The 286,149-nt window shown below is 44.0% G+C and overlaps 5 protein-coding genes and 2 long non-coding RNA genes across 28 annotated transcripts in view; 4 read left to right on the top strand and 3 right to left on the bottom strand.

Annotated features, from left to right (window-relative positions):
• LOC118162601 overlaps positions 1-9,372 on the top strand; it is a 9,684-nt gene extending 312 nt beyond the window's left edge. The window contains exons 2-3 of the long non-coding RNA XR_004748528.1: positions 7,815-7,980; positions 8,961-9,372. This is a non-coding gene — a long non-coding RNA (uncharacterized LOC118162601). The remainder of the gene's footprint in view (positions 1-7,814; positions 7,981-8,960) is intronic.
• Positions 9,373-45,265: 35,893 nt separating this feature from the next.
• Positions 45,266-168,471, top strand: MTSS1 (MTSS I-BAR domain containing 1). 17 transcript variants are annotated; one of them, XM_035317884.1, is made up of 16 exons: positions 45,266-45,795; positions 60,982-61,043; positions 63,634-63,707; positions 133,330-133,414; positions 134,658-134,749; positions 136,338-136,412; positions 142,678-142,689; positions 147,728-147,885; positions 149,208-149,315; positions 150,249-150,346; positions 152,390-152,516; positions 159,841-159,960; positions 160,950-161,144; positions 163,231-163,395; positions 163,763-163,925; positions 165,499-168,471. In XM_035317884.1, exons 1-16 carry the CDS (start codon positions 45,724-45,726, stop codon positions 166,194-166,196), a joined length of 2,304 nt encoding a protein of 767 aa, XP_035173775.1. In that variant the 5' UTR covers positions 45,266-45,723; the 3' UTR covers positions 166,197-168,471. The 17 variants fall into 17 exon arrangements, with proteins under 17 accessions (XP_035173775.1, XP_035173773.1, XP_035173772.1 ...); XM_035317882.1 differs by having other exon boundaries at positions 152,309-152,516; XM_035317881.1 differs by having other exon boundaries at positions 152,306-152,516; positions 163,766-163,925.
• On the bottom strand, positions 111,872-112,714 carry LOC118162014. Its single transcript, XR_004748255.1, has 2 exons — positions 112,601-112,714; positions 111,872-112,522 (listed from the first exon to the last, which is right to left on the bottom strand). It is a non-coding gene; the product is annotated as an uncharacterized LOC118162014 (long non-coding RNA).
• Positions 168,472-171,044: 2,573 nt separating the features above from the next.
• On the bottom strand, positions 171,045-175,223 carry NDUFB9 (NADH:ubiquinone oxidoreductase subunit B9). The gene is made up of 4 exons (XM_035317904.1): positions 175,084-175,223; positions 174,553-174,745; positions 172,218-172,331; positions 171,045-171,286 (listed from the first exon to the last, which is right to left on the bottom strand). Exons 1-4 carry the CDS (start codon positions 175,167-175,169, stop codon positions 171,155-171,157), a joined length of 525 nt encoding a protein of 174 aa, XP_035173795.1. The 5' UTR covers positions 175,170-175,223; the 3' UTR covers positions 171,045-171,154.
• TATDN1 (TatD DNase domain containing 1) lies at positions 175,159-190,887 on the top strand. Of its 4 annotated transcripts, none has more exons than XM_035317902.1 (12): positions 175,159-175,284; positions 175,974-176,039; positions 176,864-176,913; positions 178,701-178,764; positions 179,782-179,925; positions 180,026-180,068; positions 184,258-184,343; positions 184,462-184,502; positions 185,936-186,012; positions 186,679-186,749; positions 187,643-187,769; positions 190,667-190,887. In XM_035317902.1, the coding sequence occupies exons 1-12, from the start codon at positions 175,263-175,265 to the stop codon at positions 190,767-190,769; spliced, it is 894 nt and encodes a 297-aa protein (XP_035173793.1). In that variant the 5' UTR covers positions 175,159-175,262; the 3' UTR covers positions 190,770-190,887. The 4 variants fall into 4 exon arrangements, with proteins under 4 accessions (XP_035173793.1, XP_035173790.1, XP_035173791.1 ...); XM_035317899.1 differs by lacking the exon at positions 175,159-175,284 and adding an exon at positions 175,291-175,540; XM_035317900.1 differs by lacking the exon at positions 175,159-175,284 and adding an exon at positions 175,740-175,874.
• RNF139 (ring finger protein 139) lies at positions 190,390-199,287 on the bottom strand. The gene is made up of 2 exons (XM_035317898.1): positions 199,027-199,287; positions 190,390-193,468 (listed from the first exon to the last, which is right to left on the bottom strand). Exons 1-2 carry the CDS (start codon positions 199,205-199,207, stop codon positions 191,658-191,660), a joined length of 1,992 nt encoding a protein of 663 aa, XP_035173789.1. The 5' UTR covers positions 199,208-199,287; the 3' UTR covers positions 190,390-191,657.
• A 30,766-nt stretch (positions 199,288-230,053) lies between these two features.
• Positions 230,054-264,172, top strand: TMEM65 (transmembrane protein 65). 3 transcript variants are annotated; one of them, XM_035317415.1, is made up of 8 exons: positions 230,054-230,507; positions 233,318-233,557; positions 251,410-251,454; positions 253,564-253,631; positions 255,965-256,019; positions 257,215-257,257; positions 258,676-258,781; positions 260,697-264,172. In XM_035317415.1, exons 1-8 carry the CDS (start codon positions 230,159-230,161, stop codon positions 260,790-260,792), a joined length of 1,002 nt encoding a protein of 333 aa, XP_035173306.1. In that variant the 5' UTR covers positions 230,054-230,158; the 3' UTR covers positions 260,793-264,172. The 3 variants fall into 3 exon arrangements, with proteins under 3 accessions (XP_035173306.1, XP_035173307.1, XP_035173308.1); XM_035317416.1 differs by lacking the exon at positions 233,318-233,557 and adding an exon at positions 237,887-237,967 and having other exon boundaries at positions 230,055-230,507; XM_035317417.1 differs by lacking the exon at positions 233,318-233,557 and having other exon boundaries at positions 230,055-230,507.
• The last annotated feature ends 21,977 nt before the right edge of the window (positions 264,173-286,149 follow it).

Genomic DNA, 286,149 nt, shown 5'->3' with positions numbered 1-286,149 from the left:
ACCTAAGAAGCCCTGAAGCCCTTGGGGAGCCACAGTTTTCTTCTCCAGGGAAAGTCCCTGAGAGCTCCCCATCCTTCATCTCCCTGTAGCGTCTTTCTGTAGCCGACATGTACTGACAATTTATCAAGAGGCATCACAGTAAACTCAGAACTGGAGATTTTCTGGGACTGTAAGACGGGTTGTAGTGGAGATAGCTGGAGTTTTGCTAGGGGACAACAAATCTGGGTATCAAGGCCAATTTCTATCTCCCAGCAAATCCTGCAGTCTGGGATGGGATATGTCTGTTAGGAGACGGGTAGTATGCTTTAGCATTTTTATTCCTGAATATCCAACCATTGTATCCATCCGTTCTGATAGCTGCTGAGATCATTTGTCTTTCTTCTCAATGTATCTTCGAAGGCTGTGGTTCCATGCTGGTAAGTAGAACCTGCTGGATCATACTAGAGTGTGGACACACTAATACACTTTTGTTGAATTTGCAAAGACTCCAAAAGTGAAGGTTTGTGCTGCTTTTTGGCCAGCCTCAGGAGAACAGACATCATGCAATGCAACATACTGCTTACCCTTGCTACATTAAAATACAAAAATGCTTTTGGTGAATGTTTTTGGTCCTGTTTTTCAGGACTAGCAAACTGAGTCTTTTTATTGGTTCAGTGGCCATCATGAGATGTGCATGATGTCTGAGAGGCCATACTGGGACCTCAAACGCAAACTTTTCCATCTTGTCAACTCATAGTTTGGGCTTTGCCAAAGCAGTCCCAGTGAATTTAGCCTGAGAAATAGAGGTATATAAATAAAATCAGTCATTTTATTGATTTGGTAAGCTCTTTCTCTTAAAACCCATAATATGTTCCTCTATAAAATGCACATTTTTAACCTGAAAGATAAGCACCTACAAAACTAAGGTATGTAAAGATGTCAGCAGGAGATCAACCTTTTTGAAACTTCTAAATAAGTCTGACTTTAAACCTTTTTTTTCCCTGAAAATATAGGTCTAAGTTTAAATGCTGGCTCCAGGCAAACTGTTTGAATTGTTCAACTATCTAAAAATATAGTTAAAAGGTGCATGTGAAGAGACAAGAAGCTGAAGTAGAAGCAAAGGAAAAGACAGAATGTCAGGGCCTTTGGGAAGCTGTAGCACAAAGGCTTCACAGATGTTCCCTTCAAAGAATTCTTCATCTCCCTGCCTCTTGGTGCCAACATTTGTGTGGAAGGAGCACGCTGAATTCTTCCATGGAAGTTAAATAAAGACATAATCTAAAAATAAAACTTTGTGACCAGTAGACCTAGAGGCAACGAAGACCAGAAAGATAGAAAACATTAGAATTGGAAAAGCTGTTTTGCTTCATACAATCGTGCTAGTAAGCGAATAGGGGGAAAAAAATATAGTGCTGTTTGAAATAGCCCCTAAACACAGAAGACCTTGCAAGCACCTTAGATTTTTCCTTGCAAACATGAGATAGCAGATGGTAAGACTCATTTTCTTGGGCGCTGGGCCTGCCTGATCAGGAACTGAGGAAGATAAAAGCAGAAGATTGCAGCAGTGACCCAAGGGGCAAGGCTGATGAAATGGGCTCTTGAATTTTGTTCTCTGAGGCGAAGAAGATTTTGCAAGGCAGATCACCTGATTCCTTGCTCCATGTGCAACCTCTTTTCATTCGGTCACAGGAGGACTGAGATAGTTTATGTTGCTTTATAAATGGCTTTGAAAGATTTCTGATCTGTTTTTAATTGGGTTACCATCCAGTCTTTCCCTGCTGTTCCGCATGAAATATTGCTTTGTGACATACATTTCCTCTTCCTTTCTGTAGAAAAGGAAAAGATGAAGATCAAGTTATTTCTGAATAACAATGTCTAGACTCCATCACTGGACTCCTTCCAAAAATGTCTAAATAGGTCATGGTTTAAGCGGGTGCAAACTGGCACAGCTGTGTTGTTCTGGCTGTCCTAACTGGAGCAGGTGAGCATGTAGCACATGTTAACCTACGCTCTTCTTGGTCCCTGTGTTCTGGCAAAGATTTTTCTGAGCTTTGCTCAGGCTTATTTATTTATTTTGTATACAGGGTGATGGTTTAATGTGAGAAATAATGAATGGGCTGTAAGTGCATGACCCGATGTCTACACTGTTGCTAGCACTTAATCTTCAGCCTTCCACGTAGGCTTTGTTTATGTGCTTCTTAATGCTCTACTCCTGTTCTTACCTCTCTGTTGGACTGTGTACTGTGTGAAGTATATTTGTACCTGCAAGTTAAGGAATGTGTGTAGAGGTTGTTCAGGATTGCAGAGAAATTGCTGCAAGTGCAGCATGCTACTTGTCCTTCATGCCTTCTCTTTTCTTCCTTCTTCCTCTTCTCACCATCCTCAACAACCTTTGGTTTGGAGACGACAGCATCATCAAGGAGTTGTGAATCATCCAATCTGGGGAGAAATACTTCAATGGCTTTTCATAATCACCTTTTCTGTCATCACTAAACTACAGAAGAAACAAAATACTGTCAGGATTTACCTCCACACTCTTGTAAACAATCTGATCTTGCTGTTTGTCCACTGTTGAAATAATGAGGTGTATATCAGGCTGTGGAGAGATGAGCCCAACCTCTTTGCTCAGAGTTTTAGATTTACTCCCTCTCATCTTAATTCATCTTAATACATGTTCATGGCTGGCATTGCGCAGGTCTCAGCATGCAGTGCTTCATCACAACCTTGCTAACTCCACTTCAGTTAGAGGATGAAATCCTTTCCTTGTTAGCTTTGGAAAGATTTGGGTTCTGTTTGAATGTGTTTTGTATTAAAAAAAAAAAAAAAAAAAAAAAAAAAAGGAGGGTAGGTGAGACAATTGTTGCTGACACAGAGAGTGCTATCTCAAGATACCTAAAGGCATTTTGCTCAGAAAGACGCAAAATGCAGATTTCCTAATCTCGATTTTGTTCCAGATGATGTCCCTGGTTAAGCAATTGAATATATTTTAACTCTGCAAACTGCTGAAAATGTAGGAAGCTGAGAAAAACTGTGTGGGCCAGCAGTTGCCTTGTCACAGGGGGGCATGGAGTGGGTGAGAGCCACCTGTGGCCTTACTGCTTGGGACCGAGGACCGTGATGCTGCAGTGGAAGGAGGCATGTTGTTGGGAGAGTCGGTGGTCATTTATACACATATATATAACTAAAGTTAATACTTCTGGTCGCAGATGAGCCTTGTGCAAGGAGGGGAGCGATTTCCCCCCCTCTGTGATTCCTTACAGCTTAATAAATAGTGTGATGGAACGTGAGGGTGTGTTTTTTTTTTAGATGCCTATAAATGATAATGCCTGGAATCCAGGACAAAAAAAGATTTTGTGTCCACTGTGTTCCCCATTGACCACCACTGTTGCCAGTTCACCCTCTTCTTTCAAAGCACTCGCCTTTGGAAGGGGTTTGCTCAGAAGCTGTTCCTGACTTTTCTGCGTACAAGTATGTCAGCAGGCCTTTCTCTTCCCCAGTGCCACAGCACAGCACGTACAGGAGCCAGAGGCTGCACCTCGCTCTGCATTACCCTGTCTGAACTTCGTACCCTTGCTGCAGCTGGGCCTGCCCGGTCTTGCTCCTGCCTACTCACCTTGCCTTTGTCCCAGTCCTCTCCTCCATCTCTGAGCTGCCTTCTCCTGTCACGCGTACGCCTACTCAGGCGTGCTGTGTGCCTCCTTTCGGGTTTTACAGTCAGGAAGCTGAGGCCTGGGCTTCTTCAGGGATTTCCAGACTGGGGAAGAAGGATTGCACAGCACTTCCCAGCGGTATAGGGGAGCAGGAGGAGGTGCCCGGAGCTTCCCCAGAAGGCAGAAGGCCTCTGTGCCCTGGCTTTTGGGGAGTGCAACCTGTGATGCTGCGGGTGGGCAGTGTGAAAACCTCAGGAAGGGGAGGTCACCCTGATCCCTATGTTCAAATGCACGCATGGGGCTGACCCTTCCCACATGCCCTGCTCCAAATTTCTCCTTCTTTGTAGATCTCCCCAACCCTAAACACCCGCAGGCCCCTGAACAAAATCAACAAGACCTTTCCTCTTTCCCTCACCACAGCCCCAAATCCATCTGGTAAGCCTTCCCCTCAAGACTTTGCGTGCCCACTTCTAATATCTCGAGCACCTCTGGGTGTCCTGCCATGCCAAAGTGACATTTGCCCCTCATGTCAATTATCGCTGACAGAGACAGACAGAGGCAGCCAGACGCCTTTTCTGCTCCTCTTTCCCCTCACTGGGTTTGTGCCCAGGGTGAAGTTCAATGGCTGCTGTGTGTTCCTTGGAGCCCATCAGCCTGCAAATGGACAGAAAGAAAAACAGAAAACCTTTGAACTGTTCTGGCTGCCCTGCAGGCTATAATTTTTCATGACAGTACAGCTCTTTTCTATCTACAGAGCACTCCCCTTGTCTTCTAGTATTAAAGACCAGAAGGTGTTTTGCTCTAGATAGGCTAAAAAATCAAGAGTTTGAGGGTATCTGTGCTATAATTTGAGCTGTGGCTCCTGTCAATGTTTTTACAGTGTAACTTTATTTCTTGGAAGTTGTTCATTAGTAGAGTACATTTTTCTGCATTTCGGTCTCCAGTGGTTTTGCTTGTTTGTTTGTTTGTTTTTATTTTTTTTTCTTAAATATTTTCTACAAATTCTCTCACTGATGTTTGTGGAAAAAATGGTTACAAGCATTTAGTAGTCAACGCTTGAGCTCTTCCTACTGAATATATAGAGTTACATTAGCCTTAAGTTCGACCTAGTCATGACTTAAGGCACTTCATTTGAGGCTTTATTCAAGCTGTTCATGTGGCTTCAAAATTTAAGTGAACCTTAAAATCAATTGATGGTTGAAAATGGAGACATTAAATTACCCGGGAACCCAGGCAAGTGCTCCCATTCATTCCCAGAGGCATTAATGGGAAGTCAAATACACTCAGATCTATGTCTAATGTACCTGGGCAGCGGTGTGTTTGGGGGGAAAGGAAGATTCTCACTTTTAGCCTAATGGCCACCTGAGAGGGTAACTTCATAGCTCCCACTTTCTTGAAGACTGTTCTAACTATTTCCACTTATACACAGAGAAAACTGCTTTGCAGGTGTTTGCTTTGTCAGGATGCAGGCCTTTGGTTTTGTAGTACTCTGCACTACATGCAGAAAACTTTCTGTGGATGTTCCTGACAAACAAATCCATGTGCAAAAATATCCTTTAGCAAGTAAAACCATTTTCTGGTGAGGAGAAAGAGTGCTAAAAATGTGGCCAGAAATAGCAGCATTTATGCTGAAATTGTTCCAAATAATCTCACATAAGGTCTCATACATAGGCCAAGAAATAAGCTTCAAAGTGTTTCAATAAACTGTTGGACAATGTTTGCAATTGAAGACGAACCACTGGATTTACTTTGGGAAACACAGCCCTACCTCATGTGTTTTTAATATGTCTATCACCTTTGCAGGCATTCCTTCACAGTATTTTCTTCATAATTTAAGATTATGTTTGTAAACAGGAGTTAGCATGAATACTCTAACTGGAGACACATTTAAATTCCAAGGAAGACACCTGATTTACGTGCATGGTAGCTATTTATGTGATTACACTGGGTTATGTAAATGTGTTTAACTTGTAAAAGCTGTCTTTAGAGAAGGACCATTACCACTGGTTAGTCAGTATTGTGGAGAGTGGATGTGAAGCAGGTCCCACAACTGCATTTTTTCTCTTCCAAGACTGGAGAGAGATCATCATCTGCCTGAAAGCAAGGCATCATAAAAGCACTATGCGCTCTGTTTCCCTGCCTGCTCTTCCAGGGTCCCTCCCTGCTTGCCATCGAGTTCTTTCTACTCTTTCTGCAGCTCCTGGAAGAATGGGATGTGGCTCTGAGGTCAATTCTTGATGGCGTTCTTTATGTGCTGAAGGTATATCTGCTCATCATCGTACACCAAGACTAGTCTGTTACTGCACTGACACGCTCTATGTGTGTTGAAGAAATTAAGAGATGGGTTTGGGAAATAATTGTGTCGGTGTTAGATCAAATTGTAGAAGAGTGTTATAGCAAATCCTATAAAATATATCAAAAAAATGCTAATAGCTGGGACTGTTATATTTTCATTATTTGTATATGTTTTATATAGATTGCTATGGGATATGTTCAAAGCATAATTATTTTCTTAGTTTCTTAAGCTTCATTCCTTCCTGTACTGTCTTAGCAAAGTAATTACCTCAGCCCTCTTCCATTCCCCTCAAAACTTGGTTTTAGAGACCCTTTCCATTGCTAACTAAAAGCCAGGGTAGGAAGGAGTGGTGCTTAATGGGATTTTTGAAAGGTGACTAATATCTAATTGCCATGGAAATTGATGCGATTTAAATACCACTAAAAATCCCTCTCCAAGATCTGTCTATGTCTGCAGTGAGGTAGATGCTTCATAAAACCTGGCCCATCACCTCTGCAAAGCTACATCATATTTTTCCATATATATATAGGTATATTTCCATCATATATTTCCTATTTCCAGGCTTCCAGTTTGGAAACCCCAGTGGGATGAAAGGCATTGAAGCCTCTCCTTGGTGCTTACTTTTTCATTATAACGATGAGCTTTCAAACTGTGAGGGAAGCGGGATGGTTTCTTAGGGGGAAATTGCAGTGTTTGAGATGCTTCCCATGCCGCTGCTCTCTGCGAGGTGGGGACTTCCTACGGTAGGAAGAGGATGGTCACAATCCCAGCAAAATAACCCAGCACGGTGGACAGTAGGTGGGCTTGGTTGGTGCAGGTGGAGGTGCAGCTTTGGCTGGTGTCCTTTGGTGAGCTGATCTACAAGACTTCCCTCCACAGCAGGCACTGGAAACAACCGCTTAGCCCCTTGCTTTTGTTTCCACTCCTGCTAGACTGCAAATTCCTTTTGCTCTGACCCAGGGTAAACACACCTGTGTTCTCTTCTTGCCTTAGCATTTTATTTTGCCCCAGCGAATAACAGCAAAACAGAAGAGAGAGCTTTGTGATTCAGGAAGCTGACAGTTATTAAAAGTAAATTTTACAAGAAGGCACAATGGAGGAAGGGGAATTCTGACTAATCCCTGATATGTATGGAATGTTTTTTATATGGGAATAGAACAGGGTTCGGTGTTTCTTTAATCACAGTTTAGAAGTTTTGTTATTTGAAAATAATTGTTGGTAGTTGTTTTATTTTTCCTAGCTGGGACAGTTTTGATTGACAGGTCTGGAACAAACAGGATTGCATAAACATGCAGAGGTTTCCTGGTAAACTGGCCAGCTATGGGCTTTGTGCTGATTTTTATCATAATTGAAATTCTCACCTGACATCTGTGCTAGCACATCGTGTAGTTTGCAGTAATGCTAACATAATGTAATGCTAACATAATGCGCTCCTGCCAAAAGTTCTCCAGCACGTCACTTTGGAAGGAGAGCATGCAGCCATCCTGAGCTTCTGCTGGCCTACGGATGCAGCAATGAGAAAAATAAGAGCTATGATTTAGCAAAATATCACAAAAGCCGGATCAGCCTCAGCACTACTACAGGTTTGCCAACTTACATGGGTTTTCTTTTCGAATGCTTATGAATTTAATTATAAAGTCTTGTCATTTTCATGTGGAAATAGTGTGGGCAGAAGTGAGCAAATGAAAGTATTGGCTCTATGGTTCTTTCCTAGTTTGTTTGTTCATTTTTATTTGTATCTATGTAAAAGTTCTATTCACTGCTTTTTGATCATTATTGGGTATCAGAAGAACTCTTTGGAGGACAAAAAGGCAATATTCCACTGCAACAAGTCTATTATTTGAAATGTTTGTTTGTACCCGAGAGAAAACCTTTGCTTCTCAGTTTAGAGGAATGAAACATCCTCAGTGCTGACAGTAAGAATGGAAAGGACATCTGTGCATCGTGGCAACAAAGTCATTACGAACAATGGAGACCTGCAGAAGATCTTCTAAGAAGGATTATTTGTGGTGACAGCAATCTCCTGACATTGACCCGAGCTTCTTCCCCTTGCAGGTAATATAAAAGCCATTTGGGACACCAGCTTGCGTTTACAAGACAGATTTGCAAAAGCCTAGGAGGCTGTTTTACCGCCTCCATCTGTGACTCTATTTCTGGCTGGAATGATATTTCATGCTGGTCACATAGGAATAGAGAAAGGAGAGACGGCTTCCCACCAGCTCCTAGCAAAGTGCAGTTCTGGCCTGATGGAGGCATCTAGCCACCACGTATGCTGGTAACAAGATGGTATTCTGGGTGTATCTAACAGATCTTTCTCTAGAATGGTTGAGCTTTTGGACAGCCAGATGTGGAATAAAGTCCTCAAAACCAGCAAAGACCAGACAGAAAAAAAATAGCTGTAAAATTACAAGGGGTGCTTTGGTGCTGCTGATGTGTTTCACAATGCCATATTTGAACAGCTAAATACTCTCAAAAGCCAGTACTTTGGAGCCCTTGTTTCATTGCTTATTAGTGAAACCAAAGCTCTTGGCCCAGATTCTCAGAAGTATTTGGGCATGTTGGATCCTACAGATCTCTGTGATCAGGTAACTCAGCTGCAGCTGCTTTGGAGACTTGAGCTGTCACTTTTGAGAAAGCAGACTTGCACTGTTAAGAATTTTACCCATTATTTATAGAAACAAAGAATCCTTTTAAAAGAGAAGCACCTCATTCCTTAGCACAGGGCCAAGGGTGCTGTTGTTCCCCGGGGTGAGGGCTGCTCTGCCTGTGCTGAGGCTGCTGAGCAGGGCTCCTTCCTCAGCCGACCTGCAGCAACCCCAAATCAAGGTCAGACCCTGGCATTCGAGTAGCCCTGTGCTGGGAGATACCTGCCTGAGGCAGCAGCTGATGTTTGCGTTCCTCATTCCTGCCTATTTAGAAAGCAGGCGAGCAGTAATAAGCTTTAAAACAATTCTAAGAAGTTTGTATTTGCAAACAAGCTATGGGAAACTCTGATTTCAAATCCAATATTTACATTTGTTTGTTTGTTTTCGCAGAACACACGGCTGTTTACACCAGGAAACTAATAAACATATTGTAAACAACAACCATCAGAATTATTCTGTGGGACTTGAGGGGCAGTTTGTAACTCCATAGTCACTGGATTCATTCCTTCTCCATCCTGTGCAAATCTGAGATGCAAGAGGCTCTTAAACATTAAGTCAGAGCTGTGTCTTTACATTCAGAGTTTTAGTGCTTTCTATTTTATTGTTTTCTATAAACTTGGTGTAGGACCCTTTCTAAGCACGTTTCTGGCCTTTAGTAAAGGACAGATATGCAGGAAGAGGTTGTGTGGTGCCAAAATGACTGATGGATGACTGACGTGCATGGGAGCTTCCAGTGCTCATGGAATGGGACCCACAATGTGCGTAACCTAATGAATGATATTGCATGCTTTCTGTGATAGTACAAAATCCTGATGTCCAGGCATTATTTTGAAGGAGCTTTAAGTCGGTCAAAATCCTCACGGAAAGTGTAGGCAATGATGGGTAATAGGACTGGTTAATGACTTTGTGATAGAGACTCCTGCTGTGTAAGGAACTTGTCACTTTTTTTTCTTAGGTTCCCATGGGATATCCTGTGATGTAGCTTTCCCCTTCCTCTAGGAATTTAATTCAGATGTTTTTCCATTTTAGAAACTTCAAAGCCTCGCACTGTTTCTATAACAAAAATAAGAGTTGCTGTGTCAGCAATAGAAATAACATAATCTGATTTTCCCCTCACCCCCATTCATTCGGGTCATACAACAAATTTTCCAGTATCGAAGAAGGGTGATGGAGCACATAAACCCAGGTAATTAGGACTGATCAGCATGGACCGACAAAAGTGAAATCATGCTCAACCAACGCATGATTCTACAATGAGATGACCAGCTCAGTAGATGAAGGAAGAGCAATGGATGTTGTTCACCTTGAATTTAGCAAGGCTCTCAATGTTTTCTCCTGAGAAGGAAGGCTGAGAAAACTAGGAGTATTCATCCTGGAGAAGAGAAGGCCCCATGGGATCATATCAATGTGCATCAAGACCTGACAGAGAGGGAGTGAGGAAGATAGGACAGACACTTCTCAGTGGTGGTGCCCCGTGACACCACCAGAGAAATGATGGGCATACATTAAAATATAGGAAATTCTATGTGAACATAGGAAATAACTTCTTACTCACTTGTTCGGTAGTCAAACACTGGCTCAGGTTGCTCAGAGAGGTTATGGAGTCACCATTCTTGGAGATACTTAAAACCAAATGGACATAGCCCTGAGCAACCTGTTTTAATTGCCCATGTTTTGATCAAGGATTATACTAGATGGTCTCCAAGGGTGCCATCAAAGCTCAGCTGTTCTTTGATTCTGCAGGGGGGGCACATCTATACATAGACATGTTTGAACACACGGATAGTTTGACTGCATACACTTAAAAAAAAAAAAAAGAAAAAAAAGGCTTACAGAGAAAACACAAATATCATACTTGTCTCAGGGGAGTTAAAAAGTTTTTTTTTTTTTTTTTTTTTTTATAACAGACCTTTTAGTGTACAGTATCAAGAAGTCTGTTCAATGTATTTTTATTTGAATCCTTCAAAACTAGTTGAAAATGCACATTATATTGAATGTTTTGTATATCAGATAAGCAAATTGAGCTGGACTTCAGTTGCCTTACGATGTCCCTCACCAGTCTGTGCTGTTCTAGCTCTATGTTGTCTTGGTCCACCCATTCTGCTTAGCGAGTTTTCTATGTCATGTTTATTGAGTACAGGGAACTGCACTTCCATCTGGGACACTCAGAACTGCTGCAGAAAAATGCCATGAAGAATATTCCAACTTAATATCTATATAGTGCTATAATGATAATCAATGACAATAAAAGCCACCTTTTGCTCTTTCCTCCGATGACTAGGCACCAGCATCTTACTTGCTTCCATTGCATCTTCCCTTCTCTGACAGCGTTTAAGCCTTTTTGAACAGCAGCCCGTGGAAGAGGATGGGTGGGCGGATGGATTGTCTACTGAAATGAGTAAGTCGTTTATTGTGTAATAAATAATTCAGCACAAATCATAACATCTAGCTACACTTTTACTTTGAATCTGTCTTTAAACCTGCACATCCTATATTTTATTAGTTCAATCAGCTGCAAAGAATGATACACAAGTGGAACAAGATCAAAGGCTGTGTATTATTTCACTGTGTAAGGCTGTAATAGAGGCACAAAGAAAAACGATTTTTCCTCTTCAGTCTATCGTATCATCTTGTACCAAGGGGAGTAAATGAAGGCTCCTCCCTGCTGCCGAGTAAAAACTTCAACAGGAAAATGATGAGCTGAGGATAAGGAAGAGCTGGCACATGGATTCCCCGTTGTAAGGAAGTGCTCTTGATTTCCATCACATTCTAGGGTCTGCTGTCAATCACCAGCAGGAGCTGGGATCCTGAATCCACCCCTGTTTTGGGCCAGTTAGTGCAGCTGAGTCAGATAAGCTTGGACAGTCATGGGAACATAGATGTTATAATTGTTTTCCTGAGGAGTCCCTGTGACTCAGTTTTTATTATCTGTATTGTGTTGGTTAGGGTTGGAGTCAAGAAGACATTTGACCCTGAGCTTAAATTCAGTCCTGTTCAGAAACAGGGCTTTGTGCACTTAAACATTTTCCTGGAGCACGGTGGTTTTCTGAGGTAATGTCTGTGGGCAGCCCATGGGCGTTACTGGAGAAAGATCCTGTTGGCTTTTGGAGGCTTGGATTCAGTTTTCTCTTCAGTAATGTCAACAATGTGGGCAGCCCTGGAAGGCCCGAGGTGAGTTAAGCCACCTCTGTTGTTTTGCTGCAGAGATTGAGGCCATTTAAGTGTTTCAGGGGACAGACAGCAAAGAATCAATGACAGTTCAGGCAGTTGTGGAGGAGATAAAAGTTTCCTTTTCGCTGCTCTCTGGCTAGGAAGGTGATGGCAGAGGAATGGTGACTTTGTGGAGGGCTGGAGGAAGAGGAGTGCTGCTGTGGTAGAGAGCCCAGCCAGGTAGCATTGTTCCAGCACTGCATGGGGGCACAGTGGGGAGGGAAAGGCTCAGCAAGACCGGGGCAATTCAGACCTGAAGTACTGCTGCTTCACTGAGACCTTTAGTATTACCAGTAGAGCTTCCCACCAGCTCCAGGTGCCACTTCTGCAGTCCTGGAACCCACCTAAGGGGTGACAGTGCCAGCCAGCAGCCTGTTTGCATCCATCCCTGCTGCCACGACATCCCACTTCTCAGAAATCAGCTTTACAGGTGGTCCACAGAAGTCCTGCCCTACCTAGGAACCCAGATTTTAAACACCCCTTGATACCACCCTGTCCTTTCTCTACAGCATGAAGTTGTGGGGTGAGTTACAGTCTTTCTGCCTGCGTGTCGCTGCTCCTGCCGAGAAACCCAGCAAGCAACACGCAGCCAGGACCAGCCATGGCAACAGTAGATGTACAGTGACCTACTTTTAACGCAGCTTATGTAGCCTTTCTTGCTGCTTTATGCTTGAATGGCAGTATTTGCAACAAAAGGTCAATTTATGGCAGCCTTTTATTGCAAGGCTCTTTCGCTATAGTCCAAAGTTATAATGACAAAATGCTCCTCCAAGTACAATGAGGACTGTGAAAACCAGCCCCACTTTTTATGTAATGCTTTACAGTTTATCTGTTTCAAACAGCTCTTGGTGCTAAACTAATTTTTTTGTTGTTGTTTGCTTGCTTATGAAAAGAGCTTTATTACTTGCATGAAGAGCAATAGATGAATGTCTGGATACGAATAGAAAGGCTTGGCCATGGGTGATTTAAGTACAACTGTAAGAAATATTCCTGAAGCTCAGCAAACCCCTGCACATGGAGTCTGAACCACAGCAGTCCAGAGAAGTGAAAAAGAGCATAGCAAAAATGAAATGGGAACCTGGTCCCTGCTACGGGAAGGCACCAAGTAAATCTGATGTGACCTGAGCACACAGGGTCATAAACAAGCTAAGACAAATGCAGGAGGAAGGACAGTGTGACAATAGCTAGCCCAGAGGGCTGAGACACACGGTTGAGTTCCTACATGTCAGCTGCACTGCAATCGCTGGCTGATTCATGCGCTTAGCCCACGGCAGCCGGGAGGTGAAACACATTACGCTAAGCCTCGGTGGAAGAGGGTTAGATGAATGTGCTTTCCTAGCTGTTGGCAAAGGGGTAGGAGCGTGTACGTGAACAGTTACCACAGCTCAGCTAACGTGCGGGTATCCCCCTCTTGTCGGAGCTTTCCCATTAGGAAATGACCCCGATCCCTTTGTAACGAGGTCTAGCCTCGTGCAAACAGGAGCTGTGCTGTGTTTAGGGGAACCTTTTCTTGCTGCCAGCCCAGGGAGAGCACACAATGAAGCAGCGTCTCAGGTGCCGTGCGGTTCCTCTGTAGGTTTGGTAACTCCTTCACAGGTCTGAACCTCAGGCAGCTCCCTGCCACCGACAAACATTGCTCATGGGAAGATGTCCCAAGCCAGCACGGAGCCTTGATGAGCCGAAAGGGTGGCTTGCCATAAATCCTGGGCGATGGCAACCTGTGTCAAGCTGTCCTAGCAGCATGCCAAGAACCGAGCCCCAGGATGGGCAGAGCCGTGTTTTTGTCTCTGCTCAGCTGTCTGCCAGATAGCAAGAGCAGCCTTGCCAAGGTTGCTCTACAGCTTCTACCGCTGCCAGTAATCTGGGTGATCTCTTATCTCTCCTTATTTCACTGTTTATAGCCATGACAGCCGAGCCCTAGACAATGTGTAATGGGTGAGTTATGTTAGAAGCTGTCGAGCCAGTGCTGATTCTGGAGCAAGGGGATCGCTAGCCGAATGCTGGAGCTCAAAGCACCACGGGTGGAAATCAGCAGGGGCAAGTGATTTGAGAAATCATGTCCCAGCTTCAGGTTACTCATTCCTTGCACTGTCTGCTGTTTGGGACTGATGGAGGATTTTGCCTGGAGGCTGTTGAGTGTTACTGATTATGAGACAGCCACAATTTCAAGTGAAAGGCTTGTTAGTCATCTTTCCTTCTATCTCATGTATCATTGTGGCTAACAAACATCTTGCAGCTGTCTCCCAGGATGCTGGGAAGTTACATGCTCTCCAGTTTGAGCCTTCTGCTTCTCCGTGTGCTCCCTGTGCTTTCTCTGGGTTTGCTTTGGTTAGGACTCTGGCTGAAATGACTCTCTGACAGCAGTTGGAGAAGGAACTAAGAAATCATATTTTTCTTAGCTGGGTTGACTCCTGAGCTTTGGCAGGACCAAGAAACTCTTCAGCCAGAATTGAAGCTGCTAATATAATCAGTTACTCCACAAAGAGCATCATTTTTTTTTCATGCAAACGTATTTGCACAGTCCTTTCTGAGTCTTAATTACTGGGTGGTTCTAAAGATAAAGGTGATTAAAAAATATTATCCGTCATAAACTGACATCACTGTTTGCATCAAGAAAGCAGGTCCATATTTCTGTAACGTGAAATCTTAACTCAAGCCATCACTGTAGAACTGGCTAAGCTGATGTTTTGTTTTTAAATAAACATGGAGATAGTTTATTTTAAGAACCTGATCTGAAGCTGGGCTGAACATCTCACGAGTCCTTTCCTGGAAAGTGCTCAGTATATTTCAGAATCAGACCGGCTGAAAGAATGATGGGCTATGAAAACGGTGCCTGGATGTATGATTTTTCTCAGCTACGGTCATTACCACATCCTGACTTAGGGTGCAATATTTGCAGCACTTGCTGCTATCAGCCTATCAGTGACACCAAGGCATGAGCGTTGAAACAGAGAGAAAAATAAAGGGAAGGGAAAATCTCTGAGTGGTCAGCAGCGAAGACAAGTGACGCAGCCCCCCTGTTGGGTGTCCTCTCCAGTGTGGCAGGCTCCTCCCGTTATCACTTTCCATAATAACTGCAGGGTTTTCATTAGGAGCTGCTCAAATTCCCTATGGGGAGAGCCCGTGCTTTATGCCAGCCTGCAGTGCTGTTGGGAGCACACTGTGATCACGGCGGGTGTTTCATGCTGGCTGGCTGCTAAGCTTCGCATATGTGTGGTTTTGGGCCCCCTAAGAGAAAGCTACACCCAAGGGGAAAGGAAGGGGGGAGGCATGAGTCTCACCCCAGTGGCATTTGCTTCCCATGAGGACCCACCGCAACGACAGCATCGGGGTTTGCAGGTTCAAGGCCATGAGAACAGCAGCAGAAAATTACTGCCCCAGCAGCTCTGGAAAACACTCCTGAGGCAGCTTGGGAGATGCGAAGCTGCAAGTGAAAGGGAGGCTACAGGACCGCAGCTAGAAGGTCCTCAGCACTACGTGGGCTAAAGCATCTGTGGCACCGTGCCACGATGAGGACAGCCCACAGCCCAGAATGGGGCCCACAGCACTGAGGGTGCTGAGCAGGGCATTGCTAGGACAGCCTGAAAGGTGGAAAAGAAAATCGTCTTTGAAATCCCACCTTCCTCCTGGGCTTAGGTACCTATGGAAAGCCCAGATTAGGTGTGAGCCTGTACCCTGGGACATTTTGGCTGTGCCTTGGCTGCAGGGTACTGCTGATCACTTTATGGCCCTCCATACAGCTGAGCCAAGACTGGGCTGGGAAGAGGCAGAACACCCAGCCTGTGCACCCATGTCTCCATCCCATGGAAACCAGAGAGTGGGAGAGAGTGGAAGGCTGCTGCACACCTCGGCGTCCCTTGGGCAGACAGTCAGGAAGAGGCAAGAGTGATCACCCAGCCTGGGGATTTGCAGAGCACTCCCACACATAACTGTAATCCTCCCCCAGGGGAGAGATTGCCAGCTCATTTCTTTTTTTCTTCCTGAACACGACTGGAACAGGTAATTCCTTCTTTTTGTATAAAAGCCTATTAGTTCAAGCACCCAGAAGTTACAAGACCTGCATTTCACACCCTCAACCTGAGAGCTTTCAAAGCCACTGCTTCCTTTTCCCTGTGAGCATCTTCACAGGTTTGGTGGGGTTCAGTGAGAGGAGGAGATGGTCCCCTCTCACCATATCCCCAGTTGTAGCTGGGTTATGGTGTGAGCAGTGTATGCTTTGCCTGTGCAAGAGAAGGCAAGCAAAGGAGGTCCTGCCTCTGTGGCACAATGTTTGGGCTCTTCTGGGGTGGGGAATGAGGCATGATGGTTGGTGCTTTCTCCAGGGACTTCCCTCATCCTGCTTCATGGCATGAAACATATAAATAGCACGAGGAGTCAGGAGCAGAGCTCGGGGCTTGCTCGTCCTGGGGGCAGTGCCTGTGGCTACTTGCTGGTGAGAGACTTCTTCAGTGGTCTGTCTTTGCACACAGAAGGGTCTGGCTTCAGCAGAAAGGGTAGGGAAGAGTCCGCCTTGTCACCACCCTGTACTTAGGGAGCTCCAAGGCTGGCAGCTGCAGACTTTCTGTTTGACTCTTCCCTCTCGAGTTGCAACCTTTTGTAGACAAAGCCCAGGTTTCTGAGATGTGTTTGTACACCAGCTAGAATAACACTGCCAAGCACCTTGCTATTATCTGGTTACTGTCATTAATTACTCAATTAAAGCCGGTCATGATATGTTAATGACAAACCTTATCCTGATTTCTGAGGAGAGCCGAAAATAAGGTTAGTTTTTGTAGCTCTGGTCTCATTAAAGCTTCATGCCATTCTCATTATAATGTGATTTTTGTGACTTAATCCATTATTTACCAAAGGGGAATTCTGAAGTAGACAGAATAAATTTCCAGTGTGAAAAGGCTACTTGGATACTAATCTCTGAACCAATGATTTCTCACAAGGAATTGCTTTAGAGCCTGTCTCGTAGCTACTTTTAAAATAAGACTATTCAGAATAAATGTCTAAGGGATGAGTAACTGGTTTGGACTTTGCACATGCAGACATTAGATCACCGTGCCCCTCTGCCTCTTGGGGACGGCTTCCCTCTCACTTCCAGGCCACCAGAAAATGTGTGCTGAGCAAAGGCAGCCTAGGTCAGAGAGCTCTTCGCATCCACTGCTAATTGGCGAGCTCCTTAATTAGTGTTATAAGGGTTCTGACACCAGGCAATGTCTCAGTCCTACGCCCCACTTGTGATCCAGTGGGGCTCTTCTTTTTATTCTGTTTCATTTTAAACAACAATGTTTTCTCCCAGGAAGTTCTAACATTCGTGAATCCAAGGCTTATTTTTCTGTCTCGTTCAGAACACGGGATCTTGACGAACACTGCTCTTCCTGATCTCCGCCGGTGGGTTTGGCTGTGACTCAGCGTGAGCCATGCAGAAGAGTCAGCGCGGCTCCCCTTGCTGTCTGGCCATTCGCAGAACTCCCTCACCACTGAGACGTCTTCGTGGTTTGAGACGTCTGATGGGACTGCCATCAAAAATTGAAAAATCGGGAAATTCCCATTCTGTTTTGACATCAGACGTTGGTTTAAAATGCCAAAGCACAGAGAACAAAAACCCCACAGAGAACAAAACCCCACAGAGATACAGGAACTGCTCCGCAGCTGTTGTCAAGGTAAATGCACGCAACATGGAGCTGCGAAGCAGGGTGTTTGTAAGCTGACACTACAATTACACATACCTCAATTTTTCCTTCCAGAGGCAGGCTCAGAGGCTTTCAATGAACATGCGTCTTCACAGCCATCATATTCTTCTGCTACTTGGCATCTACAGTTAGATTTGTGGATGTCTGATATGCTCCTTGATGAATAGGAAGAGTTAAATGGTCTTGTTTTCACAAAGATAAAAATTAGCCCCTTGTTCTCTTAGAAGGTCCCGTATTTTCCAGTGTCTCCACGTTTGAAAGTCCAACCTGACACCTTTTGGGTCTGGTGTTTAGTGCCCCTGAAATTCGTAACTCTGAATGATGTTCTGAAGCTGTAGCTATTCAGGGCTTGGGGTAGAGCAGATGCCTGGAGTTGATCATGGAGATTGAAGCACCCCTCTGAAACAGGAGAGAGCAGACTAAATCACATCTGGTCGTTGCCTTCAAACCTGGCCATTAGCGATACCTTCCTTTCACTCAGTACCAGCATAGCTGGAGATTTTGCCATCTGCTCTCTTTCCTCCAAAAACAAGTCAGCTTCATTTTACCTCCCTCGCAAAAATGAACATCATAAAGAAAGCACTTTGCTGTACTGGTTTGCAGTCCATTATGAGGCAAAATGACCTACAACTCCGTTTCCTTAACCAAATTTGCCATTGCCTTGGCAGTGATGTGTTTATAACCTCTAAAAGGTATCTGAACCAAGAAATACATCAACTGTGGCTGTGGCGCCAGAAAGCCACATCTGTGTGCTGAAATGCTGCCCTTTCTGGAGTCAGTATTGTAGGATTTTTGGTGTGGGAACGCTAGTAGCTGCACCTTGCTAAATCTCCAGTCCTTGCCTATACATCAGGTTCATGTTGTTTTAGCTTTCCGAAAAGGTGAATGTTGCAAGCCTCTGTGCCCTGGCCACCTCCAGCAGGAGCACTGATATTCCGCCCACCCAGCTTGCTCTCTGCCACTACAGCAGAAGTTGGTCTTTGCAGGCCCTGTGAACATGTTCCCTTTAGGATGAAAACATTCTCTGGGATCTGTGTGTCTCATTAATCCACAGCATTCGCTATCCACAGAGGCTGTCATTCCAGAGAAAGGTTCCTCCCTCCTCCAAGCAGCCCTGGGATAAGATCCGTGTGCTGGGTATCCTAAAACCACTTCTCTGGAGGAAGAAGGAGGACTTCTGCCCATCCATCAAGACCTACTCATGGATTACCACCAGGAGCACTCCCTGCTTACGTGCTGAATGCCTGCATGTCCTAACCTGGCCCACAGGCCTGCCAAAGGAAAGTTTTAAAGTCTAGCAGTATCTGGGATGGGATGTAGACTGGCAAGGTTATAATTGCACCCACATGGATGAGGATGCCATGAAATGAAACATGGCAGCTGAGAGACAGAAGAAAGCAAATGCTGATGTGAAGACTGCCCTCCACCACCTCTTTCCTCACCCAAAATACAATAGCAAGGTGATTTGGGGGAGTACTCATAGTGTAGGACTACTCACAGACAGAAGCTCTCCAAGAGCAGAAGACAAACAGAGGTGGCTGCAAATAAAAACTGAAGTAGGGGTAGATGAGGAACAATAGAGTGGCACAGTTATGGTCAGACTGAGAGCTGGTATCAGGTGCAATAAAAGGCAATTAAAAGTTAAAAGAAATGGAGCTAGATTTTTTTTTTTTTTTTTTATGTAGGGCCCGATCTGGTACCACTTTGATATTAAAAAGGGGGGGGGGGGGGGAGGAAAGTGTTTGGTGTGTGTATTCAAACCAGGCTCCTTTTCAATTAGACAAAAATTTTCTCTGCACTACAATGACTCACAGGCGGCAAACAAAGAGGAAAAGGAGAAGAAATAATCACCAGGGAAGGGTAGTGCACACACAAACAAAAACCCCGGAAGTGCTGCAGCTCCACGGGGCTGAAAGAATGAGTGTATATCCTGTGATGCACTTGGCTGTTTGATGGTGGTTTTCCTCCCGTGTTTCTGTTTCAGTAAAATTAGAGGCACAAGGTTGGAGCTCCGGGGATATGAGTTCAGCTTCTGATTCTGCAAAGCTTCCTGTGAGGCATGGGACAACTTCTCTAATCTCTCCGGGTCTCACCTGTAAAGCAGTAATAACATTCTTTGTCTATTTAAATGACTAGTTCTTCCGAGGGGTTTCTACTGGGCCCCAATGCATCATTAGGCTCTCTAGCTGCCACTGCGCTATGAATAATCGTGTTTATTAATCACAATAAACACGTCAGTGCTGTCAGAGCGTGCACAGAGCAAGCAGAACAGTGTCTGACAAGCACATCCTGCCATGTAAAACAGATAGCACAAAACTCAGGGATGGCCCAACTCTTCCTGTAGGCAAAATTGGAGAAAAAGAGAAAAGGTGACTTTTATTCTAACAAATGCCACAGTAATATCTTGGGTGGTGTGTCCCTCTCTAACGTGCCAAGGTAGCTCCTGACGTTTGCAGGCTGCAGTAGTGAGGGGGTCTCAGAAGTGTGAGGCCAGTCCAAGATACATATAATAGCAATAGTGAAGCCTAACTTTAACATCATAACTGAAATTAGCTAGATTTACCAGTTAAGTCTTCCCCAAGTTGCTCTCCTCTTCTTCCTCCATCACCCAGGTCACCATTTTGGTGATGAGGTGACGAAGGGCAGAATTTAGGCCATCCAGGCTGAGGGTCTGTCACCTGTCCCTTCCCCTGTGCACTGGGAGGGGCTGTACCAGGTCCTGGTTATGGATCACCATACTGAGAGAAAGGTGGGAAGGCAGCCCACCTAGGGGAACGTCCTACTTTGAACCCTCATGGAGCTGGTCTTATGGCAAGGCACAACTCAAAGCCAGAGTGTTGTGCAAAATGGAGGTCACTCCAAAAGCAACCTGTGGCATGATGCACTCTTGTCCACATGAAGTCACCACTGCAGCGTACAGCAGGGAGGTCATTTCCAGATCTTGGACTGCTGATACTAACAGGAGACCAGGAGAAATCCTTTGAAGCTACTGGAGCTACCTGAGACTTCAGCTGATGTAAATCAGGTCAGAACCTGCTGCTAGGTCCTCTGGTTGAACCTTATTGCTTGATCTATGCTGGAGATACCTGTCGAAGAGTTAATCATCCTCGTGTCCTGAAAAGACCTCACAGCACTTCATTAATTAGAATTACCTGCTGGGAGGAATGGGATGGTGACCTATGGGGCTGGATTTGGAAAGAAATAACAGGGCTATCCTGCATACTGAGAAAGGAGCTAATCAAACTGAAATCTTTTAGATACAAATGGTTTGCTGTGGAATCAGGAAACAGTTTCCCTCCTTGCTTGATTGCCTGCCGGTAATTGTAGCTGGCTGATTTACCCTTCTCCAGAGCATGCCTTGTCCTTCGCTCTGCTGTTACCCTGCAGTTTCAGCTCCATAGCCAGGAAGCTGCTGAGCCCTCACTGTCAGCCACAGCATGGCACCCGGTCCTGAGCAGGTCAACACGAGCCTCCGACCTTCTGTGACATCTCCTTGACTCTGCAGCCCATGCCAGGAGTCATTGACCTGACGTGGGGAAACTGCACTGATGCTCAGTTTTATATTAAAATCATAGCACCGTTTTTTAAAAATGCTGAAATGAATTGGGCACTAAAAACCCACTGAATAGACCTGATTCTCCTGTGTTCTTTCACAAATCCTAGCTTCAGAGATGTCCCGGTATGTGAACTCAGTCAACACGTCATGTGTGAGTGGCTTTATAATTTTCTCATTGTGGCACTGCCAATACCTTTGTGCATTTCAATCACTCCCTGTTTGTTTCGAAACAAAACAAACAGTATTTGCAAAGCGTGTCTTCTGAAAGCAACTCTCTGAACTGTTCACGTTGTGTGCATCACCTGTGCCAGGAAAATGTGCACCATATCCATGTAAAAACCACTTGTGCGCCCTGCCTTTGTAAATCTTCCATATTCATCCCATGGCCCAGCTCCTTCGTTACATCGGAGGATGGAGGTTAAGCATTAACCGCCGTGTTCCCGTTGCTGCTGACAGACAACAGCAGCCACGATGAAAAAAAAAAGTGCAATTACTTAACACGTGCCCTTTCAGTGAACAGATGCTGGCATTTCGAGCCATGGCCGAGCGGTGCCAGGCTCTCCGCACACCTTCCTCATCTCCGGGCATGGGCACATCTGTCAGGGAAACGCTGCTCATTGCAGGCAGGGGAGCAGTGAGGTGGAAGAACAAAGACATGCCCTAAGCCACCATTTCAATCCCGTGGTGGAAACTGTAACTAATGTCAGGGGATTGCCAGCCCCTTGTTCCAGCCGTGAGGCAAATCCCGGTTTTGCAGTGACTCCAGCAGCAGGCCAACACCAAGCAACTGCAGCATCCACTTCATCTTTACAACCTCTGTGGCACTACGGTATGTCAGGGATCCCAGAGTGCGAACGGATTTCAATTTTAACCATTTTTTAAGCTGTGGATATTAAATAATTACCCTGTCTCTGCTATCACATGGCACACCTGACTGTTCTGCACCTTTTGCATTGCCTTTGATGTGGGAGCTGGGCCGATGTGGCCTCCATGTCAGTACATCATCTGATACATTTTTTTAAGAGTTGCTGTAACATCAATGCTAAAGAGTAAAAATGTCAGCTTCTGTTTTTATCAAGATGCAGAGCACAGATGGTTACCCTGCACTGCCTTGGGGAGACGTGGCCCTGCACAGGAGCAAAGCCGTGGTGCCAGCCAAGCCACATCTGATTCTGAGATGTCACCCTTGATGTGCAGGTTTGGAGACGGTATCTCTGAAACCCAAATGTCAAAATGGTGGCACTTGTCCAAAAATCTGCCTCTGTTTTTTGCTAAATGTATGGAATAAATTTATATGTATTTCTTGAAAGTGTTTAGCAGTCTAAGTCCTTTACAGTGGGGTTTAAAGCAGAAAATCCAGGGTAGGGAGGTAAAAAATTAGGAAAAGAGAGGGAAAAACCACCCGGTTGACTGCATTGGCAGTTGTGTGTTGTTATGGTATCACCATAGAAGAGCTCTCTTCCTGAAACAGCCCTTTTTGGGGATTAGTGTTGGAACAATGTCCTCTGCTCTTGAGCCCTTCCAGCCTTGCTCGGCTGCTGTTTGGCTCCCACTCCCTCCACGGTGAGGGCCTCCGAGAGCCACGTGGGTGGAGTGGGAGCATTAGTGCTGGCGCCTCATTACAGACAACCTTCCCAGGGACAATTAATGCCCAACAGCACACATGGCCTGCCTTTCACAACATGCACCTTCTTCCTTTCTGTTCTTCACCACGGCATAAAACAAGAAAATATCAAACATCCCTGACATCCTTCTAAATATTGTAGAGGAAGGGTCTGTTCCTAAAGGCCTTCCAGAGCCCAGCTTCCCACCCAAATGAATAATAACCATGAAGCTGGGGTTGGCTCCCCTCCTCTTGGGCAGTAGAATGGAAGGAATAAATAAAATCTATTTTGGATAATCTGTCTGATTATAAGGAGCATTTCCCATTTCCTTGTTTTTTGTTTGTTTGTTTGTCTGGCTGGTTGGTTGTTTTGTTATTTTGTTTGCTTGTTTTTGCTTCTGGGAGTCTACTGTAGGTTTTGGCCCTGGCTAAATAACAATTTTACTCCCAACAGGAGGAATCAAAGGATCTTCCATATGATGATGCCCTTGTGCAGCTGTCAATGGAAAGTTATGTGTTTTCATAAATTGCAGGCATATAAAGAGCATATGCGGTATGCGAGCTCCCACATATCCACATGAGAATGGGTCAGTGCTAACCAAAACATTTTAAAGCAGAATTATTTATATTATATACTTTGCTTTGCTCTAATACTGAACATAAGTGGAGAAGGGAAGAGAAAAAGACAGAAGTAAAACAGAATGACAAGAATAATGAAACAAATATATGTTCCAGGAACAGAGAAATTATTTTGACACCAGCTTTCACATTTTTTATTATCGCCCCTTTGGGCAAAGTCATCCAAAAGGACAAACAGAAAATCATACCACAGACTAAGATACAGAACCTGCCTCTCTTAGCAGACTGGATGTGACAGATAAAATAAGACCTCAGGATCCAAGCATGGTAGAAAATACAAAAGTTGCTTTAAAATGTTGAAGATTTAGTAAGTGGGCAGATTGGTGAACCTGGTATTATTAAGGGGGTTGTTGCCTGACCCTACATTTTTCCTAGTGTTAATACAGGCAGATTGAACAGTCACATCATGAATGTGATAAACACTGGCCAGGGACTGCTCCAGGACACACCAGAGCTCTACCTGATGGGACCTGCTTTGCCATCTGGAGCATGCCCATGGATGCTGGAGAGGCCCCCGCAGCCTGTGCAGAGGGGGCTCTCGTGCTGGTAAAAGCCTCATGTGCTGCTTTGCCCCTCTCTCAGCTCTTCCTTAAGGTTCTATGTTGAGCTTGCCATGGAGAAGAGGCACATTCCCATTTTCTTCCACTCCTCTGTGCTTTGTTCACCCTTTCTGTTTTCCAGGATTGTGTATATATATATATATATATATATATATAATATAATATATATATATTATATATATTATATGTATATGTATGTATATTATATATATATATATTTCCTAAGATGTATCACTGTCACAGAGGATGTTTTACTTAACCTTGAAGTTGTAGTATATGAACACACGCACAACTAAGACCTTTGGACCATTGAGTTAACATTCCTCTGTCCTATGGGGCTCTTTCCTATTCCCTTGAGACGTGCTTTCTAACTGCTTTTGGAGATACAACCTTGGCCTGTATGAACAAATGTTGATCTTGTGTGTTATTATGGAAGGAAGAAAATTTCAAGGACTTATAGGCTCCATCACCTACTACATTTGAGAAATATGTGCTCCAGGGGCTGTTGTGCTAGCTTGTGACTTGGGAGAGATGCTTCCACATCCTGTTCAGACTTCCCTCGTGACCTTCAGTGAGTTATTTAGGACCTGATCCTCCAGGCTCTTCAAACCTTCAAAGGCTGCAGCAAGGGATGTGTCTAACTTGCAGAAATAACAGCTGGCTGTGCAGCCTAGAATTTGGCAGGGTTTGGTTTATCCTTCTGAGAATAAGTAAGATGAATTATGTAAGTAATAAGTAAGCTGAAGATAGTTATTGTTATTTTAAACCAGAGATTTCTCTTATATCTCTACAACATCCTCCCCACATCCCAGCCTCCAGCCACCGAACAGGGCCAAGAGCATTTCCCCTCCAGGCAGGAGTACCAAGGGGACACGTGCTCTGAAAATGGGGAGACTATGAGGTGATTCACACAACTCAGCTCCAACCCAGCAGGGACAATATCCCTTCATGTTTGGAAGGAAGGTATTGCAAAAGCAGAGATGGAGTTGGCATTTGTTTGGCATGAACAGTACTGGAGACCAGGCTCAGACACTGGAACATCATTGTCAGCACTATGAAATCATGGTCTTGGGCATGATTAGGGCCCTAGTTCAGGGAACACTGTCTTAAACAAAGGTTCAGGAGCAGGCCTGGACCAGGGAACACTGTGAGTAGGAAGTTCGTAAAGCTGGTTTGAAGGCTAAGAGTCTGAAAGCAGAGGCACAGCCAGACTATGCCAGCTGGCCTCGCGACCAGAGGGCAGGCACTGGCAGGAGTTCACCAGCACAGGTGTAGCCAGAGGAGTCGCCAACAGGCCTGAGTCATCGGCCACTTGGCACCTGCAGCTGCTGTTCATCAGCCACTTGGCCCTCTTCTGGGCCATCCCTTTTTTATGCCCTAAAGAGCAGCTGGCACCTCCACAGAGCCAGCAGGCCTCTGCTCCAGAGACTGTGTCCAGGTGTAAAGGAGGTGGATCTGGGCCAAAGAGGGAGAACGAGACAAAGGAGGATAGCACGAACTCCTTAACACTCTATGTGTAAGCACATTTCAGGTGACAAAACAGCAGTGAGGCGTGTGCTCTGGACAAAGGTGTGTAAATACAGCCCAGGATATACAACAGGGATGTGTTTTTAAAGAATCCCAGTGACTCTATCTGCCAAGCCCATTACAGAGACTGTGTCCTGCACAGTTAGACCAAAGGAGGAGTAAAATAAGAGGGTTGGTTTGAGCCCTGAGAAGTCCAACCAACTCAAGCTCTTCACATGAGCAGTAGGCAACCTTTGTGAAACCTGGTGAGCTTCAGACTTGCACTTCATGTCTACAGAGACACTTCTGGTCTCAGCCCTAAGACACACCTCATGATGCCCTAAAGAACTCCAAGTTTTGCTCCTTACTTCCTCCCTTTACCCTCCTTATTATCCGAAATCACCATTCCCCCATTTCATCACTGTGTTTCTCCTGCACCCAGAAGGTACCTAAGACTGCAAGATGCATTTAATCTCCCAGAGCCGAGGCCTAATATTTTGGCTACATTTAAAACACACTAAAAATAAATAAATAAATAAATTGTTGGCCTTATATTCTAGGGAGAATCTCACTGAGGTGAGTACATGTATACAACACAGGAGCCCTCATCTCAGGCACTGCCCAAGCACGGCCAAAACTTCAAAATGAGACCTCTGGCCAGCAGGTAGATGGTTGCTCAGGGAAAACAAGATGGACTATGAGACATTTGTCAAGGTCTACATAAAGGTTCAGTGAAAAAGGATGATTCATGGCAAGAAGAAACTTTACAGAGGAAATCAACCTTTCCATAAAAAGATGCTTGCTGGGAGAACGTTGGCTTGAAGTTTAAAAGAAAATACCTCGTGAAAAATTGTTACGAATCTAGTGTTTGAATTATCTGGTCTTGCTGCGGTTCCGCCAGCTGTCAGGCTGTATCAGGTGAAGGCAGAGGGCTTTGCTTGGTTAAGTCAATGTGATCATCCTTGTAATGCTGACCTGACTCTACAGAAAGAAACTGCACACAGGAGCACATCGCAGCCGAGCTTTTGTGACAACCAGCAAAACGACACTTTTAGCTGAAGGATGGTAAGGAAAAAAAAATCTGAATTGGGGCATAAAAAAGCCATGGCAAACTCATGTGGCTGCATTCTCAGCTTGATTCCTGTTCAGTTGTTGTCTTTTTTACTGAATCCTGACTTCTCCATGTGGAGACACAATCCATGAGAGATATTTTGTGTTTTATTTTGTAAACTGAAGTGCATTTCCCTGGGTAATGCATGGACTGTCCAACTCAGCCCTGATCTTCAAACACTAACTACAGGTTTGCTGTTTCTCACCAGAACCAAAGGCAAACAACAAAACGTAATTTGCACAAAAATGTCTTCAGCTCTTTACTGTGGAGCAGGGCTAGGGTAGAGCTCCTGAGCCCCACCGTCGGATGTTCACATTACATTAATACTGAAGGGAAATTGAGAAATGGGGGGAGAAAAAGAAAACCTCTCTCTGCATCAGTGTATAACAGCATTATAATAATTTTATAGAGGAATGATAATGCTTAATGGCTTGAGAATAAAGGGAGGAACTCGGGGTCTCCACTGAATGTCACCTTTATAGCACTGTGGTGCTATATTTTTGATATAATTCGAATTTGTGAAGGTCTAATTCACTCATGCTTCAGTCTCTGAAGTGAGGAGGTACATCACTGGGGTCACAGACAGAATAAGAGCAAGTCAGTGAATTTAAAGGAAAAAGTAGATCTGAACACGGTGTCAGTCTCAGCACCTCAAGGATAACTCTCGCTGCTGCACAGGGGACTTGCACTCAGACTGATTTGTACACAGCTGACAGAGGATTAGTGAATTCATAGCTGCAAACTGCTTCAAGATTTCTATGTGAGAGAAAAGCAGGTGTCAAACATTATTATTTACACTAAGTAATTGTGTAAAGAAAATCCCAGAATCACTTCATTGTTCTACATTTGCAAATGTATTCCCTTAATGATCCCTTTTCAGACCTTTGGAGCTAAAAATAGGTCTGTAAGTTTAAGAGCTGGAAATAAGCCACCAGAACTGTGGCTGACTGTTGTGAGGAGGGGTTATTAATTTTGGGCTGGGGGAAGGGACTGGATTAAATCACAGTGGGGCATGGAGGGGTTGGAAGGAGCTGGTGGGCTGGCATCCACCGGGGCAAGGCATGGGGGGTAGCGGGAAGAAAAGCAACACAAAATCAGTAAGACCAACATGATGTGTGCCAATTTTTAAGCCCAGCTCAGGTTTTTCAAAATAAGCAGAGATAACTATAAAAGGGCTGTGCCTAGCTAGACAAAAATAGTTATAGGTTAAGTACACAGAGGAAAAGCACAAGCAAACAGACCTATGCTGTAGGAATTTATTTATTCAAGTGGCAAGGGCCAGTTTTCCTTGATGCAGATGTTGCACTGCCAGTTGTTGTCTTTACTATAAAAGGCCAGCAGTCAAGCTGCAGTGGGCCATGAGAAGTAAGTAGCTCTTACAGAAATCAATAAGGCCATAGTAAAACCCAAAGCACCTGCTGGAAGAGAGGCAGGTCACAGTTCTGGTTGTCTTCCCTCCTTCGGCTGCCATCAGCAGGCTGCAAGGGGTCAGGGACTGGTGCTGAGGTGAAATGGGACCGCTGGGCTAGGATCTCTTCTGCCCCAGGAATCTGGAAATGCTCTGCTTGCCTTGCACGCTGTACAGACTCTAGGTACCAAACACTTCATCTTCTTGAAGCAAGACATTATCTGGAAGTAATATAGTGGAGCACTAGAGCATACAGCATTGTGCTTCTTCCAGGGATGGAGGCCAGTCTTCAGGCTGTAGACCCCTTTACCCTATCTGACAGAACCCTTGGTGCTTATCGAGGCCACAGGTCTGGTTCTACCCACTAAGAATCTAGCACAGACTAACCAGTGTTTGTCTGCTTCCAGAGGAATGTTTATTTTCACTGTATAACTCATGGAACAAAGAACAGAGCACCTGTATCACTAAGGACATTCCGTACAAAAGTTTGCTAGCAAAAATAATTTTCAGCATCTGTAGTATCTAGAATGGTCACATTTTCCTGGCCAAGAACTGACCAAAAGGGACTTTAAAGCTATCCTCCTCCAGGATTGCTCACAGGAATAAGAATATTGAGGTCTCGAAAATGGCCCAGTCTCTGTGTCCAGCCTGATACACACTGAAGACACCAGAGTAGCTCTAGTGACTTCTGCACAACGCTCTCTAGATTTATTATCCACCTCCTCTGCCTTTAACCAGCATTTCTAATGAAATCTCCTCTTCACAACAGCCACCTGCCAGGATTCCCTGCATTTTGTCTGGACTCTATCTTTCGGGGGATGACAGCCTACCAACACAAGTTTTTTTGTGTGTGCTAAGTGAGATGCAGGGACCCTGGCAGGCAGGTGGAGACTGTGGGCAATGCTGGCAGAATGGCAGAGCTGTTGACTTGTGCATGCTCAAGTGAGGTTTTTTTTTTTTTTTTTTTTTTTTTTTCAAATACCATTTTTACAGACAGAACAAGAGAAGTGAAAGAGGTTGTTGTTTTTTTTTTCAGCTTATTTTTTCTCTTCCTTTTCTAACAATGATCAGTTAGTATGACACTGCCCATGCTCTTAAGTTATTTTAATCTCAGTAGGTCAGAGTTGTTTTTTTAGTCTTTAATACAGAGAACAGAGAAGTTATCTGCCCTCAAAGGCTCATGCGGTAAGCCCATGCTGGAAGTGGGAATGTCTCTGAGCATCTCTTCCTAGGCAGCCTGTCTTTTCCTGGTCCCACTTTTGTCTCCAGGTGCAGCCTGAGACAGGGCTTGGGGGTGACAAAGAGTGCAGATATGGAAAACCTCACATCATGAGAGCATCTGAGCATATAAAAGTAGACAGTATTGGGAAGACGACAGTCCCATCTTCTGCTACGGACTTCCCAAAACATCGATCCCCCATTCTCATAGTGGTCTGCAGAGGGACAAAAACAGAAGCCAGACAAGTGATGAGACAAGGACGAGGCAGGCAGTGCTTCACTGGGGAAGGATCACGAGCACAAATCCAGTCCTGGTGCCAGCAGCCTGGCTGCTGAGCTGATGGTGCTACATGGGCATACATGATAGACTGCCTGCGGAGGCAGATGTTGCACGAGGCACAGCTGCCATTTCATCACGCTGACGCCTGGATGAACGTGGTTGCATGCATACGCTGACTGCTCCTGCTCAGAGTCGCAGTGGGCGGCGGGTTTGTATCTGAAAACCATTTCTCGCTGCTGAGTCACCCCTCGGTGCTGAAGCACTCCCAGATCCCAGGCAGCTGTGAGGCAGGTGAAAGAAACAGCTCAGAAAGTGTTTCTGAATGTTAGAGTGAAAGTGAAGAAATCAGGCTGAATTCTCCCAGGAACAGGAACAGAGGGAATGAGGATGAAGGTAAAGGCATTGGACTTCACAGATACGGGTGGCTCATTCTTTAGATCTAATTTTTGAATCTTCTGTGCCTAGTCTCATTAGCTGAGAAGTTAGACCATCAGCTTCACATGCTCAGATGTTCAAGTACCTAGGAAAAACAGACCTGTCATGTCCAAATCATTCTGCACTTACATGGAAAGTCTGTTGTCAATAACCCTAAAGTTACATTTACCAAGCATAAAACGCTTGTGCTTTTTCAATCACCACAATGGCATTTTAGATTCAGGGCTTGGCTGCTGTTGGAAAGAGCGTAGAGAGTGAAATTTAGTATAGATGCTATTGGGTAATACATTCCTTAATGGCATTTTTAGAGCATTCACATTGGCAATAAAATATAGAAAGAGTGAGAACACAGGGCAGCCTTCACTGAAAATGGGAGAGGAAAAAAAATCACAAGAGCTTTTCACTGATGTGGGCTGTGGCATCGCTCTATCTGCTGCTCAGAGCAGCCATTGTTTCCAAAATACACCCAGCACAAATCCAGCAGAGCAAAACTTGAATAGCTAGTCATGGTCCCCTGGATTTAAATAGCTTGCCAACTCCCTGTGGAAAGGGACACCAAAAAATAACTAAATCTGCATCACTGGAATATTCCAGTTGTCCCTCAAATCAAAAACCTCTGCAGAAACATTTGATTTTCAGTTGTTTCTCACTGAAACGATGAAGGTTTGGTAACAGTGCCCAGAGATATGTGAAACTGTAGATCCAGCTCCCAGCATGATGAAGGTGGTATTTATTTGTCTTTACCCCTTGAGAAGGATGTGATTTATCACAAAAGAATGGTGAATTTCACAGGATGGTATCAGGCTCCATACAGTTTTGTTGTAAAGGTCAGCGTCAAGCAGGCAATGTTTTGTATGGTCCTGGGAATGTTTTAGGACGTATTTGAATATTATGCAAAGGTGAAATTCAGGCTTCATTGAAGTTAATTCCAAAATTCCTGTTGACTTCACTGGAGGCAAGTTTTTTTTTCCCAAAGAATCCCTACATATATGCTTGTTCCCTGGAGCTTTGCTTTTACAGCAATGTTTGCCACATGGGACTAGAAATGGAAAAAGAAAGGGAAATAAAGGTGTGTAGGAGAGAAAAGAATCAAAGCCTCCCTCACCCATCCCTTTCATGGGAGAAGCTCCTGATTATACCCTCAGGCTTCCACATCTGTGTTCTTCTCTTCCCTGTGCTCTCACAGCTCTCATCCCTTCAGTGCAAAGGAGTCCACAAGCAGCCCATTGCCTCAGCCTGGTTATTCTCCACCACTGGCACTTCTTACCCAGAGGGATCAGTCAAGTGCCTTGACAGCATCCTGACTTCTTACTCATGTTTAGATTTAGTCTTAAAATGTGGACAAGACTGTCACATGGCTGATCACTGCCTTGTGTCCACAAGTGAGGTGAAGATGAAGGCTTGTTTTTGTGAGCAAGTTCTGCTAAGGTCTCCTGCTTATAAATGTGCTCCAGTGGGGCTTTACTTGAGGAAGCCTACTGTATTGGGTGTATGTGGCAAGGGTTTGGTAGTGGGGGGCTGCAGGGCTGGCTTCTGTGAGGAGAGTCCAGAAGCTGCCCCATGTTAGATCAGGGCCAGTTTCAACTGGCTCCAAAGGGGCCTGTGCTAGCCAGAGCCAAGCCAATAAGCAATGTTGTTTGCACCTCTGTGAGAGCAGATTTAAGAAAAGGAAAGGAGAAACCTGCTGTGAAACAGCAGCTGGGAGAGCGAGGAGCAAGAACCAGCCCTGCAGCCCGCCAGGTGAGTGCAGCAGGAGGGCAGGAGGTGCTCCAGGCACGCTGCAGCAGTTCCCCTGCGGCCTGTGGAGAGGCCCCTGGTGGAGCAGGCTGTCCCCCTGCAGCCCATGGGTCCCACATGGAGCAGATCTCCACGCTGCAGCCCGTGGAGGAGCCCCCGGTGGAGCAGGGGGATGTGGCCTGGAGGAGGCTGCGGCCCATGGAGAGCCCCCATAGAAGCAGGCCCCAGGCCGGAGCTGCAGCCCGTGGAGAGGAGCCCACGCAGGAGCAGGGGGTCTGGGGGGAGCTGCCGCCCGTGGGGGACCCGTGCTGGAGCAGTTTGCTCCTGGGGGATGGACCCCGTGGGACGAAGCCGTGTGGGAGCAGTTCCTGAAGAGCTGCTGCCTGTGGGCAGCCCCCGCAGGCTCAGTTGGGGAAGGACGGCATCCCGTGGGAGGGACCCCACGGGGAGCAGCGGCAGAGAGGGGCCGGGAGGGAGCGGCGGAGATGAAGCGTCAGGGACTGAACGCAGCCCCCATTCCCTGGGACAGATCTCTGGAGGCCATCTGGTCCAACCTCTGCTCAAGCAGGGACACCCAGAGCAGGGTGCCCAGGGCCTTGTCCAGGCAGCTTTTGAAGCTCTGCAAGCAAGGAGACTGGACAGCCTCACTGGGCAACCTGTGCCAGCACTCCATCACCCGCACAGTAAAGGCTCCATTTTTTTCTTTCCCAAAACATTTTTGGTCATAAGCCATCATCAGATAGTCTTGTTATCTACAGAATTAGCCAAGTGTGTCTCATTTGTCTTCAATGACAATCTACAGCCAGGCTGTCCACATGTGTCCGTATGTGAAATAAAAGCAATTTTCTTACATCAGTGAAAGATATCTGCTATTTCACTTAAATGTGAGTTGCAGTGCTTTGTGAGACTGTTGTGCCTGGAATTTCAGATGTTTTGTCAAGAAATCACTGCTTGGAGAAGAGCTGTTTTGGGGGGGAGGAGGAGCTGCATTCGTGAGACCTGCAAGGAGAGCCCCAGCTCCCAGCAAGCTGCAGCAGCACTGCCTGCCACAGAGACAAGATCCCATCAGTCAGCTGCTGGTGGCATCCTGCTTCTGGGACAGGCTGGAGCAATTGGGTTGTAATCCGATTGAATTTTGGCCCGAACACAGCCTGGGAGACTCACTGCTGAACCATTTCACTTTGACAGCTGGCAGCAGCGTGTGGATAGGGGGAATGCCTGCTGAGCTCTCAGGGCAGAGGTAGATGCAGGCTTTCACAGAGCTTGCCAATGTGAGAGACACCTGCTTCTGCCTCCCAGCTCCCACCTGCAGATAAAAGCCTCAGCGTCTCTCGAGATGGAAATTTTCCTCTTGCTTGTGAAATGCAGGAGCCCTCAATTTCTGCCTGTGGAAAAAAACGTCCCTCTTTCTTCTTTTCTTCTCTCCTTTGACCATTGCAAAAAATAATTTGATAGCAGTCTGCTTTATTTTCATGGATTAACTTTTGCTGAGAGGGTCTTGCTTCAGACCAATGCATGGAAAATTCATTAAATCAATCCAATCAATGCAGTGCCACCTCTATAAAATCTTCACTACCAGCCTCCACGTACAATATGCTGTTATCACAATAGCCAATTCCTCCTCCCAGCAATAGAAGTGGGAGACTTGCTACTAGCTTCAATAGAGAGTGCGGCGAATCCTGAAGAAATAGGATAGCAAGCTGGCAAACAAGGCTCTGCCATTACATAGACTGCAATGGTATAAATAACCACCTGTGTCTTCAAACATTAATGCTCCAAAAGCTCTGTTTTATTGGGATACCAGTGAGACAAGCTGACATTGTGTTTCAACGAGCTTATGCAGCAGCAGCCATGCATGTAATGTGCCTGCTGTGTATGGTCTGTGTGGGAGCAGGAGCACCAGCTTTCATCCGACAGACAGCGTGGCACAGCAAACCACCAGTCCTCCCTGGCACAGTCGGCTCCTTGTCTGTGATGGAGGGATGGGACCAAGAAGGAAAGCAAGCCCACTGAGTGATCACAGTGGGAAAGAGACAACAAAATCTGGAAGCGTATTTCCTATTTGCTTTTTTGGTACCACTATCTCAGGCTGCATTGGCAATCAATGCATGATTAATGCAAGAACCCTTGTAAAATTACTTCATCCAGCTGCATTTAAGTCAATTCATAAATAGAAATGGGGGAATGGAATATATTTGTCGCACTAGCCCTGATAAATATTTTAGATGCACTGCTTGCCATCTTTGCATTTACTTTATTACTTGGAAAGCTCAGTACCTTTAAGAGCAAAGTTGCTGAAATCAACTGAAAGTTGAACTCTTGGCAGGTGACAGAGAAACCATCTCATCGTCTTCTCTTATTACTTTAGTTTTATTTCCACTGTTGCCGCTGCAGTGCTCTGGGCAATACAAAATAAAAAATCTACATTTTACAGTGAGCTGCTCTAATTCATCAATTTGAATATAAAAGCTTAAATAAAACAGACACTCCCAAAAAACAAGCAACAAACAAACAAAAAACAACAGATATCATCTATGCTGTCAAATCATAAGCATCTGCTTTAAACACCCTCTAGCTTCCAGCCCCTAAGCTTCGATTGTACCTTGCTGGCCTCCTGGGCAGCCCGGGAGATGGGCTTTGCAATGGGCACTGAAAGGTGGGGAGAATAACGGTGTCCTCAGTTACAGAAGCCCTTTGTGGGAACAACAAAAACAAAAGGTCTCACCTGCTTGTGCTGGAGGAAGTTCCAGCTCGGTTTGCTTCTGCTCACCTGAAATGCACCCTATTGGCATGGGAGGAGAAGCCTTCCCTCAGCGTATGGGGGCACCGAGCTTGTGGGACTTTGTGTCCTCTGTCGCCTGGCAATCTTACCAGAAGTTGGGCACCAGCTTTCAAGGCTGACAGTCTTCTGCTGATGAAATCCAACCCTGTCCCTAACCACAGAACAGCTCTGGATTCTTCGGAGGGCTGGAATCCATCTCGTATACCCTTCATCCTCTGGGAGCTCTTCTCTCAGCTTCACACATACATCTGCCCCGTAACTCACTCCTCCCACCAAGCTTAATTACTCAGAGGTTGCCTTGGGGTTGAGGATTTGGCCCTGGCAAGACCATGGAGATGTACAAGAAAGATCCCTTTTAGCCAGAGCTGAGTGGGGTTGAAAGAAGAAATGGCAGAGGTATGAGATGAGAATGGGGCTGACATCTCCCCTGACCAGCCCATGTCACAGTCACTCCGTCAGCAAGAGCACAGCGGAGAACACTGCTATTTTATTACCTCGAGATGAAAAGAATCAGCCAAAGAGCACAGGACAGGGCTGTCAGATCTCATCTCCTTCTTGCTTCCCCCTTCTTTAAGAAAAGATGTCTTCTAAATTCAGGGAATCCCTTACTTTTCTCAAGATGCAGGCCTTTACATTATTATTATTATTTTTAATTCTAGAAAATCATTAGGCTCACCCAGCTTGGCACCAAGCTGAAACCAAAGCTTCAGGGACACCTCCAGCTCTGGTGCACCTCACATTGGTTCTCGTGGGCTGGGGTCACCTTCAGGCCTTGCTCAGGGACAAGGCTCACACAAAGCAACGTTGGCAATCGTACGGATCACCACATCTGGAATCAGACACAAGACTGTTCTCCTTATTGTTTTTATTCAGTTTAGCTCTCATGTTTCAAAGAGAAAAGTACTGACAGAGAGGCAAACTACAGCCCCCTATGGGACTGTCTTCTCCTACCCCACCTGGGGCAAATGAAGGAGAAAGAAAGACGTACGCTGATTTGTGGTGGCTGGATCTACGCGTCCTGGGCAGGCCGGTCGGCTTCAGCTGCATCAGACGGGAGGAGTAGGTTGGAAAAGAGAAATCCCTTTTTTACAGCTACTTCTCTATTTACCCACAGCTTGTAAATAGCCTTGTTATGAAGATAGGGATGGACTTCAGAGCCTTTGAACATTTTAGCCCAAATGATTCACTCCCAGTCCTGCGACCACACCGTGGAGGAGCAGAGGACAGAGCAGTGCCCGAGTGGAGCAGAGTGTAGGGAGCTTATCCAGCACAGGCAGCAATCCACCATGTTAAGCAGAGGGCTAGTAAGACTCTTTTTTATTTGTATTTTTTCATCATACTATGGGATGTTGTGTTTCCTGAAGGACTAACTCTGCCACAGGCAGCAGAAAAGTAGGGAGAGGTTTGCTTTTTGGGGTGCCCTTGGTGTGGCCCCCTTAGCCCTCTGCGGCAAGATACCAAGGATAAATGTTCCTCTTTGCTGGAAATCCCAGATGCACCTTTATGGACAGTGATTTTTCAGAGGATAAATTAGATTTGCCAATCTAATTTGGTGCTAGTGAAATTTTAGAGGCAATTAAGTTTTTGTTTTGTTTTGTTTTGTTTTTAATCTGTATATAGTACAAACCAGAGGCTACACAGACACATTTCCTTTACTGTGGCTGCTGCTGGGGATCGGGGCTTCCCTCTGCCCTGTGCCTCCCCTTCCAGCCCATGCCCTGCTCTGCGTGGCAGGGACGTCGGGAGGTGGCCACCTCTCTGCTCCTGACGACAGCACGTGTGTGGGAAGTGGTGGCATTTCTGAGATGAAGCAATATAATGAGAAAGCTAGGAAGGGGAGCAGGAAGGATCACTGGAGGAAAATTTTATTCAGATTAATGATAATTTGCCCCTCTTTTCTTTTCTTTTTTTTTTTTTTTAATTTCCGAGGCAGGATATAGGGCAGAACAGAACCAGGGGGATGGAGCCCTGTCACCAGCCAGCGCCGCAGCGGAGCTGACAGTATCTAGGTCAGCATGCAGCAGTTCCTCGCTGATGATGGACATCTGCAGAGCTGAAAGCCGGCATCGGCAGTGGATCCAAGAGCTCCTTTTGCATCTAAAGGGTGTAAAATCCATACACACCCCCTGCCCAGACAGCATCAGTGGGAGGGGGCCCCACGCCACAGACAGTGGGAGCTGAACTAAGGCCCATCACCGATCCCTGCTCCACGGGGATCCACACAGGCTGAGAAATCCGCATTGCCATGGGATTTGGGTACAAATGGCCAAAGGATAGGGATATCAACTAAAGTGCCCAGATATCTAGGGCAGCCCTAAAACCACATTTTTTAGAGGATCTGTCCTCTAAAAAATGACACTTTGCTTTCTCTCTCACACAGGAGAACAATGTCAAATGTTATCCCAAATCATTTTTGTATTTTAAATGTCTCCAGTTTGAAGCTTGGTTTGCTTCACTCAGTGCAAGCTCATGCACTCAAACATTCACCTGCTTTTTCCGAATACCCTACTTGGCCTAATGAAAGGTATTCAACAACCCTACTGTCCTCAAAGCGATACAGCTTTGGAGACCAGCACGCTGCCCACCAGGCTTGCAAAGACCATTTATCATGGTGGTGATCATAAACCTCCTCCCTCTCCTGCTGTGCCTCAGCCCACTGGGACTGGAGCATGAAAGGATCAGTGCTTTCCCCGTATATCATCCCTGAGCATCTATCTGTAAGAGTGGCACCTGCCTCTCAAGATTTGTGCTAAGCCCTGGATCTTCCCTAGAGTTCGATTCATCCAGCCGTGGCTTTCAAAGTCAAAAGAGCCCACGAGACCATCCTGCCTGGTAGCACAGGCCATCAGATTTCACATGGGCTTGCACTAACTCGTGTTTTGTTACAGCACGTCCTTCAAAAAGAAGACAGTCCACTCTGGATTTGACAGCCACAGAAGATGAAGATCTGTTACTTCCCAGTATTGACAGATGTTCAGAAAGTCATTCATGAGGTTCATTCTTGCTTATTGAAAGCACCAGAGGAATTTTCCTGATGATCTTGACTCATGGCAGAAGAATACATCTAATTGTTTTGCTTAGGACCTAAACTGTTAAACCGTGAAGCCAGCCAGCTAACCAACTTGCCTTGCCAGTAAAAATGTACAGCAGATAAAGTGTCCTTGTAATTCAGGATTTTGAGTAGGAATACCATGAAAAGGAGAGGGCCAAAAGCAATGTTCCTGCTTCCAGAACAATGAAGGTTGCTTTTGCATACGCTGGGAAAAGAGGGCTGTTATTAAGTATTTGGGCACAGGAACTGTCTGTTATTCATATTTGGGATGAGAGCTACCACATTATAGGTGTTAATCTAAAAATATTCACACTGTCTCATACGGGATGCTTTGTCTGAACTAGCCAGCCTAACAGAGATCACCTCTTTGTTTCTGTCGTAGCAGAACTTACCAGAACAGCATTTTTTACTATGAACATTTCTGCCTAAACCCTGCATATTCTGATGCTGGGTAACTTCCCCTTCCAGCTGGCATTATAGGGCCGAGAACGAAAAGATCCAGAGTATAAAACACTTGGTTTAGCGAGCACGCAGTCTTGTGCTCTTTATGCAGGGGCACATATAGAGGTGTGGGAGTTGACCAGACACTAGGACCTCACACAGAATCACAGAACAGAATCACAGAATCATCTAGTTTGGAAAAGACCTTCTAGATCATCATGTCCAACCATCAGCATGACCTACTGAGTCCCATCACTAGCCCATGTCCCTTAGTGCCACATCCACATCAGATACCTCCAGATCTCAGCTGTGTCCATGCCTTTTTCCCTTGGCCCACAGAAATGACCCCATGATGCTGTTGCACTGTTAAGTACAGAGATGGTTGTGCAAAGTCTGAGTGATGCGAACAGAGGCATTTTTGAAGAGTAAGTAGTGCGCATCTAATGAAATAAATCCTTATCAGTGCCCCTGGTTAGAAGACATGGCTTCTGCACCTTTTCAGCTTGCAGGCTTCACATCAAAAATCCTCTTGCCATTCTCAGCTCTGGTGTAGGAATATACTTGCTCAGGGCTGGCAGAAACCAAGGTGGCAGGAAGGACCTCCTTGATCTCTGTGTGTTTTCTACCCCACCAAGGCTGCACACATCTGCCTGCTGAGAAGACAGAAAAGGCAATTTTGTGGCCCAGACAAGGTTTACTCAGTGTCTGGTGGAGTGGGGAACATTGCACTCCACGTGGTAAAACTGGTACAAAATGTTTCTAATCAAAGACTTGGAAAGAAAATGAAGGGGAGAGAGAACGAAACTGTCATTACCACTATTTTGACTGTTGAATCTGGACTATTCATAGTAACACACCAAGTGTATCTCTCCTCTTGCAGTAACGAGTGACAGCTGACTACTTAACAATTAGGTTTTCCTTCTCCACCTCCAAAATTAAGGTCATAACCTTTTCTATTTACTTTTGGGATGTGGTAAATTAGAGCTTTGGCTTCATTACAAAAATTAATTAAAATAGTCACACAATGGTACCATTCATCGCTGCTCTCGTCCCTCCCCACAGTATGTCCTCATGTCAGCTCTCTTTGGTTTCAGTCCCGAATTCCAGTACATGCTAGTCTGCCTGTATTATTTGGATAAGTAGGCTAGGTTTTTCTTTTTGTCCATCGTCTTTGCTTCATTGGAAGAGCTCCTCTTGTTTCTGATTCTTCTGTTTCCTATTCTGAAGAAACCATATACCAGCAGCTCTCAGCCTGATCTTATCTACCCCAAATGCCCAAGGAGGCTGCAGCAGAGCTTAGACCCCCACGCAAACCTCTACCTCATGATTTCTCTTTACTGACATCCCAGGTGCCTGGCTCTGTAAAAGAGGATTAGTGTTTTAGTTGTTTTCACCAGAATTTCAAAAACTAAACAGAGCAAAACAGGAAAAAAAAAAAAAATCCACACTTTCGTGGAGCTGGAAGTCTGCCCACTGAAATACGTTTTATTATTTTTTTTTTTCAAAAGCATTTCTTTGTGAGTGTAATGCTTGTTTTCAAAGCTGGATTTATGGACTGGCAAAATAACATTCTCTTTTATAGGAGAAAGTGTTGCATAATGTTTCATATGACCACGTCCCGAGGTGGTTCAGCACACTGGTTTCCGTGTGTACCAATAAACACGGATCTCAGAGATTTCAGGAATAACCTAAATTACCCCTAAAATTACCCACTAAAAAAAAAAAAAAAAAAAAAAACCTAAAATGTGTTACTTGTTGGGAAGTACAGAACTCAAATTAATTTTACATCCCACCAAAGGGAGAGATGGCTCACAAAGGCTTGAACAAATGTACATGCAGGATACACCATGCAGCAGGCAACTTTAGTACTGCTGTGTAGTGGAAGTCAAATTGCTTTAAAGAAGGGCACATGAACTGTTTGCAAAAGTGACACCTATTATAGGTTTGATTTCTTCATGCTCTTAAGCATGTACATAACTGCAACTATATTTTTAAATTTTTTTTTAAATTTACTGCTTGTCTACACAGGTGCACCGAGGAAATTTTATCCAAATTAATTTCAGGTGTGACCTTAAGATGACTCCATTAAAGTGTGAAAGTGAGGCCACTTTTTATAGAGTGACTGTGTCTGCACCAGAATCTGGTAGGAAGTAGTCAAGCCCCTTTGGAAGAAGGTTCAGGACAACCCTTCTGTGCAGCCTGTGGACAAGTCCTTACTTTTTAAAGTTGAAGGAAGAGGACTGCTTGGGTGCTTAAGCCTTGGATGTAGATGGGATACAAGAAGGTATCGACAGGGGAATAAGCATGGGCATGGCTTTACAGGCTGCCCCTTCTTTGTGGCTATGTGAATCTTTCTTTGCAGGCTTAGTTTTCAGGCAAATGGAGTCCCTGCGTGACTTGTCACAAGGCTGCCTGAGCTCTGGTGACATGGGACAGCCCAGGAATGTGGCCATGGCTAGGTGGGGAGCACAGGAATGTGCAGTCAGAGCCACTGGCAACTGGCACAGGACAACAGTGCTTGCACACCCTTGGCCACAGGAATCCCAACCAGCTGTTCCTGAAGATTCATCATATCACAGATCCACAGAACAGCTGAGGCTGGCAGGGCCCTTTGGAGGCCATCTTGTCCCACCCCTGCTCAAGCAGGGGCACCCAGAGCTGGTGCCCAGGCCCATGTCCAGGCGGCTTCTGAAGATCTCCAAGGGTGCACACCCCATAGCCTTGTGCTGTGGGCATCCTGTGCCAGTGCTCCATCACCTGCACAGCACAGAAGTGCTGCTTCTTCTGTTCCACTTTATTGCCTCTTGTCCTGCAAGAGGTTTAAGGGAGATGACAGGACCTTTGCTTGAAAGGAGGTGGTAGGCCTAACCACCTTCATGAATCCATCAGCCTGAGATGGCAAATGTTAGCAAGAACGTTTCAGCTTTCCAGTAGTAAAAAAAAAATATAAAAATAACCCCTACCAGTCTGTAATGTCCATGAGAGCATGCGTGCCCCAGTTCTCATCTTTTGTGCCTCGTGAACAGAGATAGCTGTGGGATGGCCTTTTTTTCCTACTTGTCGGGGAGGAGGGAAGTGGAAGATTGATTTAATCCTTTAAAAATAAGCATCTCGTCCCCAGTGTGCTCTGAATGACCGACATCCTGTGTTGTACTTTGAAAATGCATGGGCTTTTTTTCTGTGAAAAGCTTACAGCTGAAAACGAGACTGCATTGATATTTTGCTGCAGAGTTGTTGCCTGTAGGTAGGCTTTAGATGGAGCTGTTCTGTGGAAATCAATCTGGGTAAAGCAATAGCAGCTGCTATTTTGCCAGCAAGCAGAAACAATTGCAGAGGTACTCACTCTACAGCAATGCTACTTGGTAATTTAAAAACAATTTGGAACGTAAGAATAACCTGAATAAAGTTAGAGAAACAAAATGTTGTTATTTCTCATGTTCTGAAGCCAAAGACTGTAAAAACCTGTTTCTGAAATAAAAGTGAGTTCTCCCTCTCCAGATCCCCAACCACATGTAAGACCAGTGAAAAATTAACCCTCTTTGGAGATAATACAGATTTTTCAGTAGTGATGATGAGGTCTATTATTTAATGTTTGTAATGCCATTAGGATGGCATGTTTGCATGGACTCCATTGGGTTTTCTCCGTTTTTCCTCAGTTCCTTGTCTCATCTCTCTGGCTGTGTTGCCTGCCATCTTCCTCTTCCATCCAGTTTAGGCACTGGGAAGCGATCTCACCTGCTTGTATGAATACAGCATGGTGGGACCTCATGAGCACCTCAAGGACTGAAGGAAATCACACCAGGATCTCAGCCCCTTGGAAGCTCTTGGGCTCATTTTTCCGAATCAATAAAAACACCATCATCCTTCCAAATAGAAATCATTACCAGAAAGCCTCCAACACGGACAGAATACTTGTTCCATACAAAAAAATATACATTTGTTTTCCAAGTTTATTAATATATTTTAGTAAGACTTGAGGATGAGGGATTCTGTGGAAAAATAATGGAGTATTATATTATTAATTTGCATCAATTTCTTAAAGAGATAATTCAATTAAATAGTTCAGCCTTTAGCAACTTTTTTTTTTTTTCTTTTTCTTTTTTATAATCATATCTCTTTTTGAACTGTCAGCCACTTGAAGGAACAGCCCTTGATTCTTTCTTGATTGTATGCTAGATGAGGCAATTTTTCCTTGGGGAATAACATTAGCTAAATTAGGAACGCTGTAATTTAAAGGTGATTAAGTACCTTTTGTGATTGTTGTTCTATGACTTCAATCTGATAACACTTAAGTGCATGTGTAATCTAGTTTTCTACAGGGCTGCTCACATTTAAGCACAAGTGTGCTTAAATCTTTATAAGATCAGGGCCTAAATGAGCACCACGGTTAAACGTTCTACGGCACATTGACAGGGTATCTGTTTGTCCTGACCGCAACGAAATTTCACACTTGTGCTTGGTGCAAAAACACTCAAAATATTTATAAATAAATAAATAAATTGGACTTTAATTTACAGATAGAGAAAGCAAGGCCCAGCAAGGAGACTGGAGGTGTTCTGGTCAGAAGACAAGTCCACTGGGAGCTGGCTGAGGACTCCTCACCTTCTGGAGTTGTGCCCTGCTTCTCTCCAGCTGGAGCTCATGTCTGGGTGCTTGGTGCAGGAGGAGCAGCAAGAACGACCAAGCCATTGCTCAACCTTCCCACTTATCTCTGGAGAAATACTTTCATTGCTAACCACCAGTCTTCTTGTGGTTTCAGGGGAAGAGGCTTCTTGTCAGCAGAGCACAGAATGTCCTGAAGGACATCAGAGCGTGGGGAACTCTTGTGCCGTTGACAAATTTTAGGGTTGACATCAGCAAGGGGAGGTCAAAGATGCACTCAGCCGTCCCACTGTCAAGAAGTGGCGTTGGTTTTTGCCCGTGCAACTGGATATTGTACAGAGTGTCATTACTTCGAAATAAAATGTTTCCCTGTAACGATGGCTCCCGAACACAGAAACAGCCTTTGACCATAATGAAGTTTTGCAAATAATGCTTGCAGGAAGTGATGTGCTATAAATCAATCAAGCAGATCCCAGAAATAACATGACAGATGGTAACCCGACAGTACTGCAACATCACTGCACTACTTACGCGCACTCTAAAAAACTATTTGGGCTCAGGTCTCTAAAGAAAACTGCTACCTCTCACTCTACAGCTGGCTGAAGCTGAATTGCCATCCCGTAGAAAATTCTATCATCAAAAGTCACTTAAAGGAAGAATAAAATCAAGAGTCTGAAATTTCATTCAGTGCAAAAGGAAAAAAGAAGTTTCAGTCAACGAGACCTTATTTTTATTATGTTTTTAATTTTAAATTGTGTGCTTTTGCTTTATTTTTCAGCTGTTATGCTACAAACAAAAAATGTAAAATATGAAATTAACACAATCATTAAGTGTTATGAACAGTGAAAAAATAAAAGAGTAATAACATTTAAAATAAAAAAATACTGAAATGAAGAAATATAACTCTTCTATTTCCGACGCTCCAGTTTGATTTTTTTGTCCTACAAATGTGAAGTTTGTCAAAATCCTGATGTTTCCATTTTTCATGACCTAGTGCTTTCTGACAGACCACTCCACCTGCACACAGGGCAAGGTCTCTCCAGGCGATGGGTATGTGACGGGGCACGTGTGAGTTACAGCAGTTCAGCAAGGTGCTCATCCTACCCAGTGCTTTCAAACTTGCAAGGTAAAAACCATTCTCTTATTTTGCATGCCCAATGCTCTTGTTACAATTTATTGAGGTTTGAATCACTTGCTTCATTTGTCTATTGCATACCTGTTTGCTGTTTCATCACTGTATGAAGAATTGTTGCCTAGTACGGAGCAGATAGCACTGATTTATTAACTGAAGCACGAATGCACTCCTTGAAAAACAACCTCTTCTTTATGGAAGGTTTTTTTCCTCCATCCTGTCCCATATGCACCGTGCATTCTGCAACCTGCCAGCCTTTTACCCTGGAAATCCTTGCTCCCAGGAAGGTTAGACGAGGTACTATTTGTGTTAAAGACTGTGCCAGAAATGGAGTGTCTGAAGAAAGCAAAGCAGTTTGAAGTTCACCTTCTGCCTTGCTGCGTGTCCCTCTGTCCCAGGGCCCTGGGCAGCCATCTAACGCTCCGTGCATGACAAGCAGCGGCGTTGCTGCCACTGCTGCAGCCATTTCGTGTGGCCAGCTTCGAGAGAGGGCCTGGTACAGAGCCAGGGCATGAACAGCCCCGTCGGAGCTGCAGGGGTGGCTCCCACCCACGTGAAGTGGGAAGAGCAGAGGGAAAATGGCTCTGCAGGCATGGCACCTGTCCGGCGTTTTTCATCGCTGCTAAATTAACACGGGGACTGTAATCCATCCTGTGCATGTGCCCAAGCCCTGTCTGAAATGCGAAGCGAAAACGTGATGGTGTGCTGCTCTAACTCTTCTCAGGCTGGGATTGAATAGATGATAAATAATAATAACAGAGAATAAGAGATAAATAACCTTAATATCATTTTAATTGTAATACTCAGATTTCAAAATTTCCACCTCAGTTACTGGCTGCACATGTACCTGCATGTGCCTGTATGGATGGAGGCAGAAAAAAAAAACTCACTTTAGGATATATTTTATATTTTCCTGCCTCTCCACCTGGCTCTCATTAAACGCTGTGGTAACACAGCCTGCCCTTCCGCTGGGGTTAGCAGCAAGGGGGGCTGTAGGCCTCAGCTCTCTTAAGCCGATGGGAACGTGCCTAATTTTGGTGCCACGAAGAGTCTCACAGCCCTCGCTGTGTTTGCTGTACACCTCTGATGTTAGCAGATTTAGCACACACATTTTATTTTTTTTCATGAGGTTTGCGTGACCTCGGCTTCTGTTATGTGTGGGTATGAACGGAGAATTTTAACCTTGATGTTTTGCAAAGTTGGGGATTCGACACAGAGAATTTGAAAAGTAAAATTATTTTTAAAAGGCTATGTTTCGTGCAATCTACACTAACACTCTTAAGCACAGTCTTGTGTTGTTTGTTGATGAACAGGCCTGTGCTTAAAGCTGCTGGTGCTTGCACTAGGCCAGGGCTGTATTTCCAGCTGCTTGTTATTTCTGCTGACCCATTCCACCTGCCATTTTCTAAGCAGGTGGGCAGCATTTTCAACATTTTTCCCCCAAAACACCACAAGTTTGGGTAACGACAACAGGCAGCTGCGGGAAAACCCTTCCTTCCCTCCTCAGAACCAGAGCTTGGCAGCGGCGGGACGCGAACCCGCGACCTCCTGGGCCCGGGGGAGGCGCGGGGCCGAACCGCGGCGCTGGTGAGGCGGCGGGGCGGGGCCGGGCCGGGGTGGGAGAGGAGGAGGAGGAGGAGAAAAAAAAAAAAAAAGGAGGAGGAGAAAAAAAAAGGAGGAGGAGGAGGAGGTGGAGGGAGCGGTGGGCTTGCTCCCGGAGCAGCCAGGCAGCGGCTCTGCTGCAGCCTGCACCCTTCGTGCTGCCAGATCCCTTACCGCGCGCCGTCTCCTCTCCCATTTTTCCCCCCCCCTCTCTCCAAATCTATTTTTTTTTTTTTTCTTCTGCGTTTTTTCCTCTGGCCGGCGATGGATGGCGGCGCTGCCCGGCTGCGGGAGCTCGGCGCCGCCTGGGCTGGCGGCCCCCGGGTGCTGCTCGGCGGGGCTGGGAGCTGCGCCTAGGAGAGGGGCAACGCCGCTCCGGGGGGATTTTACCCTTTTTTCCCCGGTTTTAAATGCTTAGAGGCGCGGGCAGGTAGCACTTGAGGTGGTTTTTTAAATCTATTTCCCCCCCCTCGCCGCCCGCAGCTGCCCCCTGTATTGAGCGGGTGAGGTGGGAGAAGGGGGAGGCTCGCTGGTTTCCGCAGCCTGCTGGGGGGGTCGCAGCGGTTCGTGCCTCCTCCCGTGCGCTCGGGCGAGGAAAATGGAGGCTGTGATCGAGAAGGAATGTAGCGCGCTCGGAGGGCTCTTCCAGACCATCATCAGCGACATGAAGGTGAGCGGCGGCGGGGGGAGGGGGGGGGGGCAGGTGCCGGGGCCCCCCCGCAGCCCGGGCACGGCGCTCAGGGAAGCTCACGGCAGCGGGGGGGACCTGCCCCGGCTACCGCACCCCCTGTGCTGGGGGCCTGGGGGGCTTTTGCAGGACCCCCCCTCTCCGTGCTGGGACGTGCAAGCTGTTACCTTGCACCTTGGGCAGGTTTTTTCCAACCCTATGAAATCGAAAAAAAAAATGATAACGTGTATATTTTTCCCCCCATTTTTTCCTCCTCCGCCTTTTATTTTTCATGATTTTTGATGGATGCGGAGGAGCCGCACGGTGCCGCGGGGTGGGGTCGGGTCGGGTTTGGGGGACACGACCTAAAACATCCCCGGCCTGGGGAGATGCTCAGAAGTTGACGTGCGCCTGGGCTAGAATCAGTGACGGGGCGTTATTTTGGCACGGCGTGCGCTCACCGAGGGGGTATTCGGCGCTTCGTGTGCGTGCATGCCAAGGTCTCGAGTTCCCAGGTGCCTCCTCTCCTCCGCCAGCCACCAGAAAGCTCTGTGCAGACCCACGCGAGCGGCTCCGAAAACACCCTTGGCATCTCCGCAGGGTTCGCTTCGGATGAGCGGACGCCTCCCGCCCTTGGCTCGTGGCAACAAATAGCCAAAAAGCTCTCCTGCGTCGTGCCGCCCGTGCCCGCCCCAGAGCCCCACGGCTCGCAGCGCCAGAGTACTGCAGAATACTGCAGTGTTCCCCTGGACAAGGGCAGCTTGTCTTCCTCCGGGCCCGCCCGCGAAGGACGCGGTGGCCTGGAGATGTGGAGGGCGATGGGGCGACCGTGGTGGTTCGGGGACAGCGGGGGCTGTGTGCCCCCAACCCAAGTATTGGGGTGGGAGCGAGGGGTCTGCACCCAAGGAGCCAGGCAGGGAGGGCTGCGGGAGAAGCGATGCTGGAAGGAGGACAGGAGCTGCTCCTACGGGGAGCCTCGGCGCAGGCGGACGGCTTCTGGTGTGGTTTCAGGGAGGAGATGCCATTTGCACGAGAAGTTATTTTTTTTGGCGGGGGGTTTCACGCACGCTTCCCTCCGAGCAGGTCGTGGGAGATGCTCGATGAAAAGCGCGGCTCACCGAGAGCAGGCGGGTTGCGGGGAGGAGGGGGCGTGCGTGCGGGAATCTGTCAAGACAATGCTGCAGCCCTCGCGGCCGCGCTCCTCATGCTGTCAGCCCCCTTCTATTTTGAAGAACAATTACACCTTAAAATAAACCAACGACACCCACCCCGGACAGAATACGATCACAAACCCCGGGATCGTTTGCAGGGAGAATGCAGGAGCTTTCCGTTCCCCGCAGAGTGCGATTTGGGGACCCAGCTCGAGCGTGTTCGTTCCTGGCTTCTTTCCACGAGCGATACGCTTGGTTTCCCTTGCTCTGAAGCACACAGACCTTCGCCGTGTCGATTTATTTATTTATTTTTCTTGCACACTGGTGCTTGCATGGGAATGCCGCTCCTCTGAAACATGTTGACATGAGCGTATGGAGATGGGCACAGGTGTGAATTTTTTATTTTAATCCTCCATAGCAGTGGAACCTGTTTGGTGAACCGGAGACTACGGCGGGGGGAGGTATGGGAAAAATCACACCGGATCCTTAGCAGCGTGGTGGATGTTACGGTTAAAAATTGTGCTCGCTATTTAGCGTGAGTGAAACTCATAATTTTTACCTGGGCTTCAATTTAGTGCAGCCGATGAGACGCACGAGGGTCCTTTGTGAATTGTGCACAAAGGATTGTGACGATTTCGGGCTGTGGGGGGGAAGTAGCTATTTTTGACAGCTAACCAGAACCTTTCAGCTAATCATACCTTCAGTAGTAGAGTGCAAATTAGCAACTGAAGTGCTGCTTCACGTAGTCAGGTCTGTGTGGGCAGGCTTCTGGCAGGATCTTTGAGACTTCGTGTGGGGGTCTGCCCACACAGCCCCGTGCACTATCTGTGCCTGGCTCTCGTTGCAGGCAGAGATCGAGGCCCCAAATGCCCCGCAGTGCTGAGGGATCTGCTGCAGCATCCGCCTTTTTTAACTCAATCATTTGCAGGTTCTTTTTTATCATATTGCTCTCCTTTCAGCTTAGCTGTGGAGGCAGTAGGGTTAATCGATGGCACGCTGAAATTGCTCTGAAGTTTTGCCAGCGGCTGCAGATCAGTGCTGCAGCCGAGGTGATGAGGATACGGCCCGTACGGACTGGGATTGCATGTTTCTGGTTGTCTCAGGGCTGTGTTAACTTTGAAACTTAATGAGGGCTGTATACGCAAACGTGACTGATGTGTCACAGGTTGTGATAGCAGGATTACCTCGTGGTGGCTGAGGATGAGCCTCTTTTGATGGCTTCTCCAGAAACCCCGATTTTTTTCTCCATCTTCTACCAAAAATTGTTTGGTGATTAAAAAATCTCCGAAATAAAAAGGTGTAAAGCTGAGTGATTTAGAGAAACGAGGTTACTGGGTTAAATGGAAGAATGCATTAGAAAAATCCCACTTACACAGCGTTTTAATGCAAATGTGTAACTTCAGTGACCCAATAAGGGAAGTCCATATTTTCCACGCAAAACGAGGGTCATGTTTGTCAGGTGGTGTGGAAGTGGTGTACATGGTGACGGAGCTGGTTGTGGAAAGTCCATGATGGGATTTGTACTTGGCCACCGTGCTCTAGAATTAGGTTTTGATGCTCGGGGGTTTCAAGATCAGATTGAAGAATTGTAAAGTGTGAAAAGCCCGTCCCATCCTTGAGTTTTTGTCCATGGTCACAGCCCTGATGCTTCCTGCGATGGCATCGTTGAGCATGTGGCACTTAGAATTTGTTATATTCTTACGTATAATCTCTTCCAAAGTGATAAAAGTTCATAAAAGAAAAAATAAAGCGTCTCTGTCCCCTTGGAGGAGTACTGGTGTGTGCTGTATTCGAACGCCATGCGGCGTCTCTCTGAACGCGGCGTACTTTCTGTGGCTCCCTGCGGGAAGGGAGCATTTGATCTGAACGGTCTGTAACTCATTTCTGGCAGTGGGGAAATGAGGTGCCATCATACGCTGCTAATTTCAATATTTCTCGTGCTGCAAAGCAAAGCTCGGCAGCTGATTTTTGGGAGGGCCTGTTGCGGATGGGTTTCAAAAGATTGATCTGCACATGAGAAGACGACTTCTCTTTAATGCCGCTGTTCCGTGTGAGTCCTAATTTTGTGTTCCTTTTAATCGCTCTCTGCTTGCTTGATGGAAAAAGGAGGAGAAGAAAACCCAGCTGACAGCATTGAAATTAAACCTGTTTGTAGCTCATCCCTTGCTTCACGTTGGTTGTTTTCGCTTGTTCTCTATTTGTCTCTTTTGCCAGCACGTGTTTAGGTAAGGCAGGGGCTTGCTGTCTGCGCACAGCACCCATCACCGTGGGGTGGGCGTAGGGGGAGCGTGGATAAAGAGCAGTCGGACCAGCGCTGGTTGTCCATGACTTCGCTTGTACTGAGCGACAGAATTTACTGTGGTTTTCCTGGGTCCTGTGAGGCTCACCATTTGGTTTCAGTCATCTCCCCGCATGCGGTGGATGTGCAGGTACGAGGGGGACTTTGACCTCTCGGTGAACAAAATGAGAAGGTTCCCGGAGGACGAGTGAAATTTTAGGGAAAACAAAAATCCAAGTGTGTGCCTTATTTATAGTCTCTTAACTGAAATCTCAATAAAACCAACGTTTTGCTTTTGGTGGCTGCTTTAATCCTACAAAGGAGGCGAGCCCTTCCCTCCCTCGCTGCTGGTGGGGCTCCCTGGGATGAGAAGGCAGCGTGCCTTTGCCTTCAGCCGTGCAAAGCTCCCGGCCTTCCTTTCCATCTGAGGAGAAAGGAGTGAGCATATGGGCATGAGAAATATTTATGTTTTTGCAGCCTCTTATCTCCAGCGTTTTAATCTCGCTTTTTGCGGAAGGTGGAGCCGGGGGTGGTCACAGCGAGGATGAGGAGCCATTTGTTAAGTAAGGCATGGCTTGCTTGGGAGGGGTGGCCTTGTGCTAGTCGCACCAATAATATAAAGCGAGTCCAAATAAATCAATAAACGCTTCCCAGAACAGATAGAAACATCAAGGCTGTTCCTACGGCAAGTACAGCTGCAGGTCCTCTGTGTCCACGTTAATCCAAGGGACAGCCTGGGCAAAGCTGTCTTCCCCTGACAAGCAGCGATACGACAGCTCTTCTGCGGCTGTGCTTTGTTTGAAGCATCTCTGTGGCGATGAGGAATGTTCAGTTCAGTGACTTTAAGGTCTAGTTTCAGTCCAGCTGCTGAAGATGGTAACTCTTGTAAGGAGAGAGGCTGAATGTGCAACGTGCAGGTGGAGGCTGGGAGAGTGGACACCCCTGTCCTCCCTCTGCCACGCGTGCTGGGTGGCACTGGCACCTACTGATCTATTCCAAACCCAGAAAATCGATGTTTATCCCCTTCCCCAAAAGCGTGAAATGAGTCCACTTCCACTCTGTGCAGATTCAGCTTTTCTTCTGCATTTTCTTGTCCTTAAAGGTTGGTGCAAACCTTTACGTATGTTTGCGCTTAGCCAGTCACCCTGATTTCTTACCCCGCTGCCTCCCAACAACCTGCTTGCCCAAACATTTGGTTTGCTTATGCTGGAATTCCTCACCTTTCCGAAGCAGCTGCAGCGTCTTTCTGTAAACATCTCTCCGGGGGAGGTGGCGGCGTGGAGCGAAGGCTGAATGCTGGTGCGGGAGAGCGCTCCTGCAAGCCCGCTTAAATCCTGGGGTCCGTACAACGCAGCATAGCTGGGAACATACTTGCAAGGCATTTATTATTTTTAGGGACACATTCTTGATCCAGGCTCGCCTGTATGAGCGCTAACAATTCATACAACCGCCGAGCATTCGCTATGTAAGTGCGTCCAAGGCTGGCTCGTTCTGGGGCATACCGAGGGCGAGGATTTTTATTTAATGCCTTTTAAAAGGACTGCTTTTGGATCTGGTGGCATGCCAAGGGCTGTATAATAGGGCTCGCCGTGTTGGAAGCGTGGAAGGAGTTGTGCAGCACCGCAATCCACTGAACAAATGTTGGAGGACAAGAAGTCTGTGCAATGTCAGACTGAGTGCTGGTTAATGCCTAACTAGAGGTGATCTGAGGAGAGTTTGCTGCTTCTTTCCTCGCTTCTGAGCGTGTGGGATATATATTTTTTTCCGAGATGCAGAAGTTGCTGCAGTTGATGGAGTATTCTTGTGTACCTGTAAGTAGCATTCTGCCCATCAGCCTGTTCTCAGCTTGTCAAAAACACGTTTTGGGTTCATGGTCTGCCCAGAGACAGCGCGGCCTCAAAGAGGGGCAGAAAGCACTTGGTGGCAGAGAGCAGGATAGGAACAGCGGCTGAAGAGGTGTTTTGCTCTGCTTCAGAGGACACAAAGATGAGTGCAGAGGGGTTTGAGTCGGTGCCACAAAGCCCTGCATTTCGGCTGCTATAGAAATGCATTTCCCTCTTCAAGTGTTTGTTTTCCAGCTCCAGATGATGCCTGCCTTGGTGCTGCCCCATTGACTGGTATCTCTGCTGACCTTTAAGGATGTTAATTGACTTCTTCCTGCTGGGCTGTGAGATGGCCTGAATGCTGAGGTGTTTGGGCGGGCTGGAGACAAAATGTCTGGTAGCCTCGTGGTTAAGACCATAGCAGCTTTCATCTTCAAAGTGCAGGGGAAGCGTGTGACTTAGCTCCCAAGAACGGCTCCCATTTCACAGAAAGGCAAGCTATGGCTGCAGGTTCAGTCACTTCTACTCCTTTCCCCTAGGACAAGAAGGGATTGAGTACATGTGGATCACGGAGTTAATGAGGGGATGGTTTTTAAGCTGCCAGTGTAATACATGTTGCTACATACACCCACACCCCACACAACTTTCTTGTTGCTGCTTAAGACTTGCTGCCGTTCCCCTTGTGATAACCCCATGTTTTTAGGCAGCAGAGATGGTGTCTGCAAACGAATGATCAGCTAGCAACGCAAGGGTGTTAAACTCCTGTTTTGTAACTGAAATTATGGGGTATCTCTGTTTCTGAGTGGAGCACCTTAAACATAGGGTGGCAGATCACGAAGAATTTGGCTGTCCGGCAAGGCAGTGCACGAGCTCTGTGTTTTTTGCTCTTCTAGTCAACAAACATAAGTGTTTGTGGGTCATTTTAATTCTAGGATGCTGCCTGGTGTACACGCAGCAGCTAATAAATCACCTTGGATGTCTTTAGAAGTCCACTTGCAAGAATGAACTTGTGAATGCCGATTTTGTTGGCGTGCACAATGCTATCGATAACCATGTAGATAGAGAAATTTGGTTCATGGTATAAAAAGGTTCAGATCATTTTGTTTCTGTTTTTATCTGCCGTATAAACTGCTACTACACTCCTTATGCAAATATGAGATTTGTTTTTACCATGCACCGTAGATGCGTGCTTTGTAGTTTCATGGAAGTGCTTTGTGTAATGGTTTAAAACTTTGTGGTGAGGTGCCTCTCGTTGAAATCGTCCATGACCAAACCGAATTAACTTGGAGCTTGGAAGGGATTGTTTCTTTTCTCACGGGTGAAATGAAGGACAAGTAGCTGGGGACAAGCATAGTGGCACTTCATGAACTTTAGCTCTACCTTGGCAGTAAAATACTAAAAACTGCTACCTGGCAGCCACCTCTTCCCTGGTGTGGTACTTCCATGGTCAATTCAGACGTGTGGCAGTATCTTCTTGACAAAGGACTGACGTTTCTTGGGTCCTGGAGATTGTTTTGAATGCCTGTGAGATGGAGATTGTGCAAAGATCAAGCAATGAACACTCAAACGAGGGTGTCTCCTGCTTCTGCTGATGCCTTGGGAAGAAGTGATGAAACCTCAGTGGTGGTGGTGTTACCAGCACAGGGCTGTTGGCTCTGCTTCGAGACTGTCCTGTATAGGCATTAACTTGAATGAGTGCCTCTTGATATTTTAATTATCCTAGTTTTGATCCAGCTGAAATATTGTGGGTTTAGAAAATAGCTGCCGAGTATGCACAGTGGCCACTTAATGAGTCGGCAGATGAAAGGCGGTATTGATGAGTCTCCGAGGAGAAATCTGCTATTCAGGCTTGCAAACTTGTTTAGACCTGCAGGGAAGAACGTGGAACTAAATGCTTCCTCTGGAAGACTACTTAATGTCCAGCTTTTTTAATGCAGCATGGGATAAAAGGTTCCCCAGAAGCTGTGGCTAAGTTGTTTTGTGTTTTTCCCCCTCTTGTGAATAACTTCCTGTGTTTATAGAGAGGGAGAGACTCTGTGTTTATGCATGATATATTTTCTCACAGCATGAATATAACATTTTGTTTGCTAATTACCCAATCTAGCTTGGATTTAAACCATGATGTGTTTGAGTTGGAGTTGAGTTTCTTTGTCTTAAGTACTGTGAAACTGAGCTGCAGACGGCATAGGTTTGACGTGGTCCTTATTGACGTGGCAAGGAGGCGTACGATGCGTGTTGTAAGCCGGGATGCCATGCAGCAATCCAGGGGAATGAATTTGCATGGGTCCTTGCTGTGCTACAAACTGAAGTCACAACCACGAGGCAATTGGTGTCCGCCGCTGGAACTGTTTAAATACAGGCTAGTGGGGTGTAGGCTTTGTCAAAATGCAAATCCAAGATTTTAGAGCTCTAACAGCAGAATCATACCTGATTGGTGTCCCCTCCCCTTTTAAATGGTTAAATGGTTAGTGAGCTCTGCTGAATGCCTATATTCTCACTAAGTGGTGCTACATGCCGGGAACTGGTCATCCTTTTGAGTTCTTCAAATGGTCTTGGGAATGCAGAAATCACTGATAGTTCTGTGCTTTTTCCCAGTGGGGTGAATATCCTCTCCTGCGGTTTCCTGATTGGATTTGTCTTGATTTTATCAAAATACTGTACCATTGCCATATGCTAGAGTAGCTTGTTCTCTGTGTCCCAGTTCTCTGTTTAGACTGAAAAACAAACAGTCTTGAAAACTTGAGTGGTTCCGTGATGTGTAGAAGAAATATCTAGTAGGCAGCTTTTTTAATAGCATACTAGACTTCTTCAGTAGTGTTTTGTTGCATAATTTGCAATGTTGTGATAACGTATATATCACCTTGTGAAAGCAAAGCTTGGCATATGTATTTATACTGTGCACACCGAGGGAAACTCATTTCCAACCCCCCGCCTGTTCCCTAAACAAGTAGCAGAAATAGTGGAAATGGGTGTCTAGATACAAGACTTTGATTTTAATTACCCCTGCTTTTAGTTCCTGGAGGGTAGTTACAGGTTAAATGACATCTTAATCTGATCTTTGACATGCTTTTACTTTCACTTGCATTCTCTATAATCTCTCAGACCCTGTGTTTGTATCTGTATCCTCTTCCAGTCAGTAATTTGCATGTTCGGTTCTTGTGAAACGCTGTGAAGTTAACGTCTTCTGCTATTGCTGACTTTTCATTCCTGGCCCAGCAAGACAAGAGTCAAGAGCCCTCTTTGCTGCTAGAGCTAAGCCTGAAGTTCCCCTGTGCATGGCAGGGGGAAAATGCTTTGAAAGAGAGAAGGGACTTGGCAGTCCTGCAGCCCCTTTCCCTGCCTTGTGGGAGCATTCAATTTTCATTGTATGAAACCAGAACTGGGGCTCTGTTGGCTCAGTTCTACTTTTGAATTTAAGGTACATCTGAAATGAGGTAAATGAAACTAAAGTAATCATGGAAGAGGTAGTGTGTATGCCTCTTCATCTTCGTCTGCATCTTCATAACGAGTGAGATCTCTCCCACTAATAAAATTTGTGTTTCAGTCTGTTGGAAGATGCTGTTCAGGTGAATGATTGGAAAATAGATGCAGCTTAGAAAGATTAATGAGACAGGTTCTTGAATTGCTTATTTTTCGACTTAAAAAGAGGAAAAGCTTACAAGCAGAGTTTTTTTTTTTTTTTTTGGATAGGGAACAGTCATTACGAACTTTGTGTAAGGTGACGTTCAGTCTCATCTCACCTGTGTCTTGCAAGAGCTTTTGTGGCATAGGCTGTGTTATCCATGAGACAGGTTTGACTAAACGTGTGGGTTGTGCAAAGAAACGTGTTAGTGTTGGGTAGTGCTTTGTAACTCTTGCAGTTGTGACTGGCCAAGCGCCCTTTTCCCCAGTTGACTACTGATTTTTTCAGAAGAGAGGAAAAGCCAGTGCCAGATGCTAGCTGGGTGGGGAAATTGATTGTCAGTCATTGCATCTTCCCACATGCTGAGACATCTGTGGCCGGAACCCCTTTTTTTTCAGGCTGTCAATTGTTTTCCTGTCCCCTTCCCCTCCACTTTTTCCTGTTTTTTTTCTGTTGAAGGCCCCCTGGAAAAATGATAGCCTCTACGTGCAGACCATACTTACTTACACAGGCCATTTTTTTTGTGTGTATAACATCTGTGAGTTTGGGTGGTGTCTAGCACAATAAATTCTCTTTGCTCCTTGTAGGTAGTGTAGTGCATACTACAGAAATAAAACATCCATAATAATCTTTCAGATTCTCATATCTCATAAAACTACATATATAATATATATTTTTAAGCTTTGTTTTTAAGCATTATTTACTTTGAAGGTTGGGAGGACAAGTATAGTAGCAAAATTACAATTCTGTTCCAGAGGTAGATGTGTGGCATTTGGATGTGTTACTAGGGTGTGAAGCTGGGTAACAGTGCTGTGTATTTGGGACTCGGATTCTCAGCTGGTCACAGCTGAATGTGAGGTGGAGAAGTCCAGCTCCTGTAGCTAGCTAGAGTCGTGCTTTTTTTTTTTTCCTTCCTATTGAAGTCTGCTGATAGTCATTCAGTGCCTTTCTGGAAGACGCACAGCTCTTGCTTTGATAACTTGTGAGATAAAACCAGGGCACTGCCCGCCAGGTCCCTTTCTCTCCTACCTCTTTAGCTGGAACAGCTAAAATTAGATTCTCAATTTGCTTTACTGTAGAGTAGCTCTCTGTCTTTTTCCCTGTGCCCTGAAAGTTTAGATGGGTTGTTGCTGTGAACAAGATACCAGACTGTTTCTGCTGCCTTTGTAGTCTGCATCCCAGCAAGAGCTGATAATATGGCTGAAAAGCCTTTCTGATAAATGAAAGCTGTTAAAAGAACACAGTCAATGTTTTTTAAAAGATGAGGTGCGTCTTGTCTCCTGGATTCAGGATGTATGGAAATAAATTATTAAAGGAAATAAGTGTCTTTTCACTTAATGGGAAAAAAACAGAAGAATTGTAACTCCTTAGTAGAAGGGGTGACAGAACAGTTTTTAACTGCTGGTACTCAAGTTGCAATCTTAAATAAATACAATGATCTGGGTTCCTATTCTTGCCATTAGATGTAATCAATAGCAATTTCAGTAAAATTGGATCCTTTGCTGAAAGCATATTCTTGATTTATTGAGAAATCCCTGAACTTCTCTTTTGGATTCCTTCTACTGCAGGATTGCTGGCCTGAGAGGAAGGGAGAAAATCCAAAGTGGCCTGCTAGTGACAGGATCATAAAACAATTTGGGTTGGAAGGGGCCTTTAAAGATAGATCATCTCTGCCCTTTCCTGGTGTGTTGACCTTGGCCAGCTGCTGGATGTTCACCCATTCCTTCTCTTCTTCCACAGGACAGGATGCAATAGTAAGATGAAAATGCTCACAGGTTGAGTCTAAGAAGGAAATTGCCTACCAACTACTGTCATGGGCAAAGCATACTCAACTTAGAAGGTGACCCTTATCACCAACTAAAACAGATTTAAATAGCAAGAAAGAGGAAAAATTAAAACACCTTCGGCCAACCTACCCCAACAGCCCCTTCAGGAACACCCTGCTCCTGCGGGGGCTCCCCACAGCCGCAGCTCCCTCAGGAAATGTCCCCCTGCTGCGGCGTGGGCCCTCCCCGGGCTGCAGGGTGGAGATCTGCTCCAGCGGGGGCTCTGCAGGGCTGCCGGGGAATCCCTGCTGCCTGTGGGCCTGGAGCCCCTCCTGCCCTCCTCCTCCTGGGGCCTGGGCCCTCTGCTGCTTCTCCCTCGCCTTGGGCCTCCTCCTCGGCCTGTGCCCGCTCTGCCCTTCTGGAAATCTGTTTTCCCAAGGTGCCGCCAGCTTGGTGCTGGGCTCAGCTCTGCCCTGTCATGGCGACATTGGAGCCACCACAGAGGCCCTGCAGCCCCTGGCCTCCACCTGGGCACAGACACCCAAGGTCTTCCAGCACTCTCCTGCTGGTTGCTCTGTTCCAGGCATGATGCTCGTGTCCATGGTCTGGGTTTTGGGGAAAGTTGCACTGGATGAAGGTGGTGCCACCTCTCCTGCCCAGCCCAGTGGCAGGCAGGGAACAAGCAGCAAGCCAGGACACATACGTAGCTGAGGACCTGTCCCCCAGGAGCCACAGCCACGTCTGCCCAGACTCTAGTGGGTCTGTGTGTTCTTGTCCGGCACTTGCAGGTGCTTTCCTACTCCATCCTGGTGCCTCTTAATACTAGTTATGGTATTCCTCCCTGAGGGAAAGCTATTCAGTGTCCTAATTGTGGACTGCTGAAATAGGTGACAGGCATGAGACACCATTTTGTTTTTCAGCCTGTAGGCAGAAAGGCGATGCCCTGTCTGTTTTCGGTGTAAATCAGCTGGAGCGTGGCTGGGCACTGGCATCGGGTGACTAATGGCTTGTAAACCAGCTCATTAAGCTATAAGGTGTGATAATGGCATGTTACGGCTTACCAGCCACAGCCTCAGTTGGTAGCTGAAGGTAGGGAGTGTGGTGGGACTGGGGGGCTTTCATGCCTTGGGAACAAGTGTTTTATAGGAGAAATGTTGGATGTGAGACAGCTGAGGAAGAAATAACAATTAGGCACAAATTCACTGTGGGGAAGTAACCCCCAGATTAAGCCATTAATGATCTTCAAGAAGACCATTTAAACGAACCCGGATTGTAACAGATTCCTATTTTACTCTGTGAGGAGCTAAAGAGAGGATTTGTGACCCAGATGCTGCAGCTCTTCTGAGGTTTCTCTGAGCAGGACTGAGCCGTGAAGGCAGCCCCGCTGCTTGTACAGATAATGCAGAGACCTGACGGACTCTGACATTTAAAGGGGGAAAACTGATTTCCTTTAGTGGCTGTTTGAAATTGGAAATTGCAGAAGGAGCTATGGGAAATGCAGCATTTAAAAATACTTTATTACTCTTTCAAAAATGACTTTACATTACAAAAGGACTTCTTAGACAAAGACAGTGAATTCTTCCTACTGTTTCTTTGTGTTTAAATTAAGACAGTACTACAAGTTGAATTAAGTTTTATGGCTGTTTTGGTGTGTGGTTTCCACCACTGCTATATTTCTCCTGTCAACCACTTTGATGAAAGGAAGAAGTTATTCCAAATGTTACTTCAAATGAGGATGTGAGAGAGGGGCTGCCTTGATTTGAGGTGGCATGTAAAGAGATCATGGAGTAGGAGCTGCTCCTGGGGTGCGGGGGACTTGCAGTGTTTTTCCCAGAAATAGTTTAACTCTTGTGCTGTCTTCTTGGTTTGTCCTCCAAGCATCACTCAGTGACCTCCTTGCTTCCCAGGTGCTGAAGGTGGGATAAAACCCCTGTTAATAGGATCTGTAAAGTGGCAGGTGTCAAACGCTTCTGCTTTAGGTGTAGGGATCAATCAAGGGGTTTTGGTTTCAGCAAGGATATGATGGTAGAAGTGCTTTTCGGAGAAGCTCACAGGGACAGCAGGATTGGTGTTCAAGGCTTGAGCCGTGTGTTACTGCGAGAGAGATGAACGTGCTGACTCACCTTCAGAAGGGAAAGGCAAACAGCAATTTCTGCTGGAACACAGATTAAATGAACTACTCATACTTTTCTTCTGTTCAAAATGACATCAGGGGTTTTGGGGCTAGTACAGGGGTGCCCGGGTGAAAAGATTAGTGATTGAAATATATAAATATATATCTAATCAAACCAATTTAAGAAACAATGTATGGGGGTGGGTTGTTACAGCTTATCTAAGTAGGCTTGGCTTAAAGAAAAAAAAAAACACATTTTTAAAGACAAAAATAAGTAGTCATGGAAATGCTTAGCAGCTAGTCTGCGTTTGCTTTCTTTGTGGCCAGCCTGGTACAAAACAAAACAAAAAACAAAACCAAAGTGTATTCTTTTTGAGGTATGTTTTGAAGGCACTGTCTGCTTTGGTGTCCTCCATTTGTCAACTTGCATTTTGCTGAAGAATCCAGGAAAGCCTTAGGCCCTGCTGTTAATTGTCGGGGCTTTCAAGGCTCCTGGCATACGCATGCATAATGCATATACAGCATGCGGGCAAACTCCGAAAGGCAGCTACTGTGGGAAGAGATGCAGGTCAGTGTAGGGGATTTCAGTAAGACTAATAGGTTTAAGGAAATGGCTTTTTTTCCTTATCCCTTCAAATGATCAGTGGGTTTCTTTCATTTTTAAATGTGATGATTTTTGCACAGCACAAAGCACTTTATATTCTAGGCCTTGCCAACCTGATAACGGGTCTCTTCTTTCGCCTTCCCCCTTTCCCATTGGCTCCATGGTGTGTAGGTATAATGAGGTTTTATGACCACCTGGCTTACATTGCTGAGAGAGAACGAAGAAAGAAACAGTGAACAATGCAACCTGTACTGAGGAGTGTTTAGTAGTGGTTAGTACCCCAGACAGCGGCCTTGTGCGAGGGTCTGTTGTGGCCCTGCCCAAGCCCCTCTGCAGAGCTCAGCTGTGCAGTGACTGCGTGGGTGATACACACATCTGTGCAAAGACATTTTTGAAATATGATTAGTAGAGAATATGAATTTGTGACCAACAGACCAAGGCCAGAATCGAAAGGGAGATTTTGCTTTTAACCCCAAGTCTAATTCAAGTCCCGCTGGGGTGTGTGAATGTCTGGGAGCTGCCTTGCCAGGGTGTACCAAGGAGCTTGAATTAGGTTGTCAGCTCTGGGGGAAGGGGTTGCCTTTACCCCCAAACAAGACAATATGCATCCTCTCGTGGTAGAGTGAGCAAAAGATTTTATTTTACTCAGAAAAAGGCAGACTGGTTTATCAGGGTGGTTTGAGTTTGCTCCAAGCAACTGCACTTGCTTGCAACCTCTTCCAGTCAGAGCTGTGGTAATGTTAGCCTTGAGGAGCTGCCTTATCTGGGTTTTATTGTGTCGTTGCTCTGGTAACAGCAAGTCTTAAACCTTTATTAAGGGAAGCATGGATATGTTATTTTACTCTCTAGACTCCAATCAAAGGGAAATGTTGAGGTTTCTTTCTACCACCATTTTTGCTGTTAGCAGAAAATTTGCACTTGTTCTGCAGAGAGCAAGTTAACCTTGTTTTGGTCTAAAAAGGATGATATTTTACCATAAAAGCTTATTTTAAAACAGACAAAAGCTTTGGGAAAACAGACATCAGAACTCATAAGAACACTTGGTGTTTATACTCTAAATGAATATGTGAACTCCTAACACAGTTTCTAAAAGTGGGGGAGAAGTTCACAGGAAACTGTGAATTTAATTCAAGAGGAATTAAACCTTCTTAAAAACTTTGCATATGCTCAATGCCACGCTACTTTAGCAGCGTCAGTTCAGAAATGAGCTCCAAGGTCATTCGGGACCATTTCAGAAGGAAGTTATGCAGCTGTTGGGAAAGTTTGTCATCTTAGACTACTCTGCCTTTTCTGTGACCAATTGCTGTATTACCATGAGACGATTTGAGGTGGTCTCTTGGGCAGCTCAGACCTTCGTTAGAAAAATAGAAGCCCTAGTAATAAGATAATGGGAACATGGAAATTACATGGAGAACCTGTATGTAGAAAAGAACAACTAGAATTCTGCCATTGGTTTTGGGAGATTCTCTTTATGCATCCTAGCACCCTACTTCTAAGCGGTTTTTGCTGTTTCCATCTGAAGTAAGGAGTTTCTTAGTTCTTCAGTTGAAATCCCTCTTCCTCTCCATAGTTTTGGCTTGAGAAATCTGTAAAACCTCCTCAGAAGACCTGTTTCATTTGGATTCACAACCAGTTGAAGTCCCTTATATTGGGAACGGTGTTTAAAAATGAGAGTCACCTTACTGGGAAAATATATTTTGGTGTTAGTGAATTAGGATTTAATAAAGTCTGAGTTACTGCTTTACTTCTAGTTTTATTTGAACATTAAAACTACAGTATCAAAACCAGAATGTTCAAAATATTCATTATTGTGTCTTTTCTTTTTCTTGCAGGGAAGTTACCCAGTGTGGGAAGATTTTATAAATAAAGCTGGGAAATTGCAGTCTCAGCTTCGGTAAGTCTTGTGTTGCACAGTCAAGATCGCCTACAATTACTTGTGTGTGCATATGTCAAAATTAAATGTAGCTTCTGCCAGGATAAATTTCGAAGTATGTTCTAGTAAAATTGTGCATCTTTCATGGTCAACACCCATGTATGTGGTGTTCTGCTGTATTTCAGGCAAATACATATCTATCACCAATGGTACATAACAAAAGTAAAACAAGCTAAATTTCATGGCTTCTGATGGAAAACTAGATAATGTATTGTTTAGTGAACGCTGAGATTTAGAATTAGACATTTGTTGTCATAGTGTAGAATACAGCTGGTTTATATTGCAAGAAGGCTCGAGTTAGAGACTTTGGTAGTCTTAACAGCACTTTCTTCTGCTTAAAAAACCAAGGGAATTCCTGTGCTGAACCGTTCATCAGTAGTTATTAAAACTTACTTTATTGGGGTATACTTTGCAAATGTCATTCTGGATTACCTTCTACAGATTTCTCTTAATAAGTACCATATGTACTGCGCTCAGACCAATTCTGTTATCTCCAGAAGTCATTCACTTGTAAAGTCTGTTTCTGTTCATATGAATCCAAACTCCATTTCTTCCCAAACCGCAATCTCCTCTGTGCTCCCCAGAGCATCAGCGTTTTCTCACAGCAGCAGTGGTAGTAGATACGGTTATTGGCAGTATATTTTGTGGTTCTGCATCATGTTGTGAACCGTTTCTGAAGAAGCTGTTGTTTAGGCTCATCTAAATGGCTGAAATACACTGTTCTGCTATGCCATGTCTAAAATAAAACACTTGCATGTGGTTTTTCCTTTTCTAGCAATCACGTTGCAGTAAGGGAGTGTGGAAGAAGAGAAATGGAGAATTTTCCTAGCCTTTTGTACTCTTTAAATACAAGCCTTCAGAGAAAGCAGGAGAAATAGTTGGATTTCAGTCCTGTGGCATTGTATTCAGCGTAGCGCGTCCCTAGCTAAAGGAACATGTGAGCAGGCAGCTACAGGAACATGCAGGCAGCTTGAGCCTGCTTTGAGGATTTGCTGTTCATTTCTAGCAGATGCGAGCCTTTTGCCTCACAGATAAAGGAGAGCAGATGTCATCTGAGCTGGAGCTAGGTCTTCATGGATCTGGTTACTGGAGAAATGGAACTTTGTTATTAGCAATATAATTAATAATTAACAATACAGTACACGGATAACAGAATGACCTGCAAGTTTGGAAATCTAAAGACACAAACACTGCTAAGGAAAATCCCAGAAAAGATTATCTTGTTCCAGGGCTAAATATTACTAGCTAGCTGGAAACCTGTCAGGTATTTTTGCCTATCATTTTACCTGCTGGACATGTGAAGAGTTCTTATGCATTTGTTTGACAGTCTCTTATTCGGGATCAAATCTTTTGTGCTGTCAATAGGCTGTTTGCCATGCTGCCAGTTACATCCTTTTGTATTTGGAGGGAGACTTGCATAAAATCTGTAAATCTTCCTCAGTTATGGAGTTCTTTTTGTCTGAGGATCAGCTTTCTTGCAGGTCTCTTGTGTTGTGTGGTGTTCTGAGAGTAGCAAGGAGTTCTTGAAGTGGACAGTCCTCCTTCAGGATTTTGTTTGGAGAGGCTGACTCTTAGAGCGAGGACAAGGAATCAGAGTTATTGCTACAAAAAAATGGGCAGAAATAGCACCACGAGGTAGCTGGAGTGAGGGCACAGTCCTACTTTACCTGTAGAGCTCTGGCCCAGTTTCATTTAAATTAGGTCGACCCAGACTATAAACCATCAGAAACCTGGTCCTGACCTGAGGTGCCTGGCGCTCTAAAAACTTATGTAGAACAAACACACCTGGAAAACTGGAACTCACGTTTGCCATCGCTATCCACTTGAACAGGCAGGTGGTCTGTGTGTGCTTTCAAACTGAGAAGGAGTTTGGGTTAGCTGAGAGGTCCCATCCCTCTCAGGAAGGGACTTGCACCCTGTCCGCTCTTCCAGGAGCGCTGGATCAGGAGAAAAAACATCTTTTTGAAGGGAGAAACCTCTACCCTGCCACTATCCCATTTACCCAAGAACTCCAGAACAGTCTGGTTTCTAAGAGGTTGCTATTTTCTGTTTCAAGGGATGCTCAGGCTCCTCAAATGAGAAATTCAGGGGAAGCGTTCGGCCAGAATCCTAGATAAAAAGAAGGTCCTGCATGCTTATTCTCAAAACATACATGTTCCCTGGAAATAACAGTGGTTGTAATTTGTACACTAATGGGTGCAGCATAATGTGTGTTAGATTTGTTTTTCATGTTTGACTGCTTAATATTAGTTCATCAGAGGAAATCAGCTAGAAGGGGGATGGCTGTGCTCTTTTGAAAGAACACCTGTCCTGTGCAATTCACAGCTCAGAATTAGCCTGGCTGCCTCCAAGTCCATAGTGCTAACACAAAGCAAGGAAGAGATTAAGCAAGGAAGGAGGGAAAAGGCTAAAATCACATATAAAAGAGGATATTTTTTGTGGCCTCTACAAGTTCTCAGTGGTATTCTTTATAAGCCTAAATGTTTTTGGCAATAATTAAATAGGCAGCAATGAGACACTGCTAATGTTTTGTTATCTGTATGCATTTCAGGACTACAGTAGTAGCAGCTGCTGCCTTCTTGGATGCCTTTCAGAAAGTGGCTGACATGGCTACTAATACACGTGGTAAGCAGATGTGTCAATATTGAGCTTAACAGAATGCTGTGTGGTTTATACCATTTGTCGTAATAAAAAAAAGTCTAACTTGTTACATTGACAAGCAGATCTGTGAGACATCTGTTAGATGGACTTGCACTTTGAAAAAGCGACACGTGAAAAAGGAAGTCATCTTTTCTTTACCAAAAAAATGCTGGAAACCTGTAATTTAAATGTGTCATCAATCATGTGAACACTTCTAATTACCATTTGAATTATACGTTGATGAATAATATTTTAGAAAGCAAGATTTACTGAAATCTGTATTCACTGACGCTTCTGTACCTTAAGTAAATGTAAAAACTGTAAGGCTTGGTATTCAGCTGCCTTAAATAAGAGTAAGGTTTCAGCTGATAGGGCTGATACCAGCTAATGCTGTGGCCTTTGGGGTCTGTGGACAATAACGATGGTAGCTTGTACTTGTATTTGTAAGGAAAGTCTTTGTTTGTCCTTATTCTTTACATCTGACACTATTGGCCCACATTAATTTTCCTGAACTGTGGACTTCTCTGGGTAACACTGTAAGCTTGTTGGTTAGTAGGGAGGTCCAAAATAGTGCAGCTGGCAATCTTTCCAGGCTGCTGAGCTGGAAGGAAACAAAAGGCTGCTTCTCTGTGATGCTGGATGCCCAGTGACCAAGGCATCGCGTGCAGATGTCCATGCAGGGAAGGGCATTCCCCATGGTCGCTGTGTCCCCAGGCTCTGTCACTGAAGAACAGTTCTGAAGCAAATGTATTGCTGCTGAGTGAGTGGCTTTTGTTCACCTCTAACCTTAAAGGCTCTCTAATGTTTTTTTTTGAAGTTTTAATATGTCCTTGGCATTTGACCTGGATTGCAGTATTGCTAATGTGAGGAGTGTGTGTGTTCGTCAGCAGTATGCAGGCACAGCCAAACTTCCGCTTCCCTCTGCCATCTCTGGCTAAGAGGAGCAGTAGCAGCTGCTGGAGCATGGATCAACCATAGAATGACAACAGGGAACAATGTTTTTTTCCTTTTTAAAGCTAATATTTACATTCTGATAGGAAGCTCACTGGTTGTGTGCGTGCCTTCTGTAAATTATGCACAACCCACTCATGTAAAATAGTCAACGCTCCAGAAAGTGGAATAAACTAAGGATGAGACCCAAGGCAGAACTTAAGCTGGATTTATAAAGTGTCTTCCTTTGAGCATGATCTTTTCTATTTCTTCTCCCTCCTGCAAAGGGAAAACAAAGTAAACCCTACCAAAATCCTTGAAACTTGTGTTGTCTTCTGGCTGTGCTGGCAGGCTTATAGCATTCCCATTCAGATACCAGGATGACTGAAGCTCCCCTACTCTCCAACAAAAATGGCTTGTGTGGGTATTGAAGGGTATTTTGCACTTTCTGCTGTGTTACTTGGGCTGTATCCAGCAAGCATCGTGTCTTGTCTCTTATCTCTTAGAACACATCCTTCACAAAAGGAGCTCTGTAAATCCACGCCTGCCAACTTTGTATAGCTCCTCTGTTCTGTCTTTATGCCTTTCCTGACTGGAAGGATAGAAGGGAATTTTGTTTTTATTTTTAGCAAGTGATGTTCTGGGCAAAGAATCAAAATTCCAAGCCAGTGGTGGTTCTCATCTGCCTCCTGACCCAACTTCCACACATGCCCATTTAGGAATTTACACATAAGTAGTCTTTTGCCTTGGAACATCTCTGGAGTTCCGTGTTGGTCCTTTATAAAATAAAAATCCCTCTAGCTTGCTGTGGATGGGGATAAAATCCTGGTCTCATTGAAGATGATGGTAAAATTCTCTATGGCTTACTGGGGCAAAATGTCCTTAAATGTATTTTGCAGTTATTATAAACGACTGTCTTCAGAAAACAGAACCAAGCAGACTGTTTTTCTTATCTGGTGTGGGGTTATAGTGGGCTCCCCGTTTTCCCTTCAAGGAGTTTTCTAACATGGAACAATTCTTGGTTAAATTTTTCCTGTTACTTACCCAATTTGTAAAACAACATATTTGATTGTTTGATCAGAAGCCTGGCTATGCTTCGAGCTGTTTAGAGGGTCCTTAGTTAGCAGGTTACCCAAAGTCAACAAAGTTGGTCTTTGAGTTTTGTGTTCCTGTGCATAGGTGCATCCTCTTCTTCAATCCATACACAAATGTTAAAGATAAGCTGTGAGGGCAGGGGGTATATGAGACTTGGGTGGCACTTCCCACAGTGAAGGTACTGAGGGTTGGTGTGTATGGTATCCGGAGGATGAGCCAAATGCCTCTGTGGAGAACACATGCTGAAGCAGATCGGCCCATTCCGAGGGACAGCGTTAGTGCCGTATAGGATGATGGCAGTGCAGTGAAGCTGGGACCTGCATTCTACTTGTAATTGCTTATAGTTTTACAGAAAGTGGCCTGCTATCTTCAGACCCACTGATGTAGCTGATGGAATCATTCCACCAGTCAGCAGAAGCACTCTCTGGCTGCTCCTTATTCTATTTGCATCAGCATTAGCTTTGAAAGAAGAAAAAGTGTTTGGCTATACGTTACTACACAAACACAAGAAGAGGTTTGCAGATACCAAATATTCAAGTATGAGAGCTGATTTCCATCAACCTCATTCCTTATTCAAGCTGGTGGCTTTCTCTACCCCCGTGTATTACTGCTGTTCCCCAGTGTTGACTTTTCCATTTTAGTGCGTATTTCTGTATATTTTACTTCCTTCTAACTCTGTGACGGAGCTCAAGCAGAGGGCATAATTGGAGCTCTGCCTACGGTAAAGCCTGCGCTTGGATGAGCCAACCGTGCTTCGTGGTATTTTCCTCGCGTTGTAGCTTTGGAGGTAGGAAAACTTCTGAATGTGAATTAGGTGTTTTGTGCTGATCCCACGAGCAGATGTGTTTCCTGGCTGGTTCCTTTCTGTGCTGCGTGCTGCTGCTTCCTTCTCTTTTGCCATCAGTCCATTCAGATATGTGCTAACCTGGACTTTAGTCTTTTTCCCTGACTGTTAGTCAGCTCGCGGTTTTTCATGTCAACCCAAAAAGGTAAATAAAACATGGTAAAGTAGTTATGATGAAAAGCTTTTTCTTCCTCTGGACTGTCCAGATATATTCTTCTTTCTTCAAAAGGACAAGTATCTAAGCACATCAACTGAATACATATAGTTAGAAATATATATTAAAACAATGATTGAAAGAAGAATTGCATCATTTCTGGTACAAGATTTTTTTTTAAATGAATGTCACCTTTCTCTAATAATGCAGGCTACATAGCAGCGTGTATTATTGTCTGCTGGTACCAGAGATTTTTAAAAAAGAAATTACTTCAAATGTATTTCAACTTTTGAGTTCTAATAACACACAGATTTCTATCTAGCACTTATTTTTCAGATTATGTCTGTTTGACACACAGCCTGGCAGAACTTGTTAGTGTGTAGTGGGGTCTGGTATTATTTCTCACTATGGTTATTAGATTGAAGACTGTCAGAGAAGGTTTTTAGTGTAGTTTATGAAAACTGGAAATATTTTAAAGCTTGGCTTTTGAAATTCACAAAAATTAAATAAATACTTTGGTCTACCTTTAAGCCCCAGTCAGGTTTGCTTTCGAGGAGGTATTCAGTTGTTGACGCAATCTAAACATTTATTTTTTTTGTTTGCCATATGGGTTAGGCTTTTCAGTATCTGACATTTCAAATGCTTTTATCTGCACCAATTCCAATTGAAGCATGAAAGATTTAAATCGGGTGTCATTTAATAGCTGTTTACCTGATACATTACATATTAGAAATGGGTTCTTTTGGGAAAGCAAGGACTGCGCATCCCAGATATCACATATAAACATATTGTGAGTTGGTTATGAACAGTACGTAAAAGGACGCGTGTAAACTTCTGTATGCTGGTATTTTTCTGCTTCTGCTCCATTTGAATGTCATTTGTAGATAAGCACTGGAATTGAAGAACTTCGGAAAAAGTAGGTGAGAAGAGTAACTATCCTCCTTGCGTTATGAGAGAGATTAATGTGAAGACATGCACGCTTCTGTATCTACTTAATACACTGTCAGTGGCTTCCGTGGAAAAAAACACACAGCCTTGCCTATCTGCATCTTCACAGGTGTAAATTAAAATTTATGGAAAGATGATCTAAAAGCTTTGATTTACCCTGAAGCTTAAAATTGATCTTCAAAGGGAGATTGTTAATGAGGCAGCTGATATCCACTCATGTGGGCTTCTTGTTTTCCATTCATACTGGAGGGTTTGACGTATACATAGGTGTGCTTGATATTAGCAGATTAGTTAAACCATTTTAAGATAGGTTTCAGCATATCACACAGCTTTCTGTGGCCAGTTGGATTCCACGCATTGTAATACTGTTTGAAGTTGCCCCATTTCAACTTGGCAAGTGCTACTAAAGGTATGTTTTCCCTGCCTTTGGTAATTCGGACATCTGTCGTGCTGGTTGGTGCTGTTTATGTTTTCCACCTCTCATTTTACAGATGTCTGAGAGGACTTTAAGACAATACAGAACTACTGAGAAGAGTTTTAGGAAATTCCAGCTGAGGTGCCTGGTGGGCAGAGAGGGTTTGAGTTTGGCGAGGGAAGAGCTGTGGATGGCCAGCCAGCTGCGAAGGGACCTGGAAGTGGAACCGTGCCTGAGCCTACACGGCACGTGGCACTAACAGGGTAACAAAGCCAGCACAGCCGTTTTCCTGTTTTCCTTTTGAGGAACAGGATATATTCGTCTGGATGAAGTGCTGTGCTAAAGTGTCTCCTTTTTTTCAGCCCCCATTACACTTTATCAACACTCAGAAATGTAAATATGTTTTTTACTCATAAAATTAAATCTGATTAGTATCTGTGAGTGTTTGCCTCAGGTAGCTCTTGTGCTGAAGCGATCAGTAACTGCCTTTCACGTTTAAGAAAACTGCTTAAAATAGGAACTTGGGTGCAGACTTGTGTTCTTGGGCAGACTGCACGTGTGTTACTCCAGGTATTGTGCGAGCACACCTTCAGGGAGTCCTTACTCTGGGTGTTCAATTGTCATCTTAGCCAGGATAAATGGCGTTTATTGAAGTGTTTTTTTTTTCAAGGTGACAAGCTGCACAAATGCTGCAATGATGGAATTAGCATCTGTATCTCTCAGATACGTGTGCTCAGGCCTTCTGAACTGCAGACCAGGCATAGTGTGAAAAGAACTGATGAAAAGAACTGGACTCAAGGGAAGGGGTTCTCACTGTTCAATTCTTTTTGTTTTTCTTGACTCCTCTTTAACTTCAGATGCTCATGCTCAAATAACGAAGCCTTTGTTTCAGCTTCCTGTCAGTTAGGATAAGACTTTGTAATAAGCACTTACTCCTCCCGTGGAGTCTTTGAAGTAGAATAATACAGTCCAGTCTTTTTCTTGCAGATTGTCAAATATAAAATAATCAGGAAGAAAATTATTTAAATGAACCATTCAGTCTTCCATTATACTTTCATGAAGATGATGCGTAACACAGGACCAATTCACAGTCACCGCCAGATGATTTTGAAGCTGGATGCACGCTTACACATCTGTTGCATTTTGAGAAATGAGACTTGTAAATGCTTATTTTGAGTGCTAAAACTATAAAACATACACACATATATATGTATATGTATATCATGGTGCAATTTTGTTGTTTCCAGATTTCTGTCTTTCTCTTGCCAAGTAGCAAATGTCAGTCTACGGCTATCAAAAACGTTCCACCCTGAGAAGTCTGCTGCTGATGTGAGCCCGTTTGGCTGGAGCAGTCAAAATGGGATGAACATCTTACACTCCCAAACACAAGAACAGTAGCTTCATTGCTTTGCTTATTAATGAATTGTTTCTTTTTTATTATTATTTAGAGGTTTAAAAAGGCTGCTGTGTAGGTAAAATATTACCATTGTTTTTTCTCTGGGTGAGTGTGCGCATCGCAGTGTAAAAGAGCTTTATTTATCTTTTTGGCTTTTTTTTTCCCCCATCCTTAAGATCAAGACAAAATCTAGCTCAGGGTTCCTGACAGCATTTGTGCTGGTTTGATGCTCCTACCTAGGGAGAAATCTCCAGGGTGATGGATGAAAATAATCACTGTAACTTCTGCAGTCTGCTACCCAATGGCGCTGTGCATGGTATGATGTATAAGTAGTGTTTGTATTTGCCCTAGAACCCAATATTTTTTGAGCTAAAGGTGCTTTGCTAAGACACTAAAGTGCTAGGAAATGGCTAAAGCTGCCACGTAATTGAGGATGCTGACAGCAGACAGAAAATTTGAATGTAAGAGTGTAGCTTCTGTGAAGGAGAAAAATAAAAGGCTTGGTGGGAGGAGAGGTGCAAACAAGCTTCTTTCCTTATTGCAGCTTCTCAGTACTTAAAGGGGGCTTATAAAAAAGATGGAGAGCAACTTTTTGAGTCAGAAATCTTTGAGTGTGGGGGAAGGAGGGAAAGTATGGAGTTAATTTTCCATATGCTCAGTCCTCGTTATAGTTCTGCCTCTCCCCTTTCTTAAGTGGTTTTTGGTAGGAGAAAATATTGGGTCCTGTTTTTCTGCAGACTTGGGGTGGGTGGGTGGATGGATGGATGGATTGCTGCTCTCAAGTGCTGTCTCTCACTCCATGACGGCGTGGCATCTTCACATAGAACTCCTACATCTTAGTAACTAAACACAGGCTTCGTAGCTGCAAAGAGCTTCCTCATTCTTAGAACTGAACTTTCAGTGTTGTAAGCATCCAGTTTGGGAAACAACGAAGATAGATCACAAAAAGAACTTGCTTTGGATAATTTATTAGTGTGCGAGAGGCGAAGATGCAAAAGCATCATTTTTGATAACGGGATGTGGAATTGAAAATGAAGGCTGAGGTTTTGGTTGGTGGTTGGTTTTCCCAGCGTAGCACATGTTCCTGTGGTGGGAGATCCTCTTTCAAGCTAATTCAGTCAGCCTTTTGTTGTGATAAATTGCTAGTTGGCAGATAACGATTTTGTAGTAACCACAACAAGGGAGTTGTTTCAGTTTTTTATTTAATCTGTCACCAGTTGGATAGCAAAAGTAGCTGAAGATACATTTGCATGACATTTTATTTAATACCTTTTTTGTATTTATCTGCCATAGGACAGACAGGAGTATGTTGTGGGAAGAGAATGAAAAAAAAATAAGTTCAGACTAAGCTAGGGTTCCTGTAAAGGGACCTTAGGGTTCCTTCTTGCCTCGTGGAACTTGCCCGTAACATACAGTGGAGGCAGCAGAGCAGTTGCTGTGTTGCTTCTGCCTCTTCCTTGTGCCTTACAGGTGTCTCAAAATGCAGGTTCAACGGTTGTCCTCTTGGTCAACTTGGATGCAACTTCCATGAAGAGACGATACGCTGGTGAAGGGTCAGGTTGGTGCTGTCAGCTGGCTTCATGCAAGATCACCAGACCTGAAGGGAAGCAGGTGTTGACCTGACCAGAGTTCAGGCAGTTACTGTGACCTCGCTGCACACTGGTCTGCAGGTCTCTTGAACCACTTGCAGCGTTTCTTCACATCAAGGCAGTTTGGGTGAAGGTTGTAGTGTAGAAATGTGTGCTTTGACTTGGGATGCTTTGTCCAGCTCCCTGAGTCTATTCCTACCCGTGCTGGACAGAAATTATGGTTGTGTTTAACGACAGAAGATGTATGCAAAAAAGGAGAGTGAAATGACAAGCTCCAGCAGCCTCATGTTGAATGGAGAGTCCAGAACAATGGAGCCCTGTGTAATCATTAACAAAAGCACCAGTGGCATTTGCATTGTCTGACAGGTCTTCTTGCTCTCCCCAATGCCATCTGCCTCACAGAAGGATGCTCTTCCACATGCTTTCAGAAGTGTCAGGACAGAAGATCGTGCATGTTTGCCCTGTGTGTGTCCGTCCATACTGCATACTGTTCCCACTACCAGGTGATTTACTCGGTGATATGATTCATCTCATGTTTGCATACCTGCTGCTTCCAGGGAAGCTTTACATGTCCGTGGCAATAATGAGGTCTTGCTTAAAAATAGACCGGCTTCCTTCATTTTCTCGTCCTTCTGTTTGCTCAATGATTTGTCAGGTGTTGCCAGCACAAACGTTTGTCCCTGTTGCTGTGCAAGCTGTTCACTCCTTCCCTCCTCCCCTACATGTTAGTTTTCTTCAGTGAAGCAGTCCCCGGTCGTCTCTTCCCTGGCCGGGGGAGCAAAGCTTGCACTGCTCAGGCTTGTGGGCTCACTTGGAGAGGTGGGGAAGAGTCCTGCTGGTTCTTGAATTTCACTGGAAAACCAGCATCTGCGCAGGACAAGAAGTGCACTGTTTTGCATGTCTTCCTCTTCTACTCCCACACTTAAAGTCCAACCTGTAGAACTGCTTCTGAAAAGTTAAAATATAATTGCCTTGCTGTTTCACTTCAGGGCTTAGAGCCCTCTTGTTGCCTTTGTGCTTTTTATAGCGTTTTTTTTTTTTTTTTTTTTCCTGCAAATTCGTGTGACCTGCCCTCCGCTCAGGCTGCTTTTTGGACAGGGTGGAGAAGGTAAGGAAGATAGGCAGTTTGTGACGGCTCTTGGGCTGTGACCTGACAGCATTTCCTGTGAAATGCCGGGACTTTGTGTGTAAGCATATATTTATACATGCTTAAATCCGCTGCTTTGCAGTTTGGGGTTTTATTGCTTTTACTAGGGCTCCTCGCATGTAAAAGGGAGTGTGTTTTCTCATCTAATGAAGCCGTTGAAAAATGCTGCAGCCTTTGCAGCAGCCATCCTAAGGCAGGCTTTGTGGAAACCACTTCAAAACTAATAGCAGTGGCAATTGTGTGTGTGGGAGGGGAGGAGAGCACCTCGGTCTGCGGCGTGGTGGTGTCACGGGGTAGAATAGGTCTGGCTTTGTACAATCAACCCCTGCAATTGTTGTGAAATTCTCCTCTCCTGCAGCATTTATTACTATGTAAAATTGAAATCTGCATGATTTCCTGCTGCGAGCGCCTGTGCCCAGGGATGGGTTACTATAGTAACTAATATTGAGGAGCTGGCTGAGGCTTCACTCCGGAGCTGTGTTTGAGCGTATTTCACAGTTCGATGCAATCCTGTGCGAGGATCTGATTGAGGACAAACAAGAAGGCAGAGGTGGCGGCTGCCATCACTACAGTAGTAGCGTGTGTACCTTGAAATGCATGTTGAGGTCCAAAAATATGCATTTCTCAAACTGTTGGAAGTGAGTTGTTTTTATTTTGTCTCCATTCGCCAGCTTTCCCTCAGGAGACACTGAAGAACAGACTGATCAGCGTGTGTTGCAGTCCTGGTGTCACTTCAGCCCACCTCAGAGCAAAACATAAGTCTAGGGACCAGGCACGTTTTCTCCCAAGAGTAATGGCCACTGCGGTGGCCGCTGTTCTGGTTTGAAGTGGAGCTGGTGCCTGTTCTGCTGAGCATGATAAATAGCATTGTTAATGAGGTTTCGTCTGGACAACCAGCTTCTGCTGTCGCTTAGGCCCAGGCAAGCCTACTAAATGTATTTGTTTTGCAAGGTTAAGCAGGGAAGGGGAAATGGGGAGGGCTGGAGCTTTGTTGTAGGTTGTAGGCTTTCAGCGTTTGGAAAACCTGGTTTGCAAGTAGTCCACAAAGGCACAGTGGGATCAGGTGCATGAAAATGAAATTTCATCTTCCATTAAGGGTCACTTTCAAAGTAAAACTTGTTGGATGTGATGGAGGCGGAGAAGAAATGCAGAATAGCAGTCTGTTGAGAGAAGTCCTCTCAGTATAGAAACTGGACCTAGCCAGGTGATGATGTTATTGCTGTCTTTCCTCAGTAGTTCCCTAGAATTGAGTTGAGACCAACTCGAACTGTCAAGGAAGTTTATTAGCATTGATGAAATAGTCTGAGGTGTGAAGATGTCTTTGTATATGACTGAAAGTTTTGTACAGCTGTGATAGGAGATGTGTATGAGCATAAAGACCACCCCCCACCCCTTCACTCCCAAACCCTCTCCTCCAAAAAGCCAAGAATCCTCAAGGTGAGGATGAACCTACATGTTTTGTGCACCTGTAGGCACGCACACGTGTCCACACACACGTGTATGCACACACCTGGTTGAGGGATGACTGCCATTTGCTTGAGGTGGCCAAGCAAGAGGAGAGCCTTGACCTGGCCACGCCAAGAACTGCCACTTGTTTGGTATTCGGGCAAGCTGGAGGGAGCTGAGGAATGAGACTCTGGAGAAGAAGAAATGGATGGAGGACAAAGAGGAGCAGGGTATATTGTGCTGGGAATATTTAAGTGAGATCAGGTACATATTCATTAAGAAACGAGGTTTCTTATTTCAAAAAAAAAAAAATCTGTTCCAAGAGGCCATCTTTTATATTCACTCTTTTAAATTTTGTTGTAAGCAAGTCCATAGTAAAAGTGTAACAGTGATTAAAAAAAATAAATGTTACTGCATTAAACCAGTTGCATCAAGAGCTTAAAATAACGATGTGTTTGAGTAACTCGAATTTGGACCACACTGAGATATGGCCAGATTAACAAATAAAGAAGTATTGGAAATGGTTATTCGAGAATGTAATGGCAGATGTTGCTGAGAAGTAGTGTTTGTGTACTTTTGGGGAAGTAAAAAAGCAAAACAAACAAATCCAGCAAAACAAAACAACCCTCCTCCTCTTGCAGGCAGGTACTAAACAGAGTCTTGCAATGAGTCTTAGAATAAGATTTTGTTATACTTGCACAATCCAGTGATGCAAGTCTGGAACAATGAGCTTCTATAAATAAATTAAACCCAGAGTACGTTTGCTAAGTACCCAAAGTGCACATTGTGATGGATTATCCATGTTCTTAATGCTTGTTCATTTTCTACTAGTTTGCAAACTTACTGAGTTCAATAGAGCATGTTTCCCTTTGATGCTGTTGTGAATGTGTGTTCATTTTAAATCTAGGTTATCTTGCAGAGAAAATAGCAGCTCAGTGTGAGCGTTAGTCACTTTGGTTCAAAGGTAAAGAGTTCACATGTTGTTCTTCTCTAGCTACTGTACAGGCAGGAGCCTTGGTTATGGATGTAGTCAGGGGAATGTAGTCAGGGGATGTAGTCAGGGGAATTTCAGCTATTAAGCTGAAATGTAGCTTGCTGCTGGGGAAATGAATGCTGTCGTTGAGCATGTACCACGTTGCAAAGCCCTTTCCAGACCATGTGGTTCAATGCACCTTATGCATTCAGGATGGATAATAAATTTAGACTGAGAGATTTTAATCTTTCATTGTAAGCTTGAGGTTGGCCTTAGTAGGGAGTTACAACCTCCGTGTTTCTCAAGCTGCATTTTAAGGAGGGTTTTAACCATTCTCTCTGAAGTGGCTGTCTGTTTTCAGACTTTGTTCTTCGCAGTATATTTTCTTTGTTGGCAACCTTACTTAATTTAATATGGCTCCCAAAATTAGGAGTGGGAGAAAAAGCTTGGTGTATGTTACCCAACTAGAGTGCATACATAGTGAAGAAAGTAATTGAGATACTACTGTGAGGGTAACGATATACACAGTGTAAATGAGCCTGAAGTTCAGATGTGTTTTAAAACAAATGTATTAGCTAGAATAAAGCTTTCTTGTTAAGGCTTTGTTAGGGTTGATAGGCACCCACAGAGAGGAGAAAAATGCTACTGCTTCCAAAAATGGAAGCAACTGCTCATCTGCCTGTCATATTGCTAAGGGCTTTTAGGACCAGAGTGGCAAGAAGTCTATCCTGTACTCAGTAACGGTGTTAGTTAATGAAGGTTAAAGCATGACAAGGTTAAAAAGTGTTTCTATCCAATATGCTTTCCAAAGCTCTGTGTCTCTAATTCCCTATTTTCAATGTTTAATCTATTAAAAATGGTCAGCATTTTGACCTCTCCAGATCTAAGCTTTTGAGGTCATGATTGTCATAGATAAAGTGACCTTTGTTTTTCAGTTAATGTTTGACTGCTGTTTACTTCAAATTAGTCCCAGTTTGGTTCCAAGTTATTTCCAGGAGTGATTTCTGTCAAAAAAGGAAGGTGGACTCAAAACTAATGCCCTCCAGGTCTGTAGAGAAACCAAACGAAGTATGAATAGCTTTCTTATCTCTCTTCTCTCTCATTTTCTGAGAAAAGATCTCTTAGATGAAATGCATTCAGCATGTAAAAAGCTTCTTATGACCAATGGGAGTAAACATTAAACATTAATGATGCAGCTTTAAGTTGCATGGAAACAAACTGGGACAAGTCAGTTCATTTTACCTTCGATTCATTGCTTTCAGCAGTTACCAAGAGAAAAGGTTGAATGGACTCAAGGCAAGTATGAGTCTCTTCCTTTAGCTGTTTCTTGTAATGATGTATTTTGCCCCCAAACAACAGTTTCAGTAAGTAGGTGCACAGAATTTATAATTTTCAAGTATAAAAAGGCAACAATGTGATAATAGCAATTTATATAATTGGAATGATTTATAGTTAAAGAGAGTTTTAACTAAAAGAAGAATAAAATAAAGACTTCCAAGAATAGTTGTGCATTTTAGAGGTTTGAACAGCCCCTGGGATGGAGGTGTGAAGTGGTTGTCTGACCACAAGACTTGGACCTCAGACACTTCTGGGTACATTTGTTCTGCTGATCTGCTTGTAGCACTGAAAATTTCTTCTGGTCTTGATATCTCTGAAGTTTGTGTAAGTTACTTAACCATAGAATGACAGAATAGGTTGAAAGGACTTCTAACCATCATCAGTCCACCCATTCTGCCCTGGGCAGGGACACCTCCCACCAGCCCAGGCTGCCCAAAGCCCCATCCACCCTGGCCTTGAACACCTCCAGGGATGGGGCATCCACAGCTTCTCTGGACAACCTGCTCCAGTGCCTACCACCCTCAGAGTAAAGAATTTCTTTCAAATATCTAATTTCAATCTATCCTCTTTTAGTTTATAACAGATTATCCCATGTCTTGTCACTGCATGCCCTTCTAAAGAGTCCCTCTCCATCCGTCCTGCAGGCCCCCTTCAGGTACTGGCAGGCCGCAATGAGGTCTCCCCGGAGCCTTCTCTTCTCCAGGCTCAACAACCCCAGTTCTCTCAGCCTGTCTTCATAGGGGAGGTTCTCCAGCCCCTTGATCATCTTCGTGGCCCTCCTCTGGAACCCTTCTAACAGGCCCACATCCTTCTTGTGCTGGGGGCCTCAGAGCTGAATGCAGAGCTCCAGCTGGGGTCTCACGAGAGCAGAGCAGAGAACCCCTGGCCAGGCTGCTTTTGATGCAGCCCAGGACACGGTTGGCTTTCTGGCCTGCAAGCACACATTGATGGCTCATGTTGAGCTTCTCATCAGCCAACACCCCCAGATCCTTTTATACATCATCTGTTGGAGACCAAGCGTGAGGTACCACGTAGCTCCTGCCAAGTGACTGTTAAAAGCATTGGGTCTGGAATTCCTGCCACCTTATTTTCTTCAGTAATGTTGTTTGGGATCCCAGTTGTGTGCCCACAACTCCTTAAACTTCATTAGCAGGGCTAAATGGGTGGGTTTCTCCTCACAGTATCTTGGGGGCACACAGTGCCATCAAATAGATCTTTTCCTCCACTTTCTTTCCCCTTTTTCATAGGAAATATGGGGTAATTGTTGTTTTCCAGTGTTTTGTTGGTCTGCTGAGAGATCCCTGTCTGGTTCAGTGTGTTCTGCTTTGCAGAGGGCAGTACTTGTTTTTATTGGAACGAGGCTTACCTGTGGTTTTTTGTTTTCAAATTCTGTGGGTTTCCGTGCCTTTTCCTTTCTTTCTGTGGCACTACATGTTTCCTGCAGCATTTTCAGCTTATTTGCATCAAGTTTGATGACTCAGCCATGTAACTGGAAGAATAGCCTGGTTTTGAGAAGAAGACTGGTAACACGTGATGAACAAGGTGCAGTATTCTTGGTTGATTGGATGGAGTTGGGCCTAGCTACAGTTGTATTGCTTTCTTTCTTGATCCCTAAAAACCTCAGGTGTTCTTCTTGTAATTCATACAGCCCTGTCGGTAGTGGTATAGGAAGGATTAAGGCAGACAAACTTGTTTCTGCCGTGTAAAGGTGTCAAACTAGACAATCCTGAAAGCCTTGTTTTTAAAGCACCACTTCCCTGTCCACGTTGGTTCAGGTTTTAATTATGTGATATTAAGATTTCTTAAATGCAGTGTATTTAGACAAAGACCTTTCCAGGCAGCAATAAACGCTTCACTTGTAGTAATTTACCTTCTGTTTTGTTTTCTGGTTAACTTGTTTTAGATTTCAATCCTGTAGCTAGAGCTGCCACCCTTTTTAAGATATTCAAAGAAGCTCTACTGGAAATTTGCTTTGTGGGGAGAGTTGTCAGAGCCATCTCGCTAATTTAAGATATGACGTAAGGCATTTTAATATTCTTATAAGGCTTTTTTTAGCTCAAATTATGCTGGAGGAAGAGTAGGAGTAGAATTGCTTTGGCAGAAACGTGAGGAACTGCATCTCTAGGTTGGATGGATGTATTATCAGTATAACTTATCAGTTAATTATATCTGCTTGGGAAGGTTTCTGGGGGAGTGCTGAACAGTGATGGCCTGACTTGGTTTAAATATCAGCAAGTCACCTTAGCTGGACAGGGAGATTTTGGGCAAAATGTTCTTTGAGTTTGTAGGTTCTAAATTTAAAGTAGCCTCACGGGATATCACTATTAACAGCCATCTAGTGCAAAATTTGCATTTGTTGGATAATATTTGAGTGAAATACAATTAGAGGAAAAGTTACCTCAGTTACCAGTGTAAGGGGCACAGATAAGTCCTGCCCAGAGGAAGAGAGCTTGGTGCTTAGATAAATAGGGGTAACCGAATGAATGGTGGCGGGCAGGTGACTGCCATTTCTGGGTTTGCATATGGAAAGCATCGGGCCAGGAAGTGCTCCGAGCTTTCTGTCTCCCTCCCTTTATGCTTCTTTGCAAACCCAATGCCTCTGTGTCCTGCAGGCAGAGAGCAGCCCTTGTGGTTGCACCCCTCTTCCCTGGTCGCCTGCTTCTCATTTTCCATCTCCAATGTGTACGGCTGCAGCCCTGTGCTGTTGACCACAAAGTAAAACTTGGGTTTGGTTTGAGTTTCATTTTGCACTGGCTGGTCTCAGTCTGTGGGAGAAACTGCACGAGGGCTTGAAAGCATCCAAGTGATTCATAGCTCATTTTCTTTTTAAGGACCAGCAGGACCATTAGATCATCTAACCTGATTATCTGCCCAGGATGGGTCAGTGCTTACCTTACAGCCCCGTGCTGGACACAGCGATGCTTGCAGCCCTACAGCAGAGAGGTGTGTGGAAACAGGCAGGCTCTGTGGAGCTGCAGATGGGCTGGGAAATGCCCTGGCTGCCTCTTCTTGCATTAAGAAATAATGTAAGAATATTTCAACCAAACTAGCAACCACAAGAAGTCTTGCTTGTGTTCCCTTCCTTGAGTTGGGTCTTGAAGGAAATAGAGACGTTGGGTTTGGTGGCGTGTACCTGTGGATTTTGTGTAAATTTTACAGACACAAGGGGAATGGATCCTCTTGGCACATCCCAGAGCAGGCAGGAATGTGTGCCTCCTGTAACTCTGTAACGTGTGAGTTTCACAGTGCCTTTGGGAGCAGCTGTGCCAAGCCGTGGCCTGGAATGAAATGCTAAGGCCAAGGAATAAATAACGTGGCATTGAGGGAGCTGCTGGCTCTTATTCTGCTGTGGGTGGCTGCAAGAGCCCAAGGAAAAACCCAGTGAAGAGATCTGTTGTCCTCCCGGGACTCGTAATGCCCCGTTTAGCACAGATCTCACGCGGCTCACGCTGGTGTCAGTAACCGTCAGGTTCTCCTGGGATTTGTCAGCACTGCATGCTGGTGGTTCTTCTTGCTCGGCTGGGTTGAGACTTCAAAATAACCCCCCCCACACTGCCATGGCAGTGATCTTGAGCAACCTGCCTGAAGATGACGTCTTCCTATGGTACAAGGAGAGCTGCTTCGGTGGCAATAAAAGGTTTAATCCTTGATTTACCATGGACTTATTTCATGAATGCAATAGATGGTGGTGGTGGGTCGTTTAATACCAGCACGTTTTTACAGCTTCTGTCTGCGTTGTGACGAGAGGAGACAAAAAGCACAGCTGCAGCGGGGGTCATGGAAGTTGCAGGTGTGAGGTTGGCTGCCGGATGCCAAGTTGCCATCTGTGTTGATGCTTGGTGGTTTGTTTTTATTTATTATTTTTTTTTGCAGTCCACTTGCCTAAAAATGAGAGCAGGATATAAAATAAGTGAGCGACCGAAGATAGCTTTCATCCAGTTTCTGCAGCTTCACTATTTAACCAGAAGTGTGTGAAAGCGTTTGTATGAGCTGAGATGACTTCAGGATTTAAGAGCTCAGCGTAGGTGGTGGTGTCCTGGCCACTGCGTTCATTATTTCAGGCTCTTTTTCCGATGTCTTAAGTTCATCTTTTGCAGTCTAGGAGGTGTGGAGAAACGGAAGAAAGAAGTTGCAGATGCTATGTGCACAAGCCTGTACGAAGAAAAGGAAAGCAGCCACGTTGTTTTTGCTCATTTATGTTTTAGGCGCTAATTTTTGTGCCTATGTTCAGACATTTTCAAGCTAAATTAATAGGGTCAGTAACCTTCAACATTTAAAGAAAAAAATAAAAAGTGTGATGCTTGTTATAATTAAGTCAGTGATGTCCTGAGTGTATTTTGAATTCCGGGCTCTAGAAAGCTGTTAAATCTTTCTGCCTGGTATGCAGCAAGTCTGCTTGTTTACAGCGTGCCTGGGAGCTGCGTGGATTCCCCAGCACTGCCTGCGGAGTGGTTTATAACACTCGTCGACATGTGCTGCTCTGGCTGGAGAGAAGTGCTTGGAGCCGTGTGTCGGATTGCACAAATAATAGTTTCCAGGAATGGTCATGAGGACGAGCAGAAGGGGCTCTGGAGCGTGCGTGGATGCAGCGCTCCCCGGCCGAAGGGAAGCCCTTCGCTGGTGGCTGCGGTGATCCTGGCCTCTCTGAAATGCGGAGCTTGAAGCAGCTATTTGCTTCCTGAAATAACACGGAGAGGGAATTGGAGCATGCTGTCTTTCCTCTCTTTTCCTCCTTATTTGCACTACAAGGAGGAGCTAGGCACTGAGGGAACCGGTTCTCTTTCAGAGAGAGAGCCATTTGCATAGGGCAAGTTACACTCACTGCTGTCTGCTTTGAAATGTTTCCTTGTGGAAGCAGCTGTGAGACCAGAAATATAGCATAATACGTTCCGGACTGTGTTTATCGTCCTCATCTCGAGAGAAAATGTACTGATTACATCCAGCAGTTTTATAATTGGAGAGGAATGAGATGCTGCTCCCTATTCAGTTTGGAAAAGAAAATGTTTTTTAAAAAAAGAGTAATAATACTTAGCTGAAATTTCGGTTTGCAGATACAGTCTGGAGAAAAGCAATGGGCACTTGACAATGTCAGCTTGGTGACATGGAGCTGATCAGCCAGTCTTTTCATGACATCGACTTCCATGTATTTATGGGATAGACTTACGGTTCGGGCAAGTTTTGTTGATTCAAATTTAATTTTATTAACTACTGCTAGATGAGAAAAAGATTTTTCTTTTTATGAAGGGTGAGAGAGTTTCTGTTTAAGGAAAACCAGAAGAATAAAAGGATCATTTGGCAACAGATGTCCAGCAGCTTGTAGTGAGCAATCGTGATTTGCACTCCAGACCTCTTCAATTGGACGTGTCCACTATGTCTGGAGGAAACAGCCTTAGACCTTGCAGTTCTCCAGTGTTTCTGTGCAGCTGCCAGACTGGTAGGGAATATTGTTATTGTGACTCTTGAAGCGATATCACAAGGATACTTTCTTCTGCTGCACGTTTAATAGTTTGGGATAGTTATTCACTTAGGAGCCTGTCTTTCTGTGGTGAGCACTATTTTTTTGGTGTTAAAGCAGCAATGACTTCAAGTGCTCTGCCTCTGCTTTATCTCTAATTCCTGTGACCTGTACAGCGAGCTGTGGCCATTGTGTGTGGCAGTGTACGTGCACAGAGGGTCACAGAACTGCAGGTGGTGTGACCCACCTCCGCCTGCTGCACAGGGACTGGAAACTAGTCTGAGGCTCCACTCAAAGGGCGTATGGCTCCTGCACGGATGGAAGTAACTGCTGTGGTGCTGTGAGGGATCTGCCAGGTTAATCACTGCGATAAACAGGAAAAAAAAAAAAAGGGGGACTAAGATAATATCTGAAATGTGGAGGAGTGCAGTGTACCCATTAGCCTACTGGATCATCATCTTTCTCCACGAGTGAGGTTTGAGGAGCCCAGTAGAAAGTATGGTCATCTTCAGAATATCTTCCCCCTGCAGAAATCCCTCCTTTGGCATGCACGACCTCTTTGGCAGCAAGTAGCAGGCATCCCAGTGGTCATTGGTGCTTCTCTTGCCTGCTGGTTGTTTGAAGAATGGGTTGCACGGATCTACAGAGGTTTGTGTCAGGACTGAGGTTCATTGTTTTATTTTAAATGGGATGCACTGTGGAAAGAATTAGTGCTAGATGCGTGCTTTGAGCGTTGTCAAAGCACTGGTCTTGCCTTTTGTTGGCCAGCCAGAGAGATGGAGTGTAGCAGGAAGGTTGGAGGAGCTGGGTGCCATGTGCGGTCACCAGCACACATCTCAAGTAGCAGCCCCGTGGTGCAGTGATCCTGCAGGAGGAATGTCAGCCTCGTCAAACAGCGCTGGAAGATGTGTGGTCTTTGGAGAGGAAAGATCTGGAAACACTTTTTAGATACTGTTTAGAAACAAATTTAAGAGTTGCCTGCTGCAGTAGGCAGTCTGAGAGGATAAGGACATTTGGGAGCATCCTGCATCTTGTGTGAATGCATGTGCAGGGAAGTTTTGGCTCTTGCTTCACAAACACCTTGCTTTGCCTATAAAATAAACATGTAAAGAGGTACAGGGTTGTGCTTCATTCTTATGTTATTCTCCCATCCTTTGTAAATATTCATGTAAAGAAGACTTCAAAGTGTTTGCCTGAATGAGCTCAAATGCTAAGAGTTATGAAAACAAGGTTAGGCTAACCTCTGTTCATAGCTGGGTGAGGAGGTTGCAAGCCGAGTGATAACACAGTCGCAGGTCAGTAAACTGGAGGTTAATAGGTAAAAGTATTTGCAATGAACTTTCTCATTGGAGGACCCTTAGGGCGGTGCCTGCATGCTCAGCAGTATGTCGCTTTGCTTGCCCTGAAATGAGGAAACCATCTTGAAAGATCTTTTTTTTTTTTTTTTTTCATAGTACCGTATGACTAACAGCTTGTGAACACGTAGGTCTTGTAATTCTTGAGCCAGTTATTTCTGTGGTGTGGCTGAAATTGTAGGGTTTTAGTGCAGGAGCAGGATTTCTGTTTTTTTTTTTTTTTTTTCATAATTTATCTGTGAATCTTAGTTGCCTTTTAAAAGCAAGTCTTTTATTCTGAGCAAGGTAATGTGAAGCACAGCTCTTGCAGTTTTCTGGTAGGTCTTGCTGGTACAGACATCTGTCATAGCTGAGACAGGTTTCATTCAAATTTAAAAATAAAAAGGGGGAAACAAACAAAAAATGGGCCTGTTTATAAACCACCAGAGCAGGTTTATGGGATTGGCGCTCTTGACTGAGGCTGCTTGTTCGTTGCAAGAGCTTGGATCGCGTGTTTAGCTTTTAATTCCTATGAATGGGGTTTTTCTTAGCTAACCTCATTTGAGTGGAAGTGGGAAACTGGGGGAGGAAAGAGAAATGGGAGGGAGCGTTCACATTTGTGGAGCCCAATTCTTTTTAAACTAAATGTTACGTGCTAATCATGCCCCGTGACACACACAGCGTTAACGTATAAGGCACGTTTTTCTAGCTGCTGGAATTAAAACAGAGGTAACCTTCTGAGATGAGTAAGAAGTCGCAGTCCTAAACGTAGCGCGTTGTAATTAAGGAACCTCCCCCGCTAATTTGCTCCACCGGCTGGAATATGGGCAGTGCATTTAGAATATAGCCCTCCAGTTCTGGCAGTTCTGTTTGTAAATACGTGGTGCTGGCGGTTCTGTAGAGGACTCAGTGAATCAGGACGGCTTCTGGGGCAGCATCCTGGTGTTCAGGGACATCCCAGTGCAAATTCCAGAATTCCTCACCCATTTTCATCTTCATGCTTGCATGTTTTATGTTCTCCAGCTGGTGCCAAATGTAACTTGCATGTGCGCAAGGGGTGTAGAAGTGCGGTAGCTAAGGAAAAATCATAGGAAAGGGAAATGTATTGGTTGGTTTATAAAGTATTTTCCTATAAACATTATTGGCAGAAAGTGTTGCAAATTTAATGCAACATAAAAAGGAATTTTACTACACCCTCCTTCTTGGCACACTTGAAAGTTGTGTTACGGCTCAGCAAGTCGATTTTATGGACCTGCAAGTATCTGCGCTCTTACAAAAGTTATTTGATTTTTGTTTAAACTTTTATCTTCTCTGCCTCCTGAAGGTAGGATGTGTTGCTTAAAAGTGACAGCACTTGATTTAAAAATAATAAAATGGAAAAAAAATCCACCAAAATTGATATCTTGTAGCTAACGTGCAGGCCAAAACAATGGCTTGCTGCTAATTTAGACAGCATTTGTTGCTGCAGTTCAGAACAGTTCAGAACAAGGACAAAATAAATGTTTTTCCAGCTATAGATTTTTGTTGTGGTTGGCTTCAGAATCTCTTCACACTTGAGGGTCAGACAAAATGTAAGTATTTCCATAAATAAATATTCTGCCCTGATGATAAGGCAGCAAAGCCTGTCGGTTCAATGGTTGCATTGCTGAAACTTTGGGTGCAAAAGTGATTTTTTTTTTTCTTGATTTCTTCTCACAGTCTTCCAACTCTATGAATTGATAGAGCACATCTGTGCTACTTGAGAACAAACAAGTATGAAGTCATAGTCCCCTAAATAGCTTGTAGGATGGAAATGCTGAAGACAGCCTTCTTTTCATCTCCTGGGGGTCCTCTTGTACGGGGCTTTGGAATCTTGGCTTTGATTCTTCATGCAGAGTGCTCACAATATCCACATCTGGGCTATGAATGTAGCAGAGAACAGATCTGCTTTAGATCTTCGTGTCTAATAATAACTTTAAAAAACAAATGCTGCTAGCAGAAGAATGTTTGTGTGGTCTCTAATACAGACCAAGTTAAGACAAAAAGGAGAGTCCTGTAGTGTCTAAATAGCCTTAAGCTGGCACCAGATGCCAGATTTTTTTTTAAGCAATCTTATCTCACTTGGCAAAGAATAACTTTATTTATTTACCCCTTCTTATAAGTCTTCTCTGGCACTGTTAAAAGTCCTACCTCCTCCCTTCTGATGTCTGCATATTCTCCCAAATAATTTGCATCATATTCAGCACGATCTCTGTTTGAAAAGGGATATTTTGCACAGCTTTTTTTCCCCCATGGTTTGTAAGGCAACACTACGTATATTGGATCCTTTTTTAATCATGTTTTTAATCATATTTTCTCAGTAGTGGAATGTTGTCTATTTAAATAGCACTGCTCGGTGCTTCTTAATAACTGGTGAACGATGAATCCGTGTTTAAATACCAATTAGGGTGTACCTGTGTCTTGTAAAAATATCAGTTGTCCCCTAAATATTGGTACTTCAGGCACAGGAAAACCTCGTAACCGAAAACTTTGTGCAATCATATCAAATGGCGGGCAAGAGGAAGAGAGAATGATGGTCAAACACTTATTTTTAAATGTCATGGGGTTGTGCTTAATTGTGAAAGAGTAGCTAAAAATGAGAGGAGGAAAAGGCACTGGCAGTATTTCCTCATTCTCCTAAGAGGAAGGAAGCAGCAGCGTACAGCTGACCTGGGGACGTGTGCCAAGGGATGACATGAGCATCTCCAATTCAAAACGAACGTTGCTCTGGGCTGTACGGTGTCTGAGGGTGCAGGGGAAGGCGGGGAGGAGGGCGTTAGGTCTTCTAGTGTCTGAAAAATATAGGAAACAAGCATCAAACAAATTTTGGGATGAAATGTGAGTGAATTCAAGGTGGCAGCAATCTCATTGCAGGTGTCGCCGTGGAGCATAAACTTCCTGCCCAGTACATGAAAGAAGAAGAAAATTCTGGTTGGGGTTGTCATGTTTTCCATTATTATCTTTATTTAATTAGAAGAGAGGAGACCTGGGAATAGGCAGTGACTTAGCGTCTGAAGCGTTCTACTTCAGGCAGTCCTATCTGCACTGAAAACAGGCAAGTTCAGCAACAAGGTCACGACTTCACATTCATTTCAGTTCATGTGGCGTCAAAAGCAGGTCGGTCTCCACTGCTTTGCATGTGTTTTTAAAAAATGACCCAAGTTGGAGTGAAAAGTTTAAAATTCAAGAACAAAACTGCCTTTTCTTGGACTAAGCACCATCACCGGAGGATGTGGAGCGCTGCACCCCAGTGACGGCCCTAATAAGTGACCCCTTGGGAGCAACGTCTTGGCACCACACCCCTGTTTGCTGGTGCCATTTTTAGAGATAAATGACAGCCCATGAAGAAGCCTTGATGCCAAATCTGACATCCTGTTTCTTCAGTTCTGGTGGAAATGCTGTAATTTAGTCTTTGTGGAAACAAAATGTACATCTGTAACTCTGTAATTAAGAGTGCACAAATTGTTTTGACTTCCCCATCCCTGCATTCACCCGACAGTAGATGCTGCAAACAATCAACATCTTCAACAGGGAGGCAAAAAGGGAAGTTAAGAAGTTCATAAAACCTCATGTGGGTGTGGAAGAAACGAAAGCTAACAGAGATTTGACTTTAATGGTAGCAGGTTTCGTAAAGAATTAAGTGGTTTGTTTATTCTGCCTTCCCCATTTAATTACAGTAGTGCCTTGCAGTTCATGTTTGCAGTGAAGTAACCTGTAACAGACATGTTTAGCTTACATACAGAGACAAGTCCCTGCAAAAATGTGTATTTTCTATATTTGTACGCCCATGTAGGTATAACAGGTGTCTGCTTTTAGCTTGAGCTACTGGTTGGACAAACCACGACTGGGTTTCTGAAGTCTCCAGTGCATTTCACGGAATCACAGAGCTGTAGGGGTTGGAAGGGACCTCCAGAGATCACCGGGTCCAACCCCCCTGCCAAAGCAGGTTCCTCAGAACAGGCTGCCCAGGTAGGCGTCCAGACGGGCCTTGAATATCTCCAGAGAAGGAGACTCCACAACCTCCCTGGGCAGCCTGTTCCCGTGCTCCGTCACCCTCACCGCAAAGAAGTTCTTTCCCATGTCGGTGCGGAACTTCCTGTGCTCCGTTTTGTGGCCATTGCCCCTTGTCCTGTCCCTACAAACCACTGAAAAGAGGTTGGCCAAATCCCTCTGTCTCCCACACCTCAGGTATTTATACACATTGATGAGATCCCCTCTCAGTCTTCTTTTCTCCAGGCTGAACAGTCCCAGGTCTCTGTTTTCAGACTGTATGCCAAAGAAACCAAACTGGGGGGCTTATTTTGGAGGCTTCCCAGGAGTGTAAAAGGAATATTCAGTCCTTTTGCTTTGTTGTAAATTCAAGTTTATTTCTCAGTTCCTCTAGAACCGGGTCTTCTTTCCTTCTTTGTTTCTTTTGTTTCACCATTTCATTTGTTTCACAATTTTTTCTCCCTCCAGTATTTTTCAGGATCTCAAATCCTTGATATTTCAGTAGGATAAAAAGAAACTTTGGGGTCTGGGTAACTGATTTTCAGTTGCTGCTCTTTATATAAACTTCCTCACAACTAAAACAAAGCTGAGGTAGTGCAATAGCACAGCATCAAACAGGAGAGGGGATTATGGTGTGGATCAGCTTTTGCCGTCGCTATCCATTTTGACGTGTTGCTAACAGAAATGTTTTGACTTCTCTGCCAAGACGCAGATCAGTTTATGTTGCTCCAGTTGTCAGATTGAATTTTCCTTTTAAAACACTGTATTGTGAAGTTCCAGTTTGTGGTCAGGAAAATTTTCTCCCAAAGTCTTCTGAGTCTTTCCCACGGAAACAAAATGGGAATCGAGCAGATACTGAATCAAGCAGCATCTGAATACATAATTAGTCACCCATGCCCCGAAGAGAAAGCCCCTTGGAAGCTTACATTTTCTCATTAAAGTCTTAAGCCAAGCACGTATCTCATAGCGGCGTTAATTCTGGAATTTGGAACTGGTGTTGTGCTACCGTAAAAAGGTACACTTGATAACCACTACTATAACTCGTAACTCTTCCGGTAGTAGTGCACCAAGGGGAAAAAAGACATTTTTCAGTTAACTAGTGAAAGGGGAAAGAAATATTTTCAGAAACTGCTAGATTGGAAGAGCGGAAGGGGATGCTGAATAGAGGGGGTCTCCTGTTTTATGGTTTAATTATTGAATATCCCTATACAAGTTTTTAATTCTGAGGGCATTTTATTTTCTTGCGACTCTTTCCGAGAGGAAAATGGACTCCCAGGAGGGAAGCTGTTGGGAAATGGTCTAACAATGGAAAACACAGAGTGCATTAATCTGCCTGGTGGTGCTTAAATGGCGCAAAACGTGCTCTAGGAGATATCCTGCAGCTATAGGTAACCTGCATTTACGAGCAGAAAGCTGCATCCTGTTGATGCTGACCAAGTGTAAGGAAATACTGCTGGCTTCTTGCTAAAATAGGCTGCGTGGCCTCCGTGAAAGCATCGTCCTTGACTTGCTTAACTTCATGAAGAGGCCAGAGAAAATCCTTGCCTATCTGCAAGAAGCTCAGCCTCGATTTCCCCCAAATGCATGCGTGTGTGTGCAAGTGCCAGAGGGCCTCGGTCACACTTGTAACCTCCCGAGAGGCTGCTAGAGAGTTCAGCAGCTCCCAGCTCCTTTAAATGCAGCACCATAGTGATGAGTAGTAATTTAAAATATAAACCTATATTTTGGTTTAAATAAACTTAAGCAAACTTTAAATTTAAATGTTAAAATTCTGATATTTATACTAAACCTCTGATATCTGACCATCTTGTTGAATTCCTACAGGCTAGTAGGGTTTGAGTTATGGGTTAGTTTATCTCAGTATTCTTTGTCGTGTTGCCTAGCTTACGTTTTGAAGGTAGCGCTCTGCTCCTGAAGGATGCCTGATCTGTGCACTTAGAGCACTGAATTCCACTACCTTAAATTTACTTTCCAAGAAGTAAGGAGTTATGCTCAGTTAAGAACGTGGCTTTGGGAAAAATAAATGCCTGTAGAGTGCATGCTTAGAGGGGAACAGGTTTGGCACCATTGGCTTTATTTAAAATGGGGGTTTGGTAAAACAATTCACACTGGACACCTGCAGCTTCACTGTGGCAGGGGAAAAAGGCATATGAGCCTGAACAGTTCTCATCTGATCAGTTTCTTGCGGATGTGTTTACACCCAAAATAGGGAAAGCACCCGAATAAATAGCCCTGGTGTTTATTCCAGAACTGTGTGTTCTGTTTGGCTTGCTAACGCAGCACGTCGTGTAAAATACTAGTGGCGAGGGAGGGAGTGTGTGTGTAATTCAGGGATTTCTACAAAGCTGTCCCTGTTCTTTCCCAGCTACCATGCGTGCTGCGTGAGAACCCCACCTTATGCTATAGCATGTGTGACCTTATTTAATCATTTACAGCACCCAGACGTGAATTTGGGGACTGACGGCTTTGTACAGGTGTTATTGTGAACAATTCTCCTGACCAGATTTAGGGAGTGAAAACATTTCTCCGCTCCAACTTGAAGGGCTCCCTTGGAGTACCCGACGAACACGAGCTCGCTTGCCTTCTCCCTGGGGATTCACCATCTGGGCTCCTGTGGTCTGCTGCAGCGTCCCCGTGGCTTGTCGTCGGGGAGGATGCTCTGAGCAACATGGCATTTGTTCGCTAGGGTGATATCGTTGGGGTAACTGGAAAAATGGTAGCCAGAATCTATTCACCACACTTGTCATTTCTGTGGGAAAATGGGAACAGCAAGATGGAGCTGCTTTAGTGGGGTGGAAATCTACAGTGGGGCTTCACCTGCACATCCCTAGCTCTGCTTCAGCACGACTCTTCTTGGGGCTGGGTTTCCCAGAGACAGTGGGGATGCTGCTGGCTGGGTGAAGGGTGTAGTGAAGTCAATATCTGCGGAGGCTCTGAAACGTGCTGCAAATTCTCTGTATAAACATTTTGGTCTTGTTTTTGTTCTAGCCCTGGTTCTGTTGCCAAGTACTATTATCATCATCGGTCAAAGGAAACGAGGGGCCCAGGCTTCTACCAGAAATAGCATCCCTTGTCCATGTGTGATGGTTTGTTTTGTTGGTGCTCCGTGCTCCTCACCACTCTGGCTGTGTCCCTGGCTTTGTGATGGATGCGAGGCTGCATTTTTTTAATGTTTGTGTTGGATCTAGTTTGGGGGAAAAGTAAGAGTTCATTCGTGGTCTGTGCTCCAGAAAGCTGGCACTCGGTTATTTGATAAGGGTTCGTATCAGAGGAGGGCATTCATGGGATTGCTCTCGATGGGGAAAGAGTTACCCTGGTAGTTTAAATAATTGATCCATGTCTTTCAGCGACATTTTCAGGTGTGTTGTGCGTCTTCATTAAATTTGGCATGGCTGCTGCGTGATAAGAGGGATGCATTCCTGGCGTTAGGTGCAGGATGCGAACTCTTGGAGACGGTAAGTGACCCTCCCCAGACGTGGTGCGCCACGGCAGCAGCTCTGCCTGCCCTGCCCCGTGGCAAAGGGGAAGGTGGAGGAGGGTGGCTGTCGTCGATGAGTCTGGGAAACAGCCACAAACAGTCTTGTCTTTCAACAGGGTTGGAGGGATTTGAGGAGGATTAAAGTTCACAATTCAGTAACCCATTCTGTCCCCGTAAGGCTCCGTGCACTGCTCTATTTGTGAACCCGGTGGGTCGGTCTGTCTGACCCCAGTCCGAGAGGCTTCCCCCAAAGTGCTTTGTTGTTTTTCTTCATGGATGACAGTGAGGCCAGGCCGAGGCTGTGCTTTGTGCTTTGCTCTGAGGCTGCTAAGGTTTGTGGTCACTCTCGACTCCTCTGGGGGAGCCTGTTTCCAAAAGAGAGACGCTCCCTTTGTGTGCCTCAACCATGAGATTCAATGCTTCCATGGACATGTTAATGTTGGGGGTGGTGGTGGCAGGCAGGGGACGGTCACAGCCAGCCTCCCGAAGGAGGAGGGTGCTGGTCAAAACCCCCAAATTCAGTTGCAGTGGGGTGTGTAGGTCTCGGCTGTGCTACCTGAGTGTGAGCTGGCACAGCCCGGTGCTCCGGGGCTCAGCACCTTTCACAGCCCTGCAGAGAGAGATGGAGAAAACATCAGTTGTGTTCAAAACCGACCTTCACTGAGCACAGGAACCTGCTTTCATCTGTCAGCCTGACACGGGACTGCCAAGCACGGTGTTGCATCAGTGCATGCACAAAAGAAACGTGATGGAGTGACAGCTTTCAGCACCACGTGAACGCTTCGGTACGCCTTCTGAAGGGCTTTCGCTGCCATCTGAGCTTTTCCTTGCCTTTGCCTTCAAAACAAAATTCTGGAAAGAACAAAGATAAGAACCTTGAGGGTGCTGCTGCCTTTTCCCATCTCCCTAAAGCAGCAATGCTGCAGGAAGAGAGGTGGGTGCTGCCCTGGGGCCAGGTGCCTCCATGGACAGAAGTTTTGGGTGATGGCAAAGCTTAACCCTATGGAGCCCATGGAGCATATGGCCAAACAGCTGTTGTCTATTTGTGGCTTGCAGCAGCTGCCCCCAGCCCTCCCGCAGCACCAGCTGCTGAGAGATATGGGGAAAAATGGGGTTTTCACCCTCCATGCACACGAACATCCCTTTTCCTCCACGCCGCCTGCCCACAGGACACTGGCAGACCAGGAGGCTTTGTTGCAGCTTATTAAAAGAGCACTGAAGTTTTGTGTGCTTGGGAAATGCACAGGCATTTCTGCAGAGCTCGTATAAAGCTGAGGGACAAATGCAGCTGTTTTTCCTATTTAACCAACTTTCCTCCCAGTGGTGAAAGGATTTCATTTGTAGGAGAACATTCGCATTAGCAGAGGAGTTAGTTTTCATGCTGTGCTTCATATCTATTTGTCATCTTCCTATCTTAGATGTTTTGCTCTTCCTTTCATTCCTGAAACCCTGTCTGGGCTAGAAACTTATCATTTATTTTCCTGCACTTCCTTTTAGCCCCCATCCATCCTTCATGTCGCGTTTTATTTCGACCAGATGGGAATTAAATTGCTGAATCCACCAGGGTGCTGTTTCCAGTGGCTCTGGGTATCGCCTACCCCACTATTGAGGCTGCAGGGTTTGGATTCCGTGTCTGCAGGGAGCATCTTTCCAACGTAAGGACAGAGCCAGTACTTGCCTTCTGCCAAACTGGTGAGAGGAAGCCTGGGTTTGGGTCAGTCACAGGAACGTGACCCACCGTGGCAGAGCTTTGATGCTGTGGTGCTTGGCACCAGGAGACACTGGATGCTGAATTGTGCCACTGCTGCTCAGGATCCGTGAGCCTCCTCCTAGTGCTCCCATTTGGTCATGGGACAAAAACCAGCAGTAGAGCTGCTCCGGAGTTTGTCTTCTCTGCTATTTTAAAATAACCCAAATGAAAGAGTTTTGATCTTGCTGGACACACTGATTCCTTTGAGCTGGAAGAGCAGAGCTATGGCTCGACGTGCGCAGAGACTCGTGCTCTCAGCAGGGCCGCAGTCCTGTGACTGGTGCAGGTTCGGGATATTTTTAGTGCTCTTCCTTGGGTTGCTTGCCTGGACCTCTCCACACTTGGTCGGCGCTGTGAAGGTCACACAAAGATATTAGACAGTTGTAAAGAGTGCCGAGAGGGCCAGCTGGCCAGGATGGCACTCGACCAGCAATGCTCCTGCTTTTGAGATAGAGGGGTCGGGGAAGGGCTGAGAAGCGCTGGCATGCTGCTTTCAAGATATCAAACCCGGTTTTCTTCACACCTCCGAGCTAGGAATAGGTACGTGCCAGGAAACAAATCCAGACATCAGAAAGGCTAGAAAAGCAACAAGGCGGTCAGTTTGACTGAAAGGATTAGGAAGCGATGCTTAATCTGCAACCCAGTGGCCAGGATCTCTTATCTCACATAGCTCCCATTCAGCAGGGGATGGCAGCGCCCTGCCTGCGGCCGGGGAGAAGACGGGCTGTCACTGGACGGGCTGTCACTGAATGTGGCAGCGACGTGAAATGGCAGGAGGCTGCGCTCGTAGCTGGACTCCCCCGTAATCAGGTTCCCCCAAGCATTTGTTTTTCTGCTTCTTAGCTTTCATCTGGCATTGCGGATGTTGAAATAGCTCTTGTTGGAGGGGGAAAAGAATCCATCCCAAGGACTGCAGCTGGCCTTACACAACGGTGCTGGTTAGGTGGCTCTGGGAGCTGAACTGTGCGATAGCGTCATGTGAAAAGCCCCTAAAACTCGTGGAGGGGACTGCGACTGAAGGGAAAGCATGCAGCTGAAGCCACCCAAGACTGCGTGTCTTCCAGTGGCAGCTTTTGGGAAGAGTGGTGAGAAAAGTTGAGGAAAAAAATAAATCAAACAGGCAGCCAAAATGGCTGTTTATTTTTGTGCGCTTTGCGTAACGGGGATGAAGAGATGCTCTTGGGAACAAATAAGAACATAAACAACAATTTTTTTTTCTCTGCATTTATTAGACATTGAGTGAAATGTGCTGGGCTGCGTTCAAAGTAAGTATTTATGAGAACCACGAGTGAATTGTCCTAATTTACCTTGCAAAGCAGAGCTGTCCTTGTTCCATCGTATCGCCTAGGGCTGCCTGATGCCAGCAGGCGTGCTTCAGAAGTTGGCCTCGGCACCAGCTATTCCCTTTATTTCCCCTCGTTCGTCCTTCACTCTGTTTACCCGCATTCTTCGGAGGGACGAGGGATGCTTTTCATTTTTGGAAACTTCTGGCCCTGCCACTGAGTCTGTGGTTTCCTGAGCAATGTCTCCGGCAGCCAGAGCCCGCGGTGGTTGCGCTGAGTTTCTGAGCAGCTGCTCAGGGCAGAGCTGGGCTGACAGCACACGAGCCTTAAATCTCTTTCCATTGCATTAGCGGCGTTTCCCCCAGGGGCAGGACAGCTATCTGTCTAAGGGAATGACACATTTTCCAGCACTGTCAGTCCTTAAATAACAAATAAGGAAATTAATAGAGAGCAGGTGAACGTTTCTTCAGAAGAAGGTTTAATGTAACTTGGCTGTTTGATGCATTGCCTCTGGCATAACCGCCTTTTCATAAAAATCTGACATCGTTTGTTCAGTTACCTCTCAGAATTAGAATTATTTGCCGCTTTTCAGGTTTGTTAATTATAAATGGTGTTACACTCGGTCTGATATGGGCCGGAATTACAACGCTCAGATTGCCTGCCTGAGAAGAAAGATAGCACCTTTCACTAGTAAACAGTGCAGCCTCCATCAATGTACCAGTCTGTTGGCTGATGAATAGCTGAAGGAAAGACTTATTAGGATTGCTCCAGCTTCAGCTTCCAGTACAAATAGGTCTTTTTGAGGAGCGTGGCGCTTCCACAGGAGCCTTTCATCGATGTACTTCAATAGGCTTACTGCTCTGTAGTCACTACCTTAATCCAGCGAGGCAGGTGTGAAACCACACTGCAGACTGGGAAGCTGCAGCAAGTGCTGAGTGGAGATCGATTTAGCTAAGCTGCTTTTGCTTGGCCCGGTGTGGAGTTTAAACCCACAACATTTGTGTGAAGCACCATGTCTCCCAGTAAAGCTTTTCATCCCAAAACCAAAAAGTCAGCAACGAGAGCCCAACACCTTTCCCCTGATGTAATGCACATTTTGGAACAGTGAGAACGAGCTGTTAATACAGTGTGTTGCTAAAATGCTGTCAGTTGGATGGAAAAAGAGCGTTAGAAAATCCGTGTCCAATAAATTGATCTCTGGGCAGAAGTAAGGACTCTTCGTAATGTGTCCTGTGAGATAGCTGCTGGCTGCAGCTGAGGGTGAATGCAGATAAACCCTCTCTGCCGTAGTTTGCTGCAGGATAGATGGCTTATGAGGGCACAGAGGCAGCAGTGTGAGATGTCGGTTTGCAGGAGCTCATACAGTTACCTTTTCTGAGAGAGTTCTTCAAAGCAGGCTTGAACATCCAGCAGGGAATTGTGATGTTTGCATCCTTTCCCCTCTGCTCGTTAAACCCCAAGACAACCTCTGAAGAGCTCAGAGAAAACCTCAAGGGAGAAGCCTTGATCATTTGAGTTGCCCCTGTTGGAAAGACTCAGTTGTGTTGAATGAGTAGCTGTACCTCGTGGAGAGCCTTCGTCCTGCTGCTTTCTTTCCCCAAGACTGCAAAGCCTACACAGATCAGGGTAAAACAGAGTCCAGTGGAGCCCAATGTCCTTCCAGTGCTGTGCCTGCCCTTCGCCTTCAGCCTGCTTTCTCCAGGCTGTTGGTGTGGTGATGCCCTATCGCACGCTGGTTTTTAGAAAGTAAGTACCAGATACTTTTCCCTATCTTGAAGTAGGTCAACCGTTAATCTAATTGATTAACTTTGTAACCAGTCAATTAAATCGATTTGCTCACGTAAGGGTGACATATTTACCCACTGTGTGGGTGGAACTCTCTGTGTAGTTTTGTGCAGAGAAATTGCAAAAAGCTTTGCTGGGTAGAACCACCAGGGGAAAACCCAAAGTGATCAAGACCTAAAATACAGATGGCGTTGCAGAAAGCGGATGAACACTGAACTATTTTTAAAACAAACGTGAAGGCGATTTGGCCTGAAATATCAGGTTACTAGCTAAATAGGTGTCCTCATTGGAAGATGACAAGTCTAAGGTGTAATAAGGGAGTATTTTTTTGGAAAATAAACCTTGAACTGCCACTCAGTTTGCCAAGGGAATCGCTGCAATGTAGTATTTGAGAGATCAGTTCCTGTGGGGAGTTAAGCAGCCATGTGCTTTCGTACTGGAAGCCTGAAGTAGCTGTAACAGCTTCTTCGTGGCCTTGAAGAGCGCGCAGAGTATTACAGACCATCATTCAAAACCTGCCATGAATTATCCATGGAAAAGTGCCCTCAGATAGGAGCCCCGTGGTGGCTGGTTAGTGTAATTAATAGAAATATCTTGCCGCAGCTTTACGGTTTGGTTTAGCAACTCCTCAATTTGAGAATAGTCTTGGGACCGCCTGGGTTTCAATTATCTCCCCGATGCTCGGGGTAGGGTTTTAACTCAACATTAATCATGTTCCTCAAGGGAAACGCAGACAACGAGCGATGGTTAGGGTTGTGCAGGCAGCGTAACTCACCCCAAACATATGAACTCGGAGTAAATCCACCTTTACGGAGTTAAGTGCTATGCTATTTGCTTGCTATTTCAGAGGGGACTTTATAAGGCCCTTGGGGGATTCCAGAAATACAGACCATTACCGGGCTTGTACTCACAACATTTATTTAGAAAAGTAGATGATATCTAGACTTAAAATGTATTGTCCTTTTAGCATCGACGTTGGCTGCAGTCATGGTAGGCAGGCAAACCTTTGCTGTCAAAATGAGGGAATGAAGCAAGGCCTGGCGTTCAGCGTGGTGCTCCCTGTCCGGGCCTGGTCAGGTGCAGCACTGAGGAACTGCCAGGTAACAGAGCCCTTGGGAACCACCTAAGGCACTGCTTTCCAGAACTATATTGCTTTTGGAGAAAGACCAGGTAGGAGATGGAAAGGAATTTGAGGACAGAGCAAACAGAGCCATTTCAACAAGGAGAAGCAGTGGTTTCAGGCAGACCCGTAGTTGTAGATCAATAATGGGCTTCACCTTGTGCTCTGCAGCATTCCCAGCCCAACACCACTCATTTGGTGTCTGGGCTGATGCTGCCCTGTCAAAGAGGGTGGAAAAAGGGGTCTTGGCGGTTCAGAGTTAATATGAAGGATGTGTGGGCTTTTTTTCTGTCAATGCTTGTAACTTCCAAGCCTCCTCCCAATTTTCTTGCACAATTTCATGACTGCAAATATTTCAGCTCTGGCTCCTGCTGCCACTTTTGTGCTTCCTGGAAGATGATGTGCTGAGTGGCTTTGTGGCTGATTTTGCTTCAGGAGGTAGCATTTCACATGGTCCTTCATGCTGAGAAGCTCCTCAGGGTTCAAAACGTGGAGCATATGGGTAAGACTCAGCTCTTACATATTCTGTATGTGAACACCCGTCTGGGAGACATCCCTACATTGAAAATGCCTTTGCTCCCAGAACCTGCAGGAATACAGGTGGATATTGATATCTTTTAATAGATGGAGCAAACCAGCTTAATGCTGGCTTTATGGCCTTTTTGTCAGAGGGGAAATTGAATTGGTCTTACCATGACCAGGCTTTCATGGGAAGCTTCCATTCGCAAAGCTGTTTCCCCCTGTACTTTATCAGCTGGAGCCAGATCTTATTAAAACCCAAACAGAGTAGCCAGCTCTGACTATTAGCTTAATGGTTTAACACCAGCTTCTCTGTAAAGTAGAAGCAGCAGGTTATTTAAAACATGTAGGTCAGATTGGCATGGTGTTTTCCAGTGAGATCACATAAGGACGGGATTAGCAAAACTCTCGAATACAGTAGGTACACCTGGCATGGGGCATTTTTTTGGTTCCCCTTTGCTTTTAGAGGTCCAACTGCAAAGTATACAGTAAGCAGACTTTTTTTTTTTTTTTTTTTTACTTAGTCTGCATCCAAATGTGATATTAGCACCACAGTGTTTCTGCTCCCTCTGAATTCACAGTGGTATTTTTAATGTTAATATTCCACTACAAGTCGTTTGGCCACAAGTTTAAAATGAAAATGTTTTCCTGTGAGAAATCCTATCTTTTTTTTTCCTTTTCTTTTTCTTCCAAGAGGGCTGCAGTATAAACAAAATGGCAAATGAATGTTAAAAAGCCAGCCCATCCCCAATTTTTTGTTTATCAAAGCTAGTAGCTACAGAAAGCAAACAGATTAAATACCCTGGGTTTTTAATTCATTATTTCTTCAAGAGCAGACAGTTTGAGGTGCTGGGTTGTTTTTGTTGTTCTAAGGACAGTTTACTCTGCAATACATCTCCTGCATTATGGAGAAACTAGGCTTTGTTATGATTATAAGTAGATGTTTATGTACAGTTAGGGCTCTTTGCTGTAAAACCCAAAAAGCATCCTTAAATATTTAGGACAGCCTGCTTCCTGAGGCAGAGAAACCCTTAGCTGTGTTCCGTAGGAAGCGAGGAAAACGGCAATATTTATGTACAGAGAGGAGGCAGATGCCCATCCACAGGAACCTCAGCGGTGCAGAAAAGGTCCCATTAACAATCTATTGTAAACTTTGGTGTTCAAAGGGCAGCAGTAAACCTACCACTCAGCGCTGAAACTCAAGTTTTTCTACAAATCTCTCTCCTTGCTTAGTTGCTGTTAATTGGGTTGGTAATTGGCGTGACAGCTTTTTGGGGGAGCAGGCAGGCCACTGCCTTCTGGAAGCCACTTGGTGTGTTCTTGCCATTTAACTGGCTGTGTTTGGTATCACGGTTCACAAAGAAAGGGTGGGCAAATGCAGATTTTTCGGTGGTTCTGTAGGGATGGTGACAGGTAACAGGGTGAATTTTATCAATCCAAGCAAGTGACAGTTGTTACAATCTGTGTAAGCAGGTTCGAAATGCATAATGCATTTAAAAACATAATTCTTCGGATTCACAGCGATAAAGGCTTTTCGGCGAGAGAGTGGTGATGGAAAACTGCAGCACCCTCGGAGGAAGGAAACAGATGGCAGGAAGAGCTTCCAGATACTTGACAGGCTGCAACAGACTTAAAGGCAGGCAGTGACAAATGGGCACAAGGGATGGGGTTTTGCTGTAGCTCTCGTGGTTCAGTCTTGATAAAATGCCCGATGTGCTGTGCGTTAGCACTACCAAAGTTTCAAGCCCTCTGTCCTTCGGTGGTCTTTATGGAGCCGCTTGTGGCCAGCAGAGTGCCCTGAAGAGGAGTGAAGGGTTGCTTACTATGAAAAACGAAGTTCCTACATCTGACTAATAGCGGGACTTGGTGTTGAGTAACAGCAAGCGAGAACTGAAAGTGAGTTTAATTCTTAGTTCAGGTTATTCAAGGATGCGTGGCAAAAATGGCTGCATGAGGCTGGTTTAAAAAGTAATAACGGGAATTTAAAAAATAGCATTTCTGCATGTGTGTGAATGAATCATCAAGAGCAAGGGGATGAGCGCTGGGATTTCCTACCTCGGGCGCCTTGCTGGGACAGAAGCGGGTAGCGGTTGGTATTTGACACTGCTCAGACCGCTGGAAGCACTGGCGAGTGGCCTGCGCACAGTCAGCTCCCTTCTGCAAACACAGTGCCAAATTTCACATTATTGACTCTAACAGATAACAGACTAATGTACGCCGAGGAAACCTTATAGCTTCTGATAGGAGCAGCTACCTAGCTGAATTCCCATGCAGCTGTTGGAACCTAAACAATTAATCAGAGCACCCCTTTGGGTGCTGTTCCTTCCCAGGGTCTGCCTGGAGCTGTGAGAGGTGAAGGAGGGCAGCTGGGCTGAAAGGCAAGGCTGAAACAAACCCTCAGGGCTCGACAAGAGCGCACAGCTCTGTAGTTATTTAGGCACTTGATCTCCCATTGCTTTAAGCCTCTGATACCCACAAAGCTTTTCTCTTAGGAGTTCACAAGATGTTTTATGGGGTGGTTTAGCTTTTATTTGCTGGGTGCTTTTCTTTTCCGCTGCTAAACCATCTCGTGGCCTGTCAGACCTTCTGTGTGAGTTTTCTTCCTACCACGAGGCAGAGTGTGGCGTTGCTGGAAATCAGCTTTAGAAGGAGCTGCTTTATTCCCAGGCTGTTCGGAGCGTGGGCAGGCAGCTTTGCAAGCTGCCTACGTGACCAAGGGCAGCTAAGTAAGCAGGTACTTACCGTGAGCAAGCAGTCGAAGGAATGCGGACTGGGATAAATGACTTCGGGGTAATCTGTAGAACAGGAAAAGCAATCAAGTTGTAAAGTATCTGCCTGGGCTCAGGGGTCCTGTTGTTTTCACCTATCTGTGTATCTTTGGACTAATAATGGTGCCTGAAGTGGGTAGTTTCACATCCAGTCCTTAACTGTCTGCAAGCAAAACTTGACGGCTTGTGGCATTCAGGCTGAGATGAAGCCAGTGTATGTATAAACGAGATGCCCTTTAATTTCTGGAAGTTAATTCTCGGAAATACAGCCAGAAGAGACTTAAAGAAGCCAGAGTCCGTTGCATACTGACTGTCCACAGGGAACATCTTTGAGACAACCTGGTCCTGGGTCACGGGCCTGTCAGCACTACAGGTAGCGACGTGAATGCGGCAGCCCACTGAGCACAAAGAAAGCCCTGAGAAACTGCTCCTCTTCTGCAAAGCCTCGATTTAAGGAGAAGGTTAGGTTAGACAGCTGTGTCCTCACTTGACTTGCTGATGTAATATTAGACTGGATGATAGGAAGAATCCGATGGAGCAACCTTGATTACAGCAGTGATCTGCCACTGAGATAAGTGGCCTCTGATGGCAGAGGTCATGAGATAAGATTTGCTTATTTGTAAAGTGCCTTGTTGCTTGCTGCTTCTTTTCCAGTGGCCAGATTTTCTGTTAGTCTGAAGTGACTGCATCCAGAAACAAAACAACTTCACGAAACTGTGCTGCATTCAGCACCCTTTGTCACACGGTGGGTTACTTCGGCCAGAGCTCGCTGTTCACATGCAGAGCTTTTGCATTTTGGCAGGGAGATGTAATGACAGTGCTCCCAGACTGAGCTGCGTTCCTTATGCATGTTTTAATTTGAACTGCTCAGGTTAGGTAACTCAAAGGGCTCTGCACAGGGGAGGGCTCCGTTCTGTCTGCTCTGCCTGCATAGGCAAATGGAGCCATTTTTTAAGTGCGTGGCAGCAGTTCACATGGAGCAGAGGATGAGGGAATGTGTTTTGTTTGGAGCAGATACTGGCCCTTCTATTAATTTCTCGACAGCTCAAGTTTTGCTCCAGCGTCCATCCAAACAAGGGAAAAAGCAACCTGTTAGTGTGAAGCAGAGTGAGCGTATTGCAAGCTGCTATCTTGTGCACAGGCTTTTGCAAGAAGGAAAAGAAGTAGGGGTGTCATTAAATTTTCCTTCATGGGCAACGAAGATCGCAAATAACATATTTAGTCACACCAGGATTACAGTTAATCCTATAGGTCACATCAAAGCAAGCCTCTATCATTGAAGTTGCAGTCTCCAGCGCTTGCCTCGAAGGCTTGTCCACTCGTGGAGCCTGTAATCTGCCTGCGTGGTGTTTACTGCGGAGAGCTGCCCCCGGGAGCTGCCAGTCTGCCCTGCGTGAAGCCATTAAACCACCACCAGGAAAGATCTGGCGAGCGTCTACCTGGTGAGTCACAGGAATACAGGGAATAAAGGGAATACGGCTCTCGGTCATCCTCCCTGCCTTGCCTGGTGCTTCCCTGTAGGGACACAGATTTCATTTTTCAGAGATGGAGAACTGTTGCTTTGTGGTCCAGGCACAAAACTGTTGCCGTTTATGCCAAAATGGAATTCCTGCCTGGTTTTGTTTTGTCTCCTTCGGTGTTTGTATTGGCTTGGCATTTTCATATTTTGTATCGAATGTCAGTATTTGTTTCTGGGAAGAAACTTTTCCTTACACTTTAATTTGTACAATTTGTTTGTTTAAACTTGTTGGCAACTTTAAAACACGGCAGTCTGTTCCATGTGCTGGTATCAGCGCTGCTATTAGTGAGACATACCTGAAAAAGTCAAACACAGCGATCCGGCGGGGAGTGTTTTCTGTGAAAGAGTTGGGAGTGTTTTCACTTGCAATAATATTTGGGAATGGCTTTGATCTATTTGGTGGATAATTCTTTAAAAAAAAAAAAAAAAAAAGTAGTTATTTTGGCTTGTACTGAGTCCAGATTGTGTAGCATTGAACCCAGGGAAAGCTTTTTCATTTGCAGCATGGTTTATAACCCTGATAACAACATCAATGTGATAGGCAACAACCGAAAAGTACCTACTGAGACAGCAAGAGCTATGAAGAAAGATGGGTTCACACTGTGGATGACAGGATAAACGGTTAGTTGATAAGAGGAAAAAAATCATGGTGGGGGGTGTTGTGAAGTTAGGAGATGAGCAATGACATCTGGACTGGGGACGATCTCAGGCTGAAGCTGTAATGGCACGGCGGTATCTGCGAGGGTCAAAATAGTGCAAGCCTGGTGGAGGCAGTGAAGGAGTGCAAAAATGGGAGGGATGCGATGATTTTAGCGGCATTGGTAAAGCAGGGGAAGCAACACAGAGTGTGAACGAAGCAAGAGCATGCTTACCAAAAAAAGGAGGCACTAGCATTACCAAATGCCAAATAGCTGAGCTATGAATGGGAAAAGCCTCATCTCTGCTGATTGTCAGAAGGAACCCACGAGACCTGAGCCCGCGCTGAACGTAACGGTGTGGGGAAAGGGTTAAGCAGAGAGCAGGCCCCCATGGTCAGGCTGTCGGACCGTGTCTGCTGCCTTCGGGAAACGGGGCTAGAGCAGGCTCTGAGCCTGCCTTTTTTTGGCAGGGTTTCACTTAAATAATGCCTGAACATCATCAACAAAGGGAAGTGGTCCAAGATGTTTTAAGACAGAACAGGTCTGAAAAGAAGAGCTAATCTGAGTCATCCACGTCAAGTTGCTTAGTTTGTTCGTGCTTGGTAATACTGAAAAAAAAAAAACAATTTCCCGGATCGAGGATGCTGTGCTCCTGCTGATCACAAAGTTATTTCGGTGGGAGCTCCTTCCCCCAGGAGGGAGCTTTGAGCAGAGTGCACGGAGCAGAAAGACTGGGGATTTAGCCCTGTAAAAGCCCTATAAAAAAACTAAAAAGCCGGAGTGGGAGAGACGAGGGGAAAGGTGGGAAAAGGCCAAACCACAAGAAACAAAGGAGCAGGCAATTAAAGGAGAGACATGGCAGGCTGCGCTGAAGGCAGCTAGCTGGCCAGAGAAGAAGGGATTGCATTGCTGAATGCTGTCCGGAGAAGATAGTTATTTCTGGCTCTGAGTTAGGGCTCAGATTCATGTAATATTTAAAGAATAGATCTGTATTTTTCATGATGAGCAGCCTGAAAGCAAAGGCTGGAAATTTGCCATCTGTGGAGAAACTCCTTTGCTGTAGATACATGCCGTGAAAGTGAGTGGGGCTGAAGTGAAGTCCATTAGCAAATTCCTTTATTGATGGGAGTGCGAGGTGAATGCTCTGGACCAGACGAAATACCCAGTGAAGTATAAAAAAAAAGTGCTTAACTGTTGAATTCCTTTTCAAAAATGTAATGAGTAGCATACGCTGGTTTCTCAATGCCAAAGTCAGCTTTCAAATTACAAAAGGTGTTAGAGAAAGGCAGCGCAGCATCTATCCCAAAGTCTAGGGTTAAGATACAAGACAAAGTTCATAGGACTGGCCCACCATTGTAATGAATTGGGATGTGCTAGGCAGTTGCTTGGTTGGCCTTCCTGTGGGTATTTCATTGTGCAGTGTCCTGTTTATCTGGGCTTGCTCCGTGACTCCAGGAGCGATCCCTGGTGCAGCTCATGCATCCAGCTGTAGCCCTGCTACTTGCATTAACTTCTGCATCTGCTCAGAGAGCGTGCAGTTTTTAAGAGGCTTTTGGAAAATAGTCCAAGTCCCTGTTATCTTATCTCATGTCTTACACACTACAGACTGAGAATTTCACATAGAAATTCCTGTAACGAGATGTGATTGGAAAGCTTTTGTGCCCCAAACTTCTGGGTGAGGCAGCTCCAGTCTCAGAGGACTCTGAGAGCTGGGTGACGGGCAGTGGTACTGCTCTGGTTATCCAGCCCAGCTTGCCTCTGCAAAATAGAAGTAAGCAAGAGAGAATTTGTAAAGCAAACTCTGAAATGTTCACTTACTGTGTTGTCTGGGAAGAATAAACCCTTCTATTTGCCCAGGGAGGTGGTGGAGTCACCGTCCTTGGGGGTGTTCAAGGAAAGGTTGGACGTGGTGCTTAGGGACATGGGTTAGTGGGTGACATTGGTGGTAGGGGGTGGTTGGACCAGATGGTCTTGGAGGGCTTCACCAACCCTAATGATTTGGTGATCCTAGGAAAGGGACAGTCGTGGTGGCTGCATTGGGACCGCATTATACAGCGAAGAAGATGATCACGTACCACGGCATCTTCATTCAGGAGGAGCAGCAGCAAAATGGCCTGCGTGCTGAATGAGGCTGCCGGCTTCTTCTGCAGGCAGCGTGCAGACAGACGGCAGCTGGGTCGGGCCGTTGTGCAGCGGGGCTGAAAACAGGCTCCGTGTCCTGCTGCGGCGGTGCAGGAGTGTGCAGGCAAGCTGCAGTTCTGCTCCCCGGGGCTGCAGCCGCTGCTCTGCGTGTGACCCGTTACGGCCCGGGGTACTTCTGGCCCAGCTGCTGTGAATTTAGCAACCACTGTAGGTTTTAGACTTGGTTTCATCTGACACGTAGGCAATGATTTAATTCTGCTTTTCTGGTATTTGTGCGTGCAGGAGGCAGTTTTCAGCCCTCCTTCACTGCTTCAGAATAAAACCTGCGTGTTTTGCACTGCAGGGTGGGTGCCACCTGGGTCGCAGGTCACTGAACTGTGGCAGTTGCGCATCTTGAATGTTACCCCATGAAATGGCCTCTGAGGACCGGTCAGGATGGCTGAACATGCAGTAGGTTTGCAGCTAGAAAATCCCAGTGCATCAGTTTTTTTAAACAGTGGGGATAGAGTAATACCAAGTATTTACAGATGCAGCGGTACTCACAAGGTGGATTCTGATTGATTTAAGGGCTGAAAATGCCCCTAAATCATTTATCTCTGAGGATCCCATATAGCAAGGCATTGCATGCTATCCAGGAGAGCATAGCAAAGAGGATGTGGAGCCTTTCCTTGGAGGCTTCTGACTTTTTAGCCTTGGAAGTGCAAAGATCGCTCATTTGAAGGCTCCACACAACAGGTGAGTTTTCATGTGCTCCTAAACCTGTTCCCCACACGTGCTTTTGAATGTGAAGGGAACAGCGGAGCAATTTGCTGTCTGTGGCCAGGCTGCACAGCCTGGAGGAGGCAGAGGGGAGCCTGCTCCTGGGTCTGTCCTCTGCCCCTCCACGCTGTAGCAGCAGAGCTGAGGGTCCTGCCCACAGCTGTGTTGTTTTTTGTTTTTTTGGGGGGCACACTTAGTAACTTCGTTACCCAGCCAGCTGTCCGAAAGGAGGAGCTAATTAAAGAAAATAAACAGGATAGGTAGGGAGCGGGGGAAGCCCTCGCTTTCTTTGTGGCACGAGAATTGACATTTTTCAGGTTGTTTAGGCCTTGTCAGAAAATGTTTTGTTCAGCCTTTGTTTTCTATTGAATCCTGTGTGCTTGGTTAGCTTCTTTTCAAATTAAAAAAAAAAAAAATCAACCAAAAAGCCCCCTCCATACATGGATTGAAAGCTTTATCTGTTTATCTCCTCATTAAAAAGACTGTCTATGAAATGTGCTGACAGGGCTTTTACTCTCTTGCTTTCTATTCTCGCCACATTTTCCATTGAAAGCCTCCCCTCTTCTATTCCTGTCCCACAGTAAATGGGACTTTCTGGTGGTAGAGGCTCCAGGCTTTGTTTCTGCCTCCCCGTGGACCGAGTCCATGGCCCTGGGTAGGAAACCTCGAATGCGCAACTCGCAGCACCTGGCAGCCGGTTCGGGTGCATGTGATGAATTCCCCGAAGTTGTGTTTGTACTGATGTAGCTGAAATTGTACCAGCCCAAGCTATAAAAATGGCCACTGATGGCCACAAAGGGTCTGGACCGGTGATCTCCAGTCTTTGCTGGTCCCTCAGTTGGCATCACTGCTCAGCTGTAGCTGCAGTCTTGCTCCAGCAGTTTGGGTGAGCTTGATGGCTTGTGAACGGCCACAAAAAAAAGATTTATATATATGTGTGTGTGTCTGTAATCCAGCTTAAGTGTCTGGTTTTGCTTCTGTTTCTCTTTGGTTCGATCTAATAGCTCCCTTATCTGCAAATCAAATGCCACGAGTCTCACTCCAGTGCAGTTGTGTGCCTCATTCTCCACCGTGACAAGAGAAACAAAAAGAAGAAAATAATGTTCACCGTAATAAACAGAAATGCCAAGTCAGTGTAGGGGATGCAGCACTGCTCCCGTGCCAAGTCCCACAAAAGACACAGCAGGCCGAGAGCATGGACACGGACGGGCAGAGTAAGCTCTTGGTTCGGGTTTTTGTGCCGCTTTCCCTTGCTCCTCTCTTGCACAAAACACCCGTGCAGCAGCGTGAACTTGGTGACGCCTGCTATGGGGAGCAGACAGCTGCAGGCTCAATTAATTACCCTTTCCGATCTTTTTTTTCATTTTCTTTATTTTCCGGAAGGTTGCAGTGAATTCCACGTCCTCACGGGTGAGCGGCGTTTACAGGTTGTTGACTTGGATCGAAGCGGGACACGGGGTCGGGTCCCACCGTCAGTGGTCCTGCACATGGCAGCTTCACTCGGTGTGTCTCTGGTGGGCGAGCTGAGTTGCTGGCTGCTTCCCCGGAGCTTCCCCAGCAGCTCTGTCCCCCCATGCAGATAAAATTTTGGGTGCAGCTCTTGTGCTTGTCCTCGGGGAGAAGCAGTGAGAGCCTGCTGATTCCTCTCGGCTGCTTGCTTTGGAAACCCCGCTCTCTTTTGTCCATACCTGTAAATCTGGATGCTGTTTTTGTAGCCAAGTGGTTTGGGTTTATTTATTTATTTCTTAAATATGATTAAAGACCAGGCTGTGCCAGGCTGATTGACTAATCACTTTATTTCTCAGCTAATAGATCAGATGTCGTCAGGAGCACCATTTCCCCAGCAGCAGAGCAGTGCGGTGCCAGGTGTGTGCCTGCTTTGAGGTCCCCTTTCTGAAGCTTCTGGCATCTCACGGAGGTGACCGCGGGATATTCTAATGAAGCTGGAGTTATTAAAAAAAAAATCTATTAGATTTCAGGGATGTTTGGGCTTCACGCTTCAATAGTGCTAATTAGATATGTGACCCATTTTCATTCTGCTTCAGCTCCTGGGGATGCTGGAGCCTCATTACAAATACAAGGAGAGAGAATGCCCCTGTTCCTTACTCTAAATAGCTGCTTCAAAACATACCCAGAGGGCTTTAGGGGGGTTTTGTGTGGACACTGATTATGTTTTCTTTTTCTTTAAACCGGGAAGTGGTATGGGGGTGGTATTTCCCTCTCCAGAAATAAATAATTGAACGCTTTTTTTCTTTAATTTGGAAAACCTAGTGGCAAATTAAGCCCCTTTTGAATTTTAAGTTTGCCTTGTTTTTATTGACAGGGGAATAAACTGGAATACTTTTTAAGCCTAAAAAAATGCTTTTAATACCACAGTAGCATCCCATTAACTGGTATTTTTAGCTAGTAGAGTCCTCGCAACCCATCTCCTCGTGAAATGAGCTGCGCGTTCGGCTGGAGGCTGGCAAAAGGTAGCAACCAGGAGAGGCACTTGGTGAGAAATAGACTGCCAGAATGCACATAGTGATGCAAAGCTGAGCCCGGAGGGGCCCCAGAACCCGTCCCAGCAGCAGTTTTTGGAAAGCTCCAAACTTCTGAGCTCCTTTCGGCAGGACTCCATCGTCTCCAGAAGGCAAACAGCCGAGCGACAGCAAATGCCAACTGTGCTTCGGGGTGAACCCTGGCTGAGACCTGTGAATGAGCGTAAGCGTAGCAAAAATAATATAAATATAAATGAATAGAGGGTAACGGAGCGTTGCCAGGCAACTGCCAAAGGCACTTTGGTTCCTACATCTCTGGAGTTTGCTGAAATGACCTCTTACATTTTGAACATCTTGCCTGGCCGTGTACGAAATGGTTGCTCTGAACTTTGCGGGTGCGCCTTGTAGGCAGCCATTTGCCTGGCAGGTGCTGTCGTGTTCGGTGGTACAGCACTGAATCTGTAAAAAAAATGAATAAAAAAAGCAAGGAGAAAAGGTAAAGACTACCTGGGTCCCTCTCTGAGCAGCACAGCAGGCACTTAGGGCTGAGTATATCGCTGTCTGTGGTTTAGCTGTGTCAGTAGGATTCATGTGAAAGCAGGCAGAAAGGGGAACTTGCTGTCGCCGTTGTTTCTAGTGACTGCAGTAAATGGCAAGGTAAGGGGGGGTTACCTCTGAATTTACTGTTCTGAGGACTGCTTTATAAACCTCTGCCTTGGAGCCTTGCTTTAAAATGAAGTCTCTGCTAAAGCAGGCTGTGGCAGAGGGTTTCAGGGCAGGTCACTGTGACCAGAGGATGGTTTTCTGGGCTCTCAGCAAGCTGCTCTGGCGGGTCCTTGGCTGCCGAGGAGCCTGGGGCTATGCTCTTTGCAGCTCCTGCCTCCGTGTCGACGCAGTTAGCCTTTCCCATTTGCTGAGTGGGAGGGAAATAACCTTTTCAAAAGCTGTGTTTTATCGGGATAAACACAACTTGTACATTGTAAACACGGGCAACATGACTGGATTTTAGGTAGGCTGCTTTATTGCTTGCACGGCTTTCCTATTCAGAGCACATCAGGTGCTGCAGTGCGTCCCCACGAGGGAGCTGCGGTCTGAAAATCCACAGCGTGCAACAGGATGGAAAGGACTCCGGGTAGGAATTACTTCAGCTGGAATCCTTCAGTTATTTAAGCTGCCATTTAGCTTAATTCGCTGTAAATATGCAGGACTGCATGCAGCGAGTAACAGTTTACACATTTACAAGCCTTTGAAGATCAGAAACAAACTCACTTGCATTTTGAAATAGGTTCAGTTGCGTGATGCCTGGCTGCGAAGTATTCTTCAGAAGATTTTGGTGACATTCCTCATGGATGTTTGCTTTAGTCACGGATTATTCTGTAGATTTTTAACGAAAAATCCATTTGTGTGTTTTTCCTCATCTTCACCACTTGTTTTTCCTAATCCCGCTATTTTCATTGTTCTCTTGCATATCTTAGTCTCAGATCTTTGAGCTATTTTGGCTGACTGCGGAGTTTAAAAAGGGAAAAAAAAATAACTGAAAGTTAATTTTGAAGATTTCTCCTGGGTCGAAGTGTTGAGTAAGCCTTAGCTACTGCCAGAGAAGAGCCTTCAGCCACAGCCCGCAGCATCCTGTGAGTGAGCTGATGTTGCAGGTACGCGGTATGTATGTACCATGCTCTGCATCTGTTGATACACCAACTGGTCCTTGCAGGGAGTGAAATACTGCCTTTCCAGTGGTGCTGTCACTGAAATTTTTAGGCACATCTACACAGATGCAGCTTACTCCCTGAGAACACACTGCGGTTTATCGCAGTGCAGCGGAAGGCGGCTTTCCCACTTGCTCGGAAAGGAATGCGGCTCCCGGCGGGCCCTAAATACCGCTCTGTTTTTTTTGCATTCCACTGAAGATAGCGACTGGGACTTTCTCTTGAGAAGAAAAACAGAAAACACCTGTTGCTGCGGCCGCAGGCTGAACGGCAGCTGGTGCCTGAGCAGCGTGTGTACGTCCGAGGGCTCAGGCATGCCTGCCTGTGGAGTGCACAGGCTTGTAAAGTCCTGCTCAGGAATGGCTTCAAAATAAAGTTTGTCTTGAAAAGTGACTGGTGTTTTTTGACATAACTAAATGGATTAGATACAAGGTGGGTGTGTTATCTAGGAAATTTCATAGGATCATACGATCATAGACTATCCTGAGTTGGAAGGGACCCATAAGGATCATCAGGTCCTGGCTTCACACAGGTTTACCCAAAAATTCAGACCATAAAGACCATTTCAAAGAAGCTGATGGTCAGATCTTGGAGTTTTTGTTCTTTGAGTCAGCTCACCAACTAAACATGTTTAAAGGCGTGTGTATAATTCACTGAGCCTCTCTTCTTTGGTGGGGCTGAAGCATAAGGGCTTTAAGGAAAGGCTCCTTATGAAATTGCAGGTATATGTGCAGGATTTGGCTCTGAATAAGATCACAAAGTCCAGCTACGTTACTGAACTCAAGCATAGACAAGCGCTAAAAGAGATTAATTTATACTGTTTAGTGTTAAAATATTTCAGGCTAAATGAAACCAACTATTTTCAAATCTCCTGGATTAGCCCATTCAGAGTAAACATCTTTAAAAAGCACATTCTCCTGAGAGCACTTTATTCTGCAACCAGGCACACGAGGAGCTGGGTGCAGGGTTTGAAGCACCTTACCCAGATTTTTGCTGCTCCGCTTGTTGAAGAAGAGCTGAGGGACCACGATAAACACCTGAAGAAGCTGGTGGGGTGTATTAACGAATGGCTGGTGTTGAAGGCTTGGTGTTGTTGCAGAAGAACAATTGAAACACGGTGATCTGTACAAGATGCTTTGTTTCGCTGGCTGGCTGGCTGACTGGGTGCATTCTCTGGAGTGGGGATCATGATGTGCCAGTAATTGCAGTTAAATGAACATGGCTGGCTCTCAGGCAAATGAAACCTAATTTGTCACAGCTGTCAGAATGATCATGTCATGTTTGTTGCCTTCAGCAGCAGTTTTAGGTTGCAAAGCCTGTTATGTTCCCATCTTTTTCTTGTTAACTATTGTGCAGCGTGTTTTCTGACCCTATTATTTATCTTTTTTTTTTTTTTTTAAAGGCAAACACACCAATTCTGTCTCTTACATCAGCTGGGGTTGAACTTCTGTGAACCTTAGTGATGCGGGCTAGAGTTAGTTAATTTGGTGTACTTGGAGGACTTGAACATAGCAGCAATTGGAGGGCTTGCATGAACAGTAGAGGGATTTGCTAGCAGATTCATATGGTCAGGGGTTTGGAAATCATGCTTCAAATTAGCTTACAAAGAGCAGCCCTCCCAGGCTGAATCGAACATGTAGTTACACTTTACAGCATCAGCTGCAGACAAAAGAAGCACAGCAGCTCTGAATTTTGCATTTGTGCCAGCAGGAAATACAGTAGAATAATGCAAGTCTCCATTATTAGTACCTAAAAAACCAAACCACAGTGAGGTGTACGCCTCTTGAAATCCCCCTTAGTCATAATTTCAGTATTTATTTACTTTCCTTTGTAGATTAACAGATTGGGTCTAAATTGAATAGAGCTAGTTCTGTTCTGTAAAACAAACAAATGCTAATTTTTGGATGTCAAGCCTGAGGGAGCAGAGAGATTTCCTGCTCTGTTCTTCTAAAAAAGGAAACAAAGCTCAAAAAAAAAATATCCCTGGATCCCTGAAACACCCATAAAGCTGTCTGACTTCTCCAGCCCTCCATGCTGGTGGCTGTACTGGGGCTCTGAAGGAGGAGATGGAGGGGCCGTGTCCATCGCGCATCTCAGTGCAAGGCTGGAAAATGTCAGCAGTCTTCATAGAGCCAGCTGGAGGAGGAAGAGCTCTGAGCTTTCAACACAGGTCTCTGGGAAGCATCTTCTCCAGCTGCAGCTCCTCCTCAGTCCATCACCTGTGAGCAAAAGCCTCCTGCCCCAGGAGCCTCCTGGCGCTGAGGTCAGGGTGAGCAGGTATCGGTACTCAGCATCAGCTCATCCTGGTGGTGCCTGCCCTGATGCGATGTCTCTGCGGCCGTCCTTTCCCTTCTCCACCCTCGCTCGTGCACTTTGCATCTCCCCAGTAATCTGCTGCTGGAAAAAAAAAAACTTTCTGCTCTGGTCCAGCATGGGACCCATGGTCCCACAGGACTTTGCCTGCATTGCTGGGAGACCTTCAACCAGCCCTGGTGCTGCCTGTGCCCAGATGTGTTCAGGTTGCACTTGGAAATGTAGGGCTGGGATGTACTGGAGGAATTGAAAATGATGGAAGATGGAGCAGAACTCTCTAAAAATACCTGAGAGGAGGCTGCAGTGAGGAAGGCGTTGGTCTCTTTGTTCGGGTGACAAGTGATAGGGTGTGAGGAAACAGTCACAACTTGCACCAGAAAAGGTTTAGGTTGGACATCAGCAAGAATTTCTTTATGGAAAGGGTCGTCTTGCATTGGAACATGCTGCCCAGGGAAGTGGTGGAGTCCCCATCCCTGGAGGTATTTAAGAGATGTGTTTGTGGCACTGAGGGACATGGCCTAGTGGTGGGACTCGGGGTCAGGTTGATGGTTGGACGTGATGATCTTGAAGGTCTCTTCCAACCTAGGTGATGGTGTTCTATGTTTCTATACAAGTGATCCCACAGCGCTGCCTTGTTAATGAAGTTCTTGGTGCGTATAGCTGCCAGAACATAGGCAGAAGATGAACAGATTCTTCAAGGGGTTTGTTTCAGAATATTTGATCTCCAGTTCCTCTTGTATGATACGGACTGTCATGCAAGCACCCCCTTCTTTAAAAGAAACTGCGACCTCTGATGCTCAGTGCTTTTAAAAAGAAGTTTTAATCTTCTATAATAGCTACATGACAGTTGAATAGTTGATAAAAGAAAAACGAAAAGTTACACATCTGCTTTTGTAGATTGTGGGGACATGACATTACAGATAAACATTATGAGCTTTAGCTTAATGATTTATTGAAGCTCATTTCTTCGTTTTATTGCGGCTTTCAGTCTTTTACTATGCAGCTGTCTGGTTTCCCCAGAGAATGGAAGACTAGCTCAGAGATATAAATCTCTGGTAATGATTTTAAATAGCTATCTATCTATATATAATAGGAGTCTTTTTTTTTTTTTTTTTTTTTTTTTTTTTTTTGCCCTGGGCATTCAATCATGGGATTAGGAGAGGGTAATCAATAATCCTGGATGCACAGCATGTTCTCACAGTGGTTAGCGCTTGTAATCTTGGGATGTGCAGAGCTATTGCCAAGTCCCCTCAGCATCTTCCAGCCTCTTGCTCTCTGTCCTGTCTCACTGGTCAGCATCTGGAGGCTTCCAGCTGCAAAGGTCTCTTCAAGAGCCTTTGCATGCAGGAGGAGATGACTGTTTTCCCCTTAACACTCGTTTGAGCAGTTGTCTTGGGCATCTTCTACATCAGTGGCAGAGAAAAGTGAAGGCAAAGCCATGCTGCAGCTGGCTGAGAGCACTGCAGTCCTTTGGAAACAAATGTTGAGTGTGGTCTGTATGCCAAGGAGGACCTGTTGTGAAGGAAGGGAGCAGAGGCAAACGTACCTGGGACCATGTAGTGAATGTGACAGATCTCTGGGCATTAGCCAGGATGCTCATCACCTGCTGTAGTTTGTCTGAACCAGCTGTGGAAGGACCCTTTTCATCACGAAAAGAACCTAGAGACCTCAGACCTAATGTTTCCTTCTCGTTTTTTCCCTAATCAGACCAGATGTGTTCCCACGACCGAGGTCCAAAGCCAGCAAATACAAGGTGTATTTGGATGGGAAGGGCAATTATGGCTTTGGTATCTGTCTTTTGCTTTGCACACATTAAAACCTAGTCTGTGTAGCCATTGATTTATCAGGAAATCGGTGATTTGGGAGATGAACTGTGTCTGCAGGGCCCTTAGCTATACTTTGCAACCCAAGCCTGGTGAATTGCTTGTTGACCCCATGTGCTCATCAGCTCAGAGACACTGGGGGACTTCTCCCTCTTTTTCCATCAGTGTAGCCAATTTTTGGATGGACACATCTGAACTGAGAAGGGCTGGCAGTAACACTTCACAGGTGAAATCCTGCATGGTACGTTTTAGCACTGAGCTAACTATTGTCATCTGCTCAAAGGCAGGTGTGGATAGCAAATAGGGCACGGTTATGATTCATGGTGCTGTTAGTGCAAGACCTAATAAATCTTCCATCCACCTTGTACTTAGTTCACATACTTGCTCTGGCTGCAGGGATTTATTCTTAGCTCTGCCTTTTTTTTTTTTTTTTTTTTTGAATTTCTGAGCCTCCATTCAATGAGAGCGGTAGGGAGATGCTCCCGAGTTGGAGTTTTCCTTATTTTGGTATCTTGCACGACTCCTCTTAAGCCACAGTGAGCTTCCTGGATTAATGCATGTTTGCTGTTTTCAGAAAGTCAGTAAATACTCATGACAAGAAGAAGATACCCTTTAGGTATTTGTCCATAGCTTCCTACTAAGCCTTCACAGGGATCTGCTTCTTCTGGAAGGAGTTTAGAGTGTGGTGGGGTTGAACCCAGCTGGTACGATGGGATCTCTTCCATCTGCTCTGCTATGGGATGCAGTTTTATGGTGACGAGCCCGATCGGGCTGGTGGCGTGTTCCTTGAAGTAGGCACTTGCTGACTCATGAGCAGAGAGGCAGGAGTGGGGAAATACTCTGCCTGCCAACACATCGTGCACTCATACAGTAACTGTGGCAACCCAGCAGTGCTGCCTGTCAGGGGTGCCCACTACCTGTCTTTTTTCATTTCAAAAAAGAGAGAAAAGCCCTGCAACAAGAAGGAGGATGTCTTGCAAGGCTGATTAAAACTGCTCAAGCTGGTCTGTGGGAGTCGCGCTGGGTTTTCTCTTTGTTTCATCCTTCCCTGCCTCTCTCCCCACGAGCTGCCCAGGAGTTTGGACATCCCCCCAGCCCCTGACCTTATGTCGACACAGACCAAATTATTCTTCTCGGTTGCTCCTCCGTCGTCTCCTGTGCTAATTACTGCTCTGCAAATCTACCCTCTGGTCTGATTTCTAAATTCATCCAGGAGGCTGAGCAGCTCGGAGGATCTGCTGTAAACACGACTTATCCGGCAAGCAGTAAAGCAGCTCTCGAGTTCTCCGAGGAGAATTAAGCCTCCATGAAAGAGGCTGTCTGTTGGGCAGCTGGTTTTATCAGTCTGCCTTGCAGATTAAAACATGCCCCGATGTCTTCTCTATCAAATCAGGAAGAAAAAGAAATGTTCTCGTTACCAGGTCCCTGGGTGCGTGTTAATAGAGAACTAATTGACCAACCATCAGTCACTCATGCTCCTGGAAGGGCAGGACCCATGTGCAGCACTCACAGGAGCACGACCTGTGCCTTTTCTCTTGCTGACAGTGGTTTTTAGCCTCCTGCTTACCAGGGGCAGGAGCTTGCTGCCATGTTCAGAGCCCTGGCTGCCATGCCAGGGATGTGTCCGTGTCCCGTGAAGCGGGGTGCGCTGTGGGGCCTGCATTGCTTTAAAAAGGAAAGGTTCACAGCCCTACTGTCCCAGCTGCTAAACACATGCTTTAGTCTGACGTTCCCCCCTAAACCTCTACCTGAGACGGCTGTGGGGTTTCTGTCTGGGCAGCAGAAGTCCCCATTTCAGGTTTGAAGGCGTTAATTTAACCCGCTGGCCCCAAATCGGTCGGGGTCCATAGGGAGGCCTCGTGGGTAGGCCGTGCGCCTCCCAGCTCCACGGGTCACACGCGTTTGGGTGGCGGGGTGGCTTCTTGTGACTCGCCAGGCTCTTGTGGTGGGAGTGCTGAGGGGTTTGAGCACTGAAAGTGACTTTGGAAGAGTTAAAGAGAAGGAAACTGAGGTGCTTGCAGGCTAGGCCTTCGCTGTTATTGTGTGTACTAAAGTACAAGATTATAATGGCAGATAAAAGGCTCAGCTTAAGGCTTTCGTACAAAGAAATATGAGATTTTAGACTAAAGTGGAAGCCACATAGATTGTATCTTTCTTGCGTTCTAGTCCTGAGGTTGATACATGACTTCACTCGTTACCTGCTTTTAATTTTTGCCAGCTTATCTTCTTGCTACATAAGAATAATTTCTTTCGTTTTGATTCCCTTTATATTGCAATGCCAAAAACATCCCCAGCTTTTTTTTTTTTTTTTTTTTTTCAATCCCTATAAAACTAAACATCTTCTATTCATACAGATGTCTTTGACATAAACCCTGCTGCTACAGTTGCTCTTGTATTGGAGCCCTTTTGCTTTACAGCATTGTCAAGCTCAACTTAGGGCTCCCCTGTGTCCTAGACACAGTAACCCCACTTCAGCACCTAAATGAATGTCAATCCAACACCTAATGAACATGCAGGTCTTACTGGGCTGAATGTTTGTACTTATGAAGTCATGTACATACATGCTGGAGCTTACGATACCAACATTTTCCTTGACACCCCCTGACTGATTCGTTGATAAGACTCTTGGTTAGTCTAATCCCGGATTAAAAAAAACATCTCTTACTAAACATGGCCTTAAAAACACAACCAGGATCATTATCAGATAAAAGCGACCCCTTCTATAATGCAGAACAGTTGGTTTAAGAAGTGGAAGGATATTTAATACAAGATTTTGATCCGCCTATCTGCTGTAGAACAAAAATTTCTCATTACTTTCTATGAAATCTTGTCCTTTTTTTTTTCCTTTTCTTAATTGTTACGAGTGTACAACCTGGATGGATGGATCCGGGCAGCAGAGGTTGAGCTTAGGACCTGTAGGATGTAAAGCCATGAGCAGATGGTGTCTGGGCTAAAACATTTATCAGTTAGCTCAAAGCCAGTAACAGATTCCTAACCCTTACGAAATGAGCAGGAGAGTGTGACCAGAGGGAAGTTTCAAGCTAAAATGTACAAAAATAATTTTGTAAGCTTAATCTGCATGCTTAGTGGCTTGGGCTGAGAACAGGAGGTACTATGGTGCATGGTTTGAGTCTCGGTAAGCATTTCTGGTGTTGGGTTGGAGGGAAGAACAGCGTTTACCCTTCCTGTTGATTTATCTTTGTGTTTGGTAACCCTCTGTGCTGGGAGCAGAAACTGGGGGCTGCTTCCTCTGCACTCGGATGCAACTCGAGTGCCTGGTGCCTGCATTTGAGTGTGGAGAACTCACATGCCGAAGGAAAGTGAAAGAATTTTAGCGGTCCAGAGGTCATCAGTGTGTATGTATGCTCTGGGAGTTTGCTGTTGCCATTGCTGACTCAGCTATGGGGAGGAGGAAGATACGCTTTTCCTTTTCAAGAATTGCTTATCAAGCTGTTGGGAGAAAAACGAATTACTCTGGAGGTGGGGGGAGAGCCCTGAGTCTCAAAAAAGCAGGTCATGCTTACAGATAATTTCCTGAATAACTTCTAAAATCTAGGAGCTGTTCCAGCTCTATCCTGGCACTATAAAGCTAGCTTGAGGGCTGGTTGGGCAGAAGATTAAGGTAGGCAAGTGTTCATACACCACCACACTGAAGCTGTTTCTAAAGATGTGAGGCAAACCTTTAAGAGTATATTCAGCAGCTGCCATAGAAACTGAACAACACCGTGGCTGGTGTCGCTGGAGGGTAACTTGAAAAAGTGAAACACAGGATCATAGAATGGGTTGGGTTGTGTTGGAAGGGACCTTAAAGATCACCCAGTTCCAACCCCCTGCCATGGGCAGGGACACCTCTCACCAGACCAGGTTGCCCAAAGCCCCATCCAGCCTGGCCTTGAACACCTCCAGGGATGGGGCATCCACAGCTCCTCTGGGCTTACATCCACAGCTTCTCAGGGTACGTGTGCACTTTGAGGTCAGGGGCTCAAAAGTTTTGCAAGTTGCATCCAGGCACAAGCTCCAGATCTTCTCCCAGAGCTCTTGTTTGCGGTGCCTCTTCTGGAAACGCCAGCCCCATTCCTTGGAGCATCTGGGATTTACCATGGGACCTCTCCTTCGATCCGGTGCTGACCTGGACTGACCCCGCTTAGCTTGAGAGGCAAAACTAAATTGCAGCTAGGGGACTATGGGCCTAGTAAGCAGATCCTGAACAAAATTGAAGGTTGTTAAAGTGTCTAATTGAATTATTTCACTACAGGGGCATAGTGACTCATAGTGAAGCTAATCTCCTGCTGCTTTATCTTGACTGCAAAGAATAGATTGCTAGTTAAACATTTAAAGGTCACCGTCATAGAAATTGTAATAGTGTTGCCTTTTTTTTCCTCCCTCTGGGTGTTATGTCTGATGGTAGTAGGGGAAATTGGGCAAGATGCTCTTTGAAGGTCCATATTCTGAAGGTGAGGTGCAGCACACACATCCTTCAAGCTCACGCTGTGCAGCTCAATGCATTCATTTATGAGAGAAGCCAAGCTGAAAAATGTTACCTTGGCTTTGCACAAACGTCCTCAAAAACACCACCAGTTGGATGTTGGCCTTCTGTGGAGAATCAAATCTGAATCACAGGTATTTGGGAAGTTCCCTGTTCATCAGAGGGAGTTCCAGGAGTGAAACTGGAGCTCAAGTCCAGTTCGGTAATCTGGATTTAATACATCTACGTGGGTCAAGAGCATCTTCTGGGAAACACGGTTGTTTTGCTCCTGTGAACTGAGAAGAGAGCAGACTGTTGTTTTTTTTCTAGAGTTAACTTGTCCATGAGGTTCAGCAGGGAAAACGTGTCACTTAGACGGGACTGTCCTTCCTACCCCTGCGGTCACTGAGGCGATGGTCAAGTTTTCATAGAGAGACAACTTGGCTCTTTGCCTGGCGGGTCCTCCCGTGCTCCCTGCTGTAGAAGAGCCATCCAGGTTGACAACGACGATGCTCTTTGCTAATCGAATGCTGGACTCTGCTTAAATAGCTTTCTCAGTGATTCACGCTGCTTATATCCCACGAGATTCACCGCTCTCGGTCACTGGGACAGGTGGTGTCCATCTTGGTGGCTCTCTGGGAGGAGGCTTCTGGTGGTGGTGAAGGAAAACATGAAGATAAAATAGCAGAAAACAATGCTGAAGCATCCAAACCTCCAGCTCGCTTGAGCTTGTTATCAGCAGTAAATTATCGCTCTGATTTAAATATAGATTTTGCAGGAAGTTTGTAATATTTTCCACATATGGATGTTTTATGGCAGGAAACGTATCCTGCTATAAACGAGGTGGCCTATTTTAGAGACCGGCTTGAAGACTGTGTGTGTGACTTAAGCCTTCCAAAAGCTTTTCCTTTAAAACTGATAGACTGCTGGCGTGTTTCAGGCTTGACCATTTCCTTACCCTTGGAAGGAGTCGCTGATGATGACATGAGGGAGCACAGCGCAGGAACAGCGCGTTTCCTTACAGCTGCTGAGATCCCTTACCTTGCTGGCCAACAGGCACATAAATCTGAGCAGAGCTTTCTTCGGAGGAGAGGTGCAGGTTACAGACGGCTGTTTTGTGATCTGCGGGGGGCGAGCTGTGGTCTGGCATCCCGCGGGCTGCTGGGAGCTGCTCCGTGTTGATTTCCCTCCTTATATCCATCTTTTTGGTGGGGTGGTCTCATGTCTGGTGGTTCTTCGTATAGGGGGGGAACAGCATCCTGCTGCAGATCCAGAGACCCATGGTTGTTTGTCTGCGTCTGCACTGTGTGTGAGGCTGTCCCCAGTCACACTTGCTGCAAATACACCACGTCACCTTGTCCTGAGAGCAAAGGAAGCTTCCTGTGACCCTGGGCACGTCACCCACTGGTGTGCTGCTGCCTGCAGAAAGCAGGCACCTCACTCAGGAGGGCCAGGTGGCTTGCCTGGCTTTCCGATTGACCTTTTACTTTAAATTTAATTACTTTTAAACAGGCAAATCACACAGCACTTTAATTTTTGGCCTCTGCCTGGTTGTGAGAGCATTGGTGCAGGGCAGGGCAGTGAGGAAGGTAGGACTCCACTCATCAGCAGGACTCCACAGAGGCTGCTGCCTGCAGGGACAGGCTGAAGGAAACTAGTGCCCTCTTGAAAAACAGCTTCTGCAAAAAAAAGATCCCTTCACCTTTCTGCAAGCTCATGCCTTTTTGATACTAACTTTTTCCCCCCTTTGCGAAAGGCAGTCGAACTTCAAAGGAAGCTGTGCCACACCGCCTGCTGTATGCACATTAAGTTGAAAGCAGGAATCCTCTCACATTCGGTTCTTGGTAGGAAAAACGTCCCTGGGGATCCTCGCTCTCCTCCTGCCCGTTGTAGTTGCTGACTTTACTTGCAGGAGCTGCCTGCAGTTAGGGGAAGGGGGGAGACGCTGGATGGGTAATTGCTGATGCTGATTTGTACCTATTTTGTGGCTTCAGTCAGCTTCTTAAGCGCTGTGAAATAGGTTTCATTTTGTTTTCCTAGCAGGTAACTTGCCATCTCTCTGGAGCTCAGTATGTTTCTTCATTATTTCATACCCACATTTTCCCCTGGCTCCCCTACATTTTAGCAGAGCTGGCACAAAGCATTGTTAGCAGGTACACGGGCACTCCTTGAGCATGGCTCCGTCTATATTAATGTTGCACAATTCGTCAGTCTCTGAAGGATTTTTAGTGCTTCCCATCTCCGCTGCTGCAGGATTTTGCCACATCTGGATAGTAAAACAATGCACGGCACAGAATATATCCCACGTGTACCGCTGTTTTGTCGTGTGCTGCCAACTGAGGTGCCTTGTTCTTGCTTTATTGCAGCCTGTCCCGCGAGCCGTGCCTTTCACAGCCTTTTGATTCTTTTGGAAGCGGCCGGATTAACAAGACTAAATACTTTCTTTGGGCATTTTCTTTTTCTATTTCCTTCTTAACTATAGAAATTTTGCTTACATCAAGACCCAATTACACCGCCCTTCCTCTCGTACCAAAACCCAGCTCTTTGGGGGCTGTCTTTTTAATTGTCTCATCTATTCTCCCTACTTTAAACAAACTGTTAACAAAATCTAGGCTAGAGCCTATTTGCGAGCGGCTGTATCTAAAACGGATTGCAGCTGGACAGATTAAACGTGGCAATTATTTTTTTGCTGAAGGCATGCCCTTGAGTTCGCTCGGGATGAGTGACAGCGCTGGTGCCTCCGAAGACAAATTCCGAGATAATCGGCGCCCGCGCGAGTGCTGCATTGCAGTTCTGGGGAGCTTACGTCACGGGCAGACGCTCCGGCAGCTGAAATGCTCCTCGGGAGCCTGGGGAAAGCGTGGCTTTAGTACCGTGGTGCGACACATCTCATCACCTGCGGTTTCTGGGCCTCTTACCCCGTGTCTCGTGCTCTCTGCACAGCGCAGGCTTAATCAGCTGCTCGCAATTTGTTTTAAAGCTGCGTAGAAAGCTGAAAGTGTTTATGCCATTACAGGGTTTAGGTTTGGAGGGGTTTTTAATCCTCCTTTTTGTGTTTATATATATTTGGACTTGCACGTACCATGCTGTGGTTGGAGCTTTTCCACCGTTTGAACCTGTCTGCTTTAATTAGCAGCTGGCCTCGCCTTATTCCTGGATGGGTGGAAGAGGCGCGACCAGCCCTGGTGTCGGCGCGGTGTGTGTCTGGCTCTGTTGGCAAGCAGTTCGCATCCATTTTTCCACAGATCACCTGGCTTGGCAACCTGCAGATGTTGAAAGCGTTGGGTACTGATGCTTGAAATAGAAATGGACTCTGAAGAGGGTGTGGGATGGGAGGAAATAAATCAGAAGCTGCTGTTGCATTGGAGGTCTATTAAGACTGATGATAGGTTGTGCTCGCCAGAGCGTAACTTCAGAAGCTGACCATATTAAAAATGAGCACATTAAATAATAATAAAAAAAAAAAGATCGAAAACCTTGCTTGTATCATCTTATTAAGGCTCATTCTCACATCTGACCTGCTGTGGTACCCAAGTTAGTTACTAGGCCAAGTGTTCCGCTGGTGGCTGGTACAGATCGAGTCTCTCTGATACAGGTTGTGCCTGGCCTAGAAATGATGTGAAAAACGTCTGTGCATTTTTCTTTTTAACTGCAATTTTGAATTTGCAGAGGTTTTGGCCTACATTGACTCTAGGATGGCCAGGAAAAGGATGGGCTCTGAGGAGCAAGAGCGGGATCTCGTTGTTAAACCCCTCCTCAAGAGCTGCCTGCGCTTCACTCGGGGGCAAAATGATGTGAGGAACTTTGCCCTCTTTCAAGGAGCTCCCCTTAAATAAAACCCATAAATTCCTTTGGTGTTGAAGAATTCAAGTGCAGGTGACCTGTTGGTGGGTGCGTGGTGAGGAACTGCTTTGCTCTGTATTGCATCCGATGGCAGGGAGCGGCTGTACGGCTGTAGCTGGAGGCTACACACCATCGCCTTGAAAAACACGGCTCGGGAAGCTCTGCCTTAATGCATCGCCACCTGCCAGGGTAAGGCAGGCAGCTCGGTAACTGCCTCTCTCATTTCAGAGCCTTTCTCTTTTCTCTAGACCATATTTCTCCCTTTTTTCTCTAGACCGTATTTCTCGCTGCCTTCCAAGATTTCTGCCTTTCAGCCTGGGCCAGGGCTGAGCACGGTGGTGAGCAGCAGATGGATCTGAGTCAAGCTTATGCTTGGGGATCTGGGACCAGAGCCCAGGTCTCAAAGCTTCCAAACCCTGGGCACTCTCACAGCAGTCAGTGAAGGAAAATCTCATAATCTCTCTAGCTTGAATTTTTCACAAGGCCTGTTTATTACGAAGGGCTCTTGAGAACACATGGTGAGTTGACTTTCTGTTGGGTGTTGCAAGGCTTTTCTCCCCCAGCGTGTCCAGCAAAGTGTCACAAACGTGGGATTTCTCAAACTAACCACGTGCAGATTTGTGTGTGTTTGCAATCTGTGAGTAAACCGTCCCTCGTGTTGACCATTATCAGAAGAGGTGGGTGAAGTGATGGAGGGAAGAGAAACCTTTTGTGTAACAATACCGCTGTGAAATGTGGGAACGAAATGTGGGAATATAGGTTACACGGTGCTAAATCAAGGTGGTCTCTGGGGGCAGTAGTTAATAAATTCTGACTAGGAGGTGACCCTTTCTGAGCACCGTCCTCTAAACTTTAATTTATATGCTAGTCCTGCGCATTACGGTGCTTAAAGCCCAGGTCAGAAATCCTCCATCCAGCTTTGACAGATCCTTTTGTCTTTAATAGACAAATTAATAGCAATAGATCAGGGCCAACCGTGTGTTGTAGGTGAGGGTTGATGAGGTCTGCTTGGAAGAACAAGGGAGCATCCGAGCGTGCGAGGAGCTGTGAGGCTTAGATGGATTTCCTGCATTACCAGAAATGTCAGATGACCAGCTGCATGGTTCTGTGCTCTCAGGCTAAAATCAGCTTAACCTTAAAGCATTGTGAATTCATTTTTTGAGAAACTGTGAGAAATACAGAGAAAGTAAGTGTGCATAGGTGCATCTGAAAACGTTCATGCTTGAGCTGACTGCTTTTTGCAGGTGACCTTTAATTGGGCTTGTGTCGTTTTGAAAATACCACCATGTCATTTTTTCCAAATTGGGGTGTGACAGTGCTGTTTTATGTGCTGAAGGTGCATGTTTGAATTCCTTTGGCATCAAAGCTTTTACTTTGATGAGACAAATAAACGTTTTCCACGTGAATTTACAGTGTTACGTGGATTAAGCAGTGTCAGGGGAGTGCAGCCTCCCAACAGGCGCTTGGAAAAATGTAGTTTTGAACTGCTGAAACAGTGAACTCTGGTCTTCAGATAAGGAAAACAGTTTTGACAGTGGCACTAGTCAGCAACTGTAAGAGGAGCCAGGTATCTTGTTCCATAGTGATGCTCAGAGCCAGACTGGACGAGCCACCAGGAACCTCCTCGAAGCTGGCCCCATCTTGAGCAGACCACACGGCCTCCCGAGCTCCTTCCCAGCTTGAGCTGGTTTGTTTCTGTTTTTTCTCTTGAGATGCTTCAGGAAAGGACAGTTAACCCAACACTTTGCACCAGTATTTGGAAGGGAGCAGCTTGGACCCATAGGCTTTTCTCTGGTGTAATCCCCTCCTGCTCCTCTCGTAGCGGCTGTGGCTTGGGGGGAGGCACAAAAGGTGCTTTGTGCTGCAGCGAGGCAAAGGCTAAAGAGATTGACAAGCAGCGCTGCAAAGCAACTTCTGCCGGCTCAGGACAGCTTCTGCTCCCCTTTCAAGGCTTAAATTTCAGGATTTGCAAAGACTTGTTCTTAATTTGTCTTTGTTTTCCTTCTGTCTCTTGATTTCTAGTCTTTTCCATTGTCTCAAACCTCGATTTCCTGAAGCTTCTTGCAGTTGTTCTTACCGAGGGAGGTTGGGTGATATTTAAACCTTGCCCTCCTTGCACATATGTTACAGACCTGGTGTGCATTGCATGTGCGTGCATTATAGCAGGAAAGTACAGCAAAATTATGTGCATCTGCTGTCCCAGCAGTCCGAGACCAGCTCACTAAAGTCCAGCGGGGCCTCTTTAGAAGAAGAAATCCAGTTGCTCTGTCCTCACAGAAAGAGATAAGCACGTGCCTGGTATTTGCACGCCAATCAGCAGTGCTGAGTGTCTTGCTGCACGCCAGAATGCCATGCTTGCAGTGCTGAACAACTTTGCAGCTTCATCTGATCTTTTCTACAAGATGTGCTTGTTTCTTTTACTGAATCAGAGCACTCTCGAAGCTTTTCTCCTGCTGTACTCTTCATGGTTTAAGCAGGCACACTTCAGGTTCAGCATGACAGCTTGGATTGTTTGGAAGGATTTGTGGGATAAGCAGGAGTTTGCCTGCAGAGCACAGGAATCTGTGCATGCAAAGCAGCCAAAGATCCGGGGAGCATAGTGGTGTGTTTGTTAGCTGTCTGACCTGAGCTGCGAGCAGCCTGGTACATGTGTGGAGCTTGCATCACTGCAAGTAAAGGAAAAAATGCCAATACCTTTTCTAAACTCAGAATTTAGACTTTGCTCTGAGTGTGCGCTTATTGAGTGTATGGCCAAAAGTGCAGAGTTCTGGCCTCTCTGTTTGGAGATGATCATCTTCGTTTCACTTTCTGTAACAGGTGGAGTATTTCCACCCCCACTTTTGTTTTTCTTTTAAAGCAAGATCAGTGTTGTGTATCAAATTCCTTCATACTGTTGGCTTAAGCAGCCAGCTGGTGTCAGACCCATGTGGTGATACTCTCCCTTGTTTTTGTGAAAACTCATTATATCAGTGAAAGGTTGATGAAGCTGAAGTTGGAAATGAGCAGGATGCTGCCAAAAAATAAAAGGGCATATCAGCGAGGACAAAACTAACTGTTTGGGGGCTGACATGATGAACGGCACAACAACTGTAGATACAGCACTGGGCAAAACGAGCTTGGGGGCAATCTGGGTGATTGCAAACACCAGGGCCTTGGACTCATGTCCTGTCATCATCTGCCATTCAAAGCGATGGGCAGGTTCTCCATGCTTCTGCTGATTTGTCTCCGCAGTTTTTGAAGGAAGAGTCTGAAAAGACTGTGTAGTCTCCAGTCTTCCACCAGGCTGTGTTGAAATGAGTTTGGATAAATAAAATCGTGAATAAATCGTGAGGGATGAAGTTGAGTCAGGAGTATCTCTCTTTGGAACACACAGGGCAGCTGCTGTGGGAAAGTACCAGAAGGAGAATTTACTGCCTTGCGAAGCCCCCTCATGTACCAGTTCATGCAGGTATTGCTAGCATTGGGTGAGGGCAGGAGCCTGCCCCGTCAGGAGGGCAGCCATCCCTGACGGGGACAGTAAGGCACTGTGCTGGCTTCCGTGTGCCCTGGGCCTTCTGACGGGTTGCTGTCACCGTATCTCAGCATCTGTAGGCGAGACATTACAGCCTTTCTCTAAATCTTCTTGAACTTATAATGTCTTAAGGCAGCTTTACGTGATTTTGGCCTCCCTGCCTCCCTCCGTGATCCTCCCCTCTGTTCACCAAGTCGTGCTCTGCTGGAAGAAGTGACAGCGGTGTAAAAATAGCACTGCCTTGTTCTGCAGATCTGCTTGCTGTGGGGTTTCAGTTAGATCTGCTGACTTGGATTTAAAAATATATTTTTTTTTTCTTCTGCTTTTTGCACCTGCTTGTCCTGGTCGCGCTTCATTTTGTGTTTTGGAGGCAGCAGCCATTTGGCCGTAGCTGAAATAGATCCTTGCAGGGCTGCCATCAGCAGCACAGGTGGTTGGGAGACCTGAGCGAAGGAGCTTTTGACTTCTGGACCTAGAGGTGTTTGCCAGGCTGACAGCTCAACTCAACGTGAAGAAATACCTGTCGGCTCCTCACGGTCTCGGTGGAGGCTGCAGGTTCAAAAGCACAGCACGCGTGATGTGAGCGCGCGGTGGAATTGCACTCAGTGTTCCAGCCCATTTGCTGTAAGTGTATTATCCCTTCCCCTCATTGAATGTTGCTGCAGTCTAATCAGATTACATTGCAGTTCAAAGCTTCGCCCAGACGAAATAAAGAGCTGTACTTCAGAAGAACACAGGGATTTTGAATTACTGCCTTCTTCACACGTCGCGCTGACATTAAATGTTCATTTAGAGTCGGATTCACGAAGGTACTGAGATCAATGGGTCTGGCTATCTAAAAGGTTTGAACTGAGCCTTCATCTTCTGGCCATCTGGAGCACACAGTGAGCGTGTTCCTGGGTGCAGCGAGCCGAGCATCCCTGCCTCTTTTCTGCCTCTTTTCCTTAGACCCGGCCCAGCTTGTGCCTCGGGTCCGGCTGCTGCCAGCAAAATGAGAACGAAACGGCACACGGGCTTGGCCTCGTGTTCTTCAGCAGCTTCAGGAATACCCTTTTCATTATAAAGAGGCCTTTTTATTAGCACATACGTTTTTTTGGAGAGAGTTTGAGGTTGATGACTCATGTTGCCTGCCTCCCGTAAGCCGTTAGTGGGTGTAGCATTTGGCGTAACGCAGTTGGGTCTGCTCAGGTTAAGGCTGTTAGGTGTGCGTAGCTGTTCACAGGGTGATTTCAGAAATGTGACTGACTGTACATTAGAAGAGAAATGGGGAAAAGGTATGGACAATAGTAGTGGCCACAGCTTCGTTGTGAATGCAGATGTTGACTAGACCCTCTAGTTTTCAATAAGGGAATTATTTGTATTCCAAAAAATAAATGTAAATAATAGTCCTTGGAAAACACAAGTGTGGTATTTGCTCTTCGAAGCAAATCTGTTTCTAATGATGCTGTATCTTTGTGGCATTAAAACCTTGCAGTGGAACTTTGCATTCAGAAAAGCTAGAAACAGGCACCTGCAAGGAGAGAGGGATATCCTGAAAGAAATCTCCAGATTTAGTAACAGGGAAGCCCTTCTGCATGGACCGTTCCTGCTCTCCAGTACGATGTCACAGTTCAGTGATGCATCTTGTATCTTGGAAGTTGGTGAATTGGTGACAGACTCACTAATTTCTCCCAATTCAAATCACTTCATCCAGCAATAACTTGATGCAAACCTTCCCAAAGCATTTCTAGCCACCTGCATGTGTGATATGCCTTTTTTTAAAAGTGGAGGGCAACATATGAGCTTCTCTGCGTGACTTGAAGGTTGACTGAACCCAAATTGTCCAAAGATGATAGCAGGGCTGGTTTGTGACCATTTTTAATGTGCCTGATGGACCGAGAAGAGCCTGTGCAGTGAACTCTGTGTGCACGGCTGCAATTCTGACCCTGCTTGTGTAATGGCAGCCCTCGTGTCAATTCCCATGGGGCTGGGCTTTGCCCTGTGTGCCCTGCTAGGAGAACAGCTGGGGCAGGCAGAAATGCTGCTGAGCAGGGGAATGAGCTAGACCAGAAGTCATAAGATCTTTTGTGCACATCCTTTAATGTACTGACTGGAACGTGGTCATGGGCTGCTCTCAGGACTTCTGAAGCTGGTTGCCAGGGCAGGCTGTGTGCTAGGGATATTCCTTTTGCCTTCTGTGCTGCCTCAGGCTGCTTCTTCCTCCTTTAAAATCAATGCAAATGCAATTTAAGATCCTGCTAGTCTCATCCGTGAACAAATTCTAGTGTCTTCTGCAAAAGAGAAAATAAACTACCTCATAGATTTTCTTCTTAGGATCATCTGGGCTACGTGGACTTCTAGCTAACGTGACAAGTTCATATCAGGCTTCTATAAATAGGTTTTCCAAGTGGTGTACCCAAAAGAGCACTGTACAGAAGCCTGCAAAACACTGCAAGCAGTCTTTTCCTTGCAGTGACAATGACAGAGCTGCAGTACACGACAATGGTCTGCCACAGATTTTCACTTTTATTAAATTGAGTTACTCTGAAACACTGAGGTGACTTTGACCTTGAGTCTACGTTTGTAGGTCCAGTCTTCTTAGAAATATGTCTGAATTGAAGCATTTTTTTTAAATACTTCACAAAATGATTTTTTTAGCTGGTTTTGAGCAGCAACCTTCAAGACTTTGCCAAGTGCTGCTCAGAAGGCTTTTATTGTAGGAATAAAGGTGTCCTGTTTTCTTTTCCTGCTTGGCAGATGCTGAACAGCATCGCTCTGTTGTCGGCAGATCTTGGTCCGTTTTCCAACTTCAAAGCCTTACCTGGAAGCCACTGACTCACTGAAACATGAAGTGCTACCATAGCTCCCATTTTAGGTTTCTGTCCCAGTGATGCTGCTTACAGCCCCTGTGCAGATCACTTTTAGGCAAAAGCCCTCCTTTTTTTCCCTGTCTGCTGTGACACCCTGGCACCGATCCCATCATCCTTGGGTTTCATCGCGGCATCTGCATAAACAGTTGTGCAAGATCAAGGTGCATGCCCTCTGTAATCAGTGATGGAAACTGCTTGCTCTTCTAACAGCGTGAGTTTGTACAAGGGTTGAGTAATGACCATTAGCTTGAATGTCCTACTGTTAGTCTTCCTGTCATAGCCTCTGTGTTCAGAGGTGTATTTAATAATCTCACCTCTGTTCAGCTCCTGCTTTAATCTTAATGGAAGCCTCTTCAGATAACTTTGAAACGGCAAAAGTATTACACCCATTTTTCATCATTCTCTCATTTTTGGAAAAGAGGGAAATGGCTGGCGCATTTGGACTGTGCCCTGGAAGATAAAGATGAGCTGGTTAATAAGTTGGAGCCTTAAAGGCTCTTCCTGAAAGGCAGTCATCTTGTGAGCCTGCTGGGGTTGCTCAACAGTGAAGCAAGAGGAGGAAGATAAGAGGTCGATTGTAGGGAGTTGTTTGGCGTACACAGAGGCTGTGCAGTCGTACAGCTGCACATTTCATCAAATAGTCATTTCCTTGGTCTATGATCATTATTAAGTACAAACATAATGATTCTAATAAAACAATTGAGTCTCTTCGCTACAGTCTCTCCCTGTTGTCTCTCTGCAACGTTGAATGACAAGCACGCGTCAAAGAAAATCATTTATGCCATTATAGTGGCCTCATTGTAGTGCCATGGTCCAAAGGTTTTCATTTAATTATCTTATATGGAGACTGTTTTTGGTCTTTCGCAGGCTTAGGCAGGAGTAGGAAAAAGAGGGAAAGTGAGAGCAAAAGCATGTTTGCCTTGCAGAGCTGCCTTTTACTTATGAGAAACGTCCGATGTTATCACCCACTTTCTGATCAAATTTGACAGGAGCATTTTGTTAAGCCACTTTCTGTGAGTGGGAAACCTGATGAACATGGCTCTAGTCTCCAGTTTCAAAGTATTACTTTACACCGTTCCCAAGCATTGTTTGCCTTAATGGATGAGTTATTGTAGATGTCAGAGAAGCAGATAATTCATAGCCTCATTTTATAAACAGAGAGCCCAAAGCACAGTAATTTAACTTGAATAGCTGCAGGGCAGTGAATAGAGCCCAGGTCACCCACCCAGCATACTTCTAATTTGATGAAAAGTCTGCTAATCTGGCCTCTGTGTTTATCTTCAGGACATTGTAACTACTGGAAAACGTCATGAGTTTTTGAGAGGGACCTGCCTGTAAGCAGCGTGGAGACGGGCTGTACTTAGCCCACTCCTGATGCAGTGCTGTTCCAGGTGCTCAGTTGGCCACTAGCTCTGTGTTGATAGCACGAGTTATCTCTGTTTGGCTTGCTACCTATTTCATGGCTCTATCCTTGAGTAAGTGGGCAATTGGTCACTGCTGGACCCATTTTCTAAGATAAGCCATAAGCGAGTTTGAAGGCTGAGGCAGATTTCTTACAGCTCTGGCAATAAACATCTTACTGGATTTTGAGGGCTCTTTTGTTTTGTACTTGAATACCAAGCTGCACATCCAATACAAGGACTTGTGCTCACATTAATGCTGCTTGTAAGGTCAGTCTCTGTAGAGTGTGCGGGTTGGCAACCCTTTCATTCTGCGAGTTAACCACTGCTGTAAATGCCGAGTGATAATTTATAGAAAGCATATGTTACTCTCGCTCACCAGGGCCGGCTGGCTGGAACTGAGTAAAAGCAGCAAGTCCAAACTACCCTCCCGCATTATGTTTGGACATTTTCAAACTGCTGCAGTGGTACAAAATGGTTTCCTTCAGCCAATTATGTAGCCAGCTGATCCTAGCCCTCAGAAAACGGGAGCACTGGTGCCGTGTGGGTTGAGATAAACCCTGTGCACCGCACGTGATCCTGCACAGGTGGCTGAACGCTTCAGCAACAGGCCCGGTGCTCAGCTGGAATACATCACCATGTGGCCAGAGGCCTGCAGTTCCCATTTTTTGCCTTCTCAGGTAGCATTTTAATTCTTTTCAGATAACAGGGTTGGGAACGGTGAGGTAAAGCTCTGTTTAACTGCGGAGCTGTTGGCGTGCTTCAGTACGTTGCAGCAGAGCGGTGTGTTTCAGGCAAGGGAGGAGGTGGGCCTGTACTGCCCTTCCTTTGGTCTAGGGGCTGATTTTTAACAAGGGACTGCTTGAAGCCCCCGAGAACACAATGTTTAGTTACATCTAAGGAGATGAGACTTTGAAAGGCTGCTGCTGCTGTTTTGTCACTCAGAAACCCTGCCAGAGGTGATCTGAAGGCCCTGGGCTGTCACACCTATGGAGGTGCACAGGGACACCTGGACATGGTTCCTGCCTCTGCGGAGCCAAAGAGCGCCTCCAAAGGGACCCTTGCCAAGGTTTCTATCTCCTACACTTAAACAGAGTCTGGGAACATTGAACATTAGCTTTCAAATGGGAATTAGAAGCACACAGCGGCTCGATGCAGCCCCGCTCCCTGGTGCTGCAGCTTTCAGGGCACCTGCCCCCGCCGCGGCATGCCCATTAGCTGCCTGTCGCCGTGTGAGATGGCAGCGGGCTGCGAATGAGACGGCCGCGAGGAATAAAAACAAAGCTCGCTACTGTCTGCGTCGAACAGCATCGCAATTGTTGTGGCGAGAGGCTGCGTGAAAACTAAATGGTCCCATAGCAGGAGGAGCACAGAGGGTGGCTGGGAAGCCTCTACAGGGGATGTGCCTTCTCTGTGAGCCTTACTATGATAATTTGCGGTACTGCAGAAATCTCATTTCCAGGATGGTTAAACACGGTTTGTTTTTCTCATGGAATCACAGAATTATTTAGGTTGGAAGGGACCTTAAAGCCTGTCTGGTTCCATCCCCATGCCATGGGCAGGGACACCTCCCACCAGACCAGGTTGCCCAAAGCCCCATCCAGCCTGGCCTTGAACATCTCCAGGGATGGGGCATCCACAGCTTCTCTGGGCAACCTGGTCCAGTGCCTCACCACCCTCTGAGTGAAGAATTTCTTCCATATACCAAATCCAAATCTACCCTGTTTAAGTTTAAAACAATTCCCCCTTGTTTTGTCCCTGTCTGCCTGTGTTTTTTGTTCATTTATTAGCACGCTTGATTGTAACCAATAGTGATTTTTGCAGAGGAACAGGAATCCTTCGTTTTCATTGCCATTTCTAACAGTTGTGTTCCCCAGGGCTGCTTTGGGGCAAGTTGAGCTCATAACCTAGGTGCAGGAGGGATTTGCACTGGACACGGCACGCTGAGCAGTACCCCCAGCAGCACATACTTGACCAGAGCTGGTGCTTTGTGAGTTAGGATCACCTTGCTTATCCTCTTGAGTGGTGGCTGATTCCCTGTAAGCCTCCTCACGGGATGTCGAAAGCAGGTGATGTTAAAACAGAGCCTTGGCACCCCATCCCACTCCCCTTGCCTGCTCCAGTGACCAAGCTGGGTGCCGGCCCTGCCTTCCTAAACTTCCCAATGGCACAGCTCCTTCCCCCTCCCATTCTGCTTCTTAAATCCATTTTCTGTACCACCTTGTTTCCAAACGGAGCATTGAAGCTTTTCAAAACTGTTCTTACTGTTTTCCTTCATTTTGTTAGAGGCATTTTTATTCATGGAATAAAATTGCCATCTTAAATTTCCATGCTCTTGTAAACACTTATGGATAATATGAAGTTTTAAAAGCTGGGAAGAACCAATCTTCCCAATCAGAGGACTTTTTTTCTCTTGAATAACCTTTTTCTTCCAGGCTCTAGTTGTTCTTTTGTTTCTTTAACGAGCAAATATAGAGACCTAATTCTGCAGAGCTGGATTGCTGACCTTGCCCATCCATCTGTACTACTTGTTGAGTGGATATATTTATATGTTGGTTACTGGTGGTTCAGTTAAAATTTTGTTACTTTGCAGTTTCATATTAATAGTAACTGACCCTTGTTTCCTAGTGCCTAAAACACATGGTGCCTAATTTCCTATTTATTGTTCTAAAATGATTCTTCCTTGTTTCATACATTGTGTGTAGGAAAGCCATGTTAAATAACCATTGTCAGTCTTTAAAATTGAAGGGTTTCAGCAAGGTTTTCAGCATGACTTTTGCTTGAACTTGATTGACCATTGCTCTACTGATGGCTCTGGAAGTTTCTGGTTCATTTTCCTCTGTCTCTGCTGTCATTCTGCTTTAACTAAGCCTCCAAGTCACTTCTGCTTGCCAGTGTCTCCAGAAGAATGCCTGTCTTTCAGGACAGAGATACGCTTTTTACTGGGGACATTAGCCTGTTACCCCTTCTGCTATCTCTCCATTTTTCCTCTCCCCATCTTCTGTGCTGCTTCTTGGGTTACCACAGTCCATGGCAGCTTGTGCTTTCAAGTGCAGCATCACTGGAAGAGACGGGTGTGGAGCCAGGCTGGGTCCTGATGCTTTCCTCAGCCTCTGATATGCAGCGAGCCTGCTGCTCTTCCGTGTTCCCAAATAAGATTTCAAAAGCTCCTTATGAAAACACGAGCAATAGGGCAAGTGACAAAAGATTTTCTGTTTATCTTCTAGGACAATGGAAAATACCAAATAGCCACAATTTGTTCCAGTCAGTGTCTTTGTTCCAGAGCCATTTTGTGGGCACAAGATTCAATTCTGTAGGAACGCAGGAAGATGGTGACTTCTGTTTTCATGCTTACAAAAATAAATAAAATGATTAAAGTTATCAAGTTTCTCTACTAGAAAAATATTTTTTACTTGAGCGGTACCAAGTTCAGCATAAAAAAAAAAAAAAAAGGCAAAACCTTAACAAAGATATTTTCCTGTATGTTACAGCCTAAGGTTATTTTAGTAATCAAGTGAGCCTTCAGAGTAGATGATGATACCTTAACTGTTCCAGAGAATATTACAATTTGGAAAAACTTTGTACAGATGTTGATGTTTGTACCCTGAGAGTAAGAGATTTGGTTTGCAAATGGGAACTAAGCAATTATCAAAACTAATGCTAACCAAACCGAAATAATACTGAAATTTAATATGCTGATCAACGTTGGCAGTGCTGAGGGAAATGGAGGGATGTGAGCTTTTAAAAGGGAAAATTAGTGAGGAGGAAGACTCGGTAAAAATAATTCTTGCTGTCATGCAGTTGTCAGAAACTGAAATGAGTGAGGGCACAGAGCAAATAGTGCCATCTTCTGGCAGTTTAATGAAAAATGTGTGCAATTTGGGATCGCAGGTGTGTGTGATACACTGGTGATACGCATCCATGTTAGAAGAGGGAATACGTAGGGTTCCTAACATATTCTTTTGAGACATTGGGTATAAAGGATCTAGATATGAGAAAATTGTATCAAATCACATAGGTTTGTTTTCCAAAATGTGGAATATTGCTGAAAACCCACTTGCGGCAAATGCCCACCTTGTTGCCAGCTTTGCTTCCCCTTGTCCTTTGACATCTCTTGACAAGCCCTTTGCGTTTAACCCTTCTGCCAAGGAGTAGGGCCTGATGGTATGAAAGGCTTCTGGGAAGAATTGCTTTAGTCATGCTTAATTGTTCAGTTCTGGTCTCTGGATGAACAAGAATTAATCTCTTCCCAAGGTGCTAAATACCCGTGCAGTCTGAGCCCAGCTGATTTTTTTCAGTTGCTCTGGAAGACTCAGCACGTGCTTTCTGGCTGGCATTCCTGCATCTCATTGGGGTCTCACCTTCCTCGTGTTTTGTTTTTCAGGTGGCACCAGAGAAATTGGGTCTGCTCTGACCAGGATGTGCATGAGACACAGGAGTATAGAGTCCAAACTCCGGCAGTTCTCAAGGTGAGTGGCTCTGTACCAGGCCCAGAGCTTGAGATTTGACTTCCCTTCACTATCATTTTTAGTGGGGAAGGTGTAAAGCTTTTTTCTGGCATGGGCTTTCCAGCTCATCTCTGACCCCATCGTTGAGAACAGCATGTATTTTCTCCCCCAACGCACTAGGTGTTGTGAAAGCCGGGAAAGGCAGGATGTCACTGCATGTTCTGGGAATTGGGCTTGTCACCTCAACTCACTTTAAATGCTGCCAATTCCCACTTTTTCTCAGTGCTGAGCAGCCGGCTAGTGATGTGACTGACCTGTCTTTGTTTTAGGACTTCAAGCTTTGTCACTAAGTTTTAAAGCAGCAGTAAATGTTGTGCTGCTTCCTCAGCTTACCTGAGAGGTCTTGCTGCCAAACTTCTTGCAGCAGACAAATATGGAAAAGGCAAATTCCATCATCCCCTTTTTGCAGTTAAAGTTAGACTGTAGAGGTAATGGGAGAGGATTAACCCACATGTAAGCTGGGCATAAACAACCTACTTCTTTAGTAAGTAGCAGTTTGCACGTGTGCCTTTTTAAACCAAAGACTAAAAGATATATTTGACCTGGGGTGAACCAAAACTGATGCTTCACCATTTGCCTGGTGACTTGTGATGGCTTCTTCCCTTTTAAAATAAAGAAGTTTATGAAATTGACTGAAGAGAGAACTTCTGCCTCCAGTTACCACGAGAGTTAGCTGCTTAAATAATTTGATCCCAATGTGATTAGCTAGGGGAGCATTCCCAGTACAATATCACTGGCTCCACTGGTGAGAGGCGAGGCGCACTGGTGTGCAGGGTGTTGTTTCCTTGTACAGCTGCTTCTTGTGCGTATCCGTGTGCTATTTAATTTTACAATCTTCGTGGCTGCATGGGACTTTTTGGTCTCTGGGGTATCCATTTAGACTGCTTTTTGTGTGAGTAGGATCTAACTCTTTACATTGGCCCTGTTTCAGGTCATTCCTCTGGTTTGCGCACTGTTCCTCACTGTCCTGATCTTCTGCACAGTAATTCTGGTTATCTTGTGTGTGGGTTATTTTTATTTTGATCCAGTCCTTTCTTTTGCTTTCTCCAGCTTAAACATTTTTATGTTCTGGTATTTACACTGTGACACTGGTAGCTGTCGCAGCAAAAAGTAAAAATACTCCAATATTGACCTTGGCTCTCTATATAAGAATAGGGGCATCTGCAGGATTTGATTGCTCTTTGTGTTTTTTCAACAAAATTAGTGCTTTAATTGACTGTCTGATAAACCCACTTCAAGAACAGATGGAAGAGTGGAAGAAAGTGGCCAATCAACTGGATAAAGACCATGCAAAAGGTAGTTACAGAGGAAGAATTCTTTAATAGGAATAAGATTGTAATACTAGTTTTTCTTCCTCTTTTTATGTTTGTTCTGGGAAACTGAATGATGTGCTTGAATATGTATAGCAACTTTTCTCTTCTAAAACACTCCCTCCCAAAGTGCCTAACAAGTTTTAACCCTTGCATATACATTTTGAAGCTTTGGCTTGTGGGACCCCAAAGGATGGGTTGTTTTTTTAGACCAGAAAGCAGTGACTAGTTTTAACTCTGTTAGCCCACTCTAGCTGTGCATTCTCCAGTAGTGCTGACGACTGGGGATGCCTCACTGACAGAGCAAATCTGCAAAGCCCCGGGGTGTCAATGAAAGCTAACTATAAGATCATGTAATGCCTCAGCCATAGAGTCCTCCAGAGAATTCATAGCCCTGTAAAACATACGGCACCACAACTTTTTCTCTGCTGCAATCCAGAAATGTGCTTTTGGCTTTGCAAAACTTTTTCCAGGGGCTGGTGGCCTTCTAGCACAGGTGCTGAAAGCAGCAGGCTTAAAAATGGAAGGGTTTTACTATGCCTTAAAAAAGCAGCATCACCATGATGTGTTATGGGAAGGGGATAACTACTGGGAAGGAGCATGCTTGGTCTCTGAAGGATTTGCTTCTTGCCCCACTATTCCTGTGGTCCAATAGAAGCAGCTAAATCAGTAGCTCTTAAAGAGGTTTCCAGCTTGTGCTCCAGAGAGCATTAAGGAGTTAGTGAGTAGAAGGGAAGAATCACCTAGGATCCTGCAGGTAGGGGTGACTCACCAAAGTGGCAGTGAGATATTTAGCATTTAGGGGATAAACCTGGGTGTTGGTAGTGCAGTTGGCCCCTTTACAGTTCGTTTGCCTGCTTTTGTTTTTCCATCTATAGAAGAGTAGTAGCATTGGCCTCCTTTGTTAAAGTGTATGTGTATATGTACATGCATACATACCTTTTATCTTTTTTATTTTTAAGTATCAGTTTTCCTATTTGGTACCTTTACTTTTAGTGTACCTGGACTAGAGATGGAATATTTTGTTCTGGGATTCTGATTCTCCCGGGGTTTGCAGCTCAGCTGAAAATGGGGACAGCTGCAGTGTGCTCCACTTCATGAGAAGGAGCTGGCAATGTGACCCTTCCTCATGCAAAGTTTTAGCACCCTCTCCCTCTGCCTGGCTTTCATGCTGGGTAGAGATCATGGGATATTCTATGCCTTGCCATTTCTGGATACTTGTTTTTGAACACAGATGTTTTGAGAAACCTGTCATCTCTGTTTTCCATTCCTGAGAGCGGTTGAGTGTCTGAAATGAAAAGCACTCTAATTTTGTACTGTGTTCTCAGTTGTTATTTCTGTAAAGGCTTTGTTTATTTGGGAAAGATTTGGTATGTGAATGTGCTCACACCCTAAAATGTTATATTAAGCTACACGTATAGGCACTACAAAATGTGAGTTCTGAGCTGCTTTGATTAATGGTAACTATCCCCTTAAAATATGTAGTCTAATATCTTTAAACATAGCCTTTTTCTGTGAAAAGCATCTGTTTTAACATCAAGTGTGTTGATACAGACACTGTGTGTTTTTTTTAGAATACAAAAAAGCCCGCCAAGAGATAAAAAAGAAATCGTCTGACACACTGAAGCTACAGAAGAAAGCAAAGAAAGGTAACTTGCTCCATACTTGTACTTTTAAAGCCTTCTCTGGTGTGCTCATTGACAAAGATTGAATAGCAGTAGGATTTTCTGTTGTAATAATTTGGTCCCCTGTAATGTGTTCCTGGTATATACTTGAACAGCAGGGTACAATTACTACGTGTCATTTAAATCGTATTCTGGAGCTGCTATCTAATGTTCTTATACAAAAGCCTTGAAAGTGTTTGTACAAAGTCAATCAAGTTTTAAAATAGAGCGTTGGCTGCTAACCTACTCCTGTTAAGAGCAGTGACATTGTAACACGACTTGTGAAGGTACCTGCAAAATCTTTGGGAATCTTTTGGAATAATATAAAAAAAGCCATTATGTAAATGTTCTGGAACTATTAACATTTCTCACTGTTCTCCCTTTCTACCACCTTGTTTTTTTTCCTAGCTGCCTATAATCTCCTAAACCTTACATTATTCCTCAGAGCGCGAGAAGGTGGCATGGGCTGTTGTCAGGGGGAGGGCACTTGGCAACCACAGAAAACTAAAAGATGAGTAAGAGAAGAAAGGGAGTTCTCCACAAAGGCAATCTGTCTTTCTTAGCAGCTGAATCTCATGTTCCCACCACTCTCCCACCACCATCTTGTCACAGGAGTTTCATCACCATGTCAGTGGAAACATGCATCACTTTGGTACCTGCAGCATTGCCATCGCTGAGGGTTTTACTTAGCAAAGTGCAAACCCCACGAGGCTTCATAGAAATGATATGGAGCTTGTGCAGAAGCAGACTTTCTTGTTCCCTTTCCTGGCACTGGGCTCTTCCCAGCTGGGTGGGAAGTGTGCTTTGAACAGCTCTCAGCCTGCAGGTTGCAACTCGTGCTTACCCTCCCGCCTGAAAACTGTGAGCCCAGAGACGAGCAAAGCAAATGCTGGGGCGGGGAGCTTCTTGAGCTTTTTTAATTTTGTGAGTTTAGGTCTATTCATGCATTTTCCAGAATAGATGAGCTGTCTCTAACTGTCCTTCCTAATAGGTGAGTCAATAATTATGTTAGCAGAGAGCCACATGGCTGGAATTTTTGCTACTACCCTTGAATTTTTGCTGGCTTGTTAGAGGGGTGAGAGAGGGAGGGGAGAGATGGAAGCCAGGAAGCAAGAGCATACCTCAGTAGGCTCTCTGTGTGTCCATGTGTTCATGGAGAAGCTTACTGTGTTCTAAATCAGAATGGTCATCTTGAGGGGGACACATTTTTTGTGATAAGATTGTGTTTTGGGGTGATGTTTAAACTTGCTTCTCGTTTTGTGTGGTGGATTGTCTTGACTTCAGACCAACAGCTTTAAAAAGTCTGCAATATGCCCTCTGTTTCTTTTCCTTTCTTCACCCCTTTCTGGTTTTATCACTTGTTGCCCCCCTGTAATGTGAGCAACCCTTCAACACATGGCAGGTGAGCACTGAGGAAAGAACACCCATGATCTGGGAAGAAGGAAACAGTTTTTGAATGTGTCTCTGTGAGAGACAATAAGGAACAGTTCAGATCAGTATGTACCAGTATAGACCAGTAAGGTCAGTTAAGACCAGTATGGATCACAGAATCACAGAACTGTAGGGGTTGGAAGGGACCTCAAAAGATCACCGGGTCCAACCCCTCTGCCAAAGCAGGTTCCTCAGAACAGGCTGCCCAGGTGGGCATCCAGACGGGCCTTGAATATCTCCAGAGGAGACTCCACAACCTCCCTGGGCAGCCTGTTCCCGTGCTCCGTCACCCTCACCGCGAAGAAGTTCTTTCCCATGTCGGTGCGGAACTTCCTGTGCTCTATCTTGTGGCCATTGCCCCTTGTCCTGTCCCTACAAACCACTGAAAAGAGGTTGGCCAAATCCCTCTGTCTCCCACACCTCAGGTATTTATACACATTGATAAGATCCCCTCTCAGTCTTCTTTTCTCCAGGCTGAACAGACACAGGTATCTCAGTCTTTCCTCATAGGGAAGATGCTCCAGGCCCCGTCTCATCTTTGTGGCCCTCCGCTGGACTCTTTCCAGGAGATCCCTGTCTTTTTTGTGCCAGGGAGCCCAGAACTGGACCCAGTACTCCAGGTGAGGCCTGACCAGGGCAGAGTAGAGGGGTAGGATCACCTCCCTGGATCAACCAGTACAACCCAGTAAGGACCAGAAACTAGCCCGATCCCCTATTTAGCCTACTTCTGAGTAGAGTAAATCTGCCTGCACTCTTGGAGGAGGAGACAGTGTTTTCTGGGTTCCTGTCTCCCTCCCAAAATGTGTGCTATGTCTAGGGAAGAGGAGGTCAGCACACGAATGCCTTGTCCTCCTTCAGGATTAAACATTTTTGAGTACAGAGTGAAACAGCCCTCATTTTGCTATCACTTTTATAGCAGCTCTGCTATGAGTTGTGTCTTTTTTTTTTTTTTTTTTAAATGTCATTCTCTTAATTTCGCTATGCTATGAGATGCTTTTGGCGTTGTCAGTGAACCTGCCGTATTTCTGTGTTGTATCCCTTGGAGTCACTGTCCCATGTGTGGTGTTTGGGCCCGGAGCACCAACTGAGGCAGGGTTAGAGCTGGTCGCAGGGGGAAGCGTACGGAGAAGATGGAAGTGATGAAGGCTCCCAAGTGGCCCCTGCAAGAACAAAGAGGAGCTGCAGTAGTCCTGGGGAGCTGACGGTTGTACATGCCTGTTCTCACGGCCCCTGGGAGGAGAGAAGCAGCGAGGTGTAAAGGTTCATGTGGATGTGAGAACGAACGGCCAAACCTGCCAGCCCCATGGGCGCCTGACACGGCTGGGCAGGAGGAAGAAGTTCTCCCAGCCTCCTGACAGGCTAATCTACAGCAGCTAAATTAAAAATATAATAATAATCAAGTACCTTTGCCCCTCTTTGCCTTTTTGGTCCGCAGCTTGAAGAAATGCAGTATTGGTCTGAGTGTGGTGTCAGATGTTCTGCAGACCTCCGTGTGTGCCCCCTTGGCAGATCTGTTCAGCGTGCTGTGTTGTGGAGTCTGTTGTTCCTATTGACACCCAGGCAAAAACATAATCCAGAAGGGGTTTATTTATAGAATGATAAAGCTGTGGAAGTAAATTCATTCTAGGTCACAAATGAGGTTTCAGCTATGGGCAGGAAAGCTCTCAGGCTGAGGACATGACTGCAACTGCTTCCCTGCAGCTCAGACTCACTTTTTTTTGTTGTTGTTTTGGCCTTCCCCAAGCAGGACCTGGCTGTTTCATTTTTTTTGTAAAGTTACTGACTCACCTATGGGAACTCAAAAATAACAAATTAATTCCCTTCCTAGCACTTGTAAGAGTATTTTTGAATTAACCTCATGATCATCCGTGGGCAAGTGAGAAGTTTGCTGAATTCTGAATTTGCTTAAACACGGTGCATGCTACTAAAAACATCCTTCCAGTTTTCTCTGCTGTGACTGGATGGGAAAGTGGTTCTCTTCTGCTCTGGGTGGCTCCAGATCTAGGAGCTGAAATATAACCCCATACTTTTCCCATTCACATCCTGGCAGCAGCATCCTCTCCCTGCCACACCAGGCTGCAGAGGCTCCCTCTCATAGCTGACTGCTGCATGTAGTGGCTCCGTGCTCCTTGCCTGCATCTCAAGGAGGTTTGGGAGAGAGGAAGCGGCTTGTCCTGCAGGTTGGGCACCCCACCTTGGCTCTGGGGCTGAATGCCTTTGGGTTTGCCTGCTGTCTGCCTTGTGCATGTTCTGGTTCCATGCGACCAACTGGGAAGGTCAGGCCTGGTGCTTAAGATTTATTAGAAATTACGTTTGCAGAGTCGGTGTGTTAATTGCAATAAAGGTGTTTCCAGAGCTTGCAGTGAGGGGGGAAACACCAAACTTCCCAAACAAAACAAAAAGGCATGGGGGTCCTTTGGGGAAGTTTTGGTAAAACCACAAATCTGCGTGTAAATGAAGGGCTTGAATTTTGAAAAACCTTACAGGTCTAATTTTCATTCTTTTTGTTGTCTTTGACTATAAAGAAGAATAAAAGCAGGTGCAGTCTAAACAGCCTCCTGGTGCAGCTCTCAGGTCCGTGCAGCCCCTGAGGGTGTCCTGGTGGCTGCATCCTTTCCCTTACACCCTGCTTCCCAGGGGATGAGGCTGCAGGGCATCTCGCCCACCCTAGTGTTGAAACTTAGCCCTTGTCTGAACAAACAGATCCACACGGCGTGTGGAACAGCAGGCATTTCTTAAATTGCTCTTTGTTTTCAGACAAACATTGGACAGCAGAAGTCAGCCCAGCTAACCTGAGTCAGCAGAATAATTATGTGTATACGTGCAATAACTTCCACGGTTAGGTTTCTGCTGAGTTGAGGCCTCCTAAGTGGATACAAAGCTGCTAGAAGCTGTGGAGGCTGTATTGAGTTCAGAGGAGAGAGAGCAGCTGTGGCTCTGCATGTAACTAATTCGGGAGGTTAACAAAGTGCACGATTTCTAGTTCCTTTTTTCTTATAAAAAAGTGTCTAACTCAAATGATTAGCTTCAAATACACATGATGCATGTGTGAAATCTGGAGTGCACGTGGGCTTTATTCTCTGTTTCTTTCGCCTCGGACACTGATGATTACCTGGACAGATTTCATTTCTGCCCATAACTTCTCCAGGGGGTTTCATTTTCAGGTTCTTCACGTGGCACTGGCCCACAAGCTTTGAGGAAAATGTTTAAATCCAAGCGGATTTGTGAAAAGGAGTTATATGATACATTCTCAATAAAATACCAAGGTTAATATAACATGTGTTAATGTAAAAACTTAGTTTTGTTTCTGAGTGATTTGTAGCACTTCGGCAGAGTGCCACTACCAGTCAGTACACTGTTAACCTCTTGCCCTGTTGATGCTGAGTATCCAAACCACCAACCTGTACTTTTGAGTTACTTACCGGTTTTCAAAAGTACTCTTACCAGACTTTTAATGAGGTTGAGAGGGTAGATGATTATTAACTTAATGTAATACGGTCAAAAGTGCTTTTTCTTCTCCTTCCTCCCCATTAGCGAGGATGACATGTTGGCGGTTTTTAGAGTCTCTGCAGCTCTTTTTGGGTAACACTCTGGTCTTTGAAACTGTAATACTGTTACCTGTTTGCAAGGATGATTGCACAAACCCCGTGACTCTTAACTAAAAACCATGAAGCTCTTCAATGTAATTATAAACGAGGAACACCTCGGTTCTTAAAGCAAATGCTGACTTTCCTATTCGAGTACTTTGCACTCTTCTACACCTGGGCGTGCTCTGTCTGGGGAGGGAGGACCCCAGGCCAGCCCGTCTCCACCACAGGATGTCCTTATTTCCCCCAACAATTTGACTGGGGCACGGTGACTGCAGTGAGCACCAGGAGTATGGCTAGGACTCACTGTGGGGTCAGTATGACACTGCTCAGAAAGGGAGAATCTAATTAGCAAACCATCCTTATCTGTTGTGGGGAAAAAAAACAAACAACCTCTGCAGAGGAGGCCTTAGTGCCTAAGGGTTTTTTTCTGTTTGTTCCCCCTCCTCTCCTCCATCTTATAATGCAAGCTCCACTTTATAAAAATTCAATGAAGACACATTGGACATGTTGCAGAACAATGACCAGAGATCTTTCTTTGACTCCTTATTTTCATTCCTTGAGTTTTGAATGCCACTTGACAGTTCCCCTCTTTTTGAGAGCAAGACAGGTTTATTGCAAAACTAAATATATATATTTATATATATAGTTTTTAAATTAAAATCACAGTTAATCTTTTTGATGTTCTTCCACATTGCATCAGCAATTAGTTTTCCATTTAATGACCAATCTATTAATGTAATTGCTGTAGAGAACATCAAAAAGCGCTGTGGTTACGAATACAGCACCTGCTGGAGTTCTGCAAGGTGCTGAGTTCCCCGTCCCGTGCGAGGGTTTGTGCCCTGTTCCACTCCATCGGCTTGACCAGCATCTGACACTTGGCTGTGTTGTGCCCTTTCGCTGAAACACCGGTTACCATGTTCTTGCCTAAGAATCTGCAAGCTAAACCAGGATCCTAAACTGATTTAAATCTCTTAAAATAAAAATGTGCGATAAATAACCGGGAGTTTAATTTACAACAGCTCATCCAGAAGCAAAGCTAATGCCTTTCTCTTTATCAGCAACAGAAGAGGTCAAAATAGTCTAGCCGAAACTGCTCGCTCTCTTGTCTTGGAGCTGATGATAATGTCTGAACTCTAGGAGTGCTGGAATACCAGTTTGACTTTTTTTATTTTCCTTTCTGTGTCAATTTTGTGTCCTGCAATTTCTCATCATGCGCACCTGCCTGACAGCTGAGGCTCTGGGTAAGTCTGTGCCATGCTGTAACCCTGGTGGCTGGTTATTGTAGCCCTTGCTGTGGCCTCTTTATGGTGTCTGGTCTCCACTAACTGCCTAGACTTTAATTTCTAATGAAACTAAAATATTGCATAATCTTAATGACCAAACCTTCTTATGATTGGTGTCTTCTTTTGGCATTTAATTGGAACACTGTAAAAGAAGAAAATCAGTACTGTAGATAAACCTCTGGTTTATTTTAGAAAGGGATTAACATGGACTGATAAATCATACAATAGTCATGAGAGAAGTTAAATGGAAGAGACACGTCATCAAGGTGATGCTCAACTAATTGAATATCTTATTGTTAATATGACTTTTAAAGTCTAGAGCTTAAAGTCCTTACTGTTGTTTTTTTCGTAAACCTGTGATCCAAATCCCCTTTTTTTCTGAAAATCGCATGCACCTTTCTTAACTGATAGATAAGAAATCACATAAAAGCCCATGCTGGGGAAGGGGCGGAATCAGCATCCCAATTGTTTCCTCTCCTGCTGCCTGATCACGTCTCGAGTCCGTTTGAATTGGAGCCTTGTTTCAGCTGTTGCCTTGCAAATGTGAAGTTGGTTGCCTTGAGATCTTCTTGCGAATGAAACGTGGGGTTTCTGGATTTGGGAGATAAATTCACACCTCCACTTGTAGGCGTAGCGGTGTGGCTGTTGAGGAGAAGCCTGGATTGATGAGAGGTCAGGACTCCTAACTGAGGTGCCTCTGCTGGGCTTCTGGAGCCTGGCACTGGCGCCTGCTGCTTGCTCCCTTCTGTGGAACCACACGTGGCGTTTTTCCTGGTTGGTAATGCAGTCTGCAAGTTCCCTTTGGTAATGTGGAACTTTTCTTTTAAGGGACAGCTTAGAACGTGTGGACGTTAGGAGCTATTGGGAACTCCAGTAACCTCCGGGAAGACTCAGGTTTGGTTGCTGAAGGGCTCTGGAGCTCGCCGCAGCAGTGAGGTTTTCCACCTCTCTGTAAACAGCTGCAGAATTCTAGATCTGTGTGAGTTTACGTGTGGGCTTTACAGTGCAGGGCTTGCAGGGGTTGTTCATCCTGGCACATGAAGCAGGTGGGCTCTTAGGATTTGGGAATGAATGACTTGGAGCCTGTTCTGGCAGAGGTGCACTCAGGGTTTTATGACAGAGTAAATTCTGTGTAAATTCTGCAGTGTCCATATTGAATATTCAGGTTCTGTTTCAGACACCTGGAAGATGTTAGAGGGAGAAGTCTTTAAGTGAGAATGTGGAAAATGATAATTTCATCAATATTTACTGCATTGCCTACTTCACCAATAGCAGCATTAACTTTAACACTCAGATTTGCACTGAGAACATTTACAAATCACTGTTCTTTGTTGTTACTGACAGCTTTGCTAGTTTAAATTGTCTTATAAAATATAGGCATGAAATTGAGTTGAAAATTAGATTTGCCTGTTTTTTTTTTCTGCCAAACATATGTTACCTAAGTTCTTTTCAAACAAGGGTTATTTAAGAAGCTGCATGAGGCTTTTAGCAATGGTTCTCACCGACCACTAGAACTGAAAGCACATTGGTCCTTTACAGCTCTTGCACATCGTGCTAGTGATGTGAATGAAGCACCTGTCCTGAAGGTAACATATTCAGACTGTCCTTGGAGTAGGAATTTGTGTTAGTAACAAGGAGAAGCAGTTCAGCTCTGCAGTTCAGTAGCTGTTAGTTGCTCGTGTCAAGCAGCAAGTCCCTGTGCAGTCGGAGCACGGTGCTTTCCTTCCTGGCAGGATGGGAGTCAGTCCGCAACCTCTGGTCCTGCATTTTTGGTTCCCTCTTCAACAGCAGAGCTCCAGTTTGAGAGGGTGGTTCTGAATTTCTCCTCCCTTTTCAGTGTTGGCTCATTCTTCGATGTGCAACTGGGTGTGCTCTGCAGAGCCGTCCTGCCATCACGCTCATTTCTAGCTGACTCCAGATCAGAGGCCCATGACTGCATTTGCCACTTCTGACCATTTCTAATGCTGTTTGGTTTTGGTAGGTCGTTCAGACCTGCTGGTGCCTTCTTTCAGGTGCACCGTTCCAGCTGCTGAATGATGAGCCTGTTCTGGAGCTGTTATCTGTTATTATGCTAACTGTATTGGTTTGGAAATGGTTCCAAACGGTAACCTAAAGCCCAGAGAACGTGGGCGAGAGGGAATAATGGATTGCTGATGTTCATATGAAAGTGTGCTTCATGGCCACAGGCAAAAATACTGCCATAGGTTGTCAGGGATACCCTAGTCATGATCTTCCTTCCCCTAATGCAAAGGGGAAAAAATTTCATTGCTCTCCAGTGGTCCATGTTCCCTTCTGGGATAGATCTAAGATGCTTAGCAAAGAAAACTGGTTCAATTGGGCAGAGATCTCGTCCCTCAAATTCCCAAGCTGCCTGAATGCTGTGAGAGGCAACTCGTGATTTAGGGAGCGGAAAGAGTTATGCCTGATTTCAAAAGGCTTGATAGATTGATGTCTGCATTAGGGAGCTTTCAAAGGATGTTAATAAAGCTTTCCTGCACCTAAAAAATGAGTTGCAAGGCTACCTGAAGAAAGAGCTGTATTCATGCCGTGTAAACATCTGACTTCAGAGCCTCATCCAAATGATTCATCCAAGCTTGTTTCCTGCTCTGAATTATACCCCAGACAGCACATGTGTTTCCACTGACGATGCAGGTGCCTAAGAGCCCTAGCATAAAAACAGGCCCCTAAGAGTAGCTGGGAGGAGATGGTACGTCTGCTGGCTTCCAGATTCACGTAAAGAAATATACCAGATCCTTCACAGTGTGATCATTAGCTTGATTGTTATCCTAAGAACCGTGTTGAGTTCAGTGGGTCATGCAGGTGGAAATGAGGTTTATTTTTGCCCCATGTTTTGAGTGCTCTGTTGCTCTGATCCAAGACGCGGTGCTCTGTGGGGTCCAAGTAAATCACCAGAATTCACTATAATTGAGCCTATTTTATGAGTGGAGTCCAGTTGCTTCCTCAGTGTCTTCTCACTGGTGCAGGTGAATGCATGTAAGGAGGATTTACTGCGTTGAGTGCATGATCAGCTGGTGGAACAGCTCCATGCTTACAGCACTTCTCCAGAGCTGGCCTGATGAGTGTGTCGGGTTAGATAGCAACCGATATATTTTGCATTTGATCCATCCACTGTAGTGAGCCAGTATCTAGGTATAAGCAGAGTCAGCTTATTTCACCTGTCATCATTTTTCGGGCATCTCTCCAAGTAAGGTTCTGAGCAGTAATGCAAGTCTCAGTTTCATAAGGAACATGAAAGAACAACTCCAGAGAAGTATGGGGTTTAATCACTGCATCTAATTGCAAAAAAAAAAGAATATGAGAAAGGGCCTGAAATGTACAGAAGAGTCTTCAAGCAGAAGGGCCCGGTTTGCTTCTTAAGGATGACGGATGAGGGATGAGAAGGCACAGGACCTTCAGAGAACCACTCGGTTCTTCTCTGAATTGTTTCTGGCAGATGCTAATTTTGAGAGAGGAAATAGGTAACTGCAGCGTCAGAGCCTTTTATTGTTAGGGACTTACTTCCAGAGTGGTTTTATGACCCCACTGCCCCAGTCGTTGTGATCTAGAGGACCAGACGGGTGTTCATGCTGGCAGCCCAGTACCCGGGTGGCCGTGCCAGTGTTGCACCGCACGTGGCTCTTTGAGGGTGCATCGCAGAGCTCTGTGCGTGGGTATCAGTGCAGGGCTATCTGGGCTATGGCTATCTCTGTACAGAGGTGATTTGGATGTATCCAGTCCTTAATGCTTCTAAGCCAGCATGATTCTCGTTTCCGTTCCTGCTCCCTTTCCTATTGCTCTGGCCGTGTAGTTGTGCTGGGGAGCACAACTCACTCCAGAGTTGGGAGAAATACATGCGATGATAAGGTGTTCCTCTGTAACCCTGACCTTGAGTCATTTGCACTCCGTACTAAACACATGAGGAGACTTTTTTTCTTCCTCATGCTCATAGTTTGAAATCCTCCGTTTACAGAGGTGGTTGTCCATAAGAACGGATTTTGGGTAGCTGCAACTCACCCACCATTTTAAATGTTATCTTCCTGGTATTTAGCAACAGCAGTATGGAATTGTACTTGGCATACTTAGTTTGCTTGTGTTGGTTCTGGGAGATTTGAGACAAACTTACCCAACGGAGGTTCTTTACAACCTCTGTTGTAAATTTAGGGGTGTAAGCTGCATGAAAAGACCTTACAGCGACAGCAGTATTGGCTCAGTAATACTGTGGCTAAGCAGCAAATCGTCATTACTAGAGGAAGGACTTTTTGCATGGTGTAGAACAAGTAGTTGGTGCAGAGTAAGGTGCTGAACTGTCACAGAAAGTTGTGGTATCGTGAGTTGACCGTAAAAAACACAGTGGAGCTTTTTGATTGCAGAACATCAGCTATTTTTTTTCGTAGACAAATGCAGGTGGTACCAGACATTAACGCGTGTTTGAGATGTTGATAGTTTTTTGGGTTTGGACTTTGGAATGAAGAAAGCTGTTTCGTCAGTTTCTTGTGTAAAGTGCTTGAATCCAGCCCTCCAGTGGTCAGTAACACATCCCTAATATCACCTCATACACAAGATTCATTCACTCATTTAGTGACTCTGCAGAGTTGTCATTAGGACCTTGCAAAGCACAAAAATAGGAAGGAAGAGGGACATATCTTGGGTTGGTTATTAATACCCCCGCTAGTAAGCTGTTGATTTTTCAAGTATGATCTGAAGGGTATTTCAGCTAACACTTTGAGAAGGTCCTTACGTGAAATGCTGTCTTTGGCTTGTTGGAAACTTTGTATTCAGCTGGATTTCTATTCTATGCAAAAGGGAAAAAGGTGCTCTGGAATGATTAATTCAACTGGGGAAAAATGCCTACAAATCTGAATGAAGGGAAAATGCTGGTTGAGACTTGAATTGCAAAAGCACAATCTGCCAGCAGTGCTGACTGAACACAAGGTTATTCCTCTGTGTGGATCCACAGTTATGACAAAACGTACTCTCGCTTGTTTCCTGCATACAGGACGGGGTGACATTCAGCCCCAGTTGGATAGTGCTTTACAAGATGTCAATGATAAGTACCTGCTGCTTGAAGAAACCGAGAAGCAAGCTGTCAGAAAAGCTCTGATCGAGGAGCGCGGGCGATTCTGTACTTTCATCTCGATGCTGCGGCCTGTAATAGTAAGAGCTCTCCATGTCAAGTCGGTGCTGTACACAGATTGTAGAGGTGGCCAATAGCCCCTACAAGGATTAGCTCTTTTTATCTTTGGAATTAATTTTTAGAGCCATAGAGAGAGGCTAGCCAAAGTTCAACCTGCATCTCTGCCTAGGAAGTGGTGAGAATTGGGCATTTTTTGTAGTCATTTAGAGTAATTCAGCATCTGAAGGCACTGGATACTTCAAAGAGGACTAATGGGGAAACAGTGGGCCCAGAGACTTAGGTGGGCTTGATTTCCTCCTGCATATGGATTTAAGATACTGTTAATGCACAGTTTTTTCCACTGCTTTTTTTTTACTTATCATCACATTTTAATATAAACCTTCCTTACTCCTACTCCAGCGCTAGGACTGATAAATTTTTCAAGACCTCCCCTGTGCATATAATGACATTATCTGACAGATTGCAGCCTGCTTTCATGCAGTTCGCTGGCAGCTCTTTTCCTCCTACATGACAGCTTTTTCAGTTCATTGAAAAGGTTTAAGTATATTTTCCTAATCTCAGGGTGTTTGAAGCCCAGCGATGAATTGCTTGTGGCTTTCTGCAAGCATGAGGCATTTCTGAAGGGCCTTCAGTGATCTGGGAAAACGTTCCCAGTGCTTGTTTACAAAGAGCATCAGCCTCAACAAAAAACCATGCTTGTAGAAGTAGGGAGCTGATGTGTGAACAGGTGGAGGTAAATTGCAGAGTGAGGACCTGATCAAAACTGCTATGGTAGCAAAGGGATTACTGTGGTAATTTCTGGTGCTGGAATTGTCTGAATTAGCTGTTGATGTAGCCTGAGCCAGAGAGAATCACGGATGTATTAATGATCCATACCTGTATAGTGCCTTTATCTCACAGTTTCCAAAAGGTAGAAAAAAGTATGAGTTTAGCTCCTGCTTAATTTTGAGATTAAAATCCTTAAGATACATTAGTGAGTATACACAGAAGAGTTAAAACCATTCCCATACATTAGTGAGTATACATAGAAGAGTTAAAACTATTCCAAGTGCCACAAGAATGGCACTCTTTCTGCTCAAAAAAAGGGCTGAGATATATGTCATTGGCGAGGAAGAGGATTTCTGGGCCTCAAAACTCACAGCAATCTTACAGGTGTCATAAAACTCTAAATGAGTATTTCCAAGCCTCTTTCCTAAGTAGTGGTTGCTTAATGGACAGAGAAAAAACAGCTCTGTTGGGCATTCCTACGGTCATCAGGAAAAAGAAAAAGGTCATGTATTGTGTTATGGATGTGATTTTTAAAACCAAGGTTGTGATTAGCTCTTTTCTTTTGTCTCTTCAGGAAGAAGAAATATCAATGCTGGGAGAAATAACCCATTTGCAAACCATATCAGATGACCTGAAAAGCCTCACCATGGATCCACACAAATTGCCATCTTCAAGTGAACAGGTTAGCCTGGAAAATGTTTTTATTTTTAGCTTGTAACTTTTTTTATGTATTATGAGAAACATTGACTACTAGCATTTAGCAGCTTAATGTTACATTCTGTAGATGCTTCACTTCAGCAAGGTGTCATTTTAAACGTAAGGAATTAAAAAAAAAAAAAAAAAAACAGATTTTGAAGTACCAGCCAAGTGCTCCTAAGCTATTCAGTGAGACCAGTGTAAAGTGGTAGCTGCAACGCTTTGAAGTATATAAGTGAAAATGCCCAGCTTCTGTTGAGAGTATTTGAATGGGTTTCACCTCCTCACCCTATACTTAACCATCCCTGTCTTTATGTGGTTACAAGATTGCTGGGATTTGGTATCTTGATGGAGTCTAACATTTTAACATTTTTCCATGCTATTCCTAAAATGCATAAGAAAATGTATATCCCTAAATGACTCCAAAAAGGACCTATGACTTCAGCTCTGCTGTGTGAACTCAGTTTTCTTGCTATACCTTAAAACCCTTATCGCTGACCTAGAAGTATAAAGGAGGGAAGCTCTACTGTGGGTAAATATTGGACCTGCAATATTTTTCTAATGTGAGTTTTTAAATGCTATAGCTACTGTAGTTTTTAAGAGAGAAAAAAACAAACAACAACAAAAAAAAAAACACAACCTACAATATGGATAAAATAAATCTCCAGTTTACTTTTTAAAGATTTTTCCATTCAAATATGAGCTTTCCTTCTGTGACAGCAGTCCTAGTATTAAAGTATGGTAATTTCAGGAAACCCAGAGATGGAGCTGCCTCTCCTCTGTGAGATCTGTAATATGCACAGCCAATTGGTATGGAAAGTTTGCAGTGGAGACAAATGTTGTATGACAAGCAAACGGTTTCTGCTAATGGGAGAAAAACAATTCCATGTCCCTGATGCTATTGATTGTCTTTCATCAGGTAATTTTAGATTTGAAAGGTTCTGATTACAGCTGGTCTTATCAGACTCCTCCATCCTCTCCCAGTACCACCATGTCCAGAAAATCTAGCGTTTGCAGGTAAGTAGACTGGTAATGTTTAATTTTAACCTGTATGGGGGCAAAGAGAGTTCAGACTGTGATATGGATTTGTATACATACTTAAATCTTAAATAACAACTCTTAATGAAATCAGTCCCTCATGCTCTTTATCCATGTGCGTGTGTGACTGGGAATACTAAAAAGGATGGGCATGACTGAACAACTTCTGACCTCAAGACAACTTGACGATGCTTTTGATTCAATTCACTTGAATCCATTTCAGATCAAAGAGCAGACTGTACTGATCTAAGCTCTGAGATTGTTCGTTCATAATTTCCTCTTCTGTTTTTCATATGATGACTTTTTAGATTATTCTAAGTAGCTGTTACTAATCAGTAAGTTAAACTGTTTGAAAAGGAAAAATCATCCTTGGCAATTACCCTATCAGTCTGGTAGATGGGAATGCTTTTTGATACAAGTTTTTCTGACTGTTTAATGCTGTCTAATGCTGTCCTAAAATATGTTGAAACACTGGATTCTGTCTATGCTTTCTCCATAAAAACTGTTTTTTTCTAATAAAACAGTTTATTAGCATGTTGCCCCTGTACCTGGTGTCTACATTTACTCTTTCCTTTTACTGAAAAGGAAAATAACCTACTGTGTATTCTGCTCTAACACCTTCATAGTTGCTCTCAAATGATTTTTCAGTTTGCTTTATGAATAATGGGCTACAGGTTCCCTGTGTATGAGCGAAGTTACCTCTAGCATGTCAGAGCAAGCGAACATGATGTTATGTATCTACTTGTCTCTGCATGCAGATATATATAAAAAAACAACAACAGTACTTTTATATATATATGTGAAAACGTGCATACGTAGAGCAATGGGCACAGGCTTAAAGATGCAATATCCTGAAGCTGCAAAAGAAAATGGCTAAAAACAATCGATAATCTGGTCCTAATCAACCTAATGTCATGTGGTAAAACCAGTATGGGCACCATTGTGTATGGGTAAAATAAGGCAGAGCTCCCCTTCTGCGGCTGCAGGCTGGCTTGTCTATCTTGTGTGTACATGAAATCTGTGAACAAGAGGCGCTGTCCTAGCCCACGTACCTTTCAGAGCCATCCCGATAGCTAGTCAGAGGACTCCTGCCAGTGAAATAGGAACCCGCCTTCAGACTGATGCACCCTACTAGTCCTGCTTAGCCACCTCAGCAGGAGATTTTAACAGCTCCCACATGGTGGCTGGCATGTCATTGCTGCATCGATACTGGACATCAATAATTAATCTCTTTGGTTGAAATATTTTAAATGCATGTTACTTTGAAGTTTTAATTTTCTGGTCGTCTTTCTTACTAACTAAAGCTACATAACCAGAGATGGGACTTCAATGAATATGTGTCATCACGTGTTTTTTTTTTCCTGGTAGAAAGTGTTCGTGTGAGCAAAACCTGTCCTAGGCACTTTGAAGTATGGGGCTGTGGTAGTGCTTTCAGAAATCTTACACGCTGGCCTGCTGATTGAACCAAACTGCATTCCAAGATGCAGACTTTTAGATGGACCATGATGCCTTCAGACCTTCTGCTAGAGATCCTGTTGAAAATTTGGTCCTTGGTGCAGTAGGAGAGAGCTGTCAGCAAACATTTCTTGCACATGTTTTGTAAAGGCTGGAGAGGGCATGTAACAAATCCCTTCGTCCGTAACCTAACTTGGACTGCGAGTGGTTAGAGAATATGATAATTTCAGTGAAATTTGAGATAAAATGCCATTTTCTCTGGTCACAAGGGATACTGCAGCTGCTTGCAGTTCTTTACTGATATATATGTGCATATATATATATATAAATTTATTTTGTCAACATTTTTTCTTTTCCGGTTTATGCTGCCTGTTGCTAGAGACATGTGGAATGTTAATTGTACTGTATATGGGTCTCTCCCCACCCCGCCCTTGTGTCTTTTCCTCTCCCCTTTCCTTTCTTTGTTCCTTTTGTCTCTCACAGCAGTCTGAACAGCGTTAACAGTAGTGATTCCCGGTCCAGTGGCTCGCACTCGCACTCACCTAGTTCACACTATCGCTATCGCAGCTCCAATCTGCCTCAGCAGGCACCCATGAGGCTGTCCAGTGTGTCCTCCCATGATTCTGGATTCATGTCCCAGGATGCTTTCCAGTCCAAATCGCCATCCCCTATGCCACCAGAAGCACCTAACCAGGTACGTGCAAGCATGAGAACAAAAACCTGAGCGTGAGCTGGACTCTCTAACTTGGCTCACCTTTCACAAAAGCCTGTGATGTGATTTTGGGGTACCTTGGAGTCAGATTAAGTGCTGAGGGTCAGGTTTATCTCGCTGCACTTCATCCATCTAAAAGTTGGGCCTCTGGTTGGAGAGATTTGTGCTGCTTTTGCAGTTAGCACTGAAGAGAGGGATGAGTTGCTTTCAGGGACTTTGATTTTTGCTCTGGCCCTGGAGGGAACCTGGACGCCCAATGTTCAGATGGGTACAGAGGAGAAAAGAGTAAGAAATCCCACCCTGCTAGAAGGAGTAACTATTCACTTTACCCACTAAAGTTACCAGTTAATATACTAGACAGATTGCAAGTTGATAATGTTGGATGGCTGATTATTGTTTAATGGACAAAAATCACTGCCAGAACAGCCTTCTGACAGCCTTGGTATTCATACTGGTGGCTTTGACAACAGGGATACTAGTGTCCCACCAGATGGACCCCTACAAAAGGCCAGGAATGCTCAGAATACCATTAACAACATCGTATGAGATTGGTTTTGCCATTTTTGATGACATCCCTTTCTGTGGATAGGCTTCCTCTTCTTAACTTTCAGCTGAGCACCTTGCAGAAATCAGGTTTCTGCATCAAAACGAGTGGTATTTTTAATTCTTTATGGAACTCATAAGAAATATGAGATTTTCCTTTAGTTTAATAAACGTAGTTGTACTCCTTTTCATGTAATGGGGAGTAGATGGTCATGTAGCCAATAATGAATTTAATCCCCACAGTCAGCAAACAGCTGATAAGTTCAATATTAGCTGTCACCAAGTGCCACCTGCATACTTAAGCTACTTTTAGACCACCTTGGACAGTGCACAGACCCTTACTGCCTGCAGAACATTTAGTAAGTAGCACTCACAGTGAAATTTTTAGAGTATCATTGAAAACAGCACTGGTTCATTTAAGCTTGGAACATATTCTCAAGGGAAGCTCAGTATTTTTTTAAAATATGTTTACCTCTTTCATTTTAATAGAAATGCTTTGTTGTCAAACGAGCACATCTTCTACACTGTCCCCAGTCTGGACACATCAGCATTATCTTTTTAGATGACAACCTGAAGAACTTTGTGCACACTAATAAAATGAATGTTTTATTTAGATTGGCTATGGCTAACCTAAGTGACAAAAATAAATGAGCAATAATAAAGTAAACTGGAATAGTAACAAGGTAAGGATGTTGACTTTTAAGATACATACATTGGTTATACATTCTAGCATCATCTGTGGTTTTCATAGTAACCACTGCACCTGCATAAAAGGGTGGTAATCTACGTGATGGTGCTATGTTTGCAGATGAGGATGTAACTTTGCAATTGCCCCTACCATGGAAAAAACCCAACACCTCTCTTTGCAAGTTCCCCTCTTAACCAGGGGAGAGAACTTAGGCCGGTATCAGGTGGCAGAACATCCTGAAAGTCGATGGAGTCACGCTGATCTACACCAGCTAAGTTCACATACTTTCACTTCATTTTAGAAACTATCCATAAAGTTGCAAACCGATCCAAGCATCACTTGAGCTATTCATGAGCTGTAGAAGGCTGCAGCAGTGTGGCGTTGACTTGACAAGTGTAGTGTGTTGGTATAACAAATAGGTATGTGCTCTGTATGTCTCCAGTTCTGTATACCTTTACGCAGAGGAAAAGGTAACAGATCATTGCCTGGCCGCTTCATCTTTGCTTAAGTGTCTTGCTTTGTATGTTCAGCACTAAGTAAAATATGTGTGTGTCGTGCTGACGGATAACCGTGATCGTGGGCTTACTGAGAAGCTGTTCAATCTACAGCGTTATTTCATGTTGTGTGTCTCTAACCAACCGACCGACAGGTCTTCCTTTCGGCACTGTGCTTTTGAGGCTGGGCGGTGGGAGGGAGGAGCAGTGGCAGTGGCTGCTGACTGTTTCTAAAACACTGATGTCATTGTTTGCAGCAGTGACACTGAGAAAGCAGAAAAGCAAGCTCTGGAATCAACAAAGGAAATTAAAAGCTATGTATCTTGCGCAGGTGGACACTTGGCTGATGTTTGCTGGCTACATGCTGTGGCATCTGCCAGCAGCAGTAGTTTTTAAGGCAGCAGAGCCGATTTTCTTTTCATAATGGATTTTAAAAGAAAGTAGAGGAGATCTGCATAAAATTCCCAAGTTATGGGAATTACACTATAAAAGCTACGTGAAGTTTTTATGCTCTCACCTGCATTTTTGACAAGAAAGTGTCACTGAAAATTAATTTGATTTTATGCAAAATCACAGATGGGGGTAAGATTTTGAAGAAGAAATAAGTAGAGATTTAAACAAGATACAGACTGTACCAAAGGAGAGATGACTGGCAAAATGAAGACTGCTTTTTGGACTATAGTTGATGAGTAGTCTTCACAGTTATCACGCTCTGCGTAGAAGGCAGAAAAAAGAGCTATTATAAAGCCAGGCTCTGCCCTTAGACTGGTTCAGTGGGATCTATTTTCTGCAGCATTACTGTTAAGGTCACTGGGAGGAAAAGTGTTAGCCTCTAAGAGATAGCTGTACATTTGGAAAGTGCCCTGTAAAATATTTTAATCTTAATTAAGCAAGTGCGGTTGGGTGAAAAGCATCGCAGATCTCTTTCTGGAGCTGAGTAGTTTCTGTAAATGCCTGATTTGAGGTCAGCCTTGGTCAGCATTGCCCTTGGCGTGTGCTGGAACCACGCAAAGCCCTGGGCAGCCCCAGCCCTAGGGAGCGTAGAGTAGCTCTTAGATGAACATCTGACATGGTTGGTGCTGCTAACCCTGCACGTAGCCCCGTGTAGTAGGCACACTGGGGCCTGGGAGTATCTGCGATGAAGTGGTGTGGTAATAGTAGCTACTTCTGTGTTAGGGGATGACAGTAGAAGGATCCACTGGACCTGGAGTGAACGTGCGTGGTGATCTTCGTAATGTGGAAGTGACCATGGAGTTGGATTGTAGAGGCTGCTTGTGACTTGGTGGGGGTGAAAGCAAGGCGGGATAAAGAAGCAGATAAAGAAGAGGGGAAAAATCACAGCAAATTCTTCAGGTGTTGTCAGACAGCAGAGGACTAAGTCCTTCTTATTTTAATATTCTGGAAATCACTTAAACAATAAAGCAGAAGGAAACTAGATGTGAACTTACAGATTTGGAAGCTAAAAAGGTTCTGCTTTTGAGGAGATGGCATTGCTTGAAAAAGCTTGATGTTAGAATAGGGGAAATAGAGTCAGAACTATTCAGCTGTTCATGTAAATTAAGAAATGCTTCTAAATGAAACCCTTAAAAAAAGAAAAGGAAAAGAAATGCATCTGTCAATTACCACGAGGCTCTTGTTTCTCCTAAACTTACTTTTTAACTTACGTTTCCCAGGGGTTTGTCCCTGACTATATGAATAGAGACACGTTTCTGAAGTGAGACAGATCAAGGTGACCTGAAGTCTCTGTCCTAAGCCTTTTGAAAAGCAAATGATGTGTCTTCTGACTGCAGAGAGACATTGGACCAAGCTCTTCATTAGGATTTGATCTCCTGGGAAAATCTTGCCCAGAAAGCTCTGCTAGTGTATGAAGAAGGGAAGGGGTTAAGAAAGCAATAGTGTGTTTGAATGGAGAATGAGAATATAGCAAAGGATGCAGGTAATCCAAGATAGCTGCAGTCCTTTTGTAGGTTAGCGGGACAGCAGATGGAAACTGTAATCATACTGTCCAGTAGCTCAAAATGCAGCTAGTGGGGGGTTGGTGGTGGTGGGTTTTTTTGTTTGTTTGTTTTTAATATATGCTTGTTGGAATTCATACATAGCACACCAACAGCAGGACACTGTCCAAGAACCAGCCATGGAACAATGTCCAAGAAACCAGATACCATGCTGCACACATGTAATGTACATCTGACAAACTGGTTGTTACTGTGCAGGGCGCATTTCTAGCTTTGTGCTGATATTGTTAACTTCAAGGTTTTTCTCAGAAGAGACAGTTTGAGAGGTGAGCAGAACCACCATTATCACAACTGTGGAAAAAAAATAACCACCTGGGGTTAAAGTAGCTAAAATGAAAGAACTAATTAAAAAAAATACATCCAAATTAAGCAATCATTTTAAAAAGGAATCAACAACAACAACAAAAAAGCCAAATTTCTGACTCCAGGGGATCTGGAGTAGAAATTGCTCAGCCTGGTGTTTGTCTGTGTGTGCACTCCTGGGGGCACACGTTTCCAGGTGGGCGGGCATCTAGAGCAAGCACTCAAGCTTGAAGCCTTTTTGCCTGAGCAGTAGCTGTGCAGTTTCAGTTTTCAGCCACTCATGTACTTTCTGCTAAGAAATGAAGGGTGGTCTGTGCTTCCCACACCCCGCTCCTCCCAGCCATTCAAGATTGTTTGCAGTCCGATCCAGGCAGTCTTTTCTTGTCTTCTCTTGTCTTCTTTACACTTCTCCTTCAGACCTCAGTATTCTTCTATCTCCATCATTTTCTCACTGTCTTAATCCTTTTTTAGCAAGACCTGAGGCACCCTTCCCGTGTCATGCGAATTTCTCAAGACACGAGACCTGTTTCCTACCACCATGTCTTACATTTCCTTCAGCTACCACGATGTTTTCTGCAGGGTATCTTGGCTCAGTCCTTTGCCTAACTCGGCCTGTTGAAAATGGCCATGCCGAGTTTGATGCGAGTCCTTCTTCCATCTTTCTTTCACATCGTAGCCACTTTATTGCAAAAATAAATTTGCCATTCTTAGTCTTTTTCCCTATACATCACATAAATGGAACAAATCTTTGCATCTTCAGAAGCTGTATTTTTGGCCTTATTCCATCTACTGGCTACATGCAGCTCTACTGCTAATAAACCCTTAATGAACATAAAATTGATTCTTGATAGAATCTAGATAGAAACTCTTGAAGCTTCTGGCTTGTAAACAAGAATAGTCTATTGAGTGTGAACTCCAGATTCTCAGTTGTCATCAGTGGCACATCTGGAGAAACCAAGGTGGCGTAACATGGTCCTCGGAACTCGGATCCTTCCTTGTCTGTCCTGTCATGGGCAGAGTACTCGGACCCAAGAGGGTCTTTCAGTGGTTCTTTTCGGTAATAAACATGAGGTCTCAGAAAGCATTTTCTGAAATTACATTCCTCTTTATTTTTTCCTAACCCAAGTAAAACGTTACTGGGATTCTCATGGTAAGTGTTCTCAAAGTTTCTTATGCTGAGCAACCTAGAAGAGGCCAAACTTGGACATTTATTGTAAAAAATGATTTTACAAATAGAAAAAATAGGCTTATGTGCATTTAGTGCACTGTAGTTCTGTCTGACAGCCGTCACCTGCAGCTGATGTTTGTCAGTATTCTTATTTTCAGAGATTTCTCCTGTAAAAGGAGTTGCTTTAAATCAAGAATGTGACAAGTTACACAAAGCATCAAGCCACTGCATCACTGTATCCCACAGAATACTTGTCATTTTTCTCCTTAAGAGCTACATATCATCTGTTGTAGCTTTCTGATCTTCTGTTGCTCTCACCCCTTTGAGATGAACTCGAGATGAACTTGAGATGAACTCGAGATACTGCCCTCTGAGTACAAACTTACAAGTACCCTCACCACATTTGCCAGGTCACATGCAGATCTGGTCTGATGCCAGCCTAAGATGGGATGTGCATTATTTCTATAGAATAATCCAGTGTGGTTTTTTGTCTTTTTTTCTTCTTCTCAGGTTTTTTTTTTTTGTTTTTAACAGCCTTTGCAGAGTTTACATCACTTACTTAAACTTGCAGTTTACAAATAATTTCAGGATGCTGATCTTGTAAATGGCTCTTGGGAGATCAACATCTCCTCTTACACAGGCAATTAGCTGTACATTACTTACATGTAGTTTCTTGTGAGCAGTGAGACAACTTCTGGGTGTTAGCAGTAATTATTACTCTTCTGTGTCTCTTATCATGCTATAATCTTATTGCAGACTCAACCCAAGATCTCACCTAAGGTTAGCTGGTGAAATTGTATTCTAGATGAGATTTCCTTCTGTCTTCAAAATTTCATTCTTTGAAAACTGAGGCCTTGCTACACAAACTTGTGTGCAAGAGGGCATTTCTGGAAATCCCAGCCATTCCCTCTGCTCTCCTAAGATGAAGTGACTGTGATATCCTTAGATAGACTTGCTTCACAGGTCCTGGGCTACAAAAGGATGAATGATTCTTGCTGATGTTGAATTTCCTGACAGTGAACAGAGCTCAGCACTGTCCTGACATCTTTGCTGTCAGTGTTCTTCCCCATTTCAAAGCCCGTGCTTGGCCCTGACCCCCCCCTGAGGGTGATGCTGCTGTCGATGGGGAGATGTGCAGTAGCGTTGCAGCTGGTAAAATGGTCCACGTGGTTATTCTCCTTGGAGTCAGGCCTGTCTGTAGGTGAATTGGATGCTCCTGTAGAGGTCTTAGAGCAGTGAGTGTACATAAAGGGCATGCACTGAAAAGCAGAAGAGAAGTTCCTTGGTAGGAGCCAGGTGTTCGAGCTGCTAGTTGGACGTTCAGTGTCCTGCATTTTCCTCCCCTCTCCATCCAAGTCCCTGATATTTTCTCCGCTGCTCAGAGGAGGTGGCTGGCAAGCACATGCCACCACTTACGCCCTCAGCAGAGTACATGCACCTTCGTGGTGACTGCTGGGCAGAAAGGTTTGGGTCAGTGCTTTGGGTGTATGCATACCCCCGCAGAGGCACATGCATACAGCCTTTGGAAACCTCCAGCTCTGGTAAGTATCGCTTCTTTCTCTGTTCCATAATATTTGAACTCGGATGAGCTTCTCACAAGTGCTGTTGCAGGTCAGGATACCCGAGAACTTGTGAATGTAAGTGACATTTGCTGCTCTGTGTTTTAAACCTAAACTCTATGTCTTTGAAATACCGATGATCTGCTTTTCTGTACGAATCAGTTGTCTTGGTGCATTGCATGTTTGGACCTCAGGTCCCCTCAGCTTCCTGCTCTGAGACAGCTAACTGAATTGAGCCGCTGGGATTGCGATGAGGAGCTGAGGTCGATCCCTCGCTTCCCTCATTCTCAAGCAGCGTGGCAAGTTCTCGCACTAAGCAATTGCCTTGTTTCGTTGTAGATTTCCTGAACGTTAGCGATGGTTTTGAGCAGTTTCTAATTGTTTTTAAAACCCTAACCCTCTGCTTCTCTCATCCTTCCCTTTCTCCTGTGTGTGTCTTTGTGTATGTGCTTTTTGTCTTTTTTTTTTGTCTTTTTTTTTCCTTTTGGTGGCTTGTGTATCCTTTCCCTGCGTTGCGGTGCTGTTTTACGCTGCAGAATTCGTCCAGCTCTGCCTCTTCAGAAGCCTCTGAAACCTGCCAGTCAGTGAGCGAGTGCAGTTCCCCCACCTCAGTCAGCTCAGGCTCCACCATGGGGGCTTGGGCCTCCACAGATAAGGTGAAAAACTTCATCTCAAAGACATACAAACCTACTAGCTTGTTATCCAAACCCAGCAACTTTTGGACAAAAAAAAAAATGTGCATGGGACACAGCCAGGATTCCTCCTGGGGAAGATGAGAATAGGAACTGTTGCACGCTCCCTTAAAGGTGAATCTGAATGAGCCACAGTGACGCTTGCCTTTAAACTTGCTGCTAGAGGGCAGCTACAAATTGGCCAAATTTCTAAGAAATCTCATTGTCCACCTTTATTTACTCAGACCATGGAATGGTGCCGAAACCCAGCCGGGTGCCTGACAAAGAGCATCTTGGCCAGGTTTTACTGTTTGTGGCTTCCCTCTCTCCCGTGAGGTAGCATGCATCACACCAAGCAATTGGAGTTATTTCTGAACAAAATGAAAAGAAAAACAAAGCACCGTGCCAGAACATGGTTGGAATAAATTCTGGGGGATACCCTCTGAACCAGGGGAGGCAGTGAGAGCAGTGTCCGTTCTCATCTGGTAAATCCTTGCTGTTGGGTTTTTTTCTTTTTTTTTTTTTTCTTCCATGTCATCACACAGCCAGAACATGTCATTTTCCAAGGCTATACGCTTTTCTTCTCTGTCCGGCTACACAGAATAAATGCCACCGATGCCAATGCCTCCAGTATTGGAAATGTTTTGTTTCTATGTCTGCAGACTAAATAAATTGCCAAGGCTTTTCACAGTGTGCCACTTTCATGGACAGAAGGCAAAGCTGCTGAGCCTGGAGACAATGACTGCTAGATTGATGTCTGAAATTTGTTATACCAAATAACAATTTTCAAGCAATCTCACTTCTGAACCAAGCATTGTATCAATTTTCTGTTGTTTATTTGCAGCAAAGCTAAGATTTTCTTTATTTTAAGATGCAGTTTTCTCCCTAGAGCATCAGAGTCGCAGTGTATTTTCATATTCATTCTGTTTATATTAATTTCTCTGTTTTTGTTTGTTTATTTGTTTCGTTTCCAGTTGTCTAATGGGTTTTATCACTGTAGTTTATCAAGTGACCCATCCGTAGCTTCAGTTGGTGCAGGTCCTTTCCCTCATTTCCCGCCTGTCTCCCGCGCGTGGACTCGGGCTCCCTCGGCCCTCCTTCCAGACTACGTTCATTATTACACCATTGGGCCAGGCATGTTACCATCATCTAAGATCCCTAGCTGGAAGGTTTGTGTTCCTTTTGTTGTGGCAGTCCTCACCCCCTCATACCAAGCGTGCGCACGGTGGTTGTTGCTGCTTTCAATCCGTGTAATTACGTGTTGATTTGCTCTGTTCAATATTGCTCTGACCGGGCACTGCATGGTGATAATCCAGCTAAAATCCTGTAGTGAATATTTCTCGATGACCTTGTCTATTCTGACGTTTCAATAAAAGATACTAAAGCTGGTAACACCTAGGTGAGAAGGAGTAGTTTAGTTCTGGAACACAACTGACATTGGGGAAGGCACTCTGGGCTCTATTCAGCGAGAAGAGAGCTTGTTGAGCATCCTCAGAGCTCTCACTTGAGCGGGGAAGAGCAGGCTTGGCGTGCAGCTTGCCTAGAGAAATCACTCATCGAACACCGTGATGTCCTCACCGCAGCTGCTGTCCTTTGCTCTCACCCTGACCACAGGTGGGCATGCCCCTGTACATCTGGCTGGAGAGGTTTAAGAAGTTGCTTGTCACCAGGTGAACCCCGGCAGTGTCTGAGGCTGTCCTAGCTTTATCGGCCACAGACTGAATGCGCTGCCGCAGCCTGTTCTGGTGTCTCAGACCGTGAGATGTTGCCAGCGTGCATCAACTTCTTTCAGTTGCTCCAGCTGGATCTGCAAGGATCTTCCTCTGCACCAAAACGTCTCTGCTCTGTCAGAGCCGTGACTCTCATCCCTGCCAGACAGCTCCCTGGGGAGGCTCTGCCCCTGGAGCCAAGGAGAAGGTCTGTCTGGTGCCCTGAAGCTGCACAAGGCTGATTTGCAGCTGATAGTCGCTGCACAGGTCTTAGGTGCCTGTGGAGGGTTACGTGATACTGCCCATGCACTCTGGGACCTTCTCGTATATGTAAATGGAGGTACCTTGTTACAGACCCCTGAATCTCTCTCTCCAGCCCTGGAGACTGAGGCACGCACACAGTGATCTTGGGGGTTCAGGTCCGCTAGCTGTGGCTGTGCTAGAAGCCCTTTGCCAAAACAGCCAAGCACAGAGCAGAGACACAGCTGTTCAGGCAAAGCAGAGTTCCACGAGGGCTCATAAAATGAAATGCCTGTCTGCACAGGGGCCTTCTGTCACTGCAGCTGGCTTGTGCTTCCCATGCCTTTGACTGAGACGTGCCAGTAAAAATCTAGAGCATGGTCTTTGATCGGAAGGCTGCGGAGAGGCTGCTCAGTAGCCAGCTGTGGCCACTGGTGGCCGTGTGGCCAGTTCTGCCCCACGAGCTGCTGCTTCTGGTTTTAGTTTTAAAGCACACGTTGTGCTAGGACTGGGCCCTTCAGCAGCTGGCAGCTGGGGAGCTGCTGCTTAGCAGTGATGCTGCGTCCCCGCACAGGTCGCTGCTGAGTCCTGCTCGCCGGTACAGCCTGTGGTTTCTGGGCACTCTCGGGACTTTGCTTAATAGAGCCCTGAGTGAGGACAGTCCTCGTGGCCCGAGGAATTCCTGTTCCGAATTTGGCACCAGTAACTCAATGAAGTTAGTCACTCGGCAGGACAGATGGTTCCTATGAACTGAAATTCAGCTAGTAAGGAAACCGAGGGATAACCCAGAGTCACGTCTGATGTGTAAAAAGTCATCAATCTGTTTAAGCCTAATTTTTCAGAACTATAATCACGTGTTAAGAACACATCATATTAGAACTTGGGTACATCTAGCATTACTGATTGGACATCTATGTATATTTTATACCATATGTTTATGTTGTGTGCCAGTGACTTTTGCATTTCAATTTCTGAAAATATAGGCTTTAACACCGCGGAATCTTATTTAGAGAATACTGTAATGTTAAAGTGATAAATATCTTCATAGAGGAATACTCTATGAAGAATACAATTTTTCCATAATTTGTAGGTCGAATAGGAAATGTAGATTCCCTTTAATAAAGGAGATGGGTTTCATGAGTGAAGATTTTTAATACCCTCAAAATTAATTTCTGGCCTTACACAGAAAGGCACCTCAAGTTTGATATATAATCTATCACATTAAAATTGTCCTTTTGCACAGTTAGACTTGTGATTAAAGTACAGTTGCTGATGAAAGCTGTCACTAACGAGCACGTTTCCTTAGGACTGGGCCAAGCCAGGCCCATACGATCAGCCGATGGTGAACACTTTGCAGCGCCGCAAGGAAAAACGCGAGCCAGATCTGAACGGAGGAGCGCAGAGCGGACCGCCTGTGCCACCCGAGGAGGCCCAGAGACCTCGGAGCATGACGGTGTCGACTGCCACGAGGGTGAAGCTCTGATTTTGAACGTGCTGTTTGGTGCAGGGGAAATGAATGGCGTGCCAGCTCCTGCCAGCGTTCATTGGGGTGCTATATCTTGGCACGTGTTTGTCCAACAGGCAGGGCTAGTGTGGTGGTGAGGTGGTCAGTGGAAGTTGCATGGGCTTGAGAGAATAAGGCAACGTGGTATTTGTAGAGCATCTGTGTTTGTAGAGCAGTGGCTTCCCAAGAAGCACCTGTTTCTAAGCCCAGGTGAATGGTTGGGCACTATCCTGTTGGATATATTGTACTGGTGATAAGCTCTGCTTGGGAGAAGGGACAGCGAAAAGCTGGTGAAGACTGACCAAGTAACGTGTCTCCTTTCTGTGCATAACAGCAGGGTGAGGAGATGGAGTCCTGCGAGGAGCTGGCGCTCGCTCTGACAAGAGGTCTGCAGCTTGACACCCAGAGGAGCAGCCGTGATTCCTTGCAGTGCTCCAGTGGTTACAGCACCCAGACGACAACTCCGTGCTGTTCAGAGGACACGATCCCATCTCAAGGTACCCAGTACTGAACCAATGTGCCCTCCACGAGCTGTTCTCTTTGCGAGTCTTTTCAGCCTGGCCATCGTACACTCACAACCCAGCACCGAGGAGCTGTATTCCAGCAGCTATCACTGGCATTGTAGTCAGCAAAGGGGTGAACATTCCTCGTGGGGGGAGAGGATGAGGGAGCTGGGACTGGTCAGCCTGGAGAAAAGAAGGCTCAGGGGCAATCCGATCGATACGTATAAAATGTGAAGGGTGTCAAAAGTATGGGGCCAGATGCTTCTCACTGGTGCCCAGTGATAGGATGAGAGGCAACAGGCACATGCTGCAGCACAGGAGGTTCTGTCTGAACATGAGGAAAACCTTCTTTACCATGAGGGTGACAGAGCACTGGAGCAGGTTGCCCAGAGAGGTTGTGGAGTGCCCTTCCCCAGAGATACTTACCAGACACGTTTGGATGCGCTCCTGGGTAATGTTTGCCAGGGGACCCTGCCTGAGAGGGGAGGTTGGGCTTGGTGATCTCCATGTTTTCTTGTTCGTTACTAGAATGAGTTTTAGCTTAAGTATGCTACCAAGGTACAGTTTTAAAGAAGGTGCTGGATTTAAATTAATGAGTTAGGTGGAATGATGCTAGTACCACATCACACACTTCTTGTGGTAGTAGTATCCTTTCCGAGCTATTGTCTAGCAGAATTGCACTCTCACGAGCTTTGCTTTCTCGTTCCATCGGTGCTCTCATTCTGTTCTGTTTCCTTTTGTGATCTTTTATTTCCTACACAAACAGAAATTGTTGTAGCTGGAAAAAGAATTTGTTGGAGACCTTAACTTGGGCATACCTGGGAAGTTGCACCAAGGTATTGGGTTTTGTGCCATTTCAGACCTCGCAGGAAGCTGAGAGGGGCTGAGTTTGCTGCTTACAGTGCAGCAAGGATGTTGTTTGCTCAGCTGAGATCAGCTGAGCTGTGCGATCACAAGAGGCAGCAGGGCTTGCAGAAGGCCTAGCTTGGCTCAGCATTTACTTGGAAAGGAAGGAACCTGGTGCAATTATTGAAGCTTAGGCTGAGTTTTCAGAGCTGACGGCTGGGATTTACTTTGTTGGCAAAATAATCAAATTTGCTGCTGAAATCACTGGTACACTGTCCCCTGAGCCCCACGCTGCCTGTTATAAAGTACACTTCTTAGTCACTGGCTGTTTGAAGTATTTGTATCTACAAGTGGTAACAGATGGCTTGTAGGATGCCAGTTTTAGTATCTTAATGTTGGCAACAAACACTGAGTCTTCGTTACTTAATTAGTTCTTTTTAGAGAAGGCACCGAATGTGTACCCTGCTCATTCCCTTTCCTGAGAGACGTGAGCACTCTGCAGGTGTAGGGTTGGTCTGCTGTAGTGCCTGGCCTCAGCCACACAGCACGACAATCTTGGTCACCACGCTTCAGACTTCATTCCGCCTAGAGGTGAAACCTCTCCTAATTGCTACTGACCTCCAGGCCTTTTCGGTTATATGTGCATTCACGTGCTTTAGCCTTAATGACGTGACTCAGCCGTCTTCTCCAGTTTGTTCCTAACTGTGTCGTTTGGCATCAGTTTCAGATTATGATTATTTCTCTGTGAGTGGTGACCAGGAGGCAGAACAACAAGAGTTTGACAAATCTTCCACCATCCCACGAAACAGCGACATTAGTCAGTCGTATCGCAGAATGTTTCAGACCAAGCGTCCTGCTTCCACTGCAGGTCTGCCAACCACGCTCGGACCGGTCATAGTCACCCCCGGCGTCGCCACCATCCGACGGACGCCCTCCACCAAGCCTTCGGTCAGACGCGGCACCATAGGGGCAGGTCCGATTCCCATCAAGACGCCGGTGATTCCCGTCAAAACACCGACGGTCCCCGATATCCCCGGGGGGCTGCCCGGCGCCCTCGCCGGGACCGAAGAATGTCCCGAGCAAAGCCTCGAGTCTCCAGCGGCGGGAGACGGCGGGCAAAGCGTCGCCAGCATGCCCTCATCCTCGTGGAGCGGACAGGCATCTGTCAACCCTCCACCGTCGAGCCAGAAACTGAGTGCTGCCGACGAGCAGAGGCAAGCGGTTCCGGAGAGCGAGGGGGAAGAAAGCGACCGGGATGGCGTCAGTGCCCTGGCGCCCGCCGGCCAGCTGGAGCTCGATCCCGGGGACCTCAGCCCCGGGGATGTCCCGCAAGGTGAAGATATGCTGAACGCCATTCGGCGTGGCGTCAAACTGAAGAAGACGACCACGAATGATCGCTCAGCACCTCGTATTTCCTAGGAGCGAACAAGCTGCCAGAGTACTAGCCGCCGAGAAGGAACTGTGAGGAATCTAATTTGTCTCTATCCATTCCAATCTGTAATCAATGAATTTTTTAAGATACTCGGTAACAGACAGTCTGAAAGTACTCTAAAACAAGGTGAAAGAGCGTAGTAAGGCATAATCTTCACTGGTGTTTTAATTTGTAAATATCAATGATTTTGGTTCTGCATTTTTTTGATCTAAGTTACACTTTTAATTTTTTCTGAAGGTGCCAAATCCCATTTACCTTTTTTATAACTCTTTGTAAAGTTTTAAATCATAGGAGAAAAAAAAAATGTCGAGTAGTTAACTTCAGCAAAGGGATTTAATGAAAATTTGGCTTTTTTGCAAGCTTTTGTAGAGCGCCTTGTAATAGTGAGGTTGAAAAAAAAAACAACAATGGGACTTATTTTAAAGTTGAAGTCAAGCAGTAAGGAATAGATCCTCATTTAAGTGTTAAAAAAAAAAAAAAAGTTCGAAAAGCAGGAATGAAAATTGACAATAAAAGCAATATATAATGCAAGGAAGAAACCTGCAGTTGGTAGAGTATCTGGGGGTAGTGGGGGGAGGGAGATGCCATCAAAATAGCAGATGCTGTTGCACAAAAGTAGCCTAGTAGGAGTAATTACTAGTAGCTTCATGGTAAATGCATCAGAATAAGCCATATTGGATTGCAGTGTTTTGTTTCTGTAGGGTGTTTTAAAGACTGGGTTTTTTCCACATTTCTTTTTGACTGCACAGCAACAACTCTCAGTCACATGCATGCAGCCTTAACTGTGTAGGCTTGGTTCTTCCACCTTCACCTTCTGTTCCACTCATCCTTTCACGGAATACAAACAAGGACGACAGGCTTAAGGCAGTTATCAATGTGAAAACATTTTTAAAATGCAAGCAGGGAGTTCTTAGCTATTATCAAAATGCCTTTTTCTGACCGTGCCCAGCAGGCTGGGCACCTTGGAAAGCCCAAATATTTTGAGAAAACACTTCCCAATTTGACAGGTGTAACCAGCTTGTGATCTAATAAACTGCGAATGTTTCTTTCCAATACAGGGGCTTGTTTTTCTTAACTTCTTTTAAATGGCAGTTGATTGGCTTTTCTTAACTACCGAAAATAACGGGGCAGCGGGTGGGGGGTGGGGAGATTATACAGTTTTTTATTTGGTAATACTGGGAGTCTGACCACTCTCTCCTCTTTTTTTGTACTTTAAGTCACATTTTTTGGAACGTTATTGATAGAATTATTAAGAGTTGGATTTTTTCCTTAAAGTAAAAGTAAGTTATTGCTGCAATACCCGTTCTCTAAAGCTGATAGAAATGTGCAGACCCCCGGGCGCCACCGGTGCTCTGATCGGACAGTCCGGAAGGACGCGGTCTGCCCACCCGCGGCAGACCCGCTCGTGGGTGGATACCAGACCCGTGCCTCTGGGATTGTGAAAAATGCACCAAATAACACGTACAAGGGGCCAGTTTCCACCAAATACTCTGCAGATTTCTGTTGGCTTTGGACTTACCCACATAACCTTTTATGCTTTAATACATAACGGCATTGGATGTGAAACTTCTAGTAACTGTGTAGTCGCTGTGTTCTATATAACATTTTACACTGCTGTGGTTGCTGACCTTTTTTTTTGTTATGGCTTAAAAGCAAAAAAAAAAAAAAAGAAAAAAAGAAAAAAGGCATGATTCTTAGAAACTATTAAACCTTCCTTTCTTTGAAAAACAAGCTCCTTATTACAGAATATACTAAACAGTAGTGCCTGTGGTGTAGCCCACCAATCTTGATACAGTAGCTGATGCATTGTGCAAATGAGGCTTTGAGATGGTTTTTGCATAAACAAAAACTGCTAGGAGATAATCTCAATAGTTAAAAGTGTTATTTAAACCTTTGAAATAAATGGATGTAACTGTACCGGAGTACAGCTTTTCACTTGTTTAGTTCTTAAACGTTAGTATAATCAGTAAAATTTAATATAAAATGTTGCCAAATTCAATGTAGAAAGAATGTGACAAAACACTTTGGATAGTTCTATTGTTTGTGTTTTTGCATATTGTAAAAGCAGTGTCACAGCTAAAAAAATAAAATGTTTCTAATGGTAAATTATTGTGGTTTAGTTGCTAGTTTGTACTGAGAGTTGACCTCTCCCTGTGCAGTTTTTTGTTCTAAACTGGTATAAATAATTGCTGTAAGTGTGTCTCCCTTCTACATTGTAATGATTGCTTAAGCCTACGTTATAAATAAAGAACTGCTGGAAAACCTCTGTATTTAGTTTCTTAACGGCTTTCGGCTTCTAGAGCTTTGGGTAGCAAGGTTTCCTTCATCAGACTTCTAAAAACGATTCCACCTGAACTCTAACCGCGTGTACAAAAGCAAGAGGGATTTATTAATAAATAAAATTGCATATAGGAACATTTTGCTGATGTGTAGTGGAAGGACAGTAACAGAGTGAAGGTGCAGTGCTAACAAAGGAAGTCCCTGTTAAATAAAAACCAATTATATTTCTCTGCCCCGCGTTGTTGTCTGGCCAGAAAGCACACGTAACTCGACAGGTTTATAACTCTGCCCATGGGCTGCTGGGCACCACCCAGCCACTCGCTCACTCCCCTGGTGGGATGTGGGAGAGAATCCAAGAAGTGCGAGGACTCATGGGATGAGACAGAGACAGTTCACCAGGTAAAGCAAAAGCCACACACAGGCAAAGCACAGCAAGGAATGCCTTCACCCCGTCCCACCAGCAGGCAGGTGCCAGCCACCCCCAGGACAGCAGGGCTCATCATGTAGCGGTGCCTTGGGAAGAAAAACGCCACCGCTCCCAGCGCCCCCTGCCTCCTTCTTTCCCCCAGCTGCCATTGCTGAGCATCCCCGTGGTGTGGGATGTCCCTTTGGTCATTTGGGGCCACCAGTCCTGGCTGTGTCCCCTCCAGCTCCTGGGGCACCCCCAGCCCCTTGCTGGCAGGGCAATACAAGCAGCTGGGGAGTCCTTGGCTCTGGGTGAGCGCTGCCCTGCAACAACTGAAACAGCGGTGTGCTGGCTCCACTATTTTCATCACAAATCCCAAACACAGCAGCAGAGGGGCCTCTACGAACAAAATTATTCCATTATTCCATTCTGGTGTCAAACCATGACACTGCCAGAGGAGGAAAGTTGCTGCTGTCAACTCCACACATGCTTACAGCCAGAATTTATCAAGCACAGCACAAGTGCCAGCTCCCACACAGCTCCGAGTGATTGAAGACTTTTTTGTTGCTGTTGTTCAGCCTTCTTAGGAGCAAATGTAGAGAGGGAGGGCATTGTTCCCACATGCAGCTACCAGGCAGCAGCCTAATTTATTTCCTCGCCCCTGTGACAGATTCATTCTTGGCCTCAGGTTTCCATTTGTCATGAAGACATTAAAGGAAAACTCAAGGTGCTTTGGCTGGAAATCTGTCCTGTTGTGAAAAGGATTAGAGCGTCATCCCCCCGTCTCTTTACGGCTGTATCTCCTGTACTGATTGGCCAGGCTCAGTCATTTTCAAGCACATCCCTGCCATTTCTACAGTGAGCGTGACTCGCAGCTACATGCACAAAATGCACAAGATACTTGCTCTGTTGTGTTCTTTTTTGATTGTTTTCAATGCTGGCGTATGGAGCAGCCATCGTGTTAGGGAATGGCCGTCAGACCTGCTCTGCTGTCTGTAAAGGGCAGCAGGGACTTCTTGGGCTGCTGTACAGCCAACAACATAAAAGCAGCTGGTTGGCTGACTGGGAGGTAACGTGCAAAATCACACAGAATTTAAAAAGTATCTGTTGTTTGTATCATTGCTGCATAGCTCGCAGATGAGCAAAGCAAAGGAGTAAGACTTTGGGGCATGGTAAGGTGCAGAAGTCCAAGTAATAGTTATTTTTTTTGTCCAAGTAATAGTTAAGACTGTCTGTTGCCTGCTGTAACCCCACAGTGGTGTGGAGCACACAGGCACCAAAGCTGCCCACAGCCACCTACAGCTGCAGAGCTGGGGGCAGCAGCAGAGCGGGCTGAGGGGGTTTGCCCTGTGATTTTGTACTTCCCTGTGAACTTTGCCTGCATGTGTTGTTAGCCTTTCATAAAGCAAACCAGCATTTGTAATTTAGCTAAGCGCAATTCTGGTAGAGCAAGCCCTGTACTAGAGCCCTGCGGTGCTTCCTGTGCACAAACACCCCCCCGACACCTGGGTGGGGAGAACACAGCTCCGTGCTGACTCGGTGCACAGGCTGGAGGTGAGGGAGGTGCTCACCAGCAGTGCTGACAAGCACAGCTGCAGTGCCCACGCCTCGATTCTGTTAATGCCTTTGGACTAACGGAGGGCAGGGAACCACCACCACCTTCCTCATAAGACAAACTTTTAGCCGTAGAATACATGAAGACAAGTTTTTGTTTGTCTTTTTAAACAAACTCGAGCACATTTTAGCATGTAGACATACTGAAGATGACTATGTAAAATTTCTAATAGCCAAATTAAAATCCTTTTGTTGTTGCTTAATATATATATCCAAGCTGAAGATGGTTAGTCCTTAGAACAGCTGAAATTAAGGTAATGTTTTTTCTCTAGGAACAAAGGTTTTAGGTGACCACTTCTCCTAGTCCCAGCAGTTGAGTTTTTCACTCTTGCTGTGAAAGCTGCAAAGTAAGCTGCAGTAAGCATTCAGCTTTCTAGAACTCACTCTGGTGTTAGTATCCCATGAAGATTTCTACACTGGCTGGTGCAGTGATTTCTTCACTTTAGGTATATAGCACAGATGCTAATGGTCATCTGTTCTACATACACCGAACTGGAAGGGTGTGTAGTAGAAGACCAGTATGTCACAGAAATGCTTTGTTTCACTTTACTTGGCTTTATTTTGCATTACAGTAGCGTATGTTCACTGGCATACCTACTGCCTACAGAGGATGAATCGCTTCAGTTCTCGCATGCAGTAACGCTTTTACATGGGCATTTCCCGGGACCTTGTCACAAACTGCCACCACAGCGGTGGCAGATGCCCTTCCTTACGAGCAGGAGGCAAGGCTTCACTTTTTGGACCATCACCTGGAGTTTCATCTTTTAACTGCTTGATCTAGAACACAAGACAAAAGAAAAATGCTTTAGTGCAGATGAAACTGACCCTATTTCAGAAGGCAAGAACTAGCAGTGATGCCTTCAGTTGTCCTCACTACTCATTTACAAACTCTGTAGTCACTGCAGACTCGTATTACCTAATTAAGAAGGACTTTCTAAGAGGGAGAAGTGGTTTAACAAGAGAATTTTTTACTTAAAAGGTCATCATTTCCTTATCATTCACGTCTGCCATTGCTAAATAAACTGCGTTCTCTCACTTCTTTGAAAATCAGCAGTTAAATTACAGGTCCTAAAACACTCCCATACGAGTCAGAAGCAGACTTCTATTTCTGCATGCCCCCAGCAGCCCTTTAGATGTCATCAATTTCTTGAAGTGGTGTAAGTGCTGGCAGGCACTGCATTAATTCTGATAGAAGTGACATGTTACATATAATCCAACTAGTTCTCAAAAATTATTTTGGGATGATCAACTTCTACCAACTGGAGCTCAATTTAAGTTGACCAGAAATTGGTCTGGATTCCCAAATGATGAAGTCTGTAGTAAGTAATTTTTAAAGGTGCACCCACAACACGTTCAGAAGAAGAGGAATAATCTGGTCATTCATCTCTTCTCATCCCACTTCAGAGTTACCTTTAGTAAAACAGCTACAACAGCCCTGCACTAACTGAAAGGATGGCTGCAGATTCAGCTTCCATAAAATTCAGTCATTCAAATTCTCCTCATGGCCTTCAGGAAGCTGTAACTCAGATCTGTGCACACATTTTATATCAAGCCAGCATTTCACACTGAAAAGCGTTCTAACAAAGCAGAGCCTAAGACCACAGCAGGCATTCAACATTCTCACTTAAAATATTTTCCAAGAGCACTGCTAAATGACACACAAAACGCTTGCTAAAGAAGCTCCACCTGGCATCGAACAAGCACTCACCTCTTTCTCCCAGCTTTCCTGCTGCAGCTTCTTCCATTGCTCTCTCTTGGCAAAGTAGTCAGGATACATTGCCTTCTCGGAAGGATGCCAATAATCCAAGCACCATTCAGGAATCTGTTAAAAAACAAAACAGTTTTATTATATATGTATAGAAAAATATGTAAAGTCTATATATAGTTTACTAACACACGGAAGAACTAGACATGCTCATTAAGCCCGTTACTAAAATGGATAAATGACCCATGAAATAAAGTACCACATAAAACCAGCATTTAAGAGCTATCCACTGTCAGTCACGAGTCAGCACACGGCAGAGGGCAGAGCTTTTCATCTGTTTTGTGGATTCTCCTGAGTCATAGGAGAAAGTTAGAGTGACTCGCTAAAATCATAGCATCCCAAAGACAGACCCCAGGTCACCTCCGTTTCCTCTAAAGCTCCTGAAATAATTCCATCTAGGGGAAAAGACGGATTTTCCTTCTCTCCTATCCCCAAAGGCAGCAGGTTAAAGATCCTTTGCTGCAACTAATAATTCATTTGGTTTGACAGAGAACTTAACAGCTCACTTCTGCTTGTCTACAGCTATTCCAAAAATCAGTGGCCTTTAGGTCTTGATTTTTGTTCAGCCTTACAATTTTGCAGCAGCATATTGGTTTGCTTAGTTTGGAGAAAAAGAGGCCAAGAGGCGACCTCGCTGCTCCCTGCAGCTCCCTGAGGAGGGGCAGTGGGGAGGGAGCTGCTGGTGATGGCAGGACACGTGGGAATGGCACAAAGCTGTGCCAGGGGAGCTTCAGACTGGGCATTAGGAACAATTTCTGTATCATGAGGGCGGTCAAACACTGGAACTGCCTGGAGGGGTGGTTGATGCCCCATGCCTGCCGGTGTTCAAGAGGCATCTGGATAATGCCCTCATTAGCGTGCTTTGACTTTTGGCTAGCCCTGCAGAGGTCAGGTAGTGGGCCTAGGTGATCTCTGAATGTCCCTTCCAACTGAACTATTTTATTGTACATCACTGAACACTGATTTTTTAAAGATAAGAACACTGACCAAAAAAAAAAAAAGAAAATCTATGTTATAAAGAAAATTAAGTTGCTCCAGTATCATCATTCATCCAGTGACATTTACAGTTTCTTGCTGTGATTCTCATCGCTGAGTAAAATTTTGGCTTCACAGAAAGAACAGACCAGCTATTAAATAGTGATATATATATATATATACACACACCAAGCACCAGTAAAAAAACATCTAACAGACAGAGATTTTTAAAAAAATACATTTCATAGCAGCTTCTACAACAGACAGTTACTGATCAACCAAGAAGCCAAACCCTTGTGATAGCCACTTATTTAAAGCACAGGCTTAGCATTTAAAACAAGGCAAAGGAAAGAAAGTGAATCCTTTTGTATTTCTGAATGATAACTAATCATTACTCAACTGACCTTTTTTCTGTCTGGATTTGTTTTCACCATTCTCTCTACTACTGCTGAGGCTCATGATCTTGGCATAAGCTTAAGTTCTCTTCTTCCGTTCCCACTTGTGTTCTTTTTTCTGCCTCTAAATCTATGTCAGGTTATTTCACATGGCTTCTTATCTGTAAGGAGCTGATCAGATCTAGTCTGCATCAGCAGTGTCTTCAAAATTTGGGAGAGAAAGGATGCACAATCTCTAGATCATTACTGACATCTCGTAATATATTAACAGGGACAATGCCAAAATAGTGAAAATGCTGTGGTTTTTTGTGAAGCCTGTTTCTACACTCCTAGCACATCGGGGGGAGGAGCCAAACTCCAGAGTGCCTTACATTCTAAGAACAGTGCTGCTGCTATTGTTAAGCTCAACATAAAATAGTCCTCAAATACTTATTTGGCACTGCAGTGGATCGAGGGAAATGGTAATCTCTATCATTACTCAAAATGCTAGAAAAAGGAAGGCCAAGTGAAGAGAAGCTCTCCAGCAGCCAGGCTGACACCAAGTACTGACAAAACCAGAGACCAGGGCTGTGACCAGACGCCACCACAGAGGGTAGTGCTGCTTCCTCCACCTCCACTGTCACAGCTCTGCACCAACCCTGTCACTCTGCCCGTCTGACCCATCGCCGAGCAGCTTCCAGTTGCTGAAATCCCACCAGAACAAAGCCGGCTGTCCTCTGACAGAGCAATGAGCTCCACTTCAAGTGATCACACAAGCACAACTCCCAGGCAAGCAGTAACACTTCCAGCACCGAGCTACAAGAGAAATACCCCAGAACCTCACCTTCCTTTCAGTGCCAGAAGAGCAAGGTAAGCACACTAACAACCACCCCAAGCACAGCACCACACAACCCCACGGGCCCCCTTACCTTGTAGCACTCGTATCTCTCGTAGGAGACGCCGCCGGGGGAATCGGGGAAGATGTAGGGCTGAGGGTGCTGGTGTGCCCAGAACTCCTCCTGACCGGCCTTCAGCAGCTCGGTAGCTTTCACCATATCCTTCACATCCTTGTTCTTATCAAACCGCTCTCTCAGGAGGCAGGCAAGGTATCGGTACTTGTCTCTAAAAGCAGACGACATACGCAGTGCGTAGGAGATTTTAAAACAAAAAACAAAACAAACAATCAACAAACAAACAAAAAAAATCACAGAGAACATGGCAACATCCCCTATTACCCCTACACAAAGACAGGGCTCCTGAGGGCCTCCTGTCCCCACATCCAGTCTTTTAAGGCACTGATAAAAGGCTGAAGAGACATTTTCCTCACCCCTTCAGCCACATTTAGAGGAAAGGGACGACGATAAAATCCGCCCCCCCCGAGCCCCGTCTCGGTGGGGAAAGCCGGTAGCGGGGGCTCAGCCCTCCCCCGCTCCACACACCTCGCTCCCTCCCCTCCTCACCGGTGGATGCACCAGGACTCCAGGTGCCTCAGGGACTTCTTGTAGAGCCGCAGCACCTTCTGCTGGTGCGTGAGGTACGCCGCCATTTCGCGCTGCCCTACCCCTCACCTTCATGCGCGGCGCCTCACGGGAACGTGGCGGCAGGCCCCGGGCGCAGGCGCCGAGCTCCGCCCGCCGCCATGAACCGAGCCAAGCTCATCGGTGAGGGGAAGGATGGCTGAAGGGGGTCCCTGTCCTTGTTCCCGTCCCCGTCTTCTCATGTCCGCCGAGCCCCGGGTCCCTCCGTGCTCCCCTCGGGCTCGGGGCTGAGGAACCCGCTCCCCGCGAGGGGCTGAGCGCGGCGGGCGCCGGCCGCTGTGGTGACATGGCCGGCGCTTCGTCAGGGCTTGTCGCCCTGTGCAAGCCCTGTCCCCCCGCTCCCAGGGCCGAGGGGCAGGCAGGCCGCCCTTGAGGGGCGGTTAGAGCCGACGAAAAGGGTTTGAGGACGATTATGCCCTCTTTGGGGCTTTTTCCGAGGGGCTTTTGTGCGCCCCTTGAGGTCCCCCCCATAAATTCAGGGGATTCCATAAAGCCCTCGTCCTGCTTTTCGCCTTGCTGTCTGAGCTGCGGGCGTTAGTAATCTTTAATTTTATCGAGTTATCTTGGATAAAAGCGTTCACAGGAACACCGAGTTTAAAAGGCTGTGTGCCCGTTGCTGCATTTTGCCTTCCCTCCTGCTGCTGAGGTGAATTGCAGCTTCGTGGGGAAAGCCCAGGTGCTTGCAGTAAGCAGTATCCAGGAATCTGCTTGTGGTGAGGGCAGCTTTCTGTACGCCTGTAAAATAAATCTGGAGTGCTCGAAACGTGAAATGATTCTAATATCTGTGTTTGGTTTTTGTTTGTTTTTTGCAGATATCGGTATTAACCTTACAGACCCTATGTTCAGAGGAATCTACAGGGGAACACAAAAACATCAAGGTAAACTTACTTATTTTAAACAGGAAACCTTTTGCTTGTCAGAAACTAAGATTAGAATTTATTTTCTTCTCCAAAAATAAAATACTGGATTGGAAGGGACCTTGAAGCCTATCTGGTTCCAACCCCCTGCCATGAGCAGGGACACCTCCCACCAGACCAGGCTGCCCAAAGCCCCATCCAGCCTGGCCTTGAGCACCTCCAGGGACGGGGCATCCACAGCTTCTCTGGGCAGCCTGTGCCAGGGCCTCACCACCCTCGGAGTATAGAATTTGTTCCTTACATCTAACATAAATTTACCTTCTCTTAGTTTAAACCATTACAATTTGTCCTATCACTGATTTATCCCAGATAAACAGTCCCTTTCTAGTTTTCCTGTAGGTCCCCTTTTGGTACTGGAAGGTTAAGTTAGACATTATAAACAAAATGTGATGCTGATGTATTTATATTCACGTAACATGGAAAAAGCTGATCTGAGAATTAGGAACACTAAACTATCAAAGTATTGCGTTGCTGAATCATAGTTATTAAGTGATGCTTTTTTCTTTTGCACTGTTCATATATATATTCATATTATATGCATATAATTATATACATATATATATATATATATATTAAAGAGCCTCCTAAAATACGTGAAGAATATCCACTGACTTTTGGGACTTAGATCAGGTCTTCAGTTAATGCATTCTGTTTGTTAGTCTTTTTTAAAGCGTGGTTCAAGATAGGAATTTTGACTGCATGAAAGTGATTTTTAGTTCAAAAGTAGTTAAATTATGCCATAAAACCTTAAGTTCATTTAGTGATATTTCTGTAAACTTTTGCAGATGACCTTTTGGATGTGGTAGAGAGAGCCGTCAAAGTTGGCGTTAAAAAGGTAATTTCTTATAATTAGAAAACTTTTTCAGTATTTTTAACTGCTTTTAAATATTTTGTTTTCATAATGCTCCAGTATGAAAATAAATGTTTCTGGAACTTGCAGTGGAAAGTGCAGTAACTTTCTTCAGTGCCATAACGCAAAAATACTCCGTGCAGGTAGCACTGTCTTGAAGTTACACAGATCATTAGGTGCTCATTAGGTGGTTCAGTAATACCATATGTGATCTGTATTTAGAGTTTCCATTATACAGTTTCAACAGAACGATGTTCTCCTCTGACCTACAGTAATCATTTTTTACAGGAATTTCCACATTAGTTATATTATAAGCAACAACTCCCATCTTTTTGCATCCTGTGTGACTCTTACTGTACGGTTACTGATGCAGGTCCAAAGGCAAAAAAAACGCTTGTGATGGTGAACCTTCCGGTATTTTGATACGTAAAAGAAATTGGTAACTGCAGAAAAGCTGGAAGTACCCATAAAATCTTATGGTTGATACATCTGAATGTCTACTAGTAAATATTGTCAGGTTTGTAACTGTTAGCTTGAGATCAGTGTTCTCCCATGGCCCATGCTCCTGTAGCGATAATATTCCAGCCTGCCTATATGAACATCTCTAAACTCAGTAAGTTATAAAGGCAAAAATATGAATTAAAGTCAAATGCATCACACTGTTATGAGCTGTTCTGCTTTTCTGATAGGCTGGTGCATTAGAAATAAAAAAATAAACCCTCCTCTAGAAGAGAAACAGCCATCTTGATGGTTGTCTGAAAGAGTGGGAAACCAAGAGATGAAAAAGGAAAACACTACTGATGGGGAAGGTACCACACTGCAGCGAATACAGAATCATAGTCACTTTTCCTGCATTTGTATGTGCTGTATTAGCATTATTTAATCATTATACCGCCCTCTGAGAGTAGGTGACAGTTTTCCTATTTTGTCATAAAAAATAAATTGTATGCATAACTTTTTCAAGGTGCATGGTGGATTCAGAAACAAGATTCAGGAGTTCCTTGTCCACCTTCAGGAGGGTGGTCAGGTCCTGCGACAGGCTCCCCGGGGGAGTGGTTGTGGCACAGAGCCTGCTGGAGTTCAGGAAGCATTTGGACAATGCCCTCAGACATACAGTTTTAATTTTTAGGTTAATTAAAGCTCCTGTGTGGAGTCGGGATCCTTACGGGTCCCTTCCAACTCAGGATGTTGTCTTTTCTTCTGTTCTTTTCAGTCTTGATAGTCTGGTCTTTACAGCATAAGAGGCCTATCCATGCCAGGTTGTTTTCACTTGCCCAGTTAAACTCCTTATTTGAAAATATTTATATTTGTACATATAGCTGCTGATATTTTTTTGTATGAAGTTAATTTCAGCTTTATTTTTCTGGTGGCAGTGCTGGGACGTGTCTAGTCTGTAATGGAGCGCACTGCAGAGCTGTCTGACTTGGTGTTGACTAAATCTGATAAGTAGCATGTGAGGAATAAGTAAAATTTCTTGAGTCATTGTCTTAGAACTTAGCATTGCTGCAAGTAGAAGTATTTTACTCATTTAATGGTGTCAAATCATTAGTATAAAAGATACTTGATTTAAAAAAAAAAAAAAACACGATTTTTGCTACCTAGGCTATTTCCTATCTCCTGAGAAGCATTGAGATTTGTTACTACGAAACTTTGTTATACGTACATTAGTAATTTTCTCATGTGTTCTGTCTAGATTCTTAGTTCTGAGTGTTTTCTTAAACGCTGTGTTTGGTGTTCAAAGCAGAACGTACTGACAGTACTTCTCTTTCAAGTTTTTGATCACAGGTGGGAGTCTGCAAGATAGTAAAGATGCGTTGCAGCTGGCACAGACCAATGGTATGTTCACTTTAAACTTATGTTGTCAATCAAAAATACAATTTTCTCAGAATTAACGGTTTAAAAGGACCAGCCCGTGGAGGTCTTTACAGAATCTTAGATTAAATTTTTTTTTAAAAAAATCATGTTTCAGAATGGGATAAATGCATTGTGCATGGCTTTATGCTGCTATTTAAATCCCTGGGTGATGGAAGCAATTGGTCATTCCTCTAATTTCTATTTATAGATAATATGATGTTTAGGAAAAGCAAACTACACGTTTCTGGAAGCAGAAAGCTTTTGTCAAGGCCCTCTTCCAGAAATAAGCTGAAATGCTTATATAATGTGGAATGTAAGTTTCTTGGTGCTTTTTCTTTTTAGTGTAATTTACCAATCTGTCATGACCAGCTGAACGGCAGAGCTACCTTCCTCTTCATGGTACTCATGGTTTTTTTCCGCTGAAAGGACTATGTCCTTCCCTTTCTTCCTTAGGCAAATACCATTCCACTGCTTACTTAAAGATGCATTTGAACTGTAAAACACACATTAAAGTATTGTTTACAGAAAAAAATCATAAAGTAATTTAGGTTGGAATGCACCTGAGGAGGTAACCTGCTCCAACTGAATCCACCTCCATCAAAGCAGGACCAACTTCAACGCTAGCTCAGGGCCTTTATATACGTGTCTGTATATATGTATGTATGGATTTTCCTCCTATGCTCTTACATTCTTTATAAAGGCACTAAACATCTTTTAGTGTTGTCACAGGTTATCTGGATTGGATTTCTAGAGAAGTCAGGCTAGGTGTAGCTTGCAAAATTCTTTAATAGCTAACTTGGAGGTGTGCAAGGGAAATCACATACCACCTGCAGATCTTACAGCAGAGGGTAACCTGATTCCTAGGTGATCTCAAGAGGTAGACGAGCAATAAGGGGAAAAAAAAAAAGTCCAGATACTGGCTATACTTTATATAAACTCACCTTTTTTTTTTTTTTTTCCAAATTTTTCTTAAAACCTTCTAATACTGTCTTGCTTTAGATATGTTTTACAGCACAGCTGGCTGCCATCCCACACGCTGTGGAGAATTTGAGCAGAGTAGCCCTGACCAGTATTTATCTGAATTAAAAAATCTGATTGAAAAAAATAAGACCAAGGTAATAGCAGTTGGAGAATGTGGGCTAGGTAAGTGTTGCCATAGTATTTTGATATTATTTTTCCCTAGATATATGGAAAAACTCCTGTCACCCTAACTAACTGGGGGTTTTGTTCTTTCCATTTGTAGATTTTGATAGATTAGAATTTTGCCCAAAGGACACCCAACTCAAGTAAGAAACTTTGCATGACTCTAAGTTGACTTGTATCAATTCACAGAAATGTTTTCTTTATTCTCCTGAGTAGCATTTTGTCAGATGCAGATCTGCAATTTGCAGTTTGTTTTTTGACAAAAATGTGAATATAAAGGACGATGCTTGCATTGAAGAAGTGCTGTGCTCCACATTTTGCTGGCTGCCTGGTGTTGACTTCCATGTCCTTTTGTGTAAAATCCATCAGATTTTGTTGGTTTCTGGGTATGGCAGATAATGGTTCTTGCTAATACTGAGAAACTCTTGGAGACTCGTAGGGAGAACAATATAATTGTAGTGCGTGAGAGAAGAATTGGGCTGTTGGAGTGGAAGGTGTGGGGGAGGGAACAGAGCTGTAAAAAAGGATGTCAGCTGTGGAGAAAAGGAAGCCTTTAATAAGGGCAGTGTTAGCTGAGAGGAGATGGTTGAGAGGTGATGAAAAAATTAACCTGAGGAGCTGTAGAGATCTGTATGTTGAAGTAATCTGCGCAGCAGGGATACTGAGTGGAAGAAGCACCTAAAATCAGCTCACATTTTTTTAGTGAAAACCTCTGTCTACAGAGAACTGTGGACAGAGTTAAGTGTAGGAAGAGGGAGGTGATTCATCCCTCATCTCATTTGAATTTATGAGTTGTTGCATATCGCTGCAATGAGGAGATATAGTCACTGGGGGGCACTAGTTAGGTGTGGGTTTTCTAATTAGCACATGTTCTCGGGGGTAGAGTTAATCAGTTCTTTGTAATACTACAGTCATACGGTAAAATATTCACCAAATTGGACAGACTTTTTTTTTCATGGCAGCATTCAGTGTACAGGAACTTCACTGGTGATGCTGTGAAGAAATGCTCCACACTCTGGAGTGGAACTGTTAATAAAAAAATTTAAAAAATAAATTAAAAAAATAATACCTGTTTATTTTCTGTGGTAAGCTCAGACACTTGGGGAATATCCTATTTTAAGATGCTCTTGAAAGAAAATTTAAGGAAAAAAAAATGTGATTGTCCTTACCTAATGGACTGTAGCTGACAACCTGTAGTGCAAAACTCCTAATTGGATGGACTGAAATTGGGTTGCAAGGCAAGAAGTGACAGGGTGGAACGGAAATCACTTCTAAAGTGGTAGGTGAATCCTTTCTAATTAAGGTTGATAGTGATGGAAAGTTTTTATCTGAGCTGTTTCAGTGAATCAAATGAAACACACAGATCTTCTTTCAGAGAGCTCTTGTGAGAGCCCTTGCTGGAAATTGCAGTTGGAAGGAAGTGATTGATGAAAAAGACCAAAGCAAGAAATGCAAGGGAGCAAAGAACTGCTGAAAGCCTCAAGGACAGACGCCTGCAAACGTTGTGTTTGCAAATGCCTTATCTTCTAAACAAGCAGCTTTCCATGCTGTTCACTTTCACGCCTTAGTGAAGTGCGGTTGGGGTGTTTGAGGTTGTTTTTTGGTTTTGTTTGGTCAGTATTGAGTTGGGTACAGTCATGACCTTTAACAGGCTGGATAGCAAGTTCTTCATTTAATATTCCGAGTGTGCTTGATAAATGAACAGAAACGGAAGGCCAAGTGTGAAATGCTGCACACCTGCTGGTGGGCAGCACACCAGCTGTCTGCTGGTCTGTAGCTCAGGTGTTGGAGCGGCTGCTAGGATAGCTGTCAAGAGTTACCCTGTGGAAGAGAAATGTGACAATTTCTTAGTAGACAGTATCTGAGCATTACCTCTAGTTTATTTAATGTTTAATTGTGATTTTTTTCTTAGTTATCCTGTTTCCTTCTGAATAATTTCCACCTGTAAAAATGGAAATGATAGTTTCATCCTGTTTCTGGGATTGAAAAGCTAATAAAGATGAAATCCCTTTGCTGAAGCACCGCTGGGAACTCTTTGTCCGAATCTTTCTCCATTTTCATAACTTGCCCAGCAGTAAGTAGTGATTTGAATGGTAGGTGAAGATGGTGCCTTTGTGTTATGCAGAAGATCTCATTATAAATGGACTGATGAGTATACAGAAGTTTCACTTCTGTGCTACTGTGATGGGTTTACAGGGCTCAGTGGCAGGGAAAGCAGCAGCTGCAGCTCTGTTAGTGCCTTGGTTCCAAACCTGAAAATTCCACATCAGTTAATGTTTGTGGTCAAAACTGTATCTGCAAACAAACACTCAGGAATGTTTTCAAACTTCCTTATTGAGAAGAAATAGAGGCAGCACTGAGTGACTCTCACCCGAAAGAAGGCTGCACCTTAAGTACTGAACGTAGTAAGGCTTGGGTGCCTGCTGATTTATATTGTTTCATTCTGATCATTGTATCTCTGATTTCTTTACACTTTTCCAGAGTTTCCTCCCTATGTTTCTTTTTTCTTTTTCTTCTCTGGGAACTTCCCCAGCAACCTCCCCTGCTGCTAGATACAGAAGAAGCTTACATCACCTTCCCGTTTGTAGGGGCACTTAACTTTGAGAAGGGTACTGGTCTTGAAGGTACAAAATTAGATTGCAGTTGGCCTGTGGATTACTCACAGGGGTTATTTGCAGTTCAGTCTCTAAACCTGATTTTCATATGAAATGAGGCTTCTATAGAATGAAAATCGACCAATTTTAGCTATTTAACTGCAAGAGTAATCATGAGTTGCAATTAAACTTATATTTAGTCAATCTAAACTAAGCACGGTATCTAAGACTAAAGAGAAAAATTCTAAGCAGGGGTAATTCCATCTCCTGAATGTTCATGTTGGTTTTTAATGTGAAGTCAATTTTTCTCCCACCTGTTTTATCTCAGAGATCCACACTGATGCACAAGGAAGTTAACATTTAGCAGAGCAATAACAACCTGCAGAGTACAGAAAAGAGTGCCAATGTCAAAATGGCAGGTTGTGCTGGCCTGTTGTTTGTGTCTACTTCTTATTTATGTGTATGCAGATGTAAAACTAATGGTTTGCTGCCGCTTTCTCCTGTTCCACTTGTGAGTCATCCACAGTGGTATGTGGACACAAGTTTGCCTTTGTGTCTGTCACCTAATGGTGGGAATGCCCCAGTGCCTGAGGCTGCTTTTCACCTGAAGAAGCCCCACACGTATATACAGACCCCGGCTGTTGGACAGGCAGTGTTGTCCTTCCGTCCTGCCCAATTCATGTCACTTTTCATATTACGTATGGCTACTGAGTCAGGTCTGCACTGGTGGCCCTCTACCATGCGTAAGTTCCTCTAATGTGTTTCCTGAGCACTTGCGATTTGCATGCCTGGGTGTAGTGTGACAGGCAAAAAGGAATGGTAAGTGATAATTAATGCTCTGGGGTCAGAACTAGCTGAAATGGCAAGTGACAAGATGAGGCCAGTGCTAACTGGTTTCCTTTAGAAACTGCACTGGGGAAACTGGCTCCCTATTTCCCTCCCCTCTGCCCATGTTTTTTATTCTCTTCATAGGATGGCTGCCTCGCTGTTACTGCTCCTTCAAAGGGAATACTAGAATAGAAGGTAGGAGAAGGATAAAAATGAGTGAAAAGGAAGGGATGCAGGCACACACAAGGGAGGAGAATTGGAAGGAGTGAAGACAATGAGCAGAACAGGGCAGAAGATGCCTAATATTGGTATTTGTTCCACCCCAAGAAAAGCAAGACTGCCCTTCATGCAAGAGCAGACAAAAACTCTGAACTGTTACTTCTCAGGCCAGCCAGCTCGGATGCCTAGTTTCAGCCATTTGAGGCTACAGAAGTTTTCACAATGCTCCCTCCCTCACCCTTACAGCTTTTATGAATGCTTCTTGAAATAGTGCTCTCCATGCAGTACGCTCTCTTCCATTCCTGAAATTTCAAAACCTTGTGGAGAGAACAGTCAGTTCCTGTTTCATTAAAAATAACTAAATAAAACCAACCTCACCAAGAGCCACTCCACTTAAGGTTTACATCCTTTGCATCTATATCTAATGCCTTCTTCCAGTGCTGATGCTCTTGACCACTTCTTATCCACCTTCAGGAGCAGGTCACTGCGGTATGAATGAATATACAATGAGAAAGAGTTTCTTTTAAACTTGAGTTCTTCAACTGTACGAATGATAGCTTCTGCATGGCAAATCTATTAATTCAGTCTTCACCTCTGGAGGACAAAAACGTACAAGCACTGAAAAAAAACCTGTTCTGCTACATTTAGCCTTAGACTGAGTTTCTGTTTAAAAGTGATTTTTATTTTACAGATATTTTGAAAGACAATTTGACCTGTCAGAACAGACAGGACTGCCCATGTTTCTTCACTGTCGAAACTCGCACGCTGAATTTTTAGGTGGGTTTTGTTTGAGAGTTTCAAGCAGTAATAAATTCTGTATATGAAAAGTCTAGAAACCTGAATCTTTCACCTTTGTCTGTTGCAGAGCTCTTACATTTTTTATTTCCTTTCATAGCCATAATGAGAAGAAACAGAGATAGATTTGTTGGAGGGGTGGTAAGTTTGGACATCAGAGTGGCTTTCATTTTTACTTGTGTGTGTGTGTGTGTGGAGGATGTGTGTGAATGAAGTCATGGGACTTCTTGTTTGTCATGGAACATGGGTAGGCTTCCAGTTACATGCTTTCAGCTATTACAAATTAATATCAGCAATCCAGTCCCATTTTTTTGTATTTCTACATTACTTCAGTATTTTTATTTTCATTGCTTAGTCAACAGTTGTTTTTTTAGGGAGGGTGTTGCAAGGTAAGAGGATAGGCTGAGAAAAAGCTCTGCAGCTGACATGAACAGTTTTTTTTGGCCTGTCAGGACAGTTTAAGCACCTTATAATTGACGTTGGCCTCTTTCCAATTCTACAGTGTCCATAACTGCAATGCCTTCAGACCACAAATGATTTGGATGTATGTTCCCAGTGGAAGCCATAACCTCAAACATTTGCTTCTGACATCAGACATCATTTTCAAAGTACATCCAGATGTAACTTTTCATTGCTTTCTGTCTTTAGATATTCAAATTGTGTGTTTTAATTCAAAAGCGTAGCAGAAAAAACTTTGAGATGATTAAGGAAGTCCAGCAACCCGCTTTCAGCTTTCCATTATGTCAGGGTCTTTCCAAAAGTAATAAAAGCTTGAATTATTCTGTACCTTTAACAGCTGACCACACCTCTTACAATAATGTTGCAGTCCCCAAGTTTCCCCGTTGTCACCACAAAATCACCACAAAACCTTCCCCAGCTCAGTGCTTTCACGCTGTGTTCTTACATCATTCTGTACAGCCTCTCCTTCCTTCCTCTCTTCTGCAAAGCTGGTAGCGAGTAGAGAAGTGAGGAACAGGCACCCTCTGCCATGGGTTGTTCCCCTCATGGGGTGGGGAAGCAGGCAGGGTCTTCGCTCTGCTTAGGGACAGAGAGCTGCAGTTCCCAGGTGTGTTACGGTTTGTGCCTTGTGGCCTGTCACTTGTCTCTCTAGTTGCTGGATGACCGTATGGCACAGACTGGGCTTGCTGTGGACTAAGGTCTGTGAAGAACGTAAAACTGGCCCTTACTCTCCCTGACAGAGTCCTGGAGGGAATACTGAGGCAAGAACGTAAAAATTCGGCACACACGGGATTGCTTCCTGTGTAGGGTCTCCCACCTTCCAGCTGTCAGCTACAGGAAGTTCCTGGGCCAGAAGCAGGATCACCGAATGGGCCTTTTCTGCATGCATTTATCACTAATAAAATGTGGTGCCCAGTCTTATTGCAGCGTGAGCTTTGCCTAAAATCAGGATCAGATGAACCATATCCCATCTTTGTTTGAATTCATGAGTAATGCACTCTATGCACAGGTATTCATGACACAGATAAATACCAGTTGTTGTAAATGAGTGGAGATTTAGGTGAAGTCTGTATATTTCTGTTACACGCATGTACATATAAACATACATCTTCTAGGTTCATTCTTTTGATGGCACTAAGGAAGAAGCAGCAGCTATAATAGATTTGGATCTGTACATTGGAATAAATGGCTGGTGAGTTATTTACAGGAAATAAAGCTATTTTAAAATGTCAGCTGTGGTGAACTCACTACTTTCTTTTAAACAATGAGGTCAAGTTTTCAAAGCTCAGTAGGCCCTTAATTGGCTGACAGATTTTGAATTGCACTCGTTAATCTTTTAGCTGCAAAAAGTTCCTCTCACAGCTCAGAAAGTTAATTGAGCCTTGGGTCCTTTCTGCTACCCTCCAATCAATCCTTGTTTGTAAATAAATAAGGATTGAGTGTGGAAGCAGGCTTTCTGTCAGGCACCTTTAAAAGAAAATAGCATAGTTTTAAGTTGCTACGTTAAATCCAGGAGTAAAGCAAATGCAACCCGATCAGCCTCATATACTAGTCTCACAGTCTGAACCTCAGCAGTCATCTGGTCAAACGTCAGCCAGCTTGACTTGAAGTTGCATGGGTTGGTGAGGGCTGGGCAAGGGAGGCAGCACAGCTGGGGGTTCTGCTTACATGCTAGGGCAAGCCAGCTTTGCTGTGTAGCTCCAAATCTGCTGTTCTCTGCCAGATTTGAAGTTACAGGAGCAGTTTTAAAAATGAAACAAATTGTATTAATTATTTAGGAGGCTGCTTTCACTGCAGAACAACAAGCAAAGTAATTAAACACTTTGTTGTTGTTCTTAACCGATCTCTGATTTTCTAGTTCTTTGAAAACAGAAGCCAACTTGGAAACCCTGAAATCAATTCCTAGTGAACGGTTAATGATAGAGACTGGTAAGATTTTATATCTTGGTCAGCAGTTGGTGACTTAAGTGCTCTTAGGCAATAAGATGTGTTTGCACAGCAATGATAAGGAAGGATCAAGAATTAAGGAGTCGGGAGTAGAAAAAGGACTGCCAGTTGCTCTACTTCAGAAGACAGTTTACAGGTTCCTTCTCAGCCTTCTGCTAGAGGTAATAAACTGCCTTGCCAGCTTCTGATGTTACAGGGGAAGACAAAGGACAAATTAACAAGCCCACGTTCCCAGTTGTACTGAGATACCAAAATCCTGCTTGAGTGGTGGAAATGTACCATATGCAGGGCGATGGCTAAGGTATCTTACCAGTAGTGACGGTAATGGCAACTGGAAGCAACAGCTCTTTAAATGGAACGAGGTGGAAGAAGGCTTGAGTTCTCCTGAGCTAATGAGCAGTGATTTTAATTTACTGACTAGGGTTGGGGTGGTTTTTTGCACATACGTTTTACATGAGTAACTGTCCATTAAAAAGCAGTATTTATTTGAATTTCTCAATCTGAGAGAAGGAAAAAAAAAAACAAACTGCCTAAATCCTTGAATTTATTTGCACATAAAGCACAAACCTGTTAAAAACCAGGAAATTTCTGTGGAATAGATGCAGTGTGTCTAGCTATCTTTGTTACACCAGTGGAAATGAGTGGTCTATATTATTGTTGCTGGTATTTCAAAAGGCGAAAGTCTAAGATAATGGTATAAAAATACGAAGATTGTTAAGATGTTAAATTGCCCAAATCACTTAAATTCCATTTTGAACTGGAACTCATCGCTAGAAAGAATTTGCAAGAGCTTTTGTCTGTGGGCATAGTTGATTAATCTCATGGTATTCTCAAGTGATTGCATGCTCCTAATTCTGTTTTTCAAATGAACCTAGATGCACCTTGGTGTGGAGTGAAAAATACCCATGCTGGATCAAAATATGTAAAAACTACATTTCCTACCAAAAAGAAATGGGAAATGGGGCACTGCTTGAAGGACAGAAACGAACCCTGCCATATAATGTAAGTGTACTACTGTAGGAGTATGAAAAGTACTTCAAATCTCATGGGGGGGGGGGAAGCAAGAGTTCACCGGAAATGCAGCAAATAGAAATGAGTATAAATTCATTGAAACTTATGCAAGATATTGCTTAATTGGCTCTGAAAGAAAAAAAGGTCTTAATTTTCCCATTTTGACAATTCTGAATGTAAAAAGCTCCCTGAAAAACTAAACCAATACTGGCTGTTTCTGTCTTTTCCCTCAGTATGTTGGAGAATTGAGAATTAACCAATTAATTTAATTGGTTAAACCCCGTAAAGTAACCTGACTTTGAATAAATTTTGCTCAGTTGCAGTTAGTTTTAAAACTGATAGAGCACTAGAGCAGAGCAGTCCTCTGAGGGCTGTGCTCTGAAGGGGGACAGCACCAAGATGCGGCGTGGACAGCTTCTCCCAGGTCCCTAGGAGACCAGCCGTGCTGTGCCCATGGCACAAACTGCTGTTAATGGATTTGGCTCGGATCCTTTCTGTATTCTGCTACTGTGCTGTAAAAAATGGGTTCATGAAATACTGATACTGTGAAGTTTAGTTTTGAGTAATGCATGGGTCGAGATACAGATCAGAGAAAGAAAATCCTAGGGGGTACAGGGTATAGAATTTAGACATACAGAAACGTGGTTATCTGCCAGCTCTTTGTAATGCGTCCTCCCAGAGGTGGGAAAAGCAAGGAAACGTGCCCTTGTTTTAGTGAAAATGTGTAGTTACCTCCATTAAATAGCTTCGGCAGATGAAATGCCTGAAGTTTTATGACTGTTAGCACAATCTGGTTGGTGAGTCACGGCAGGCTTCTCTGTCATTTTCTCATTATCAGCTCCTGGAAAAGGAGTTCAGGAAGGTTTCTTGTGGCGTAGCACCTGAATGACTTCAGTGCAGCAAGAGAAGTTCACGGCTGTACTTACGCAGCTGCAAAGCCTGTTTGTGTGATCAAAAGAGCTGTCTTTGCTGGGAAGCCTCAATGTTTTTCTCCGAAAAGTTGTGTAAATGACCTGTTTGGAACTGGATTTTGAAATAGTTCTCAGGATGCTACGAAAGAATCTAGGAATTTGGCAGTGTCTAAGCAAGAGGTTATGTTACAACTGAGGGCAATGCCATGTTTTTGAGAGACCTGAAGAAACTTCAGAGAAAAAAATTGATCCTGCTAAAGCTTACACAGTAACTCTACAAGTGTTCAAATATATTTCTGTGCAGTTATGCTGCTCTGCAGTATTATGTTGCTCTTGGAAATTAATTGTATTATGAACACATACACAACACTAGCACAGAACGGCTGTTTCAGTATTTCTGATGTCAGTTCCATGACTGAGGAGTAGGGAAAAGATAAACTGAAAACAAAATCTTGTTTAGCTTAACCTTATTTCAAACCAACTGTCCTTTTAAAATTAATTATAACCTTTACTAGATGTAGATGAGTAACCTGAGAACCTCTTAAACCTTAGGAAGCGCGGTATTTTGTGACTTCTCAAGCAGCATGATCTGTTGTGAGAGGAAAGGTAGCGTGAGGCCACCAACTATATTTAATAATTAGGGTATATATGCTGTTTAATATAGCTCAGTTGGCAGGAGGGTTTTTCCACTTGTCTTTTTTTGGTGGTGGTGGATGGGGGCGGGGGAGACAGCTTTCAATTTTGCTGGTGATTTTATTTATATATATAATATGCATATATATAAATAACTGCACTACCCCCCTTGGAAGCTATTTTTATTGAAATTCTAGCCACAAGAGGTTTTTTTTTTCTCCTGCAGTTTTCATACACACAATGTCACAACATGTAGGATGCTACAATAATAGCATCCTACTGCATCCTTGCGGGGATCGATACCTGTAAGCCCTACTAAAACTCTTCAGGGCTGAAATTTTTTGGTACTTGGCAGTTATTTCTGTGTAGGCCTGAGCTCACCCCATCTTCTCTTGAACATTTCCTTAAGCCAAGAAGCTGTGTGGCTGCAAAGCACATAGGTGGGCATGAAACAGTGATTGAGGAAAATACCGGCATCTCAGGAATAGTTAGGAGCAACTTTTTCTACTCTGCCTTCCTCAAAAAGGAATACAACTATTGTGTAAGTTGAGGCAAAAATCCAGAACCCAAACACCATTGGCCTTGAGGTCCTTCATCTCTATCACAAAGAAGCTTTCTTTCTTTCCTACTGCTAGGGGAAAAATTAGTGTAAAGCCTGTTAGGAATTGTACAGAATATACTTTTTTTTTCTGTACACCTAAGTGTTAGGAAATGAAGAAAATAAGTACAGAGACAAGGCTGTGGCTTGTTTTTGTCTTACTGAGTGTTACTGCTACTCATTCAATTTCTTCTGCCACATTTTCCTGGGTTGTATCGAGGCCATGGGCCTTTTATAGTGCTCATTTAACATCGACTACTACTACCTGCATGTATTCTTCACTATCTAGAGAAAGGGGAGGTTGAAATGACCTCTTTTGGCAGCTGTACTCTCAGGTAAGTTTACAGCTGGAATTTAAGCTTTGCCATAAACCAGTTTGTTTATAGTGCAGCTTTAACCTTGAAAGGAGGTTAATGAATTTCAGTCTGAGGAATCAAGACCACTGATAAAGACATGCACAAAGTGACACTTTCTTTGAAACAGCAAGCTGTTTAATAACCTCTGAACAAGAGTCAAAAGACCAAAGATGAATCTGTACCAGTGAGCAACCCGTGTTCAGGGAACGGACGTCAGTGACTTACTTAGAAGTGAAGCTGTTTGCAGATTTGAGCATCTTACCCTGTTGCTCTCCAAGGAGGTTTTTATTCCAGGTGAATCTTAGTTACTTATGTACATACAGATGCGACAGTCTGACATATATTCAGTACTGAGTTTCAGAGTCTCTAATAGCAATCTTTCTTTTCTAGTCAAATCCTGGAAATAATGGCAGCGGTAAGAGAAGAAGACCCGCTCGAGTTGGCCAATACGCTATATAACAACACTATTAAAGTCTTCTTTCCAAATATATAAAGTTGTTCTTCTTACACTCACTCAGCATAACTTAAGACTGATCATATCTGCAAGTCCTTATCAATGGAAGCCAGTATGTAGTGCTTTTTTGTACAAGATTAAAGCTGATTTTGAAAAAGGTGGTCTGCATTGGTACAGTTTCTCAGCCCTATTTCCTTTTCATCAAGATTCAGGATCAATTTTTAAGATAGTCTAAGCTAGCAGCTCTTGTTAATACGTGTATGCATCGCAAAACGAATACCAGGCTGCTGAATTCACATGTAGAATACTTCAAGTTACTACTGGTAATTCAGAAGTGCTTAACAAATCAAGTGCATGCTTTACTACTTTGCCCGAAAGCTTAACAGTTTCATTTTTTTGTTCCGCATACACAAATGCTGTAGCATTAAGTCTACCAGCCTATTTTTTTTATTTTTTATTTTTAAATACAACTCACTAGTTTTTAAGCAATAAAGCTCTGCTAATACTGAATTTGTAAGTAAAGCTACTTTGGTTCAGGCTTTTCATTTCTGATTTGAGCTGTTGAACAGTCTGCTTTCACCAATATTTCTCCTTTACATCCAGAACTCATTGATCGGGGATTACTGGTATACAGTCTTTGGCACAGCATTCTCACTACATCAATTAAAGAGTGTTTTTCCAACCATCTTAAAAACATGAAAACATTTTATTCCATGTACAATAATGTACATAATTTAAGGTGGTCATGAAAGAGACCAGCAAGTTAGAGGTATATTTACAGTAGCACACACCACAGTAAACAACCACCATTCACAGACTCAACATCAAGATACTGCTGTTGTGCTTAGGTATAACAACTACAAAGTGATACTTTTTATCTGTTGAAGTCAATTTAAACAAATACCTCACAGCTTAGGAAAGGACTTCTCAATCACCCCGAGAGTTAGAGTTAGCATTAAGAGTCTTATTCAAGTGCTGTTCCACACAGTCATCATCATCGTCTTCGTCACTCTCTGAACTGTCATTATCTTCATTTAATTCGTTTTCAGCATCAGCAGCTTCTTCCGCAGCTTCTACGGGACCTTCATTGGGTGCCACAAATCCACTGTTGTTAGAGATATTGGCATTTTCCTTGTCCTCAATATACACCTTCTGATGGCACATGGGGCACGTGTCCTGAATGTACAGCCACTTCCGAAGACAAAGTGCATGGAAGTAATGGTTGCAGGGAGTAATGCGAGCAGAGGTGGTGAACTCGTGGTAGCAGATTGCACATACGTCGTCTATTTCACGTAGCCGGCTCCCTTTTACCTCTGGAAGGGAGTTGATTTTCTTAACAGCAGTCCTGCGGTTTATAAAAGTTTTCCAGCCGTTCCTTGCTTGTAAGTAGATGTTGAAGTACGCATGCAGACACATCATGCACGCACGGATCTTACTTCCCGACTCGAAGATCATCGTGTAAGCTCCGTTCCCAAACATCATCACTCCAAATATAAACTCAATAATATTGCCCGTTGAACGAACATAATAGACATAATCATCAAGTTTCTCCCACAGCACATTATAGTAGCCATCGATCATAAACAATATATAAACAGTGATAGAAACGATTACTTTTAGGCAAAGCTCTACGCAGAACGCCGTGACCGCGAAGAGCCACGTGTTCAGTGCATAGTGGTGCCAGAGGACGTAGCTGAGCAGAACTGGCAGGACAAAAAGGCAAGCTGAAACAAACAGCACGGGGAAGTGTCTGCGGAACGACGACACGTGGGAGGCACTGAGAGACATCAGCACGGGGTCTGTCATTCCGTGGATGAAATGCAGGACTGCGGTCAGCAAAAGGCACATGTTTCGACTCAAGCGAACCAGTCTTTCCTCTGGTTTCAGGCCGCTCAAGCCAGTCTGCAGGGCCAAAATGAAAAACAAAACAGGTGCTACAAAACCAAGCCTTCTGTCATCTTCATCGGTTGAGCCGATGAAGGCCAAGATGCCGAGTCCCAAGTAATGTGCTATGGAGGAGATGACAGCACTCATGCCTAACACAGTTAAGGTAGAATCACACCCGCTTATTATCAGGCTGCAAATCAGTTCCCAGCAATTATCCCACGATATCAATAATGTGTCTTCTGTGTTGGTTTCGGCCATCTTTACGACGTACGTCAGCACCACAGCCTGTGCTGTAAGTCTCGTCAGCCAGAAGACCCGCAGCACAGCGGGAAAGCGAATCCTCTTCCACGTATCCTCCATCAGTAGCTGTAATCCATAAATGCGGTACATGTGCCTCACCAGCAGATAAACGTACCGCACAGAGTAATAGAACCATTTAATTTTTGTGACTAGAATGGCTGTGGTGTTCAGTGTCAGCACTAGGCCTGAAATAAAAACCAGTATCTGTCGGACACTCAAAGGTAGTTCAACAACCAAGCCGATTACAGGGATCAGTATGTCCAGGATGATGAGCTGAGAGTATATGGACCGCACGTTCAGCAACGTAACGTATCCGATCCCAAAGGTCAGCTGGAGGATGGAAAGCGCCATCCATAGCGAGGGTCCTTTGTGAGGGAAGAACTGAATTCCAAAAGCTGCTGTGTAATAGGCACTGTAGAAGTTTATGTGCAAAGAAGCGTAGTAATTCACCAACACTGAAGTTGCAGCCAGCAGAAACGCGGAGGCGATCATGTAGAACTTGAAAAGTGCTCGCTGTTGTAACACCAGAACAACACTGGATACAAAGACACCTGAAAACAGATGGAAATCCTTTAGTTCTCAGCAGAAAGTGAGAGATTTCACCTATTAGCTTCGGAGAATCGTTTACTTCCATTACTGCTTTCCATGTAGGTGCCCATAACGTCACATTACCCGTGGGGCTACTGTCAGAGCAGTACAAGAGAACCACTTGATCTGCACTTAATATGTCTGCGCACTGCGGCCGCGATGCAAAGCACCAGAGGCATACGTCACCTCTGTTGCTGGGTCCGACTGCAGCTTCAGACCGAGCAGGGACAGCTTCCAAGTCCTCAAAGATCCTTCCCAATCAGCCTTGAAATCAGCTAAGCTCTAAAAGCAGACAGTTAACAGCTACGGCACCAGCTCTCTATGTAAATTCAGTGAATTTTACTCATTTATCCCCATATTACGTCCCCCCCACTTCACCTGAACAAGGCACTCAGCCACAGACGTCCACGCCAGTCTAAGTGCTGACAATGCTCTGCAAAACCGCTCAGCCCGACTCTCCCCGAGGACGGCAGGACACTGCCAGGGAACGAGGCAGGTGGGCCACCAAGAGGTTAGCGGCTTTCAGACATCGCTGCCACGGCCTGGAAGTCAGCCCCACAGAACGGAGCGCTCTGAAAAGCCAAGCTTTTGTCAAGCCCCCCATCCCTCCGTCTACAATCAAAATGAGCAATAATTTTTATTTTTTTTTTGGAGTTGATGTGTAAGAAAAACTGCACACCAGCTCGTAGCATTAACTACGCCTACGGAAAGTTACTTATGAAACAGAAACGTACCTTTCTAACGTATATTGCTAGCTGCGTTCTAATGCACGGAGGCTTTTTTTGTTGTTTAGTTGTGTAACTGCACGGATTTTAAGGTTTCCTGTTTAATAACTTTGTGACTGCTTGCTATCAGTGACAGCAATTTGAGCGTGCGGTGAAACTGTCACGATGCACAACACTGAAGACTGGGGCAAGGAAAGCAAGTTTGGTTCAGGCAGTCTGAAGTTCAACAGATCTCCCTGCTGGGATAGCAGGCACTTTTTCTTAGGTTTAACTTACTGACATAAAGCCATTGTGGCAGGACAGAGGGCATAAGGCTGTTCAAAACAGTACAGTATTTTAATTGAACCCCATGACCTTTTATTTTCTTAAAACCACAGTTGTTAAAACACTGGAAAATTGCTGCAGCTTCCTGGGCAGGGGGGCACTTTTCCAGTTCTCAATTTGCTTTCACTTCTGCTAAGGGATCCCGAAGCGCAAGTTTCACAGAAACACCTCCCAGCGTATCGCGCTTTTGTACACAATTCCAATCTGTGCCGATCGTTTCTTCGCTGGTACCACGCAAATTTGCGTCTTATTTATTACAGATCAGATTCAGATCTTGAAATTCCTGTTTGCTAACCCTTCCCTCATACCAACCACGAGCACATGGTGCCCATGACAGGAAGCCTGTATCTTCCTGTGAGAAACCAAATCACGGTGCCTGTAGTACCTTCGCACCACATTTATGCCCTTGCAGCCCGCTCACCGACTCCATCAACACGCCACCCACAGGCAGGGCCCGTCCCCTAGCACTCCTGCAGTGCATCCTTAAACACTTTTTTCTTCAGGAAACTCACTGCCTGTTTCGGGTCTCTCAGCAGCCTCCTGTCTGTTACTGCTCTCCTCTCCAAACCGCTTTTGCTCTCCACAGCTTGTATTTCAGTAGAAGCTGCTTTCCATCCCTGTTACAAAGCTACTGAAATCCTAAGTAATGCTCTTTTTACTGAAGGACAGGATCATTCTCTTACAAAAAGGTATTTTGGATTGTTCCAAATCCTCCAGAACCAACTCTTTAAACAAAGAAACATTTTAAGCCTTGGTACCTGGATCACAGGAATAAGGAATATGGCTAAGAAGCAGCATTTGGTTCCACCAGCGGTGCTGCCAGCTGCTCTTGTCCAAAAAAAATATGAGCAACTGAATAAGAATGGAAAATGTGAACATGAAGTGATACCAACAGGTAGACTATCCCCCCCAAAAAAGTTACTAATGCACCTTAACAGTAATCCTTGCGAGCAGCACTGGCTTATGTAAAAACATGCTCCTTAACTAATCATTAACCTTGGGAAGGTGATGGAGGAGAAACTTGGTCAGTGTGCAGGAAACGCCTTGTGCTCAGTTCTCCCATGAAAAGCTGAAACGCGTTGCACACACCATTTTTGTGAAATTAGCTTGAAAATTTCACTACCTGTCCGTGCATACAATAATAAACGCCTACAGGAAAGCCGACAGTGCTGACAAAGTTGTATCCTTTGTTTGAGCCACAGAAAAGAAACAACTGTAACAAGGTTGTTAGGTATCGAATCCTGATCCCTGAAACCAAGGGGACTTTTGTACTAACACGGCTTCTCTGAACCTAACAAGGTTTTTCTGAATCATGCCCATTAATTAAATCCATTTTGCTTCCTTGCAGTACTTCGATACCACAGGTCCCCCTAAAAACACTGACCTTCCACATGCCAGATACATCCCTGCAGTGAGTCAGGAGAGGGAAAAGCTACACCCACGGGTTCCTCCGAAGAGGGCATGGCGAAAAAACATTCCCCTGCCGACACGTGCAGGAGAGCCAACCCCACAGAAACCTCTAACAGCACAGACCAGCGGGAACTTTGGAAGGGGAGGTGAGCACTGTGCTCCCCTGCTTACTGCACTCAGCCCATCCCCATGCCAAGATGTCCCGCTGCCCCGTGTGGTGCTCACCGAAGAGCAGCCTCTCTCTGTACCTAAGTGCTGCTGTTCCTCCTCGGTAAGATCTGTCTCATGCTCCCCCAGGTGCTGCTGCTTTACTTCTTAGCACCAGTACTGCTCCTAGCCATGCCACCCCACCACCAGCTACCTGTATAGTACAGCCTCCAAGCACAGCACTCACTGTTAAAATCTTTCTTGCACTACAAAGAATCCCTCTCTCCATTTTTTTCCTTGTGCTCCTGCAGTTTCTCAATACCTTTGCAGCAGCACACCACCGAAAATGCGACTTGCAGCCAGACGCAGGGCTCAATTACCTGTGCACGTCAGTACTGAATCACGTGGAACTGCCAAATTGTTTTTCCCTCATCCCCAGCCAGCTCAATTAAGCCCGCATCTCCCTACGGACTCCAGTATTATTGTAACCCTCCCTGAAACCCGTGCCCTCCCTGGGGACGGACTGCTTTCCAAAGGAATCCTTTTCCTAAAAGTGGTGGAGGAACCACACTGAGCACTCCCGCAGCGAAACGCTTTTAAAACACATACAGAACTCCACTTAGCCTTCGCGAAGCAAACGGTACTCCCGGAGTATTTCAGAGCTGTTCAACAGCACCCCTGAAAGTTATCGACTCTCCAGAGGTAAAGTCTCTGTACCCAGAGGGTGAGCTGTGCACTTATCCTATCCTCAGTCATACTGTACTACGAGAAAAGCTTTGATCAGTCTTTCAATGCCAGCAAATAGTAACTAAAAGGGGCAACTTCCCTTGAATTTAAATACAGAAGGACCCAAGACAAATATTTCAGTTTATCCTAACAACAAAACCCCAACCCTGTAATCCTTAAATTCAGAGGAAGATTAAAGAAAATAAATGTGTAAGTGCTCTATTGCCTGAACAACGTGGAAGGTCTTTAACATCATCTTCAAGTGGTTCCATTTTTAATTTCTGGAAAGCCAAGAACCACAGACCACTTGTCTCAAAGTACAACATCAGTCTCTTACATAAACTGTTCCAAAGCTCTCGTGCAGGAGTCAGGGAAGGGATCATCCTCTCCTTTCCCAAAACCCTTCCAGAAAAGTGATGATAGAAGCACAGTCCTGAAGAGCTCCTTCATAATTCAGTCCCATTACCACATTCTTAAGAGAGATCACCCGACAACATATCCACCATCCTCATTTACATTGGATTAAGTTCAAGGCACTTCCTGCAGCATCTGGATCATACAACGAAGGGCTCCTCAAACTGTTGTGGTGAGGCACGGCAGTGCCATTTTCCCTTAAAAAGGAATGGTTTCTCAATGAGAAGCACTCTTAGCAGTTACAGAAGGGCAGAACAAAAGGTCCAGAAAATGGGAAATAGGGAAGGAGAAGCCCTCCTGCCTGTCCCAAAGCCCTCAGGACCAGCAGCAAGGCAGGGCAGGACGTCCCAGGACTTGCTGCTGGCCACAGCAATCTCCCCAGGTGCTGCAGGGAAGCAGCCCGATCACAGCACCTGCTTTGTGTTTCTCATTTCCTTTGCTCTCCTCTTACCTGCTGTCCTGCTACGGATGATCCCTTTTGCCCTCCTCTCTTCAACTAGTGCAGTGCTGTCACCACAACACTTCTCGCTGTTTATCTTTCCTTTTAACCTCTCTTCTGAGTTTCCTTCCCTAACAGGTGTACCACCCATGTCCTTGGTCATATTTTTTTTTTCCAAATACAAACATCAAAACCACACAAAGTCAACACGCAGCAGGCCCGCGAAACCTCCAGCTGTATTTCGGAGTCTCCTTCCTGTCACAGGATTCCCAGCTCCAATATAATTCGGTGTCACCCGTACGGCAGTAGGCAGAATGAAGCTCCAACCTCACGTAGGGCACACAGAGAACCTCCCTCAGCATTACATGCCATACTGAAAATAGTATCGCATAGGTATAACAGTGACTTAACATTCATCTCAGAAGAGAAATAACTTAATAATAAGCTATCTGAAGTTTCACAAGACCTCTCAAGCACTTTTTGTTGTTGTTTGGGATCTGGGTATCAGGTACTTCTGAACTGTGGCTCCTAAAACAAGGGATTGAGCGGGGTATTTCAGTCGGGCAGGACGCTGCTGAGGTGCACTGGCAGAACCCCCAGCCCCCAAGTTCCGTGCCTTCCCCGCGGGCTGCCGAAACCTGCAGACCACGCCGATCGCCATCTGGCAGCAGCCCCACGACACCTCGTCACACCTCACCCCAGCACCCCCCAGCACCCCTCTAACAGCATCTGTGGGTCTGGGGGGCTTCCAGGGGTCAGCTTGCTCTGGAGAAGGAGGAGGAGGAAGAGCAGGGAGTGTTCAGTGCCCACCAGCCGGGGACACCACCAGCGGCATGGAAGCAGGGCTGCAGGACACACCAGGAGGGGCGAGGGAGGAAGACAGATCCTGGGGGACAGCAGGAGGGGCAAGGGAGGAAAATCTATCCTTGAGGACGCACCAGAAGGCAGGCAGATCCCGGAGGACACCACAGAGGCGCTCCGGCCCGCGGGAGGGAAGGGGAAGGAGGCGATTCCCCCACAGCAACGGCCCAGGAAGGGCGAGTGCCCGGGAAAGAGCCCGGGGCCGCAGCAAGGAGCCAGCCAGACGGGGACGGGACAGGGGAGAGGCGACAAAAGGGACGGGGGGGGGACAGGCTGGGCGGCAGCGTGCGGCTGTAAACAAGGCCAGCAGCAGCCAAGGGGGGAGGCCGGGGCCCGGCGGGTGGAGGGAGGCAGCGGGGACTGGGGGCGTCCCCCCCCCCCCCGGGTCCCCTCCGTCCCCCTCAGCGCCCGGCCCGGCGACAGGGCGGCGGGGTGCGGGGGGCAGCCCTTGGAGGCAGGGAGGTGTCCGTCTCACCCAGCAGCCGCAGCAGCACGGCCAGGAGCGCGGCGCACACGGAGCCCCCCGGCAGCGGGGACGAGTTGAAGATGGCGTCGATGAGGAACAAGCTGGGCACCCGCAGCGCGACCTCCAGCCCGGCACGCAGCCGCGGGCCCAGCCGCAGCCAAGCGAGCTGCGGAGGGCCCGGGGCCGCCATATCCCCCCCGGAAAAATAATAATTTAAAAAAAAAAAAAAAAAAAAAAAAGCGGAGGGCAGGCTGCGAGGGAACGAGGCCGGCGGGGTCGCTACCACCACGCTCCCGCCGCCGCCGCCCGGCCCGGCCCGGCCCCCCGCCGCGCCGCCGCCGCATCCATGTTCCCTCTGCGCTCCCTCAGCGCTACCGGCCCCGGCCGGGCCTCGGGGAGGGGCCGCGGGGCCGTCACAGGGCGCCGCTCCGCCCCCGCCGCCGCCGCCACCGCCTCTGCCTCGGGCGCCGCTGCCGGCCCCCGGCCCCCGGCCCGCTGAGGGTGCGGCCCCCGCCGCCCCCCGGTGCTCCCCTGCGGGCATGGGGGGAGCCCAGCCCCTGCCCCGGCCCCTGAGGTAGCGCCGGGTGCGGGCTGCTGGGCCCCCGGAGGCTTCACCTTCTCCTCTCGCTGCACTGACAGTTTGTTAAAAATCAGTAAAATAATAATATTAAAAGGCGCGCGGTCTCACATCAGACGTGAGTAAGGATGTGTTCCTTGAAGCTTGAAAGCACTACACCATGACCAATACAAATATAAGCGTTTATTTTATATTTTTATTATATGCGGGCCCAGCTTGTCCCACGGCACCCCCGAGGGTCCCAGCATGGCCCCAGGGTCCCCACTGCCACCCTGGGCCTGCCCTGGCACCCCTGGGCCACCTTTGCCACCGTAAGCGCTTCCTGGCTTCTCAGTGAGTCACGCGGCATGGCGGGGCGATGATCTTTTAATTAGGGACGGGTTAGGCAGAATTTCCTGTTGTTGGTTTGTCTTTTTTTTTTTTTTTTTTTTCACGTGATGCAAAAGACCTGCCTTCCTGGATGCATAACCGTAGGTCTAGATCGTATGGAAAAGAATTAAAAGGGTTTTCCTGTGAAATCCTGTTTCCTTCCTCTCATGTCTTCACAGATGCCCCACGTATTTGGACTACCTGACTTGTGGAAATGTCAAGCTGCCTTGGTGTGGACAAACAAACAAAAAATACAGATAAGTAATCAACGTTAGTCCACCCGAATCGGGGGCATTTTCCGCTGCCCTGCCTGTGCCAGTTAAGAGCAGCTCGCAGGCCCCGCTGAGGTCGCCCTGCGTGCCTTTTGGTGTCTGCCACGCGGTGACATCTGCAAACGCCTGCCTCTGGCTTCACCTGTCACAGCTCAGCCCTTCCACACGGCTGCCCAGCTCACGGCTTAAGCCCTTTCTATTATTTTCAAAGGATGTTGGACTGGGCCCAAGAGAGTTGCATATGAACTTTCCTAAGCCATGCCCTGCACTAGCAAAACCAGAAAAAGTTGCCAGATTGCTAAAGGATTGCGTTACAAAACCCGGGTACATGGACAAAGTGCATTTTTTAATCACATGGTGGAAGGCATAACTCTGACCCAGTAACCGCCCTCGTGCCAAATAATAGTTAGAGGTTAGGGTTTAAAATGTGAAAAGTGTTTATTTTACTTTGCAGATGGCTGAATCAAAGTGATTCAGACTTTCCTGGGTAACTTTACGCCCCAGCTGCTAAACTAACTGCTACTGAGCGGCTACCTATAAATAAAAGTATTTGATTTGCAATGAAAAACAATGTGTGTGCTTGATAATTCTCAATAATCCATACAAAAAGATTTCTTTATAAGAGGTGGAATTTCAAGAAATCAACAGCTTAAAACACCATTTCTGGAAACAGAGTTCCATGCCTTCTTGAGGCCCTTCCAACTTCATTTAATATCCTCATAAGTCAAGTTCTTAAGTCTATGTTTGCAATACAGGATCAGAGGCAATGCATAGCACATATTTACATAGGTTTAAGGATATATCAATTCAATGGAATCCATTAAATGGATTTTCAGGTTTAAATATGTACGTTTACAGGCATGTTTTACTGATGTTATTTAGGCATGTAAGTACTATCATGGATTTGTGTAAATTATTTGTACATGACAGTTCCAGAAATCGTAGTGTTACCAAAGCAGGTCAAGTTCATCATTTTTTACAGATACGTTTCAGAAAACTTCTTCCAGTGTTTAAGACTCCTACTGTTAATCTTAGTTAAATTAAATATATATATATATATCTAAACTTGATTATGGTACACATGGTATGTGTGAAGATGACACCTACTGGATACTTGTAATTTTACAGTTTGCACTGCTGAAACTTTCTAATATGGAATAAAACACCAAATTCAACGTTGTGACACAACCATAACTACTGAATTCTCTTCAGTTGCATATACAAATTCAGGAAAATTTCTCATATTATTTCTAGGGTTAAGTCTCAACTTCTTTTTAAATGCAAATTTGGGGGGTAAACCCTATTCTATATAAATTCATATTAATAACTTCTAGACACACTTTTCTGGGTTGGAGGCTTCTGCAATTTCTTGTCCATAAATTAACATACAAATTAAGCATAAAATTCCTTTATTTGTTTATATGGATTAATTGTCAGGGGAACATAGTCCTGAAGTCCAAGGTGATCTATTTATTTCAATGACAAATATATGACATTGGAATTCCTCAATGTTCTATACAAGCATATTGTAAAAGGTTGGGGTTTTATTCTGTCATTTAAAATGTACTTTTGATTTTTTTTTTAATTTAAATTTTTTTGGCGACAACTCAAAGTGGTCAAGATCCATATAATTTTTCAAAAGCTCTTCAAAATTTCAGCCTGAGATTTTCAGACCAAGAGGAACTCTACAGATAACAGTCGTCAACTGCAGCCTTGCTGCAGTTTTAGTACCATGGGCTGAGATAACTGGGCATGGAGCAATTTTTAGTGTCCTATGAAATGGTAGAACAGCGTACTTTTTCAACCAGTCTGCTGAGGCTGTGGTTAGGGTCTGTGCCCATGTGAGATGGCCACATCTACAACCGCTGATTGGCAAAACTCCTCCCTTTGCTTGAGTGTTCTCATGAGCCCTTCAAACCAAGAACTTTGCTGGATTAAAAGCAATGTTTACACCAGGAATGTTTACACCAGACATTACAAAATCACACGGTCTTGCAAAAATCACTTTTTTAACGGACGAGGAATAAAAATGCAAGGAAACTTCAGAGTACCATTTTGGTTTTGAACTACAAGACCCTGGAAACTGTAAAAACAGTATCTTTGCCTTGAAGTACCTTATATAAATTTAGCCTGATACGATAAATTTTGTAAGAATTAAAACAGTTGGCTGGTAGGAAAAACAGTTCAAAACATGCATGTCAGAAATCAGAAGTTTTAGTTTGCAATGAATGTAACAATCCATTAGCTATTTCGAATTTAATTTCTCCTTCCCAAATATCTTTTGAAATGAATTATATGATTCGATTTTATATTTCATGTAGAAGACTAAAGCTCTCTACAGCTTATCTTTCCTTTTGTTGTAAGAATTAAAATCAGTGAGGATGTCTACAGCATGGACTGAAACAAAAAACAAGGATCATGAAAGGACCCTAAGGCGGATAACTATGTTTTCTTGTCCCAGGATGATATTCTAGCATGAGCAACTAATGTGCCTGCCTTTTTTAAAGAAGCCAAGTATGTTTTATTAACATAAGCGTTGGTGAATTCTGCAGGTGGGCGACACCCAGCCGTGCCTGGATGAAGCTGCTCCGTGCCTCCTGCAGAGGACAGCTTATGCCATCAGTTCTGCCTGTGTGAATGCCGTGTATGGCTGCCTAAGTACGTCTGCTACTAATGACAACAAATTACCACCGAATGCGGAGAAATACTGGGACTTTCCTAACCCTGCCCTTGTTCTGCCGTTCAGTACAGACAGACTTTGGTACGTGGTACTGTTGGCGTGGCGCTTGTGAAATGTTTGAACACTAACATAATTGCTGCTTACGGTTTAATTTAGAAGATTTACGCTCACATGACTGTTTGAACATTATTATTAAAGGCACTGGTGTCTTACCCAAGAACAGTTTCTGTCTGCTGCTCACCGCCGTGTGCCAGTCGTTTCCTATCTGTGACCAGCACACTTAGCCAGGCGACAGGAAAAGCAAGAGATGTGGAATCCAAAGCCTGCAGCTGCCTTCCTGGTGTCCGTCTGGCTACGGGAGAGACGCAGTGCCTGCCACCGGCCTCCTTCCTCGCCGTGGACATCACTGCCTGCTTGCAAGGCAGTTCTGCCCAGCTCCATGCTCAGGGCACTGCTTACCTTTGCCCTTTCTGGCTCCAGTTCTCGTGTGGGGCCTTTAGGAAGGGCACTGCTTAAGACAGCTCCTCCCTGATCTTTCACATACACTAGTCTTGGTTTGTTTTCCAAGTGCCACATGGAAAAAGTTTTGTTTGTTTGTTTGATTGATTGTTTTTCCCCGTAACTCTCCCCCTTCCCTCGCTGACATTGTGGCTTCTGCTGCTGAGGTTTGCGTTCCTTTCCAGAGCTGCTAACTGTGTATTGCAGGCCTGATTTAAAGAGTTAACAAGGCAAGCAAAAAGAACGAATGAGTATAGCTCCATTTTTCTATTACTTCCCAATATCCCTTTTTCTGCTGTCATGATGTTCGATTTTTTTGAGTGCATCTGACCAAACAGGCAATATTGTGTGCTTGCCAGTTGGGTATCACACCTTTTCTTAACACTTTTGCCTAACCTGTCCTCCCTCCTCCCCGGTCCTGTTATTAATCCATGATAGAAAGAACAACATGCTTTACTACATATTACATATTCAGTAAAAATAGCTCTAGAATGTTAAAGTAGTAAAATAGAGTATCTCAGAGCAGGTACTGGAAATTTGTCCTAGGAATTGGCTTTCAATATGTTTATGGTTTTTAAGATTTGTTTCTTTTCTGTAGATGTTCTTGGCTATTATTTCTTGATAGCTCAACATCTATTTGTTCACAGAAAAATGCATCTTTCCTAAAACAGGTAGGAAGCTGGAAGAGCCCAATGGCCAGTGCAGCTGTATTTTTTTTTCAAATGCCAGAAAAAAGTTCAGAAACAGTGTACCCGACTGAGAGAGAGAAATAGAAATCACCCTGATATTTTGTGTGGAGCATGTGGAAGAGCAAATGCTGCTATAATAGTAGCTTCTCTGACCTCAGCCATGTTGTGTGCTATACAGCTGTAAATGTAATACAAAAAATGCAGATATAATGTTAAATTTTAACCTCATTAATGAAAATTTTCCTTTTGAAAACACAAATTAAAGAGTAGCTATACACATAGAAACTTGCTCTATATAATTCTTTTCATAGCTAACAAAAATAATTAGACATTACACTTTTTTTTTTTTTTTTTTTTTTCCTACTTAAAAGGTGATGCATGCAGTGGGTGTTACACACATACAGCTGAAAGGCAAGATCTGGCTATTCTAATTAAATGCACACAAAACGTGGCCTTGTAGAATTGATTCTCTCAGATATTCATCAACATCTGGGATGTAGTTGTAGGACCTCCAAATTACAAAGTGAAATAGCAAATGTCAAGACAGGTTCTTTCAACCTCGGGGGCTGGCATTCATGCTACTGTTCATATTACTTGTTCTGTGAAAGAGAAAAGTGGAGAAAATCATAATTATACTGGACACCAGATGTACCACAGCAGAAAATGCAATCTTCTTGAAAAATCCTCGCTTTTAGAGAAAATCCCAGCTATGGGAACATTTATCTTTCTGCCGAAACTGGCTGAGGCTCATCTGCCAGGGCTTTCCTCCACTTCTCAACAAGACTATATTGAATGTTACCAAGCAGCCCCGAGGTTCACGCTCTGATTGCCACTCTCACTGAACCCCACCACCAGAACAAAGCCTTAGCAGAAAAAAAAAATATATAGTGGAAAAGCTCTCTTTTCTGAAGTCTGAGCAACCCTGCCCATAGTTCCCCTGCCCTTTGCACGCACAGTGCCAAGCAGGAGCTATTTGCTAATCTGTGGTCTACTAAATTTAGCTAGTTCCTGATAACTGAAAATGGTTGACGGAACTGTACGGCTGGTCAACAGTTAGACCACGTCAAGTTAGCACCAGTCAGCTAATATAAAATAGTTAAAAATGATTGAGAGCTGCTCCATATCCTAACAGGTTTTTTGATTAATGAAGCGTGCTGGAAGGAATCGTTTCCTGTCTTCAGATAAAATGACATGTCTCAGGATGATTTCAGCCTTCAGAAGAACTAATCTGGGAGGTATTTGTTTACAGGCCATTCATGATAGACAAAAGTGGAGAGAATCAGAGTTATTTTGGAAACTAGGCCTGACATGGCAGAAAACATGGTCTTGGAAGCTCCTCTCTGGCAGAGGAAATCCTAACGCGGCTCTCATGGAGCTTTCAGCTACATGTTTGTAAAACTTTGCATCTGGTCAGCAAAAAGAGTTCTGAGTGTTAGCCATGCGTGAGGCTGGGCTAGAGGGATTAGTGTACGGACTGCATGTAGCTACCGTCTTAGCGAGGTGGTGGGAAGAAGAGTAGCACAGTTTTGTCTCACATCAGTAGAACCCAAGTGATTTGTAGTATAGTGGGCCAGAGCTATGACCTATCTAGACTTTCATCTCCCAGGGAAATCCAGACCTTCGTATAACTGATCATAAATTTGATGGGTTTGATGCAGGCAAATACTCAGTAGACTTTGGCCTGACATTGAGCATTGAGCTGCAGTGTTGAAGCCAAATGAGCAGTCAGCCTCACTTCCTCTGCCATTAACAGAGAGAAATAAGCTCATTGAAAGGTGTTTCAGCTCTTTGGCTTTATCATTTCATCTCTTTGGTTTTGTCACCATCTAGAGATGCATTGGGTGGGATTCGTCTGAGCTGACTGACATCTAAAATTCTACTTGGTGTCAGCTATGAAGACTTCCTGAGCAGTCAGTTGAAGAGAGACAGGCACTCTTAGACAATTATCTTTAGATAGCTGAAGTCCTTCTCCGGAGATGCCACAGAGGACAACCTCTTGCTGCCTATCCAGGGAATCGGGATGGTTCCCAGCCCTTCATTTGACTTGAGCTGGGTGAGAGAAGGGTGCCACGAAGGGCTGAGTAGCAGTCTCTGTCAGTGATGTAAGACGTGGCTCAGTGAAGTCTGGGAGGGTGCCGAAACTAGCCTGACTGATTTTTTTTACATGCTCATGTAGGTGGTTTCAGTTCTCACACTATCCCTCCTAACCACAAGTGATACAGAGCACAGAATTTCTCTTTTGTTAACCAGTTCTGTATTTCACAATCAAGGCACTGAAAAAATCCTGAGCAATTCGAGTATTTCTTTTTAAGATTTGATATTATTTGCATTGATATGTATAATGCATCTAAAATAAAATATACAACATGCATGCAAGATGTGGATTATTTGCATATACTGCAAAGATTTACTGTGTACATTTGATACTGAAAAGAACATCCAGATCAATGTCCTGTTTTGAAAATGTCATAGCCTATTCTCCTTTTTCTCTCAAGCTTATTAATGTAGTGTTATTTTGTGAAATGTTTTGATATTGATATGGTTTCTTTTTCCAACAGGATGTCTTTAACCTAGGAAAAAATAATCAGCGTTCTGCTCTTTTGGGTTAAGTCAAGATTTTAACAAAAAGGAGTATTCATGAGCATGCGATACAGAGCCTGCATAACAGGCTGTGAAATTTCAACCAGTTCTTGTACCTAAAATAACTAATATTCTTCAGAAAGAGATTCAGCTTAATTTTGAAAATCACCCCGAGGAGCAAAGAAGTGTTTTCAGAACTTAACGCTTGACTTCTAAAGAAGGTTTTACTCCTAGTTAGCAAATTCCTTGAAGCTTTGGAAGGGTATATCAAGCTCTAGCACTGGCTTTGATTAGAGCCACATCAAATATTTGCATTGGAATCTGATACCACACGAACTTTGCTTAGCCCCAAGTTCCACTGCAACTTTTGTGTTTAATAAATGTTCGTGAAAGCCATCATTCCAATACTGGTTTCCTATAACATTCACTGAAACTTGCCGTTTAAATGTAAAGATAGCTTAATAATGACAGTTTCAGCTGAATGTCTCCTTTAGACTCAGAATAAATGAAACCCTCGGGATATTTGCAGGTATAAAGATAAAAGCAGAAGGTCGTGCAAATCCTTTTGAGCCGAGGGAGAGCTTTTGCACAGCTTGAAAGTTAAATCACCCTGTGACAGGGAAACATCACATCTCAAAGCAAAATTTAATTTTGACCTGCTCGCTTGGTTGATTGCTTTAGATGGAAAAGCCCGTCCAGTACAAACACCTCAAGGTGCGTTTCCAGCCCCTAGATTCGTGGTGGCCTGGCCAGAAGATGGCAGGCGTGTTTTGTGGGAGGAACGAAAGAGTGCCAGACAGGGAGGTGTGCTGGACGGAGGGATTAAGTAATTCATGGTCAAGACTTGAAACGTTAACATTAATTTAATTATCCATGCAAGGGTTAAACTGTAAGATAACAAAGGATGTCAGGATTTGTAATAATTTGCAGCTGCGTATGTGTAGGGGAAGGCAAGCCCCTCTGACCACACTAGCATCACCTGAGTGGGACTGAGTGCCAGTTTTACACATGTGCTGCCCCACATTTATTGTCTGGCTCTGTAATAGCACATTTCTGAGAAAACCATGGAAGAATCCCACACAATTAGGTTACAAATATTACCAAACATCTCCCAGTTTTGGGCTTTCTGATCCAGTGTGCACTCTCCCAAACTAGCAGATGTCTTTTCTTGCCTTATGAAATTATACTGGATTATAATCTGTCATTATGTTTTTTTCTTTTTGCTTTGCTCTGTTACTATTTCCTTCCTTTGTAACTTCAGCCTGTGTAGGTGCAGTGCTAAGCATGCAATGAGTTTAGATACTGCTTTGCAGTTTGACACTTTCCCCTCTCAGCTACCAGAGACTGTTAATTTCTGAATCCTTTCTAGAACCGCAAACAGTCCTTTTATTTCTTTAGAAGTGGAATAATTCTGCCTATCGTTGTAGCTGGTGGCAACTGGATAAATCTCTTCATCAACCTAATTTTGAGTTGGCTAGAATTGCAAATTTAGGAAAGTAAAATACTTGCTTGCCAGTAGGGGTGAAAAGTTCAGTTTTTGCAAAGCTATTCACTCATCTGGCATTCCCCAGTGTGGAAATACCCTGTGTTTGTAGAGGAAACAAAGTCGAAGAAATACACATAGTGCTTAGAGCAAAATGCCATGGTGCTCATAACATCTCTTCACTTAGGAGAGATTATTTCATGGTTCAGTTCCAGGACTGCAAGAAGTGTAACTTTCTAGACAAAGGAGCTTTACTGTAATTTGAGATACTCCACTTCACCAGAGAACTGAGCTGTTGGCAGTGATTTTCATTCATAGGCTTTAACTGATCTTTCAGATATCCTGGGCACAGGTCACTGGTTCCCCTAAAGGAAAGGGCAGAGGTCTTAAAGGTAATTTAGTTTTCTAATGGAAACGAGCATAGGGAGCAAAGGACAGGATCTGAAGACGTGGTAATATTACACAGACATTCGTCAAAGTTTTTAGGGCCAGACATGTTATATTGCTGTAATCGAGCTGAAATGTCGTATAAGTGTGTATAACTGAAGCCAGGCCATTGCTCACCAGGACAGAATGAACTTTCTGTGCAAATGGAGGTGGTAACAAGAGCGCTGATGCAGCCATGCAAGAAGTTGCTGCTAGTGAGGAAACCGAGAGTCTTAAATTAATAATTTGGTTAATTGTGGATTGTGGATGTGCATTTTCAGCAGCAGATTCAAAGGCTCAAAATATTTCCCCTTGCCAATTTTGTTTTTATTTTTAGGGGTGTGGGTGGTGGTGGTGGTGGTGGTATTGTGGGCCTCAAACTACATTTTGGGTATGACCTTCACACACTAAGCCCCCGTAGTGACTGTATGCCCGTATGCACTGGCACAGCAGTGTGCTATTGACGTATTGCTAACACGAACTGGAATCACCAGACCCAATCGCCCAGGGGCTGCACTCATGTACACACCACGCAGCGAACCGACCCCTTGTAGAAGGTCTTCTGTCATTGCTAGGGTTGGGCTGAAGCACTGATGCTGCCCAAAAACTCCAGTCTATTCAATCACTTTGCTTACAGTGGAGAAAAAGAGCAGTGAAAGATTTTGGGGAAAAAGGAGTGCTACAAATGAAACAGAATGTGCCACAAAGAGGGGAAAGGGCATGCGTTTTCATTACTAGGAAGACTTTTATTGACCTGATCTCCACATGCATATTGTAAGCAGTTATGATTGTCACGAGGAAGGAATGAAACAGAAGCTTTAGATTTTTCAGTACTCGAAAATAGATGCAGAAATGATACACAAATGATAGATTTCTTCTGCTTGTTTGAAAATGCAGTTTCAAATTTACCTGCAAAGTATGGTATTTTTTATACATGAGGCTGAGGAAACAAAGCATAACCCCCTCACGCACAGTACTTCATGCTACAGAGATGATGCATGTCTCTTAGCTGAAAGTGTTGTAACCTTAAAACCAAAAGGAATCCATACCAGTTGATTATTATTAAAGTCCATTGGTGTTCACATTTTCTGCATTACCTTTGAGGGTAGGACAGAAAGAAGATGGCATAACACGCAATAAAGTATTATTCAATTAGGTATTATAGAAAGGTTTCAAGCTACAAAGGCAGCTCAGCACTGAGAGGAATTTCCCAGTGAACTGTGGAAATTCTGCTGTTGATGGTTTTTATAACAGCAGGGAGGAGAAATAGCTAAAAGGGATGCTCTCGATGCTTTTTTTTTTTTCCTACCTTGGAATAGAAAGAGTATGGTGGGTATTAATTTCAAATAACTTAGCATAATGATATTACTGACACTAGCAGATGATGATGAATTGAATCAAAATTACTATGCACACTTATTTTATTAATTTGCATGAGTGTATTGACTGAACATTCATAATATCTGTGCAGAAAATGATGTGAGCGCTTCCAGCATTTGTATTGTGCTGCTGTGATGTATTATGCTAACCTACACAGCATTGTTTCATGGTGAACCGAATGGAAAAGGGATCCTGATGGAAAAAATTCTGGAAGGAAAAAAAATTTCCCTTTTACAAGCTGGACAGTTCCTCAGCCTAGCTCAGCATTTCCACACAACCCGAGTGCCAGTACTGCTTTTGAAGAAATGTTCCTGGAATTGCAGCTTCGGATTATTCAGCATCAGTTTTCCCCAGATACAAAGAGTCTGCAGATATTAGCTACGGAAAATATTTTTGTCTGGCATGACAATTCTTATAAAAGGATCTTTATTTGTACTGTCAGTGAAAAAATATGCTCCAATCTCCTTTTTGAGCCAAACTCTTGCTCCCTAGCCAGGGTCTGATTAAACAAGACTCGCTCCCTGCTGCTGAGTGCTCTGTGAAGCCTTTTCAAAATCGCAGCGGACGATTCCAGGAGCAATTCTGGCTCCTGAATGCCCCCTCCTGCTGCTCCTAGGTGCTCTGGCCAGGGTCAGTAATGCTGCTGAATGAGCCATGCTCTCTGCGGTCAGCCATCCCTGAAATCTTTCCGGATAGGGGATGATGTGCAGTGCTTGCACTGGCGTTAGCAGGATTTGGATTAGGTCATCTGGGTGCACTTTCCTGATCCGTTTGAACTGACTGACATCTGTGCTGCTGGTGAAACTGCTGAGGAAGAGGATGAGCTCATGCATCAGGCCCTGGTTACACTGTTTTTTCATCATCTATATCTCAGAAGCTTACACATATGATAAAGAGTATTACTCTGGGTGCTAACAGCCTCCATACATTTTCCATTATCTTTATTTGTTCCTGGCAACACATACAAAACGTGAGCTGATATCATAAAATACTTATAAAGGGGAGAAAAATATATGGATTTTATGGAGTTTAATTATTTCTTTAAAAAAATAGTAATAATCTCCATCATCATTAAAAGCTAAAGCATTTCCACACAAAAAAAAAAGGGGGGGGGGAATATATATATATTTTTTGGAGTCAGAACAGAACAGAACAACAACAACCACAAAGTAATCCCTTTTAGTTCAGCTCTTCACAGGAAAAAATAGTGTTTTATGGACTGACTGGCTCATACTCTTACACATACATGCTGTTGGTGATTGTAGGAGGAGAGGAAGAAAGCCATGGGAAGAGCCTGGACACATTCAGCATTACAGATATGTGTCTGCCTATCAGGGACAGAGTGGCCTATCTCTTTATTATTCTCTTTGATGCAGATTTTATAGCTTTTAGTTTTTTTTTTTTTTTTTTTTTTTTTTTTTTTTTTTTCTCAGAAGCCTGTTTAAAAATAGCAGCTGGCATGGTTGCAATATTTTTCTTCTTGTGTTAGAAGGATTACTTGTTGTGGTAGAAGAAACATCTGTAAGGATTACAAATGGGTCACAGAAAAATGATTGATAGGGATGTCTTTGTGAACTCTGCGTATTCCAAAAAACAAATTAATCTCTAGAAAGTACAAAATAATTGTAGCCATTGCCCAAAGTCTGTTATACTGGGACCACCTATACTGTTGGTAGATTATTTCGTGCTTGCTCTGTTTTGTTAGAGACATTTAAAACCACTCATTTGTGTTCCTGCCAAGTTATGTTGCAAAATCTAATCAATATTCCATTTCTGTTAAAACTTTTGTTTCAGCAACTGACATAATATGCTCAGTTTTCACTTCTTCCTCTTTCTGATTTTGTGTATTAGAATAACATCTAGATTATTAATATTATTTTTAAATTGAATTACTTTTGGCCATAGGGCCAAATTATCAGCTGATCGTATCATTGAATCCAGTGGAATTAAAGAAACTGATTTAAATTAGCTGAGCCCATGAAAAATTGAGAAGGTTTTTGTAGTTTTTACATTATTTCTGTTTAATGACACAAAATCAAGCAGAACTGTCTAAATCTTTTCTAAGTGTTTTCCTTCAGCTCTCAAGAGAAAATTATAAGTACAACTGTCATTTAACTTGCTTTCTTCTACTGTAGCAGCAAGCATTTCATTAATAGCAGTCATTTGACTCAAAATTCTGTTTTAGTGATACTGTAGAATGCACTACAAGGTCTAGAGCAATGAGTGTTCATCTCATTTCAGATGGAAGCTACCTGTGGGTGAATCCACCTTAGTGGAAGTTTAGCCATTGACTGAACTGCTGGTTGGGATTTGCAGCTCTTGTACTTGAAAAGACATCCAAGAGGAGTTTTTGTGTCTGATTACATGGGCTTAAACATTATGGTGACAGGTACCCAGCATTACTTTCAAAAGTAACACACAAATAGCTGTTTAAGAGAAGCTGATTTTCTTACCTGTGGTAGTTCTGAGCCTTTAGTGCTTGTGCTGATGGAGACATTTTATCTTTAAAGAGATTCTTTAGGCTTCTGATTAATCTCTGGCTACAAGCCCTCCTTCTCCTGTTGTGCTCTTCAGTCTGCCATCCGTCACTGATATCCATCCTGGTCGTCATTCCAATCACTATCAACTCTTAGCAGCTTTTTTAAAGGAAGGAATCAAAAATATATGTGTATCATAACTGCGTGAAATAAAAGATTTGAAAGCATTTTCTTTTGCAGCTGCCATGTTGCACTCTGCTCTTCTTTCTCCATTATACTTAATATAATTATACTTGCAAAATATATATTGCACCTAGTGCATCTCTCTGTAAAATCCAAGATGCCCATTGCGAGCTATCTGACAGCTACAACAGTCAGTGGAACAGGGAAATTGCAGGTCATATAAACCTGGCCTGGATAAAAGTGTTAACCAATAACATACAGAGAATGTTCCTGGGTTGGACTTGGGGGATTAAACAGCATGAGCTGATTATGCTAATTTTCTTCATCTCTTAATATCGTTGGATTGCTTTGTTGAAGTTGAAAGAAAAGCTCCCAGTGATTTATGTGGAGAGACATTTCACCCTTCATTTCCCAGGAAGACATCTGCTTTATATGGTAAGGATCCACGCATGATAAATGTGAATTTGTTTTCTTTTCAGCCAAACACTTCCATTTGCGTGGAAGAATTCAGAAGACAACAGTAAATGTTGTGTAACACAGAGTTGGTTTTGCTTCTTACAAAACATTACTACAAACTTTAATACACTAACCATTACTTTCTAGCACCAAATACCTGGCAGCTTTTCACTTATATGTTGGAGAAGGAAATTGAGTCATTTGCTTGCATTGCCTCTCCACAATTTCTTTTTCAGGCTGTTTTCAAACCCATCTAGTTTTCACATTATTTAAGCAATTAGCGATATGAAACCTCTTGTTCTCACTTTCCTCTCCCTGAAAAGTAATATTCCAGCAGATAAGTCCATTAAGCTCCTGTTCTGGGACACATTATCACCTCTGCTGCCATACACACAGAGAATTGGTTGAAGCAAGGACCAGTTTGCTGTTTCCTAAATGTCCCCTGCTTCCATGAGTGCTTAGACATCATTAGAGATGATAAATAAGGTAATAAAATAAGCTGAACTGTAAGCAGGAAGAGAAGAAAAAACTCTTTCCTTAGCTTTTTTTTTTTTTTTCACCATCCTCTTTAATATTTGCTTATATGAAACAGGAAGATTAGCTTATGCAAGCAGTTATAGTAAGAGGTGGGAACCAGCAGCTTTTTAGGACTCATTTATCTCATTGTGGTCTATTGAAAGTGATTTGTGGGCCTCGCCTAATCACTTCAAGAAGACACATTCCCATAGCTGAGTGCCAAGTATAAAATCTTGGTCTCTTGAAGGAACGAGAATTTTGCAAGTGAATTCACTGGGGTGGGTTTTGTGCTGAAGCCTCTTTCCATCCCTACCACTCGTTTTGTCTGATGGAGCCAGTTCCAAGCTGGCATGTATTTCTTGGCAAGGTGGCTCTCCTGGCCCAGGATGAGAGGGTTGCAGCTGCAGCTTTGATACGTCCTGGTGGGACATGTTTTCCATACTGCTTGATGGATGTGAGCCTTCGGAGTCCTCCTTCCCTTCTCCAGGCCTGCGTTATGGCTGCACACAGCACTGAGTAGGGCCTCGCACCCAGTGTCGTGAATCCAGGTGTTGCAAACACGGTGATGGGTTATTGGCATATGAGAAAGCCAGACTCTTACTGAAGCCTTACTTGCTGTTGAAATAAAACAAAGGCAGAGGAACAAGTGCAGTGGCTCTCAAGAGGCTGGGCTTGGAGGCTGCCAACTGGTGTTGCCAGCTGCTAATGGGCGCGTGGCATAGGCACTGTGCTTGCCAGAGGCTTGTGCTTTGCTGGCTGGGGACACAAAACATCTGAGGGATGTGTCATTAGCTGCATCTGGTCTGTCAGATTGCTCCTGAAGGACCTGTCCTCGTCGGTCACCTCACACAAGTCTCTGCATTGCTTTGGTCCTTCCCAGCCCCTTTTTTCTCTCAACAACTGAATTCTTGGACTGGGGCCTGAAAGGCATCAGGCTACAATCCTCCTGCTCCTGGTTCTCCGCTGCCCACCTGGGATCTGAGCAGAAACAGTTGTAAGCAACAGCCCCAGCCTCCTGAGGTGAGTGAATGGAGCAGGCTGGTCCTTCTCCAATATAACTTATCTGACCTTATCTCACTGTGGATAACGGTATTTCGGAGTATTGTGTGGCAGCTTCGCCTAAGCCACAGGCATCATCATCTGTAATGGAACATATTTAAGTTCCATGTTGGTTTTCCAGAAATAAGTAGAAAAACACTTCAAGTAGAGGGAATGAGTTAGTATAAAATCCCCCATTTTCAGATTGCTTTTAGACCAATTGAATTGCTAATGCTATGTTACTGACTTCGACAGTGGAACTCCATGACAGGTAATAGGAGAGATGTGGACTGAACTAACCTAGAGGTGATATTTCTGTCAGAAAACAACCAGGACAACATCCCACCAATTTAGAACTTTTAAAATTGAATACCCACAGCAAAGGTTGATAAAACTTTCTTTTTTTCCCCACAAGGATGTCCTAAAAACACAGTGGAACTAAGATGAAACACAGCAGTCTCATTTTGACATATAACCAAAAATCCTCTTTGGGGTTTGAATTTAGTTGAGGCACTAATTAATCCTTCTGTAACAACAAAAAACAAACTGAACAACTGGATTTTAACGAAGTATTTCTGATTCTGGTAAGAGTCCAGAAGAAAAAGGCAGTGTCAGTCCAACATTAGAATAGATTTCAGAACAAGGAAATTTAGAGAACAACAGGTTTGAATCCATCACATGGTCCAACAACAAGCTTCTGAGTTTCGTAATAACTGATCAAATCTGCATAAAGGTATACTATTCCTTTCAGCATACGGTGCACAATAAAACAATTATCTCAAAATTAAGAGTGTTTGAAGACTCTTGGTAAAGATGCCATGAACCTTCACAGGAAAAATATTGACAGTAGGTTTCACTCCCCCTCACCATCTTCACTCCTCCAGAACTAGCAAAAATAACACGGAATGTCAAGCACAACATCAAAATAATTCAAGGGTGATTTACTGTTCCTAAAATATTTCTAGCCACATAAAACATCCATTTGTATAGCCTGCACATGCGTCTGGCTGACCATGCATGCAAGTCAAAATGTATTTCCAACTCTGTTAGCTGTTTCTCTTGATGCTGCAGGCCCAAAATCTGAGAGGAGTGGGTCATCAGAGAAAGGCCATGCTGTGCTGGTGCAGTTTCTTCTTTAAGATTCCATAACGAGATCTGAATTGTGAGAAGGAAAAGATACAAAAGAATTGGGATAGTGTAGGTAGGAAGAAAGGAAACAGAAAGCTAATGGGGCATCCTGCAGGGCTGAGAAGCTAGGAATAATAAATTTGATTTTAATGAAGATGATAGTGAAAACAAAGTACTCAAAGAAAAAAAAAAAAAAAAAAAAAAAAAAAGCAAATGCCACCCAGTTTAGAAAATGTGGGTGGTAGGAAGAAGGGTGACACCATTAGTCACAGATGAAAGAAGAGAAGGGACAGGTATGTGAAGAAAGAAGCTGAGTTCAATCACTATTGTGCTGTGCCTATGAAGCCAGACAGTGACAGAATCTTATTGTATGTCAAGGAGAGAAAATTGACTTTGTTCATGGACTTCAGAGTTTTCAAAAAAAAAAAAAAAACAACAGTCTTTGTATCATTTATACACACCTTTACAAAGTTATATAGCAGGAACAGATGAAATTGGAATAAGGTCAAAGAAAAGTGAGTATCAGGGAATATATCAATTATATTATGTCATAGTATATTATATCATAGTACGTTAATTATATCATACCATATCATATCATATTATATTATGTTATGAATGGAAGAGCTGAAGACAATGAATGGAAGAGCTCAGCTGAAAAGAGCTAAATATTTATGTGGACAAGGATATGAATATGGAAAATAGATACAAACTTTTATGTTTCAGGACATACGGAAACTATTAATAATGCACAGTAAAGAAGACATTTATCCTTTTTGTGTTGCTGCATGGTTTCTTCCTCATTGTTGACAACCAGACACTGGACTAGATACTGAAGAACCTAGCTGGTATAGCCTAACTTGGTATGATAATTCTCTTGGGATCTAGAAATGAGTTTTTAAATTAATGTAATTGATTTTGTATTTAAATGGCTTGTTTTTGCAAGTTTATGAAGTAATGCAAACTTTCAGGTTTGCTAATTCAAATGATTGCATGAAGATCTAGAAGTTTTGGTGGTCAAATGTAGCTTTAATTTAAAATTAAAGAAGACCACAGAGACTGGTCAGTTTGGAAATTAAATTCTACAGACATTTCATGGTATCTGAGCTTGTGATTCCTTTAGCTGTAGTGAAATACCAATATCAGTATGCAGAAGCAGTTGGTCCCTGTAAAATAATACAGATTTCTCCAATATCTGTGGAGGAAATGATCTTCAGAGCCTTGTGGTCAACAAATCACCATCACAGGACTACACAAATATAACCCAGTGGAAAATCTCCATTAAGAGTTAAGAGCTTACATTCTTTCTCTTCAGAGTCTCCCTAATTTTTATCATAGACACAACAAATGACAGATAAGGGAGAGATTTTTAAAGTAAATTGAGAAAAGAAGAGAATTTCCAAATTTTCTACCAGCAAAAGGTCTGGCTGTGAATGTTACTGCATGTCAAGCTGTACATATTTATTTGTGTTGTCTGTAAATTATTTTCTTTGGAGATTGCTGGTGGCTTTTACCATTGTGACTTTCCTGTATTCAAGAGCACTTATAGAAGCTGCTCCTCCTTTGCCTGTATCTGAACATATTCTTATGTTCATAAGAACTTCCACAGGGCTGGAACAAATTCTGCCCTCTCTAAGGATGATAAAGAAGACTTTATGATGATTAATCATTTTTTAGGAAGTATTTTAATGTGTAAATGGATAAAAGTAGATGTGTGTAGTGCAACAATATTTGGTATTAACATAAATATCTTATATTGATACATAGTTTCATGCACACTTAAATGAATGGGAATACTTCAAAACCTACCCAAATAATGATATAGTATGTTTCTTCTGATCATTTCTATTTGTTACTATGCTACAGAGAGGTGGTGGCCTCTAGTGGTTTCAGTATAGGCTATGGCAAAGCTGAGATTTCGGGGCAAATGTAAATGCTACCAACAGTTTGTAAAAGCTTACTGCTTACTGGGGAGATGCTTTCTCAATTTTAAGCTTGGTTGGAGCTATTGTATATACAAAGTTCTGAGTGGCTAGGACTTTTTTTAGATAATATTTTTTAAATCCATTTTTAGAAGGCTTTAAAGCCAATTCAGGCTGCTTGGAACATGACGTGCAGGGGCACTTCAATGGCTTTAAAAGCAGGACTAGCTGAAATGTTTTCAAACCTGGCTATAGCAGTAGATTCTCCACGTCAGGTGTGTCTAACATTTCTCCTGGCCCCATGTGCTCAGTCATGTAATGGGACATGAGACTTGGCATCCCCTTGGCAGGGCTGTCCCTCTGCCCAGTAGGTCCATGGCTGGGGGGTGTGTGCGCCCTTCAGATCGCACCACAAGGTAGGCCTAATGTCAATCTCGGTGCAAATCTACAGATGTGGGCTTTGGCTTCTGAAGGGCCAAATAAAGTGGAAGCACCTCCCCATCTTAATGATTGCTCTCTGATGTTTATCTGCACCTTTGAAGTACACAGTGTATATAGTAATATACATAATAAATGTATTATCAGAAGAGCAAGGGGAAAATTCACTTGGGAATCCTTGGTCACCATCTATTCTTATCAACAACATTTCATAATGGTTTCCGTATGAGGGTTGTCCATGGGATAGTCAATGCCAGGCTTCTCTGGCACACAACTCTCAGAGTCAGGGCCTTATTCCCTCACCAAATTTGAAGCGGCAATAGCAATCATACTTCTGCAGCTCAGAACCTTTTGAACCATTATGACAATTTAAAAATTAGTGCCTGTAATTTAATTCTTACAGATGATTAGGTATTACATGCTCATGAGTATGCATATTCTCCCCTACTCCTACAGGCAAAATTTTGCCTATCTGGTCTCAATTCTATCCGTTATCTGTAATTGGATCCTTACAGAATATCTTTTTACATACTGAGCCAAGTTTTTTCACTCATTTTATGATTATAGAGGAATCCTACACACGGTGTAATTTGTCTTTAGATGTTAAATCTGCTGTTGAGAAATTCCTTTCTGATAATTTGCTGGGAATGGTTATGGAAAATGGAAAGTCTCAGCCAGATCTGCCAAAACAAGAGAGAACATGCCCAGAGGTGAAGTGCATACACAAGCAGAAATCAAAACAAGTTCTGTAGCATATTTTATACATAATTTTGTATTTTACATGGGATTGTGCAAATTTCTAGATGATCCTGCCTGACGGTGTTACATAGAGTTCTCTTAAGAGCTCATGAAGATTTGATTTTTTCTCAATTACATTCTTAGATCTTACATTTCCTTGTACAGGAAGATGCTTTTATTGCACAATAGCAGAGTATCAGAGCTTTTAAAGGGTGCAGATTCCATTTCTGTATATTTTATAGATATTTTATATTTTCAGGGTGGTTTAAGAGGGCCTTATCATAATGAAAAATAAGCCTGTGATCTTGATTTTGCCACCTATCACAAAATGTGTGGTACTAAGTTTATCTCAGTAATTAAGTCTTCACTCTGTATTTAAGATCAAATGTATTCTGAAAACCACTGAGATGGAAAGGTTAGCTAGATAGCTTGGAAATTTGTCAGTTTGGTTAAACCACTTCTAGGAACATTCATTTATGTGTGTGATTATAAATAATATTTACAAATACAGTTGTAAAGCCACAATCAGTACAAATACTACCAGGTTACTCTGCCTCAGATTAGAGTAGACAAAGCCCTAGCTTTCTGGTATCTCAGTTGCCATCTGATCTCGGGGTGTGCAGAGGTTCCCCCCAATATCATTTGAAGCTGATGAGGATTGTAACACTAGGCAAACCTGAAAGCTGTGCACAAACAGTTTCAAGGTCTCCCTACTACCATATAGTAAAAATCCAATTTGTGCAAACACTAATAGTTTTAATATAATTCTCATGATACAGTGATACAGTACAGTGAGATTTTTGAGATCTGAAGTCAGAAATTTACACAATGGTCTTTTTTTTAGTCTTTTTATATAAGTTTTTAGTTACCACAATTATAATAAAAGCCTTGAAAATATTAAAAGAATGTACATTACAAGCCCCAGTGCTAATTCTCTGAAGCTATTCCCAGTTAATACATGTGTTAATGAACTGCTTGTCTCATATTTTGTCCCCAATATCCTTTGTGTGTGTGTATAGATCTCTTTGGCCAGCCACACTTTTGGTAATGAAATTACCCAGTCATGGAAGCAACAACTTCCTCTACTGTGGAAAACCAAAGGCATTTTCATGTCTGGAGTCCAACATTCTCCTGTTCTGAAACTCTTAGCATACATTTTGTGGGGTCTGATGTACACGACTGAATTAAAATCCTGGTTTTATGGCATGTTATGCCACATGTTAAACAATGAAGTATCAGCTATCAAATTCATTGATATCTGTTTTTTTTTCTTTTTCTTTTTCATTTGTTTTTGTTTGTTCTTTATGGTAAGTTTATAGAACTGAAAAAACAGAGGTGATATACACAATGAACACAAGTGAACACACTTTTGGGTTTTTCTCATACGTTTTGAAGAGATTGTTCTTTCTACTTATATAGTCATAAAACTAGCTTGCATATGGAAGAGGCACAAATCTGGGAAAATTGTGTTGTGATGACTGATATTACCACTGCTATGTTACTAATCATAACTGTTTTGCTTATAGCAATACCAAGAGCAAAACTTCTGCTCATCATTCCACTTGCAACTGGCACTGCAATTTCCAGTTTGGAAGCTGGTTCTCTGGAGAATACCATATCCCTAATAAGTCTACAGGTGAACATTTGCCTTATGTCCTGAGCATCACGCCTGCTTTATCACCCATTTTTGTCAAGCACAAAGTACTTTCAGACACGCTATAGGAACAATTTTGTAAGCCATTTAAAAATCATATTTCTTAGCAGCAATTAAACAGAAAAGAACGATGCTTTGTATCCACAAATAGCTCCTATGGTCATAATTAGCAACTCCAAAGAAAGTAGTTGCATCTCTCCCAGTTACAATCCACACACAAAGGCCTATCAACTTTTTTCTTTTCTTTTCTGGCCAAAACATTTAGTTGTGAAAAAAAAAACAAATCAGGTATTCTTCAGATAACAACTTGAACTGTCTAAACAAGTTTCTATTCTGTATTACTTAAGAAGTGAAGAGTGTAAAAGAACAGGATAAATATTGCTGAAGTTAGCCTGGATTGTGGGTTTTATCTTCTACTGCTTGGCTGGCACAAGATGTAGCATCCCTCATTCTGCAAAAATCACTAGAGCAGCTGAAATCCCATGTGCTGAACATGTGTCATGCTGTCCTGTATGTTTATTTGCTGCTGGAGAGTAAGCATGCTGCTGACCAGGTTTAAAATCCTATCCAGGAACTGCAGTAGCAAAAGCAGAGTAAATAAAAGTAAAGTAGATTTGGAGGAAAAGCTAGCGGATCGGTGTTTTAAAGGTGTTTTTGACTAACCCTCATCTGCTAAAGCTTACGCTTCTGGAATTTAAGCATCTAAGTCAGAGTTAGTCACCCACTGATCCCTTTACAGTCACCACTCATGACCAGCCATGGTTAGAGTGTGGTTAAGCACATACCAGGCCTCTAGGGTAAGCCAGGGGAATTGCCCTCCAGGTGCCTGCATCCCTTGATGCCTACATAAAAAAAAAAAAAAAAAAAAGGAACAGCCAGTCTAAGGTTGCTGACAGAAAACCTGCAAGGGTAGCATGGAGTCAGAACTGTAAACGCTGATGTTGCTGATCCAGTTAACGTGTGTTTCAGGTGAACTTCCAAGATGCAGCACAAAGCTGAAATGCAAGAAAGAGGTGACCCGGCGTGCTCAGCACTGAAAGCGAGTGTTGAGATCTGGGCAATGCTGAAACACAGTAATAAAACAAAATCAATATCTTCTTGGAAAAGACAGTTGTAAAGAAATCAGGTAGGACAGATTCCATCTGTTCTTGCTATGGGCAAGCAGTTTTAAATGCTGAGGACTTGGGACTTTTTTTTTTTGTTACATAAGATATTTATCTCTTGTGTTTAAGCATATAAAAAGAAAGTGGACTAAAACAAACAAACAAACAAAAAACACCACTACCACAAAAAAAAAAAAAAAGAAAAAAAAAAGAAAAAGAAAAAAAAAAGAAAGAAAATGAACTTGTAGTTCATTTTCCAGGTTAGGCAACACTATGAACTGAAAGGTTACAGAGCATTATGTTGTGTGATAAATGCATCATAGCTCCATTGAATCTACTTACCTTCAGGCACCTAAATGTTTGGCTCAAGCCCTCTGTTTGTTTATCACATACAAACATCTCTGTAACTCATAAATCCTCATAAAGGCAAATTATTCCCCACCCCCCCAACTATTGCTTCTCTTAACAGAAAAATCTTCTTGAAAAGAATTCTTGTACAGCAGGTCAATAAATCAACAAACATGTTTTCAGATGATGTAGCACTGTCAGGATAATGCATGCTTTGTCTGCATGCACGTTCTGTAGATCTATTCAATCCATATTTGAAAAGAAATTAATTCACAGAGTCTTTGCTGTAGTCTGAGAGCAAAAAGAAAAACAAGAGTACAAATAGTGGCCTAGAGCATTAGGAATAAATAGACTCAAGGCTGACCTGCCAATATTTAGCTACCCTGAACAGTGGCACTTCTCTGTCTGAGAGAACATGGATTGCTTTATTCAGTGCTACATTCTTCCACAAGTTACCGAGGTGCTGAAAAATTCAAGAGTTATAAGCATATAAGCAGTTTAAAAAAAAAAAAAACATCAAAATCCTTGGATTTCAACATTGACAAATGGACGAGTGGCAGCAGGATTTCTCTTATTAAAGGGGATTATTTGCGTGTGTATCCATACTAAGTACTTCCGAAGAAATAGCGTAGGATGCCAGAGACCAGAAGCATTGGATTTGACATTGTTCATGCAGCCTATTGTCCTTCTAGTCCACAAACATCAATTTTTGACAGATACCAGTATTTAACCTTTGCATGAATTTAAGAAATTCCACAACAGGCAGGTATAGAGTAACCTGCTGTCCATATAAATTTGGCTTGTGACTAAAGCTTGGCTTCAATCTTGACTCACAATGGTAATTTTCTTTTCCAATTTTTTACCATTTAATTTTGATAACCATTCTGCTAAGTTTTGTACATTGCTTTGAATTACTCTTTAGTTCAGTGCCTTTCCTTGAAGAGCTTGCAGAGGACAGATTTCATACCCCACATATTGTTTTATGGCAACACTCTGAACAACAGTGCAAAGAAAAAAAGGGTGAGGGTGGACCTGGAGAGAACACAGGGAACAGGGCCAAGATTTTCTGCCCAAAATCTCATATGTGCTGACAAGGAATATTGCCAGTTTTCTGCCTCTGTTGATGCGTTTAGGAGGAGAATTCCATCTGCCAGCTGCTTGTCCAGGTCTCCTGTACAAGGCTGCTGTATCTAAATTTTGGGAATGAAACCAGGTTATTTCTTTTGCTTATTTAGAAAGTACATTATCATGTAAAGTAGGAAACTTAACAAATACTAACTGTTGCAGAATACATTCTAGTATTATAAAATGAGTGCGATAGCCTTATCTTTCTTGTGAAAGCTGAATATTAGCTTTATTGGATTATTTTGGATGTAGTGCAAAGGCAAGACTTCATATCTGGCTCCTGGTTTGCTTACACAACAGGTACAGTGAGAGTACTGTCAAGGACTGCTAACAGTGAGCCCTAAATAACAATGCAATAGTGCATCCATACAGCTACTTCCAACCAGTAAGACTTCTTATTTAGATATGAAATGCTGTTGTCCAGGAATGAGCGCAGGCTGTTATGTTATGCTGGTCATACCACTGCAGAGCAGTGACTTTTGCTTGCTACGGATTCAGACTATATCTGCATTTTTCTGGAGGTAAAGGAGTTTGTCTTTAAAAACAATCTCTAAATGCACCCTTTCATAGTCCAATTTGATGGTAGGGTGAATACAGTATTATAAACAGTCTGCTGAAAATATTCATTATTTTATCTGCACAGAAGTCAGACTTGCATGCAGAACAAGCATATTTTAATTATTTGCTGTGACTGGCCAGCTTAAAAATAAAATGCTCTCTACCCTCTAACTCATATACTTAGGAAGTTAATTTGTTTTTCTTACTGCTAAGAGAAAGAGGTCTTAAGACTTTCAGTTATTTTCTAAATTCATCTGTATGGAAATTCAGTATTTAATTAAAATCAAACCCACCACAGCTTAAAATCACGTTAAGAACACCATTTGGTGTGACAGTGGATTCAACACTTGAGAGGCACTTGTACACTTGGGACATAACTATATGACTGAATCTCTGTAGCTATTATCAACTGTCTGTAGCCTTTTCTTTTTCTTGATGAATGAAACAATAGCATAAAGCATCATCAGGATCTTACAAACCATCTGTTTCTGCTCTTCTTCCCTTTCTACCTTTCTGCTATCGTACATCTCTTTATTTTAAATAGATTTATACAGCCTCTATAAAAATTTAAGTGAAATAACCGGAGCATTTTGTACGCAGTACAACTTTTGAAGATCTCCCTGGAACAGTGCAAGTATTCTGAATTTTAAATTGATAGTAATTAAAAATACATTGCCACTCTTCTAATGAATTAATCCAGCATTTAAATCTGCGCAGCAGCTATTCATCAGGGAAGTTCTAAATGTGGATTCTCATCTAGCCTGATTCTTGATTATTTTTATTTTTATTTGAAGGGACATATGCATGTGATCCTGCTGGGAGAAGAGTTCATAATCACTGATTACGAGGACTCTGACACTGCCAGACTGCGAGGATACAAATTACTTTACAGTAAAACTTTTTTTTTTTTTTTTTTTTTTTTTTTTTTTTTTGTGGCTCACATCTGCTTATTCCCTTTTTTGAAAACTACGTATGTGATAGAATCAGTAATTTGGTTGTCATCCTAGTCTGTATCCACATTACTTAATATATCGTGACTTCAAAAATAGAATTTTTGAAGGCTATTAAATTTTACAGTTATAGAGAGTCACACTGCTATGGTATATAGTAATATTTCCCTCAGAAAGGGATCCGGGGGGTTTTGGTTGATGGTGAGTTGAAGATGAGCCAGCAGTGTGCCCTGGCAGCCCTAAGGGCCAACCCCACCCTGGGTGCCTCAGGCCCAGCACCGCCAGCTGCTCTGCTCCGTGCTGGTGTTGCCTCACTTCAAGTACTGCGTTGGGTTTCGGTGCCACAGTATAAGAAGGACATAAAACTGTTAAAGTGTGTCCAAAGGAGGGCAACAAAGATGGTGAAGGGTCTAGAGGGCAAGACGTATGAGGAGCAGCTGAGATCCCTTGGTTTGTTCATCCCAGAGCAGAGCAGGCTGAGGGGAGGCCTCATGGGGCCTGCAGCTCCCTCACGAGGGGAGCGGAGGGGCAGGCGCTGAGCTCTGCTCTCTGGGGACAGCGACAGGACCCGAGGGAACGGCATGGAGCTGGGACAGGGGAGGGTCAGGCTGGGGGTTAGGAAAAGGTTCTGCACCCAGAGGTGGTCGGGCACTGGGACAGGATCCCCAGGGCAGTGGTCATGGCACCGAGCCTGCAGGAGTTCAAGAAGCGTTTGGACAATGCTCTCAGACACATGGTCTGATTTTTGGGTGGTCTGGTATGGATCCAGGGGTTGGGCTCAATGATCCTTGTGGGTCCATTCCAACTTGGGGTATTCTATGACTGTATGATTTACTTTTGTATAATGAGGCAGCTTCGAACTGCCAATGTGAGTAAATGGAGATTGAAAACCTCGTACCGAGAACCTCAATATAAGGGATTTAACTAGCCATGGTTACTGAGGGACCCCATGAGATGATGAAGGTAAAAGACACTTTCCTGATAAACAACAAGAAATGGGGGGGGTGAAGGAGTTTCAAATACATACCCATCCCTATGAAAAGATAATTATCATATCGAATATGATTTCAGTGATGAAATACAGGAAAAAAGAGTTACAGGAAAGGAAAAGAATTAAAGGAAAGTAGAAAGGAAAAAGGGGTGGAATCTTTTTCAGAAGGTTTACTGTAGTGAAAAATGGGGTATTATGCTGTTCAACTCCTTCAAGGAGCTAGGAAAGGGCACCAGTTGCTACAAGAATATAGCTGTGTTAGGCATTGGGCGGAATAACTTACTTTTTTACTTTAGACCTTGGCATTACTTAATTTTAGCTTTTCTTTTGCTCCACATTATCTGCAATTGCTGTCATGACACAAAAATATCAATTTCACCTAGTGAAGCAATGAAAAAACAGCTATTTTCCTTGAAGAAAAACACATCATGACATGGGAGTTCATGGCATGTATGGGGTAAAGGAACTGGCCTGTCTTCATGCTGTTGAGAAAAAGAGTTGGTACTGCTAGCCTGAAGTGAAGTGGTATCTGAAGAGGGACTGACTACTGCTGAAATCCTGGGGAAAGTGTTTGGATGTGGACTTGTATATAAAGTAGGGACTTCAGAACTATATATATACTACTCTACAGAGGCCCAAATCTAAAGCAAACACATGTTGAAGAGAAGGAAGGGCTGAGCACACAATTTGCATGTTAGAGTGGAAAAAAGTTGCTAAGGGATAAGCTTCAGTTCTTGGATAGTTAAGAAAGGGTCAAATGTAAGAGCTGAAGGACTTCAACAGGGCTGGCAAGAATGGCTTATATTGGGAAAAGAGGGAACCAGCAAGGAGCAACTCTGGATAGGTGAAAGCCTCCAAAGAGTAGCTGTAGAACCACTTAAAGTGGTTGGGAAAAATCACGTTGAGTATGTTGAGTATGTTTTAATGGGATAATATGAGGGAAGAACTCATAGAGTAGAAAGTGAACAAGAGAGAAAAATCAACTGATGAAAGCCAAGAAAGACAGAGAAATATGTCATATAAAATTGCCTGAAAACCTCTGGAGAGTGGTAACGAAGCTGTTGTTCCATCACTCCTTTCACTGAATGTGGAAATAGGCTGAACAACAGCTTGGACTGCCTTTCTAGTAGTATTTAACTCTTATCTTCTGTCATTAATTAGCTTGGTTCAACAGAGGTAAATGAGATCAAGGGGCAACATGGTTAATGCTGACGGAAATGTTTCCTATAGCATATGGGTTTGGCTGCTTCAGTCACAGCAAAAAATTATCATCACAGGGGTGGTGATAGATCTTCTCATCCATTTTCCCCTATAAAGCAGTGAATGTCTCCAAGGTCCTAATCCAGCTGCTTAGTAGCACTCTGAGAGCTTTATCTTTTCTCCACGCTTCAGTGGAAATATAATGGTGTGATATCCTTTGCATGATACACTACCTTGGCGCTTAGGAGCAGGATGAAGGTGCTGGGCGAAGGTGGTTTACAGCATCTGTTTGTTCAGCTGACTTCAGAGCTGTGCAGGGATGGCTCAGTCCTCACATGTCAGGAAAAAGCCTCAGCATCACTGTAGGTCATGCTATGCTTTTTTATATATCCCCAAAAGAATGCCATAAGCCTAAAATTATGTTCAAGTGCCTCCTGACGATAGTCTCAGTTTTACAATGATGCAGGAGACCCCCTGTACAGTGGTCATTCCCAAAGATATTTGGAGACTATCTAGTCCTTTTTCTGAAAAATAAATGCTAGAAAACAGCTAGGTGGGTGCAAATGTGAGCTCTATGTACTACTTTTTTTTTAACATTCCCTACTCCTTCTTGGTGTATTCCTCTTCTTTCATAGTTCTCCTCTGATACATTTTAATGCAGTTCACTAACTAAAAGAGTTCGTCACTGTCACCTTACCCAGTACGTTAACAAAATCCTTGTTATGAGGGGGGCTCAAAGGGTGCACAGATTTTTTCTCTTTTTCATGTGGAACACAAATATTGCAGGAATAGGGCAAAGTTTTCCAAAGTGTTTAGTATGAAAAACTCCAGGATTCATTTTAAGAAGTGCTGTGCATCCATATATTACAAATCTCGCAGGAATTACGGTAAATAACTACTGTCAGCAATTCAAAGTTAAAAGAAGTGCTAAAAGCTCACGTGAGCTGTCCACTCAATTGTTATATAAAGCTACCATTTTGTAAGCAGTCTGATTTTGCCTAGTCTCAGCTTCAAGACATTATACATCAATATTGATATACATCAATTGATATATAATTGTACGTTGAAAATTTTATTTTTTGAAGTTACTTAAAGACGATGTTTATGTTAACTCCCAAACTTCAAGCTGATAAACTGAGTAAATTGATATTTGGCATCTCTGCATTTTTCCAAACCTTTGATGATTCTCACAATGCTTTTTTGAGCTATGTTCATTTTATCTCGGACTGAGGACACTGTAACTGAATACAGTATTCTAAAAGCGTTTACCTCAAAAGGCAGAAAAAGTGTTACTTCTCATCTTGCATTTGATAACCTTATGCTTATACATCCAAAAAACATACTATCCATTTTAGGTATAGTGTTACATATGGAACTTTTTTATTCCAGTTTGTTCAATGCAGCTTTAAAGGCTTGGAGAGGCATAAGCCACAGCTTCTGCCTGCATAAGAATTTACAGTCTGCTAAACCCTGATCCCTATCTTCCCATATGAGTAATGATTTTATTTTCATAATAGTACTGTAATATGTCCACTTAAACAATGTCCTTGCCACCTCCCTATATGGTCGGTCTTACTCCACTGCAAATTCCTAAAGGCTGTGTTGTAAAACTGCAGTTTGTTGTCTCTGATTTCAGATTCATTTCATTCAGAGCTCTACACTAGCACACAATCCTGTCTTCCTTCTTTACTCACTGTAGTCTGATGCATCAAGCTGTACGAACATAAAATCAGATATAAAAAATATAAACAGAAATATGTCAAATTGAAGTATAGCTTTGGCGTCTGGGAAGTTGGATTTTTTTCCTTATTTTTTGGATGGCAGTTTTTCAAATTTTTGACAATCCCATTTCATGTCCTGCATTTTTGCAAAAAAATCATCCATTTTTATTGAAACAGCTGTTTGATTAAGGACCTTTTTACCAGCATTTCTGAACACTTCTATAAACTCTGTTGCTATAGTTCTCTAGAACTCAAAAATATTACCAAATTGCCTCTGAAAAGTAGAAGTTACCATTTTTTCAACAAAACCTCTGGGAAGTCAAATAGAGTTCTAAGGATTATCAGAGGCTTAGTGGCTCTGGCTGAGGGGCAAGTATTGGAAGAGTTACAGAAAAATGAGTTACGGAACTGGAAAAAAATTGTGTTAGAGACAGGGCTTGTTAGCTCTGTGGCAAAAATGCATTCAGCTGGAAACAGTAGCCAACATCCACCTATCTCCAACGTTTATCTAATGGGATGAAAATTATTGCATCATATTACAGGCCTTTATGACCTGTTGCATTTCTGCTCTCACTTTCTTCTGCCTCTCTACAGTACATATACTTCATGTAAATGTCCATAATATCGAACACACACCATAGGTTAGATGCCTCTGTTTATTACGAGATCTTTGCCTTCATACCACACGTTAGCTTTGCAGTGGTGGAATAGGACAGAAAGCTTCACTTTTGTGTTTAGAATTTTAACTTCTCCATACAACCTTCAAATGGCCAAAAAAATCACCTGGGCTGCTACCGGCCTCCAGAAGTCTGTAGACTCACTATTAACAGAACTAGACACAGCCATAAACTTCAGGTGGGTGTCTTCAGATGTCACTTACCTTGGTATTACATCAGCTAGGCATATGATGAGCAATAAGCGAGCCCGTGTTCCTCAGTTGTAAACTGTTTGTCCTAAATGTGTACCTAAAAATAAAAAATAATGTAAAAAATCATCCTGCCTGCTTCAACTACAAATACTATACTCAAGTGCACTGAAGCAGAAACCGATGTTGCAACGCCACAATACTCTAAGACAAGGGCCTGGAGACCGGGAAAGCAAACCCTTCTGTTCTCACCGGCTTGGCATGAGGCTGGAGGCCAGCGTGTGGGCAGGGAAAATGTGTTGTTGCTGCAAGTAAATCCTAGTGGTTAACTGGTACCTTAGTAACAGGTACAGTATTAAGACTGGGGGGAGGGTGTACAGTATTAAGACTTGGGGCGGGGAGGGAGGTTTGTGAGGGGGCTCTTTCACGTTGTTTCACGTTATAACCGAGTTTCTTCCCGCAGTGCAGGCTCCTCTGAGGCAACCCCTCCCGGCCAGGCGCCTTGGGGCCGGCCGCCCCGATAATCTCTCCCTCACAGCCGCCTCGCCCCGCGGCCGCCGCCCTTCGCCGCGGCTCCTCTCAGGACCGAGCCGTGCCCGCCCTGAGGGGGCGACCGAGGCCGCGCTGCCGCCCGGCGCCGCCCTGCGCCTGCGTGGCGCTGCCTCCTTCCCTCCCTCCTTCCCTCCCTTCCCTCCCTCCATGGGGCCATGGGCGGCTGAGGCGGAGCGGAGCAGCGGCACCGCCCGGGCGTCTCGGGCGCCTTCTTCCCCTGCCCCATGTCGGCGCGGCTCGGCCGGGCGGCGCTGCTGCTGCTGGGGCGGCCGGGGGGCCCCGCTGCCGCCGTGCCCTCCTCGTCGTCCTGCCTGGGCTCGCTGCGGGCCCCGCCGCGTTGCTGCTGCCGCCGCCTGGGCAGCCTGAGCGGCGGCACCGAGGGGCTGCTGCTGCCCGGGGGGGCTCCGCCGCCGCCGCCCGGCCGGGCTCTGGGCACTCACCCCAAGAAGGAGCCGATGGAGGCGTTGAACACGGCGCAGGGAGCCCGCGACTTCATCTACAGCCTGCACTCCACCGAGCGGAGCTGCCTGCTGCGGGAGCTGCACCGCTTCGAGTCCATCGCCATCGCCCAAGGTGAGCGGTGCCGGTCCCGGCGCGTCCCCCGCGGGGTGCCGGGGACCGTGCGGGTGGCTCCGTGGGGCTGGCGAGGAGGAAAGCGGGGCGAAGCGTCGAGAAGCCTGCTGGGGTGACCCACAGCTCCACATGGCCGCCCCACACGAGTTTAGTTTCCAGAACCATCCGCCCCGCCTTTGCCTTCACAACTTCTGCCCCGTGGGTTTCGCCGTGTGTTGGCCGTCCTGTGAGGAGTTTCCGAAAGGGTGTGGGCGGCCGGCTTTCAGAATGGGAGTAGGAAAGTGTGTTGTGTACAAAATCCCCCCGATGCTGGTACAGCGGTAAGCGGGTTTCAGATCTCCGAAGAGATCCTGTGCGGCTGCTGCCGCTCCGGGAGCTCGTTCAGGAGTTGTGCTGCCCTGCACAGAGGGCTGCCGCTGTGAGGATGCCTGCCAAGGATTGCTTGGCAGTAATTCTCCCTTCCACGGGCAGGTATACGTGTGCTGGGAAGGTTTATAGGTGTGTCTTGGAGTGCAACGCCAGCTAAAATAATCTGCACTGATTTTTCCTTGATCCGACTGCTCTTTCCAACTTGGCACTTTCCCATACACAAATTAAAACCGTGACAAAATCAAATCCCGTTGATTGCAGCCTCGGTGCTTCTGATGCTCAGCTGTAATTTACGGTACCTATTGCGGCTGAGATGACAGCAGGCGCTTCAGAGCTCAGCGTGCATTTGATCTAGGCCTCTGTGACTTTGATAGTAGCGTGCCCTTGGAAAGGGCATTTCCGTGGCTCGTAGCTGCTCTGTACATGTCTTGAGGAAAGCTCAGAGTGGGCAGAAAACAGTTCCAAGGGTCGGCCGAAGGAGTGCTGCTTTCACAGAGAAGCAGAACATTTTCAGGTGCCTCTTCAGTGCCGTCTATAGTACACCTACATGCAAACAGAGCAAGAGCAGTTCATGTAAATAGCTTGTTTTAGGAGCAGTGCTACTGTTTTGCAGAGCACAAATTGGTTATGTTTGTTTCCCAGTCAGAAAGCATGCTTTAAGCTGTCAATTGACCCTAACTTCTGAGTACTAACAACTAATACTCTTCCTAAGGATCCTTGTCAGCATCTGAAAGGTTCTTGCCGTAGGTTTTTGCACAAGTTTCTATCCCGACAGTTACTGCTCAGGTGAAAGTAGGTTGCTCACAGGGCTTCTGTATCACCAGAGGATCGTGTTGTGGATATCAAAACCTTTAAAATGTATCTCAGTATGTCTCAAGGTTTATATGGAGATAATTCAACAGATTTAATATCTGGTTGCTCAGCTGCTGTTAGCTGTAGTATGAGAGTCTGTTTCTATAAAGTACTGTGTCTATCATAATTTAAGCTTTGGAAGACTGAGTAAGAAAAGCCTTAGTTTAAGGTCAGAGACATGACTGTATGAGACTTATGAGTAAACTGCGGATATATGTTGGTAGTGGAAATTGTAGTTCACTTGTGCCAGAAATTGTAACCGTTCATCTCACTGGGGGGAGAGTTTCAGCAAAACCTCAGGTCTGTGCTTTGTAGCCCCACAGGTGAGGGTTGCCAAAGTGCGGTGATGCCATCAGACCTCACTCAGTCTGTGGAGTCAGATTTTTGATCTGCCCAGCTGGTGGTAACTTGATTTTTAGGAAAATAACTTCTTCCTTTAGCCAGCTCCATTCAGATTTTTTTTACCTGACTATAGCATGTGAGCTGTCAGCTCTTCTCCCTAAGAAGTCATTTTTCTACACGTTGTTGACAAAAAAAAACGTAACTAAGAAGAGCTTCTACAAAGTCTTTTGAATTAAAAATTAGCTAAAATAAAATCTTAAACCTGTAGTGCGTACCTCTTGTATGTTCCATGATATTCGAGAGAACTCAACTCACATGAATGAAAGAGGTAACATGGAACAGAAACCATTCGGTGCAGATGCAGGTGCTGTGCTCTTTTTTTTAGAGGCACCTGCCAAAGCACTGGATTCTCTTCTGGTGTGCAGGTGTTGGAGCTGTCCTGGGCTAGGGAAGGAGGGGAGCTCCGAGGGCAGGGTTGATATTGACAGAATTCAGATTTTACGGGATGCAGGGAAGCAAATGTAGAGCCAGGTGCTTCAGGATTGTCAGGTGTGCACCGTTGCTCACAACACCAGGCAGTGACAGAAGCTCACAGAGTAGAAGGGCTGCACTGGAAAGAAAATGACACAATTTCTGGGCTAGATGATGATACTCTGTGCTTCATGTGCTTCATTACGATTAGATAATGTTTTGTACGTTTGCCCTTGCCTGCCATAAAAATGGTGACTGTAGGAATGATTTAACTAGGTGCATGGGCTGTGACTGAGTAGCAAAGGGGAGGGATTTGTGCCCTGCTTTCCTGGTGCTTTGTCCAATCTATTAATGTCATATCTGTCTTTTACAATTGATCAGTTCAGGGTAGCTAAAACAATTTGGGGAATGTTGTGTTTCTGCTCTTATCTTTTCATCCCGTGGCAGCATGCGGTAGCTCCAGGTAGTTGATGCTTTAGATCGGATTGCTAGTTTGATTTCCAATGAGGTATGATCTGAATGCAGCCTTTAAATTCACTTGCCTGTCTGCCAAGCAACTTCCTCTATCCTATTTCAGTCTGGAAAATCAGTCTTTCCTCAATCGTGAAATGCATATGCAGTTTTGTCACTCCGTGCACTTAAGTTTGTTTTGTGCCTGTGATCTTTTCATACTTCTATATGGAAAGGGAGGTCTTAGTCCATACCCTTATTAACGTGGTCCTTCCTGGGTTAAGTTTTGACCTTCTTCCTTCACTGCCTCTTCTGTGCCCTAACAGACCCCATAACAGCTCGGGGAAGCTGTCAGCAATATGGGGAGACCTGGGCACACCAAGAACCAAATGGGGCCTGTTCCTCAGTCCATTCGCAGGCCTACCACCGGGAGGATGCGGCCCCATCAACTAATTGCCCTAGCGCGAAATATGACAGGACACACTATCTGTGGCCTCCCCTAATGGCAGAGGCTAGAGGGAAACCCAGCCGCTGCCGTGGCTGCTCCGCTGAAGGACGGTCCTCAGGTAGGTGAGCCGTAGCCATCCACCTGTGAGTTAGGTGAGTCTCGAGTGTTTTGATGCTTAATGCCTCGGTTTGCCATGTGGTCGCATAGCCCGTAGGTGGGAGAGGTTTGAGACGGGGCCTTGGAATGGTTCCTGCCACCACATGTGTCTTCTGCTTCCAGGTGCTGAGCTCTAGCAGTGGGTTTAAACAGTTCAGCCTCCAGAAAGCAGCTGAGACTTGGAGTTATTAACAAACACCGAAATGATTCTGTTTGTTTAATGTTAGTCTTCGGTCAGAAGGCTGCATTGCTCACGGATCTGTGAGCTCACGTTAAAGGATGGCTATCAAAGCTGGGCTTACCCAGCAGCCTAACTTCAAATACTAGGAAGCTTTTGCATAGGAGAACCTGAGGGGGAGAACTGAATCTTGATGGAACTGTTTTTAAAAAGATATTCTGAGACATGTCCTGATTTAGACTTTGGTCTATATTTTTGTAAGCTGTTTTAGTCAAAACATCACTAAATTGCACTTACTGAAGACAGCTATAAGACCTTCCCACCTGGATTTAGTTTTCTGTTTTCATTAAAGTCTTTTTTACTTTTCCTTCTTTTTTTCTTGGAAAGATGAATAGGGTCTCACATTTTCCCAGGAAGAGTTTTAGAACAGGTTGTGTGTTGTTTTTTTTTTTTTTAATTTCAGCTTGTGTTTCTTGTAAGCACGTCAGCCACAGCAGATGGAGATGATGAATGTGGACTTGAATACAAATATTTTGTGTTTTTCATAGTTACAGAAACACTGAAGTAGCGAATTAGGCGATTCCTTTAAACTGCAGTAGTGCCACTCTCTATCCTGTTTGTGGAAGTGGTGCTCCGTGATCAAGGCTTCGTTTTCTTGGCAACGTAGCAAAGTCCTCCTTCCCTTTGCTCTTTTCTTACGTAGAGAGATGGAAGGATAAAAATCATACTGGTGATGTTGAGACTGATTTCATGCTTCTAATCTTTTGTTCCAAAAGTGAGGAGTTTTAGAAGGAAGGAGAAGGGCTTACGTTCAGGTTTTCTGCCTTTAGCTTCCAGTATATATTCAAAAATGATTCCTGGAAGCACTTCGAAGCAGTGCAGCAAGCCCAGTAAGCAGGAGGAAAATGACCGAAGGGTTTGACTTGCGTAGGTAAGAAATAACTACGCAGCAGACAAGCTAAGGGTACTGCTGTTCTTACATCTATGCTGGCTTAAAATATTCTTGAGCCAAAATGTAACACTTTTCCACTAATAATATTAACACAACGTCTGTCTAGTACCTCTTAGGTCGTGGCAGTGAGGGTTCAGTTATTTTTTCATCTTTGCAGAGATGGGAGAACAATTCCTGTGAGAATTATGCATGTACGTGGAAAAAAAAAACACCTTGAAAACACCAAGTTGCATTTTATTGTTTAAACATCAGGGTTTTGTGATATGATTACAAAGTAAAAGGCCTTCTGAAATGTCATAGCTGGGAGGATTTCTGGTTGTTGAGGCTGTGTATTAACCGGAACACATGCAGAAACTTGGTGCCAGTGTATTCTTGACAGCTGTTCTTGTTGGTTTAATGTCAGGTCTGCAGAATGCAGTCTCTAGATAGATTCTCTTTGCAGGCACTGGTATGTGATGCCCTATGTGACTTAAATAATCTGTCCAAACCAGTGCGTTCTGGTACAAAAATGGTCATAATTCCAAGTTTCTGTGTTGTGTGTGAAGGAATTAGCACTGCAGGTGAAGTCGGTGTGAAGGCTGGAGCAAGACCTCCTTGAGGTAATTGCCAACTTTTAGCCAGTGTTGTGTGAAATCTTACCTTGGTGTCACAAGAAGCATCTCTGTTTTATGATCTGGTGTGAAATCTATGAACTCTCTGGTTCCCTGGAGTAGCACAGGGATTATTAGAGCCTCGATGCCACTGCTTCCACAGTTCACAGAGGAAAGTTAATTTGGAAGGCTGCAAACGCCATCAGAGACAAATGGATTTCACTGAAGTTCTTGGTCACTCCAGACGTGACCTAGTGTGAAAAACAATTCCTTTTATTATGAGTCAGACACTTTGTGCTAATATAAATGCATCTGCCTGGTGGTTTAGGAACCACCCAGATCTTAGTACCTCTTTTTGGTACAGCATAAGCTGTGTTAGCACAACAAAGTGCGATTTAATCCTTCTGGCTTTGCTTTTCTTGTATAAAGAGTGATTTTTCCAGTGAAAAGTTAGGAGAAATGACCAGTTTGAGAATGGGGAAGAGGGAACAGGCTTACTAGTGTGCTTTGGCACCCTATGGAGACAGTTCTCTGTCCACAACAGGCCAAATGTGCACGGGTATTCCCTGAGCTGCACGTGGAGAGGGGTCAGCTACCTCTGTCTCGCTGTGACCTAGGTCACTCAATCCTTTCTTAACTTTGGTGTTTGATTGCTATTCTAGGAAAAGGTCTCCTGGCAGACTGCTGGTAAGCATGTAACTTACAAGCTGAAGTGCTCTAGCAGGCTGATAAAATGAGAAACTCTCACTGGCTTGCTTGTGTGCATACACAGACTACTGCTAATCTCACTGCGGAGTCAAAAATACTCGGTGATGAATGATGTGGTTCAGATGGAAACATCCACTACTTCTCTTTTTCCTTCCCAAATTCTTTTTTTCCCTAAACCATCGAGCCATTTTCATGAAGGCAAAGTACAGAAGGAGGAGTGCTGAACAGACTGCTCATCATGTTCTTTAACATCTGCCTCGTATTTCCATACAGTGGTCATCTGTGCAATGGGAAGTATTTGGTCACCTGTGATGATAACAGTTAGAAAAGACCACTCACCCCAGATGTTAGGAAATGCTAATACTGAATCCGTTGGCTTGAAACGGATGTCACTTTGCCAGCAAAATAGAACAAGGAGGCAGTTTTGAGTTGAATCTTTTCTGTAGTTGCTCTGACGCTAGTTTCCTTGAGGCTTAGTGAGGAGAGGGAGAAATTGGAAGCTCTATTTTGTCCTGTAGGTGCTGTGTACTTCCATATATAGAATATTCAATGGAGAAATCCACCGTGCATTTCCCAAGCCTTGCCGCTGAAGGACAGAGCTCTGCCTGCTGCTTTGCTCAGGTTGCTGGGGCTCACATTGCTGTCAGGGCCGGGGCAGGTATCATTGGTGAAGTGAACCCTGCAGCTGCTGTCAGCTAACAGAGGTGGGAGTTCCAGCCCCTTTCTGTCTCCAGAGTGAATTCTCATTTGTTATGAAATTCAGTTGTTTTTTCTTTAGATTCTTTTCACTCACAATCCTGTCTCCAAGAATGTGGATGCCCATTATCAGAAAAAGCAAAGTGCTTGGGAAGATGTGTGTGCTGCTTGATTACCTTAGATAAGGGTTTTCATGCATTTGAAATCTAATGGAGAGGTATTCCACAAGAAACCTTTCAAGAATGAAAGTGTGATTACAAAAAAGCAACCAAACAAAAACAACCAAAACAAACCACACAACTGAATGGCAGAACTCCAAAGTAAAAAATGCATGAACAAAATCTCATCTCCAAAACGTACTCGTGGGTGGTAGAAAATCTATTTCCATTGTTCATTTTAGCAACGCTGTGTTGTATTTGTCAAGCTGACGTTTCCTTAAGCCTTATTACAATTGAATGCTTATGAGTTGTTTGGACTCTTTTTTTTCCTCAAGTAACGGTAAAGCTGTAAACTTAAGTAGCTGTGGAGAGTCAGACTTTTCATCATGCTGTCATCTCAATAACCACATAGTATCTTATGGAAATTGCCTACTGTATAGATTTTTTTCGCATTTTAACTTAGAAAAAGTTGGATTCTCTTTTTCTATTTTAAACTCCGTTTGTGAGGGTTATTCTACTCATGCTGACATGGATAATACCTGGGCACAGGGCTGTACATACATAACTTAAGTATTGAAGGGACTGAGGTGTAACATCATAAAAAAGGAAGCTGGTACTTGGTCACTTGTGGTAAAACTGTCCTAAAGTTGCTTTCTCAAAATGTCAAATCTCACTGTAACTGTCTTGCCTCTAAACCATGTTCAGCAAGGTATTGCTTGCTGAAATTCATGCTGGTTTTGCTCTTGTGATTTGGTTTGCTGCTTTATTCTGAAATTGTACTGAGCCTAGAACCCACTGAGTTCCGTGCTTAAATGCAGAAATTTAGCTTTATGTTTTTGCAGAGGAAAGTCAGCAAGCATTCAAGATCAAGTGGAAAGAGTGTAAGACCTGGAGAAATGCGGTCTCCGTATTGCATGTGTATGTTCTGTCCTTGCTGGCAGGTGCCACAGTGTTGGTTGGAACACTTTGAGTAATGACTTATTACCTTCTTGCTTTTGAAAACTTTTAGCATCCAGATACCCTAAACCACTGGTACCACTTGAGAAGCCCGCGAAGGAGGTAGTATCACCAGAGACGACCAGTACTCTTGGTACAGTAAAAAACCAAACCTAAAAGTGTGTTGCTGAGACGTGGCGTTGCATAAGGCCAGCAAGCTGCTTGTTTGACAGACGTTCTGCGTGCTTGTTGTGATGCAGTTGGCATGTGTTGCTGCAGGAAATCAAAGCACTTGTTCTTTGGTTTATTTACGTTACTGTAAACTTGTGACTTCAGGCTTTATAACATAAATTAATACCATGACTTCAGTCTCAGAATGACGTGGTCCCCATGGGGACTTTGGGGACTTAGTCTTAATGTGAACAAAGAAATGTTTCAAGTCCTGGTCTTGTGGAAAGTCTCCTGAGCACCATAATTTCTAGGGAACCTAGACAAGTCTCCATAATTTCTAGTTCATAATGGAGTGGAGATTTCAGACTGAAACAACTTCAGTTGGAGAAACTCGACGTTAAGTACCTCATGCCTTTCCCTGGCAAAGTGCCACACATTAAATTCTGTGGTCCAAACATAATGCGGAAATAGCATTACCGTTAACAATGTAATTATTCAGTTAACTGCCTTTACCCTTCCCTGTAATTAATGCTATAGGAAAGGTAAAGTAAAAGATTGCCCTAATTAAAACCCGCTTTCCGATATTTGCATGTGTTTAGGCATGTAATACAGCAGAATAACTACCATGCACGAGCATTTTGTAAGGTTGGTCAATTAAAAACAAACAAAAGTCAGGCTCTGAGCCATTGCTCTGGCTTTATGTTTGTAAAATAATACATTTTGTAGTTATTGGGAGACAGGTTCTCCTTTTAGTTATCTTCCCTGCTGTGAGGGGTGCTTTTGATTTAGGAAAGATCACTTAAAATGCAACTTTTACTTACAGTGCAGCTCGTACCCTTTCAGAGCAATAGATGAGGTGCACTTTGATCTCCATGTAACAGGCATGAATGAAATGGATCGTGTGCGTTCTGCAAACACAGGGGCACTGATTTAGTGTATAGTTGGTATTAAAGAATGACATTTGTGTCTTACAGGAAGAATTTTTAGAGTTTCTTAAATTATTTAAAGCTTACCCATGTGACTGAAAGCCTTTTCTTATAAAAAGGCAAAGCAAATGGAAAAAATTAGATAAGTATTTCATGCAAACGGTAATTAAGGAAGCAGCCTTGGATCTTCCTGCAGGTTTTTTTTGCTGGTAAAGAAATAGTTCAGATTGAGGAAAGGTGGACACGTGTGAGTTGTCTTGTGTCACCCCTCATCCGTTCTCTTTCTTTCTCCTTAAATTGGCATGGTGTTATTTCAGAAACCAGAAAGCAAAATGTTCTTGTTGCCGTTTTATCGCTGTGTATGAGAACTTCCTCTAACATCTAGCCTGCCTTTGGAATTTTTGGGATGTGACTAACCCGTGCCTGCAACAAACTCTTGCTTCCTCTGAAACACGGTGAGCTGGTTAAAGCAAAGCTGACAAAATGCAATTTTTAACCCTGAAGAGCGCATATTTCATTCAAAACTATGGGATATGAAACCACTGGTGTTTTTGTGGAGTGTCCATTTACTTTGGGTTCTTAGGGATTTGTATGTTAGTTGTTAATATATCTTCCCTTGCAGCTATAGCAGACCCTGATACACAGTCTGACTTGCAGTTATTTCACCTTGTTTGCTGGATCCTTTGTTAGTTCTCACTTATATGCGATGGGCTCTCGTGTTCATTCCTTTTTGGGTACTCTTTGCATCTTTGCATCTTCGTATTTAATCTTGATAAATGACCATGCATTAATTTCTGGCAAATTCCATCGTGTCACTTTTTCAGCCTACTTATTTCTCTCTGACTTATAAAAAGAGCAATAGGAGCACTGGAGGACTACAGTATTCTGTGTTTGATGATGGGGTATACCCTGTGGCAGCTCTCTCGTCACCTTAAAGCAGTCATAAGGAGCAGGTGGCCTGTTTTGTTCTCCCCTACTGCCTGTACCCAGGGTCAAAAACTTTCCTTAACCAGCTTACTGAATACTTGGTAGCTGTTAGGGTCTTGGTGCATGTGCTGTAATCAGCTGCTGAGCAGCTGCTGTGCGTTGCTTTGGGAAGGAAGGCTTTCCTGCGTATGTGCCAGGTCGGAGAGGAGGCACTTCGAGACTTAAATCCTGCCTTGCCACGTGGCAGCAAGCACAGCTGAAGGCTCCTGCTTGACCTGGGGGAAGGACATGGTCTTGAAAAATCTTAATTTCAAAAATGTAAGAAATCTGAAAGGTTTCTACAGCGAGGCCAGCTTGAATTGAGAGGTGCCAGAGCCCTGGGTGTCAGCAGTGGCTCAGGTTTTGGACCCAAAGCTTGCTTTTGGGAGGTGGTCTGGGACCTGTCAGCTGGACACCAGCAAGGCTTTCAGAAACCTCGAGGAAAGGCTGGGTGAAGGTGCAGGAAATGGTGAGTGGTTCTTGTCCATGCCACAGAGAGAGAGGTCTGTCTCTTTCTTGCTGCCATCCTGTGTGTAGATTTGTGTTGCTACAGAGCTCTGGCATTTTCGTCATGTCCAGATGCTTTGTGTGAGCCAACAGATTATTGTTGCATTACAACCTGCTGCGGTTTTACCTGTAAATATCTTCAATTTCTGATTACTTGGTACTGTGAAACTAACTTCTGCTCCTTTGCTCTTCACAGTTTTTGGCTGTATGCAGTGATCCATCCCTTCCTTAGCGCTGGCCAGTTCGGTGTAACTGAACCTGTTACGCGAGTCGTGTCGCATTCAGAGTGTAAGCCATCAGTCTCCCTTAATGTATTGTCCCATCCTTCATGGCAATCTGAATGGGGAGAAATTGGGTTTCGCTGGCTTTATTGGGTTTCATGGAAGACTCTAGAGAAAGGTTTATGGAACAAATTGATTTCTTTAGCCAGCTGCTCTTCTAAATACAGTTAGCTTCTATTTTCAGATGGCAATTTCTTTATTTCATTAAGTCCTGGCAATGGGTTGAAGTTTTTTTTTTTTTTATAAAACACAAGTAAAGATATGGTGTCACAGAAACAAACTGTTGGTGAAACAAACTGTTTTGTTCAGGATCAAAGGATGTAAGAATTGCTAGCCAAGTAAAGATTTTTGCCAGCCAACTTGCCAAGTAAAGATTTCTGCCAGTGACGTATTCTCCCAACCCCCCAATTTTCCTATTATTACAGTATTTCATGGAGGAAAGGAAACAAAGCAAAGGAAATAGGTAGCTGCAAAAGTGGCAGCAGAGTTACAAATACTCAGTCTGGTCCACCTTTTCTTCTTGAAAATGTCACAGGCTCCTCATGATTCTCTGACCTCTCCCTAAACAGGATGAGCAGAACAAAGATGTTTGGTTCTGGTGCAGCATAAATGGCAGCGTCAACAGCGGCTGGTTCGGGTGGGAAGAGGACATCACATCCTCGTTCTATTAGATCTGATTTATTGGAAAGGGAAAAATCTTTGGCTTGTTAATGTTCTCACTGTTGGTTTACTTGCGTGGATGCGATGCTAGGAACATCACGGTCTTACCTCCAGGTGCTGCTTGTTACGGTCTTTGCACTTGGAGACGAATATAGCTGAGGTTTTTGTGACCTTTGATCTCTTGTAGAAGCTCAGTTAAAAAACAAAAACCCCACCCACAAGCAAATATATATGAATTATATATAGATCTACTATACTATATACTAGATATATGTGTATATATATTATATGTAGATAATAGATCTGCTGTCAACCTAACCCAGGTTGTTGCAAAGGGAGTGCCTTAGTCCCCCCACTGACCCCAAAGCCTCTGGGTGTGCAGTCCCAAGAGGGACGGGAGGAAAAATACCTAATTGCCTTCTACAGCAGCAGTGTGAGTTTAGATCCCTTCAAGGTACAATTCTGTATTTGACCTCAGCGTTGGTCTTATTTTCTCCTGGGAAGTGCCATAAGGACTTTCTGCCTCAGGCTGCAGTTCCTTCTCTCCTATCCCCCCGAGAGCCCTGTGTCACTAACAGCACGGATGGTGACTTGCACTAGTGAGCAGTCTTCCAGGTTTCTTTCTTGGTCTTGTCAGGTACTTGCAATTATATTTGGGAGCATTGTTGACCTCAAAATTTCTCTGACCCCTTGTGAATAGGTTTTCTGCCTTCCTCTGGCTGTCTCTTCAGGATTATTCCTCCTGGGATCTCCATCTGCCTGTGTGTAGAGCATCGCTCAGCTTCAGTGCTGCAAAAGGCATCCCCTGCCTAAATCTGTCCCCTTCCTCCCTGCTGGAGCAGAGGCTGTGCAAGGTCTGTGAATTTTCAGACAGCTGGTGAGAATGAGGGGAAGGGAGGATGCCAGAGGCACACTGAGGTCAGGCCCCATCATATGGCACGAAACAAGTAGTAGGAGCACAAATTTAATCCAAGTCTCCAGTAAGTTTTGGCATTACTGGTGTGACACCAGTGCAGGCAATTCCCTGTTGCTATAATAGAGGCTACTTCCTACTGCCAAGGGGAAAAATGTTAAATAGATCAGGTTCCGTATTTCCTCCTTACCTTTTGTTAGAAAACAAACCAAGCTTCTTCTGTGTGCAGAAAGCCTCGAGGATTCAGCTGTGGTTTTGCATTTATAATTCACAAGTTCTCCAGCTGATTGTTGTGGGTAGAGGATGCAACTTCAGGAGTTTGCTGCTTTCTCACGGTTGAAATTGTTAGAAAGGAAAGGTCAAAAAAAGCCAACAGTGAAAAAGGGAAAATGGGCAAAGCCTGAAGTATGTTAAACGGCAGAACCCAGTCTCTTACAAATTGTCATCAGTTAGCTCCACGGGAAGATTAAATGGCATTGGGATTAAATAAATGGCTCAGACGGGTAGTTCTTTGCAAGGCAGAACTCCAAGAGCAGCTTTAGAGGGAGTATGTGCACAGCTGTGCTTTCACTTGGGCTGAGGCTTGAGTTAGCTCTGCAGTTGAAAGCTGCATAGGTGTGCTTGAAACCGTGCCAGATAATCCTTTGGAAGGAAGGCTCATGCCTACAAAGCCTGCGGAAATACTGGGCAGGAGAAAAAAATATCCCTTTTTCTTTTTTCCCCCCTTTTTTTTTTCTCCTCCAGAATAAAGTCAGTTGCTTGAAACAGTTAACTCAGCACTGTTTGCTCAGAGACTACTATTCCTTTTTTGTTCTCTCTCCTTATTTATATGGCTTTATTTATAAAATCAGCAATCTTAACAAATGTCAGGTCACTTTCAGGAACAGAATAAAATGTGTTTTTTTTTTAGTAGGACTGAACATTCACATGCAGGAGCAATAACTGAATAATGGAGCTGCTTAACAACCCAGCAGATACTCTGTGCTCTTACAACATAAAAGCCAAAAGAAAACGCTTTAAGGTAAAGTTCCATGTAAAATAGATTTAGTTTTCACACTATATCGTATAGTTTCAATTCTCCAGCAGTTTGTCAAAGAAAACTGCTATTGCAGCTTGTTTTTTAGCTGTGCAAGGAGTCGGGTGTTAGTCTGACTCCTTTCACAAATGCAGCAAGGCTTTGCTAAATGACTTGGGAAAGGGAAGTAGAAAAGCACCCAAGTGCTGAATGTAAGGTTTGTCCTGGTACCTTTAGCATTAAGTAAAGAGGTAAGAATTGCTTAATTGCTACTGCATTCTCTTCTCATTGGGCATTTCATACAGAGTGGAAGAAGTTACCTGAGTGTCATTTACAGCTGGAACTTAAAGTAGCAACAGCTTCTTACAGTGTTCTTTATTGTTGATAGGTATCAGTGGTTTAAATACTTCTACGGAGCTTATACTTTTTTATTACCACAGTGCAGTGAGAAATTAGCAGCAGCAAAATGACACTTGCTGTGAGCCCGAAACTAACAGACCACTCAGTTTATCTGTCTGCTCGCTTGCTCTCATTCTGTGTAGCTGCCATCGTTCTGAGACAGATGAAAAGCATTAAACTCTGCATGCATTTAAAATTATTTCAGGGAAAATCTTATTTCTGCAGTCTTCCTTGAATCCAAGGTCATCCTCAGGCAGGGGGTGAGACTTCCCATTTCAGAGCAGGCTGGTACTTAGTGATGCATGATTTACCAGTAGTTTGTCTTGAGTTTTCTGTAATATTCCTGGTAGAGTTCCCTTAAAGGAGGAAAAAAATAATCCCCCCCACCCTGTCAGATTTACAGTCTCCCTCCTTGTGGTACTGCACTGCCTGTGCGTGGTGTTGGCTGGGGTGGTGCTGCCTGAGTACAGGTGCTGATGCTGCAGGCGTCACAGGAAGTGCTGCTGTTCCCAGCCTTGAACTTGCCCTACCAGAGAGGCACAGCAATGCTCACTCTTGATATTAACCAAGGATCTTTTTCTCATTTTGAGACCCGTGGCTGCTGCAGAAGGTAAAAGCCTGCACTCTCTGCCTGGGAATGACAGTAACAGCAGGTGCCTTAGAGTGAGCAAGCACAGCATGGACCTGGAGCCTCTGTTACAGACTGTTGGGGCTGCTCTTCCCCTAGCACAACCACATCACCTTGGTGTTGCACGGGCTGCTGCCAGCATAAGATTGCTTGCTTGTGTTTGAGAGCCAGCGATACTCTCTGTTCTTCATAAACTACCTTTTTTTTTTTCCATTCCTGGGAAAAGAAAATGGCTTTGAGCAGCTGGGGGAAGGGCATAAGGGAAAAGAGGGGTGGGAAGAAATAAACTCATCTCTTTAAACTCATCTCTCAATTCAGATTTCATTTTAAGAACAGGACCTGGGGGGAACATCATTAAATAAAGGATCTTATGATTGTGTGTATACCTCCCTAGATATTTCCTGAGCACTCACGCGTCACATCAGTAATGCCAACACTTCTCTATTACAAGGTGATGAAAGCCTGTACTAGATCAGATCTCTTTGGTTGCACATAGAGCTCTGATAACTCCTGTTAACAAATCTTTTGTGGTGTCCCACAGAACTGTTCTGCTTACCCTCTTAAGTGGAAGTGCTACAAAGGCCATCTTAGAACCAAGTTTCACACCACAATAATCTATAGATCCTGTGATCTGATTTCCAGTTCAGTGCTGTTGTAGGGCTGCTTCCCTGCTCAGCTGAGAACTGCTGAAGCGATGGATAGAGGCATTACCTCAAACCAGAGAGGCACAGGAAAAAACGGAGCTGGCGGAGAAGCCAATATCTCACCTTACTGAAACGCAGCAAGAAAGGAATATTTAGATTAGATTAATTCTGCTGTAATATTAATCTAAAGTATTTACCTGGTCGGTCTTTTTCTGCAGCTACGGCGGAAGGTGTTAATCCCAGGGGAGGATTAATTCATCCAAAGGCAGATGAATTTGCTTTGCCACTGAGCAATGTCCCTCCATAAACCCCTGGGAACTCTTTGCACTCCCTGAGCTTTGAAACAGGGTTAGGAGGGAGAAGCCCAGCCTCCATCTGGGATGATGGGCATTATGGTTCTACAAATTTATTTGCTTTTTTCATGGCAGGGAACTGTGATTTTGTGGATGGCTCACTTCGGTCAGGGATTGCTACAAAAATGTATTTCCTGGCAGCGCTCTGGTATTTTTTTTTTTAATCTTTGTTAAATAATATTTCACATGTACTTCTGCAGTGCACAGATGAGAAGACCATGTTGTTGTTCGTATTTTCTCTCAGATAGTATCTCTAATGTTTCTGACATTTCTGTATAACCACTTCAGCTGTTTTTCATACCTTTTTTCTATTTCTCTATGAAGGTGACAGCTCAAACTATTTCTATATTTACCCTGCATCTCTATGACAAACTGCAAGTCCTTTCTAGCTTGTCATCTTTTTAGTTGATTAGTCCCCTTGAATCTTGAGGGAAGCGTCTTATTTCACAATTTTGCAATTGTGTTTTGAGACATTGTGAAGCATTGCAAATTATGTTTTGGCAATTTATGTTTTGAGTGGGGATGAAAGACTGAACTTTGAGTTGACACAGCACTGATAGAGACTTGGATTAGATCAGGGATAATTCTCATGACGAGGAAGGCAATGATCTGGATTTCTGGACCTAGACAGGCAGCTAGGAGGAAAATTACCCCTTGCCATTTTATGCTTTGCCTTAGAGCTGTCAGGGTTTCCACCTTAGGTCTGTGTTTTGTTTAGCATCTTTAAAGTGATGAGGTGTATTACATTTCTGGGAGGACTAATAGCATGAGTGTGTTGTATACTCCCCGTATTTGATGGTGAACATGCAGTAAGCACTGAAGATAAAATGGAAATGAAGTTCTGTGATACTTAAACCAGTACTATCCTGTATCTGATCAGAAATCATGTTCATTTCTGTTACTAAATATGTCTGTTCTAAGGAGTAGCTACTGACCACAGCACTTCTGCAAGGTTTATTCAACACGTGGTCCACCAGATAGAGCAATGGTTTCAAATAAAGATGAGTTTCTTCTACTTTGAGATTTTTCAAGGAGGAAAATAGATCATGATCTTGGTGTAACTTTTTGCAGCTTTAGGGTGTAAATCAGTCTCCAATGCCCGTAGTGCCTGCCATATTTGTATTTAGGCAGAACATTTTGGACATGGTTATCTTTTTGCAGGAGATAGAGAAAAAATATCTTGTCCTCTGTCTATTCATATCTTAGTCAGGCTTTGCTAAGCTTTCTCTTCTCGTGTGCATGTGACTGAACTGGCAAACAGTAGAGCATATATTTAGCACTGCACGAGTCAGCATCTTTTCATGTCTTGACTGGCGTAGTAACAGGAAATCATTTGTGAGTTATAACAAATGATGGAGATATTTTCCTTTACTGCCAACTTTTGGATTGTTTTTTTTTCTATATGGAATATTATGGGAACCCAGTTGAAAATCAGCGAAAATGGTTTTTTCAATTTTGTTCTGCCATAAGTACTGAGTGTTTTTTTTTTTTTTTTTTCAGCTTTAATAAACCTTGAGAAAAAGCTGAGAAGGAAGAGGGGGATGGGCATGTGTCTTAAGAGTTCATTCATGGACTTACTTCATACATCGGTTAGAATTTACTTTTAAGGATCCATCTCTCTGGATGCTGAACAAAGCAGTAATGCACATCTCATTTCCATGTTCCAGTCCAGAATTTTTGTCTCGATTCTCTTATATGAATGTCATCTACAAATGAGGACTTCTCTGTAAGAGGCACAAAAACTAGTGCTTTTTGGTTCTGTGTGAGTGAGCCCTTGCTGTCCTCATGATGTATATTTGCATGATGTGCTGAAATGACCTAGACAGGCAATTCGGAGGAAACTGATGTTCCAGGTTGAATTTGAGGCAAAACCCTCCCAAATCTGCAGATGAGACGCTAACCATCCTCTACAGTAAGGTCATTATGCATCTAGATGATTCCTATCTTTCACGTTCTTTCCTCATGCCACCTTGATACTCATTGTTAAATTATTAATCTTAAAAACTTTGTCACTATTTAAGCTATAAATCACTTCTCATATTTGTCTTAGATTTAATGATGCTCAGCTGTAGCATATAGCTTCCTTCATAGAGTGGCCCCAGCCACCGTGCCTGTTACCACTGTCACTAGTTTCCTGCTCTTGGGTGACAGTAACAGATTCAGCTGTAAAACTTTACAGCAGCATTAGCTGCAATTTGAAGACAAGGCAATAATACATGCCTTTAGGCTTGCTAGTTCCCTTGTGTTCCAGTTCCTGAATTGATCATTCAAAAACTGGTGATGTGTTTTTATTAATCATCTGAAAAATATGCCCACCCCCCTTAAGCAGGTTGTGTTTTTTTTTTTGTCAGCAAAGAATAATAATCTCATGACTAACTTGCAAGTACTGTCTTGGTTTAAATTGGCTACAATTGGCAGAGTTGATTTTAACTCGTTGGATTTTGGTCACATTGTGGATAATGGTGTTATTTGTGTTGCCAGTTTTATATTCTCCCTTTGATTCTGTTTAAAAGTAAAATGTGTACTTAGCAAAAAAGTGATACTTGTAAATTCAAAAAGGATTAAGAACAGATTTAAGAGGCAGCTTTTTTTTTTTTTTTTTTTTTTTTTTCCATTCACCAAGCTCCACAATTCAGGGCTAGGGACCTGTATTGCACTTGAACTTTGGTTTATAACTTCATTTAGGGTAATGAATGTCAGTTTGGAAACAGTAGTATTCCTTATTCTGCCATTTCACTTTATTCCCTCTGTGATAAGATGAATCCTGGCATCTTATGTAGCACGGTGCTATAGGATGAGCATGGTGGCCATAGGCGAATGGCTGTCCCGAAATACAATACCGGAATATTTTTTTTTCCCTTTTCAGTCATGTATGTTGTGAACTGTAGAATTCTTACTGAATTCAGTTCTTGAAAGTGGGTTTTGCAGTTATGTTCCTTTGTTTCCCCTCTAGTAAAACAAGTGAAGGGCATGCTTCCTTCGCTCTGCTCTCTGAAGACTTGTTTACTCTTTTTTTTTTTGCTGAGCTTTGAAAACAACTTCTGACGGATAAATTGTGAAACGGATTTTAGAACAGGGTACCTGGATACCTGGAGGGGAGTTTCAATTGTTTGAAGGCAGTTAATTGTTTTTTTTTGTGAGATGTGTTCACCTGGTGCCTTCATATCTTGCGGAGTTTCAAAGCATGTTGAAGTGGTGGTATTGGAAGTGACTGTGTAAAAACAAAACAAAAACAAAACACTTTATTTGTCTTTAATGCACAGTGGTTATTATATTCTTTTGGCATTAAATATCTACCTTTTTTCTTTCCTCCCTCCAATCTGCTAGCTTTAAACTAGGCCTTGGGCCTAGTGAGGAGCTGGGCCACTCCGGCCTGCTGCTCTGGCGGCCGCACCGGTGGTGTTCACTGAAGCCATCCGTGAACTCTTCTTCACGCTCCATGGCTGGGTTTGGTGCTCCATGGGGAAAACTTTTTCCTTGAGCCTGGTCCTGAGCAACCCGGTCTGATTTGGCCCCGCATTGGGCACGGCTGGGGCTGGATGCCCTCTTTGGGTTGAGGATACCTGAGACACCCATATCCTGGCTCCTGATTTTATCTCAACAATAAAGGGAGCTACACTTCAGGCATGCTTCCAGATGAATTTTAAGTCCTTTTTAAACAAGAAGAAAGCTCTTAGGGTGATGGCAAGAAGACAGTTTGCTGCACAGGAGCTCCCTGTGGCCAGCCTCCGAGGTGGTGCCACCATGCTGTCCTCAGGGCCCTCTTTTAATATTTGACTGCAGTGGTGCTGTTCAAGGAGCTGGTCACCTTATGTGCCCTGCTTCCTAAAAGGGGTATTTAGCAGGAAACCCACATTACCCAAACAGGTCATGTCAATGAAGTAGTGATTTCCACTTATATTCAGTCCCTTGCCGATTCCCTCTAACTTGCACAGGATCATCTCTCCTCTTCCCTCAAAGCAGTGTCCCCCAGCCTTCCTCCTGTTAAAAGCATCCCAAGGCCCTCCTTGATTTATGTTCTGAGGGAGGAGAGTTATGTCACTTCTAGCTAATATGAGTGCTGAAATTCCATTATTTATGGATTTGAAGATTTGGTTTTTTACTTTTTTTTTCTCCTGCCAAACACTTGCCCTCAATTCCTCCTTCTGGTAATGTTTCTGAAATCAGTTATGCTCAGTATTTTAGCTTATTAACAGCTTTCTTACTACACTAAATGGAGTGTAATTATGTAGACTGTTGTGTGCTATCAAGCTCAGACAAGATCAATTGTAGTTAAATCCACAAGACTAATGCTCTGAAGTATTGTAGTTTTGTTTGACAAACCAAATAGTCCATATCGGTACCTTGGGCATTTCACTTGGGCATTATCTAAACTAACTGGCTATCATAACCACAGTTTAAAATCAGGGCAAACTATGAAAAGTTGTCATGTTTTCCTCTGAGCTAAAAGGAGTGATTTCTGGGAGTTTGTATGCTGTTGCAGGCTTTTATCACTAAATCCCTGTATCCAGAGGACTAGCCTTAGTGTAGGCAGAACTTTGCAGGGGATAGGTTTCATGGAATGGCTTCCTGTGGGAGCAGAAAGCTGTGGAGGACAGCACTCAGACCTCCTGTGCTTCAATTCAGGATCTGGAGATTTTGTTGTCTCCTGGGCAGGATGGAAGAAGAGGTTAGGAAAACTGCATCACCAACATTATGGTCTTGGCTTCAGTTGCCTGGCCACTGCTAGGGCGTCTGGAGCTCTGGGGAGCAGTGACCTTGGTAAATCTCTTTGGTTCAGGGTGGCTTAGATGTTCCCAAATGTTGTAAGAATTGCTTTCCTCTGGTCTCAGGGAAAAGCTGCTGGAACGACAGTACTGGTGTGTGCAGACAGCTCTCTCTTTCTGCGTTCCTGTAAATGCTTCTCTTACCCTGTGATGTTGGAGGGATTCCATACAGGTCAGATGCTTGTGCTGGGAAAATTATTCCAAGCACTAGCCCAATCCTTCCTGAACACAAGCTGAAAATTTTAGCGTGGCTTTTTGTGGCTGGGGGGCACCTGAGATGCCTGCAGCTGTGTAAATGTTGTTCTTGTAGGGCTCACCTCTGGGACCCACAGGCTGTTCCTTGGCTCTGCTTCACCCTGAGGTTCTAGGCTGTGAATTCCATTGTATTTTCTAGGGGAAAATCAAAACAAACAAACAAAACCATGTATTTCTGTAGCACCCAGGCTGTGCTCCTTTTACTTGCCTGGAGAGTACAAGTGGCCGTGTGGAGCTTGCCCAGTTTGTTGGGCAGGGGGAAGAAACACCTCTTCAGCAGACTTTGAAAGTCTTTGTAGTTTTACAACTTTAAATGATTTGAATTCTTTTGGTTGGGGGTTGGTGTTTTGGTGTTACCATTTTTTTTTTTTTGAGGTTAATTTAAGTGAATTTGTTAGTTTCTCCTTGACAATAGCTTTGAGCATAGCAGCTCCCTTGGAAGAAGGGATACATGGTGCAACCTGCACAGCTCAGGCATGGTGAAGATGATGCTCAAAAGCTTTACAGCCTAGGTTTGCAATGCTAGCTACTCTGGCTGCCCCAAGTATGCTTGGGGTAATGATGTAGGCTCCTCTTGTATTTTACCATTTTACTGGTCTCTAATGTTGTAGTATTTTTCTTTTATTCTCGTACCAGATGTTAAAATATGCCTGCTGTGGGAACAGAAGTGGTAGTGTTATTTTGCAGGCTGGAAGAAAGAAGCTTGTCTGCTGCATGCTTAGAGAACCCCTAAAAACAAATATTAAAATACAGTTCTCATAGATGTCCTGCTTTTTTTCCTAATTTTAGGGTGTTTTTTTTCTAACTTTCTTGTTTAATTGTGTAATAAAGATGGCTATTGGGCTGTTCTAATGTGTGCTGCTGTTTTGCATTACCAGTTATAAATACTAGCTTAATCTTGTAAAATCAATTGAAGAGACTTTGTGGCTTTTAATATCATAGGATCTTTATAAAAAGAAAAATATAGATATGTGAAGCATTTTTACTTCAAATTTTAAATCTATTAAATACCTACTTTTTGCCTGCTAGTAACTTGGTAAATGCTTTATAATGTAATAAACCGAATTTGTGATGAACTAGCTAACTTTCTCATTTCGTTTTGACTTCTCTAGAGAAGTTGGAGGTTGCGCCGCCATCTCCAGGACAACTGAAACATGGTAAAATAAGAATGTTTGTTGAATGTAGTTCGGTACTGTGAAGTCCTAGTGTTCAAGTCGCTTCGTCTTTCTCCTACAAGCATTGGTCTGTCCTCATCCCTGTCCTATGGAGTAATGGAAAACCAAAGCAAGCACCTAGAGTCACCCTGCCTTCTTTATTTCATAACACCTCAGCTGGTGAGAGGATGTGTGCCATTTAGTGAAAGTAGGACAGAAAGCCCAAACAAGGGAGCACTGTTCAAAGCCAGCAGCAAGCATTGTTCATCTCAGCCAAGCTGCACTGGTGATGTAGTACTTTTATGATTTTTTTTTTCTCTTTAAGCTTAAAACTAATTAATTCCTTCAAGTCACATATGTATTAGACTCAGAAGTGGGGTAAAATTGTAGAGAAATTGGAAATAGATTTGGTGGTCTTTATAGAACCATGATTTTCACGTTCCACCTTATCTTACAAGTCAGGGCATTTTTATGGTTTCAAGCTCTGTCAGTGAGCAAGTGCATTTCTTTAAGTATTGTGCTACTCTAGGTATTTATACTTGTGTTTTTATTTTTTTTCCTTTGATCACTGGACTTCTGTTTAATCCATGGATTCTAAAATTCTATCAATGTCAGTAAGAATATGAGTCCCATATGTAGCTCTACAGTTAGGTACACATTTTGAAAACATTTGGTACCTATTTGTGCACTTTTTTGCTGTTTAGCTTTTTGGGGTTTCTGTCCTGCTATTAAAAAAAAAAAGTTCACAGAATGACAAGTTCACACATCCTGTGCTTTAGTCTTTCATCTGTTCATTTAAGAAGGTATGTTTGTTCTTAAAGTCAGTACGTAAGTCCAAACGTGTTATAATACCTAAGCATGAAACATCTTGTCACATTTGTTTTTTGTGATAATGGATTCGTGGTGTTTTTAGAGGTAAACCCAAAAGGGAGTCCTGCTGATTTCTTTTCACCTGACTGTGAAGTTCATGCCCTCTTCTTGCTTCTCTCTGTATGTTTGCATCTCTGAAAGTTTGTGAAATGTGATTATTGATCCTATCTGAAATGGGGGGAAAAAATAACTAGCATTTTCAATGTTAACAAAAAAGTGAAAAGAACTAATTTTCTAAGCCGTATTTTTAGTCAAGTAGTCAGTCCTCAGTGCTGTATTTAGTCTTAGGATGCTAGCACCTTGAAACTCAGCTGGAGGCCACGCTGTGCAAATCCAATGCCAACTCCATAGGAAGCTTATAAATTCGACTTGAGAGAGAAAATGGAATAGGACAAAAAGGAGCAGTAGCACTGTGCTTGTTAAAAATTTAGACCAGGGTCTTCCAAGATCCTGCGGTAGCAGTTTAAAACAGGATTTATTTGGAATTTCAGGAATGAACGAGAAAAAAAATGCATCAAACAAAAGGTGGAACCTGTTTCTTAAAGTTCTGAGGTGCAGCTTCAAGTCTAACTTGGCTTCAGCATAGTGCCCAAACAAAATGGTGATACAGAAGTTTGGGCTGAATAGTGAGACTATGAGCACTGCACAACACACTAGTGAAAGCCACCATTTTAAACTTGGCTGAAGGAGTTTTGATAAGAATTGGCTAGCACTAGGCAATACTCCTAAAATACGGATTTTTAGGAATGATTGAAGAAGGTGGACCTCTTGCACTGGGATAGAGAGGGAACTGCAGAGAAAGTGAGAGCTTTAATTCAAGTGAGAGAATAATGCAAGGAGAGTTAGCAATAATGCAAGTGAGATGGTTTGGCAGCCTTCAGCAATAATGCAGTATCAACTGGAAGGATTGTAAATAACATCAAAGTTTGTGCAGTGTTAAATATTTCTCTTATGCACTAGAAGATGTATGTGGCTTTCATCCAAACATGTACAAGTATTGTAAAAGAGTAAGTCCATTCACCTGGTTCTTCACAAGCCCTTAATAAGACGTATGAAGCAAAGGGGTTACCAAACATGCCAGAAGTAAAAACATGGCACTGAAAGTAGTAATAGGAAGGGGATTTTCTGTATGTTAATTTTGCTTCTCTTAAGGGTAGAATTAAATCCACAATTCCGGTTGTTTGTGTGAACTAGTAAACTCTTACTAAATATAATCTTTTTTTTGTTACTTATTTCTTTTAGTGTTCTTCCACAATGCATTACCTTTTGTAGGGTTTGGATTTTTGGATAACGCAATTATGATTGCTGCGGTAAGTTTGTTGTTTGATTCGTTGATAAAGCTGATACAGTTCATATCGTTTGAGTACTAAATGAGTAAATGAGAGCTTCAGGAAGACTCCTCTCCCTTTGTATCAACTCACTTATTTCTGGTCTAACGTTTTCATTAGTTTCCATGTTCTGTTCATACTTGCAGAACACAAAGGAGTGTTAACTTCTCAGCTCATTAACATTTCCTACAATACTGGCCTTCAGAAGAAGCTTTTTCTTCTCATCTGTGCTGTAAGATACAGCTATGATCATGTAGTTGATACAGTTTTGTATGAACTAATTACAATGCAACAATGAACAGGTCTTCAGGATTCTTTACAGATGTGTTCCTTCATTCTCAGTGATGCAAGCACTGTTGATGCTGATGCTGCTTTGTACTTGTGTAGCATGGCATCACTGAGCTCTTTAATTCCTGTTCCTTTGGAAGATGAAATGGGCTGGTGGAACAGGAAGATGAATTGAGGCCAAAGAGACTGTTCCTTGGGTAGTATTGTCATTGACAACGTGGTCTTAATCATGGGATAATTCAGGTAGGGAGGGACCTCAGAAGCCACTAGGTCTATAGTCTTGCTCCTGTTGGGGACCTTCTCAAGGTTTTTAGTCCAATATTCTGCTCAAAGCAGGGTCAGCTGAAAGGCCACCAGATAAAGCCATGAACTGGTCTGACATCTTGAAGACCTCCAATGGCATCTGACATCTTGAAGACCTCCAATGGCAGAGACTGCACAATCTGTCTGGGCAGCCTTTTCCGATACCTGACTGTCCTCATAGTGAGAAATGTTTTCCTGTCCCACGCAACATTCTGTCTCTAAATTGGAGAGACATGGATTTGATGGACAGACCATTCAGTGGATAAGGAGTTGCTGGGTGGTCACACTCAGTTGTGGTCAACAGCTTGATGCCCAGGTGGAGACTGATGAGTGGTGTTCCTTGGGTTGGCATCAGGGCTGGTGCTATTTAACATCTGTGTCAGTGACATGGAGGGTGGGATTGAGGGCACCCTCAGCACGTTTGCTGACGACACCAAGCTGAGTGGTATGATTGACTTGTTGGAGGGAAGGGATGCCATCCGGAGGCATGGATGGTCTCAAGAGGTGGGCCTGTCTGAACCTTGTGAAGTTCAACGAGGCCAAGTGCAAGGTCCTGCATCTGGGCTGGGGCAATCCCAAGCATGAATACAGGTGACAAGTGGATAGAGAGCAGCCCTGTGGAAAAGGACTTGGTGCTATCGATGGATGAAAAGCTGAACATAAGCTGGCAACCCAGAAAGCCACTTGTATCCAGGCTGCATCAAAATAAGAGTGACCAGCAGGTCAAGGAAGGCGATTCATCCACTCTACTCCAGTCTATTGAGTCCGCACCTGCAGCACTGGGGTCCCCAGCACAAGAAGGACGTGGACCTGTTGGAGTGAGTCCAGAGGAGGCCACAAGAATGATCAAAGGACTGGAGCGCCTCTCCTACAAAGACAGACTGGGAGAGTTGGAGTTCTTCAGCTTGGAGAAGATTCCAGGGAGACCTTACAGTGGCCTTCCAGTACCTAAAGGGGGCTACAGGAAAGCTGGGGAGGGACTCTTTGTCAGGGAGCATCGGTATAGGACAAAGGGCAATGGTTTTCAACTAAAAGAGGGGAGATTTAGATTAGATATTGGGAAGAAATTCTCAACTATGAGGGCGGTGAGGCACTGGCACAGACTGCCCAGAGAAGCTGTGGGTGCCCCATCCCTGGAGGTGTTCAAGGCTATGCTGAATGGGGCCTTGGCCAAGCTGGTCTGGTGGGAGGTGGGGGGTTGGAATTAAATGGTCTCTTCCAACTCAGAAAGTTCTGTGATTCTGCATCCAACTGGAACGTCTCTTGTTCTGATTTATGCTGCTTGTCTCTCATCTTCTGTTCATGCACTGCTGTTCCACCTGCAATCGTGTGATTTTGTGTTTCTCCAAGTGAAAATATAAGGAGCTATGATAATACATTTTATCTGTTTGCTCGCTGTTTCTGGAAGTTTGCTTTCAGAGCTGTGCATTAAGTTAAGAATTATACTTGGGAAAATGGTATGCAGAGGGATTACTGTTCTGTCCATTAGGTGGCCGTTATGAGACAATATAAAATATTAAGATAATATCTGAAGTAGATCCTTGTCCTAGGAGGAGATGCATATGCTGGGAATATGAGAGTCGTGCAGATCTAATAGAAGTAATATCAATTTATCCTTTGAATTTTAACATAAACAAGTAGTGACCAATATCTTGCCAGCTGAATTAGTATCATCTGTTTTAAATCCATAGCCATCAAATAATGCGGAAACTCTTATTTTTCAGGGAACCCAAATAGAATTGTCAATTGGAGTTATCCTAGGAATTTCAACCATGGCAGGCAAGTAATAAGGAAATGCAGTATGCGTAGACTCGTGACGCATTCCTGTGTTTTAGGCTGAAAATGGGCCACGGAGTTTGAAATGGCTCTCCTTTGGTCTTGCAGCAGCCTTTCATAATAAATAAGCAAGGATGTGTTCCGTTTGCAGAAATGGGGTTTCAGTTCAAATAAGTTTTGAAATGCTTGTGTGTTTTTGTTTTTTTTTTAATCTAAACATTGAAATCCTGGGTAACTTAGAAAAGTTATTTGCATTTCTGTAATGAAAATGCTTTTAATTCCCCAGGACCTGATATTTATATATGTATTTGTGAGCTGCTTTTTGCTTGTGGCACTATGTACAGATCAGTGTTTGATTTCCCTTTACTGTGTTGTCTGGTGTTCTTGGTGGTTTCCCTGCCTCCATGCGACACTGTGCAAAGGCGCATAAAGAGCCCTGCTCCAGCACTGTGCCAGCACTCATAACCTCTGCTTGACTGCCTCAGTGCCTCTGCGATATGGGAGAAAAAAACTGCTCACGAGCACACCATCTGCAGGTGTAGCATTGCTTGTAGGGGAAAATTTGTATAGCAGAACAAGTGAATCTTTTGGAAACTTGCAGCCCTCCGTTGCAATGCAAGACAGACACAACCAAGTTATTATCAGTAAGACCTGCTGGAAATCATGTATTTTAAGTGTGTAACTTTTAAGTAATACATATTCAATCACATGTAGTATTTATTCCTAAACTGACTCAAGTGTGTGGAAATCATGCCTGCTTTTGAAATGTTTGACAGAACTGCATATACAGGTAACAGCTTCTATTTCCAGTGTTTCTGTGTCTCTTTGGGCACTGCAAGGCCTTTTTTGGTGTCCAGTTTTAGCTGGATGAAACTCAACTGTATGTGGTCTTTGTTTACTCTGATCTGAGAAGTTGTTACACCAATTTCCAGGTCGTCATCTTCCATTTGTGAAGTTGTCCTCATACAGGTGGAGAAAAAATGTACTTCCTGCTATTGTTTGTCCAGCTGCTGTTACTCCAAGTTGTAATAAGGCCAGAAGAGGAGCTTTAAATAAAAATAACAATAATTCTAGTCTTCTTTGTGACATATACTGATAAGAGCAGGGTCCACAGCAGGGGGTGGTGGAGGTGTTATTTTTTTTTGTATTTGTTATTTTAATAATACTTTCCTCTTCTCTTCCCTCTTTCCATTTCCAGCTGCTGCTCTGGGAAACCTTGTTTCAGATTTAGCTGGACTGGGGTATGTCTGGATTTGTTTAACAAATATATTTTTTGCTCCTTTGCAACCACTGTTGGTGCTAGTGAACTAAAACACAAGTGCTGAACTTACTTTATTTTTTTCCTCAGCTCTTGAGTTGTCCTTCAGTAAACCGTATGACTGGAAGTGTATTCTGTCCTTGAGGAGAAGTGGAGATAATAGGTTGTTCTTGTTCAGCTTAAAACTGCAACGCCGTAGTTTTGAAACACAGAATAGCTATTTCGCTGTGAAAATATTATATATTTAAGCAGTAAAATTGGAATTGGTATTTAACAAGATTCAACGTGTTCTGTAGGTACTGCTTATAAGGAAGTATTTGAATTTTTTGTCACAGGATGAGTTTATTGAAATTATGCGAGCCACATACATTAACGAGGCATTGAGTAGAACGTGACCTGGAGGCTTGGCTCTAAAGTCACTGAGCTGAAGCTCAAGGTGTGTTAAATGGCTTTGAACAGAAGTGAAAACATTAACATAAAAGAAACTCACTTTAACTACTTATATTCAAACACCTTTTCAAGAAAAGCTCATAACAGTGAATATGACTTTCCCCAGGCTCTGGAAGACTGGAGGGCATATTGCAGGAGGGTTCATTTTATTCTTGTCTAGTGCAGTCCTGGGTCCTTCTGCGGCTCCTGTAAGCAGTTGCTCTCAGTCATTGTCAGATCAAGTGATAAACTTTCCTCTGACCCTGTATGGCTACTGCTGCAAGAATTTGCAAAAATGTTTGCTTTTTTTTTGTGTGTGTGTGTGAAATTGTATATTGTTTATGATATAGACTATACATCATCAGATACTGTTATGCCTAGATGGGAACACATTTCCTTCTCAGATGTAAATTTGTATCTGAGGAGAAGGAAATAGGTACACCCAGGTGTCTAGATACCTGTTGCTAGTAAGTCAGTATTGATATTTGAGCTGTTAGCTCAGATACAGACAGCTACATCTGACTTTTTAAAGGAAATTTCTGAGTAGTTTCTAAAATCAAAGCTATCTATTTTCTGTTTGTGTTTTTTCTCCATTCTTCCTTGCTTTTTCCCTGCAAATAACAAAGTTTATCACTGAATAGTGTGAGTAGTGTGGAACATTTTCTCTGGTAAATTTTAATTATAAGCTGTTGTAAAATACAGTAACATTAAGGCCAGTCATGCCTTACCACAGAGTTCTCCTGGAAAGATTGCATGTTAAATCACTGAGAAAATTAGTTGATTTACATTGCAAAAGTGACTTCTATGACTGTTAGAAGTCTGAACGCTTTCCCATGATTACCTTTTGATGGCTTTATCAGTATGGTGAAGGAAAAGCTATTCCTTGTAAGTTCAGTGCTTGAAATAGTTCAAACCTCTCACTAGAAGAGACACCTTTCAGATCCAAGACAATTTGTTCTTGTTTTCTTCCAGTCTTGCAGGCTATGTAGAAGCTTTAGCGTCACGACTGGGTCTGTCAATCCCTGATCTGACACCAAAACAAGCTGATATGTGGCAAACGCGTCTTAGTGCACACTTGGTAAGTATCCTGCAGGCACTGTTTGTGGGGAGCCTTTCTATTTAGACTGATAAATCACAGAACCATTAAGGTTGGAAAAAGACTCCAAGATCATCTGGTCCGACCATCCTCCTACCACCAGTGTCACCCACTATACCATGTCCCTAAGTACCACATCCAACCTGCCCTTGAACACCCCCGGGGATGGTGACTCCACCACCTCCCTGGGCAACCTGTCCCAATGCCTGACTGCTCTTTTTGAGAAGAAATGTCTCCTCATTTCCAACCTGAACCTCCCCTGGCACAACTTGAGGCCATTCCCTCTAGGCCTATCACTAGGTACCTGTGAGAAGAGGCCGAACCCCAGCTCCCCACAGCTTCCTTTCAGGCAGTTGCAGAGAGCAATAAGGTCTGCCCTGAGCCTCCTCTTCTGCAGACCAAACACCCCCAGTGCCCTCAGCCGCTCCTCATAGGCCTTTTGCCACTCTCTCTTTTAAATATTTAATAACTACTAATGTTCTGAACACTTCCTAGAAGGTTTGGTTCTGAGCCCATGTCAGGGAGCATGAAGAGACTGGATTGTTTCAGCTTTGAGTATTCTTTTTTTATGCAACAAGCCATGAGTAACTGGTAGCATGGATAATCTCTGCAGTGACTTCATGTATGCTATGCAGATAACTTGTTTGGCTACTGTGGTAAGATAGTTTATTTCAAAGTTACGGCCCATAGCATTACCCCTAGTTTTACTCCTTATACATTCCTTCTCAATCACTTCTGTAGTTGTGTACCTCCACTGTATGTATTAGTTTCTAATAGTCTGTAATGAATTTGGATATTAAATTAACTTTTATCTGAGTAAACCTTAGCTTTTGAATATATTCACTGCCTGGGCTTACAGTAACTTCTGCAGTTACGGGACACTCACTTTTCAGATGCTTTTTCAGGGTGATTATTTCATGAACATCCAAACATTTGAAGTAATCTCACCCCAGTGATGACAGTGTTAGTTCATTTTGATTATAGAAATGGATTGTAAAAAACTGAGTGAAGAAACAGATAATTCTTTCATCTTGGCAGGTTGAAGGGATGAGAAATAACACTTTTTCAAAAGTTAGGGGAAAAGTGTGCTTTTAGCAGTGATGGATCAAAGCACTGAGCAAAGAAGAACTGAAACATTGTCAGTGGGCTGCCCTCTAGTCTGCCCAACATGCAAGGTTTCTCAGGGGAAGCTGATGAATCTCTGGGAGAGGTCTGTCATGCCATGGCAGTTAATTCACAGCACTTTTCTGTGAAAAGTCTTCTGAGTGTCTTATTCTGTATGCTAGCATTTTTTCCTTTCTTTTGATTGTTTACCTGCTGTGAGAGGTTTCGCAGCGCTATTTATTTACTGCTGGTGATACGCCTTTGGATGTTGCCTTTCTTATTTCTTTCCTCTCCTGTTGACTTTTACATCTAGGTCAATTTGGGAAATCTTTTCAAATCTATTTATTTTTTGTCTTCACCTCGTGCCTTTGCAAACTGTTGATGTTAGCAGGGAATTCCTCACTCCTGACCTTAATGATAATTCACGTTGCCAGATTCAAGCAGATGCTTTTTCAGTTACACCTTACTTGTTTGTCTTTCCCTGTCTTCTTGGCCATCATACTAATCCTTTGAATCTTGCTCTCCTTTCCTTGTTTACCATGTGTGCATCTCTTCATGAGTCATTCCTCTCCTCTTTATTAAAATAATTGTCTTCTATCACAGCACAGGATTTCTAAACTTGTTGCTTACACATACCTGTCTCTCTCATAGACTATTTGTAGTGTGCATGCTAAGGAAAATATGGCTCCCAGCCAAAAGCTAGAACAGATTGTCTGTTTTCCTGGTTGTGTTGGTGCTACACACAAGTAACAACTGATCAGTGAGAAACTTAACTTTTTCCCCCTTTCTCTAGGGTAAAGCTATTGGAGTGACCATTGGCTGCATTTTAGGAATGTTTCCTTTGTTGTTCTTTGGCGATGAGGAAGAAAAACTGGAAGAAAAAAATTAACCTTTTTACAAGACATATACAAATGTAAACTAATGTACCTCAATTATTCAATTATGCTGTCAATATTTAGGAATTAACAGACAGTAAAAATGTATAGACTTGGGAACAAAACCTTCAGCATGTCATTTTATGGAAACACTAATTTATTGTGGCTTTGTCGTGTTCAGTACTTCTTTTTATAAGATACCATTTAGCTTTTTATTTAATGTAAATTTTTGAAGTGTTTTCACTTACAGCAAATGGTGTTTACCACTTCCCCTTTTGACCTTACTCTTGAATGGGTTATTACTCTGATAATCCACCATGGATGACATTATCACTCTTGAGTTGCATATTGGTTGCTTAACAGTTGTAATTGCATGACAAAAAAATCATTGCTGTTCATCAGGTCCTCCGATGCAGATTATTAAGGAGATCAGTGATGAGTGATTTAAGTCCCTTGTTTTGCAAGACGATTGGTTGCCCCCTCACCAGCTATCGTTTTGCACTGCCTCTAGATCAGATATTTCAGTTATCTCTGTCTAGTTTGCATCTCTTTACAATTCCATTTCTCTGAATTGTCTCCCGAGATGATCATTTTAATGCCTTGACAAGGTAAGTGTTTCTCATATGGTATCCTTACCAAGTGCATTTTTAGAGGAGGTTTAACACCTCCTGCTGTACCTCCATATTCATGTTTTTTTTTCTCCTTTGTAAGCAATACTTGGAGAATTCAGTTGAGATCTCCTTAAACTTACCTTCCTGAGCTTTCAGTGTGGCATTAAAAAATTCACACTTCCTATTTCAAAACCACAACGTTTTTTTTAAGTCTGTTTAAAATAAAGTTTGAGTAGCTAATGGGATAGATGAGGCTGGGGAGCCCTTCAAGGTATGAATGAGTACTGGCGTTGCAAGTTTGTGATGGGTGGCTCAATTGAAACAGTAACAGTAATATGTACTGTTAGTCTGGATTAGAGGACCTGATTTGCAGATTATAACTTTGTATTGAAGATTAAACCTTTGCTTTTTTATTTTATTTTTTATTTTTTTGCTGTGAGACAGTTCTTTAAAAAAGAAAAAAGACTTGAGGCCTTCTTCCTTTTCTGCCTTTTATTTTTGCAGTCTTATCTGGTGTATTATAGATCTGACAGTGCAGTCACATGTAACTGTGCTTTTTTATATGGTCATGAATAAATAAATTATGATTACAACTATCAAATACTCATATTTCAGGATCCAACTTGAGAGGAACATAATGAATGCTAAACTGATAACTGTTGTTTGCAAAGGAGGGGTTTTCTTACCTGTTTGAATACCATTTGGAAAAGACACTAAAAAGAAGCACAGCTAGGGTACTTTGAAAGCTTTGTCACTGGAATTGTTAGCACTTCTGAAACCTAGAAATAAATGGTTTAAAAGAAAAATTAAATCCCATGATTTTTATTTGCTATGGAAAGTCTTATTTTAACATACATATGTTTTATGGAGCTCATTGCTTACCTCTTGGCTGTAAATCTGTTTCCATTTTTTTAGAAGCCCCTTAAACAGCAGTACTGAAACTTTGACACCAACCTTTAATGAAAATGATTGTTTTATATCTGTTTGGGAAAAGCAGACTCTGAAAACTTGGAATGAGTAGACCTAGTAGCACATACTGTCCTTTTTATGTTAAACCATGAACCGTAAAATTGAAAGAAATCTTAGCTAGGCATGAACAGAACATGTTATTGCTTTCATTTTCAAATTGGGAAGCTTTTCCTTAAAAAAAAAAAAAAGGGGGGGGGCAAGAAAGCTCCTGCTAGAAAAATAATACATTTCTCCAGTAGGTTGTTGCTGGTTTACTGTATGTCAGTAATCAGTGGGGTTTTTTATTGGTGGTTTGTTTTTTTGTTTTGTTTTGGTCTTGCCTTAAACTCTGACTTTTCTCCCTCTGTACTTCTGTTTCTGGTATGTTTCTAGACAAAACTATGTATTTCCTACCTTTTTCATTGAAGTACACATTAAAACAATTTTGCATTGTTTTTTGTATTTTTTTCAATAATTCCAACACTGTTTCCCATTGCAATACTTCATTGGAATCTTTCAGCAGTGGCCAAACCTCTGTTCTTTGCAATGATGCAAACTGGAGCACTTTTCTCATGACTTTTTTGGAACTCATAGGAATAATCAGAAGGCTGTGTCAGCTGTTGTAGTAGCAATCTTTTTCCTAATGACACTAGGAAAGACCGTGTGCTGTTGTTAAATAGCTTGTGCATGTAAAATGATTTTGTTGCTGTATGTCAAACTACTGTACTGTACCCAGTGCTTTTAACAAACATTAATGAACTGAGGTATCTTCAGAGAAATTCATCATGTCTTCTTGATATCTGTTTAGCTGACCACAAAAATGTGGAGGGCAAGTGACACATGGTAAGAAATCTTGTTTTTTTTTTCAGACAGTTGTCTGATGTTTTAGCCAAGAAGGTGATGGTTTGGGTATTTGACAAATGTGAAGAAATAACTCATGATTTGAGAAGACCAGTGGCTCTGCTGGAGGCTGAGAGGAAGTGCTTGATGGGGCCAAAGTGCCACCCAGAATACAGTAAGGGTAGTTTGCTTTGCCTGTGGGATCCACTTTTGTGTGGATTGCTTAATGTGGAGTGGAAGACTTGTGCCTGATCCATACGGTGTCCCTTGACAAGAAGGGTGTGTTTTTTTTTCTGGTGTATGTCGTTGAAAGTAGTCCCTAATACTCTGATCACAATCTTGAAAAGGTGTAATTGAAAAGACAGAGCGCTATTAAAATTGTCCTCTTTGTTTTCTGTCATTGTCTTCTCCCTCCTCAATAAAAGGAAAAACAAACACTACCAGGCTTATTGAGCAGCTTCAGTATTACTCCATTTTTTATTCCATTGGGTTTGTCCCATGTTAACAGGAATTTTTCGTGTTTAAGAGCTGGTAGACCTGAAATGGTGTTTATTTTAAAATGCTGGTTTTTATTGTAACTTAAAACATAAATGTATTTTTTGACTGTATGTTAACCCTAGGCACAAAGAACATGCATCTGGTAATGCGGTTACCCAAATCTACTTGCTGATATTTTCTCATTCATGTACTTTCACATTATTTGAATTCGGAAAATGTATTTTGTATTGTCTTTAAACTGTCAAAATTTCTGTAAAGTTTTGTACTACAGCAAAGCTGTTCTGTGTTTATTTACTAGACCAGTTGCTGGAGGGGCAATGTTAATAATATCCTGTGGGTATTTGGTCTCAGTTAACAAAACAGGAATTCGTTATTTAAGTTACAAATGAGAGTTGCTTCGTCACTTACGGAGGGGACAACCATTGTGGAGTAGCTCAATCTGTCTCTTCATGTTCGGAAGAGAACAATTTAAGCGATTAAAATGTCTGCATGGCAAACTAGCAGTGTGTTTGGTTAATACTAGTCAGAAGTCCACTTGCACGTTCATTTCTGTAATAACTGGGTTTCGTATGCAAGCGAAGCCTCTTTGAACTCTCCAGAACTCTGGAACTCAGTGCTGCTTACACTGACTGCTTGGTCAGTCCTTCTGGTGGATGTCAGCGCATGAACAAATACTGTGAGTAAAACACATCAGTGTCGGAATTATGGGCTCATGGCATTTTGACAACTAGTATGCGTTGGCTCTTGTTTTATACCCTATTTTCATTGTGGTGTGCAGGAAGACTTCATAAGGGTTGTTTAGTATCTGTCCCATGTCTAGCCAAAATACAGTTTTTTTTAATGTGGTCTAGTGATAAGCTGACAGAGCAGCCGTTTCTAAGCTGAAGGCTGTTTCTGATACTGCATAAAGTATTGAGGAATTATTATCCTTCTCTGAGAGTCTTGTGGCTCAGGAATGTTTTAACCTAAAATATTAAGAGAATAGCCAGAGCTAATCTAGGTTGCAGTTAATACTCCCATAACACAAATTCAAACTCCTGTTTGAAAGTCTGTCTTTAATGCTTGTTGAAGCTTTCAACCATTGTCTCGATGTTCATGACCCTCAGCATCTTCAAAATAGTACTGGGGGGAGTGGGGAGTGTTTGGGGTAAGCCTAAAAGCAAGGGTAAATGCAGAAGGGTTTGTTTTCTTTTGGAAGACAACTTACCCATTCAAAACAAACCCTACCTTCCAGACTTCTTACCCCCAAGTGGATGCTGTCATTGTACCTTAGGCGTGTAATTTGGAATACTTACCTGGGGTAGAAGCAGGGATTGTGGGGTGTTGACGTAGGGTGTCTCCCATGAGTAGATGATGCCAAGGTAGGCTGCTTGCAGCTGGATAAAGAGAGCTGGCAGGGAACGTTTATGGCTTAAGTCTGCACTTTAGTAGTCACTAGGTGTCTAAGCAACTGGCTTAAGTAATGCTGCAGCTCTGAATGCTGCTCCACAGTCTCATGATTGCTCCTGCCTGTGGACACTGCAGTCACTAGAATAATCTCCTGTGATGTGATGTTGCTGTGCGCGTGACTTGTACCGAGTAGTACATGCGTAGGTAATGCCAAAGATGCTGACAGGTGCAACAACACCAGCTGATTTCCCCTGTCTGGGGTATCTTCATGCAGTAAAATGCATTGCAGTAAAAGAAATAGGTGGAGTGGACTAAAGGATTGACCCAACTGTATAACCCCATGCGGTTTGTACACCTTTGTGAGCTGTCTGGGTGGTGTGAAGATGAGTCCCAAGGGCCTTCATGATGACATTGCTGTCCATACCCTGCTGATTTTGGTGTCACTGAGCACGGTAGTTGGTAACACTGTTTAATGATTACCTTTACATGGTTCTAGTTGTTTGGTGTCAGCTTCAGCACTGGTAGATGGCCAGAGCAGAGGGTTTTTTTTATACATCACCTTGGCTTCCTGGAACCTTCCAGTGGCAGACTTAGGGGTGAAATGAGTAACAAACGCTATTTATTTCTGTATTATTGCTATTGTCAAAAAGCTGTACTGATACAGGAGAAAAAATGATTAGGTTGCTGTCTGTCTGGCCTTTTCCCTGCAATAATCATGAAGAATTTGGGAGATGAAATAAGTGTTTCAGTCTGATAAATGTGTTTGTATTCTCATACAAAATGAACATGTTGAAAGTCTTGACTTGTACTGTTGTTGCAGAATAGATTATAGTCTACCCCATCATAAGTTACAAGAATAAAAGTATTCCTTATTTGACTGAGCAACTCTTCCTGAAATAATTCTGGCATCTGGAAAGCATAGTGTCCCCCTTTTCTACCCTCACACTGATTTTTCTCCTAAATACCACATAGAATGTTATAGTTCTGTGGATAACTTATCCAATTGTAGCATCAGCTCTTACTCATGTTGGACTCTTAATGTCTGTCCAATAAATAACTCCTGTTTGTAAACTGTCTTCTCTGGATCACTGTCATCTCTGGATGAATCTGGCTGTAGTAGTAGTAGACCTCTCCAGATGGAGTCTGGTACTGCTCACTGGCTCCAATTCCAGCAAGAACTAAAACTGTGGAAATTGTCTTGTGTTGCATTGGTCTAAACTGACTTGTCAGTATTTGTATTTGAACTACTGTTCCCTACTGCAGCATGCGTCTTCAGTGATGTTCTGAGCATTCAGGAATGGATGAGGGTGAGGCTCTTGAGTTTCTAATACTAGCAGGGGTTCTTGCTTGCAGAAGCTTCCAAATTGTTGTGTTAATATCTGTAAGCCTGGGATGATTCTGAATTTTTACTGTGGCAGAGCTCCTGGAATGGAGAAGGGCTTCCAAAAATGTAAGTATCAGTGATGGTTCAGCTACCATGGGCATTAATTAGTATCAGACTTCTGGCTACTTTGAGAGAGAAGTTCACACACTATTAGGTGGCAGCTTTCTTTGATATTAAGTGCACAGCATTTTCTCCATAACTCTATTCTCACATAAGATATCTCTATCAGTAACATTTTAAAAGTCTGTCCTTTCTGGCCAAAATTAGTGTCTCTAATTAAGAGAAACCTGTGCACGTGTGGCTGCAGTTACACCTAACAGTCTGCATGTCTCAGCACCCCTGAGCTCAGGGCTAGGTATGTCCCAAAGGCTTCTCACTGTGCTCTCCCAGGCTTGTGTAGTTCAAGTCCTCGAGATGATTCAGCAGCTGTAGCAGCACTGAAAGATTAGGAACATCTTTTCTGACCCTGTCCTTGAAGTCAAGTGGACTTTTGCATCTGAAAGTCACTTTTACCTTCTAGATGTTAGTGTACATATGAGGAGAATCAATAGGCAAATGTTTTCAGAAAGAAATTTAATGACAAGTGCAAAGATCTTGAACTGCCTGATGATTATTTTTTTATATTATTTTCCACAAGTGAACCCTAAATCAACCAGCTGGAGCCTATTCCCAGTGCCAACCATTGAAAGATGCACAAAGAACAGAAATTGTCATTGTGTCTCTTGTTGCTGTGCTGCAACGGTCGTATCTCCAGCGTCTTCCCCCTCCCAAATTCTTGATGCTTTGTATCTTAGGGTGGTTGGTAATGGTGGTTAAAATGACTGGGATTCCTGGATTCAAACCTGGAGACTGTTTATCTGAAAACGTGGGTGTGCCTTTTGTCAACAGCACTGCTTACAGTCTCAAGAATGTTCTCAAGATCTGCTCCTGTTCCAGGCTTGAAATGGCTCCACCTGAACATCTCACCTCAATTTAAAGCTGGTTAGTATTAGGTGACTGTCTGTCCTTAAGAAGTGAGAATGCTCTTCATGTTCAAAGTCGGGTTTTAAAGATCTAGTACTAATTTCTCTGAAGGTGTGTGTGGCACCTTTATTCATCTCTCTTCATCCCTGGAAGTGAAGGAACAACACTACGTGGCTTCATGTTTAAGGAGGAAGGCCAATAGACACTAAGCAATTCCTGTAACTATCAGTTAGGTTGAAGACATTTCACAGTTCCCTGTTTCAGGCTCCTTTACCTGGGATTTTGGGACTGTTAAAGACAGTTACTGCTACATGAGAGGCTGGGATCATTACTGTGGATGTGTGCAGAGATGTAAGTTACTGTGAAATATTCCTGTTTGGGATTTTAAACCTGATGCATTTTCTTCCCATTCTGTTCTCTTGATGCTGCGCTTACCGGTGTATCTCATGGACATCTCTGATTACAAAAGAGCCCTGTGTTTTTGTCTAGAGGGTGTGAGCCCTTCCAAAACATTATTGTCTGTCAATAAAGAGATTCTTTTCCAGCGGGTTATGAAGTGTGCTGAGTGGGACCACCCAGTGTATCCTAAGAGTAAGATTTGCTCAGGAGACCTATAGCTGCTGCTCCCCGTGGGAAGATGCTGCCACTGAGCAGAGTGGTGGTGCGGTAACGTGGAGTGTGATTTTTGTCTCCTCACAGCATTGCTGCTTGGATTTGGCAGGGTGATGTGTTTGCACAGTGGTGCTACCCTCTTTTTGCTGAAGATTGCTCATGTGTTACCTCTGTGTAGGGATGAAGAGCAATTGCAGGAGAAGGGGACCCTGTTGGGTCACTTTCCCAATGTGGGATCATGTAGAGGGCCTATTAAAAAGGAAGAACACCAGTTTACATGCATGCTACTTCCCTACTGTTATCTGTGCCTTTTAACCTGCTGGGAGATTGGAAGAAAGAGCTGGTGAAGATTCTCTCCCCTAGTGTGGCTTTTCTGTACGTCTCAGCTATTGAGCTGCCACTAATCCATGCACGGAGGTAACAGTCAGAGAAGTGATAGTAAATGAAATGAAATGCTCCCTTCTGGGCACAGGAGGCCTTGCATAGGAAGAGGAATGATTAGAGGTGGTTTATCTTTGCCACACAACTGCCTAGTTATCAAAGGCCACATCAAAAACCAGATAGATCTCAGAAAGGAAAACAGTGCCTGTTTGTGAAGTTCCAGCGTAGGCTTTGATGCAGCTCTGCAGTCGCCTTTTTCTCTGCCTCCTGCCTGGTTTCCCCTGAGCAGTGCCTGTCCCACTTCACGGAGTAACACCGAAGGGTGTTCTCCTTCCGCCTGTTTTTCCCCAGGAGAGCACCAAAACCTATCAGGTGTTGCAGGACTGGGAGAGGCTGTGACCAGAGCTCTTGCTTGGGGGTTAATGTAATAAGTGGTGATGCTGTTAATGAGAGGTAATTAAATCCTGACTTGTGGTCCTCTCCATTTGCCGTGTACAGACAGTAAGTGGGACAGTTTCTCTGGGGAAAGAAATTATTCTGTTGTATCGCATCAGTTTATGTCAGGGGTTGTTAATAGTGGCAGCGTGAGAAGCAGGGCAGTTGCTCACTTAGGTATTAAAAAGTGAAGCCTCTGGACCAAAAATACTGTGCTCATTTGAATCCTTACTGTATTCCAATATTCTCTAAGCCATGGTGACTATTTGGAGTGTTACGGTTTCAGGACCAACTTTTTCCCAAGTTTGTAAAAGTTGATTGATCTCCCTGGCCTGCACCCACTGCTTTTGATCCCTGAAATTGTTAATTGTGAGTTAGGTTGTATGTGAAACTGAGTTTATGTCAAAGTGAAATAACCAGCTCACTGCATGAAAACCACTCTTTGTTGTAAAGAAAGCCTGGAACTTTAATTGCAATTGGAGTGGCTCGGTAGCAAGGGGAATGACAGGGAAACAAATGAATTCTTTTGAAACTTTCCAGCAGGGAAGAGCTCCTCCTTTCTGGCTGATTGTGTTCTGTGACACTCTACGTGGGCAGCAAATTACGAGGTTTTGTTTTCATTTCAGCTGCCGTGACGGATGATGCAAGCGCCACGTGTCACACAACAGCGGGGCTCTCCGTTGCAAATGACTTTGCCTGAAAAATGCGATATGTTGAAGTATTTCCTAGGGCTGTGTCAGCTGCGGCTGACAAGGGTCTTAGGAGCATATTTGTAACTCAGATGTTAAATGCTGGCAGCTTGATACTGCTGGAAGTTGGGATAAGGCAGGCCAAGGAAAGGCCAGCAGCGTGAGCTTGCAAGTAGCAAAGAGTTACTGGTAAAATCATTAAAAACTGTGGCCTCTGGAAAAATGTCCATTTGTGTGAGCGTTGTGCAAGCTGCCCCCTCTCAGTGCTGGGTTCAGTGTGGGGCACCACATTTAATGAACCATGGAAGAACAGAATTGGGAAGGAAGAGAAATCAGAAAGGAAGTGAACTTTCCCTTCAAGAGTTTAGAGAAATACAACTTATTAATTTCATTAAAACAGCTGAAAAATGTGACAGCAGCAATTGATTCTGGCAACCCCACTGATGGCTGCAAAACCAGAAGATTTCTGAATCCCATCTGATGAAAACCACTTTGGCGTAGGTCCTGTATTGACATGACGCTGATTTAAACTGAGTCGCAGTAAACAGAAATGATCAATTTTGCATGTATTTTCTTCTTAATCCTTTTATTTTCCAGTTCAGGAAATGAGGATGCTTCCCGTATGTGGTGTCTGAGCAAGAGTTGATGTTTCTGCTTTGTGCTTGTCATTGTAAATGGTTGCTGAAAATAATAGAGTCTATTTTTTGTTCCTAGATGATCAAGTGATACTCAGCATATTTTAAAACTACTATCACATTGTTCCTAGCTGGATAAATGCTGTTAACACACTGTTGTGTAAACAAATAGCCTTTTTTCTCACTCTGAATCTAAAATAGGAGAAGTTGTCAAAATGCACTGTCTTTTCCCACTTAATGGTAGTCTGCGTTTCACTTGGATTAGATGATGACAGTTATTAGTACCCTTCTTCATGGCTTAGCTCTCTTCGTAAAAGACTTTTTCAGTCAGGATGGAAGGTGCAGTGGTAGCTACTTGTTCGCTGTGCAGGTGCCATGCTGGCGTTGTAGTTGCTTTGCTCGCTTCTTCCTCTCCGGCTGAACATGCAGCCTTCTGTAGCTTTCTGTTACAGCACTGATTTTATACATGGCTTGGTACTGTGGCCCCAGATGTTGTGGGAGAAACTTTTTGATCTAATACACTGCCAAAGTAATCTGGACTGTGTCACCAATTCATGCAAATCAGGTTAAAAATGTTCTGAAAAAAGCCCTTTAAACACATCGCCAATGTATGCTGTGACTCATGCTCACTTGTGATCTGGTCTGGTCGAGTAATGATCTTTGTTTCAGTTCCTGTAGTGTTTTTTTTTTTTTTAAAAAGAAGGATTTAGGAACTCATCTGATGCAGCTGTTTCAGGCAGTAGATGGGGGCCGATGCCCATGTGCAGCCCACAGACCAGGGTGTGCCTGCAGAGGAAACACAATCTCCGTGTCACACCGGTGCTATCGCCTGCCCTGAGCTGCTGCCCTGGCAGCTCTGATGTGCTCAGGTGAAGGTGACAGTGAAGTCCCATGGCCAGCAGAGTCCTTCATGGGGCAGCTCCCATGCTTTATGCATGTGAAAGCGTAGACCAGAGGGCAAGTGCAAAGGTGTGAGCCTCACAGTCACTCAGTGCATCTCCCTGAGAACAGAGACATTGCCAAGAGTGCTGTGTTTTTAGACCACTCCTCAGCTGTTGATGAAGTTTCTCAATGAATAGCGACTTCCCTGTCAATAAAACTTGTAAGTGCTACTGAAAATGCCTCAGACTGAAGTGTTTGACTTCACATTGAAATCAGGTGGAGGCACGCAGTGAAAACCCTGCCTGCAGGCAAGGGGCTGCTCTTCTGCTCTGAGATACCTGAGCCCAGCTGGACAGCTGAGCCAATTCTCAGCTGTGCCTGGGGAACCGGTGTCCTAAGCATGGTACCTGCCAGAAAATGGGTATAACTCCTAGTGTCACACCAAAAGGTGCAGGCAAACTGAACTAGTGCACGTGCTGCTAGGAAGCTCCTGTTTAAGAAAGGACAGGACAAGTGACAGGCCCTTATATTCTGACATACCACAGTTTGTACCCTCTGAGTTTGTCTGCCACCACCTCTGACTCAGTACGCATTGTGGGCTTCGCATATTTTATCTCACATCCTCATCTAATCTCATTCTGGGTAAACTGCTGGTGCCTTCCGTTTGGTAATGAGGTGATCGCTCTCATTGCTCCGGGCTTTACGAGAACGCAGAGTGAGCAGTGGTGGCACAGGGGATTAGGATAAAAGGCAGGAGAGCTGCTGTGTTTTGTCAGTGTGCTATTGTGTTTGCATGGATGCTGTAGAGATGTATAAATGTTAGAAAAAGGAAAGAAAAAAAAATCCCAGCGACTCCTAGCTGTTGGTGCTGCTGTCTGTGGATGACTTCTGGCTACGTCTGGCAGCCTTGTGGCCCGGATGTTGTAGGTGTCTCGATTCTGTAGTTTTGCAGATCGCAGTCTTCAGCTCTGATATATATTGCTTTCAATAGCTTTTTTTTCCCCCTAACTTTCACTTTTAACTGTTCTTCAGTTCACTGCTTTGAATTATTGCTCTGCTGTGTCATACTAAATAATTCCTTCCTATGTTTGGTATATACATAATGAAAAATGTTTACGTATTGCAAACAAATCCCTTGTTTTGCCCACCCTCACTTACTACTGAAACACCTCTGTTCTGTCAGTTCTACCAGTCCTCTAGTCCCACAAGATGCTGTCCTCTCTGCAGGTGAATAAGCTCCATTTACCTGTGCTTGTAGCCCCGGGACTGAGTATTACAAGGTTTGCCACAAGATAGCTGTAATGAGTAGGATTTTTGTTTTCTGCTTTTACTTTCCTTCCTTCTGATATTGCTGTCTGCAGTGAAACTTGCTCAGCTGTTCTTAGGGCACAAAGCAAATGTTCTTCATTTTCCCTCACCCCTGAGCTTCCAACCCTACTGGCTTCTAACACTGCAACCGGTTGTTTTCAATTGTGGCTACATGTGCAATTAGATTTCAGCTTGTATAAAAAAGGGTGCAATTCTTCCTAACCTTTTTGAATCCTTCATACAGTATCCTGTTACTGGAGAAGTGTTAGCAGAAGTTGAGGGAAAAGGATTTATTTCTTAACATTAATATTTTGCTTTCTGTCTTCAAAATGCCAGCTATGTCAAAATGGCATTACTCTTGGCACATGAAAGAAGGAATTACTGACCACTCGTGTAAAGACCACCATCAATATTTCTAGTGTTTTCTCCACAATCTTTTTTTCTCTCTCTTTTTCAGCATTATTTGCATCATTTTTAAAAACTCTTGAATGCTCAAACCACGAGAGGAAACATTCTGATTTTTGATGATCTTAAGAAACAGCGAATCAGTTTACAGAAGCTGGCAGCTTTGCTGCTTAATAACATTGCTGCAGGAACCTATAGCAGCGCATCAGCTTGTTATCCTGTTTGGAGGGTAGGATTGGTCTCACTCAGCTGTGGCTGTCTGTAAGTTATATCTCTGAGCCACACAGGGGGAGAGAAAGCTTCAGAGGATGCTTGTGTCTGCTTCCAAAGAGGAAGTTTAACTGGCTAGCTAAAGTATGAGCTACCAAAGACCATTGTACATCTGAGTCATTGCTGTGACCCAGCCCAGTGAAATGGGAACTAGCAGATCTGTTGAATGACTCCTTGGGTTGTCCCACTTTCATTCCCCTCACTCCTGTGACTCTTGGCCGCGTGGTGATTTTGATGCATGGCTTGCAGGGTCTGGGAGATCACTGGCACTGATTGCAGCAGTCAGTAAGAGGAAGAATAGTGGTGGATGGGACAATTTGTTTTAATGTGACTCTGCTCCAGGCTTGGAGCAAACATGAAATTTTTATAAAGTCTTTCGCCTTCAGGACTAGACGCTATTAAATTGAAAATAAAGGCATTATATCTGGTTGTGGTGCGGGAGTGGCAGGCTCACATTTCTTTGGCAGGTAGCAGAAAAGCTGCAGTCCTTCACTGGAAGAGGAGGGAGGCTGCAGTGTTCTCTGCCTGAAAGAAATACGGTGTGTCATCCATGCTGGAGATTTGCCTTGATGTCTTAAATCAAGTGACTTTCAGAAAAGCAGCTCAGACGCTTATCAAAGGTGCTTTTACTGTCCCTAGTTCTCTGTACAGCTTGGGAAAGTGGCCCAGAACCAATACGGCAATGGTCTATCAGGTCTTCTAGGCAGGTGGAAGCAGGTGTACAGAGAGAGAGCACCTAACCACTGAGGTGGTGCTTTTCTGTCCTCCACAATGCTACAAGGCTTAGCATTTGTCAGTTCACCTGGGATTTTAACAGGTAAGTGTGTATGTCAAGTACCAAGGGTCTGGTCCAGCTGCTCTGACACAGTCTGAGGCCAGGATCACCGAGGTGTGTGAAGTTACTGGTCACTGTCTCCTTGCAGCATTTTTTTGGATGGAGGGCTCACGTTATGTGAGGGGCAGAACCAGCATAGAGTAAGGTATGAGGTTCCTTTAACCTTGAAGATGAGGCCTTATTGTGGGCACATGATCATTTGAAGTAAATGGTAATAAAGACTCCTTTTTATAACATGGAAAAGCTGGCTTATCTGTCAGAAACGTGCCAATTTCTGGCACGATATTGAAATGATGGGATGTTTCCATCCCTGCTGTCTCATAGGGTGTCCTCTGCCCACCCAATTCCCTCACTCACCCTCTCATGGTTGCAGACCCCCTTGCTAACCTGTGGCTCACCCTCTAGACGGGGGTGAAGAAGCCTGCTGGAGAAACTTGCTCTGTCTGGGGGCTGTAGGCAGTTGGCAGCACTGACGGCAAAGGGCTGGTACCAGCCAAGGCTGGCACTGGAACAGATTTGGGTTCACACTGGCAACAGAGAGCTGTGATGCTTTTACAGATCAATTTGGTACTGGAAATAAAAATAATTGCCATCACAGCAACGCGCTAAGTCCAGCTACTCATACTGAGTGCTCAGTGCCAAGGAGGAGAGGACTACAATTTTTCCAAAGCTCTCATCTGGCAAAAATCGAGAAGGTAACAGAACCCGTGGAGAAGGGGAAGCAGGATGAGAAGTAGGCATTGAAAGGTGTGGTTGTTGAAACAGGATGTGAACTTTTTTGAACAGAGGATTTCTGTATGTGCAGGATGCATGCTGCTGTGGAGCTTCACTTAGAGTGAAGAGTTTGGATGGGTCAAACAGGGAAGTGTGGGGTTAACGGCATTTGGGTGTTCAAAACTGGGGTGATGGGGAAAAACTGTGATAAATCAGCGGGATGGAGGCCAGGGAAATGAAGAAAGACTAAGAATTTAATTCTAAGAAATGGGGAGAAAGAAATAATGAATAAAAGATGCTTCAAAATCTTATCAATGGAACCAGATATATTAAAACACTGTGGGGGTGTGTGGTCCTTTATGGATACTGAGGCGGGCAGCAGGGCAGGGATGCACCTTGCCAATACTCTGTCTTCCGTTGGTGGGTGTTGCTGTGAAAAGCAGAGATGGTGCAGTTGAAGAGCTTGAGGGACTGTATTTCATTGCTTTGACTGACTTGAAAAGTTGGGATCGTGTGTATTTCTTATGATTTTGGGATCTCAGGTTTTTTTTTGTTGTTGTTTTTTGCTAATGTTGTACAACTTACCTGGCAGATAGATGCACTTGTTTGCATTTCAAAATGGAAGTTGAATAAACTGTAATCTGCTATAGCTCAACAGCAGATAGAAGCCAACCAGTTTCCCTTTCACCTGGCTTCCAACAGAGCCATTTTCATTAAGATGGATATTTCAGAATGCTTTTAATTTTCATCATTCATCAACATAGATGATGGATATAAGTCAAGAGGTAACAAGCTTAAGTCAGAATAAGAATGGCTGTGGTATATTCCCTTCACAGAGGAGCGCGTTTATCTTGATGACATCTCTGTTGGAGCTCCAGCTAATGTGATTTTTCAGGGGAGGTATTAGTTCTTTTTAAGCAAAGCGTTGAAATGCGTTGTTTTAGATGAGCATATAAACTGAGTCACAATTCAAGGATCATTAACTGAACTTTAAAATAACTTATCCTGTGGTACACGTGTGCCATTTCTCAATAACTTTGTTTGAATTTGGATTCCTTTCTACAGAGGGATTGTGGACTCACTGGACGAGTGGGGCAGTGGATGCTTGTCCTGCCTTCAGCGAGTGGACAATGGGGTGGGCTGAGAACCGTCTGAAGGGCCGGGCCCAGCGGGTTGTGATCAGCAGCACAAGGTCCAAATGGAGGCCAGTTGCTTCTGGTGGATTCTGGGGCTCAGTGCTGGGTCCAGCACCTTTTAACATCTTAAGGACCAGAGTGATTGGGGTGCTCTGTCAGCAAGTTCGCAGATGATACAGAAGTGAGAGAAGTGGCTGTTACACCAAAGGATCATGCTGCCATCAGGAGGGCCCTGGACAGGCCACAGAAATGGGCTGACAGGAACCTGGTGGAGTTCAGCAAAGTGCAAAGAAATAGCCCCAGGCACCACAACAAGCTGAGCCAACCTCAGAGGAGGCCCTGAGAGAGCTCAGATTATTCAGTCTGGAGAAGAGAGAGCTCAAGGAGATCTTACCCATGTGTGAGTACTTGACCAAGGGAGGAGCAAATAAGGCAGGGTCAGACTCCTCAGTGATGCCCAGTGACAGGACAAGAGGCCATGGGCACAACCTGGAACACAGAAAATTCCATTTAAACATTAAAAGAAAATAAAAAATTACTGTGAGGGTGCCTGAACACTGGAGCAGGTTGCCCCAAGAGTTGGTGGAGTCTCTGATCCTGGAGATACTCAGAATCCAACTGATCACAGCCCTGAGCAACATGTTCTAGGTGACCCTGCTTGGAGCAAGGACTTGCCTCCTTAATTCAATGGACAGGATCTATTTTTGTTACCTTTTGAAAAAAAAAACAAAACAAAACAACAACAAAAAAATTCTTCATTGGAATGGAACTGCAAAATCACAGTGATCAGAGTGGTTGAGGCTGGCAGGGCCCTCTGGAGCTCTTCTGGTCCAACCTCTGCTCCAGCAGGAACACCCCCCAGAGCAGGGTGCCCAGGTTCATGTCCAGGTGGCTTTTGAAGATCTCCAGGGAGGGATACTCCACCTCTCTGGGCAACCTGTGCCAGTGCTCCATCACCCTCAAACTAAAAAAAGTGTTTCATGAACATTGTGAGCATTTTGGTGAAAAATAAGGGAAAACAAGCTCTAAGTAGTTAAAAGTTCACTGGTAGGTAGAGGTTGGAAGCAGTACCCATGGTCAAGTCCATGTTTTACCTCTCAGGATTCTCAAGTTTTGACAGATGAAGATGGAAATATTTTTTGTGAACTCCATGCAGGAGTTGCATTGGGAGAGCTTTGGTGGTTGAAACCTGGTTTGGAAAAAAGGCCTTTGAATTTCCTACTGGGAATAAGCTCCTGAAAATAGCATACCCTTTGCACTGTAACTACCCGTGTGTGACATACCGCAAACGGGGGTGTTTCCTAAAAGAGCTTGTGTGCTTCAGCACCTCAGCAGTAAACAGGACCAGGATCTTCGTTACTTCTATGTGCATCTCCGATTTACTACTTATTTCTGTTTCTCTTCTGTTCTTGTGTATGTCCCTGAAGGAGCCGACTTCCCAGGTCGGCTGGCTCTGGGCAGGCTGTGGGTACGACAGCTGTGGGGTCTGCCTGCCAGAGAGCTGATCCCTGTGGAATGGGCACGGGGAGTGCATGTGAGGAATGCAGCCTGGTCCTTCTGCAGCTCCCAGGGCTTGGCATGAAATTCCTCTTCTCCTCTGGGCCAAGTCTATCTCCTCGAAGCTACTTATTCCTGCCCTCTGGGTCACCCTCCTACTGCAAGCAGTTATTTTCTAATCAACGCTGGAGAAAATTGATGACTTTAATAGATTAACGTGGCAGATTTTGAGGGCTCTGACTGGTCTGGAGGTGACAGCAGTGGGAGTGGGCATTTCTTGTTGTCTGGAGGGGAGAGGGAAGAAAATGGAAGGATTTTATTCTGAACTATCTTCAGTATTAATTTACAGTTTAAAGAGTGACTGGGGAGGAGACTTAATGTGCAGTATATGGAAAAAGACTGATTGTGAAGTAGGTCAAAAAGACATTAGCAACGGGAGCTTATAAAATACCATCTGCTAAATAGTAATGTTGAGTTCCAGGCATTCCACCGATGCAATTAATGTGTGAGTGGGCTGTGGGACTGCAGCCTTCTCCTAAATATATTTATCATCGTAAATCAAAAAACAGAGGGGAGACGTTTTAATAAAAAGCTGCTGCATATCATCAGCTTTATGCAAATCTAGATAAGAAATGTGTCCTGTGCACAAGGAGATTTAAAAGCTGCTGGAGTAAAACTATTGGGAAACACAAAGGCTGTTATTTAATTGCAATAGAGTAATTCTGTTTTTCATTCCTTCGCTGCTTTAGGATGTCCGTGTAATGTGAGGGAGGCCATCAGACAAACTGTGGTACCCAGAGTCATAGAGGGACCTTGGGGGATGCACAAGTGATGCAAACATTTGATTTCAGCTGTCTGCATTGGGCTCGCCGATCTCAGGTATCTTTCATGGTCAAGATATGTGGGCCCTCTTGAAGTAACATGAATTCTCCATACCAGAGCCCAAGTCCAAGTACATATGTTACAGTAAATCTGAATCTTGGGAGTATTAAAGATCAGGCTTCTGCTGTAGGGTTTTCCAGGTGAGCTGATCTGTGCACATGGGAATGTAGGGTTGGATTCCTCCATCAGGAAAGAAATCCTGTTGCTTCTTCATAGATGAGGAGGAGATAGAGTTGTTATGTTTTGTTTAAAAAAAAAAAAAATCTTTCCTGGCTGATTTTCTCAGCACTCATGGCTGAGGCAGGCCTTTGGCATTTCCCTGCTGTACTGGGTCTGGCTGGGATGTTAACTTTCCCTGCAGCAGCCCATACAGTGCTGCGCTCTGCACCTGTAGCTAGAACAGCAGTGGTATCACACCAGTGTTGTGTCTGCTGCTGAGCAGTGCTGGCACAGCATCAGGACTCTCTCTGACCCTCCTAGGGGGTGGGCAAAAAAGTGAGAAAGAAACATCCCCAGGGCAGCTGACCTAAACCAACCAAAGGGATATTCCATACCATATGATGTCACACTCAGCAATAAAAGGTGGAAAAAGGAAGAAGAGGGGAGGGGTGGGCTCTCGTTGCGAAAACGTCTGTCCTCCTCCCGAACACTGGCTACGTGCGTTGAGGCCCTGCTTCAAGGACGTGGTCAAGCATCGCTCATTGGTGGGAAGTAGAGAGTAATTTCTTTCCTCTGCATTTCCACATAGCCTTTACTTGTTTTGTTTTGTTATTCCCTTTCCCCCTCCCTTTTCCCCTTTCCCTTTTTTCCCTTTAGTTGAATTGTTTAATTAATAATAATATTTCCTTAATTATATATATATATATATATATTTTTTTTCCCTCTTTAATTAAATCATCCTTATCTCAACCCGTGAGTTGTTCTTTCCTTTACTTCTTCCCCTCCTCATCTGAGGAGGGGGAGTGAGAGAGCGGTTGTGGTGTTCAACTGCCTAGCACGGTAAAACCACCACACCTGCGCAGCAGCTCCAGGAATGGGTGACAAGGAGACAATCCAATTGGGCAGAAAATGGTTGAGGAAGGGCTAATTTCCTCACATCCCCTCTCCCTGGACTGATGCTGAGCCCTGTGGCACTGTCTCGGCTCTCAGGTGAAGTTCAAGCTGATGCAAAGCCAGCGAGAGTTGGTGGTGGTGGCCTTGGGCTGGGCACTGGGGGAGGCCTTCACTGCTGGGCACTGCAAAGGGGCAGAGTCAGCCTCCAAAATACAGGAGAAGAAGGGGGGATGACAAGACAGCAATTCCTGTGGATAAGTTTTCTCATGTGGGAGGCTTGCTTGTCCTGTGTCAGGTTTGGATCTTCAGAGGCACTTAGCTGCCTCAGGAACCTGAATACTTCTGGATATCTGGGATGACCCAAATTCAAAGGAAAGCTGAAGATTTCCAAACATTTTGAAACTCAGTGGAGCTGCAGCTCAAAGTTTTGTGAAACTGATCACTGAAAGTTAAGTCACCCTGGAAGTTAAGGACTCACACACAAAGTGTCTGAGTGGGACAGAGACTTCCCTCATCTCTAAGAAAGGCTTTTGTGTGTGTCCTTAAAGGCTCCCTGGGGCCATCTGCTTCACCAGGAGACTCCTTCAGCAGCCATGGCAAGAGCTGAGGTTTGTTGGGTGCAAGCTCACACCTCTCTTACAGGAGCTGAACTACTGAGGAAAACCCCTTCCAGGAGCGTTTGTGGATGCTTTCGAGTCTGAACACTTAAAATTCAGTATGAAATGAGGCTGGTCTTGTTAAACACTGGAAAATTGTTACTGACAAGTGTTTGTGACAATCTGAAAACAAACAAGATCTTATGGAGTAAGGACTGTTCCTGAATTTTCAAATGTAAGTATTGGGCTTAAAGAGAATAAAAATTTTATTGCGGTCTGTTCTTCAGGCTGTTGGTGACTATGGTTTCACAAGGGCTTTCCCAGCCGGGGTAATCATCTGCTGTGTCTTTGTACAGGGCCTTTTGAGGTTGTCACATCCAACTTGTCCCTGGCAGTGGTCAGACTGAGAAAACAGAGGGACCAGAGATGAGCAGAGGTCAGTGTGCCATAGAGGAGGATCAACCCCCTGGAACATCACGGAGAGGATCAGGGTGCTCAAACCCTAGAAGTGAGAGCTCGTGAGAGCAGCAGCATTCAGTGCAGCGAAACCAGGAGCCACCTGTTCAGACCCTCTGGTTCTAGTAAGGATAGTGACAGAAAAATATTTAGATGCCTGATAAAATTGAGAATGGTGACACTTATTTCTGTTCGAGAATGAAGACAAACATCCAGCAACCCCACAGCTGTGGCAGGGGTGCCTGCTGTTGCCCATCTGACAGTGGCTTGAAAGCTGGGAGAACAAGAAACAAGAAAGAGCCAGGTGAAGGGAGACTTTCAGGGATTTTTTTAGAAGCCTTTGGCAGAGAGAATGTCTCTGCAATGTAAGACCGAATGCAGATGTGTTGCTCAGTTTAACCTGGCAGAGATGCCCGTGCTGTTTGTTGCCTTTTAGGCGAGGTGGATTTGAGAACAAATCTGATTTGGAGGCAGAGTGAGGAATTTGTGGTTTGGTAAGCAGTTAAATTTTATTAATGCTTTTTTTTGTAATCTCTAGAAGGGCTGCTGTAAAATCTTGTGTATCACTTTAGCACTTTTGTAATAAAACTGAATAAATCAATGGCAAACAGTAAGGCAAAATAAAAATACACAAGCCTTTAGTTACATCTGTGCACAAGAAGAGAGGAGAGCTGTCTCCTGGGTCCCACTAGCAGGTTCTGATGGAAAACAACGCTGCCTACCCCAGGGCTTCTTTGCAGCCGAGCCCTTGGGACAGACCCAACAAACACCACAGTCCTCCTGAAAATACACTGTGGGGAGTTTTTTCCATAGTTTTGAGACTGATGGGCTGGTTTCATTGGTGTGATCCAGGTGTTTCTGCCTTGTGCCCTGCCAGAAAGTCACCCGACACACGTGAACAATTGGAACCAAATGGTAGTCATCACTTACATGTGGGCACTGGTTATGGCTTTGTATTTTGCAGCAATTCACACGTAGCTATTAACCAGAATTAACCCAATCTGCAGGTGCAATAATTTCCCAGTGAAGAATGCGGTTTCATCAAAACGAAATATTTACCTGATACCTGCTGATTTGTATGGCTATCTAACTGCAGCACCTCTTTCCTTCCATTTAAGTTACAACTGTTTCATTTAGACTTACCTCCACAAAGATAATGTTGTAATCCCTACAGTGTAATAACCTTCAATGCAAAATTCCAACTTGGAATGGGAAAGATGGACGTGAAATGTGCCAAGTGCAAGGCAAAGTGCTAACAACATTTGATCTGTAAGAAATGCACAGTTAGAAGAAAAGTTAAATTGCTGAGGTTTCTTGTCAGGTATACCACTAGTAATGTTTGTGCTGATTAATGATACATTTATAGGGTAATGTGTTATAAACACAGCGTACCTTGGCTGTGATGATGTTTGATCTTAAGATATGACATATTTAGGAACTTTATTATTAAGGATACAGCGGAGCTGAGAGATTATAGAGCCTGATCTCACAGGCTTCTGGAATTTCATTATTCTCCTCTAAGTCTGGCGCTTCAGCTGACACTTGATGCATTGCTTGGGCATTGGAGCTTGAATCGGTTGAGGCAGGCTGTAAAGAGAGATGAGCCCTGGATGGGTAACGATGAGAGGGGCTCCAGGGTGAGGACAGTAATGCTTTTTGACGGCTGGTGCTTTTCCAAGGCACAGAGGAGGAATCTGACACACCAGGGAGCTTCATATCCCTCCACTTTTCCTTTTCATAACACACAGGTGCACAAACGCTGTTGCTAGTGGTTGCCTTCTGGCCGTAGCTGCTCGCCAGGACCTTGCAGTGTGTCTCTGGTGTGCTGGAAGGGCTGATGTGCTAAAGGGGTGATGCTTGGTGATCAGCCTCGAGCAATTAGCTTGGAAGATGTGCTGCTGTTTTGTAAAGATGCCAGGCTCTGGATGGTTTCAGGATGTGGATTTACTTATTAAAAGAAATCACTTACTGACAGGCAAGGTAAAGCCCTTTCCAGGCACTGTCCAAGCATGGACTGTGGTGCTGCTGCTCAGCGTGAGGCTGAGCTCACTGGGCCCTTTCATGGGAGGCACTGAAGTGCTGCCATCCCTCAGTGACTGCGTGTGGACCTCTGCCACAAAGAGGTGGCCCCACCACAGCACAGAAAGGGAGGAATCCAGCCCAGTTTGGGCATGAAATATCTTCATATTCCCTGCTGGGTCCTTTCCCAGCTGCGTGCATTCCCATGTAAACTCCTTTCTGCTCATACACCTTGGGTTTGCAATTTCTCTCTTTCATCCCTCTCCAAGATCCGCAATGAGGTCTCCCTGGTGCCTTCTCTTCTCCAGGCTGAACAGCCCCAGCTCTCTCAGCCTTTATTCTCAGGAGAGGTGCTCCAGCCCTCTGATCATCCTCGTGGCTCTCCTCTAGACCCACTCTAACAGCCCCACGTCCTTCTTGTGCTGGGGACCCCAGGCCAGGACGCAGCACTCCAGGTGGGGCCTCACAAGGGCAGAGCAGAGGGGGACAATCACCTCCCTCCCCTGCTGCCACCCCTCTGGTGATGCAGCCCAGGACGCAGTTGGCCTTCTGGGCTGCAATCACATGCTGCTGGCTCATGTCAAGCCTTTTGTCCACCAGAACCCCCAAAGCCTTCCCTGTAGGGCTGCTCTCAGTGAGTTCTCCCAGTCTGTGCTCATGTCTGGGATTGCCCCAGCCCAGGTGCAGCACCCTGCACTTGGACTTGTTGAACATCATTAGGTTCACGTGGGCCCAATTCTCAGTATTGGATGGTCTTTAAGGTCTCTTCCCACCCAGGCCATTCTGTGATGCTGTGTTTCCACAAAAACAGAATAAACTGGCTGTAGAATAGGGAACTGTGGAGCTCCTGACAGTCTTTCCTTCAGCTGGGCCGCTAATTTAGGATCTCTCCTTTACCCCATTCCTACAAAGCTTGTAGGCACCCAGTATCAAGTCCCATCCCCATTTCAAATGTGGTTAATAGTAGTTGGTAGGTTCAGAAGTCTCTGGGGAGGCTGATGAAAAGGGCGATCAGAGACAAAATCTTGTTTTTCGTCTCTTTTGGGCAATCAAGCTAACAGCCAACCCCGCGTTTGGAAAACTGTAATCAAATGGGTCGTGTGTGGGAGTCTTTAAACAACAGTGTGTGGGTTATGTCTAAATGGGAGCATACACAGAGCAATTTCCTACCCCCAAGCCCTTAGTCTGTGGGCATCACTGGTAGTGCTGTGTGTGGCAGGAAATTCACAATGATGCGATGTAAGTTTTTGCTGGCACGAGTTCAAGACTGAGCACATTATACACAGGAAGCAAAGATAATGCTGAATTATTCAGGGCTTGCTGAACAAGTGCTGAAAACCCAGTTCCACCAAGTCACCGCATGAACTTAAATTTTTATTTTTTTCCTAAACCACAGCCTCCTAAGCCAGGGCATGGTAGCTGTTGCAACTGTTTCTCTACAGGTTTGGTAGGGGAAAAGTATTTAATTCATAAATATATGTATATAAAGAGGCATCAGTGGCTTTTCTTGATAAATGATTGCATGAATGTGTATTGCAGCTGATTTCCCCGTTCCCAGCAGCTCAGGGGAGGGTGCCTGGCTGTCGTGGGGTAGGAGCTGGTAGCAGATTGCAGTAGGACCATCCAGCTCTGGCTGCACTCTGCATCTGTGGAGGGGAAAAAGTCTCTGTCCTCTCCTCCTGAGAAGGCTGAGACACCAAAGCCGTCTCAGAAACCCTGCTCCCTCCTTGTTCTTGGCATCCTGGGCAAAGAGCACATCTTGGCCTGGTGGGTGCTGCGAATGGAACTGATGTGGGTGAACTGCTGCAGAGCAGTGCTGGCAGCAGAGGACTTGCAGAGCAGCGGCTGCTGGCAGGGAAGACGTCCAGGTCTGTGTGTGCAGGCAGGCTGCGAGCAGGAGTCGGTGCCTGTGGTTTGCGCATTGCTCACTGCCCGTTGTCAGGAGACTGGGAATTGCTGCCAGTGGCGAGAGCTGGGCTGGAAGTTGAATTTCTCCAGCAGTAAGAAGCTCTTGTTTCTAGAGATTGTACGATAAATCTGGTGTTTGATAAAGACTGCAAATGACTTACCCTGCAATTGAGATTTGTGGAATTTTAAAGAGAAACTCAATGCCTTGAGGGAAAAGAGAGATTTTTTGTGTTATTTTTAGGGTTACTGAATTTTTGAAGCTTGCCTTAAGGAGTGATCTTCATTTGGCATAAATATTGAGCAATGAATGTAAAATATATAGTGGCTTTTGGCAGGAGAACATCCAACTTCATAGGTAATTTCCTAAAATGTATTTCAAAAGGGTTTTTGTGTTTCTCCCTATGTAGTTGTAAGGATTTTCTTATAAAGGGGGAAGGTAATTGGCTTGTTATGCACACGGCATTTAGTAAAAGACAAATTATGAAAGCAGGTTAAAATGTCTGTCTGCTTTCTCAGACGTCTTGGCATGCTTTCCAACTGCATAAATACACAACTTCAGGCCTGGCTTGTTGATATTTGAGCTGGTGGATGATTTTAAAAATGCCCCAATCTTCAGTGGCGTTAGTGTGCAAGCTGTTGGTTGATCTTAGAAGTGGAGCTAGTGGGAAGGGTACAGGTGAGGTGGTCAGAGATAACTGCTATCGTCAAGGCAAACCACTGCTGGCTGAGAAAATGTAATTTGCAGAACAAGATAAAACACTGCACATTAATAATTTATTTGAAGAGGGGAAAAAAGACCCTATAGTTGCTTATTCTTTTTCTCCTTGTGACACAGCGATACCCACTGCAGCCTTCTTGATGTACAGATTGCCTGTTCCAGGGTGAAGCCTGCTCTGAAGTTAATGGTTGCCATCCCGGGCTTACTGCAGCAAAACTCCGATTATCTTTGGTTGATTTGGGATTTCATTTGAGACCTTTCCGGACTTGCACTGTCAGGTTCCTGATCGGTAAGAAGCATTGCACAGGAAAAGTCCTGTGCTTGCAGAAGCCCTGAGATTTCTGTGGCTCACACAGTATAGCTGAGACCAGCACTGGTAATTGGCCTTTCTCACTCTGAGGAGGTGCTGTGGTTACATAGCATATATTATATACTGTACTTTACTTTTTTAAACAGACTTTGAATGTCTCTGCCAACATCCATCATTCCAGGCCTGTTGGCATGTTGCTCAGCTCTTAGACATCCACTTGAAGTGGAAACCTCACCACTCAGCTTTTAAATAGCTTCTTGCCCCACAGGACCTTGTCCATTTTGGGAAGACCTTTTCAAAAAAACATATATATATTTTTTTTATTTCTAATGCAGGTGAGCCTTAAATGCCCTTTAATGCATTGATTCAAAACCTCAGTTGTGAATTTAAGTAAATGCGTTGCACCTGAAAGCTATTCCAAATAGCCAAAATCCATTTCTGTGTTTAATTTTGAGTTTGACTGGTTAGCTTTGTCATGTGGGCCTAAACTGGCTGGTAAATAGCAGAGCACAGAGATGTTTTTAGGCCCTTAGGTTAAACTCAAAAGCTCTCTCACAAATTACATTTTCAAGTTAAACATGGATATAGCTAATCCCGTCTGATCTGGCTTTCCTATGGTTACCCATACAGATAAGACTTATTAAATACTCTGACTTATCTCTCTTTCCAACCTATTTCAGATTAAATATCAATTATTTTTGCCTATTACAGCCTACTACTATCATGCCATTAAAAATAATGAGCAAACATTAGATTTGATTGTTTCAGTGCTGCAAAGGAAAGTTTAATTGATAGGTTCACTGGACAGCTTCTCAAAATACTGAGTTATTAATCTATCTTAACATATTGTCATGACACATTTTTATTAAGCAGCAAGCAGTGATTTGGGGGGAGGGGGGGGGGGGAGAAAAAAAAAAACACCCACAAACCTCCTAAAGTTCTCAGCTTCAGCTTGAATATGTGTATGTTGGAGTCTGGATCTCCAGCATTTCACTTG

This window comes from Oxyura jamaicensis, chromosome 2 (genome assembly GCF_011077185.1).
Source record: "Oxyura jamaicensis isolate SHBP4307 breed ruddy duck chromosome 2, BPBGC_Ojam_1.0, whole genome shotgun sequence".
Classification (NCBI taxonomy): domain Eukaryota; kingdom Metazoa; phylum Chordata; class Aves; order Anseriformes; family Anatidae; genus Oxyura; species Oxyura jamaicensis.
This window is presented reverse-complemented; position numbering and strand designations above follow the sequence as displayed.

Excerpts from the sequence above, each read along its gene's own strand:
- RNF139 (XM_035317898.1), bottom strand. The coding sequence starts at position 199,207 with ATGGCGGCCCCGGGCCCTCCGCAGCTCGCTTGGCTGCGGCTGGGCCCG. Across the intron at positions 193,469-199,026 it reads CGTGCTGCTGCGGCTGCTGG|GTGTCTTTGTATCCAGTGTT; the intron begins GTGAGACGGACA and ends ATCTGTTTTCAG.
- TATDN1 (XM_035317902.1), top strand. The coding sequence starts at position 175,263 with ATGAACCGAGCCAAGCTCATCG. Across the intron at positions 179,926-180,025 it reads AGTTGGAGAATGTGGGCTAG|ATTTTGATAGATTAGAATTT; the intron begins GTAAGTGTTGCC and ends TTCCATTTGTAG. Across the intron at positions 186,013-186,678 it reads TACATTGGAATAAATGGCTG|TTCTTTGAAAACAGAAGCCA; the intron begins GTGAGTTATTTA and ends CTGATTTTCTAG.
- NDUFB9 (XM_035317904.1), bottom strand. The coding sequence starts at position 175,169 with ATGGCGGCGTACCTCACGCACCAGCAGAAGGTGCTGCGGCTCTACAAG. Across the intron at positions 172,332-174,552 it reads AGAGATACGAGTGCTACAAG|ATTCCTGAATGGTGCTTGGA; the intron begins GTAAGGGGGCCC and ends GTTTTTTAACAG. Across the intron at positions 171,287-172,217 it reads AGGAAAGCTGGGAGAAAGAG|ATCAAGCAGTTAAAAGATGA; the intron begins GTGAGTGCTTGT and ends CTTGTGTTCTAG.
- MTSS1 (XM_035317880.1), top strand. The coding sequence starts at position 45,724 with ATGGAGGCTGTGATCGAGAAGGAATGTAGCGCGCTCGGAGGGCTCTTC. Across the intron at positions 45,796-60,981 it reads CCATCATCAGCGACATGAAG|GGAAGTTACCCAGTGTGGGA; the intron begins GTGAGCGGCGGC and ends TTTTTCTTGCAG. Across the intron at positions 150,347-152,305 it reads AGAAAATCTAGCGTTTGCAG|CAGTCTGAACAGCGTTAACA; the intron begins GTAAGTAGACTG and ends TGTCTCTCACAG.
- TMEM65 (XM_035317415.1), top strand. The coding sequence starts at position 230,159 with ATGTCGGCGCGGCTCGGCCGGGCGGCGCTGCTGCTGCTGGGGCGGCCG. Across the intron at positions 257,258-258,675 it reads TCAGATTTAGCTGGACTGGG|TCTTGCAGGCTATGTAGAAG; the intron begins GTATGTCTGGAT and ends GTTTTCTTCCAG. Across the intron at positions 258,782-260,696 it reads CGCGTCTTAGTGCACACTTG|GGTAAAGCTATTGGAGTGAC; the intron begins GTAAGTATCCTG and ends CCCTTTCTCTAG.